The 288358-nt window shown below is 35.8% G+C and overlaps 1 protein-coding gene across 4 annotated transcripts; it reads left to right on the top strand.

Moving 5' to 3' along the window:
• Positions 1-10507: 10507 nt before the first annotated feature.
• LOC149541921 (callose synthase 9-like) lies at positions 10508-196265 on the top strand. 4 transcript variants are annotated; one of them, XM_089796976.1, is made up of 52 exons: positions 10508-10725; positions 10986-11229; positions 17968-18065; positions 18249-18409; positions 20765-20861; positions 21398-21505; positions 21705-21830; positions 31992-32081; positions 32191-32288; positions 32412-32529; positions 44958-45083; positions 53943-54019; positions 54107-54179; positions 71551-71664; positions 71939-72041; positions 72212-72335; positions 72480-72669; positions 72759-72811; positions 92897-92957; positions 93164-93248; positions 118003-118052; positions 118155-118241; positions 118633-118718; positions 118867-118894; positions 128811-128908; positions 129008-129089; positions 129252-129412; positions 129570-129690; positions 139984-140081; positions 140170-140260; positions 140366-140526; positions 140632-140741; positions 141182-141316; positions 141422-141490; positions 141583-141760; positions 141919-142033; positions 164198-164317; positions 166061-166176; positions 166253-166336; positions 166456-166568; positions 174654-174706; positions 174797-174973; positions 175104-175151; positions 175437-175589; positions 192575-192688; positions 192800-192888; positions 192992-193150; positions 193236-193338; positions 194695-194814; positions 195320-195370; positions 195512-195694; positions 195794-196265. In XM_089796976.1, the coding sequence occupies exons 2-52, from the start codon at positions 11028-11030 to the stop codon at positions 196028-196030; spliced, it is 5694 nt and encodes a 1897-aa protein (XP_089653102.1). In that variant the 5' UTR covers positions 10508-10725; positions 10986-11027; the 3' UTR covers positions 196031-196265. The 4 variants fall into 4 exon arrangements, with proteins under 4 accessions (XP_089653102.1, XP_089653103.1, XP_089653104.1 ...); XM_089796977.1 differs by having other exon boundaries at positions 10509-10725; positions 10983-11229; XM_089796978.1 differs by having other exon boundaries at positions 10704-10824.
• Positions 196266-288358: the final 92093 nt, after the last annotated feature.

A 288358-nucleotide genomic window follows, 5' to 3' on the forward strand; every position in this document is an offset into this window, starting at 1 on the left:
ATTTTTTCCTTTCTGGCTATGGCTAGCATGAGATTAGTTGTTTCAACACTTAATTATGCAGCCTCCTCATTTCGAGTATCCCCTACCCTTTTGGCAATTGAATTTCCCATCAAATTAGTATCATCAGGTTGGGAGGAACTAGCTCTGGATCCTTTTCTCATATCACTAATGCAACATGATCCTCACTGGATTTGGCACCTTTTAGCTCCTTTTTCACCTTTTCATCTGCATTCAACTTCTTCATCATTGAGTTAAAAACCATTGCATCTGCAATGTCCCAATTTGGCAAGAGCAAAACCTTGGATGATCTTATCATTTTTCTTCCCTCTTCAAGGGTCAAGATTTTAAACTCTTGCATCATCTCATCCTTTATTTGATCTTGCATGGATGCTTCTTCCATTTCCGGATGCTCTACTTTCATCTTATTTCACCTTTCTTGAAATAGTTCAATATTTGTTCTCCATGTAAACTGATAAAAGGCTCTAGATTTAACAAAATTGTCATTAGAAATAAATTGATGACTAGGTTGTTCTACAATAGGGTCCAATTCCCTTCCTCTGTAATTAGCAATAGTTAATTCCAAGCTAGGCAGGGGAGGCTCTTGAGGATTTCCTTCTTCCAACTCTGTGACAGTAATAATAACTCCCCCTCGGGATCCTAATTGCTCCATCTGCTCCTTAGTGAGTTGTTCATCTCCTATATGCAATGGGGATTGAGTGGGTAAGTACTCCTCTATTTGGGGCACCTATTTCTCTTCTATCTTTTCCTCTTGGGCTTTGGCTCATCATGCCTCTCCTCCAAAACTGCACTGGTTGATCCAACTATCTGTTTACCTTTGTCAACTACATGCTCCTTATTCTTATTGACATTATAACTAGACCTCCTTTGAGTAACTAGTTGCCTTGACCCTACTACAGGGGTAAAAGATTTTTTTTCATGACCTCTTTGGCCTTGTCAGGATAAGAATTAATAAAGAATGTTTTATTTTCATTCATGGTCTCCATGATATCTAGAAAAGTGATCATCAATTTATTTATTTTATCTACCTCTGTCTTGGCATCTTTTAGAGCAATTAATGAATTCTAGAACCCTAGAATAAACTATCCATTTCTTCATCTTGATCTCTTGCTTCTGGAGAGAGAATTCATTTCTTATTATATCTTCAAGGAAGTAGGGTTGATGTTTCTTGGCACCAATCTTAGCCCTCTATCTATAAATATCAAAGAATCCTTCACTAGCATCGAGTGACATGAGAAACAACCATTTTATATTGGTCTAAAAATTTATATAGAAATAACCAACCACCCTTGGTGATTATGAATTGATGAGCCACCATAAAAGATGGGAAAATTGAACCTCTAGACCAACTAGTTAGTTGTGCTTCCTCTAGTCCACCTATCTACCATAACATTTCAGTTATTTGTAGTGCCTGCCCCTAAGTCGCATTTCAGTCTTCATTGCCAAACTCTTTTAGGCCAACTTATGTTTGATGATTAGTATTATTATTTTAGAGATTATCAGATGTTGTTTTACACTCAGTTTATTATATGATGAGATTACTTGGTACTCTATATTTCATGCATGTATGATGATTATTCAATGCTTTCAGTTATCGATGATGATTAGTTAGATGGTTTATTATCACATGTGCTTTCTTATGGATACTTACCCCATACTGCATGTGTATGGTGTGCGTGTTTGTTTTATTTATGTATGGTGTTTCTGATGTGGTTAAGGAAGGGAGTCGTAGTCACCTGCTAGTCGGGATCTACACGATGCACCACTTCCTGCCATTGTCTGTTTAGCTTAGAATATTGTGTTTGTACATGCGTGAATTTTATGCAGGTTGCAGGTACCGGGTATCGACCTCCTTGAATTGCCAAGATGAGCGTACCCTATCGCATTGTCTCAATGGTAAGAGAGGGGAGATAAACTCTTAAGTCCAAATCCTAAATCCTTTAGCCAATTGTCCTAATTGAATAATTAGGACAAGTATCTGAGTTAAGTAACCTCTGAATGCATCAAATGATGTAATTTCGTGATTATAACCCTTTTGTTTGATTTGGTATGTGTTTCTCTATGTTGGGTTTTCGTATGTTGCTTTATGAGTCCTTGATGTATTTTTCTATTTAATTAAGTCTAATTAAAAAGATTAATTAATGATTTAATTTAATAGAAGATTATTATGATATTTTAATATTTGATTATATTTAATTAATTGAGAAATTAATTAAATAAAAAGAATTAAATTTGGAAATTAAAGTTCAAAGATAAATTTAGAACAGGATAATATTAATTTAATTTAATAATAATATATTGGAGTTCATTTTTAAATAAATGCTAAATATTATTGTTAATTAAATTAATTAAATATGTTATCAATTAAGTTCTAAAATAAATTAAAAGTTGAAATATATTAAATTATTAAGAATTCTAGATCGCATGATCTAAGCATGAGTTTAAAAATGAGAATTAAATTAAAAGATTAAATAATATAAATTAATAACGTTATTTTAATTTCATAAAGTGCACATAAGATTAAAGTAATAAATTAATTTAAAAATTGAAGTCAAGTGGAATATTAAATAAAGTTATTTAATAAATCAACTTAATGTGCATGAAAGATGAATGCAAAATAAAAGAAAAGATAATAAAGGTTAATTTGGAGTTAACTGAGTTGTGCAAAGAGTCTTCTCGGGTAAACGCACAATTAAGTGCCCCGATTTGAGGAGAAAACTCTTTATCACAACTTGGGGGTTCATTTTTTTAGGGGATAGAAAATTTGGACAGGAATTTAGACTGGGAATTTTGGGGAGACAGAGAATTTTGGAGAGACAACTTTTAGAAGCGAATTTTAGAGGAGCGAATTCTCGGGGATTTCATATTAGCATCAGAATCAGGTAGGGTCTTGTGCTTTGATCACTGGTTAAATTATGCAATTTGAGATTCCTGTTTTCTTCGTGAGTGTTTTAAAAAAATCAAGTCTCTGGGTTCCATTGCATGAATCTCTTGTTCTTTGGTTCTGTATCTACGATAGGGTATTGTTAAATTATGCTTAGAAGAAAAATAAATTTAATTAGGAACCCTCATCTTCTAGCTTAAAGAAGACACGATTGGATTGGGAAGGGTTCAAATTTATACAAAAAAAAAAAAAATTTAAATTGAAAATTTGGATAGTTGGCAATAGTTTCTCTATCAGAGTAATGTGGACATCAAATTTTAAAAAAAAAAATTAAAATAAAATAAAATAAAATAAAATAAATAAATATATATATATATATATATAGTTTAATAAATTATAAATTCTTATTAATTACATAAATAAATAAGCTTAAAAAAATAATAATAAATAAATTTATGGGAAGGGGGGGGGGGGAATACCCACACCCCCCCCGTACCGTTCCGGCAGCTCTGCTGTCCCTGCCGCAGAGTACTGCAGCAGCGGCAGTACAGAGTACTGCCGGCGGCCGCAGTCCTCTGTGGCAGGCTGCAGGCGGCCTTTTGGATTAAGCCGGCGGGCTTATAAAAAAATACGCATTTTTTTTTATAATTCAAATTTTTTTTTAAGGTTATTCATAAAAAGGTTTTATGAATATTTAAAATTTTTATTAATAAATTTTAATATGTTTTTATTTAATAATGTTTTAATAATAATCTTTATTAATATTTAATAATTAAATATTAATGCATTTAATATAGTTTTTTTTTGTAAGTATTAATTTATTAATAATTTTTGGGTAAATATTAATAAATTAGTAATTAATGAAGATATTAAAATAAGTAATTAGAACAGTAATTATTGATTAATTTAATTAAAATTAGTTTAATTAAATTTAATTAATAATGAAAATTGTAATAGAACTGTAGATTTATATAGGATTGATTTTTAGTTAAATTGAAATTTCTTATTTAAAATAATAGGTCATTATTTCAATAATTAAATAAATAATACCTTCTAATCATATTGATTAATTGACTTAGAATCAAAAGTAAAGTAATTGTACAATTTTGTTCGAATATCTATATGGATTATATTTATATGATAATTATGAGACGAATGGGTTAACGTATAGGTTAAACTGTGAACTTATTTTCGTGAAAACATACATTAAACTAGAAACAAAAATATTACACTTAACCTGATTACATATGTTCAAATCAATCTAGCAGTGAGAATATGAACTATATTGTTTTGTTATACTATCTATGTTTTTTTTTGGGGTTGTTCTAGTATTGACCAGTTTAGGTTGTTACCAGAGGCTCAGGGATTATGTGAATGTGATGTTATGTTGTTTTGATCTCGATCTTTTAAACCCAACCCTGGTGATGTGTTGATATGCTCTATGACATGTCTGTGATTACTGTTTGTTATTGCTTTCCAATTTCCTGATGTGAAGCTGAAGTGTATGTATATAAGATACCTAACTTAACCATTTTTGAGTCTCGATCAGTTATACTTAGGTTACTTCCAGTCGCTTTGAGAGGACTGAAGTGTATGATTTGTTCTTGATGATGTCTTTGTGTGACATGTTTTGACTTGACCATTTCGGAGTCTTCGATCAGTATTGTGATTTATTTTGGGATACTTTCTGGTTGCTCATTAGAGGACCATTGGATATTGTGATTTATCATTGATGCCTTCAGTTGCTGATAGAGAACTGTTGTGATCATATGATTATTATTTGATGCTTGTCAGTTGCTCATGAGAACTGATGTGATTATTGTGGCTTATCTTTTATGAAGTTTTCAGTCGCTTGTATAAGACTGAGGCGATTTTATTTTGATTCTTTGATTTGTGATTTCATGGGCCTAGGGTAGGTTATCTATGTGTAGTGTCGGGAAGTGGCTTGCAATGGGGATCGGGGCCCTAAGAGGCTGCCTGGAGTAACCCATTGTAAGTTGTTTTAATAAGTGAAAATATCTACACTAAATGGGGATTAAAATGAACCTAATAAGATAATTGTATGTTCTCTCCCATGCCTTGAGTGCTAGTACAGACTAGGATGAGGTAGAGAGAACGCTTGGTTACGACCTTGCACTCCATAGTATGCCTCGTCAGTACGAGAGGATACTAGTGGCCGCAGGATCAGTAGGGACCCGAGATTCCTAAGGGATTGCTCGGGTAACTTCTACGTGACTTTTGCGATGACACTTTCCAGCTTGCATAGTAGATTCCTACGTGTCTTTGTGGTGCCTCTGGGTCTAGATGTCTATCTATGTTGGAACCCTTGAGTTAGTATACTTTTAGGATTTCCCAGACTTAGAGAGTACTTGTATTTTGTGTTTTGATACCTTGTTTGGGACTTGAGACTATCTCCTCAGCGCGGTGGGAGTGGACCATTTAGGTTCCACGCGGTCGGGTGGTAGTGCTTTTACTCTTACCATTGAGATCCGTTCCATGGTCACCGTGGCTGGAGTGTTCGTGATTGACATTTACCTTCACTATGTTCTTGGATTATTATGATGGATGGTTAGATTTTATGATAGATGTTTTATCATTATGGATGTATGGATGTATCAAGTATGGTGAATAGTATTGTATATATCTTTATTGTACTTTGTATCATGGATTCGTGGATGTTGATGCATTTCTATTTTTACATATGTATATTCTTTTAAGCCTTTCATACCCTGTGACTTGTACAGTGGATGACTGAGCATTCCGAATTAATTTGCCAAGAGGCATTCGGAACAAATGTGTATTATGGACATTGGACTTTCTGATTATTCTTTCATATGTATGTGGTAGTTGTTAGACTTAGAATTTAATTAAATTTAAACGTGACTCAACGTCTTGGGATCCTTAAGAAATGTAACTTGCGATGTATGGTTGTCGATGATTATATGTTGTTGCTTCCGCTACTATGTGTTTGATGTGTATGTTATACTTTCTTACCTTTAAAAAAAAATAAAAAAAATGTTTAGCAAACTTAGTGAAACTTTAGGTTAATTCTTTTGGATCCCTTGGCGGGGCGTTACATTATTCCCACCTTCAAAGGTGCTTGGTAGAGAAGCACATGTGGGGTTCCTTGAAATCCATATACTCTAAACACTGTTGACACATGGTATGGTATAATTGCTACCCAATTATGGGACACCTTCAAACCAGTAAGGCTATCCATAGGCTTGATGAAATCCATTAGTGCCTTAGGTATTCTGGGATTGTCCCTTAATAGAAGGCTCCTTAACCTAGATGCGAAGTATCTATCAAATCTCACAAAGCTAGCCTCTTTTGCATCTCGAGTCATATCTGCATTCCATAATTGGACTGGCAGAGCTTCTCCTTCATACTCTCTATTTACCATTTATTTTTCAAAGAAAGTAACACCTCTATACAAGAACATATGCATCAATAAGGAATAGAGGCTAGATGTTTTTTCAATTTTGCCCTTTGCAATTCCAATTAAACCCACATGAATTTCCTCTTCTAAATAAGATGCAAAATAAAAAATAATATCCACACCAAAAGAAGAGATTTGTGTCATCATGTACATGAACTTTATTGGCATAAACTCTTATTCATCTTCACCAAAAACCCTACACAAAGTCATGTAAATGTCTATGGCCCTAGTATTGAAAAACTACTTCTTGAAAGGCTCTTTAATTGATGCTGTAACAAAGGTCAAATTACCAATTGTGGCCAGGTGTCCTCTCAATGCACCCTATCTGATTTGATCTTTTTGAGACAAATATTCCTTTTCCAATCCCTGAAAATCAATGACCTCATGATAGTCTTTGGTTGGCTCCAATCCAAAAACCTCTTGTATTTCTTTTGCAGTGATTTTCATCAGACAGTCCCCATCTATTCTTCTCACCATCCTAGTTACGAGGTCATAATTTAGGCCTACAACTATGAGAAGATTCGAATCCACGAAAACTCCATGGATTACTAACTTACCTAAAATCAGAATTCCAAACATTCCCGTGGGGGGCAAACAATTTCCTCTTTGAGAACCATTTCTTAAACAATTGGAGACTTGTTTTGGAAGTTATGGCATCCTTGGTCCAATTCCCCTTAATAAACAAACCATCTGCAATTCGGAGCCTAGGGCTTACAGGAACTATATTTTTAACTCGGGGTTGATTCATTTGTGGATTCACTTAATTGTTCCAAGAAATCATCATGGATGTTTCTATTGGCATTTTCTATTTTCCCCAAGAAACCCTTCTTCGGAGGCATATTGGATAATAGTGCAGAAAAACCAAAATTCTTTGAATTATATTTCAGACTGAGGTACTTACTTGGCTTTCTAGTTTCTTTCTCTAAATTCTGTAATGAATCACTGATATAGAAAGTTTTTCACAATTTAACCAGGTGGGAAAATAACTCTTCAACAGGTTCTAGCTCTTCGAAAATCGGAAATACATTTGCATGAAAAAATTCTCGACTATCTGCACTATAGTCCTAGTTTTTTTTCGCATGAGGATCTTTAACTCTCATAAATGGATCACAGAGAAACAAAGTGGCATCACCTTTCAAATTTGAAAACAGGTCGTCGATTTTTTGAAAAATCTGACAATTTAGGAATAAAACATTCTATGACTCATCTTCAACCTTCCTAGTTGGCAATCAATCCAATCAAATCTTTCCACACAAGCCTTTTCTTTCATTTCTGGCGACCTACATTGGACCCACTTACGCCTCCAGACACATGTCATGCTCTCACTATGTTGCTAAGGGTAAAAATCGAGCAACTCCCTTTGGTGACAAAGTGACCATCGTCGATCAACCTTGCATCAAACTGTACAACTTTATGATTATTTCATTATACATGATGTGGGCTCACGACATTTCCTCTAGGTTGCTATGTCGCCAAGGATAACATTCTTTCAACTTTCATTATTGATAAAGCTACCATAGTCGATCTTGAGAAGATCTGACGGTGCAGACCAACATTTCTTTTCCTTCAATGTGAATCCCTCGTGGCATTTGACATCTTGACATCTTGACAAGTTGACAAGTTGTTAATGACATGGGAACTTGTGACGCTTGCTTTAAGGGTTGGTCTCACCACATATGCACATGGTGGGTTGTCGCTATGTCACAAAGGGTAAAAACCTTGCGGCTTCCCTTAGCGACAAAGCGACCACTGTCGATCTTAAGAAGATTTGACGGTGCGAGCCTTTTGTCTTATAACCTCGTTCCTTTTTGTTTACTGGGTCCTGTGGGCAAGTATTGCTTGGTTGCTATGTCGCTAGGAATAAATAGTGTGTGATTTCTTATGGCGACAAAGTGACAACCCTTGATCTCAAGGAAGATCAAGGGTCATTATTATTCAATTGATTTTTTCATATAAAAACATAAACCCACGATATATTTAAGATAAAAGCTTGGGTTAAAAATGTTTCGGGGACTTAGGAAATATTAGATAATGCAACAATTTTTTAAAAAGGTACCCGAGCCTAAATAAAAAGGGAATATAAAAAGCTTTTTTCCACATGCTTTTATTTTGAAAGCGCACGCTACGAAAACATAATCCAAAGGTTTTCTAGGGCAACACTTAGGGAAACAAAATTATGGTTATTCTAGGGTTAGCCAAATTTAAAACACAAAATCCTAATTTTTACAAAGGTCATTGGAAAATTCACTTAGAGAGGCATTTTAGGATAACTTTTAAGTGAAAACCTAACCAACAAGTCTAACCCTAACCCTAAGTCAAACAGTAATTTTTTTGTAACCATACAATCCTTTCATTAACTTAAGTTTAATTATACCCTTAACCATATCCGTAATGATAAGTGTAACTCTAATCCTAAGTCTAAGTGAAAATCTCACCTTAACCCTAATACTAAGTCTAACTCTAACCCTAATAAATAAATTACCAACATTATACTAATTTGAAGAAAACCAATCATATATTCAAATTATCCAAGTAAAACACTACATATCTTTTACTATTTAAGAAACAAGTAAAACAATAATTGTTTATCAAAATTGCAATCTCAAGTCTAAGGCTAATTGGAAGATTATTCATAACACAATTAAACAAAATTATAAAATTTAATTAAACCCTAAAAAAAAAAAAAAAAAAAAGCTAAAAAAAATAGTATCATCAAAATTATTCAAAAAATTTCTTTCATGGTGCGCTCTCACTCTACTAGCTTATTATATAAAATACCAAGAGTCATCCGAAGATATGGTTTTTTGTGTGGGTTAAAATTTAAATATAATAAATAGCTCGAAAAAGATGACTTTCGATATATATATATACAAGTATTTATAACAAGTGAATTGAAATTTTCAATTGGGCCATCCCTGCCTGACCGCTTTACCAGTGCTGTACACGTGCGGAGTTGAATGTGTTTCCCTCCGGTGCCTATTTTAAATACATAAGCATTTCAAATTATTAGGAAAAATTAGATCCACCGCTGACGTGCACGCGCCTCAGTAGGGCTCATCGCATTATACGCGAAAAAAACACGTATAACTCTCCATTTTCTAAAATTTTAATATAAAAACGTAAAACTCTCTACTTTTGCTTCACTACCAAGTTAGGGACAGGTAAATTAGTTGACTGAAAATTGATCGCCAGCGGTTAATATTGTGCGCTTTTACAAAAAGTATGACGGTCATGTATAATAGCTAATAATAAAATAAAATTATTTTGGATAGTGAAAAAGGGACGGTCACATGTGTGCATTTAAAAAAAATTAAAAAATTAGTCTTCATTTTTAAAAAGATTTTGAATTGTTTATTAATATGACAAATAAATTAAGACTATGTAACTAATTATGATCTATGATCTTTGTGGATGTTGCAGTTAGAGATAGTTAAATACATTATATAAAAATGAGAACAACATCTTATAGTATAATAAAAGAGAGTTAAGACTTAATTTTATGAAGCACAAATAATGAAATAGTAGATATTGGTTTACTTAGTACTATGACTTTCAACTTAAATGAATTCAATTTCCATAAATTATTATAAGATTTAATAGAATATTTATCTAAAATTAATTACCTATACTTTTTAAAATTAGAAATTGTCCCATTAATTTTTCAATTTTTATTTACTTTATTGAAACTAAAAATTAAAGAAACTGCTACCTTCATAAAGTTATATACATAAACTTTACTACCAAATCTATCAAATTAATAGAGTCTCCCACTTTTTATATAATCTTTAAAAATCTCTAAAAATTCCCTACAATTTCTTTGAAACCACGTTCCTACTCAGTCTCCTGCTTTATCGAAGGAGAGTTAACGGCTTACTGCTATTATTTTTTTAATCAATACTCCCTTCTATATTAATTTTTTTAAAGACTAATTTTGAATGCTCTGGTTTTACTTCAATTTTGAAGGCTAATTTGGGGAGTAGAATTTATCTAAGGTTGCTAAATCTGTAGAGCATTTTACATACATTCAGTAGGTGTAGCAGCCAAAACTGGAATTTTCTTTTTGGCGATATCATATTCCATGGCTAAACTTTGTGTTTCTTTAACTTTTAACCTCTCGCGGTTAACTTTTGGGAAATTTTAATTGTCTTCACCCCGACAGTTATTCAGACGTTTTGTTATGTTATTAAACAGGCAGCTAAGCTTTTCAGGATTTGTGCCTGGGCAATTTGAAACTTGAAGATCCGTAGTAATATTTTGACTTTGGTTGTTCGTTGAGGAGGATTTTTGATTAATTCCATTGCGAATGGATTGCGCTTGACAAGTCGGAGGGTTTGGTCGTTGAACTTGGATGTTTGCGATTCCTGACAGTTTGCCTAATAAAAAGGTAAATGATTGATCTTTACAGAACTTCATATCCAATACTTTCCTTTCATATGACATCCTATCGCTCTTTCGCGTCACCAAACTTTAACGCCATGTTCTGGTAAAAAACCGACTTAATAGCTCTGGCAGCATTTTGCTTTGGTTTTTCCTTCCCCTAATATCACTTTATGTAGAACCGTAGAACCTCTTTGATCAAATTCATTGTATTTGGTTATGCGAAGGATCTTTTCTCTTATTCCTAATTTAACTCTGTTGCAGCAGCTATAAGATTTGAGGATCTTATGTTGTGATAGTCGATCAGCTATGGAGAGGGCAGAGAAGAACTGGGAGAGGCTCGTACGTGCGACCTTGCAGAGAGGGCAGCTTAGAAGCCATTTGCCCAAAATAGCTTCCAGTGGGCTTGCAGGACCCGTGCCCGCCTCTCTACAAAACACAGCTAACATAGATGCCATTTTGAAGGCCGCAGATGAAATTCAGGATGAGGATCCCAACGTGGCTCGCATCTGTAAGTGTTTTGGGCATTACGCATTTCATTTCCATTCATATTTAGAAATAGAAACAACAGACCGTTTGGGAAAGTAGGAATTGTCATTGTGATAAATTTCAAGTATATGAGAAAAAAGGTTATACAAGATATGTCTACTTATATTAATTTGCTTTCAATTAGATGCGTGGTTTGCTTCGGAGATTATTGTAATCTATGTACTACAATGATTATGGAAATTGTTCGTCAAAGAGTCGACTTAATTAACATAGTTAGCAGCCTCTTCTCCATAAATGCGCACGTAAACCTGTGGCTGAAGAGACGATTCAATTGCTTTTTGTCATTTTATTTTAGTTAATGCACACGCTATAATTGCTACAGAAGAAATGACTACTCAAGGAAATTGGCCATCTAAAGGACTGCGTGAGATATATCTGAAAAATCTCCCCAAAATAAAAGTAAAACAAAGGGACAACTTGATGCGCAGTCAAAAACTTCGCAGGAAAAATAAATTCTGAATTGATTTGACAATTAGGTTGGACCTTCGCATATATGCGTTTTGGTAAACTCTCAATCTCAATTTACAAAAATAGAAAAATAATTGCAAACTGTTATCTTCGGAAATCTCAGAGCCACTGCTCTCTGGTTGATGTATTATTTCCCTTTTTGGTTTTCCTTGGGCGTCCCCTTGGCCCTACCCAGCATGTATTCAGAGGAGGGAGTTGGGGTGAGACTAATCCTGGGGCGGCAGTCACAGCCTGTAAGTGCCCGTAACCAGATAAACTGATGCGGCAAGTATAAACTGGGAGACCACAGACCTAGACCAGATGCCTTTGTCCAACTTCCCCACACCTCTGGGTGCCCTGGTTTGTTGTACTGTATGACCTATCCCGAGACAATAAAAAAGTAAAACGGTACATTATAGCAGCAAATATTCTTATTGAATTGGGACTTCTGACACCAAAGATCAGATCACAGGCCGACATTTTTAAACCACTATAATGCAGTCTAGTACATGAATAAAGGCCGTATATCAATCCTATATGCATGATGAATGGTGTATTACACACATTCCATTATAGATGTGTGGCACTTTTATACATCTTAATTCTTCTCAAGTAGCATTTAATTCGAATTAAATATGATTAGTAATTTGAGTCTAATCATGTGCTTGAGTCTAGTTCTGACTCTATTTTGGCATTAAAAACTTTTTGGAAAAGTAAGCAAAAGGGTGTTTTTGACCAAATTCTCCGAAATTCAGTCTGGGTACCTATGCTGGAAACCAAAGTCACCCAAAACTCGTCTGAATTCTGCCAGGGCTCCTGTGACAGAATTTCGCTCTCTGTAGCAGACTTTTGACAGAATCTTACAAGGACCAGACTTTTGAGAGAATTGAACCAGGAATTCCTAGGTCCAAGAGAGAATCTGGTAACTTAGTATTAATAATATGTTATCTTATTTATCTAGGTGTATATATAATTTAAATTCATATTTTTGGTATAATTTTATTTATTTATATTTTATTATAATTACAAATAAACAGTGTTACCTCTAGTTTCCAGGGCGTCAATTTTTTTGCCAAAATTGGGGATCGAGGAACAGGGTGGGGGGTGGGGACGACAAATGGGATGATTATATGTTGTCTAGGGAAATTTTATAAGGAAATCTGCAAATATGCTGTTAAAGTTTTGATCAGATTTGTGTGTAGTGTTTTAATCTTAAATTCAAATTGTGTAGGTGTATATATAATCAATGTAGATATAATTGAGCTCTACACAATTCAATAATATGAATTATTTCTGTAATATGTCACAAGAATGCCAACGAAATAGTTAAGTCAATATTGATCTACAAAATTGATATTCAATATTGAATCTCTCTATATCAATATCAATATGACTTGCTGCTGTCGATAAACTCAAGCTTGATCTGTATAGAAGACTGAATGTATGTTGATCACTATCTATCGAAAAATGATTTTGATGTCATATAAATACCATTGAAGGTCTCATGAGGAGACACATCTCCTTGTGAGATCATATGTTGTATGAAGAGATGTCTCTTTGTGAGACTAATCTTAATATCATGTAATGCAAAATAAATGACTTTGATTTTGTATAAATATTGATCTGCCTTATGAGGTGGATGATATCGATATCAACTTGAGATAATATTAACATCGTCTTGCAATATGTGATAGTTGATATCCTTATCAACTTTGTGATTGTACTGTTATCATTATCAACTTTGTAAAATGTGATAATTGTTATTGTTATGTATGATAGACGTTATTATTAATCATAACTATGATAGTTATCACTTGATAACTATCATAGTTATTGGTAATAATAACTACTACCATAGCTATTGGTAATAATAACTACTATCATATTAGTCATAAACAATTATAAGTTTGATAATAATTCTCAGTGAATTCCAAAAACAGCAATAACATATATAATAATAACAACATATACTATTATAATATGATGTTTACATTTAATCATAATATAATATTGTATGTATAGTCAGATTTTATCTAGTGGATGATAGGTATCAAATGCTTAAGGTCAATAGATCAATTGAGCATTTGGTTTCACCGGTTAGAATAATATGATTGAAGCTACAAAACATTGACGCTCCCTCTTAGCTAGGTAGGATTAATCTTATCCCACAACAGATCCATCAAATGTAGATATCACCTCATCGAAGAGAGATGGCATATCCATGAATATAAAGTCACTTGCTATTCACCATTACTCTCAATGATATGTGCATTGGCATCGTGTCACATGATGCCTATCATAGAGATATCAATTCATGGCATATCCATGGATATTAAGTCACATAATATCCACTATGATTATCTAAAAAAATAATGGTTTATCCAGTGATATCAAGTCTCATGATATCCACCATAATGCTTAATGAGATATAGTTCATCATGATATGCCCATGGTGTAATGCTCCGATCCCTACAGTTGAAGACGAGATACCACTATATACCCAATTTCGTCTCAAAGCGAACTAGAGGCGATGTACAACTTGGAGGGAGGAGTGTCTGGGTAGTTGGTGGGCCGTACGACGAAGTCGAATGGGTCGTACGACTAAGGTAGGGGGAACCATACAGTTGAGATATGGGACCGTATAGTGGAGATAGAAGACCGTACGAGGGGAATTGAAGGTCGTATGGTTGCTCTTAGGAGGCCGTACGATGAGTGTGAAACTACCGTACAGAAATGGGTTGAAGCGTTCAACAAGGGTGAAATGTAGCACAGAGTTGATCTTCAAATGTAGTAATGCCGTGCCCTCCGGATGAATGGACAACTCAAGAAATTGTGCAAGAGGGGCCAGAGTATAACAAACACAGATAGATATAGATATATTCCATACTAAAATGGTATTCCAGATTTGCCAGATCCGAAGCGAAGTAATACACTAACAGAATAGGGTGAGGTTGAATCCCACTGAAATTGAAGAGAGCCAAATAGGGAAGATCTTTCACTTTTGAAATGGTGAACAAAGAGAATTCCAACAGGAATTTGCAATACAAAGAGAATAATCCAAATCGCATACCTACTACTATCTAATGCCGTGCTTAAATACCCTTCGGAGAAACTTCCTGACAGTTTACAAAGATAGCCGACGGCCATACCTAAGGAAAGAATTAAATAAAATGGGTCTGAGATATACCAAATCAATCAACCCATTAACAAAGGTCTGATTAAATATTTATTTTTTGACAGGAACATTGGACACTGATATTAGATCTCATGATATCCATCAAGATGGAAGAGCTAATTATTGCAAAGTCGTCACTTTACAATATTAACCAAATACAAGTGTTCGTCATTGAAAAGTTGTCACCTTTCAAGGATGTTCACAGGGACCATAAAGTCATGAAGTTACACACATGACAAATAAAAAAGTTTATACATTAAACATCTTTAGTAATATAAGTACAAATGAATTTAACCTTTGTCTTAGATAGAGGCTTGATGACAATGTCCGCAGTTTGTTCATTGGTATTAACGTATTTCAACAGGATCACATTCCTTTCTACCATGTCTCTAATCATAGTGATAATGCATCTCAATGTGCTTTGATTTGTCATGGAATACTTGATTCACTAAAAGTTTTATACAACTCTGGTTGTCACAATGTATGATAGTAGGATCCAAAGATTGACCAAACAATCCCACAATGAGTTTTCTTAACCATACTGCTTTCGTTGCTCCTGTGGAGGCTGCAATGTGATTGGCTTCAGTAGAACTTTGTGCAACTTAGGATTGTTTCCTACTAAACCAGGAGATCATAACTGATCCTAAACTGAAGAAACACCTTGATGTGCTTTTTCTGTCTAATTGTGCCACGTAGGTATCTCAGAATATGCTTTGCTGCAACTAGATGTCTTCTTTGGTTTACACTTGAATTAACTAAGTGCATTCACTGAATAACAATGTTTGGTCTCGTGTTGACCAAATATATTAAGGACCCAATAATCTACCTGTATAACGTGGGATCTACACTTTCTGAGTCTGCTGTTGCTTCCTTTAACTTGTGAAAATTTGTTTCCATGGGTCTAGTTGTGGGTTTACACTGCATCATCCCAAACCCTTTCAGAATGTCAACAATGTACTTTCTGTGATTTAGAATAATACCATCATCTTGCTGCCACACTTCTAAACTGAGGAAGTAATGTAAAGGACCCAAATCCTTCACGTCAAACTCTAATACTAGATCTTGCTTACATTTGATAATGAGGTGATCTTCTCCTGTAATCAATAAATCATCAATGTATAGGATCATAATCAATATCTCACCTTTAATTACCTTGAAGTACAAATTCGGATCTGCATCATTCTTGGATAATTTTAAGCCAAAAAGATATTTGTCCATCCTTCCATACCAAATTCGAGGAACCTGCTTAAGCCTGAATGATGCCTTCTTCAATTTGCACACATGAGAATCATTAGTAGGTATAACAGATCCTTCAGGCTGCTCCAGTATACATCCTCTTCTATTATTCCATTTAGGAAGGCAATCTTCACATCCATCTGGTGAATCTTTCATCCTTTAGTTGCAACAATGGCAATGATAGCTTGGGCAAAAGTATATTTGGCAACTGGGGTAAATGTTTCTTCATAGTCAATCCCTTCCTTTTGAGAGGAACCTCTGACCATAAACCATTCTCAATACTGCCTTCTGTAGCATGCTTGATTTTGAAGAAACTATTGACTTACCTTTTGGTCTGGGTACAATGTCCCAAACATTATTTTTAACAATGGACTAGTACTCTCTTGTCATAGCATCTTTCCAAACTTGAAGTTTGGTAGCTTTCTCCACGCAGGAAGGTTCAGTTTCTATGATCTCATACATTAAGGCAACATAACTGGACTACTTGTGAGGTCTTTTTCTTTCTCTGAAGGTTCCGTTTGGTGCAACATATTTTTCCGGTTCTTGAATCATCTTCCGTGCCCAAATGGCCTCATCCGATTTTCATTAGTGTATCTAGGTTCATTAGCAAGGTCCATGGATTCAATTTGACCTTCATTTTCCATTTCTTCAAGAGTCTCCCTCTGAATCTCAAGAGTGTGATCCTCTTCCATGTTTTGAGGTGGTTTTGGATTTTCTGACTCATGAGTGCTTTTGGATTTTCTGAAAGCAACATCTTCCTCAAAGGTGATATCCCTACTTAGTTCAATTAATTTCTGACCAAGTAAGATCTTATAAGCTTTAGATGTTTCATTATAACCTAAAAATATTCCCTTTCTGCCTGAGGGTTCTAATTTGGATCTTTTCTCTTTGGATACATGAATATATTGTGGACAACCAAAAATTCTTAAGTAACTTACGTCAGGATTAACTCCCGTGAATACTTCTTCAAGGATTTTGTTATCTAGGAGGGGGTGAGGACATTCTATTCTAGATGTATATAACAACACTAGAGACTTCAACCCCAAAAAAATGTTTCTAGGTTTTGATCATAAATCATAAACTCTAGTAGCCTCAACGATAGTTCTATTCTTCCTTTTTGTAACCCCATCTTGTTGAGGGTTAAGGAAATGTGAACTCCCTCTTAATCCCAGCATCAATACAAATTTTTTGATGTTTCCTGAAGTATTTTCCTCCCCATTATCATTGCATTATTATAGTAACATGATCATTTTTATGGATCTTTGTTTATTAGTAGGTGCTTAAGTATGAACGTTACATAATGATTAAGACGAAGTTTGTATATTGAGTTAGTTAATTATACTTCTTGTATAGGTATGTTATTTCATTTGGTAACCTCAAGGGACTTTCTAATGATGAACCCCAAGTCATATAAGCTTAAACTCCCTCTCAAGAGTGTAAAAGTTAGTTTGGGTTCAATTCATGTCATGTCTTCAATAATACAATTTAATTATAATACTAGTTTGAAGTTAGATGTCAAGAGGAACTATTGTTGTACTTTGTTGATCGGATGGGACAACCAAACCATGTTGTTGGCTGAACAAAACCATAAGCAAAAAATAAAAATAGAAACTCTTTTTTTCCATGACTAAAATTTTTAGCCTGATTCATTTCAAATGACAGTCACTTATCTATCTATCTATCTATCTATATATATATATTTTCGTGCTAAAATTTGTATTGATAAATTGGGCATTCCATCACTGACACATAAGTTTAAGGTCTAGCAGCTGCCTTAGTAACATAAGAATTTGGAGAAAAAGTAAATGCTTTTAACTGTTAAGTGGTTTGAGTATCTTGCAGTGTGCGAGCATGCATATTCTTTGGCACAAAACTTGGATCCTGTTAGTGAAGGAAGAGGTGTATTACAATTCAAGACTGGATTAATGTCAGTCATCAAGGTATGATCCCGTATAGATGTAGTTGTTTGAGGCAGTTTCATGTTAGTCTTTTATTCTGTTGTGCTTGTTTCATGAAAAATGTAGTATACATGCCCACCATTATATTTCTGATTGCATTTCACTTTGAAATGTCTGCTTATCATTTGTTTTTAAATATTGGTTGCATGTTTTGGTGCTTTGCAGCAAAAGCGTGCCAAGAGGGATGGGGGAACGATCGATCGAAACCAAGATATTGACCGTTTACAGGAATTTTACAAGAGTTATAGAGAAAAAAATAAAGTGGATGAATTTCAAGAGGAGGAGAAGAAGCTGCAGTCTGGAGCATTCAGTGGTGACCTTCGAGAGTATGTACCATGTGCTAAAATCACAAGTTGTCTTTGGATTGTTTCTATCCATGTAACGCATTTGTTAAATAGTGAAGCATGCTATATCTCGTTTCCCATTGGCATTGGATAATACATTAGATCATTGTGTAAGCCTGCTATTTCAACTTTTAACATGTAGCTAATACATTGGACAGCAAGTATGACAAGTATGACACTAAAGAAATTTGTTTGGGGCAAAAATTAAACTTGCTGGTATCAGAATAACTTATTTTCAACCTAATTATTTGGGTTATTCTCCTGCAAATGCGTTGACTTGAAGGAAACAAGCTCCCACCTCCGCCTTGTAATCTGTAATGTCTCAAGAATCGTGTCTGTAATTGTTTGTTAAGTGTCATCCTCCCTATGCATGTGTTGAGATTGTGTGTAATATCCTTATCAACCCTAAACAAGTAGGAGAAGAAAAACTTGTGATTCAAGTATTAGGCCATTGTTGAACAGTCTGGATAAGTGAGAGGGGAGGCTAATCAACTATCATAAAACAATTTTTGCTAACCTTAATTAATCTGAAGCAATCTTAAACCATTTAGATGACACATAAGCACCATACTCTATAAACACCTAAACTTACGTGAAAAACACCAGTTCAGGCAATTTTTACAAAGGCTCATTGTTGGGTTACTCATTGCAAGTGAGACTCATTGCCAGTTGGTCTACCTGCCTTGATACTGAAACAATTGATTACAAAACAGTCTTACAGACCAAAGTGAACTAAAAATGCTTCATCAACAATAACAATTCTTTGTAGCACATCCGGTTAGGAATCTTTTGCCTTCTACTGAATACTTCTTCCTGTTACTTGCCTTATACTGAATACTTCTTCCTGTAACTTGCCTTCTACTTGCTTCTAAATCTTGTCGCATTACTTCATAGCCCTTCGAATACTGAATATATTCACCACGCTGTTAATGTAAGTTCATTTATTATTTAAATTATTCTTAATTCTTACATCCTAAGTTGAATCGATAAGAAAATGCTTTGATTTCCATAAACATATGGTACAAATAGGGACAATCTTTCATTTCTATTATCTTTTAAGTACTTTAATTTCATCTGCAATCTTTATTTCTTGTTGCTAAGCTTGACCTGTTCTTACATTGTTATAAGGAAAGAGGAGGTCTGAATACAATCGAAGATGATTAGAGACCACTTGACAGGTTCTCTCAAAGATTACAGATCCAAGGCCTTATCCTATATTGGGACTATGCCCGCAAGGCTCTTAGGGTTGATCCCTACACTATCTTGGGAACTATCCTTTTGGGATTTAGGCCGCCATTCCTTGCATTGCTTCATCCTACCTTCTTCATCACTAAAGATCTCACCATTATATTAAACAATGTAGGGATTATCTATCCCTAATAGAATTCTGATATTATAATATTATGTAAATCAGTGTCTAACATAGATATGTAAAAGTATAATTTACTGTCATGCAATGCTTACTAGCATTGCAGATAAGTAATTCCTTGCTCTTCCTTAAAGAGTACATGAAACATATTAATAATCTCTCAATCTTCCATCTGATTGGTAATCAATCTGTGATACAATTTCTTTATTCATCTCTTTGAAGAGTACCCATTATATATATATTCCCCTTATTCTGTCAACATTACTTTCTTATTCCTCCAATCGGGAATGTCAATAAATAGTTCTTTTCTATTGATACTATCTACTTAGTGCTGACTGTGCTACTGCTATGCTGACTCAGAACTTCTTCCCTAAACTGTACAGTGTACTATATATGTTTATATAATCTATCCTCCAACTCAATGATAAAGTATCATGTTTGTTGATGCCTAAGCTATTCATCAATTTATATTATAAGTATACGTAAATTGCTGGTTAGTAGTTTTGCAATCTATATTAGGTGCTGACTGTTCTTCCTTTGATTCTGCTATTTATGCTCTGAATATTGTCAAGATAATTTATATCATATTTTATCTCCTTCAGAGTCTTCAACCATGGGTTCAATATGAATACTGTTTGCTGTCTAGAGTAGTTCATTGAATATAAGAATTATGTTTTTCCATGATTGATACCCTGTTTGGGGTAGACATTTATATTCTTCTTTTGCTGGGGGAAGGGTCACATCCCTTCTGTGGGGACTTTTCTTAATCGTATGATAGTATTATTATATTTAATCAACTATATGCTCCTTAAATATATTAAGTAAAATATATTAAATTGGTGGAACATACATTATATTTTGAACATATAAATAATAATATACATACTATGCATTCAATTTTCTCATGTTTGAATTTTTTGCATTTAATCAGTGATAAGATACCTTCCTAATTGTTAGATACATTCCAGATTGGAGCGAAGAACAGTGAAAATGAAGAGAGTTCATGCAACTTTAAAGGTTTTAGGTGAAGTAGTTGAAGCGCTTACAAGTATGATCCCAGAAGAGGTACATATATATGAAATTATTATTTGAAAAATAAGTACATTTGTCTTTAGTACCCACAAAAAGCTGGATTATTTCTTGGTTAAAAATAATTTTCTGTTTAAAAGTTCAAATTACCCACTCTTTTTAGGCAGCTTAATTTATGGTCTGCATGTTGTTATTACTTGATTAGGTGCTTTTTAAAAATTGAAATGTCTGTCCAAGGGGTTTAGCTTAGTTGGTTGAAGCAATGAGTTCTCATTGTGGAGACCCTGGTTCAAATCCCAAGCGGGACATCTTTGTGGAATTCTAAGTTGTGACTCTTGGTCTTCCAATTGTTGTTTCTAGTGTGGTTGCTCGTAAGGAACTTGAATAAGCTTGTAAGTCTCATATTGTTGCTTGAATAAGCACAAGATTTGTAAACGATTTCAATATAAAAATTGAAATGTCTTTAAGTACTCAGTGAAGGTTTTTACCTCGATGACTACTGGCTGATTAAAACTAATGTAGACTTTTTGTGTGTTTTAAGATGACTAATTGTTGCCCTTTCGATTTGCCAGTTGAGAAGAGTAATGGAAGCAGACGCAGCAATGACTGAAGAAGTGCCTTACAACATTATACCATTGGATGCACCAGCTCCAACAAATGCTATTACCACTTTTCCAGAGGTAATGATGTTCATTCAAATGTTTTTATGGATACTTAAATATTCCCTATATTTTGCTTTGTTGTTGGAAACTATTTCATTTAAAGCAAGATATTTTAATATCTTAAGTTAGTAGGGCTGAGAAGAATTCACCAAATGGATTCAGGGCTACTGAGATTCATTTTGTTGCACTAAAACCCATATGGTGGTTACAAATTCAGGTCAGAGCTGCAGTTTTAGCATTGAGCAGTTTTCGAGATTTGGCAAAGCTACCTGATGATTACCCTTTGCCAAAGATGCGAGGGTTGGATATTCTCGATCTTTTATGTTATGTATTTGGATTTCAGGTTTGTTCTCACGGAGAACCTTTTCTTGGACACCAGAGTAACTTGTTCATTTTTTACTGACAAATATGAACATGAGTTACACAGAATTTTTCCTTTTGGAATCATATTAACTTGTTTAGGTCTTTTATTATTTCTGGCAATTATGTAATCTATTTTGCATTCTTCAGATTCTTACAAAAGCATCTGACCAGAACGCTTTGATGCTTGAAGGTTTTTATTTTCATTTGGCAATCATAGGAAAGATGCTTTTCATGACTGTTTGTTCCCATAGTTTATAATTGCCTTCCTGGTGTTTAGAGAAATTAAGTCCAAGCTTAGAACTTTGCTTTGTCATATCTTGTCATCAAAACCTTTGACAAAGGATTTTCTTGTGCAAAAGCAGTTATTAAAGACCTGTCAAAATCTACAGCTACACAGCCAAAATTACTCTCACACAACTGTATATTACTGCTCTTTCTTTTGTAGATTTTTCATCCTGTTTTTTTCCTGCTCTCGACGACATTTTTAAGCATTCTTTTTCTTTGACTGTGTCTGTTTGTAGCTTTAACAATCACTGTTAAGATCGTCTCATATACCTGCAATAGTTCGTTCCCACTTTTTCTGCAATGAACATGATTTCTAAAATTCTAAGTTATTCCTTGTGTTTTTTGCCTGCACGATCTGCTCCTGGACGAGTCGGTGCCTTAAGTTTGTCATGACCTTTTTTTGTTGGGTTTTGTGGCATTTCATCTCTATGTGACACATCTTTCTATTGACATCTCTCCCATCAACAACGCTTTTTTTCTAGGAATTTCAACAGATTCAATGCTCGTTTTCTTTGTTGCTGGCAATTGCTGGGAATTTTTTCTGCAGACAAGGCTATCTGGTAGCATTTTAACTTTGCACAGTGTGTTTTTGTTTGTTCATGGCCACCTAGGGTATTTGCATCTTCAACTAGGGTTTTGACCCTTCAATTTAAGTCGAAAAATTATTCTGATTAAAGACTCCTTAAGATTTTGTCTCCAAAACCTTAACTTGGTTGTTAAAATTTTGTGGGTGTCTTAGTTTCTGTGCCTCTTACACTGTACAAACCAGAAAATTATTTTGATTTCAGATACTTTCTATGCTTTTTTGGATATCTTATAGGTCTTTGTCAGAGTTTTCTGGGTCATTATTTTTGAAGTCTGTACTTGCATCTACCTCTGTTTTCTGCATTGAGATTCGTATTTTAGATTATGTGGTATTGTCTCTTCGATTTTTTCGTTTTCTGTGCATTGGGGAACATGCAAGATGATGTCATTGGCCAACTTTTTTTTTTTTTTTGAAAAAGAGGGTTAAAAATTTATTCAATCAAATCCAAGATACAAAGCAAAAGCCAAAGGCCCATATGTCATTGGCCAACTTAATGTTGAAGTCAATCATAAATTCAATGACAAAAATTATAACACCTGGTAGCATCATATGCTCAAATATTGCTGCTTTCACACGTTTGTTTTGGGAATAGAGACTCATATAGTAGACTTTGACAAGTTTAATGACTGGAATCGAGAAGCTGTCACAGTTCTCAAGCTCTTTGTCATAGATGATCAATTGCCTCAGATTCCGTTTGGCAAGTCAACATCAAACATCTAGAAGCATATAAACAAGTTGAACGAGACATCCGACAAGAGCCGAGCGTTCTTTCTAAAGAACTAGTTGTTCTCCAGTATGATGGATGAACGCATGTCCCTACGGAAGCATCTCACGAAGATTAAGGACATCCAAAATCAACTTGAAGCTATTGATCAGGAAATGGTGGAAGAAGATATGGTAGTCATCATCTTGAAGAGTCTACCTAAATCTTATGATAAATTTATGGAGACTCAACATTACTTCCACTAATGTTGATGTGAAATCTTCAGAATTGTGCACCAATCTTTTGTAGTAGGATCGTTGGAAACAACAGTTTGGTAGCAGTACCACTTCGTCCTCTTGACAAAGCTTTTGTAAGTAAATCCTTTCACAAGGATAAAGGAAAATCTTGTTCATCTTAGTATAAGGGCTCTAGTGAGTCTTAAGATGGTCCAAAGAGGAATAAGGTTCATTGTAACTATTATCATAAATATGGCCATTTGTTTAATATTGTTGCAATTGGGTTTCTGACTTAAAGCCAATGTTATTGAGTTTGACTTTTATGCCTACATGTCTAAAATACCTGCAGACCATGTGAAAATTTCTACCTGGTATATAGATTTTGGTACTTCTCCGCATTTCACTCACATGCACGATTGCTTTATTGAATTTTCTCCCTTTATTGATTCAATCATATTTGGAGAAGGTGAAGAGTATACTATTGTTGACAAGTGTTCTTGACATCAAAGTAAACCTACTCTCAATGAGTCAAATCACGCGACATCCTCCTCTGCTTGATGTGGTATTCAATGTTGATGTTTATTGTTGCTATGGTCAGAAACCTTCAAGCCGACCAAGATAGCATAAATAGTTATGATGACATAATTATATTACTATGAAATACAACTATTACGATATAATTAATTATATGATAATGTAATTATTATTGATTGGTAATATAATAACTATATTATATTATTGTATTGTAATTATTATATTATGATTTGATTATATAATTTTTTTCTATTAAAGATAGTTAATCAACTGATTATAGAAGCAAAAAGTAAAAAGTATCTAGAACACTATCTTCCAAATAGTGTTGATCAAGTTCAGAGTATGAGTTTAAAATTTACAATAGAAGAGATTGAATTTCAACCGATATTAACAAAGCAAAAAATATGAGATCAAAGTATAATAATTGTTAATTATATAATTGATAATATATAATTGAAGGCAAGGACCAAAATTATATAATTGATAATACAATAATTATATTATACTATTAATTATATTATATAATAGTATAATTATAATATTAGTATCAAAGCATAGTGTTTCACTGTCTCAAGTGAAACATAATAATGTTTCAGGAGGCTTACATATCCGATTCACAATAATGTTTCAAAGTCATACACAATATTAGTTGAGACTTTAATAAATAAATTAAATTAATTACTTATTTTAAGAACTCAGATATATTTCCCTCAAAATAAATTGAATTATGAGATGATTTAATTCCCCGAACATGGTTTTTCATTGTCCCAAAAGTGACTCCCAACAACAAAATCATGTTGTAAAGAATAAAGTGGGGGTACTACATAGAGTTATATTTCTGCCTATAGCATTCACAAGCCAAATTTTGTTTGCATATAATCCGTGCTTCCCTTTTCCATAGCACCAAGTCCAAATTGATAATGCCTCCAGATGACTACTTGCATATGGAAAAAAAACCTATGCTACATTAAACTAGAGATTATTTGTTGTTGAGAGAACTTATATGTTTTTCCCTTGCTTTGGAGGCTCATAGCAAATACACACCAACTACTTCCTTTTCAAATAAATGATAATATAGGAGCCCCAAAATTTGTATAAATTGATTAACTAGTTATGAGATAAACTCATGCTATCAACGAATCATTTTGGATTTGTCATAATGATATTTAATGAATTACTAATGCGTAAAAATCACAAATCAGAGAAACTATACAATCATCTTTCAGCAGAAAGCTCAATTGCCTCCTGGTTATATGTAGAATTCTTAGCCCATTGAGATCTTTGAGGCAATATTGATTATCTTGCCAACAAGTTACCATGCCTTCTCCTTCCAACGTTTGTGCAACTTTTGTCATCTTGGGCCGTTCCTTAGGTGAGGTTTGCGTACATAATTGACTAAGATTACTACATCCACTTCATGAAGTAGTAACACATTGTCTTCTTCTTAAAGGTGCTAAGTCTATAGCACAATGTCTTGTGACAAGGTCCAAACGCGTAGTGCCATACCCAAATACATCTATCTTCTCTAATGATTTTATAGTTGATATCATTGCCTATGATTACCCATTCAAACTTGTGGGAAACTGTTTTTGCCCCTTCTCATATGCTAGATATTATTTTAGTTCGTTTCTTGAGAATTCTAGATTACATGTATTTATTTTGGCACTTAAGTAGAGAAAATTAACATGTTGGGGAGCCAAATATTACACGGAGAGCTTTTCCAGTGTTTCTGCAACTTGGAGTTTGTGCCATCTACCAAGTAGAGTGTTGGGAAGTTTAATACCTTGGAATTATATCGGTCTATTGAAGCTGTTCTAGTTGCATACTTGTGTATTTCAAAGTCATAGTTGAAGTATTGTTCAAAGGAGGATCTAACATTCAGGGGGGTCTAAAAATCCATTAGAGTTTTCACAAAGAGCAAAGAGGTTAGAACTTGAGCTTTAGATGGAGAAACTAAAGGATTTGCTTCAATTGACTTAGAGGGAGTAAAACATCTCAAGATGGCTTCTCCAGTGATCAGTCAGAGGACTAAAACTTATAGGATGGAGACATCTAGGTTGTAGATAGATGGATACTTGTTGGTTCGAGGAGCATTTAAGAGAAGAGCTTGATGCATCTAGCGTGAAAGTCACATGGGATGAAGAATTAAGACACAACTTGCTGCAATGTAGTCAGAAGGTTGATATTAGATTTAGAGGGAGTTTAGGAGTTTATCTGAGGCAACCTTGGATGAGGAGGTTAGAAGGTTGATATCAAACTCAGAGGGTTTGACAGTTCAAGGTGCAATCCCTTGTAATGCATTCTTCTTTGCAAGAAAGAAGTTTGAGGTGAAAGCCCTTGTTCCACTCTTTGATAAAGTTCATGGTAGATGTCATGTGTGAGATGCCATGACAACACCATGTGAGAGAATCCGTCATGACTTTCTTCATACTTGTGATATGAATATCTTTGTGACGTGACAATCCTACAATGATAAGACACTTGTACATTGTTACCTTCATTGTGAGGTGACACTCTTACAATGGAGGTTGATGTCTCAAAGTAATTTTAATTTCTTATTAAAATTCATTATGGTAGATATCTAATGTTCAATATCATGTAAGGTAGTGTTCAAGGAACATCATGTTGAATATCACTTGAGATGGTATCCAAAGAGCATGTTATATAATGGCAAATATCTAGTATTCAATATCACTTAATGTGGGATTTGAAGAATATTATGTCCAATATTACTTGAGGTGTTATCTGAAGAACATACAATAATGGTTGATATCTAATGCTCAATATCACTTAAGGTGGTATCTGAAGAACATAATATAATCGTAGATGTCAAATGTTCAATATCACTTAAGGTTGTACCTGAAGAACATCATGTTCATTATTACTTAAGGTGGTATCCGAAGAACATGCTATAATGGTTGATATGTAATGGTTAATATCACATGAGGCGATATTTGAAGGACAAGCCATAATGATAGATATCTAATGTTCAATAACACATGAGGTAATATCTGAGAACATGACGTAACTTAATGTTCAATATCACATAGGGTGGTATTCGAGAACATAATGTTCAATATCACACAAAGTGGTATCTGAGAACATAATATGTTCAATATCACATAAAGTGGTATCCAAGGACATGACAGTCTACTGTTCAATATCACATAAAGTGATATTTGAGGACATTATTTATTATGATATTTATGTTGAATCATAATGACAATAGTCATTATGACCTAAACCTAATTTGAAAGCCTCATTAGCTAAGAGGGAGTGTTGAAGTTAGCTTTATGAGGATGACATATCCAATGCACAATAATGTTTCAAATAATTTGAGATATTATTTGAGACATTAATAAATTATTTACTTGTCATAACAATTTAGATATATATCCATCATTAATAAATTAAATTAATCGAACAAAATATATGTTCTCTACCATCATTGATTATAGTAAATGTATCGATTAATATAAAATAATGTTTTATCACTTTAGTTTACTCATCAGCCATCATGAGTCAATTAATGCATCAGTTAATCATAACGCAACACATAATTAATGTGTATCGTCTTCTCGCTTGTACTATGTACATATAGGAAGTCGCTTGTTGAAGATAGCATGAGGAGGATGAACTAGAAGTTATCAAGAAGGATTCCTCCCTAGCTAAGAGGGAGTGTTGATGTTATTGTAGCTATGGTCGAATTCGTTCAAGATGACCTAGATAACATAAATAGTTATGATAATTTAATTATTGTGATAATGTAATTATTTATGAACTGAGTTTCAATATAAGCAAGCTAGAAACTTTTGCACCAAAAAATGCACGTACTAACAACAGATAAGAACCCTCTTCTCGGCTATACTTGTTCCCCTCCTAGAGTTCCATACTCAAGTTCCGACCGGGTGTTCATTAATAAGCTGAAAGGGGGCTGGTCATCAGGCCCAAACCTATCTATGCCAGCTTGCCTAGACAGGGAGGGAACCCAATGAACAAGATGAGGAGTTTTCCTCTCCTTCCACTACACTTGGAGAGTGGCCGCAACAAAGACCGATCAACACAAGGGTTGGCTAAGCAAAAAATGACCTCTATTATCTCAACTATGGCAATCTTGCCCAAATTTTTTTGAATTGATTGGTTGTTCCTAGGAATCCGTCATATCAATCACCATTTGAATGATCAACCTAGGTGGGAGCATAATGATATCAATAACAATTTAAATCGGCTATAATCACATCATTGACTTCCTTTTGACCAATAGGATCTACCGATTAGGAGAATCGGGCCCCTTACCTTAAAATAGTGGGTTAGGGCCATTAGAATAATTCCCAATTCTCCTTAGAAGGCTTCTAATTTCGCACAATGTCCTTTGTAGTTTCAATGACTCAATATAAGAAGGGGAAGCCGAAGAATTGTCAAGATCCATTGTGAATCTTTTTCCCAGACATCGAATCGGGCCGCCCTTCAATGATTCCTAGAGATTCTTCCAGAAAACCAATTCGTACCGAATAACACATCGATGAATCTCCTTCTCTTTGCTGTTGGATCCCTTGATCGATTTGCACTGCTTTCTTGTTGAATGCTTTTGGTTCTCTAGGTTTTTGGCTAAGCAAGGCAATGGCTGTATGCCTTTACCTTTCAATTCACCACCTTTACCTTTGCAACATAAACTGCTATTGGTGGTGCTCACGCCCTACAACTTATCTATAGGGGGGTAAATGCAGGGTGGTGGTGCAATACAATAATGCTAATGACACTATTGGTGCCGGATCAACTGTTGTTGAGCCAACAACATAAACGATTGACTCAACAAGCTCAACTGTTTGAATACACGCTATTGCCACCCCAAAAAAGGCTACGACACCCTTTGCTGCTTCCTCAACAGTTTATTCTATCAATGATCCATTCTGGAAGAGGCAACCACACACCGCCACATAGAATAGTAGGGGTGGATTGGATCCATTGCTTCATCCATAGCAATGCCAACAGAACAGTTCCCTTACCCCTACCCCTACTATTGTAAGGTAATGGGCCTACTAGAATTGAATTGCGGGCGAGACTAAGATGAGGAATCCAAATTGAGCCTGGGCCTTCCTGCCACTATATTTCTTGGACTTTGCTACAACAACCCTTATAAATAGTAGGCATTCCGAAATTGGTAAGTTAATTAAAGCACCATTCTCCATTATAGTTGACGAAATAGTTAGGCCAAATAATAGAATAATAGGGCATTCAGCTGGTCCCGGTTGCTAATATGGTTTTATATGGGTTAGATCTTAGCCATAGAATAGGGAAAGATCTACTAGAAGACTACCCTAGTCCGACCTATTATAAGGTTAACCCTCATTTGAATGGTTGTGATGCAAGGTTACAGGGAGGGGCCCATCCCACTTGCCACAATATGGGATCGTTGTGCAAGGGGCCCATCATAGTTGTTACTGTAGGGCTATTCTATCAATAATATAATAAGGCTCCCACAATAATAGGCTTTGCCTATATATGAATCCGGGGGACTCCATAATTGTGGGCATGTTATGTATAGATTAGTGAGCACCTTCCTGCATATAATAGTAGGGGCCTATAGAATGGTAGGGCAAAACTACTGATTTAGCAGGAACGTGAGCAAATAAAGATGGGCCTTACATCCCACCCCATCAACAAATAGTCAAGAGAAAGTTGATTATCAAGCCCTTGGGATTAGCCAGAGCAGATCACTATTCAACACAACTATAAAGGAAGGGCCTCTGCATGCATGGTCAATCTCTATCATGACGGGTGGACCTTATTATATTATTCTCCTACTATTCTAAGTTCCGTGGGAGGGAATATTTTTTACTTTATTGGGTGCCCCTTTCAAACTTAAGTGGGGTGGAATCATTATAGTAGGTGGGATCCGACTAGAGCTCCCCGGTTGTGTTCTTTGAAGGATTGACTCACTTAGGACCGGCCTAGGCCGTGTAGATACATAAATATCAGAAGGTGCATTTATTTGTGTAACTGGCCTAGTGCATGAAGAATCAACTCTCCTCAGCTAGAATGGTAGGGCAACAATGGTTTTAGGTAGCCCCCCTCCGCCTCCCCCCTAGCTATATAGGTAGGGTAGGACATAACTTGAAGAGAGTTTTGTAAGAAAGACAAGTGCATAGATTCCCTGATGCTTTTACATATGTTGCACTAATGAGTGGGAGGGAGATTAAGATATAATTAATTATAGATAATGTAATTATTATTGATTGATAATACAATAACTATATTAGATTATTGTATTGTAATTATTATATTATGATTCATAATATAATAATTATATTTTATTATATGATAGTATAATTATTATATTATATTACATTATTATAAGTGGTGACCCTTGGCGAAGGCGCACCATCGATAAAATTTAAGGAAGAAATATTTCTTCCTCTCAATGTGATACATGAGAAAAATAATTATATATATACCTTCTTATACTCAACATTTAGTGCACGCAAGTGTTTTATTGTTGATCGTGTGACACAAACTACTGTAGCTGTTGGCATTGAGGATCACTGTCTATACAAACTTGTAGATATAGGTGACTCTCTTGAGCATGCCTTCGCAACAAAATCATCTTCTATCAGCAGTCTCTGGCATCAGCGATATGGTCCCCTGAACATTAACTATCTTGCTCAGCTTGTTCGCAAAGATTTAATAAATGTCCTACCTTAAATTCAAACTCAAAATCAGTGAGTTTGTGGCTCCTCAAGACAGGGCTTGTGGGGAGTTTTTAGCCTTTTCTTGCATTGTTTCCTTTGCTTTCTTGCTAGTTCTTTCGGCAGACACTGTTTGGTGCTCCCACTGCTGGCGGTTGCCTTGTTGCACTTTTTCTAGTCCCTTAGACCCTTGTGGTCTCTTGTTGGATATTAATAAGTTTATCTTATCATATCTTATACTTTACACTGTGTGGGGCTTCTGTTTCTGCCCTTATCTCTATCTAACTTAATCTTGAAGTATTTCTTTTTAAGAATCTCCTCCTGATCTACTGCTTTTCCTTCTCATAGTTGTCTTGTCACTTTGAAGTATTTACTCAACTGAATTTCTCCTATTCTTACACAGCACCGAGGATGGGTTTTTACTTTGGGGATTTGTAATAACCTTAGTCCAGTACAGTACACAAACTTATGTATATGTTCTTTCAATTTAGTGCTTTGACATTGTGACAAGGAATTGGTTTGCAATATATGGTTTCAGTTGGCAGATTTACAATGGGTGGAAGGGTATTTATACTCGAAGAACATAAATTATTCAACAGAGACTATACTTCAAAATTTTAAATAACAAGCCTTTAACCTTTTTTATGTCTGATGATGTCCTTTCTAATGTCTAAATTCGACACCCTTAGAGCCATCACGGAGTCAGTATTCTTTTTGGCTGTGATGGCCTCTAGGCCTTTAAATTTAATCTAGTGCTTGTGATATCATTAAAGTTGATGGCTGTTTGACTGTCATTTTATTAGGCAAATTCTTATGCAGATGCATCTGTAAACTAACATTTTAGAATAAAGAACAGTCAAATAATAAAGAGCTAATGCTAATAAGAGCACAAACTAGTTTATTTATCATCATGTTATACATTGTTTTTGGAACAAGGAGAAGATACCATGCAGGCTATGCCTGCCTTGTTGTCATTGTACGTTTTTGTATCAAACTTTGATGCAGATGCTATTTATCATGTTGGAATGCCCTTTGTTTGGAAGTTATATCTAATTTTTCACATACCTTTGGAAATGTCTCCTTACTTTTGGCATGGTGGCTGGAAATGCAGAAAGACAACACAAGTAATCAGCGTGAACACATTATTCACTTGCTTTCAAATGCACAGGTTCGATTGGGCATTCCAGATGAAGCAGAACCAGTAAGTTGCTTGAATGATTTCTCAAACCAAAATAAAAATTAAAAAAATTAAGTTTGAGAGCTTTATGGTATGTATATCATCCTTGAAACCTTTCTTTTGATTGATGCAGAAGGTAGATGAGGCTGCAATCCAGAATGTTTTTAATAAATCCTTGGAAAATTATGTCAAGTGGTGCGAGTATTTAGGAATTCATCCAGTGTGGAATAAGTATGTGCTTACTTAATGCCATTAATTGAATTGGAAATTTGCGTAAGTTTATTTTTTTGTTTCTGTTCTTCTAGTATCATAATAATTTGCATGTTTAATCTCATTTATCATCCTTGTTTGCAGCGTGGAATCTTTACAGAAAGAAAAGAAGCTACTGTTAGTTTCTTTATACTACCTGATTTGGGGTGAAGCAGCCAATGTTCGATTTTTGCCAGAATGTATCTGCTACATTTTTCATCAAGTAAGTGATAATGAAGTGGATGTGGTAAAGAATATGGTCAGAACACTGTTAGTTTAGTCATTGGAAAACAAAGATCACATTGGAAGGGCTGCATGCCATCCTACTATGAGACTAAATAAAAAAGAAGCTCATATGCAGGATCTAATTTCAACCAAATCACTTATCCTTCAAAGTGACTAAATGCTTATTAACCGTAATCTCGTCTATTAATGTATGATTTAGGATACATAAAACAATATCCTGAAACTAACATGCTTTTCCAATCCAAAGCTTAAAGTTTCCTTATATTTTAAAATGATCAAAACTAAATAATGTGCCAGAGTAAATGTGAATGTTGAAGCTGTTGCCTGATGCTGCTATAAATCTGTTATATGTGATATCTAGGGAGTAATAGCTTCATGAGGAAGTCGATGAAGATGATCATACCGATGATAGGGTTTATACTGTGATGAGTATTTACAGATTGGTATTTGACTCATGTTCAGGATTTGCATTGGGTACGCTGGATTGTTTGTAGGATGATTGGGTAGGTATAATGAAGGAGAGTGTGTTGAGATCTCCTATGGATTTGTCTGTTAGTGATGTTCTGACTTTTACATCACCAGCACAAGTATTTGGTGCTATATTGCAAGTCATGTTATTGGTTTTGATGATGGTATTGGCATTCAGTTGGTCCAGTGAGTACAGGGACATCAATTGCTTCTTACGGGATCCCGGTGGAGGTTCTTGTATGATGTTGGATTGCTTAAGGACAAGCAATTTTGGGGAGGGAGGACTGTAATGTCCCCTTTTTTTGCAAGGTCATGCAGTTGATGGAGTTAGCTCATCATAGCGACCCTTGTGAGCTGACAGGGTGTTTTGGGGGTCCTAGTTGTGGATTGACTAGTTTTAGTAAGTCTATTTTTGGCAGTTGCTATTTTTGGTCGTGCAGTGGGTGGCTTTGGTGGTTGTCACCTGCAGTAAATAAGGTTAATAATTGCATTAGCTCTTATTTATTCAATAATCATCAAGTTGCATTATTATAATGATATTTATATTATTATAATAATAACACTAAGAGATATTTCTAAAAAGTATGTTGGAAAGTTTCAAGTGTTGAGTTCTTTTGGGAAACTTCTACAATTTCTGAAGTGGAGTTTTTTAGGAAACTTTTGCCAACAAAAGATTATAAAAGAGAGCTCATTTCATTGGGAAATACATGCTTGGATATTTTACTTGCTTTTGATGCCTTTGTGGCTTTTTTTGAGTTCTGATTTTTCTGCCCTTGCTGAAGTATAAGGGTCTAAATTCTGAGTTGTTCTATTGGATCTACAGCTGAAGTATTGTAGATTCGAATCTGAGAGTTATTTTGGAATTGCTTTGTAAATAGTTGCTGAGGTAAAGCTATTTGCTAATATCTCCTAGTGTTCATATTGTATCTATGGAGAAGAATAATTTTGGGAATTTGTTTGGCATTGCTGTTAAAGGAAGTCAGTGATTTGCTTGAAGGCTTATGTTTCATATTATAGCAGCAGTGCTCTTATTTGGGACTGTATTTTATACTGCAAGGTGGTGAGTCCATTCATATACCCACGTCACTTGCAGGAGGCCTGAATTCTTCATTACAAGTGGTTGCATATTTAAATCTGGCCGGATATCAGGTTCTTCATAATTATATTTGTGTTTGTAATTCCAATTGCCATCACGCGCGATAGCAATCAAATTTGAATTCAATAAAGGTGGATGGTAGTGCAAATGATAGTTAAGTTTCAACATTGAAGTTCAACATAATTGGTTGCATCATGACTTATGATTTTTGCGTTCAAACTATTTTAGAATTCCATATATGTGTGTTCTGAATGCAACTACAACAGAGACTTTTCATAATATTGAGTTAGCTTGCAAAGTGTTTGTCAAAATGTCAAATTTCTTGAATTTGTCAAAGTTATAATCAGCTAAGGATTATTATAGTTTACTCCCCTTGTCTTGATATGGTGTTGCAATTGTTGGACACCCCTGACTTCATGGTTGAATATTATCGTTTAATTATTATGTAAGTTCTGTTCAGATTACTCGCAAGCAAATTGGTGCGGGAGCACCCTCTCCAATCATGGTTGATCAAGGATCATGATGTAGGAGCATCTTGCATGGGAAAATTATTGAGAAAAAAAAAAAAAAAAAAAAAAAAATCTGGAGGAGAGAGAAAGTGACGAAAATTAGAGGAGAAATAATAAAAAAATAAAAAGGGGAAAAAGGAGAAAAGAAAGAAAAAGAGGATTTCTATTTTCAAGGTGCATAGGTGGCATAATAGGAAAAATAAAAAATAAATGGTTGTCATTTCATTTATCGAGGTGTGTGGGTAGAATTCTAGAAAGTTATGAATATTGTAGAAAGTTGTGGATATTGTAGAAGGTTATGGAAGTTGTAGAAGGTTGTGGAGGAATTCTAGAAGGTTGTGGATAAGCCATGCATGGGGTGGTAAGTGCCTATTTAAGCAAGGCATATGAGCTTTTCAAATCAAGCTTGGAGAAGCTTGAGAAGGAGAAGTTGTGGAAAGCTGAAAGCATGAGGAGTAGAAGCTTGAGGAGTGGAAGCTCAAGGAGTAGCTTGGAAAAGTGAAAGCTTTGGAAGGAAAAAGCTTGAAAGTGTGAAAGTGTGAAGGCTTCAAGGTGTGAAAGAGAAAGAGGAAGTGAAGAGTGAGTTTTCCTGAGTCTGTGGACAGAGCGCCGAATGTGAGGCAGTTTACAGCAGGATTGTAGTAGAGTTGTGAGTGTGTAGACAGAGTGCCGAATGTGAGGCAGTTTACACTTGGATCTTGGATTAGGTTTGTGAGAAGAGCTAGTGGCTGCGGTTTAGAAACAAGGAGGTTGCTTGGTGGCTTGCGAGCACAAGTTGAGATCTTGGAGGTTTCTACTAGAGTGTGGATTTGGATTTGGACTAGAGTGTTGCATTCTTGGTTGTGAGTTGGTAAGGGTGTTGTGGCCCTTCGTCAGTAGTATCAGTGCATACCTTCATTAGTGGTATCAGAGCGTACCTTCATCAAGTGGTATCAGAGCGTACCTTCATCAGATCAACTCTTTCTTCTTTTGTTTTTATTGTAATAAGGCATTTTCCAAGCCATTACAACTCATTTGTCATGCTTTGTATCAAGATTGGGGTCTACTTAGTTGTAATGACCTCATTTTGTGTAATTGCAATTGTGGTCAACATGGGTCAAATCATACCAAATCTTGGTTAAGATAGTAGGGGCCTATATTGTCATTTTGGATGATACTACAGAGTTTTGAGTCATTTGGATGGAAATATTGCTTAGTTTGCACAAATATGTAAAAGTTTTCATAATGTTGAAAGTTGTTAAAGTTGCACCGTGACAACTTTAAAGTTGCATTCCAACGTCCAATAGTTAAAATTCCGGTTGGTACACTTTGGGAAGGGCATGTTTAGGCATTTGTGTCGATGTATGATGTAACTTGGAGATTTGGCAAACAATTCAAAGGATTGATGTGCTGTTCATTAAAGTTTCTTCACCATTTTCTATTGTTTCTTGTGGTTGGACGGACTAAGATTGATTGAACTGATGAATCTAATGGTATGATATGCTAGCCTCTCGAAATAGCTTCTAATTGCATTTGGTTTGGATTCAATTGGTAACTGTTGAAGGGAGAAATTAAAGTTTCATCTCAGAATGGTTTGAATAAGCAATCACAGTGAGGGTTTCACAAACTCATGGGTTTTTCCTAACATTCTACTGTAGGAATTGCATGATGCTTTGGGGAATGTTAGGTTACCCTGTAAGCTACAAAATGCATTTGGTTTCATAGTAAAATGGGTAGTCCCTGATTTTTGCCGTGATGCCCTAGGCTTGGCATTAAGATGTTACAAGCCTGTCAAGGAAGGAAATGATCATTGCAGAGAAGTTGTAAGGTGTGTTGGGTGCAAGGTTTTTAGTGTTTTGAAGTCACTAAACGTTCTTAGGAGTGGGTCAAATGCTATTTAGCCTAAATCAACCCAATTCAATAGTGTTTGAACAAACCCTCACTGGTTAAGGATTTTCAAGCCTTTAGAGCCCATTTTTGGTTGACCCAGTCAAGAGCAAAGCCCACATCCCAAACTGTGAAATTTCGTACTTGTCCCAGAAGGGTATCAGAATCTAGAGTCTATTTGGGAGTTGTTAAGGGAAGTTGGAAGTAAGATACAAATTATTTGATTAGGAGGGCTAATTGTTTTAGGTCTTTTTTGGCCTGATTGCATAAAACATAGTTGTTGTCTTTGCCTATGCTTCGAAGTGGGTCAAGGTGAACAATATGATTAATGGAAAGGATGGAGGGCACTCACACACATCTTGCATGATTTGTTGAGTAGATCCTTGGTTGCAAGTGAAGGAAGATGCCCGAGAGAAGGGTTTGGCGTAAGGGTTTGGAACCCAAGTGAATGTTAGATTACTCTAGTTGGAGAAGAACTCTAAGGAGGGCCTAGGAGTAAGGCTGAATAGAAGATCAACCTTGGAAGGGTTGAAGGGAAAAAAGGACCAAATTTGATAGCCTAATAGTAATAATAGGAGATAGCCTTAGAACATAACAAAATAGTGATAGCCTAAGAATTCTTGTGGAACATCTTGTCACTCTGCATCACAAATGAACCACAAAAAGCTATGAACATGTTGATGGTTGTGTGTGTAAACTAGTCCATACCTCTACCAATTGCTTTTCTTTTGTAGATCCTTCTATTTGTCTTTATTAGCGGGCTAATTACATGAAACCTAATTTGATCTCCTCATGAATTGTTTTCCTATAAAAAATTCATTCTTCGACTTTTGAATTTGTTGGGCATAATATATTGTTTTTGTCTACCATGATGTAAACTGAAGACAACCCAAACAAATAAAACAAAACATGGTAACATGCCACATGATTAATGAAATGGCAAGGTTTTATTTGAATAGATGACAATACAGGAATTGTTTATCTCGTTGCAACATATTGTACATCTTTGTAATATAATTCGTGATGCCTTCCTTAACCTCAAGCTTTGCCACAGTGACAACCCTGTCAGGGCTTTGCACCTACCACTTGATCATAGTGAAGACTGAAGATGATCAAGAGAAACTATTTGCAGCAAACGAAAATGAATTGCTCATTACAGTTTCCTTCACCCCTTTCATTTCTTGATTGTTAGTTGGATGGGTTCTTGCAATTCAATCATCCTCTTTAAGAGATTGAAGTACATTGTATATCTATTCTTGGGAGGTTTGATAAATTTCTTATTGGACAATAGATAAATACATGCACATCCTTTCCATTGAGTACATGTCAGGGCTAGTTATTTTGATCATGTTGTTTAGTGCATTGTTCATGGATAGTTTTAATTGATTCCCCTACATACCTACAAACATGGCCACACGTGTGATTGTTGTGTCCCATTTTCAGTGCTAAATTCTTTTAGTCTCTTGATGATTTGCAATTAAAACTGCACATCTTTGTAGTGCCTTGAACAATTAATAGCCAGGAGGAAGTAAGAGTCCTTTACATGTGCCACAATAATATTGATGAGTGGATGTTGTCAATTGTTCGTCTGTCTATCTAGGATAATGTTAGTGCATTTATCATGGATAGTTTTTAATCGATTCCCTACATACCTACAAACATGGCCACACGTGTGATTGTTGTGCCCCATTTTCAATGCTAAACTCTTTTAATCTCTTGATGATGTAATTAAAATTGCACATCTTTGCAGTGCCTTGGACAATTAATAACTAGGAGGAAGTAAGAGTCCTGTACATGTGCCACAATAATATTGATGGGTGGATGTTGTCAAATGTTTGTCTCCCCATCTAGGATATGTTGTATCTTTATGAGATCCATAGGGTCTTCATTTGCTCCATAATGATCTTAGCTCGGAGTATTTTATTTTAGAAGACAATGATCCTCAAATTTGTCTCTCCTTTTGGTACATATGCAAGTTGTGCATTTGTGACTTTGGTCTTTACTTGCTTAAGATAAGAATAGCTGGAAAGAATGATATTCCATTTGCATTATTTCAATCACACTTCCAAAGAGTTGGGAGTCTAAGATGAACTCGTGACTCTAATTTGCCAATAGGCATCATAGTCAATGCAAAAATAGGATGTCATGGCTATAGAGATTTACAAACAACCTTCAATGTTATAGTGGCCACTAATATGTTATGTTCAACAATGTCGCCCAACAATCTCATAAATGTGGAGTTTAGTTTTAACGTCAAATTGCTACTTAATCCAACTCATTGGTTAGGGATGTGATGGAAATGCTTATTTGATTTGATAATGGTGCTATGGAATTCAAGGGCACAAAAATGACAATTCGATAACCAAGTTGTACGATTGTATCTTTGTAGCGAATTTCTATAAATGGGTCGTCATAATGAATGGACCTTGACAATTCTTTCTTGTTCAAGTTCTAGATATTGAACCACCTTATTATCACATATGGCATTAGAACTTCTAATGACAATGCAATGATATTAAACTAAATTATGGTGCAATGCAATTAGATGAACATAATGCAAGGGGTTCAAGACATAATTTATTTTTAAATTGTTTTACTTTAGGTCTCAGAAAATTCAAAAGTAGAGAATAAATAGATTATGCCCCTTATTCTTTTAACCTTTTTTGTTTGATAGTTGGCTATCCCAATGTTAAATTACAAAAGTGAAATAGTTTTTCAAACATAGGGTGCCACTTTTGTTTTTCTTACTTTAGAGTGCATCAAGTGCAAAAATAGAGAATACATAAAAGATGATAATCATTTTTAACTATTATATGAACAAAACTAAATCCAAAAGTTTAGACTTTTAAAAAGCTAAAAAAAGTTTTGTTGTTTTTCACATTTCAGATCAATGGGGTGTATAATTAGATGATACACAAAAGTTGAATCAGCTATCTCTTTCATTAATATTGAAATGAACTTTGAAAAAGATACTAAAATTCGAACAAACAAACTAGCTAGCTATATTTATATTTTGGATTGGTAATTGGTTGGAGCCAGTATGAACACGGGGATGAGTAGACTCGAACCCAAGACCTCCTAGACGAGAGGTTGCAACTTATTGTTGCGTTGCAAAATGTTCGAACGCTAGCTATATATTGATTTGTACTTATTTTCTTTGTAACCTCAAGTTTCTGTAACGGGAGACAAGGGAGTAGGGAAATGGGCTTTCAGGATGGATTTTTGTTTCCTGAAGGAGTATATGACAAGGGACGATAATGAGGACATCTATATAAAAATTAGGAAAAATTAAAATATAAAGGGAAATTTTAAATATTCATTTGAAAACATGGATAAAAAATGCTTATATACATAATAGGGCCTTAATATATAATGTTTGTGTTAAATAATCTAAAATGAAAGTTCACAATAGAGTGGAAGTCAAACACATTATGAAAATTCAAACATTAATTTTATGGAAGTCAAGGGACAAGAATCTGGAAGTTTCTGGGTTTCTAGGATGTCCTCGTTTTTAGGACAGGACAAATTATGTTGGAAATGCATTCCTGGATAACCTCATGTTTCTAGAACAAGGGACAAGGGAGTAGGGAAACGGGTTTTCAAGATGGATTTTTGTTTCCTAAAGGAGTATATGACAAGGGACGACAATGAGGACATCTATATAAAAATTTTAGAAAAAATGAAAATATAAAGGGAAATTTTAAATATTCATGTGAAAACATGGATAAAAAATGCTTATATACGTAATAGGGCCTTAATATGATGTTTGTGTTAAATAATCTAAAATGAAAGTTTACATGAGAGTGGAAGTCAAACACAATGAAAATTCAAACATTAATTTTATGGAAGCCAAGGGACAGGAATCTAGAAGTTTCTGGGTTTCTAGGATGTCTCCATTTTTGGGACAAGTCAAATTATGTTGGAAATGCATTCTCGGATAACACTGGTATTTTCAATATTTACTTTGCATGTTCAAACTTAAAACCTATATGCAATGCAAGAGTTGGAATTTCAATCCAACGACTCAAAACTTAAAAGAGTCCTCGATGACCATCGAAGTCATTATGATTGTCAAATTTTGTAACTATTATTCTTTGGTCCTTTCAAACCTATTCACTCAACACTTTGTTATCAGGCGTCGGTTATCCAAACATATCGGGTTGGTTATATGTGATGGCGTTGTATTCCATACCCCACACGACTACATCGATATTTGTATAATTGTACATCACAGACATTTTTTTTTTGTCCGTAACTTTATATCGGATGGTTTTGGTGGATTCATTTAAAAAATGAGCTGTGACCTTGGATGGACAATGTACCCCAACTTTGTATTAGACAATAGGCTTGTCTCATGCAAACGTAGAGTGGTTGTCAAAATTGTTAATGTCACCAGACATACCCAACTGTCTGTTTGGCTTCACACTTCCACTGTGACTAAGAGGCTTATAGAGACAAGGCAAATGATGTGATCAAGGGAGCGGGAGCGTAATAGATGATGCAACAAAAATGGAAGCAATGGTGCTCGACCATATTTAGAATTTACAAGTAATATTGTTGGACTTGATACAAAGTGGTATGACCTGATACGTATATACGATGATTAATATTGTTGGACAAAATCGCATTGTATTATGAGGAACATAATTGGCAGCAACATAGAAACAAAAATGATATTCTCGAGATGTTTAACTATTTAGTAAATCTCCACCACACGTTTCTGTAGTTTAGAGCATGGGCTACTATTTTTTATAGTAAGGGTGTTGAGTGGCCAACCATTGTTAGGTGCATGAATATCGTAATCGCACCTCTGTGCATTTCTACTAAGATGATTATAATTTTGTATATGAATTGTAGAGTTAGCTTGGAACAATATCGAACATCTATAATATGACATTGGTGGTGATTTGTGTTTTGTATTTGTTTAAATGTATACTGGTCTGTAGTAGTATAGTAGCCTATTTGGATTTGATCAAGGGATTGGTGCTTGAGGGAAAGTTGGCACGAGGTTGGAAGAAGTTCAGCCCAGATGACAATTCACTGCCAGATCACAAGGTGCATGTTGGAATACCTAAGCGTTGCCCGAGGCCGACGCGTTGGATGATAGGGTGGCGCCTAAAAGATCAAAATGCTATCTCTACTTTAAATATAGACTTTGCTCAAGGGTTGGTTGGTGCGCTAGAGAAACAATGATTGGGCACATGAGGGAAGGAATGCGGGACTATGATTGCAAGAGGTCAAGAGAGGATCTAGGCCCAATTTAATGTAATAATTGTGTGGAAGCCAAAAGAAATAACTACAACCAAATCCAAATGATTGACATACAAGATCCATTTTACCTAATTTATTGAATTTCAAATAAAATTATATATACCAAAGTATTTAAATTTTAAATCATCTCTTTCCCTTTCGACTGCAAGATTGCACACTCAAGATTTCTTGAGTGCAAGTATTCAAAAAGATCACTTTACCTCAAATACAAAGCAAGTACAAAGAAGTGTCGGTTGCCTACCCACTTCTCAACTCAAACTTTTTCCTTGTCATCCAATCCTCCTCCCATCCACCCCACAACCCCCCACCCCCATCGCCACCCCTACTAAAAAAACAAGATAAAAAATACATCATGTCATATAACTAATAACGACAAGGTAGAACAACTTAAACTTTAATATTTTTTTAAACATTAAGAGCTCCTTGTTGTATTATGAAAACAAATATTCCTCGAGCCAAATCAAAGAACAAAGATTTCAAGTAGCAAGCCAAAGTGTTTGTCAAAATTACAGTCAAAGTTTAAGTGCTAGATTTTTGAATATAACATTAAGTTTGATCAAGTACTCGAGCAATGCATGTGTGTTTTGTGATATAAGTTTTTATTAATCTAAAAGCTCAAAATTGATCCTTTGTAGAAAGGAAAATGAGGACACACTAGAAAATGATTAGGAATGGTATATCTATATATAGTAGAAAATAATTGTTTTATATTTGTTAGTGTTGGGTTTCTGAAATTCTTTTTTAGAGATAGAAAGGGATAGATATATAGAGGGCAAAAGGAGAGATAAGGGGACAAAGATGTGGAGAGAGATATAGAATGAAATGGGAGGGGAGAGGGGTGGGGTGGGGGAAGGGGGGCGCATGAAATAGAAAGAGGGAGAGGTGTAGAGGGAAGAAGAAGAGAGAGGTATATAGACGGAGATTGAGAAGCAAAGTGATATGGAGAGAAGGAGATATAGAGGAAGATAGTGGATATAAATATATAAAGAAGAGAAAACGAGGGACGAATATATGTAATGATAAAGATAGAGGTAGAAAGTGGTATATAGAGATAGTTAAAGATGGGGAGATATACAGGGATAGAGAGGCATGGAGAAATAATAAGATAGAGATAGAGATAAGGGGAGAGATGGGGGAAGAAATATGGAGATGTAAAGAATTTTAAAGTTATAGGAAGGGGGTGATAGAGAGATGAATAGAAAATTAGATAGAGAGATAGAGATAGATGGAGAGGTAAAGATAGAAAGAGATCTAGGGGGATAGAGAAGGAGATATAGAAAGAGATATAGATGGTGAGATAGACTGATAAAGGGAGGATGAGAGGGAGGGACACACAAGAGGACAAATATTTAGTTGACTTTACATATCTCTACGGTGTACCCATTGCACATTAAGGTGCAATTGTTAGTTTAAAAGCTATAATAACTCAAAGCTTTATGGGTTAGAACTTCTGTTTAAGGGAAAAAAATACAAATGGATATTCCATTGCATACCATAGATTACAAACTTCTTCTTGGGTTCTAAATGTGATGTGCGTTGTCCTGTATTTATAAAAATCATAGTTTGTAAACTCTGAGAGCACTGTTCGAGTTGACAAGTTCTCTAGTCTTTTTGCTGGGTGAGTTTTCACAAGTTCAACTCTTGTGTTTTTATAGATTCAAGAAAACATGGGTAAAAATATCGATGCAGGTACAGCTATTGTCTGTGAATTACAGTTTATATACCAAGTATTCTTATAATTCTCCGATTTGAATCTTTTAACAAGTAATATCGCCCTGCAGTCTTTCTATATATCAAAAGGAACCAAGAGTAGGAACAGACACAGGCAGTATCTTTTTTGTATCTAAAGACCTCTGAAACAAAAACATTTTATAACTGTCTATCTGATTGTTCCAATATGAGCTATCAAAGACTTTTGAACAAATTCTTATCTCCATTCAGCTTAGATTCTAAAACGACCACCAAATGCCTCTCTTCCACCTTGAGAAGATGCCTTAAATGGTAATGTCATTTGAAATCCTCAGGAAATTAAATAAACTGCCAAATTCACAAACAGAAAGTCAAATAATCTACTGTTTAGGTTTATTGTTGATTCTAGAGGTGTGTTTAATATCATAAATAAGCTATAATCATCTGCCTGAAGTAGAATTATTCACTGTTTTGGATGCTCACAATCTTCAGGCACAAAAATGTTCAGGAGTGTATTCTCTTTGTGTATGAGTAGACCTTCGAATTTCCTAGCTTCGTCAAAGAAGTTATCACTATTCTTTCAAAACACTCATCCGCCCTCCAGAGAGAACACAGTTGTTTAACTAAAGAATGGTCTGACTACTGTGTTTTAATATTAATTTCAAAAAACAAAAATCTTTGTAGAGCTATTGTCCAACTCCAGCTGTAAGATACTGTAAAGCAAAGTACTCCCTCATTGGATCTAGATTCAAAATTGTTTATAACCTGTATCACATTTAATGAATGGTTTAGGATTTAGATAACAATTTGTACAAACAAATGTACCTTTTGCAACAATATACTGTAAGTAAGAGAGTGCGTAAGGTCAAGCCCTTGCCGAAAAATGTTAATACCTCTCGTTAAAAAAAAATCAATAGACTAAACTGATCTATGTTTATTCAAAGTTCTGGTCACTGCTGCCATCGAATTACATTCTGCCGAAGGTTTTCGTGCTGAGACTTCTCGAATCCAAGAAGGCAATGGGAAAGGAAAGTTCACTTCAAGGAAGGAAGATACTTGCACATTTCTTAAATTTCTGTTATTTAGTTTGTTTATAGCTCTGTCCATATTTTACTAGCAGTTTATATGTAGTTGGGGGCTACTAGGTAGTTTTTCTTAGTAGTTTTTCTCTTCTGGTTGCTATAGTTAGGCCAGATTTTCGTTCTTCTATGACTTGGTTTATTATCTCATATGTAATATTTTCATATTAATACAAAGTATGGGACTTGCACTAATTTGAAAAATAAAATTGTTCAAAGTTGGAAAGGGTGAAGGCAAAACACTTTTCTCTGCAAATCTATGCAAGGTGATGCCAGCGTCAAGGGAAATCAGTGGAAAGAGAATATGTCATATTGGATGCCACTTTTGAAATATCATGAGCTTTTCTGTGGTAGTTCTTTCAAGTATTTAATTATTTATATGATACTCTGTTCACTGTTTTGATCCTAAGTGTGGACTTCTGTGCAGATGGCAAGAGAGCTAGAAGAAATATTGCGACAACAATGGGTACAGCCAGCTAAGAGTTGTGTTGTTTCTGATGGAGTATCCTTTCTTCAACAAGTCATCTTGCCATTATATGAAACCATAGCAGCGGTACTCCTTTGTGTAAATAATATGATGTACTGTTTCTTAAAAGTTTTGTATGTTCTGCAAGTGAATTTTTGTGTATAAAGTGAAATTGGAGAAATGAATATTCTTCATTACATTAGAATGGGGTTTGGGATGACATAGCTATTAAAAACTAGGTAGAATGTCAAAACGTAGGAAATTTCAAATATTAATATGTAACATTGATAGAACATTCATTGTATGCAGTATGGAGTCTTAATACATAGTGTTAGTGTTGAATTGGGATTTCATAACATTCATAGTATGCAATATAGAGTCTTAACACAATGTTAGTGTTGAATTGGGATTTCATAGGAGAGTTGATGAACAAGTTAACAAAATTTAACTGTTTCAGTTGTCAATGTCTACATATATATCATAAAAATTACGACAAAATGCCTTAAGGCTGCAAGTTTCATCTACAAAATGACAAAACCGTACAAATTCGAGGACACCCTTAATCAATATTTGCTGAAATTACAATAAGTTAAGAGTTTGTATCTAAGTTACTGTTACTGTGAGTGTCGCCTTATCCAGTTGAATCCAAACAGTCACTTTTGTGACTCGTGTGTGGCATCTTCAAGATGAACATGCACACCTGCTGTTGGGGTCTGATGATACTTGGGGTCTTTTGGTCTTGTAGTAGAGGAACTGATAATCTGTAAAGGAGGTGAGGGGCAAGTATTGTCAACTCTTGTGTATTCTTGCCATGCTACATCCACTGTCTAATAGGTTTAACTTGAGCTATGATAGTTCTATTTGTCTTTGCCTCTAGTTTAGTGAATGTTGGATTACGAAGTTTGACAAATGCTAGTCATTGCATTTGGAGTAAATATAATCTTTGTCAGTTTACTTTTTTTGAAGCGGCATTAATGGGCCTTTATTTCTTCTCTTCATTAGATGGAGGTACACTTCTGATCATTGGTATGTATCATTTAGGTTTTGGAGCACATTATACCATATGGAGTTGGGTTTTCACGGCATTCCACCATTGTGTCATATTTGGTTTAGTATGCTCCTTGTAAAATCCAAAATAAGTATCCCAATTAAGAATTCTTAGAGAGTTTGTGTCAATATATCTTATGATTTGCACATTAAGTAAGATGAAGGACATATGTGCAAACAATTAACAAAAATAATAACCCAAAAAGTGAATGCTCTAAGATAGGATAACATAATATTATTAAAATTATAAAGAATGAAAATCACTTAGAAACACTAATAAATTAAAATTGTCAATGTAATAAGTTGATAATAAAAGCACCACTTTCTTAGCACAGTATGGACCACAAATCATGGTCAAGGATCTTCTGGTTTTATACTTTTTCTTTTAGCTGTGTTGCCTCCGGCCACCCACATATTTATTGTAAGATGCTTCTACACGTCAAACATTATCTCCAGCAAAATAATGTAGCCAGTCTTGTATTTGTGGTGTTTCATACTTGTTTCGTTGAAAAAAATATGAAGAAAACAGGACCAATGTGATGTTTGTATGTGAAACATTTGCATGTCTCTAATTCATCTTGTCCAATCTTTTGATAGGCTGTTCAACAGATTCACGCAAGATGGGGTTCTAGAAAATTTGCTTGTTTGCATCATTGCTTTTTCTTGAGAAATGAATGGTTATAAGAGATTTAGAGTTAACTAAACATGAGCTGGTGATATCAATGGGTAACCAATATCTTATAATGATCCACCTACTGACGATGATAGATCTGCAATCGCTTATCTGAGATTGCCTCATTTTTTTATAACTGCAGTCACCTTAGAACCCTCTCTTAGCTTTTTAAAAGGAATGGGGGGATTTGAGTACAGACTGGCACCAATTACATTTTCCAACATTTATTTGAAAGAGACAGAACATGCAGCATAAAATGCTGGGCCGAAGAAAAATTAGATACAAGATTCAACCACTTCCATGTGTTTACATATTATACATTCTTCAATTTCACAACATTAGAAGCTTTTTTCATTGCCTTGGTAGAACCATCTTCCTTGTGACTCAACATTTTGGTTTGGGTGGTGTTGATGTGATTTTTGTTTCACTACAATAAGCAGAATCAAACGTTCAATATTTCAAAGTGAAACACTAAATACTCATTCCTCTCTTGAATAAGGTCACTTCTCATGCTAATCTTGCAAAGTAAGATCATGAAATGACTTAAAGAATCCTTAAAGTGTGGATACTTGCTCAGTAAAATGATGCTAGTGTCAGAATCACTACGGGGACTTACATTGTTTCTCAAGACTTATCAATTGGATTTTATGGATTTGGCTTCACAATGTGCAATGAAAATATAGTTTTTTTGTTTTCCAACTCTTGAACTCTCAACTTAACTTCTACTTCTACTTCTAACTATGAATGTAAGGAAGTGTAAATGACTTGGACTCTACTAGTTGCAATTTTGTCAACATCTCCACCCACCTAGTGCACGCTTTCATGGTATACTCAAATGGTTTTCAAATCAATATATCCTCTTCAATTCATCAATGGATGCAAACTAAAGACTGAATATCAATTGAAGTTGAGCATTTTTAGTCAGTAGATAACCGCACAAGGCACACTTATAACTAGCAAGAGGCTAGTGGCCTAGTTTTATGTTGGTGTCTATTAAGTGAACATCCACAATTTTTTTCATCCAAGTAAGTTACTATAGAAAATTCTATTCTATCTTGAACCACTTGAAGTTGAAATCTATTCTAAGTGAGGATGAAGATAACCATGCAATAATTCAAATTTGTTCACAATGAATCACCATGCTAAACACAACAATGATAAGTAGAGCAAATTTGACATTATTTTTGCAACAATTCTTCAACATCCCGTAACAAATGAGAGGAACAAGCCTTTCCTAGGGAGCTCAAATACAATGAACGACCAAGATTAAATTGGAATCAATGGCCCAAATTGAATCCTACAAACCCTAATTAGTGACCTCATTGACCAATGGGATTCAAGTATCCCAAAATGGGCCAATAGCAAATTTATAGAGTAGTTACAACCAACCAAATGATATCAAAATGTGGGCCAATCAAATTAAGCATTCCAAACTAATAACCAATGAGAAATTTGTTTGCCACACTTAGGCTTACATCAAATTATCAGTCAAAATATGATTTCCTTTGTCTTTTTCTTTATTTGCCAATTTGATGAACCTGGACGAAATATTGTTGAGCTCATTTATTGGAGGCATGGGTGTATTTTTGTCTTATCTGTTAAGTCCATCTCAGTTTTAGTTGTAGAAATTGTTTTCTCCCACTCTGCTGCATTCTTCTTGGCTGAAGCCATGAGAAGTTTGGGAAATGAGAATCTTCTCAAATGCTTCCTTCTGAAATACCATTTTCCTCAATGGTTATGTTTTCAACTTTTCCTTCAAAATTTCTAAGCTCATGTTTTCTTCTTTTTTCTCCTCAAAGTGGAAAGTAACCTTCGTGACCCCTTTGGCTTCTTCAGTAATATTTAGGATGGAGACACCAAGATGAGCAGTGTCCTTTCCAAGGTATCTTGCCTATGGATTAAGGAAAATTACTGTGGGGTTAACTCCCTCAATCCTCCTGCTTTGATCACCTTACTTCTCTCCAATAGCTGTTCGGGAACTTCTGTTGAAGCTTGCAATTGAGGTATGGCTTTGTTCTTGATAGGCTGGAACAACTCCCAAAGCCTGTCAAAAGCATGGAAGCATGGAATCTTGAGCTTCCTCGAATTCTAGCTTCTTTGTGGTAGCTCCCATATTGTGTGAAAATTATTTCATAATCATGCGGCTGAATGCTAGCGCTGGTCTTGCCCATGCTTTGGGTTGGCTATTTGGACTTTGCGAGTCCCTGAATCAGTTTTAATCTCCTTGACCACCCTTCCTAGTGGCTGACTCTCTTTCTCTTCCGTATGTGAGGCATAATGCCTTCTACATTCTCAATCGGTTCAAGCTCCACAATTCCTCTTCCTTGTATCATATCCCGCAACCATTCTGGCTTTATGACTCTCCTAATTCCCTACTGTGTTCATCTTATTTTGGTGGTGTGAATAAGCCGTTTTTCCTAACTAGGTATTTAGCCTATCATATCTTATCTTATGGTATTTAATTCTTGAGACCTACGTCATTTAAGAACTATCAAGGTAGTTGTCTTATTGTAAGGATTGAGACACGTTACAATTCTTTCTAATCCTATCTTAGTAAGTTTCCTTTGGAAGCAATATATCATATGTAGTGATATAATATCAAATCCAATCTTTTCTGGTGTGTCCCTATTCAAGCATTATCTTTCCTTTGTTACTCTCTTGTTGAAGGCATCTTTTGGTTTTGTAGGTGATCTTGGAGGACTAAGTCCATCAATTACTCTGGCATGGTATTAGAGCTCTAGATTTATAAGCCCTATATCATACTTGGTAGGTTATTGTGCTTGAGTTTTTTTGTAGGTGGTCTTTGGTGTCAAGTGAACCTCACCATTGTAGGGCATTTGATAGCTCAATTTTGCCTTTTTTAATCCAAATGTGACAGATGGGGTCATATCTACAAAGTTTTCTATGTGGGAGATGATTTCTGGATCTGGAAAGGTGGATTAAATTGGCCAAAACAAACAATAGCAATAACAAAGGCCCAAAAACACTATGACTGTTGAATCATTTAAAGCAGAGGCATTTACTGCAAGCCCTTAAACTTTTTATTTTTCTGCACATTGCCATTTGCGCTTGCCAGTCATACGGCCACCTATGTTAGCAGTCCATAACATGGTAGCAAATTTTTGGCTGCATATTTCGTAGAGAAAATTCTTTACGAACTTTGTAGCATTAGCTGCTGTCATTCCTATGCAAACCTAGGGAAGATCATTGAGTTTGATTTTTTGGATTTTTAATTAATATAAAAAAAAATGTTTGAAGCCCTATGTTTTATGATTAATAGCTGATGGTTTTATTGTTAGTTCTCAATGCGTAGCTCTTTGGTGGTGTGCAAAATTTTCCAATGGCTGCTGCTTCACAATCTAAGCTTGAATTAGTGGCAGGATTTTCTTTTTCCAATGAAAGCACAATGTTCTATTAGTGACCAAGCGCTTCAGTGTGAGAGGCTTATTTTTGGCTGCTTAAGTGTTCAAATAAGGCCTTTTTGCAAATCGCTGTAAATTTCTGCAAGAGTGCGTATTTTTGCATAGGAGATAGTGAAGGAAAATTGTGTCTGAGCATCTGTCAATGTCGCAAGCCATTTTTGCTAATTTTGTATGAAATATAATTAGTGGTTTGTTAAAGTGAGATCATGTTTTTCTGCTTTGAGGTGATAATTTTGAGTCATGATCTTGTTTTATGTGATTCTTGTGTTGTTGGAAAGGTATGAGGAGTTTCTTCAAGTCATCAATGCCCCATTTCTAGATTCAACCCCATGTACAATTTATTCAATTTTTTCCATATTTGCATTTTGGAGTACTTGGACAGGCTTACACATGGGAGGGTGTTGTTTTGACCAAATTGCTTCATTTCAGCCCCATTTCGTGCATCATTCTCTGCTTTAAACCTGTGGGGAGTGTATCATTGTTGTAAACATGGTAATGCAACTCATTGTTTGGTAATCATTCTAAGGACAATTATGAGTCTTGGCAAAAAGGCATGCTAACACATTTGTAGATGGCTCCATTGTTTGCCTTATCTTTACAAATTCATCTCTAAGCTAGCGATAAATTTGAAGAAATTAGTTCTGTGTGATAAAATAATCATATCGTAGGATTTAGTAGTACAAGCATATTCTAGGAGGCCTACACTTGTTCCTCAAGAGTTAGGTGCCCACACACAATTTGGACCAAGATTTAGGAAATCTATGGGAATCCATATGATTCTCTGTTACTAGATGTTCCTATATCAAATTGCCTTGTTCCACTCGATGTTGATAATCTCTGCTTTGATGATGATACATTACAGGATCTTGAATATGATGCAATAGCTGAGTTTCTTTACAATCAATAGACCTCTGTTGCAACTCTTACATCTCAATATATGATCACACATAAATCTTTTGTTTGTGAATGGGAGTTTCCAACGATTTTTTCCTGTAATTTAGATACAAAAATCATTTGAAGTGGAGGACCAAGTTGAGGGACACATATTTTAGACTTGTTTGTGGAGTCTCACATTTGAGATTTGGAGGATCAACTTGAGAGTTTATTTCTTCTTTTTGATGATAATCATGGCACAACTCTATTCATATCATTTTGTCCTTAGATCTACCTCAACATTAGTTAGCGCTTGAATTTGGCGTGCCACCTTCTATTTTGATTGGGCACGTACTTGATTGGATTGTGGCATCATCATCTACCTAGGACTTGGCAACACGTGAGCAGATGCCAGAGATATGATCATGCATTTCCATTCTGCTTTCTATTAATTCCTATCTAGAATGGGAAGCATTCTTGTATATATCACATGGTCTAATCTTCTTCAAGGGGGAAATGTTGTTTGTAGGCATTGGATAATGTTTTGTCTTCAAACACTTACCATTTTTGGAGGACATTACGCATCGTGGGGAGGGGGGAATGGGTACATAATCCATCTCATCCCTTCTTATGAGGGATATTGGATTGTATATTTGTAATGGATGTTGTCTTTCAGGGGTACCATTGACTCCTCTATCCATTACTCTTTCATCCTTGATTGTTTTCACTTTTCTCTCTTTTCGAGAGGAGTTTCGTCCCATTGGGTTCTCTCCTTTTCCTTATTTGTTGGAGATTCCACTGTAAATGGCTACCTAACATGGCCTAGTAACTAGGATCCATAATCATTTTGCATTATTTGCATATATCAAAGAGTCTTTAAGCTGCACTTAATGGAGGGTTGGTTGTATGAATAAGGCATTTTTCCTAACTAGTTCCCTAATTGGTTCTATTCACATACTAAGTTTAATTAGGTTCTAGGAATCCGTATAGAAGGTCTTAATTGTCAATTAGATCTTTTCTTGACTTTTATTTCTTGAGTCCTAGATCATCAAGTGAGTTGTCTCATTGTATAGGATTAAGATGTGTAACAACTTGTCTAATCCAATCTCTCAACATTGCCTTTATAAGCTAGACATCATATGTACATTTTGTGATGTGATATCCAATTCAATGTAATCCATTATGTCCATAATCAAGCATTGCTCTGTTCTTCCTTATTTTTTTGTGGAAGGCACCTTTTGGTTTTGCAGGTGATGCTGAAGGATTGAGTCCATAGGTGTCACTAACACACTTATACTACGGAATTTCATTATCATGTATCTTGCAACAAGTGTCTTAAGAATTATTAACATGATTCATATAATATTGCTTGTAGTTGTTGAATATATTAACATTTAGATTGTGATGTTTTAAATTACGTATTATAGCAAATGGTTGACAGTCTTTACTTTTAATAAATCTAATTTGAACTAATCTTTGTGTAATGAACACCCTGGGATTGCCCAAAAACTGAACCAGCTGCTGATAGGAATTTAGTCAAATAATTTGCATCGAACTCTTAATTTCTCCGTTAAATGTTTTAACCCCTTTATGGCTTCGGAAATAAAATGTTTGTTTGTTTTTGTCTTTGCATAGATTTGAAACCACATAACATGAACAAGAAGGAATTTATAATAATATGCAAACTGAAGATTGAACTACTGCTGAAATAATATTAATTTTCAACTAATAAAATCAAATACATAGCAGACTTTTCAACTCACTAATTACTCCAGCATTATAACATAATTTTCCAGTAATGACTTCCCATCTTGCTGCTACGGTAATATAAATAGTGCCGCGCTACAGTGCTGCTATAGTAAAATCTGCTTTCAATTAGTCTAAGACCCTCATAAAATCATCCCTTCACAATGGCATAAGCATCGGACAAGAAGCGAGAATGATATGAGCAAACACCCAATCCGCCTGTAGTTGGAAATGCGCCCAATTTGCCTATTAATGAAGTTGATAGCAATGAATTCCAAAGGCCAAACCCTAAGGGAATGATGTCTAGAATGTCACAAGGGAGGATAAATGTCCTCTAATGCCAAAAATGAATTTGCAACTCACACATCAATTTTCTTCTCATATTCCACTTGCCGAATGAAGCCACTGACGCTCCCTTTTATTCTTTCTTCAAGAGTTGATTCAACTCACATAAGCAATGTGGGATAAAAGATGTGCAATATAAAACATATTAAAATAATCACTTATGTCTCCTTTAGGCACCCCTTTCTGATTTGCACACATTCCCATAAAATTTAATATTAAAGTAACACTTTAATATTTTATAACTAAATTAAATGTTACTTTAATAATACTTTAGGCATTAAAATATATTAGCTATTGAACTCTGAATAGCATGAGTGATAGCTCGTTGGAAGGCTCTTGCCGAGTAGTATCAAATTCAATCACCAAAACTAGTTTCTCCTGTGTCCTGTTGACTTACCAAAAATAGTAAGTATGCCTGAGACTAAGTAAATCAACTTCGTTTTGGCCCAAATTGGAGATGACTAGGCCAAAACACTCTAAGATCCCTTTAAACTCTTCGTTAGCCCTCAGGACCATGTAGAACTAGGCTAATGCACACACACTTGGTCGATTGCTAAAGTGGGGACATTACACTTTGCAACTCCTGTTTGTATTAACAATGACCATGTTCTAATTCTCTATCGACGTGTTTTGTGAAGTCTCTAGTTATACACTGTATGATTGATAATTTCAGTTTCAACTTTTTGAGTGTTGAGAGGTGAAACTATGTTTGATTATAATGAAAATATTTTAAGAAAGTCTTGAAAATATGTATAACAGAGTACAGTTCACAATACTGAGCGATCTTGAAAAAACTTTTGAATGAGCAAATGTTTTTACCATCCAATTTTTACTGTGCAGGAAGCGGCAATATGTGACAATGGTAAAGCTTCACATTCTTCATGGCGCAACTATGATGACTTCAATGAGTTTTTTTGGTGAGATCCTTTCTCAAGGGACTTATGGAATTTTTAATTTAAATTAGTTAATGTATGTGTAGTAATAATTAAATATTTTCAATGCAGGTCCTTACGGTGTTTTGACTTAGGCTGGCCGTGGCGCAAGGAAGCTGCATTTTTCTTTAAACCCAAGAAAAATGTTAGTGTTTGTATGATTTTATTAATAATGTAGTGTAATTCCATTTGCAGCTTATATTATATTCCATAAGCTCATAAAATTTTGGCATGGAACTGATGTGAAATGATTAATGCATTGACAAATAGAGTTTCTATAAGATCTTTGAAGGAACCTGAGAAGAATTCAATACATACTTAAAGCAGAATATAGACATAATTTTATTATTTTAGCAATAGATATCTCTGTTGTTGAGATTATAAAGCAAGAAAAAATTAGAGGAAGAAAGGAAGAAACTACAATATTGTCCGAGTGAGACTTACTTTGGAGTCATGGTTTTGAGTTAATTGCAAGTAGAAGCAAAAAGCTTTGAAAACTATAACAAGAGATTTTTCTATCACCCAAAGCAGGTGAATCAACCAGTAGTCCACACAAAGGTAACTGTGCTGATGAAGATCAAGTCTTTCTATGAACCTTTATTGTAATTACTATTTTCTTAAAAAATGGGCTTTTTAGTTAGTGGGGCATGTTGGGAATATTTAGGTTTGATTAAAGATTGTGCCACCTTTTATAAATAAAATCTTAGATAGTAGCGTAGGTGTGTTTTGTGGGAGCAGGTTGCTATGCAAAGTATGAAGACTGTATTAGGCTAAACAGCATCCATAATTTCCTTGATTCAACCTGGGTATGCAATCAAACCAAATCTCTTAAAAAAATCTCTCTTTAAATGTACATTTGGTATAATTTAAAGTTGGTTCACATTTCAATTAACAACACAGCTTGAGGTTTTACAGTTTTACAGTTTTACAGTTTTTCTTCTGTAGATTTTGAAGCTGTAGAGATTTATATCAGAAAAACTTCATAATTGTCAGAGCCACCATGTTTTCCTACATTTCAGACATAGGGTTCGCAGCAGTGCAAGCATGTACAGACGGGCTCAGAACAGAAGTGTTAGTTTCTTCATAAATCACAATGAAAAGGGAAAGGTTTGGAGGAAGCTTACGGTTGTTTTAAGTAGAAAAAATAATCGTAACAAAAATCTGTCCTGCTGGCTTCCAGTGAGTGTTGGGGAATGTATCTAGCCTTTTACGCTCAAAAGTTGCTAATCTACACAACTGTGTTAGAATAATGGGGCTGAGATACCTTGATATCCAAGCAGGAAGGGATTGATTCCTCTCTTATCTATCATGATCTGCATGTGTAAAATCAAATTCCCAAGGGTGCCCAAAATTTTCATATACTTTCTAGGAATTTACTCAAACTCTAGTATGTTTCGGTAAAAATTCCAATCAACCTTTAAGCAACAACTTTTAACTTTTAAGATGTTTTGCTAGCTCTAAAATACTCTCGACCACATTTGTTGTCACTAAGTTTTCAATTTTGTTCTTGTTTGGTTTTAGGTTAATTCGCTCTGATCAAGTTTGAGACAAGCCATGTTGATGGTCTGGAAGGAGCATCATCAAAAAAATGTAATCTAGATATAGTATTTTGCAGTCTAGGGCTTTTTTGAATATGGAATATCAGGTAAATTAATAGGAAACTTCTCTAGGTCAGAGAAAGCCATTTGAAGCTGTGTTTTTCTCAAGAGATTCTTGTTTTAGTCATTCCATGTAATAGGGTTGTATTGATGTGTGTTTTATTACCTACCAACAGTCGAAAGGAATTTTGAGATATCCAATCCTACCTGGCCCAAAATCACATTTATGCAAAGATTTCGAAAGATCATAGAATTGACTCCAAGGGTCTCTTTTTGTCAGTTTTTGATTGTGGATAAGTTCCATGGTTGATGTGATTCACTGGTATCACGAGGGGACTTACGTAATTCTCAAGTCAACTTTAAACAATACTAGCTATGGGAGCTTTCAAAAGATATTGTTATGAGCATACCCTTTTGTAGTTTTTCAAGATATGCTGAAGGTAAGTGAGGGTAGTGTTGAGAAATATTATTCTAATCCAAAGGATTGAAAGATGAATATTGTTACGATAAAGTCTACCAAACTTTGCTTCACCAAATTCAACAACTACACATAGATAGTACAATTTTCAAGGGCTGTGCAAATAATTTTCATGTCCCAATGAAAACCATCAAAAGAACAATGCGCATCAAAGATAGAAGTAAAGCATTCACATAATGGATCAAATCCAACCTAAAGTAGCGCTTGGGAATCACCTAAGAAAAAAAATAATGGTGAAGATGATTCCACCATAATCACGAGATACACAATTTTTTTTTACTCTAGTAATGGAACAAAGACAACATACAAGCACCAAAATTCATCAAGGAATCACCAAACATCAATGATAACTTTATTATCTTGGTACCTCATAAGAAACAATCTCCAATCTGTTCTTTACAAATGAGAATTGAGCCCTTTATATAGGTCTCAAATTACAATGGTTAGGGCTTCGAGAGAGAATCTACAACTAATGAGAGGGGCTACTTGGACCAATAAGAAGAAGGGCGTCCACTTAGTGGAAGAATGGTCAAAGGTGACCCACAATGGCCGAAGAGTCCCACTAAGCATCAAATAGCCATCCGCCCAAAATAGCTTGTCATTTAGTCCTTTCCTTCAAAGCGAAGAATCTGGACATGCCAATTTTGGAAGGTGGTTCATCGTCATTCTTGATGACCGTTGTGTCATTTCTGAAATGATTCATACTTGAATTGAATGTCAAGAACGTGAATGTTTTCCTTGAACGTTTGGAATGTGAACTCTTCCTTCTTGTTCTTTCCTTACCGAGACCTTTGGATTTTGTAAAGACCTCAAGTTGGCTCCGATAGATTTACCAAAAAACAGTTAACAAGTTTCTTGATTTTATTTATAAATGAAAGGTTATGGTGGGTACAAACAAATTTCTCATCAACTAACCTCTTGACAACACCAATAATCAAAGTAGATAACAAATCTATGATACTAAATTTCCAATCTTAAAAAGGTGGTGGAACCTGTTTGAAATTGCAGACCACTATCAAACTTCCGCTGGCTGAAAGGAAGGAGCTACACCATACACTTGTGATGACCCCTCACTCGATATGTCAAGGAAGATTGCTGATGCCAACTTAGGAATTATGAGTATGGCCAACTTTCCTGTGTAATATACCAGCAGTACATTGGCGGCCAAGAATAGCGTCCAGTGAGGACGTGTTACAGGCAGGATTATGATGCCAAGCTGTGATTTATCTCTGCCGGTCAGAACTTCACACCATCGGCCTTCCACTATGGATGAATAGCATCAACACTCCAGGCGTTACTCCCAGAAATCTCAGACACTCTTCAGAGGAGCCGCCACTCTTGATAAACTTACAATTGATGTGCAATTGGGTTGTCAAATTGCAGACCCAGCACTAACGATTTCTTCAGAATTGTTTAATCTCCCGAGCCACAGTTAATACAGTTGGAGATTGGGATAATTGTCTACCTCAGCACAATTATCAATGGAAGAAAATTCAGAACTTCATCAAATCCTCAGGCAATGGTAAGAGCAAGAAAATATATAAAATTCAAGATGATCTCTCCTCAACAAAAAGCTGTATTTATAACACAAATTGAGCCATTTAGTTTCGGTCTCACACCTTTCGCTTAAAAAGCAACTTTATAATATAATGTTATAGCACTTTATAATATAAAGTACTATGCTTATTAAATGTGAATTAAATCATCATTAAGTCAACAAGCATGCTGATAAAAGACTTCAATAAAGAATTCCAGAGAGATCAAATATCCAGAATCGGAGAACCATCCTGCTTGAACAACTCAATCCAAAAATAGCATTTGACCAAAAGGGACTAAAAATAGTAAGTCCAAAAATAGCAATCTCATGATAAAGAACCCCAAATCTAGACATCAGTGCATGAGGGTCGTGATAATGAACTGACAAATCCACACTCCGAAGACTTGCTAAATCAGGGACATTACAGATTTTTAGAGGACCTTCAAGATGTTGCTTTCTTCCTTTTGCATTTGCACTTGAACTTTGATCGTTGAAGTCAACCTTGCATGTCCTAGACTAGATTGCTTAGAACTTGGATATCTGCAATAGTGGAATTGGAATTGGAATGAGAATTCTTTCTCCTCTTTCTTCTTAAAAGATCAAGCTTTCTCTCTCTCGAAACCTTCTCTTTGTTCAAATTTCGTATCTTCCTCTTTGCATGCTTTACATTCACATTGATAGTTTTTATTTTATTTTCCAAGAACTCACTTTATGGCGTTTATCTTCATCAACATTTCTCAAACCATGGGTGCACATTTGAAGCAGGTGAAATTTGAGATTTTGGAAATTACTTAGGTATGGCAAATTGGCGCTCTAGCATGCATTCTTTATACTTTAAGCTATATCTTATGTAAATACTGTTAGGAAGTTTGAGAGTGGTTTCAGATCTCCAAGAGTTGCAATGAAATTCTAGAGTTTAGAAGATCCCAAAAATTTTTAGGCAACCAAATTTGAGTAATCAACATGCTTCCATTAGTGTTCTTTTCCACAACTTTTTTTCCCAAGATTTCTAATAAACTTGATTCTAGTACAAGGATTTTCCAAGATTTTGACATCTTTCATTTGATTTCTAGGCATGTAGATGAAATTCTTCCTTAACTAAATTTCTCAATTCTTTCACATTGGACAAACACTCGCCATTTTTCATGATTTTCCATTTTGGCTGCTGATGGGATGGGATCAAGGAATTTTTCCATACTTCATGAATTTTATCTCCACATCCTCTTTTCAGTGCCTTTATATGCCAATTCATTCCCTCTTAGAAATGTTTCTAGACTTGACCATTCGTCGTGCCTTTTCAAGCCTTCCCACTTTCAGATGCTTTTTGGAACATGCTTTTCCATTTTGAATATTGTCAACTTTAGTGCATTTTGGACCAACTGCTTCCAACAAGTCGCAATTTGCATGAACAATTGTGTTAGGTATGATAACCTTCTACATCGACTCTCTACATTTTTTAGAAGATGCAGTTACCAAGATAACCAAGATGCTTTTTATTGGAAAACAAGTAAGGTATTGAACTTTTCACTAGAAACTTCTTTGAAAGGGAATAAGTAACTAAGTTTGATAATATAGATGGAACACAAAGTTCCTTAATCACAAAATTCACTCAACATCTATAGATTACCATTTCAGTTCCCCACAAAGTTGAATATTGAAACAAAAATTGAACAACTAAAACCCTAAACATACAAATAGATAATAGCATAGTATAGTCATTGTCCTTTAATATAGGAAAAAAGGTATTCCATAAATTGTAACACTTAGGTCACATTTTAGATACTATGTAATGTTCCCAATTTTAATTAATTTGGGGCCCAAGTTGTTAATGTTTGTATTGATGGGTTCCGATTGATTTAGTATATCTTGGACCCATTTTTAATTGTTCCGTAGGTGTTGACTGTCGGCTATTTTTGTAAACCCTCGGGATGTTTATCCGATGGGTATTTAAGCACGACAAATAGATTGTAGTTAGTAGGCAATTTGGATTATTTTCTCTATACTGTGAATTCCGGTTGGAGTTCCTTGTTGTTCGCCATTTCGGAAGTGAAAGACCTCCCCTATTTGGCTCGTGCGGTTTCGGTGGGATTCAATCCTCACCCTATTCTGTCTGTGTACTTGGCTCGGATTTGGAAAATTAGAACATCTTTTGTATGTGGAATCTTATTATTGTTTGGCACAAGTGTATATCTATTTGGTATCTGGTTTCCTGCAAGTCATTTGTGTTAAATATATTGCATTTGCATTACATATTGCATTGTCAAATTGCTCTGCATTTCCCTTGCCATACTACATCATCGTGCACCACATCCGACACCATCCACCGACTGGACTCCCTTTGTAAGGACATTAAACAGTCATACAACCATCTCCATAATATTTCGTATGACCTTCAAACAACCGTACGACCATCTCCTTAGCATCCTGTATGGCCTCCAAACAATCGTACGACCATCATTCCCTCCATTCTAGTACGAACATCCTACACACCTATTGTACGACTTTACCCATCACCGTGCAAACATCCTTCTTGGACCGTACGGTCACCCTTTTCGCCTCTTGATTCCATCGTACCTGATGCACTGACTACTCGAGGCACGGAGGAGAACCACCTGAGGCATTGGAAAGACTACCCGAAGCACGGAGGAGAACTACCTGAGGCATTGAAAAGACTACCTAAGGCACAGAGGAGAACTACTTGAGGCACTGGAAAGAGGCATAGAGGAGAACTACCTAAGGCACTGGAAAGACTACCCGAGGGGAGCATCTCCGAAACTGTTTGGAAAATTTTTGAAACTTTCAGGGACATCACCAAAACTGTTCGGGAACATTAAATACTATTTTTCATTAAAGCCTTTTTTCAAGATAGTCATTTTTTGCTAACTCCACACAATTTTTTTAAACTATATATAAGCATGTAATATCAAGATTGACTTTGGTAACCGCCAATTTCTTGATGATCGACATTTTCAAAACTGACTTTGGAAGAAGGGAAACATGAAATTAAAACTAAAGAACAACTGTTTAACAAGTCTCTTCCTCTTCTTCCACCTCCTTTTGTTCAAGCTCTTCCTATTCATCTAACTCTTGTTGCACATGTGCCGTAGTATGCATTATATTACCCTAGATTTTCTGCTCTACTTGTGGGGTTGTCCTTTCTTGTATGCTTTGTGTTTTATGAGAGTTGGTGATATTTGTTCCTCGACAGGTTCAGATGTAGCCCCAACTCTTATCCTCCACTTCCCCAAATTTTTATTGGCTTCCTTGATTCCATGGGATATTTAAAACCTTATCTAAAACCAACTGTATTTGCAGAACCCTTGGCTTTTTGGAGGAAGGCATCTTTATCAGTATCCACTTCTAACATTTCTCTCCCATGATCTCCAAATATACTTGTACTGATTGTGGAAAAAACTTTAAGATCGCACTGGAGGCTCATGAATTTAAATATAGATGATTTGAGGTTGGACTAAAATTCTTTAGTAGTGTGGTGTTTCCAATCTAACATCTCTATCCTAATGGTAATAGTAATGGGATAAGGATTCTAAACAATATCTTCTAATGTCAATATAGAAAGTGGTAATTTAGTTATCTCTTGCATTTCTAAGAAGGCAACACACAACTTACCGTTTTCCTTTTTCACCTTTCGCAACGCAGTCTGTGAAGGTTTATCATCTCCTTGAATGTATTATAGTTTCTCGGCCCATGCTCAATGAAAGACATCCCTTTGATATCACCTAACTTAAGCAATCATCCACTGCTTTTGCAATTGCTTGAATAAATTCTATCTTATCAAAGTTGATGAGCTCTATGATAGATAGCCCCAATGATGGGCTAGTTGGGATGTGTTCAACAAGTAAGGCATATTGGATGGAAGAAGTGAGAGTATCCACATGTTGAGCGAGTTCTAGTTTCTCTTCTCATGCGTTGCTCCTTTTAGAATTTATAGAGACAAAGAACTCGACACGATAGATGTCTCCTTTGGTCAAAGGTCCCATATCTATTTTTCTTATATTAAATTCCCCCTTTGTGATCTCATGCTTATTCTTATCTACATTAGGGTCAGTAATTTCTAGCACATATTGTTAAGTTTGGAGATCTTTTACCCTATTGCCCATCTACCTTGCCTTTTTAGGCTTAGAAGTCTCACCTGACAGGTGTACATCTATATCAACCTTGGCCTTCCCAAGTCGTGGAGTGGACGAGGCACTTATGAGAGCTTGGATTGATAAAGTATTACCATTAAGATTAGATGGGAGGATGGAATCATTGAATACAAGGGTCTTAGGATCTTTGTTTACTAAGGAGACTATAGGACTTTCCTCCCCCAATTGATTCGGGAAATGTCTATCCTCCTTAGATGAATTGGTTTGCAGAAGAGCTCTCCTTTTATTGGTTACTGTCACAACACTAGTTCATATGTAGATTTGAATTTCTCATTCTTCTCGAGTGGGTCATTGTCTCCACTCGATTGTGTATCTGCACTAGAAGCTCTATCTTGTGGTGTTAGGTTCCTTGGTGTGCATTAGAGTGTTTGAGCATTAGTATTCGTTTCTTTGGGCACTCTTGTGTGTGATGAACTATAATGAGATCTATTCAAAACTTGAGCAGTTCTACCCTTGATATCTGTTTCTTCATCATTTTGTAGTCATCAAAAAGGGGGCAAAACAATGTTCTGATACAAGTCATGAATCATACATGTGCCATCATCTTCAATACCTTAAGGAATTGAGGGAATGATATCAAAAGCAATCCTCTGATCTAAGGTCAACCTCATAAATCCTCTTTTGAAAACATCCTTTTCTTCTCCCTCATGAAGCCTCATAAAACCTCGGCTCTCCTCTCCATCCCACACCATATCACTCCCTCCTCCCTCAGCCCCATGTGCTGAATACCTGTCCTATGAAGCATTGGTATGGTGACGATTGTAAAACCTTTCACTGCTCTTTGTGCTCAACATTTGCCACTAAGTCCCCCATTTTCAGTCGGTTGCGACTCTCTCACCTTTGTTTTGTTCACCATAAGAAATGATTGTTCATTCGTCTCAACGCAAATCCTTTGGTGACTTGCTCATCCATCACCCCAAGCTTCTCTGTCACATGTTGTTTCCTCGCCACCCCCCAATCTTCCACCTTGGACCTCTCCTCCCTCACTGCCCATACTTCCACCCTTTATGATATTCCTAACCAGGCCCCCGTCGGCCTCACACCCCCCCCCCCCCCCCCCCCCCCCTCACTGCCACTTATTCACTCCCTCCAACATTTACAAGGCCGCTAGATCTATGGGATGCAATATGATGGCAAAGAGGATGGATTCCAGGTTGAGCTTTTTCAGCTTGGTATTATTGCATTGATATACTTCCTTCTGATGGTCTTCAATAGGGTTGTGTGCACTGGTTTCCTTGAGTCTTGGTTGAGGCATGTGATCTATCAGATACATAAGATTGGGGTGGCTTCATACCCTGCTAACTATAGGACCATCATGATTGGGCACACCTTTGATAAACTGTATGCCACGGTGCTGAATAGTATCTCATCTAGAGAGCTTGATAGGAAATTTTTCTTGGCCAGGGGCGAGGCAGGGTTTCAGACAGACTATCAGACCATGGACCATATCTTGACACTACGAGCTATTATTAAGGAGGCCTGACACTGCTCAACGAAAGTCTACTGCTATTTTGTAGACTTTCGTAAGGCTTTTGATTCCACCCCCTACTTAGAGACATTGGGATTTTTGAGATATTATTGATTGCTATCATGAGGCTCTATAAGAATGTTTTCGGCAGATTTAGGACTCTTGAGGGTTGGGTTTTCCGATCCTATCCAGAGCACGATTGGGGTGAAGTAGAGCTTTCCTCTCTCACCCATCTTGTTTGGCTTTTATATCAATGAGCTTGAGACCCTTTTGAGAGATTCCTCGCTCCTCGGTGATGGCAACTACCTACACCAAGTTTTGATCTCCATTCTCTTTGCCAATAATGTGGTGCTTTTGACCTCCTCTCCAGGGAATCTTTAGAGATTTTTCGATGGGCTTGCATCCTTTTGCGACTTGCACCAACTTTTTGTGAACCTAAGTAAGACTCGGGTCATGTTCTTCAACTGCTTGAAGACTTCAATTCTCCATTTTTACTTTCAGGGCCAGAAGATTAAGATTGCTTCTTCATATACTTACCTCAAAGTTAAGTTCTCATCTTCAATTTGAGATTTGCTATCCAACCTAGGATTTGTAAAGGGTTGGGCTCCCTTGCTATGTTGGAGAGAGAGTGCTTTAGACATCTCTTATAAGACACTATGTCTAAGTTGTCTCTCATGAACTCCTTAGTCAGGCCGACCGTGCTTTATGGTTCTGTGGTGTGGGTCCCTCCCTCCTTGATTCAGATTGGATTTTGATCAAGTGTGTACAAACGCTTCTCCTCCGGTGTATTATTAGATGTCATTGGTCTACCCCGTACAATATTTGTAATAACCCTCAACTGGTGATAGCCTAATTAAACATTAGTTTCTTTCACAATTCATCAGTTTGGCATTTCAACAAATATTTGGCATGTAGCTCTTATAATACTTTGATTTATATTTCAATCTTGTGAACTTCATTGAAATTTGCAATATAATAATAACATGCCACTTTCAAATGCTAGCCAATAATATGCCCAAAAAATTAGAATTACAATACTGGAGGAAATACCAAACTATTACTATGGTGCAACTATAATATTGGATTATCAATTAACTGCAAATTCCACAACATACATAGCTAATACACATAACATCTATTGAACATTGAGCATTAATTGATTATATTCAATGATGAACCTAAGGGTGATAATCTCAGCCTCCCAAAATGCTGCCAATCAAGCAACTGGGCACTTAGAGTTCGGAATTACAAACAACCCAAATTGCAGTAAATTCTAGCGCCTCCAAAGCCCTCAAATTCTAGGTGTCTATTGCAGATATAGCAAACTATAAACACCAAACCCAAAATTGCACCATGTAATAGAGCCCAGTTGTCAAACGCAAGCTTGATAAAGTCAGATCGTAGATACATATAGCAGATTGCAGGGCTTGAATGCTACTCACAGGTTAATGGAGAATGTTCAATATTCAATTTGCAGGGGTGACGGATTAACAACAGGAAATTCTCTTGATTCGCATATAATTTCCTTCAGCACTAATTTGTCCTTCCAAAGCAACAGGAAAATACAAACATGGAAGACAATTGAATTAGAATGTAATGTCCCCATTTTTAGTAGGGTCTTGCAGTTGGCTTGGTCAATTCACCATCACGACCCTTGTGAGTTGACAGTGAGATTTTGAGGGTCTCAGTTGTGGAGTTATAGGCTTTTCAGCAGCCTATGGTGTGTTTTGGTTCCATTTAAGGTATGTACTATTTATAGTAAGTCCGATGAGCTCAAATGAGTTAGAAGAGTAGAGTGATGCTCTCAGTTTTTGTTTGGGGCTTCTGTTTTGGGCTCCAAGAATCTTGGAGGGAGCGGTGATTTATAGTTGATCACCTAGTTAGGTTCATTCATCGTCTTTAATCATCAAGATCACTTTGTTGTTGTCAGATTTTGATTTTGATGCTTCTTCAATTGTTTTCGCAAGACAGGTGAATTATTATTATTATTCATCTAAATACACTGAGGTTGCTATTTTTGTTGGTCACCTTAGTATCATAGCTCTTTGGAACCAGGACAAAAAAATTTAAATCGTGGGAACAAGAAACAATGGACTTGTGTTTTTGAATATTATGTTATGGTGGAAAAGGTCATTTTTGAAGCCAAAAGCAATTAATAAATTAAATTATAATGACACTTTATTATATTTTTAATGTTGTGTTGGGGAAGCTTCTTAAGTGAAGTGCATTTGGGAAAGTTGTGCCACTTTGAAGATTATAAATATGAGGCCATTTGATGAGAAAGACATCCAATTAATTATTTGATTTTGTTGCCTGTGAAGAATTTCCTGAATTGTTTTCCTTTGCCCTTGTTGAGGTATAAGCATTTGGTAATCTTGCTTGGAGGCTGATTCTCCTTAAATTATCTATGCAATTGCAGCTGAGGTATTGCAATTGTTTTCCTCTCTATTGTGGCATACTGTTTATGAAAAGTTGGAGTTTTTTGTTATTGGTGGAATTGGGAAAGTCATTGTGCATGTTTTCAGCTGCTGTTTTATTATCTATAGCAGTGTTTTGATATTTCTTGGCCCTATTATTGCTTCTTCGAGGTTGGAGACTTTTCCTTTCCAACGTGCATAACAAAAGACTTGCAGTTTACTTGAAAGGGTTTGCGAATGAAATAAGAGCAGGCCGCATTTGAATTTAGAGGCCTGCGTTCTGATTGTTGAAAGGCTTCTATGAATAGGTTCAAGATCTATTTGGTGTAATTCTCTATTTTCAGCACTGATGAATTGTTGCAGCATATTGTCTGAAGCACAGTAAATTAATAAATAAAATCAGAATTTGTTGTGAGCCATTTGTTGTTTCAGATTTAAATGTGCAAATTCACACGGCAGATTTATATACCAGTGCTTGACATTTATTTGAGCAATGTATAAGGCTAAGGTTAACTGAATTTGTGAATAATTGTTACATTTTTCAATACTGTCTTTTGGAATTATAAATACCATATATTCAGTGATAATTGGATTGTTTGCCAAGTGTTTGTTGAAATGTCAAATGTTTGAATAAGTGGTATTGTTAGAGCCATAACCGAACAGGGTTATTACATAGAATAATTCTCAAACTTAATTGCAATACCTCAGCTGTGGAAAAACACACTCAACTTCAAATCCTTATACTTCAGCAAGGGCAGAGAAATCCATTAACTTGGAAAACTCACGGAGACAACAAAAGCAAATAAGATAACCAAATAATTGGATGCTTTTCTTATCAAATGGGCTCATATTTATAATCTCCCAGTGACACAAGTTTCCTAAATACAACTTCACTTAAGAAGCTTCGTCAAGACAATATCATTTTATAACATGCCATTAATATAATTTATTAGTATCTTTTGGCTCCCAAAAATGATCCTTTGAACCATATCATGAAATTCTTACAGGTGAGGCCATTGTTTCTTGTGCTCAACATTTATAACTTTTCAATTCGGTTCCAATGAGCTATGACACTTAGGTGGCCAATAAACAATACCAACAAAAGTAGCAACCTCAGCATATTTAGATGAATAATAATAATTCACTTTTCTTGCGAAAATGACTAAAGAGGCATCAAAATCGAAATTTGACAACACCGAAGTGATCCTAATTAAGAAAGACAATGGATGAACTGGATGGGGTACTTACTATAAATAGATGCTCCGCCCAAGATTCTTGGAGCCCAAATCAAAAGCTTGAAATGAAAACTAAGAGCATCACTCAACTCGTCTAACTCAATTGAGCTCATCGGAACCAACTGTTGACTTACTATAAATAGCAAGTCCCTAACACGAAGCCAAAACACACCATAGGTTGCTGGAAAGACTATAACCCCACAATTGAGCCCCTTAAATGAATAATCAGCTCACGAGGGTTGCGATGGTGAAATAACCAATTCAACTGCAAGAACCTGTTAAAAATGGGGACATTACAGTATTATTCTTGTCGAGTTTGGGCCCATTGCTTCAGACATGGAGCCATCTTCGATCTGATATAGTTTCTTCACCATCTCCGTGATTTTGCGGACTCTATGGATGGCCGTCGTTGTTACTCTTACTTGACTTATTGCTCTTATGTTGTTGTCATTGACTCAGACACTGCTATTAGGGCTTGTTGTTGGTACGCCCAAGTTGCCACTCTCTGTAGATTGATTGGGATTGATATCGATCTTCCCCCCATTCCAGTTCTCCTTGGAACCTTCGGCTCACCTCCTTCCCTCACAACAGAAGTTGAACGGGAATGTCAGGCTTGACATTTAGAGATGATACATCTTCATGACCTAGAGTAACCCCCCAGGTGGGTTGTGACTGCGGATGAGGTTCAATGTTGAGCACTTTCTTGAAATACAAGATGAGATTATCACATACCTACACTAGTTGTCTCTATGTTGGAGCCATACCATATGGATCTCCTTGGGATCCTTCTGTGTTGGTTCGCACAAACTTCGTATTCAAACTGATCACCACATTGATAGAGAGGACATGATTTGTTGGTTGTGCACTTCGGTTGAGATGGAAACTAAGATCCACTTCATTTTTTCGGTGCCTCATCTATTATGAGATTAGAGGGAGATTCTATTGTTTATTTGGAGAGTGTCGGTCGCCTCCTCCTTCAGATTCATAGACTAGAGGTGTCTCACACTTTACCTCCGGGAGGTGACGTAGCTCTGTGATCACACTTTGTAGGCCCTCTTTCCTCGGAGTTAGGCCTTCGATCAGCTTATCACTGCCTTTTCCTTTGTCCTACCTCTTGCATGCGGGGTAAAATGGCCGCCCAACACTCTTGCCACCTGCCACTCCAGATCTATGAGACCTTGCAGCGGGCTCACTCGGGAGTGCCACTCTAGCAATTTTTAGTGATGTGTTAGGGCTCTTGGTCACCCTGGATAGTATCCTTCGTGCTGGAATTCTTTTCTCCGAGGAAGGGCCCCTAGTCCCGGCTCTTGGTCTCCTTTCTCACTTTCTTTCATTTCTTTTCTTGTTAGCTATTGGTGTTCTCCTTGTCAGTCACCGTTTGGCGCTCCTATTGTCTATTGTCTCCTTGGTTGAACGCTTTCAGTCCCTAAGACCCTTTTGGTGGTCTCTTGTTGGACATTAATAAACTTATCTTGTCTTATCTTACCTTATCAACAAAATCTTCCCAAAAATCTTCTAATTTTGGTACATGGATATATTGGGTGGACCCATAGAAATTCTGTCTGACATATTCCTTTCTTTGAAAATTGGTCCTTGTAGGTAAAGAGCAGAAACCAAAATAGCAGACTTAGCATTAAAAATGGGATAGACCCATGGGAAAAGAGTATCCTTTCTTTCTCATCTAAACATATTTAATAGTTACAAAGGCCATTGGGCAACAAAGCTCTAGGAAAGCTAGATAATCTGAGACATACCTGGGCAATTTCAAGGGTGCCTTCTCATAGCCTTGGACTTTCAAATATGGAAAGCTTCTGAATTGTATATAAAAACTTCCATATCTCTGCACCAGGACATTGGCCTCCTCGGAGAGTCTTTTCTTAGGACAACTGTCAATAACTCTTGTGAGCGTCATTAAAAAGCATCATGAACACGGGAAAAAACTGTGACTCCTTTCTGTAACTGAGGAAAACAATTCTGGCAGGGGCACCGTTTGTGATATTACCCTCTTGCATTACGCCTGACTAAGATGTTTAGCAGCAGAAAGTACATAGAATGGTGCAAGGAATAAACAAAATCACCTTTATTTTTCAAATGTTACAGGTTGCTAATTCAAGGAATCACTTATCAAGTTTACCCAGTTAATCTGATTCTTGTCATCACAGATAGTAAGAGCAAAGAGACAGATCCATTCCTTCAAATATTCAGAATCAGGCCAACTAACTAAACGACACTACAGAACAATGATATCTGTGATTAATGGTGTTGAATTTGAAGGGTTTGATCAGTAGTTTTTATTCAGATTGTTTGTAAAGAATAAAGTAACAGCTTATAACCCATATCGTAACCAAAAGACCAGCATTTGGGAGTTCTTGATAGCAGCCACACTCTTATAGAGGACCACGTGAGATAATTTAGAGTGATGTCTAGTGTTTCAGGTGGCTTGTGTGGGGTTTGCAACAGCAGATTTGGCATAGACGTAGCTGTCTAGAGGAAATCCTCCCATGGTGGCAACTTGCTAATCAATTTGGATTGAAAATTCAAGGCTGTGTTTCATATCAGGTTCTTTCAGTATTAATCATTCATCTCTTAGTTTCAGTAATTGTAATTGTTGAATACAAGTCTGAGTATTTGTTACAGCCTATAAGGCAATAGTATGTGCACAATTACATTGCAGAAAGTAAGTCTTTATTAGCAAATAAAGAGCTTCAGATTTACCATGTATTGTAGCATGTTTGTCAAGTATTTGACAAAATGCCATGTTGAATATTAAGCAAGTATATCCTAGTTGGGGATATTACAACTTCTATGTTTGGATCATCTTCAATAATTTCCATGATTGATTTACATTCCTTATATATGTATAATCTTATGAAGTCTAACTATGACAGAGTTTAGTGTTTTTAAAAAAAATGTCTCAATATGTTAGTGCAGCACAGAATGTAGTAAATGTGGAATAGAGCCACCTTTTAAATTTGAGGGGGAAGCTCTATTGAGACCTGAAACTAATCTAAATCTTTGGTTTTGAGTAATATGTACGAGCTATTTACAATTTGTGTAGGTTGTTGTTTTGGTAAAGGGTGAGGCAAAGTAAACAAAACTAAAGATTTGTCTCTTTGGGTTTACCCAGGGCAAAGTACTAGAACACATTTACATTCAAGATGAGGAATTTTTATCGTCTTCAATTGAACATAAACCTTTCAACAGCTACCATGGTTATCGTATACATTTTTAAAAAACACATCTTAACGTTTGCACCTATCTTCTAGGCATTCATACTGTTTAAATTTGCCTATTTTAGTGCAACACAAAATATAATTGATGTGTCATAGAACCACCTTCCAAATTTGAATGGGAAGCTATTTTGAGACCTATAACTAAAGTTGAACTTCAATTTGAACAGTATTTACTAGCTATCTACAATAAATGTAGGTTTTTTTGTTGAGGTTGAGGAAAAATGAACAAAAACAAAGGTATACCCCTTTGGATTCACCTAGGATTAAACAGATTTGATGTCGAGAAGTTTTTATGCTTTTTGATTAGAAGTAAACCCTACAACAACTACCATGCTTAAAATATACATTGTATAATATTTGTAAATATTTACACCCATACAGTTTATAATATGTGCATCAACATTTTTTAACTGTCAAATAAACATTCATAGTAAATTTAGTAAATGTGTAGTAGAATCACCTTTCAAATTTGAAGGGGAAGCTCTATTGGGACCTAAAACTAAACTAAAATCATAGTTTGAACAATATATACTAGCTATTTACAATCTGTACAGGTGTTTTTCTGTTTAGTTCGAGGTAAAGTGAACAAAACTAAAGTTCTTTACTTGGAAATGCTTTTTATAACCGATCTTGCATATGTAAAGGTTTCATTATAAAAAGAATGTTGCATAAGCTAAGGTTCCGATTTCCAGTAATGTTAAATGCTAGACACAACTATTCTTTTGCTTGAAGTGGCCTATGGTAGTTTTGCTTGACAGTTAGGACTTTTGAATATTAGCACTGAGAGAATTTTAATGATATAATTAATCATGTTTCCCCCTTTTAATGAAGTTTCCTTCTTCACTTTTAATATCCCAAAAAGTAGGAGGACAAACTAAGAATCTTGAAAAGCTTTTCTTGATAATTCAAAATATAGAGATTATATTCTAGGTATCAAACTGTAGTACAATGCCTTGAGTATTCTATAATGGAATGGTAGAGGATGAATATAATGTTATTTATATGATGCATCAGTCTGAAGCTGCACCAGACATTACTCATTACCAGTGCAGTTCTATTAGTGCCAAACCCAAATTTTTATGTGAGGATGTAAAAGCACAATTTCTAAATTATTATGTATAACTCGATGGTATAGATATATAAATCGAAATTAAGGAGCACCAGAATAGTTGTGCCAACATTGTTTTCTTGCACTTGAAAGAGGTTATTTTTACTTCCTATCATGCTACTTCTGTTGCAGGTCATTTGTTGTGTTAAGTGTGATTAAAATATAATTTTGGTGAAAACAGTTCTAGCCGTTAATTGTAGTCGAAAATAGTAACAAATAGGTTTTACTTCTTTGAATTTTTTAATGTAATATTTTACCTCTTTGATCCTTGTGCAGGTCTTGAGACAAAATCAACGAACAGGAAAAACATGCTTTGTGGAACATAGGACATTCTTTCATCTGTATCATAGCTTTCATCGGTTATGGATCTTCTTAGTTATGGTCTTCCAGGTTTGGGAATTTTGTTTCTGAGGTCAATTTTCTTTTTATGTTATCCAATAATCTGTTTTGTGTTTGTCCTATTTCTAATTTAATCCTGGTATAGAATAATATTGGTGTCCCATCTCTGTTTACAAATAATCTTTTTTTTTTTTTCAAATAATTTTTTTCATGTTTGATCATCTTAGTGAGCTATATTTCAATGTTTCTAATGTTTACAGATTCAGTTTGCCTATTTGAGGCAACAAAGTTTTTAATTTTCAGCTTTGGCTTGAATGCTTTATAGGGTTTGACCATTATTGCTTTCCACAAAGGAAAATTTAACTCGCATACAATAAAGGATCTTCTTAGCCTTGGACCAACATTTCTTGTGATGAAGTTTATAGAAAGTAAGGGAGACTTTAACCAATAGTACCCTTAATTAATATTTTTTAACCATGAAATACACACTTCGAGCATTTATTTGGGTTTGTTGTGAATCAGGGTAGGATTGTGCTCTTTTCTGTATCAGGGGTGTTTGAAATGCACTGTTATTCATCTCTAATAGTTGGTGATACAGGTATTCTTGACATTTTGATGATGTATGGAGCATATGCTACTACCCGTAGCCTTGCTGTTTCTAGGATTTTTCTGCGTTTTGTCTGGTTTGGAGTATTTTCAGGGATCCTTACTTATCTTTATGTGTAAGTGTTACATTTGCTTTGTGCTCTAGCAGATATTTCATTCAGAGTAAATTGCTGAGTAATCTTAATATTTTTCACCATTTTTTCAATTATTATGTAGAATCACAGACCATAGTAACAGTTCTAGAACAATTCAACATGCAGGAAAGGGCTTCAGGATGGAAGTGGGTCAGCTATAAATTCTTTCTTCTTCAAAGCATATATTTTTATGTTAGGAGTGTATGCTTCTGCGCTTATTTTTGTGAGCTTCCTTTTGCGAATCCCTGCTTGCCGGATGATCACAAACAAATGCGACCAATGGTCAATTGTTAGATTCATGAAGTGGATGCGTCAGGTAGAGGAATATATAATATTTCTTTGCTAGGAACTTTGGCAATGGAAGTTAGATTGTTAATTTATAGCAAATTTTTTGCTTGATTTAAGGAACACTATTATATTGGACGGGGTCTGTATGAGAGGACAAGTGACTTCCTCAGGTATGCGTGCATCCTAGCTCCAACCAGAATTCTGAGTATATGATAAACATAGTTTATTCTGTCTTCGGTTTTGAGGAGAAATGTTCTTAATATTAAACTCTATGTCATATTTCCTGATATGGTTTTGTGAGGAGGAGAATATTGTTATTCAATACATCAAGAAAGCTTTCATCTTCGAATGACATTATTATACCAGTGGTTATTTCCAAGGTTTCTATTCCTAGTTCAGGCTCAGGTTTGACTTCTCGGGTACAGTTCCATGTTTGGGTAAAAGTTCTTTTGGGGGTTGGGTTTGTCTATACAAAAACATATAAAAATAAAAATCTGTACATATATGCAACAGTAATTAAGTAAAAAGTACACCACTGGGCTAATAGTCAAATAATATAGAAAACTACACCACCATATAAACAGTCATGATAATTTGATATATATATATATTAAAGTTTTAGTTCAAATAACATAGCAAAATGCACTACCATAATAATGTTTTCGTTAAAAAATAATAATGTCAGTTATCAACAATCAACCATCAGTGATCAAATATCATATGGGTCATCGCTATGGTAAATTAGAACCACAAATAGTGTCATTGGCAGTGGTAGTGGCACCGGCTTGGCAGCAGTACTAGCACTTTTAGTCTAATGATTGCTAGGTGGACCATAGTCACCATCAACTCTAAGTGCAGCAAGCTGGAAAACTAAAACATCTAATTCACAGCATGCTCTGGCTTCTGTGTGAGGAGCTGCAAGTTTGAATGGACAAACACCAAGTCCTCCACCTTTTGTCTCGTACTCTATTACACTTTATTGAGCGGGTGAAGGAGTATGTGCTCAAATTCCTCTCAAGTGAAGTTGAGGGACAAAGCAAAAATGCGACTTCACTCAACTGTATGAGCTGTTATATTGTGCTCTGCAATGAGGACAAATCAAAGTATAACATCCTCCACAAGGAAGTTGTTCTACCATTTCCACATATTTGCAAAGGGGAGAGAGCCTGAGTCTGTTTTAAGTGGGGTTAGCTCCTAGAGCTAGAAGCACCTGTCCCTTTAATACCTAACGCAAGTAATTTTATAAACAACAGGTACAAAGCTACAAATCAAAGCCGAAAAAATAGAAAACCCAAAATAATAGACCTCATTTAACTATGCAAACAAATGCAAAGAGAAACAAAAACAAACAAAACCCCTATCTCTCTTGTTTAAATCTTCGTCTGCAATGATCCATCTTCAACTCTTTGTGAAACAAGAAGAAAAAAAGATTGCTCAACTAAGTAGCACAATGTTTTTGGTTTTCACTCTATGGAGCATAAATGAAATAGGTTTCAACTTTTTGTTCACTTACAAGGTTGGGCTCAAAATTCTCTTTTTGCAAAAGAAAAGAACACTGGAATAAAAGACAAGTATTTCCTGCATTAGACAGACATAGTGGGAGCAAATTCACTTTGGGCCAGTGCTCAGGACCTTTATGGGCTTATGCTTATAAGAACATGTCATGAGCTAGGACAACATAAGATTATGACAGCTCTCATTATCATATGGCTTGTTACACAAAAAAAAGTGCCCTGTGTAAACTTGGCAACCTATTTATGAATAAATTATAGAAATTAACTGGCTAGGGAAATAAATCCATTCCCACCAACATCTGGTAGACAATTTGATTGAGAGGCTGGAATGATCCAAGCTAGGAGCATTTGGATTCTCAAGGCTTTGAATTTTCATATGATATTGGGCAATGTTACAGGATGAATTATTTTGAGTCTCATTTACTTTGAACAATCTGCGCAATGTTACAGGATGAATTATTTTTAGCTGTTTAAATAAATCTTGATTTCTTTTGGATTCTTCAATAGTCTTAATAAGATAATGTTTGAGAATCACCTAGAACATCTAATAGAATATCTAATCATTTCTTTAAAACCTCGATCAAATCCACCATATTAGTCCTTCCTATTAGGATATAATGTTTAAACATGGCCAACACTATTTAAATTTAAAAAGACAACCTATATAAGCATGGCTCTTTGAACCAAACTCTGGACTCTGTTCTTCAATATTTGATATTTCCCTCTCTATATTGACGACAACAAAGTTCACAACAGTTGGACAGATTTAGTAGCTACCTCCCCTCTGAATTCGTATGAGGTACAACTCCCCTGTTGGATATTTAGTAAATCCTTAAAGTTAACACACAATCTTGTTTTTAACCAGAAAACAACCAAAGGCAACCTAACGCATTCTTAGATGAGCAGTCATCAACAAATGATTACAAGGAATGGTAATTAATCAAGAAAACACAAAGTTCTTCCTGTGTTCGAACATTCATAGATTTCTTAGAAGATAACAGTGATGTTCAGATCATATAATTACTGATTAGCAAAGGCCAAAATCAGTCAAAGAGTTCAAATGAAAGTTTCCAAAGGAACTTTCTGCAATTAAATCTCAAACATGCCGTTTCAAATTAATCCTATGGTCCATCACATACTAGATACCAAATCATTTCCATTATCACCATCAAAAAGAGAACATTTGGTTATATACTAACAAAGAGCAAAAACCATTGTGTCTTCCTTTCTTTATCGTCTAACCCCTAAACAATCTTTCATATCTATCTTAAATAGTTTACGTCAGAGGGGTCTCCCTGAAAACCCAACCCCCTCGATAGTTAGCAAAAGCGGTTATAAAATTAAAAAAGTTCATAGCAGGAAACATGTCCCCTGAGTTCAAAAGTATTTAAAACATATATAAAAAGACCCATTAAGTTGGTGAACCATGGGTTTCGTTTCCAACTTGTTCTTCGTCACCACTTGCATCTCGCGCTAGCTTCAATCTGCAATAGACACCCACAAACTCATGAAACACACTTGAGTTGGCGGTCCTTAGGCTCAACAATCATGTCTTCCACATGCCGCGATCCCATTTCATTATGTTGAGTTGTCCTGTATATTTTGGTATGTGGTCCATACAAAAAGTCAACATGGACTTAATTTGTGCTAGCTTTGTTAAATTTGCAAGAGTGAGTTTGACTATTTCCTTGGTCATTTTAAATCAGTTTCAAAAGATTTGAACAAAGCTTCGATATCATAATTTCCTGCATCAAATTCAATCACACTGCTTGGGCTTACTATTTGCATATCTTTGGTAAATCTAGTGTACATACGTTTGATTTTAGTTTAAATACTATGAGCATTGGTGATAATAGACCTATAAATTGAGCATCTCTAGGTCATGTTTCCCTTTATCACATACAATATACCAGAATCTACTGTCTTGAAAGGGTGCTCAGCTAAAAATTTTTGTAGACCATATTGTTCCACATTGGAAATTTGTATCACCACAGCTGACTATTTGCCCTCCTCCGTTTCCCAGGCGAGAATTTGTGCCCGTACCTCATTTAGTAAAGCATCATCTTCATTAAAGATAGTTGCACATTGCTGGAGAAATTCTTTACCTTTTTGGATCACACCATCTATCCATTCATCTACAGCAGCCACGTAGACCTTGCCTCGTTGAACCTGGTTCAACATCTTTTTACTATTTGGTGACGTTGGTTCAAAGCTTTGGGGTGCCTGTGTCAAGGGCAAAACACTAGAACTATCGAGGGAGTCAATATGCTCAGCCATCGCATTAGTTACCTGCTTCAGTTCTTTCTTCTCCTTTGCATTTTTTGGGATTGAATTAGCATATGCTAAGTGGACTCACTTAACCAATGCTCTTTAGTTTCTCTATTTAACACTCCCAGACCTACCCTTGTCATCTCAAAATATCCAACGTTCAAATTTGTGGAAGTACCTTTGGGCTTATACAGGGCAACCTCTGTTGTTACCTCCCTTGTTTTGGTATTCATTACCAAGCGAGCAAGGTTTTTCATTCTTTTAGGTTTTGGATCCTTAGCAAAATATTTCTTTGCCATGTTCCTTGTAGGTACAGAGACCATAATGAAACTTCTTTTCTTATTAACAAAATTGGTCAAAGAATTTGGTATCATTGAAGAAGGTTCAGCCCCTATTGGATCTTTGATGTGCGTAGTTAATGAATCTAGAACATGTGAAACGCTATCCTAGGTGGTCTCCATTGATCCTTCACTTTGCTCTTGATTGGCGTCAAGATCTATTTTAGTTTGTTGAGCACGGCCATATGACTTTGTTTCCTGAACCTTGACTTGGACTGAGTACTTTGTACCACAGGTTAGTTTTGAACCGTCTCAACAACTACCTTCAAACCCTTTTAATCACCTGCATAATTAGTGGAAAAGATTGTATTAGCACCGGAGGAAGAAGGGGATTCTTGGGTTTGAGACTGAGATGTTCCTTTTTTCCTCTTATGTTGAATCCATGTTTTGGTCTATTCAATAACACTATTAGTTCTCTGCATTATATCATCCATTTCAGGTTCAGACCAATCAATAGGAGGTATGGGGTGATCTTGGTGCTTCAGGTATTCAGGTTCAACAACTCTTGAACCATACTCTTGTTCTCCCTTTAGATTCAGTTTTAACTTGAGACCGAAACCTTTGACGACAACATCCTGGAATGACTCCTTCTTTGAACTTCTCTTTCATTAAGGCAATCCTCACAATGATCCCCCCCCTCTAGAATTCTCCCAGTAAATCCTTTATTGTCGAATCCTTGTCTAGCTTCATAGAATTTGAAATTAAAAGCACTCAAATCAATTCCGATATTAATAGCATCCTCCAGGTTTTTGCATGAAAGATTGTCAATTCTTACTGGAAACAAATTGTCCTTATTATCTTCAAGTAAAAATTTCACTGTTACCACTGCCAGCAGACGATAGACTTCAGCTAGAATTAAACAATCCAGAGGAAATCTAGGTAACCTTAAGGGTTCTTCATCGAATCCTCCTACCCTGGGGAACTGGATGAACATACTGCGGTCCACTTGTACCTTTCTGTAAACGTCATAAACCTTTTTGTAAGCTGTTAGTTTAAAGCATAGTTTACCTAGGAAAACATCATGAACCTTTAAAAGGTTAGTTTAAAGCATAGTTTACCTAGGAAAACATCATGAACCTTTCTGTAAGTTGTCAGTTCTTGGCTTTTCTGTAGGTAAGGGCAATAGTTATATAAGAAGATTTCATCATTGCAAGGTTTATGTGGCAAATGGGTGAGATCCTGATTACAGGACAAACAATTGGTGAGGTATGAAGACATGAAGAAATTTTTCTTTATGGTTTGTGTTAGTTTCAGCTGATCCCTCAAAGAACTTGCTGTAATTTCAGCCCAATCCAGATATTGTTTTCCGTTCAAAATAATATCAATAAAGTGATTCATCCAATCTTCAAAAAGGTATACTTTAGGTGAACCTTTAATTCTATGCATCATGACCACTAAATCATGAATGTTAGGCTTCGTATGATCTTTATTTAAACCCTTTGGCAGTTGTGAATCTCCTTATAGAACTTTTCAGTCCAATGATGGGCTATGACAAAATGATTCTTCTCAGAATTATCATTGAACTTGGAATAAGACTAGGTAAGAGTAAAATCAGCAAAGGTTGCATGCAGTATTTTGAACACAGAGGTGATGGTGTCTCGTTTTACAGAAAGCAAAATGCTTCCATCATTTCTCCTAATGCATCGAGACCTAATGTCATAGTGTTTCATGCATTCTTAAACTAGTTCAGGGTTGATAAATGACTAAGGGAAAGCCGCGGCTTGTAATATCCCACTATCCATGATTTCACCCATGAATTTAGCCTCCACATTTGACTGAATTTTATCAGAAACCTCATCTATGTTAACCTCCTAAAAGTCCGTATCAGTTAACAACGGACTCTTGCAGTCCATACTAGTATAATTACCAAAGAAGTGTAGGGAGGATTTCATTTTTCCCAATTCTTGAAGGAAATCACAATACTCAACTATACCCAAAGAGAAATTTGCTGAGAACTGGAAACTTAAACTGAGAAAACATCAGAAAATCACCTTTGAACTTGCATAAGTAATTCTTCTAAACCTTTTGAATCGCCTAACCTATGTATCTCCATAGCTAATATTCAAAATGAAAATAAACTCACCTTTAAGGACGAGTCTCTTTAAGGGATGTGAATAATTAATCAATGCGAAGGATAGATTTTGGTAGGATTTACTTGTCTGGCAATTTGGTACGACAATTCTCTTTACAATAATTGCCATAAATGAACATCCTTTCATCCTTACAACTTTTTGCCCCATCATGATTACCTTGCCACATGTTATCCTTGTCATTTTCTTGAGCCTTATTTTGCGGGAGCTTTCCATTTAATTATTTCAAATAAACTGAACCGCATCATGATCACCTTCTTTTTTATCGTTAATCAATGCGTTGTCTTTTGTTCGTTTACATCATTTGGAGGTACGCGGGGTCCACTTTCACATTTACTATGTTCTGCCTTCATCGGCATTGATGCTTATTTGTACTGGGTTACACTTGTCCTTTGGGAGAGTGCTCTTGAAATGCCGAACCATTTTGAACCAGTTTGAACCAGTTTGAACCAGGTTCAAATAGGTTCAAAAGTTTCAAAGGTTTGATAGTTCAAAAAGTTTAAAAGTTTAGAACTTAGAACAAGTTCCAACTAACAGCAAGCAAAAGGAAAGATCTAGCTTTAGGACACCTTGCATGCTATGTACTTGGGCAGACTTTGGGCTAAAGGGAAGATCAAACCAAAGGTTCCAAAGGGAATGGACACCGAAATAAAGGCGAGTCTCCGAAAAATACACTTACTAACATTGGCTCTGATTGGGGATTGGGTTTCAAAGAAACATAGAGAACTCAGGAATCTGGTCAACATTGAGAGAGAACAAGGAAAAGAAAGTTAAATCAAAACACTACAAAATGAAGCAAAACAACAAATAGGAAACTGAAAAACTGAAAAGGGGAAAATATGTACAATGAGGGCTGATCTTTAAATTAGAATTTATAAAGTTTTAGATCTTGTCCATTATAAGTAAATGGTAAGATCTCTCCATTCGGGTACGTCAGTTCAAATGCGTTTGAGCCAACTTCTTCTTGTATTACAAAGGGTTCTTTCTGTAGTGATTCAAATTTACCATGAGCTCGTTTAGGTTCTCTATGTTTATTCCATAATAGGACTTTATTGCCCTTCATGAACTTCCTTGGTTTTGCTCTCTTGTCAAATATCCTTCTAACCTTCAGTTGATGTTCTATAATATAATCAACTTTTTTTTCCCCTTCTTCCTCTAACTTGGTGAGGTACAAAATTCTCTTTTCTAAAGAACTTTGAAATTGCTCATCTTCTACAACTAACTGCAGTTTTGTTGATGCCAACTCTAAACGTAATGAGACCTGAGCACCCACGCCATAGACTAACTCAAATGGAGCCATACTAATTGCCTTTTTGGATTGGTTCGGTCTACCCAAAGTGCTTCATATAGTTTCTTATGCCAAGTCTTAGCATTGTCACTTACCAACTTCTTTATAATGGACACTAAGTTTTTGTTAGTCGATTTTGCCTGTCCATTACCTTGAGGGAAGTAATCTGAAGAGTGAGATAAAAAGATGCCATGATCATAAGAGAATGTTGTCAATTCTTGAGATGAAAAGTATGTGGAATTATCATTGACTATCTTTTGAGGTACCCCGTAGCAAACCAATATAAATTCCTTTGGAAAATCAAATCACTTGAGAACTGCTTCCTTTGGTGGGAATCGCTTCGACCCATTTGGTAAAATGGTCGGTCCCTATCAATATATATGAATGTCTTGCACTTGAGGCTGGGTTTATTGGGCCTACAAAATCCAAAACCCATTGTTTATAAAGGCTCATCAAGCACAATAGGTTTCAAGGGTAGTGTGGCCAACTAAGGTTTTCCCATAAAAAGTTTGCATTTTTCACAAATTTTCACATATGTGTAACTATCTCAAAACATTCTACGCCAATAAAAACAATTACTCAAGATCTTAAATGCTGTGACAATAGATAATAAATGCCCTTTGCATGAATCATCATGAAAAGTTTTGATAAGTTCTTTGTGTTGAAATCTGTCCATGCATCTCAGTAAGGTTTGATCCATGCCCTTTTTATACAGAATTCCGCGAGCAATAACATATTTACTTGCTCTAAGCCTCAAGTTCCTTTTTTCACGAGGTGTCAAATTTTAAGGGCATTCCTCATAAGTTAAATAATGTGCTACATTAGAGATCCAGGGGTTAGTAAGGTTCACTAGAAGAGTTATAGGTCCAATATTTGCAGTGCTTTCAAGTAAATTCTCATTTTCAGCCATTAACTTACAAAGTCCTCGACCATTTACTAACTTAGTTGGTTTCGAGGTGAGATCATACTCCTGAATTTTGCCACCCAAGAACCTCCTTTATTTACCTCGACTTCTTGTTGAGTGAGAATTCTTTTGACCACTGCGTCAGGAACATACGTTGTTGAATGAGAATGGAGGATATAGTATCTAAAATGTTTAACTTACTTTACTATAGCATACGTTTGTTTCTCTATGAGTGAGTACTTAAGTTCTTGCTTCTTTAATGGGGTACTCGTGAAAGCCATAGGTGCCTCTTCTCTATGATCATTCTTTTGAATCAAAATACCTGAGAGAGTATGTTATGACGCATAGCAGTATATGACAAAATCCTTCTTATAGCTTGGGCTAACTAGCATGGGCGCTATAGCTATAGCAACTTTGATCTCATTAAATGCTTTCTTACCTTCTTCGTTCCATTTAAAATGATTCTTTTCATTCATCATATCAATTATATGTTTAGTGATCTCTGAAAACTCAGGAATAAAAGCCTTTAAAAAGTTTACCTTGCCAAAGAAAGATTTCATTCCACTTCTGTTTGTAGGCAATTTCAATTGTTGGATAGCTCTCACTCTTTCCGGGTCTAAGCTTTTGCATTCTTTTTTAACAATGTGTCCCAAGAGTTTTCCTTCTTAAACAAAGAAGATTGATTTCTTAGTGTTGAGAGATATGTTGTGTTCTTTGCATCTTTGCAATACTACCCGTAAATCTCAAAGCTGATGTTTCCTTTGTCTTGAGAACACGGTGAGATCATCAAGGTACACTACTATGATCTTGTTCCTCAAATCCCGAAAAGTGGAATTCATAGCTCTTTGAAATGTTGCTCGTGCATTAATCAGGCCAAAAGGCATCCTGCCATAAGCATAGGTTCCCCAAGGGGTTATAAAGGCTGTTTATGTTGATTTTAGAACTTGCTACAGTCTGGAGAACATGTTCCATTGCGAGAAGGGCATAATTTTCTTTGTTGCTAGCCTGATTGAGATTACGAAAATCTACACTGATTCTAATTTCCTCATTTTTCTTACGCACTGGAACAATATTAGCTATCCAAGTAGAATGGTGGATTGGATAAATTATCCTTGCCTTCAACATTTTATACACATCTTTCATTATGGCTTTTGATACTTAGGGATTATAATTTCTCAATTTCTATTGAAATTATTGCATTTGGTTTTGGGGGAATATGATATCTAAAACGTCCATCTCTGAAGCTCCTGAGATCTTCATACCCCTAGCCAAATACATCTCGGTACTCAAGTAGAAAATCTCTTAGCTTGCTTCTTTCAATCGGAGAATAGGATTTGTTTATTGATATCCATTTTGGTTCAAGATCAGTGCCAACATTTACCTAGTCATATTCTTTAGCTGTTTCAGAGTGTACTGGCCTTTTACTTGTTGGACTATCATCTCTGTTAGCAAACAAATGTTCTAAAGAAACCAGACCCTTTGGGCTTTTTTCCCCTTTAATTGAGCTACCTCATCTTCATCAACATTCAAATTAGTCGCTGATTCCCTGCAAAAATTATGAGAACCTTCAAAATATAAGTTAGAGAGACACCCAACACATGCTAGAAACTCTTCAATTTGATCATTATTATTGAAAACCTGTGAGTGATCCACATTATCTGGGATGCTCGGGCGACATATAATTTCAATCCTATAGGTATATGTTTTGGTATCAGGATGAGGTAAAACTAAAAGAAGTGATGCTGAAACTGGCAGAGAACTAGCACGTGTATTGATACTTCTGAGAATAGCATTAATTGGAAACACGTTAAGAAATTCAACTCATCCCACATGTGGTTTGTATAATGCCTTAACCTTGCATTCTTTACTGCATACAAATTTGTGACTTGATTCACTATGAGCTCGGCATCTCCTCTTGCTACCAAATACTTGATTCCTTTGAGTTTTGCTTCTTGCAAACCAAGTAATAAAGCTTCGTACTCTGCAATGTTATTATTATTTTTGAAATCAAGCTTAAAAGAGAAAGGGAAGAGGTCACCCTATGGGGATATTAATACTACACCATCACCTGATCCAGTACTTGAAGGACTCCCATCGAATTCCGTTGTCCTTAATTCTGCAATCTCTGCATTTGGACTTGCTAAGGGTTGAGCTTCTTCACCTGGTAACATTACTTAATTTCCAAAAAACGACATTCATGATCCAAAATTTGAGCATTGGGTTTTCAGAAGGGAAAACAATATATTTACTTTTAGGCACAGGCTGCAGTTCTATCTTATTGTTTCCCACAGGAATAACAGCCTTTGACCAGTCCATTTTTATTTCACGTCCCATGTCTTTACAAAAGGTTCTACTGAGCAACATGCCGTAGCTTGCTTTAATATCAACAACCAAAATAGTTAGCTTCAACCTCTTATCTGGGCAGGTGGCCAGAACTGCTTGTGCATCTTACATTTGGCCTATTAAAGGTACTTGCTTCCCATCCATTATATAACACCTACTAAAAGTCTTAGTGAGGGTAAGACCTAAAGCTTTTGCAACCATTGATGGTCTGATGTTATCCTAGGCCCCAGAATCTATAATGCAATTGCTCAATTTTCTACCATTGAGCAAAAGAGACACATAAAAGGGATTTGGCTTATTCTCCTGTGTGTCAGCTTCTAGGACTTTTGATGTTTGAGGAATTCCAAATGACTCAGGAGACTCTTCGAATACAAAAATAAGAGTTTGAATAGGAGATGAAGTTTCTTCGTAATTATTTGTATGGGATGTTGAACAACTTTCTTCCTTTATATATTTGACCAATTTGTGTAATTCTCCTAGGTTTGACTTCAGACATTCAGCGGTAGAAATGGTTACCTTAGAGGTCTTGCAGAATTCAATAATGTCAAAAAGGGAGGAATGAACAGGACTTGCTAGATCTTTCTGTTGATTATTAATGTCGGTAACCTCAAGGGTTCTTCATCGAATCCTCCTACCTTGGGGAACTGGATGAACATACTGCAGTCCACTTGTATGAATTGCAAAGTTTCCGAAAAGACCCTTTCTTCCTCTCTAACCGCCAGTTCAAAGCTGTAATATCCCCTTCCGAATATTATCCCAAAACCTGTGATATAAAAGTACAGATTTATATCCGAACAGTAAACCAGTATCCAATATAAATTCCAGAATTTAAACCGATTTCTAACCAGCACATTTGCATACAAGAAACTCAGAAATAATTATTTTATTTCTTCGATATTGAGAAGTTTATACATAACCAGCAGACTATTACAAATAACTGTCCAATAACATTACTGTATTATACAACAACAATACAATAACATGCAACAATCCCAATAATCCAATCTTATAAATAGTTAAGACAGTCAGATTGGAAATATAAATTGAACCTATGAGAAGGCTAGGTTTGCGTCCAACCTTCACTGCTTCTTCAAGGGTTTGATTCTTAGAAGAAGTAACCAGCAACTGTTTCCAGCTCCCAGATTAATATTTGCTTCGAATATTATAATCCTTCCTGTCCCTTTATAACTTTTTCCAAAGTGATGCACACTCTTTCAAGCAATGTGGGATAAAGCACCTTTTTCGTCCTTTAGTCACTTAAGTGAACATAGTAACTTTTTAAAATAAAGTGACAAGTTAAATGACTTTAATAATCACTTAGTCAGGAAACCACATAATCATCAGGCATTAAAATAGCTGACCAAATGAACTCAGATAATCACATGCAATAGCTTGTTGGAAAGCTCTGGGCGAGATGCTTCTAAACCAACATTGAGGTACTGAAAAATACTGCGCTCTATTTACTTACTAAAAATAGTAAGTATTTGGACAACCTGCCAAACTGCTCTGATGGGTCTGAAATTGGAACTGCCTAGGCCAAACCTCGAACTAAACCCTGCAAAGGACCTTTCCGCCCCTGAAACCTAGGTGAAGCGAGCTAGCACACAGAATTATAATGTCCCAGAAAAAGGGGACATTACAAAGCCTCCCCTCAAAGATTGCTTGCCCTCAAGCAATCCGCTCATACCTGCGGAAACCAAATACCGGATCCCATACTTGCCTTAAGAAAGAGATTCTACTCCTTAGTCGATGTAGCTTAGCATGCATCATCCCAAATCCCGAATGGCTAAGCAGTACAATAGGAATCGATGTGCCAAATAACTGAATGCTAGGATCCGAAATCTCACCATCAAGGTACACAAACTGCCATGTTTTGCTGCTCTGATTGCCAAAACCCTCAGCCAGCATAAGGGCCTCACTCCATGAGTGACTCTGTGAGTCTCGACTATCAAGTGAAGATGGGAGCTCAACAATATACCAATATCTACCCCAAGATGATAACAACTAAACTCTCCTCCTAGCTCCCCGATGAAAAGCAATACTTAGGGGTACTCCACTTGGATCTTAAGTGAGGACTCGTGCACTATCTGAGATACCACTGACCAGTTCCTGAAATATCTGTACAACTGTATCCCTGTACCACTCCTGTAATATTTGTTCCGATGTCAACAATAGCTCCGACCAATTCAACTCCACCACCATATCACTCTGGCGAAAGAGGAGTAGTCCTAATCTTTGGAACTCTAATACATCAAAAAGTTGAAACACACAGATCATAATCATGTGTCTATGTAGTAACACAGCATAATCCGCCAGATGTAAGATACTAATATCACCTGAATCCCTGATCAACCAATACATCGTGTCAAACCTGTCGCCACTTGGATCCCAAAACAATCGAACCCCACATCCATTCGCCATATAGAGGTAAAAATATGTGGTAGCGTCTACAACACAACATCTCTCTACGGCTCCCACTAAACTCCCATGGATGTGATAACTAACCAAACCATCATGCCAACTAACACCATAGTCGTCCTGTAACCATGTACCCATAAGAGAACTTTGTGACATAGAAGTAGCAAACCATGTTGGATACATATCAACATGATGTATAACCGACAGCTTTCCCTGCAAGTAATCCCCCACAAAAAGTTGAGTTGGATGCTTGCATCCACTAATCCCACCTTCCGAAGATGGTGAATACCCATCCCACAAAGGATGATATAAGTTTGGAACCAACCCACACCGATGCATCATCAAGTGCTTCGTGCATGGGTCAAAAGAAAAATGATGAGCAGTCCTCACTGTGTATTCGCGGTAAAATGCTCCAACCTCTGTCAATGGCTCATCACTAAAAACACCTGAATCACGTAGCTGATCCCTCTGACTCTGAAAATCAACAAGCCGGCATCCAATATCAGCTGCATGGAATGAAGTTATAGATTTGCTTCCAAGAGATGGAAACAAATCAACATGAGAGCTATACTCCCAACTAGGTAACACTTTGCGAATGCCCTGTATGGATGATGGAGTAGCGCTGTGTACTACCACACAACTCTCAGAAGAATCCACCATTGTGACACAAGAGCTACCAGTAAATTGTCCTGTATCAATTGTCATGGCACTAACCTTAGGAGAACTCGATACAACTAGTGGTTCCCTGCTGTTCAACACCAAGGTACTCATCCCAGCTGAAATATCTGTGATAGATGTAACCACATCCCCCCTACAACCCGTGGATATAAGATCCTTATCAACTGCCTCTGTATGTAATTGTACTATATCTGCAGCGGTTGGAGACTGTGCCAAACTCAACTCCTCTGTAAGCTTCTCGATTTGTAATTGTGACTCTTGAAGGGCCAACTGGGCACTTTGCAACGAGTCCAATGTCACATCAAGCTCATGAGTGAGCTTACCAATCTTCTCCTCATTTCCCTGCAATGCAACATAACAAATGTGATCCCATTTGAGAAGAAAATCTCTATCTGCAAGTAGTTGTAGGTAATTTTGTTTCATCATTCCAATCGCTTCTCGGAGTGCATGTATCTTTGCAAGGGAGAAAACACTATCACCATGCTCATCTGCCAAAGGAGTACTCCAACCATAGGTGGCCAACATTTGACGAGCAACATCAAAATGCTTAATAGTTGTGGCAACCATTCTATCATTAACCTTCAATTGGCTTGCTAAATGATGATCCCCTTGTGACAAAACATTTCCACACAAATCTTCTGATTTGTCATCTGCCCTGTGATATGAGGCTGAATCAATGTCACTCACCATATGATAAGCAACATCGTGTATGCTATCGTCTAGACACTCCTCAATATCTAGGGTTCTATTGCCATGCACCTCATAGGTTGATTCAACTGGTGAGGTAGAAGCTGCTGATATAACAGTATCTTCATGCACTTCCACTTCCAAGGTAACTATGTGTCCATCCATATCATGATCTTGGGATTTATTGTCATCAAATGAATTTTCTGATTTGTTTTCTAAGGTCTGATTTTTGCTCTCCATAAAGTCAGCTGTATGATGGTCACTAACTGTTGGGATTTCATCATAGAGGCTTCTAGATGCTATAGAGTCTTCTTGTTCCTCTTTCTCTTCGCTTTGTGATGCAGTCCTCTTAATAATGGAAACCATACGTCGTGCCACTTTGTCTAGTTTTGCAAGGTCTGAAATCAATCCATTCATCCTTTTCTGATTTTCATCCAACCTTTTCAAATTTTGTTTAAGCTTCTCCATATTCCGGTCCCACTGGTTCTGGGTACTTGAAGTCAACATGATTAACTAACTAATTTAATGTCCAGTTCACTGTAATAAACTTCCCAATTCTGTATTACCAATGACTTGCTCAGTAATTGAATGATTGTTCATAAACTCCTGCTCAATAAATTATCAGAATTATCATCAAACTATATCTGCTCCTTGTGGCGGCAACCTTTATATTGTCGTCCAGTTGGTTCTTGCTGTAGGTATCATTTGCCTTTACACAGAAACCACAAAGAGTCTTCAGCTTGAATACTGTCCTGTACAGCCCTGAGTGAGGTTTTGCTGATCCGCCACATCTATACTGTGCTTTCAGTTTTGGAGAATGCTTAAGATTCTGATTTGCTGAAATAAAGCAGAAGCAGAAAGCTCACGGCCTTCACTACAAAAGACAAGCTGTTTAAGTGGGAGTGTTTTATTGCTACAGCTGCCAGAGGATCAACTAGGAGAGATTTTCCCTTTTGCCAGCAACCCCGATGATGGTGTTTTGTAATATTCTCAGCGAATACTGGTCAAAACAATAACTGTAATATTCTCCAAAAACACTATAATATTCTATACCCTGCTGTATGTTTATTATCTGTGTGTTCAACTAGGAGGAATTTTGTCAAATGGTTTTCCAGAAAACTGTATTGTTTCAGTATAACTGTAATACATGAAGTAGATGGTGCATATTCAACTAAAGAGTAGGGAAGACTGTTTCCTCGCAGTAGAAACCAATGATACTCAAAAATCTCATCAAATCAGTTGGTTATACATCCAAAGATACACTTCCATGAACTAGTTGCAGGCAAAACATTTTGACAAACAGTTGTCTGACAATCATTAACAGTGGACATTTCCTTATCGGGATTTACAATAGCAAATAATATCCCTGAACACAAAGCTAATACAAAATCTATTGATTCACAACTGTCACAATGCATGAATAACCTGACACTTTGGTGACTTACCCGGAATGCTCCTGCTGACAGTAATACATATATTCCTTCCTTGCCAACCATGGCTCCTGTCCACGCAAACAAGGTGACATTGCTGGTGTTTGAATGTTGAATGCAGTGTAGTGACCGTGCGCTGCCAGTTCCTATCTTCCCGTGCAAAATAATCCCGACCTGCGTGGGCGTGACTGGCGGGTATGCGAGTTAACCAAGAGTGGTTGCTGGTTGGATAAAACCACACACCTTCTAAACGCGGAAATTGTTTGACGCCCTACAAACCCATTGCCGCTTGTTCAACCCGAAGTCACTCCCTCCTAATAGCCTGCGTGCACTTCTTACTTCCTGTCCTGTGGCTTCCTGAGGCGTGTTACACTTCCTAGCTACTGTGGGTTTCAGAGATTCAAATCACCTCGAACTTGGACGTCACTTCTCTTCTAACGCGGCTGAGCTCTTTGTTGGTAAAAGGGCCGAACTTCCACTAACCCCGTATACACCTGACGCCGCTGATATCCCCTTGGCCACGCAGACTGTGGGTTGCCTAGAGCCTGTGTCTTTGTTTGTTGTGCCTTCCAGCGTGATTGAGGGGGGGTCTGGTCGTGTGTTGAAGAGGTCAGGTTAACGTCTTTAGTCTCAACGAACTTGGTGCCGACCAACAACAATTTAATCCCTTCCTTCCTGTTACTTCCTTTTGTATTTGCGTAAGACAATGACCCAGATCTGTATACAAAAATCCACTACGTCTGCTCTTTTCAAGAAAATGTGATTTGACTGTAGCTTGCTGGAAGTTCGTAGTAGCTTACCTTAGATGATTAGATTTATTAAGATATCCTCAAAAAAAAATCTATTTCTAATGTGTTTCAGCAAGATAAATGATCTCAAAGCTTACTGTCACAAATTAATTACCCCTTCCATGGAAAGTCTTTCATTAAATTAATCCCAAAAACTTTTGTTCATGTGTGGACTATTAAACCTTTAACATCCGTACCTTGCTAGCCTAGCAATATCACTACTGGCAAATCTCCATGAGCCATTGATAGCCTCCAATGTCATACGCTTCAAACAAAGTTCACAAATATCAATGATCAAAAGAGAATATCATTCGTAAATCTGTTTTAAAACTTTCACATCTTCTTGAATTTTGACTTCATAAAATACTTGTTTTAATGCCTTCTGCGATTTAATTGCTGATAAAATCTCACGGGCTAGCAGGATGCATGGCTCTGATACCACTGTAATGTCCCCTTCTAGATATTATCCCAAAACTCGTGATATAAAAGTACAGATTTATATCCAAACAGTAAACCAGTATCCAATATAAATTCTAGAATTTAAACCGATTTCTAACTAGCACATTTGCATACAAGAAACTCAAAAAAGATTATTTTATTTCTTTAATATTGAGAAGTTTATACATAACCAGCAGACTATTACAAATAACTGTCCAATAACGTTATTGTATTATACAACAACAATACAATAACATGCAACAATCCCAATAATCCAATCTTATAAATAGTTAAGACAATTGGATTGGAAATATAAATTGAACTTGTGAGAAGGCTAGGTTTGCGTCCAACCTTCAGCGCTTCTTCAAGGGGTTGAGTCCTAGAAGAAGTAACTAGCAACTGTTTCCAGCTCCCAGATTAATATTTGCTTCGAATATTATAATCCTTCCTATCTTCAGGTGTGGAGCTTGTTTTTCCTTTATAACTTTTCCCAAAGTGATGCACGCTCTTTTAAGCAATTTGGGATAAAACACCTTTTTCGTCCTTTAGTCACTTAAGTGAACATAATAACTTTTTAAAATAAAGTGACAAGTTAAATGACTTTAATAATCACTTAGTCAGGAAACCACATAATCATCAGGCATTAAAATAACTGACCAAATGAACTTAGATAATCACATGCAATAGCTCGTTGGAAAGCTCTCGGCAAGACGCTTCGAAAACAACAATGAGTTACCGAAAAATACTGCGCTCTGTTTACTTACTAAAAATAGTAAGTATCCAGACAACCTGCCAAACTGCTCCGATGGGTTTGAAACTGGAACTGCCTAGGCCAAACCTCGAACTAAACCCTGCAAAGAACCTTTTTGCCCTTGAAACCTAGGCGAAGCGAGCTAGCACACAGAATTATAATGTCCTAGAAAAAGGGGACATTACAAAAGCACAATTTACCCAAGAAAATGTCATGAACCTTTCTATAATTTGTCAACACTTTGCTCTTGTGTAGGTAAGAGCAATAGTTATATATGAAGAGTTCATCATTCCAAGGTTCATGTGGCAAAGGGGTGAGATCTTGATTACAGGCCAAACAATAGGTGAGGTATGAAGACACAAAATTTTTTTTCTTTATGGTTTGTGTTAGTTTCAGCTGATCCCTCAAAGATCTTCCTATAATTTCAGCCCAATTTAGATATTGTTTTCCATCCAAAATAATACCAATAAAGTTATACATCCAGTCTTCAAAAAGGTATACTTCAAGTGAACCTTTAATTCTATGCAACATGACCTCTAAATCATGAATGTGAGGCTTCATATGATCTTTATTTGTTGAGAACTGGAAACATCAAAGTGAGGAAATGATAGAAAATTACCTTTGAACCTGTGGAAGCAATTCTTTTTGAACCTTGTGAATCCCCTATCCTATGTATCTCCACAACTAATATTCAAAATGAAAATAAACTCACCTCTAATGTCGAGTCTGTTTGAGGGATGTGGATAATTAATCAATGTGGAGGATAGATTTTGGTAAGATTTACTTGTTTGGCAATTTGGTATGACAAGACTCTTTGCAGTAATTGCCATAAATGAACATCCTTTCATCCTTACAACTTTTTGCCCCATCATGATTACCTTGACATGTGTTATCCTTGTCATTTTCTTGAGCCTTAGTTTGTGGGATCTTTTTATTTAATGATTTTAGATAAATTGAACCGCGCAATGATTGCCTTTTTATTTAATTCCTTGAAACTTTGACAAGACAAGTGTTTTGATTTTTAGATCAATGTGATTTGGATGCATGAGTTCCCCTAAGTATTGGCACTAGAACATATTGTCCCCTCTAGATAGATTGGCATTTTACTTGTGGCTTTTATAAGCCTTCTTATTTACTAATGTGGTTAGTTAGTTACTAACCATTAGTAATTCTTAGAGTGGGCACCAATCTTGAGGAAACAATTATGTTGTTAAATAGGCCAACCTAGAGAGGGACATGTCCATTCATGTCCATTCAATGAACATGCCCCTTGAGTTGGTATAAGTGAGGGCTAGATTATAAGACACACCGAAATCTATAAGTCTGCTCTTCTAGCAATCTGCCCAATTAGAATCATTTATACAAATGTAAATATTTGCAGAAGATCCATGACCTTAACATTGTTTTATGGTTAAACCATGTGCCATCTTTCCTTCGCTTACATCTTCTGGAGGTATGCAGGGTCCGCTTTCACATTCATGATGTTCAGTCTTCCTCGTCCTTGATGCTTATTTCTATTGGATCCGACTTACTTGTCCTTCGACAAAATGCTCTTTAAGTGCCGAACTGTTTTGAACTGGTTTGAACTAGGTTCAAAGTGGTTCAGCAGGTTCAAAAGTTCCAAAGGTTCGATAGTTAAGAAAGTTCAAAAGTTCAGAACTTTGAACAAGTTCCAACTAACATAAAGCAAAAGGAAAGATCTAGCTTCAAGACAACTTTCACGCAATGTAATTGGGCAGACTTTGGGCTAAGGGAAGATCAAACCAAAGGTTCCAAAGGGAATGGAAACCAAAATAAAGGTGACTCTTTGAAAAATACACGAACTAACAGATATCATCTATCTTTTTTTTTCGTGCACTATTTTTTTTTTCTAAATTTTTTTCTCTGTAATTGGTTTTTTGAATATTCTCTTATCTAGGCAAAAGCCTTCAACACGATGGTAACTTGTGAACCTCTCATCTAGGAGGTCTTTGGTTTTAACATACTTTGAGCTTAACACATAATAATAACAACTAATCCCAGCAATTAATAATAATTATTATTCTGGGCTTCGGCCCATTACCTATCAAAAATAAAAATGAAAAACAAAAAATTCTTTTGTCAACAATATATAAATATGTTCTCTTACTATCATTTCTTTATCAGTGACACAAAAATCTGTTATTTGTTCTGTGCTTTATATGGTAAGTTGCATTTTATCACTTGCACTTTGTTCTTTATGGTAACTGAAGATGCAGATTATTTTGTTTCATGTTTTCTTGGTATATATATTCCCTGTTGTATATGTCTAGTACAACTAAAAGACTGATTTAAAGTGCAGATATGTGCTTTTCTGGTTGGTGGTTTTCAGTTGCAAGTTCTCTTTTGCATACTTTCTTCAGGCAAGTTCCATGTTTAAAACAAACTATCATCATAATATCTTTCCATTTATATCAACTAGGTTTATATTTATATTCTTTTTTGGTTAATATGGCATCGAATTTCCTATTTGCAGAATTTATAGATAATACTTATACAAGATCCTGAACAATTACCATGGCCCTAGAATGTTTTGTTGATCTGCTGATTTTCATGATGGTTTTTGCAGATTAAGCCATTAGTGGAACCGACAAAAATAATTATGTTTGATATTCCGGAAGTGCAGTATACATGGCATGATTTTGTCTCAAAGAGTACAATCTCTCTCTCTCTCTCTCTCACACACACACACACACACACACACACACATCTTGTTTGTGTGGGACATGTTAACTCTTTTTATTTGTGGCCTGTATTGCTAGCATTTTCTGGATTTTAAACTTACGCTTGACCCATTTAGGTTGTCCTTTTGGAACCTTAGTATCTCAATGAGAAGAAACTACTTTACACATGCTTGATCCTTTTAATGTCAGTTTTTTCTGGGGGACCACCAATTACTTTGCTAAATACAATTGGCTGCCTTTTCTCAATGAATTTTACATGGCAAAATTCCGATCTTGGTTGATTGCTTATTCCTATTCCATCCAACTTAGTGATACATCTTCTTTCCTGCTTAATACTTCTTGATTTATTTTTGATATATATGTTGTCTTTTCAGGAGACGCAACATTTATATATTTGTTGACCATTTCGAAGACATCAATCTTAATTTAATTCCAATTTTGATTTTTATTAATTATCTTCCTTCGGGCGCTTACTTAAAATTGGCCTAGAATGGCTCAGTTTTCTGTTATTGTTTACAATGGAATGGCTAGGTTTCTAGGTGGGGCATTATGAATTCCCTTCTTTTCTGCAGTTTTTCTGCAAAATCTGCACCAAACCTTGTTTCTAAAGCTATAAAAAATCTAAGTTTCCCTGACTCGGGCTCGACTCAGTCTTGACAAGGCTGATTTGACTTGGGACTTGGTACCCAACAAAATGAAAAAACCCACAAAATTTAGAGAGTTTTAAGGACTTAAAACTTGTTTCATGTGCCCTTTATTGGATAGAGTTTAAAGATATAACATCATCAAATAGAAGCTAATATGACCGCATACATAAATATACATCAACCATAGAACTACAAATGCAAATTGTAGCTAGCGGAAATAACAAACCTAGATATAAAAAATTCTAAATATGTAAATGTATACAAAACTCATGGAATATGAAATCCATGACATCAAATGTTCTAGAATCCAAACATATATGAAAGCAAAAACGAGTCTATGGCCCAATGTCCGCCTTAGAGGAGCTTGTATCCCTCTTACAAAAACATCTAGGGTAGGTCTTGAATGATTGACCAACCATAGTATGTGCCTGTAAGATGCCACTTCGAACAACAACTTTGCTTGTACATATTTGATCATTCTCTATTCTCCTCCTTTGCCATGACAACAACACCAACCTATCTAATCCACTCAAGGTCGTCATCAATAAAGATAGAATTGATAGATTTAGTGATCCACTTGGACCTGAATCGAACTCCTCTATCGTGATTGTGATGGATGCACTACCCATAATCTATCTTGTTCCAAGGCGAAGGAAACAAACACTAGATCATTCAACCTCACCATAGACAATCTATTGTGCCTTTTTGAGTGGATGTGCTCGAACATGCTAATGAGGTGATTAGGGGGTCCTTTGAGGGTGATTTAGGGTTATTTAGCTAACCATTTGGGCATCTCAATGCATTAGTTTATTTGTGGTTTTCCTTTGAGAAGTCTTTCAGCCTTTGTTTATACATACTATTTTTAATAATTCACTTGGACGTTTAGGCCCACACTATTTATAGTAAGTTATTTGGATGGTTAGAGGGTACCATGATTATATCCGAAAACATATTAGGATGAGTTTTTGATTTGATATTTGGCATTTAATGGAGCGTGACAGTTTTAATTTAATTAATTAAAGTTTAGTGTGGCTTTGACTTTAATATAATTAATTAAATTAAATGGGGTGCCAACTTATGTAGTCATAATTATTTAAATTAGTGAAGTGTGCATTCAATATATGAATGTCATGAAGTGCTGAATTATTATGCCAAATGGAGTACTAACTTATGGAGCTATAAGGATATTAAAGTGACTTTATATTAATAAACAATTATACAAAGGGGTCACTTTGTTACTATTTTCCATATGCAAGTTAAACTGTTAAATACTAAATTATAGATAAAATGGGAATTGTTAAAAGGATTTCTGGAAACCTCATAAGAGGATTATAAAAGGGGATTTAATGAAGCCATTTGGTATACTTGGTTTATATTAATTTTTCTCTCTAACAAGTTTGGGAGCTTTGCTTTTAACACAAGAAATCTGAGGAAGAAAACCCTTGGAGTTTTTCAGTGGCTTGGATGGGAACCCAAATCCATCTTTTGTGTGGATTCATTTAGAATTCATATGGTCTCCTACATTGCTCACCTCATTACCATTGGAGCTATGCACCCTCCTGGTATGTTTTAATTGTTGAACACTCAAATACATAGGGTTTGTACTTGCTGTTAGAGTCTGATAAATACCATATCAGATTTGATTTATTTGTAATCGGTCCTCATATTTCATCAATAAATTGATCATTTGGTATTGTTAACTTGTTTGTTATGTTCTTTCTTATTTAATATGTAATTGCAACACAATCAATCCAAATTCAAACAAGAAACCCCAGAATTTTATATTAGGCTAATAAGATCAGAATTCAATGGTTTACATGACAAGTGTTTGACAAAATGTCAAACATCCAAAACTAAAAAAGGGCAGAATTAGTAAGTGTTCTTACAGTGGTATTAGAGCTTTGATTCAAACTGATTACATCCATGGCTAAAATTAAGGATAGAATATTATTACCTCTTTCCTTCCTCTTTTACCAATAAAGGAAAACTAACCTAGCTGGGAGAAAATAATGAAGTATCTTTTAAAGGTTTGCATATAATCTGCAGTGTTAAAAGTAATCTCTTTTAGGACAATTTACGAATTCTAGCAACTTATCAACAAGTGCAATTAAGAGGCCTCACGCCAAGGCAACCAATGATGCAATTATGAGCAGCTGCTGTAAGTACTACACTCTTTCTAAGGAGATACGTTACCATGCAATTAATGGCAATACCAAATGAGGATGATGATGATTTGGCATCTACAAGTTCATATTAGCAACAAAAAAAGAATGAAGAATCAAATGATATTAAAGAAACCATTGTGAAAGAGGAGACACTAAGGGTGCAGGAATAAGGAAAGGAAAAGGGAATACTTGAAGGTCATATGCATCCTGCAAATGACAACAAGAAAATAGAAACTCAACATCACATGGGAATCAAGTAGAGGCTGGAAACAGGTGTACCAACCCATAATGCCATGAGAGTGTTTGGTTTCAGTTGAGCTTCAATAGTATCAAATTATCAATCACTTGGAGCTGATGGTTTCATGACACATAGACATGAGTATGATTCTGATATTTGTGGCAGCATTTATACTTCCATGCTTCATCATTTGTTGGCAGCTGATTTCGGCAGTGCTTACATGTCTCCAGTGATGGTATATAGGATACAGTTGTTAAAAGTGAAGTATGTGTGATGGATTCATGTCACAAACAATCATCCTTGCTATATCAGGCCTTGGAAGAAAGTTACCACTTGACAATCACAAGTTTCTTGGTTGGTCGACATTCATTATGGTGATGTTCAAGTCATCCCATCAAAATTTTTGAAAACTACTTGACCGGCATCTGTATAAACTTCAGAATTCTCATTTGCAAATATCTACTTTAAAACCATTTTAACATATAATAATGTATCTGGGTGATCAATGCAGCTTTTCAATTACATGAGCAAATAGCAAAGAATTTGCATCATCAACAAACGTCAACGAATCTTCCAATATACAAAATGTGCCCTTTTGAAGCATTCATGTCCCCTTCATATCTCACGTGGTGACATATAAATATTGTGGCTCCTAGTATAAAACCGCACTGAATTCTGTGGCTCAAAATTTGAATTGTAAACTGGTTTACTAAACCGGCAGCAATCTCAGCATAATCTATGGATTCAAAGCTTCAATTTTCACCTCCAATAAGCTCGATCCTGGCTTCTGTATAAAGCCATAGTATGTGCACAATTTGTTGGACATTTAACCTATTCAAAGTGCTGGAATAAACTTGGAAGAATCTACAATTTTTCAGATGAGAACTTGAAACCCTTGTTCCAAATTTCTCTTTACCCAAACATGATAAACAAATGCATCAATAATTGCCCCATTTCCTTTTTCCTTTGGCTTTTACAATTCCCAAGTACTAAATCGATCACAAGGCTTCTTGAATACACATCTGATAACTTACAAGTTTGTTTGGTTTTGTTGCATTTGAAATTAAAACATTTAATTATGCTCCCCTCCTTTTGGTGCATGCACACATTAAAATATATGGTATACTTTACTAAATGCCTATATTTTAATTAACATCCATCTCTTATAAAATCAAAATGTACTTTCACTTATTATAAAGTATACTTCCACAACATTTATAAATTTCTTTAATTATTATTAAAGTATAACTTTAATAATAATTATAATGTTATAGATTCATCATTAATCTTTATTTCTTAATTTTAAGTGAACTTCAGAGTTAACCACTGTGTTCACTGTGCATCCAATTGCCTTACTAAACATAGTAAGGGTCTATCTCTATCAACCCCTGACATGCTATAATCAGTAAATCCCTGAATATCTGGTCAATAAAGATGCCAAGGGTCATCGTTGCAATAGAGGCTGGTCTAGGTGCCTTGCCAAATGTATAAATGCTGGGTAATTGAGTTACTACAAATAATAAGTGTACCAAACTGACCCAAACAAAGAGAAAACCTGAATATCCCTGACCTCTGGAGTGGAAAAATAGCCTCTGACTTTGCCTGCAAAGACTCTCTATCCATCTGATTAGCCTATGAGGGTTAAGTAATAGACTAATCCCACAATGTATGATGATCACGAAAAATTTGGACATTACAGAGGTCAAGTTTTCTAGCATGAGTGATCACACTAGTGTTTTCGAAGATGTCTCCCAAGCAACAAATGAAGATGACTATACATCATTTGCGAGTGTTGACGCATATGTTAGTTTTGGTGAATGTGGAGTTGAAAATCAGCTATTTATTGCAGTTATGTCCAAGGAGGAAACTTATTTTGGTTAGTGTCATTTCCACATATGTGGAAGATATAGAATATGAAAATTAGTTTGAAAGTCCTCGTGGATCATTACCTAATGATGTTTGTGATAAATTTCTCTCTGAACACAATTCTGTTCTAACTTCTTTTCAACAATTAAATATGGAGGCTGGCCCTTGTATCGATGTTGTGTTGCTACTAATTTTGAAATTATGCCTTAGTTGTGAATTGGCGAGAAGACAAATCAGAAATTTTGCATGGAAGAGTTGAGGCTCATAAGCTACATCCTTTGGAAGGTCAAGTAAGGGTAAATGAAGGTATTGTCGTGGAAACTATGAACTATTTTAATCATGTTTAATAGAAGATGGCAGATTCGTGTTGAAAGCCTTTTGGGAATCTTGATAATCTGAGTTAGCTCTATCTCTTGCCAATTTATATGAGCTCAAGAAGGCCCTAGTAGTAGTCCATCTCCTCATGCTTGGAGGAATAAAGTTTGATGGCGTGGAAAGAAAAGGAGATAACATGGTTAAGCTTGGCGAGGACTTTAGTTTAGCATAGTCTTCATTAAACACAACAAAATCTCATACAACTGTGTTAGGCATACTCGATGAAAAACAATGAAAAATGAAGATGTCCAAAAGTGGGGACATAGAGAAAGGATTTAAGGGTCTTTTCATGTAGGTGTGAAGGTAAATTTTCTTGAGGATGTTAAACATGATGACAAAACACATGGTATGATTGCTTTACTTTTCGGTCCTCCTAGATATCATCCTTTCATATTAAAAAGAATTGTTAAATGACAAAGAGTTGTGTGTATGTTGGCATACTTGAAAAAACTGGAGTTGGAGTTTACCCACATGTGTTAATATATTGTGCTCAAGGCACTAAGGAATATGACAAAGGATAGGACAGGTAAACGTGTGTATTGTTGTCGGTAGAAATTGTGTCAGCCGACGAAGTGATTGTCGTCGGTGTTTCTGTAGCCGACGGGGTGATTGTCATCGGTGTTTTTGTATTCTGTAGCCGACGGGCAAATAGTTTGTAGCGGACATAATGTTTGTGGCCGACGGACTCCTTCGGGAAGGTTCGGCGGATGGTATTTATATCCTGTCGAGGATCATTGTAAATCATGATTCATCATTCATTTGGATATCTGATAATGTAATGTTCTGGCATATGCAAATAATCTAAGGAGTTCTGCTGTTTGTGTTCATTGTCTGTGTACATTCCTTAACTAACTTATGTGGTAAACATTTGGCGCCGTTGCCTTATGAACTTGGAAGGTGGGAGGAATGAAGATTAATGCCAAATCAGCTTAACAAGGATCGAAATAAGGTCAAGGGAAAAGATGGAATCCGTACTACGCAAGAGAATTTAATTCTGGCACAGCAAGCCAAACGCTGACAGAGATTTCAGAAGAGTGCCGACGGAAACCGAAGCACTGAAGATTTGTTGGAGGAAACTCGGCAGTGGGTGGATTTGGTAGAAGAAGCACGAAAGGAGTTTTTGAATTTGTGTTCGCCGAGGGGAGAGAATCCAGACGGAAGAGCATCAACTCGCACGGCTCGGAGTGCCGATGGAGCAAGAGCGTGGACTGAACTCTTCGTCCAGGATACACTTTTGTGGGAGACAACTTCAGAAGATCCTTTTTCTTCACCAAGGGTCATAGTTGTTGAGATCGACGGTGTTGAAGTGCAGTCTGATGGTGTGGGAAAACAGTCCGCCGGTGTGAGTGCAGTCTGCCGGTGTGGGAGACCAGTCTGCCGGTGAGGGAGTGCAGACCGCCGGTTTGGGAGTGCAGTCCGCCGGTATGGGAGAACAGTCCACTGGTGTGGGAGTGCAGTCGGCCGGTGTGGGAGTGTAGACTGCCGGTGTGGGAGTGCAGTTTGCCGGTGTGGGAGACTAGTCCGCCAGTGTGGGAGTACAGACCGCCGGTGTGGGAGTGCAGAGCGCCGGTGTGGGATTGAACGGCACCAGTATTGCAAGACCGAGCAACGCCTGTTTACAGAAACCAATTGTGATGGCGGGACCGAAAGAGAAACTGTTGAAGTTCAATGGCGATGGTACGGTCGATCCCATTCGACATTGCAAAACATGTGAAACAATTTGGAAGGCAAATGGGATAACTGATGAAGACGACTGGATGAGACAATTTCCGGCCACCCTACGAGGCGTAGCAATTGATTGGTTCACTGATACAGACCCACAAAAGCTAAACAGTTGGGATAACATTAAAAAGGAGTTTCTGTCAGAATTTAAACTATTGCGGGATGATAATGAAATTGTAGCAGAGATTTCAATACTAAGCAGGGGAAAAACGAAACCATTCGTGTTTACGCTAGGAAATTAAAAGACTTGATAAACAAAATGGAAAGTAAGCCGGTGGACGGACTTTAGAAAAGATGGTTCGTGGAAGGCCTACGCTCGAAGTTGCGGAGGAAAATGAAAATTGTGCCACCGTCGTCATATACGGAAGCTTATAATAGACCATTGGACCTCGAAAGTGAGCTGAAGACAAAGAAGACGAAGACTAGCTCATTTGATTCGGATGACGACGAGCCTGCCAGAGGTGATAGCAGCGACGAGGAAGGCAACAGTAAGAAGGTTCATGCCCTCCAGAAGGACATGATCTGCATGATGAAGGAGCTTAAAAACATGCAAAAGGAGCCAAAAGGCAGTGAGTTGTGGTGCACGGAGTGTAAGACCGACGGTCATACTAAAGGATCGTGTCCAACGAACCAATTTTGTGACATTTGTCAGATCATGGGCCATTCGACAAAAGAGTGCCCCTTTAACATGAAAACAAGAGGATTTTCGCAGGTGCTGCTTACACAGGAGGCTTCCCCGTCGGGCAGTAGCGGGAATATGAATAGCGTAGGTGCCACATCCGGAGGGTACAGGAATCATAACAGAGGGCAAAATAACAACAACAATGCGAACAATAACAATAATAATGGGAACCGAAGTCGAACCCAGTATGATGCAAACGGACAGCCGATCGTTCAATGCCGAGCCTGTAATTTGTGGGGTCATTTTGTGCGGGATTGTACAGCGACAAATGTATCGAAATTATTATGCAGATGGTGCGGACTCGACAACCATGAAGATGCTAAGTGCCCAAAGTCGGGAGTAAATTTGATCACTGTCGGCACGGATGAAGAGGAGGTTCTGGCAATTATGCGGAGGCAAGCAAAACTGCCGGCAGAGGAAAAGAGAAAATTGGGGGAAGTGCAGGCGGAAATTGGAAAGGCATCGTCGGCAGAGACATCTTAGTTGAAGGACATCACCAACACCTTGGCAAGGAACTTCGCGGAACAAAACATCGTACGATAGATCTTACAAACGGACGACCATTCTGAATCATACACCGTTTTCGAAAGCAATGGAGGACACAGGAAGGGACAGTAGGGAAGTGACGACAACATATCAAATGCTGCTGGCACTCACATTCGGACGGCATCCGGCGATCATTGAGATGGAGATTTTGGGAAATGTTTTGACAGACACAATTGTTGACGGAGGGTCCGGTGTGAATGTGTTGTCGGAGGATACTTGGAAGAAGTTGGGAAAGCCGACGCTGTGGCCACCTACATTCCAGTTGCTCATGGCGGACCAACACGGGATCAAACCGTTAGGAACCTTGAGGGCGCAACCGGTAACCATTGGTACTCAACCATTTTTATTGGACTTCGTGGTCATTGCATTGAAAAGAAAAGGATATGATGCTATTTTGGGATGGACTTGGTTGGTGCAAGCAAAAGTAAAACATGATTGGAAACGAAATACCCTATCAATGGAGCGCGGAGGCAAAAGATTCATAATTGACTTGCATACACAAATGGTAGGTGAGGAGGTAGCATCGCCAGATTCAGAAGGTGAAGGCGACAGTGATGACGAAAGAAATGACGATGAAGGAAAGAGAAGAATGGAACCGGACGATGAAGGAGTATTGACACTAGAAGGAGGATCGAATGATGACGACCTAGACTCGGTGAATGGCCTTTACCATTGGCAAATAGAAGACTACGAACTCTTTTCGAGTTGTAATATGCTAAGGGTCGACGAAGGTGAGAAAAAAGAGGAAAATGAGTGTCCGAAGGAATACAGAGAAGTAGATGATGCAAAGGAGGTTACGGTTGAAGAAGGGAAGGACATACAATACAAACCCAAAAAAAAAGAAAAATTCCACTGTCCGGTACACGGTGAACGGACTGCACAGGAAGAAAAGAATGCATCGCACCATAAAATTACTTGAAGGGTACCGACAACAAGGAAATAAGCTAGATGCACGACGATCGCAGGCATAGTGGGCAACAGAGGTGACACAGAACAGACATAAAGCGTGGCATGACAAACTCAACAGGTTTCAGTCGGGGTAGTTGGTACTCAAGTACGACGGTCGGAATGAAATCAAATAGGAAAGGTTTAAGGCAAGATGGGTTGGACCATATTAGATCCGAGAGGTCGGCAAAAATCGAGTGATAAAGTTGGGGACGTTGGACAGGCAAGAGGTACCTCACGTACTGAACGGATCCAATTTGAAAATATATTGTGCCAGGAAGTCTTTGTCGCCGTTGTAGAAGGATCAGATGACTTCCTCCTCGTCGTCGTTGCAGAATGGCGACTCTTGGAGGCAAAATTGAGGTGCTGTATGTTTCAAAAAAAAAAGAAAAAAAAAGAGGGAAGAGACAGAGTTTGCCCGCGGATTGTTCTGTGGACACATGTCTCGCGGACTGGTTCGCAGATAGAGTTCTGCGAACAGTCTGCCTGCGGACGTTTGTCTCGCGGATAGGGTTCTGCGGACAGTTTGCCCGCGAATTGTTCCGCGGACACCTGTCTCGCGGACTGGTCCGCGAACTCCTGTTCCACTTGTTCCGCGGAAAGTCCTGCGGGTGTTTTTCTGGCGGATATTTTTTTTCTTCCAGCTGATGTTTTTCGTCTTCTTGTGGAGAAGGGAAGGGTCACCTAGAGTGGTGACGATGATGCCTTGGGTTGCTATTCGCTTGCAGGGTTTCGACGTGGTTGGGCTGAACGCAATACATATATAGGCATCAGCGATTTGATCTTCTTGGAAGGAAAAGCTATACGGGCATGCGGTCATCATCTTGGAAGTAGTCAGAAGTGACAGAGCTATTAAAAAAAAAAAAAGACGACGACAAATTCAAGTTGTTTGGAATGAGTAGCAGATGATGCCAAAGGGAAGGGGAGGCATCAGTGGTTGCCAAAAAGAGTGTAGAATCGGTAGAAAATGATAGAAATGGTGTGTTCCATGCAGTTTTGTGTGGGTTTCAGAGTGCCCCAGGACCCCGCCGGGGGCGTTGCCCCTTGGACCCCCAGTCGTTGCGAATATCAGCCATGGGAAGTGTGACTAGTCGAGAAGACTTGAAGCTGCTATAGGCATAGAGTGTCTGTGTACCAGAGGCACTGGGAGTAGGGGTTGGCCGAGTGGCTGTCTTGGTGGAGGCATAGAGAGCTCGGGAGGAGTGGGTCATCTAGAAGGCAGTACAACGACACTTAGCTCAGTGGACCCAGTGTTGGAAGCAGAGAAAGCAGCACGGGTGGCTATCAAGGTCAGCTTGAGAAGATGGTATTGTGTTAGCAGAGGCTACAGATGTAACGGGATGAATGTGGAAGTGATGTGATAGAAGCAAATTTTTTGTTGTAGTCACTTTGTTAATGTATTTTGGTTGTTAATTTATCTCAAATATTTTGTGATTGTTGTCCAGAGACGACTTTTTCTTTTGGGGTGGATGATGTTGGTAGAAACTGTGTCAGCCGACGGAGTGATTGTCGTCGATGTTTCTGTAGCCGACGGGGTGATTGTCGTTGGTGTTTTTGTATTCTATAGCCAACGGGCAAATAGTTTGTAGCGGACATAATGTTTGCGGCCGACGGACTCCTTCGGGAAGGTTCGGCGGATGGTATTTATATCCCGTCGGGGATCATTGTAAATCATGATTCATCATTCATTTGGATATCTGATAATGTAATGTTCTAGCATATGCGAATAATCTTAAGAGTTTTGCTGTTTGTGTTCATTGTCTGTGTTCATTCCTTAACTAACTTATGCAGTAAACATGTATGCTTGCTTGACATTGAAAATTTTATGGATAGATAAAAATGAAGGAGTTAGGTCCAATTTTTTTGATCATGGACAGCTGAGAATACCTCATATTTTTTGTGATATTGCAACCTTCAAACATGGAGAAATGAGTGGTATTGATTTTACTAATGTTGGTACACAATAGGCAAGCATGAGATATGATGATTTTGATTATCTGTCTTGTGCTAGGGCCGATGTTTTGCATGTTGGAAAAGCTGACATAGAGAAGCACCAAAAGTTGAACGTAGGATGGCTAGAAAGAGCAAGTGAACTCACCAATGAAGAGATGTCTTCATTGGGCTATGAAGGCTGTTTGGCTTTGGATTTGTTACCAATTTCATATGATATCGCAGCTGTTTATTTATTAATTGGTGATTTAATCTTCATAGATTTTTTTAGTAGTTAGTGGTCGTCCTGCGTTGGTTTCAACTGCACGTTTAGGTTTAGTATTGTCTTTAACTAATATTTAGTTGCATGTGAATGTGAGGAGACATGTCTACTTATTGGATATTGCACATGAGATGGATATCTTGCTATGCATGGATATGGTGACACCATTGACATCAGTCTTATTGCAAGCCTAAGCTACAACAACTGCATTTGGTGGCCTAATATCTAATTCTATTCCTACAATTAGATGAACAAATTGGTTTGAGATTGGGATATTGACATGATTGGTACATTGTCTCTTATGGGTCTTGAAGAGTTTCATCACAACTTTGGGTATGGTGTTGTTATTATTAAAGTAGCGCAATAGATTTGTGGAGCAACATTTTTGAATTTGATTCAAGATCTTGTTATCCAAATTGGCATATTGGTGTAGATGGGGCTTGGTTTGGTATGCAAATGCAGATCATTTACGGAAAGCAATCTTTGGGAAGGGTAAACTGTAATGCCCCATTTTTGTGCCTTCCTAAGGTTCAATGATTTTAAGAGGTTAGCCTATTAGGCTCCCATAGGCTTATGTGGTGACAGAGGGGCTCTTTGAGGGTGGTTCAGGTTTATTTAGCTGACCTTTTGAGCCTCTTAGTGTACTAGTTTACTCGTGGCTTGCCTTCCAAAGACCTTTTATGCTTTAGTTATACACAATATTTTTAGCAACTCACTTGGATGTTTGAGTCCATACTCTATATAATAAGTTATTTCGATGGTCAAAGAGCACTATGGTTATGTCCTAAAAGTTGAGAGTATTGGCTGTTGATTTGATTTTTTTTTTTTGTATCTAATTGAGTTTGGTGATTCAATTCAATTAGTTAAGGTCCTAATCTAGCTTTGACTTCATAATTAATTAAATTAAATATCTTTATGATTTAATGGGATACAAGGTTCAAGTGTGCATTCGATATATGAATGTCACAAAGTATTTAATTGTTATGCCAAACAGAGGTGGCAAGTTACGAAGTTATAAAGATGTTAAAGTGACTTGATATTTAGAAAGAAATTATATGATAGTTCACTTTATTATTATTTCCGATATGCAAGTTAAATATTAAATTATAAAAAAGTGAGAATTGTGAATAGTGCTTTTGGAAGCTTCCTGAGGATTATAAAAGGGGATTTGAGAAAACCATTTGATATAGCTGGTTTATTTTAGTTTTTTCTCTCTAAGAGTTTGGGAGCTTAGCATTTTAATGCAAGAAATCTGAGGACAGATACCCAATTCCATCTTTTGAGTGGATTCATTCAGAATTCACCATTGTGCTCATTATCAGATTGCTGGAAAACTCTTTGAAGGGTTTGACAAGATTGTGGAATTGAGGAAGAGCTGGAATTTTCCTTTATTTGCAGATCAGTATTGTGTTTCAGACCTTTCAGTTATCAACAAAAATTTCAGACTTGTTAATGTCCAGATTTGAGTTTGTTGCATCATCATATGGTCTTTTACATTGCTCACCTCATTGCCATTGGAGTTTTGCATCATTCGGATATGTTGTAATTGGTGAACTCTCAAATACCTAGGGTTTTTACTTCCTGTTACAGTCTGATAAATACATTACCAGACTTGATTTCTTTGAAACTAGACATCATATTTCATCAATAAGGGGTTCCTCTATTATTGTAAAGTTGTTTGTTAGGTTATGTCTTATTTTGTACATGTAATTGAAACATAGTCAATCCAAAATTCAAATGATAAAATCAGAAATTCATATCAGGTTTAGAAAATCACAATTACGAGTTTTGCACGACAGGCGTTTGACAAAATGTCAAATAACCAAAACTAAAAAATGTTGAAAGAATAGCATTAGGAGGACCAAAAGGCACGATCTGATTAACCTTGACAAGTCTTTGGTTTACTATAAATGAAGAGATGGAAGCCAATGGGCACAAAGAGGTGCACACTATGAATGGATCCAGTCCGGTCATCTACATACGTATAATATTAGACTCGACAGGATGGTAGGGTTGAAGCTCTGATACCACTGAAATATCCCAACCGGATGTTTACCCGATCTTTAACTCAAAGTAATATTCAAAACATAAACATATGAAATCACATTATAAACCAACAATATAAACCAGTGAAGTTCTCATAAAATACCTTAAAATATATCATTGCATCATACATCTGCAATACAACTAGCATTCAGAAGTCCAATCTTAAACATAGTTTTACAGTCAGATTAGAATGCTAAGAAAGAACATGTAAGCACACATGAGACACCTGATGTGACGTCTCCACGGACAATGGGTTTGCGTCCACTGTCAACTGGCACGAGGGTTTACGTCCTCACATTGAATGAAAGTTGAAGCTTTCCGAGTAACTCTCGCAAGAGAGAAACTGAAATTTGAATCATAAACCAAGCATTTCTGAATGAATGAGTCTCTCTCCTTTTAATCTTCAAATCTGCGACTCTTCGACTCCCTTCCCGTCTTTTCATCTTATCCCTCCTTGTCACTTTATGCCCACTTTATAATATTAAATTGACCTTTTATAATTTTAATTCACTCTCATAGTCAATTTTAATATAATATGAATGTCTTTAAATGTCCTAATGTCCCAAAAAGGGGACATTACAAATCTTCCCTCCTCTAGATTCGTTGTCCTCAAGCAATTAGTATTAGGATCCCATATGAATCTTTAGGTAGCTTTGTAGCTCAATCTGAAAACAAATATCCCATGTTAATCAATGAAATATCGCTGCATCTGTAGGCTGTACAACTCTGATCATTAGTGTATCTAGTCTCAATCTATGTAGAACTACAACAAAATCCTCAAAATGCCATAGATACATACGGTCAACACCTGGATTCGAACAACCTAACGTGTGCTACCATCATATACAAGATCCTCAATCCGACTGAGTTTTACTCCAATTGGGATCACAAGCACCATTGTGGTCAAATAATTATGGGAACTCAAGTGTGTGCCATCCAACTCCTGGAAACATTATGAACCATGAGAATGTTCCTCCTGGATCCCACAAACAAAAGGGCCATCCATCTTCCCAACTATCTATATGATACTGCTGCTTTGTGCCCATAGTGGGTGGAGTACTCCAGTTGCTCAACTGCCACAATGCTACCCCTCTCACTGCACAGACTCTAGCTAAATTGCTCACCACATCTCTATCCCAGGCTGATTTGTAATTAGTGTTATGTCCCCTTGTCAAGGCAGTGACCTCTTGGTTGCAACAATTGTCAATCCAGAACTCTTGACCAAAATCAACGAGTGTGTCATCATTGGACTTGAATAGCGAGTTCTCCATTATCCAATCAACATCTACTACAAACAAAGGGTTGTCTACAAGCTGAATGTGATTTGAAGTCTTGGTACTTGGTCTTTTGGGACAATTATCCATGTCATAAGTCTATTGAATGCTATCGAGTTCATTAATAACTTTTTGGAAAATCTCCTACCTCTTTTTACTCTCATGCTCCTTAGTATGATTTGTGACCCTAACCAGATTTTTGCTTTCTGAAGAGCAATCCGTGTATCATCCAATGCCTCATGAGTACACTTGGTCCTCTTGTTGAGCTCCATAATCTCATTCTTGCCTTTACTCAACTGATCAACATATATTCCAACAACCTTAAGAATACAATCCCTATTGGAAAGCAAACATAAATAATCTGATTTCACAGATTCAAGTGCTGTTTTGACTACCTGCAAATCAGCAACAAGCTAATCTCCTTCCACTCCCTTTTGAGCCTTCCTATTGAGATCCTCAACCATTCTGTGAGTGCTGTCATAACGTACCAAAGTTGCCACAATCATGTCTTCACTAACCTTCAGTTGGTTCTTTAAGGCATGCATCTCATCATTGTCATGTTGAAGCAGCGCATCGTCTTGCAGTGTCATCTTGGATTGTTCCTCTAAATTTATATCATGTGTATAAGAAACATATGGTTGATCACACTCCTCAAAATCATAGGTCTCCATTCTCTTGTTTTTTTGATTTGCATGCAAGGGAAAAAGTGTTTCTATTTTGTCATTAGTACAATAAAGGCCCATCATACGAAGACTCCAACATGCTATTACTTCAAGTACAACCGGCCTCATCAACATGTTTGTCAAAGCTAACCTCCAAATCACCAACGTAGAAACTTGTTTGTTCCTTATCCACAGCTGAAATCATCTTATCTACATTTTTCCCCGTCCTGATCTCAATTTCTTTAGCCTAGTCTTCGTTATTACAATTCCCACAAACAAGATCGGGTGTACTAGTCTCCTCACATGTCGAGCAATTTTGTTCCTGCCTCATAGGAATTCCTTAACCTTGTAAACCCTTAAAGTTCTTTAGTATCAGCTGCAAAAAGTTCTTCAACACCACATCACGGGAGGCTGTTGTAGGAGATGTTATTCGTATTCTCTCATTGAGACAAGAAGCAACCACAAGGCTAACCCGTTTATCTGGATGCTCTATAAACCTGGGCTGGACCAAGGTCACCAATGAAGGTTGTAAAGCCTAATTTAAGAGCCTAACCTTTGTCGGCTCTATTCTGATCAGATATGTTTCTATCTCTTCCAATTTGGAGAGAACATCATTTGGGGATTCCATGCGTTCTAGTTGCAACTCGAACACATATAACCAACCAAAATCTTTTTCTTTCTGCAAGTCTCTTAGCTGGGTCCATTGGATGTATTGTTAAATTCCTCTGAAAAAACACTGCTTTTCAGATCTTTCATTGTTCTCTTGTTTCTTCCACAAATGGTTGCACCAATAATTATCCCGTGTTCACTGGAAATTCTAACTGCAATAAATTACAACTCAATCCTATTCCAAGATTTCACGTGCTTCTTAATTATTAATCTGCAAAGATGTTCTATCCAGTGAGGACTTCCGTACAGGTCGCACATCAGAAGTTCAGGTTTTTACATTGTCATAACAACTACAGAGGGCTGGTGTTCTCAATAACCACAACATTTGTTGTTCTTATCTTTACAACACATTTTTAATCCCAGTTTATTCTGCTATCAGTTTGAGCGCAGGGACTGTTCTATGTTTTATACGTTTTGCTTGATCGGTAGCAATTGAAGTAATATTTGGAGCACGAAGCAAAGAAAAGTGCATTCACCAGGAATAACTCAATCTAATAGGAGACCATTCCTGTAACTTCAAATCAGACACAACTGGTAATTGTGCAAACAAGTGCAATCTGAAAGTGATAGGGTACAAATTTGGGATGTCAAACAACTTCCACTTGAATTAATAGTGAGAAGATAATTCTGTAATAGCCTGGAATTTTTTGACTACTGTCAACACCAATTGACTTCAACACTAGAATGATGAATGTCAAAAATTAGAGCTTGATTTCCACAATAATTTTTTCAGTCTGACTCCCTTATCTTGTAATACCCACTTGAGATGCACAAGTATGCAGAGGCTGTGCAATGTCTTACAATAATTCTTGTTTACTGTTAGACTCAGGACTCATCCAATGTATTTTTTTTTCTGTGCAAAGGCAACCCAAGCATTTACCATGCCTGTTCTCAGTCTCTAAGTTACTGTTGGCCCCTTCCGGTTAAAAACATTCAGCCCTTAACACCGTCTTCAGGAAAGACAACTATCTACAATAGTGTCGTGCATTCTTTAAGAACTGCTCCAGCTAGTTATACCCTTTCAAGGGATTATGTCGCTCAGCAATAAGACTTCTGACTACAAATTGTATTACTCCCACTGAGTTGATGACTTCGGCTGTAACAATGTACACCCTCTGCCCACTCAGACTCCATTACACAACACACATTCTTCAGCAAACTTCCTCGTTACATCCAATTCCACACAAATGCACAATGCCTCGAACTCCTGCCAAGATTCGTCCCACTCCACAGACGTTTCTGTTTGTGAATATTGATTGGAATCTTTAATTTATAATGGCAATGACTGTTCACATTTTATACAGAAGCCGCGTTCTGGTAACAGTTCTTCTCCAGCAAGGCTTCCGCCAAATAACATTAGTCCCAATTATCCTCCTTCCAACAATAATCGACAAAGCAATTATAATCTGAAAAATCTGAATGGTTATTGGCAAGATATAGTAATGCTCCAAATAAGAAATATTATTTCATGGCACTTGTCGTCTTCCCAAACTACTAATGCCAAGTCACTTGAATGATACACAAGCATCGAGTTGAAATTGCTTCTAATAGTCTAGTAACAATATGATATAAATCTTTCCCAAGATTTTCTTAGTCTCTGACTATGAAACGTAACCAATGTTATTCACAGCTTCAATGGTCAGGAAGTCATTGACGGGTTTAGTCAAATGTTTCTCCCCTTCAACAAACTATGGATTCCTTTCTTTGCACATACTACTTCCGATTGTTCCATTCGTGACTGGAGAGCTTCCTCAGGTTATATCAACACCGTTCCTTGAGACTTATGGTCTTAGCAAATAGATCTGCCACGAGGTTTCCTTCAGAGCAATTGTGACTTCTAGTTCAAGTTTGCAGAGAGGCATATTGGGCCCAAATGTTTTGATACTCCTGTCATTTTTAAGGGAAACATGTATCACATGTCTCATATGTTCAAGCTTCAAAAAGACTATATCGCACATGAACTATATCTCACGGCAGCTACAACTGATGTGATATAACTTTTGCAATAATTCCTTCTAAAATATTCTGGTTCAAATATATTAAATGTTTTGGCCTTGCACTTACCTTCTTTAGAATACATGACACTGATATGTAAAAGTGATTATGGAAACTTCCTCGCAAATGAATGATGTCTCGTCTCAGGAGTAAGATATATAATTATCCAAGATTTGTGGCATCTATCTTATAAAGCAATCACCAATTTTCCATTAGAAGTGCTCCAAATTTTTTTTTATGTAGTCTTTCAAACCTAAGGATCTTGAATCTTTCTATCTCCCTTCATTGATAACAATTCATCCCGATTAAGAACAATCGAGGATGAATTCTCATCTCCAGATTGGATTGTCGCCTAATCTCTTCCTGGAGATTTTTGGCAAGCATTCTTCATATTACTTTTCAAAGGTTCCTCTTGCTTTTTGAAAGAACGCCCAAATTGTCTATAGAAGATAGGTTTGAAGACTCCAAGCAATTACTAACTTGTCTTTTCTGAAATGATCTTGCACTCGTTGAATGCCTTAGTATGTCTTTCTAGATTCAAACGAGTCCAAATATTTCTGCCGCTATAGTTTGTGCTTGTGCATCCAATACCATACAACATATCCAGGGTATTGGGTAGTTTGCTAGTTTTCCATTATCCACGACTTATCACCGGAATATATATCCAACTTTGTGAGTCGCCTTCATGGCAACAGGTAGAGATTTTTCTAGAATATTAGCTTTTCGACTTAGATTAATACGTCAACTTTGAAATAAACCTTCACCTTTTGCCAAAATGTATCTGATTAGACCTGACAGGATGCCAGGGTTGAAGCTTTGATACCACTGAAATATCCCAACTGGATATTTATCCAATTTTTAACTCATAGTAATATTCATAACATAAACATATGAAATCGCATTATAGACCAACAATATAAACCAGTGAACTCATTAAATACCTTAAAATATATCATTGCATCATACATCTACAATGCAACAACTAGCATTCAAAAGTCCAATCTTAAACACGGTTTTATAATCAGATTGGAATGCTAAGAAAGAGCATGTAAGTACACATGAGACACCTGATGTGATGTCTCCACGGACAATGGGTTTGTGTTCACTGTCTTTTGACACGAGGGTTTATGTCCTCACGCTGGATGAAAGCTGAAGCTTTTGGAGCAACTCTCGCAAGAGAGAAACTGAAATCTGAATCATAAACCAAACATTTCCGAATGAATAAGTCTCTCTCCTTTTAATCCTCAAAGTTGTGACTCTTCGACTCCCTTCCCATCTTTTCGTCTTATCCCTCATTGTCACTTTATGCCCACTTTATAATATTAAATTGACCTTTTATAATTTTAATTCACGCTCTAATAGTCAATTTTAATATTATATGAATATGTCTTTAAATTTTCCAATGTCCCAAAAAGGGGACATTACAATTTCCCCTATAATCACTTACAACTCCCACATTTTTCCATTCTCAAATTTCCAAAAATCCATCTTTTTAAGGCTGTAGGCAGAATTAAAACACCAGACTTCTACCTTTAGAATGCTTAATCACTTGTCAAAATTTCATTGCTTTTGCAAGTTGAATGTCTTCGGCTAGTCTTCAACTTTGTTTGCATTTCAAATTTTTTATAATGGGCTCCTGAGTCAAAACTTATCCTTACTTAAGCAAAGCTCAGTTTTAATGTATTCTTTGGCGATTAACCAATATGGTTAATGAGGTTGACAAATCATTTCAATCTACATATTTTTAAGCATTTCATTAACCTTGTTTAATTTTTAAATTAAAACTAAACTAATGAGGTTAATGAATGCGTCGAAAAAACATAAAATTGAACCATTTCTTAACCTGGCAAGTTAAGCTTTGAAGAAAATGAATTTTGGAAGGATTCATTAACCTCAGAATTTATAACCACCTTTCCGATGCAAATTGAGAACACTCAAAGGCAATATACAGGGCATGCTATTTTGACAGTACGAAATGGTGAAAATTTCATAGAGGTTTCAGATTTTTAACAGAACTTTTAAATGTCCAGATCATGGAATGTGCATAAAATGTTGAGCTGATTTTAATGTTCACAACCTCACATTCTGAAGAAGATACTTATGCAAATGAGAACTCATATGCTCCCCCTCGTCAAGAATGAAAGTTTGCAGGATGATAGGCAGTTTGAATCCATGGGGCTTCTAAATAACTACATATGAGACATTTGCAATCTCCAAGATTGGTGCGAAGACATAGGCATTGGGCGATAATCGAGTTGCTTGAGTTGTTTGATAACATATCTTTCCCTTTGTGTAACATAATGCAAGCTTGGTAGATGACCGTTATTTGTGTGACAAAATACCCAACCTCATGGAGCCAGAAGTAACAACTTGCACACATTGTACTGATTGAAAGTACTATGTAATTTCTAAAGCCAAAGCTTGTCATCCATGACAACTGATCATGAAGAATGAAATCTGTTATTAGCAAATTGCCTCAAAGACATCCAATTCCATAGAATATGATGCACACAAGCAAAGTTTGGAAATGTAGCATGAAGGTGGTCTTTGACGTGCGTTGCATATATTACTGTGATTAAAAGATTGCGAGGATATGAACAAATGCATTTATTGTAAGTGATTCTTTAACTCGCAAATGAATGTTCGAACCTTGCAAGATTTGGGAACAAAGATGAGGCACGTTAACTGTTTGGTGTAATGTCACAGAATTCCTTAGTGTCATGGAATTCGGTCATTGCAGGATATGTCAAAGCATGATAAGAATTTTATAAGTGCAAACTTGAACTCTAAAGTCTACATTCTCTATTATCAGCTCCTCATAGCCTACACATTGTTTTCAGAAATGAGGTGCATACATCCAGTATACCAATAAAATGACACATAGGCTCGAGCTCAATTACTTTCAAACCTAGGCCAAAGTCTATCATTGGATGCTATATACAACTTGTAAGGTGAGAGCCATTAATGAATGACAGAGGAGCATGTTGAACAAATTGGCAATCTTGATAGATTTGAATATATGATCTATACAGGGGAATTTGGATATCAATTCTTACATTCAATGGAATTAACAAAGTACTTCATTAAAAGTAATTGGAGATTTTGGAAATTTTTTGATGGACTTCAAAGAGAAATAATGTTTAAATTTGGTCAAGACTATGAACAATCAAGAAATTGTAGACAGATTCCAATATATACCACAAAGTAATTAGAATTTTACAAACTCAATCAATAGATTAGAGATTCTATGAAATGTTGTGCATGGAGGGTGAAACTTTTGAAAACGAAGAGATTCTTGATTGGACAGACTTGATTTTGACCATTCCTTGCCATGCCACAGAGAAGACAAGATAGAAAATGGTTTGTGCCGAGAAGATTCTCCAGAATCACCAGTGATGGAGAAGGTGAGCGCATCATATGATAGAATGAGATTGGAAAAAGGTTTACCCCATTCCAGGGGACCATGACTTGATAGAAAGTAAGGTTAATCATTTGTTACAATTGAAGAACATATCCCTGAAGGAGAACTTATTTGAACAAAAATGACTGTTTGATTGAGAAAAGACTCAGTGGCTCCTCCATAACCATTAACAATTCAACCTTCTTCTTGGCATATCCAAGTTTCAAGTTGTATTTTGGTTAATTTATATAAAGGTTGATTAACCATCTCTTTTTGCACAAAATTGTGAGATTAATTAACCTCTCCAAAAAGCACAAATTAATGTTAGTTAGTAACCCAGGAAGTTAGTTAGTTATCAAATGATGCCTATAAATACAAGACACTTCCTTAATGTAAATAGGGGGGATATTTTTTATGGAAGGGAAACTATAGTTAAATTATCACAAACTTTTTGGTTTTACATGTAGTATGCAATGCTTTTGGACTTGTATATTTCCAGGAGGACAATAGTGAATGCATCTAGTTCATATGTCTAAATGTGTTTGTTGGGTTATCATTACTGATTTATTGTATGTTGAGTTGGTGATATCATTGTGTATTTATGGAATCCGATGGTTTCTAGCTTAAGTGGCATATGTAATCGATGGAGCACAAACAGGTCGTGGTATCTTGGTCTGAATGTGATGGGTTGACTTATCTCCTCGCATGTTGAGATTTGTTATCTTCATTTCAGTATTGCATCCTTTGTGAAAATTTTTCAGTATTCGTATGTCTCCTACTGGGGTTTATGTAAATCATCTTATTTAGTTCTGTCATGTTTCATTTCATAGTTGCAGGTGAAATGTACATTGAAAATACAATACTCCCATCATATGAGGGACCTGCCCCTCTCAGTTGCAGAGGAAGATTGTAATCTGATAGTGATTAGATTGCAGTCTATCCAATTGTTGGAACATTTGTCACTGTGCACAGGGTGAACAGGGTCATTTGTGAAGAAGCACATGCAGTGACAAATCTGTTTACCAACATAACTGGTGTCCAACTACCAAATATTAAAAGCTCTAATATTTTTAAATACATATAACTTATTATGTTGGCTGCCTAAGTAAAGCTTAAGCATATGTATATGATAAAATCTCATTTACTCCAACACTATGTTTATAAGATATGAATCTTGCTGTTATTTTCGTAGAATTAGAATAGAAGTTGCTGGTTCATTTATATAAGTAGAGATATCTGTATCAGATTCATAAGCCACAGGCAGGCTCCTCATTGATACTAGGATTTGATATTTTAAGTTCCGGATATGTTTCTCTTAACTGTGGCATTGCAAAGAAAGTGATTCATACTATAATACGTACATCCCTGAATTCAGGTTAGTTTTCATTCTTTAGAAATCTATCCTCTTCTGTGTTTCAGCTTGAGGTTGCTAGGATACTCATGTACAGATCTGTGTTTCACGGAGTGGTTTGCACCTAAAATACTGATTCTTCTTGCATAGGCCAGGCCTCTGCATCCGAAGCGGACAGATGCTTGGTGCTTCCAGAAGCCCTGTGGAAGCTGGCTGGAAGCCAGTTACTGGCTTCCGGATACGCGTGGAAGCCAAGACTGGCTTCCAGCTATCTTCCACAGGGCTTCCAGAAGCACCAAGCAGCATCCGCAGGCCCAGTAGCCAATAATGTAAAGAAAAACCCAAAAACAACTTAAGTTCCCCATTATGCATGTGCCTAAATTGATTTTTTAAGGTTATTTCTTGCATTTCTTTTCACATATATATACGTTTCCTCTCGCAACCACATCCAAAAACAAATAAAATTACCGCATCCAAATCGGTAATTTAGGTTTGCACCCTGGTTCTCCTTTGACAATGATAATGTTGAGATTTGGATGTTGGTTCACTTGTTAGATAACATATAATCATAAATAGAACCTATCTGGATAATTGATCTCTTTGGCAGTCTTGGACATCTCTGATCAGGTGGTCTAATGTTTTTTTTTTTTAAAGATTTTAGATATCTATTTGTAAGATACTCTTTTTTCTGAGAGAATGGGTCGACATTGACACACCTGTAACCTTCGCATTATAACTGAGTCAGTTTTGCTTCTCCCCTGCTAACCCTCATATTACTGGTCATCTGGCCTTATGCATTTTTCACCTTTACACTTGTATGTATACAATGCTTTGTTCTTTAACCTTGCTTAGATTACCCCGATTGGAATATTCTGCGCTATATTTGCTCGAACATTGTATACAATGCTTTTTTGAACTTCTGTTTTTTGAAATTAGAGGAATGAATCCCTTCTAAATCTCTTCATACTTCAAAATATTCTTTGTTTACCAATTAGCAATTGTGCTCAACTCTCCTTTAAGTGCATTATCACATGTACATTAAATTCTAAGTTTGTGAGATAGACTTTTAACTTTTCTTATTTTTATGCTGATGCATGAATTACTTCTCACTATTTTCTTTATAAATTCTTCAGTTCTGGAGGACATTAAGGGCCATCTGCATTTTCAAATGTATACTTCAAAATATATACTCATGTCATCCATGTTGCACAAAAATGAGATAACAGGAATTTTAATGGACATTGATATATCTTATACATGCATGTGTTTTTTCTCGATCTGCTTTATTGTTGATATTCTCTTAGTTGAATTGAATGTTAGATAACTGTGACAATCTTGAAGCTTTCCGCGTTTCTTTTGATTTTCTTCTTCTTCTAGTGCTTTCATAATGGTTGAGATTTTTTATGAATCTCACCCAAATTCAGATTGCAGTCAGTCTCTAACAGGATACTCATGGATAGAACTTGTAATTTACGTGTGGAATAAGTAAATTAATAGCCTTTGCGAATTTGCATTTTTCTTTTTATATCCCCTGCAATCTCTGTAAAAATTGCAGACATGGAGATCCATAAAGCTTAAATTGGCTATCTTACTGCACCTAACGGAATCACAAATGATAACAAAACATAAAGTTATTGTTTTCTCAACTAGATTTTTACTCACTTGATTCAAAGTTCTTTGCGGGCAGATTGAAAAATTGACAACTATAACACAAACAATAATTAATATTCTATGCATTTTAAAAATAATGTTTAGTGGTTGAGAGTTTGGCTTGAATTGTTATTCCTTTTTATTTTATTCTAGTTTGTGTTCTCTTTTTTATGCCACCGAGCACGTGGTCCTAGATGTGATGAAATCTTAAATGCTTATGTTGTTGGATTGGCAAGTATTCCCAAATAATACCCTTGTAAATGTGTGGTCATTTTGCAGATAACCACAATGCATTGACTATTGCTTCTCTCTGGGCACCAGTTCTGGCTGTAAGCAGACCAAATTTTTAGTTCATTGTTGCTGTCAAATTTCTGGTGTCTATTGAAAACATAGCAAACGCAGAAGCTGATGCTACATTGGATGTTTTGCAGATCTATATTCTTGATCTTCATGTGTGGTACACAGTTTTGTCTGCTATTGTTGGGGGTCTTATTGGAGCAAAGGATCGTTTGGGTGAGGTAAATATGCATCGCTTTCCTGGTCTTGTGAAGATGATTTTGGCATCTAGATTTGTTGATATCGAAGATTACCCAGTAATGAGATTAAATTTTGGGACAATAAGATGGCAAATTATTAAATACGTGGTAATGTTAGTCACACATATTTTAGTAAAAATAGAATGTGATTAGGAACCTTTATGAAAGTCATAAATATATTGATAATATATTAAAAGGCAAAAGGTTTTTAGACTTTTAGCGATTGTTTTGGGTCACATATTTATATTTGGATTCAAATAGGGTTTAAAGCTGGTAACTGAAAGTCCTTTTTGGATTTCTGTTCTACTTTATTGTTTGTCTGCCAGAGTTTATTTCAAATAATAACATATTTTTCTGCTCTCAATTTTTGTAGATACGTTCAATTGAAACTGTGCACAAGCGATTCAAACATTTTCCTGAAGCATTTGTGAAAACCCTTCAAGCAACAAGTAATAAGAGGTAGTCACTTTTTCTGAAAGTTCTAAAACTAAATTCTGCAGCATTGGCATGATTTGTTGAATAGCCTTACTTCCTATAGATATAATGTCAGTATTTATGTTTCACACATTCCTATTGCTTATTGTACATTGGTATATTTTTGTTGTAGGGCTGGTCGTGATATGGCATCTGGGCAGGTTGTTCCCATAAACTATTCATTTTTCCTTTGAAAGGGAGAATCTTAACTTATGCAACACTTGTCATTTTCTAATGAATGTAATCATTGATGCGCTCATGATTTATTTCTGCAATTAGTGTCCATTCCTGCACACTACATAACAAGTGATAAGATGGATGGTTGCAGTGGCACTTATATTCATTATTACTTGTGTAAGGCTGATTTATGAAGTCTTATGTTGTCACATGTTGCAATATATCTCCACCACCAATATATGTACAATCTGCCATCATGCCATGTAGGCTTTTATACCTGAGTCTTGACTGATTGTAGTTAGACCTACTTTTAGTGTTGTATGAAAGTCTGTACATATTATTTTCTAGTAGGTTTAATTGAAACTCATGTTGTTTCCATGGAGGAACACCTTGCCACCATCATCTTGCATCAGTGAAACATTGGCACGCATTCCCCCTCCCCCCCCGTGCCCCATGTATCCGAGATGGGGAGGTCGTCAAAAGTTGGGGACAAGGGGGTGTCCTGCCATTGCCACCTGGACATCTGGAGATGGCAGAGACAACCAGGAGTCATCGGGATGTCTTACGGACAACCAAGATTCCCTTGAATATCTTGGGGAATTCTGGAAACGTCTCAAAAGTAATTTTTGTTTCTCATGGTTGATTGAAAGACATTTTCAACCCAATGTGATCAATTAATGAGGGTTTGTGGCTGCCATTGTATACATTATTTCTGATTATGCTGGCTACTTAGGGTTTCTATTTTCGGGGTAGTTTATTGCTACTGCCATATTTGTCCAGCAATTTATTATCCAATTCCATTTTCATACATGGTTAATATTGTTGTATAAGGGTTTCATATAATCTTGTGAGTGACAGTATCACAGACCATAAAATAATAAAATATCAGTAATTATCAGCAGTCATATTTGACATATTTGACACATACAATTCATATCTTAGTAGTTATTGCAATTTTTCTACTTTCCCAATTTCCCAGAGTTTCATTTGAAATGTAATTCTTATGCATCTTATCATTACTAGTTTTTCTTGTACAATATGTATATCAGCATTGCCTCTGTCTGGCCCCACTCTGCTTTACTGACACCATCAACAAACTGAGGCCCTTTGTGCCTACATCACTGAAACCTGTTTTTCCATCCCCAACGGTTGGTGGAATGTTGCCATGCATTTATCCATACCCATATCCACATCTTCTAGATATTGCCAATCTGTTCATTGGAGGATGTTGGTACTTGTTGCAATATCCATGTCTTCTAGCTAAAATCCACAACTTTTCACACCTTCCTCCTATTCCAAAAAGATGATAATAAAGTCTAGTAGAGCTGCCCCTTTATCCTCTGTGGCACTAATAGAAAAATCATTCCTCACTCCCTCCTATAATGTTTTTCTTATCAACTATTGTTGAAAAATGTAATAGAGGTTTCTTGGGCTTTTTGCATAGAGTTTAAGGTGTTCACACGGATATATAAACTAGTTTGAACTTGCTAGACCTGGTGCACTCTCACTCCTTGATTGTTGTCTTCTGTGAGATCCACTTCTTTCATCCATTTGAATCTCAACCTCCTCAGTATGACAACCATCACTATTGCTCATGATTTTTGTTGGAATTTCAAAGAAGGCTTTAAGTTCAGAGGAATCACAATGCCCTTACTATGTATTAAAAAATAGAAGAAAATGCAAAGCAACTTGCAAAAACAAATTTAGGGTGAGGAACTTGCCTCTAATGTAGTAGATTTGATGCCCTTAACCCATGCTGCTACTGTTCTTCTGTTGCTTTTGATCAACCCATCCCATTTTTAATTTAAAAATGCACATGTTCTGTAAAGTCATCGTCAAACATGGTGGGGGAATAGGGCATGATTCTAGTATGCCTGGGTGCCCCTGCCATCTTGGGGAATACTAGTTGCCCCCTTCCATACCCCAGCTTTTAATACGTGTGTTGGGGACGTTCACAATTTCTGGAGCTGATATGTGATGTGTCAATGCCCTTACTATGTATTAAAAAATTGAAGAAAATGTAAAGCAACTTGAAAAAACAAATGTAGGGTGAGTAACTTGCCTCTAATGTAGTAGATTTGATGCTCTTCACCCGTCTTTGAGCTACTGTTCTTCTGTTGCTTCTGATCAACCCGTCCCTTTTTTAATTTAAAAATGCACATGTTTTGTAAAGTCATCTTCAAAAATGGCTGGGGCATAGGGCATAATTTGAGTATGTCTGGGTGTCCCTGCCGTCTTGGGGATTACATTATATGGCATCTTTGAGCTACTGTTCTTCTGTTGCTTCTGATCAACCCGCCCCTTTTTTAATTTAAAAATGCACATGTTTTGTAAAGTCATCTTCAAAAATGGCTGGGGCATAGGGCGTGATTTGAGTATGCCTGGGTGTCCCTGCCGTCTTGCTGATTAGATTATATGACATCTGGGCAGGTTGTCCCATAAATTATTCATTTTTTCTTTGAAAGGAAGAATCTTAACTTATGCAACACTTGTCATTTTCTAATGAATGTAATCATTGATGCGCTCATGATTTATTTCTCCAATTAGTGTCCATTCCTGCACACTATATAACAAGTGATAAGATGGATGGTTGCAGTGGCACTTATATTCATTATTACTTGTGTAAGGCTGATTTATGAAGTCTTATGTTGTGACATGTTGCAATATATCTCCACCACCAATATATGTACAATCTGACCTTTTTTAATTAAAAAATGCACATGTTTTGTAAAGTCATCTTCAAAAATGGCTGGGGCATAGGGCATGATTCGAGTATGCCTGGGTGTCCCTGCTGTCTTGGGGAATATTAGTTGTCCCCTTCCACACCCGAACTTTCAGTATGTGTTTTGGGGATGTTCACAATTTCCTGAGCTGATATGGGATGTATCTCAATGACCTCAAAAGGTCCCCTTCAAACAATGAGGCTATAAATATAGGGCATGTGTTTCTAGGGAGCATTGAATGCAGTTACTAAAATGAGCAAGAATCAATTGAGGAGAGAAGGTCGTTGTTTCACATGCTAGGAAGCTTGCAGATCTAATCAAATATGTGTGAACAACAATGAAGAGGAATTAGTAATGAGGAGGACAAAGAAGGAATTGAGATAGTAGATTCTGGGGGAGAAAAGACATCATCATAAATTGCTGAAATAATGACAAAACTTCAGAGGGAGCTAGTAATGATCCAGTGAAAAGGTTGTAGATGGTGAATTTTTAAAAGTGATCAAATGATCCTATTGGAATTGTTGCAAATTTTTTATTATTAGATAGTAATGAGTTCATATATCAAGCAATTGTAGCTTATTTAGATATTGAAGGCATGACATGTGAGACCTATGGCTCCCATGATGACACCATTAGAAAGTACGAAGAAAATTTGAGCTTTTGTACGCTTATTGACAGTAGTTCGTATCTTTGTATAATCGTGATATTCATAAATATTGGAAGGAACATATGTTGGTGGTAAAAGAGAATGAAGTATAAACCTTATTAGGATTGGGCAATACTAGCGTTACAGGACTCGGCGAGTCTGACAAGGACTCGAGCGAGTCCCAAGCCGAGCCAAACAAAATGAGGCAAACTGCCTCAAGACTCAGACTTGGCTGAGTCCTACCTGAGTCTTGGCTGACTTGCTGAGGCAGCTGATTCGGCTGACTCATAGACTCCTGTCAACTTGAGTTAGCTGACAGGTAGTGTCTAGAAAAGACAAAAAGATAAATTTTAAATGTTTTTTTATTTTTTTATGGTATGTTAAGAATGAGTAAGACCTAAAGAGGTCATTCCATCACTTGCAAACACAAAGAATAGAGAAAGAGGAGTTGAAGGAAGAGTATTGAGGTTTTGGGATCCGAAAGTAGCGATGGCAGTGGAGGAGGCTAGAGCACAAGGAGACCCAGTGCAGGACCCTAAGGCCATGAGTAATGGATTTGACTCTGATAATGAGGATTATGAGGATGAGTATGAGGATGAGGATGATCATGTTGAGCATGTGTTGTGAGGTTCTCACACCATCGCCCCAAAATTTTTGGGGACCCCCTTTTTTAGTCGCCTTGGTGAATTTTTGGATTGTCCAAGAATTTTTTTTTTTTTTTTTTGGGATTTTTGAGCCTTGGACACCTTCAAGCCAAGTGTGGGAGAGACTTAGCTTATTTTCACCCGGCTTCGCTTGATTTTCCAGAGCAACCAATTTCATCCTTGGGCCGAACAATTTTAAAGAGCAATATTTGGCAGGATAAAATTGTAAATTTATACTTAGACGTTTTCTTTTGAAAATCCGGATATAACTGTGAAAATTTGAATAATCTTTCAAAAGAAGAAATTTTGTTAGACTCGAGTTTTGGAAAATCTCAAATTTTTCTTTGGTGAAAATTTTAATTTTGTAGAAATGAGGCTAAATTGCAAAAATTGATTTTTGGCTCTAGAAGCAATTTTATTTTATTTTTCTCAAAAAAATCCAATTGGCATAGCAAAATTGATTTGTGTAAAAATTGCAAAAAATTGGCTTTAATTGATTAAAATTGCCTTGAAAAACTTTTGCTTTTAATGAAATCGGTAATTTAATATTGAAAAATGGCTGTTGGTTAGCCAAAATCCAATTTTAATGATGTATTAATTATTAAATCCTCATTAAATGGAAATATCTAACATCTCCAAGGCACCATTTAATTTCTTTTTTGCAAATTGGACCTAAATGGCAATTTTGGTTAGCCAAAATCCAATTTTAATGATGTATTAATTATTAAATCCTCATTAAATGGAAATATCTACCATCTCCAAGGCACCATTTAATTTCTTTTTTGCAAATTGGAGCTAAATGGCAATTTAAAAGTGCAATTTTCCTTCTGGCAAAATTAATTTTTGAGCTAAGTATTTAATTGTGGGCCTCAATTTTGATTTAACTTTGTTTTTTCTCTTCTCCAAGACCAAGTCGGCTGGCTTAGAGAGAGTGAGAAGTTGGGTATAAGAGGAGGCCTCTCTCCTATTTCTTCCTCACTTTTCATTTTTCCTCTCCATGCTTAGGCGAATTTTATTGAGGAGCAGATTTTTGGTGTTTGGCGATTTTGTTCAAGGCAGATTTCCTCCATTCCTTGGCGATTTTCCTCTTGAGACAAAATTCTCATTATTTGAAGACTTTGCAAAGGGCAGATTTCCTCCATTGTTTGGTGATTTTTGCTAGGGCAGATCTGATTTATGTGCCATGGGCGATTTGTGTGAAGGTTTGATTTTGTCCATTTAGGACTGCACTTTCCATATCAGACTTAGGTGGTTTTTGTTGGGAGAGAGGATATATGAGAATGTCTGATTTTTGCTTTGTGGACAAGTGGTGGATAGCTTTAGATGTTTAAATTTCTGATTTGCAAAGGGTTTGAAGTTCTTGAGGTCTAGTCCTAATTCCGAAAAGTCACTGTAAGGTTATTGGTTAAGGTGAATTTTAATTATTTAGAGTTGAAAGGGGTCCTTAAGCTGACATCCTTCTTTCGTTCTAGTCTAAGGATTGCTTCCTTTAGTTCTACATGCCTTTTGGTCCACCACTCTACCATCCCGTAATAGGGCGACGAGTATTGAGGATGTTAGTGCAAGTAAGAATCCCAAGCGGACAAAGACTAAGAAAGACAAAGATGATATGATGCCCAAAACACCCTTCTCGAAAATGAAGCGAATAATTGACACCAATATCGGTGCAGTGGACATGATACGGATGAGGGACAGACTAAAGGAAGGACAATCCCCCTTGGCAAAGAAGATATATAGAAGCGAAATTAACAAGCAACGTGGTGAAGTTAGCCGAACTTAGGGCGAAGCACACACCTTGTCCTCCTATGGAAGAAGTTAATGAAAGGCTAGCTAAGTTCATTGCCTTAGCTAAGAAAATGAAAGAAAAGGGAAGATTTATATTAAAAGATCATTTGATGTAAGCCCAAGTGGCAATTTCTCTTTCTTCTAGAATGGGACAAGTGTCTATTTCTGATTGGCCACCATTTTGGTGCCTTCTCATTGGTTGCCACTTTTTGCACCTTTTTCATTGGTCCATTGATGAGGTGGTGGCTTCTCATTGGCCGATGGGGTGGCAACCCTAATTAGGGTTTTGAGGATCCAATCTGGATCGTTGATCTTGTTTTGATCCCCACCGGCCGTTGTATTTTTGGCCTCTATAAAAGGCCATTTGCTCTCATTTGTAAAGTGTTGGAGAAATTGTTGCGAAGATAATACCAAAATTGCTCTCTTTTTCATTGTTGAGACTTGCATGGTGATTAAGAACATTGGGTATTATTGCATGTTTTCTACTTCCACTTAGTTAGATTTCCTTTCAAGTTGTTGGAGAAAATTTTATTTTAAGTTGTTTAAGTGAGAGTAAAATAGATGGATAGTTGTATGGTAGCTTTGGTAAATGTTTGATAGGGGTCAATACTAGACCACTAGCATCCTAGTGGTTGGTTGGGAAGCTTTGTGTGGCAAACTAGTTTATTATTCCTTCGAATCATTGCACCTATGGAAGTGAGGCTGCTAGTCAGCTCTCATTAGGTTCAATCCCCATCCATTTGCTAACCTTCCATTTGTAGGAGTAGTAGTAGAACAATGAGTAGCTGGATAGTCGAAGTTTAGAAAGAGAAGTTAGAGAAGTAGGTCAAATATCAGTGCACACCCATTCACCTTCCACCACCATCGCTTTCCCATCAACATCATCATTGGCAGACACATCCTACATCATCACCGCCATCAACATTATCTACCTCTGCACATTTCACAAACCAAGTCACCATCACCTTCACCCCATCAAAGTCCAAATCATCCTCAACAATTTGCGTAAGGCCGCCTACGTGAGTGAGTATCCAACGGTGTAAGGAACATTGGAGCTATTGCTTATGTCTTCATGAGTAATAACTTTTCAAGAGAGGAGTTGCATGTTTGATATCCTATATCGAATATTCAAATCCTAATATGTTATGTAAGTGATACAAAATTCGCATCAACAGCATGTCACTGATGTTCAACCTCGGACACAGGCAAAGAGGATGGCTCTGGAGTCTTCCATGACCTATCTTAGGCGTACTTGTAGGTAGACATAGGCTTCTATGAGCCTTTCTTTTGATATATGTTTTGAACTTTTGATTCCATGGATTGCATATTCTAGGGATGTCGTAGACATTTGATAGCTACACTATATTTCAGATTGCTATTATGTTATTCAGTTTAACTAATAAGTATTTTCTTTCAAAAAATTGGATTTATACTTACATGATCTACGAAAAGTTATATATGTGTGCAAAGTAGCTTCTATTTATCTCAATTATTGTGTATTTGATGTTAATTGGCTAAATGATGCATGAAAAAAACTTAAAATCCTTAAAATTGTTTGAATTTCATTGGGTTTTTTAATTTGCCTAGTTCTTGCCGAGTCCAGCTATCGAGTTTGAGTCCGAGGTTGGTACCACTAGACAATACAGAAAGTCATTGATGAAGGAATGAAAAAGGAGCGAAGAGGCAAGCTTGAGACAACTATCACCATCACAAATTTACAAGAAATCAAAAGCGTAATGGAAAATTGAAACCTGAATATTTATATAAAGAATAGTTCATATTGTATCCAAGTTTGTAGAAGGGACTCTAGTTCAGTGAAAGAAAAGGGGCAGAAGGTTGATTGACTTAATCTAGAGCTATGTTTAGCTTGCTTCTCACTCTACAAAATAGTTCACCATGCATTCAAGTTTGCAGAAGGGACTCTAGTGCATTCAAAGAAAGGGGCAGGAGGTTGATGGACTTAATGTAGAGCCAAGTTTAGCTTTTTTCTCTCACCACAAAATAGAAACATAGTCATTGTAATGTTCCCAAATAATTATAAAGTGTCCTAGTTAAATTAATTGATTAATTTGTTCAAATATTAATATAACTTCAAAGGGATGACATTAATTGACTGATTCAATTAAAAGTTAAGTTGACATAATACAATAATTAAGTGTCAATTTATTAATTATAGCTCTGCAGTTGTGATAAATGTTTAATGAGACCTTGCAATATTATTAAGTCTATTTTCTGATTTTTTTACTCCCTGTAATATTTGGGTTGGGAGAAATGGAAAGCACCTTAGGCAAAGAGAAATGTTTATCATCTTTTCTTCCTCTCGGCTATTCAGCTTCAATGATAATGACTGTTCCCTATCCTCTACCTTTGAGTCCCAGATTTCCTACATGATGTGTGACCAAAATCTCTGCAATCTCTAGCAACTCATAGGAATTGACACCCAGAATATCTTTATAGCTCGGTTTAGCTTTTCTACCTCCTTTTTAATTGATTTTCTCCCCACCAGAATTAAGATTAATTTCTTCTGAAGGCACATTAATTTCTTCATGCTTGTCATTGAGAGAGCATCCTTCTAGTATCTTCATAAATGAAATAATGATATGAGGGGTATAAACGACTTTGGCAAGCCATCTGTAACACAAAAAGACAGATGACCTTATAAATTACATCGCTTTTTTCACCCTGGCCAACCTAGAGAAAAGATTAGAATTGTTTGTAAACCAGAAGATACAGACCGCAAGTTGATAGGTAAAGGGGGAGTTGAAATTCAATTTTAAAAATTAAACAATGCCATAACAAAGCTAAAAGAATTGAAAATAAGTGAAGTAAAACAAATTAGCCAAACTAAATCTAGATACGAGAACAAAGAAGAAAAAGAGTGATGAAGAATAATAATCTGAGTCTCCTCTCGTGAGAACGTAAACACCAAGATGTAACAAGGGAGGGTGACCATTCATCTTCCTCCAAGCTTAGAGCTTCTTCCTCACCTTACCCTCAATCCCATCCATTTTGTTCCATTTACCAAACATGTTATATTGATTTTGCAAGTGCTGATGATTCTTATCTAAATACATTAAGTTTCAATATCTTAGTCAGTCAGTTGTCTTCAATAGGGATCAAACTTGCAACCAATTTGGAACTGTATATTGTACAAAAAATACACATTTTATTATTTTTTCAGTATACCAAGGTATTGGTGAGGGTTGAACAGCAATGCCAGCACTCACAAAGCTTCCAGGCTTACACCACCTACATGGTTAATTGTCAGCACCACTCTGGTTCTGCCTTGTGGAGCTGATTTTTTTAGTTTTTCTGTCCGAGGTACTTATAACAGCAGTAAGAAATGACTGTAGCAGCATTCTGAGTATGTCAAATTAATTTCTGAACATCATCAGATTTTGGCTATTGCATGTCTATGGCGATTATATGTGAAGTGACAGTAGATAAACGGTTCCAGTAGTCACCATTATTCTGATTTTGAGTGAGCATGTATTAGTAAAATTGCTCAATGAATGCAAACCGTTTATGAAATGTCAATGATTCATTCAATGCATGAAAACTGTTTGTGAGTATGCCAATGACTATCAACGATAGTTGCAGCTATTCTTGATCATTAAAATCAGAAATATTGATTGGTCACCAACTGTTTAATGAAATGCTTGTGAACTGAAAATCTGGAAGTTTGCTAGTGTATTGAGATTTTTTTTGTTAGGGATATTACATTGGTTGTCAACATTATTATTTTAAATTGCATTTGCACATATTTTAATATTCAGAATTAAGTTTGATTTCTTTTCAACTTATTAATAATTCTTTAAAAAAAAAAATTTAGAATATGAGTAAGTTTATGAAATTTATACATAGTAGTTAATCAAGACTGGAAACTAGGCATTATCTCCTTGGCAAAACTGTTTTCAGCACTCTATATAAGCTGACTCTAAAATAATCCTTCCATTCTTTTAGATGCTACAACCTCAGCATGTGATTATTTGTATGTCTTGTATAAGTTTTGGTTAGTTCTTTTTAATCCTGATAAATATGGCCACTGTCATGTTTACTAACAAAAATGTGTTATCTAACTCAAATATGCCCTCCAATCTAGGTGTCTGCCGAAACAATGAAAAGCTATGCCGTGAAGTTTTCTCCATTCTGGAATGAAATAATAAAGAATCTACGTGAGGAAGATTTTATCACAAATAGGTGAGTCTAGAACACTGCGGATTATTTAAATACTAATGCCTTTTGAAAAGTTGTATTAATTTGTTACAAAGTCCTTTTGTGTTTTTTTGCCATTTGCAGGGAAATGGAATTACTTTTTATCTCAGGAAATACAGAAAACATACCTGTTGTGCAATGGCCCCTATTTCTTCTAGCTAGCAAGGTGCTGATTTCTGCATTCTATTGTGCCCTACAGTTGTGCTTTTTCATATTTTTATTTTTCCTTCATTCTGGCAGAATCATATAAGGATTTTGTAGTAATGAGTTAGTTATAGATCACACTGCTTAAATAGAATTGGGTTGCCTGTCCTTTTGATTCAAACAGGTGTTTCTGGCTATAGATTTGGCAGCAGAATGCAAGGATTCACAAGCTGAACTTTGGGATAGAATTTCCAGAGATGACTACATGAAGTATGCAGTACAAGAATGCTATTATAGTGTGGAAACTACATTGAAAGCAATACTAGATGATGAGGGAAGATTATGGTATGATGTCAGTGAAGTTCTATGTTTCAATGTTACGAGAGCTAGAAATGATTTTGGTATTAATTGTGTTTAACAAGACTGGTACGCTTTTGCCTCCCATATTTTGATAATTATTTCATATTGGAACATAAGATTGTCTAAATAATTTTGACTGCAGGGTAGAAAGGATATTTGGTGATGTAAATGAGAGTCTACAAAAAGGGACAATTCTTCTTGATTTTCAGCTAAACAAGCTGCCTCTTGTCATATCAAGAATTTCTGCATTGACTGGACTTCTGGTATAATTTGTTTCATATATTATATTTTTGAAGTTAAAAATTATAATCCTTGTGATGCATTTTGTATTTTTCTTAGAAGAGGTAAAAATTATGTAATGAGATTCTCTCATAAATCAGGCGAAGTAGCATTGATGTGAGTTTTATTCCACTACAACATACATAATCAAATACTTAGTATCTCAAAATGAAATAAAAAATTTCCTACTCTCTCTTGAATAATGATGCTCATATGCTTAAACAATGTAGAGAAATTTTGTGATCAGACGAGACAACCTCAATGTTCAGTCTTAATTGTTATCACAAAGGGATTTATGCTATTCAATAAATGGATGTTGATTTTAACTTATTAAAATCATTTCAACAAAATGACTTGCAAAGGAAATAAAAGCTATCCAACTTCAAGAGTTTATGATAATGTTGATGATGAGGTGAGTCTCTAAACAATCCTTGCCTTGTTGTGTCAACTAGGCATAGGATGGTGCTATCTTCTCTAGATGTAGGAATGACTTTCACATTATCAATGGTCATCCAAATACCCTATGAAGGTGCAATCCAAGTGAACATCTCCAATAAAAGTTAAACAATTGCAATTTAGTCCTAGATCTAACCTTGCAATATTACTTATAATGAACAAGTACCAAAAGGAATCAACACTAGCTTCACTATTAATCACCATTCAACAATATCTCCCATTCATATACTTCTACATCTTAATATGAAATGAAATCTTAATCTAAATAAGGAATTGAAGAAATCATGCAATGCTTCAAAGCAACATTAAGCAATCCACCATCAAGATTAATAATGAATCATCAATTACTTTGATAACATTATGGAAACAATTTCATTCAATGTCCACTCCTACTTGGCCTCTAGTACTAACTAACTCTCTCTTCAATGAATCTACAATCTAACAACCTTTTACCTAAGATCTAACTTCTTACAAATGAGTTCATGGCCTTTTATAGTTGTTCGACTACAATGAAGGGCCAAGATCAATTAAAGATTGTAATGGATACCCCCAAAATCTGCTTACAAGTATTCACAGCAATATGGTAATTTTATCAAACACTTAGTTTGCAGTCTTTAATTTCCCGTTATGTGCTGCTACCCTTATGGCTCTAAAAGGTTTGTCTGTATTGTGTTGTGTTTGGCATGTCACATAAATATAGGAATTGGAAAAGCATAACATATATCACAGAAATAACCATCACACTATATTTTATATTGAATTCCAAGAATTAATAACAAGTGCAAAGCTGACTCACTGAATACTCCAACAATTAATCAAAACAAACATTGTTTACATCACTTAGTTGAGGGCGTGGCCCTTGCATTGACTTGCTGCAAACAATATGCAACTGTTACAGTAACTCGGCTGCTACAGTGAAACTGCTATAGTAACTTGCTACAATAAATCGGCTGCTACAATGATGGATGCTACAGTGACGGGTGCTTCAATGATGCGCTGCTACAGTGATACGACTGCTACAGTGACGCATTGCTATAGTAACTCGACAGCTACAGTAACCTGCTACAGGAACTTGGTTGTAGCTGGAAATGCACCCAATCTGCTGGATATAAAGCTGATAGCAATGAATTCCAAAGGCCAAACTCCAAGGGAATGACGTCTAGAATGTCACACGAGAGGATAGACGTCCTCTAATGCCAAGAACAGGTTTGCAACTCACACATCCATTTTTTTCTCATATTCAACCTGCTGAATGAAGCTACTCATGCTCCCTTTTATTCTTTCTCCAAGGGTCGATTCCACTCACATGAGCAATGTGGGATAAGAGACGTGTAATATAAAACACATTAAAATAATCACTTATGCTTCCCTTAGGCGCCCCTTTTGATTTGCACACATTCCCATAAAATTTAATATTGAAGTAACACTTTAATATTTGACAACTAAATTAATTGTTACTTTAATAATACTTTAGGCATAAAAATATATTAGCTATCAGACTCCGAATAGCATGAGTGATAGCTTGTCGGAAAGCCCTCACTGCAGAGTATCATATTCAATCACCAAAATTAGCCTCCCTTGTGCCCTGTAAACTTACTAAAAATAGTAAGTATGCCTAAGACAGAGTAAATCAACTCCGTTTTTGCCCAAACTGGAGGTGACTAGGCCAAAACACTCTAAGATCCCTGTAAACCCTTCGTTAGCCCTCGAGACCTTATAGAACTAGGCTAATGCACACACACTTGGTCGATTGCTGAAGTGAGGACATTAGAGTCCGCCCCCCTTGAAATTGCTTGTCCTCAAGCAATCTTAGTCCAGCTTGCTGAATAACCTACTCACTCTCCCATGTAGCATCCTCCTCCGACAGTTCTTTCCATTTGACCAAATACTCCTCCTGGTTCTGAGTTTTCTCTTTCGGGTGTCCAGAATAGCCTCAAGTACTAACACGAGTTTCCCCTCCTCATCCAAAGGGGGTAAATCTGTAGAAGGACTACACTCTAACCAATGGCTTTCTTAAGCCTCGACACATGAAATACATTGTGCACCCAACTGCCCTTTGGAAGCTCAAGCTCATAGGTGACTTCTCCTACTCTGCGAATCACACTGTAGGGACCATAAAATCTAGGCTTCAGCTTCTCTACTTCGCTTTTTTTGAGCGATGACTGCCTATATGGCTGTAGCCTCAAATACACGATAACCCCTACCTCAAAATTGCGCTCTACCCTATGCTACTCTGCATACAACTTCTGCTGATTTTGAGCCTGTTGTATGTTCTCCTTGAGTGCTCTCAGGATATCCTGACTATCCTACAATAGGTCTTTGGCTTTGGGCACTCGGCTGTTCCCCAAAACTAAATCTATGAAGTTGGGTGCTTTATACCCATACAATACCATAAATGGAGTCATCCTGATGGTCATGTGATATGTGGTATTGTAACAATACTCCCCCATGTATAACCACTTGAACCATGCTCTTTGTTGCGCAGTCACATTGTTCCGCAAATAGCCTTCCACTCATTTATTTACTATTTCCGTCTGCTCATTTTTGTGAGGGTGGTAACTCATACTAGGTGCAAGATCTGTACCACACAGCCTGAACAACTATTGCCAAAAGGCACTCATGAACTTGCTATCCTTGTGACTAACAATAAATCTTGGTACCCATGCAACCTAAAAACCTCTCTGAAGAATAAATCTGCGACCTGTGCTGCTGTATAAGTAGAAGGAATAGCAAAGAAATGGGCGAACTTTGTTGATCTGTTTACCACCGCATAAATACAATCTCTTCCCTGCACTTGTGGTAAACCAATGATGAAGTCCATAGAAATACTTTCCCATTTTCTGTCTGGAATGGGCAAGGGTTGAAGTAAATCTGCAGGAAATGTGTGCTCTCCCTTATTCTGCTGACAAACTGCACACTCCCTAACATACTTTCGAACATCATCCTTGATCCCTCTGAATGAGAACCGCTCTCAAATATGCCTATAGGTCTTGAAGACCCTTGGATGCCCAGCTGCAGTTGCATCATGAAATGCCCTCAGAATCTCCTCTCTAAACTAGGATATAGGGATCAAATAAATCCTGTTCTGAAATCGGTTCAACCGCATACTTGTCATCTTGAATGTGCTTGCAACTATCCCAGAAGCCCAATCATCTCCTGCATACTCCATTGCAATTTGATCTCTCCAATCTCCTGAAACCTTTGCTAGAGCACATAAATGAGGTCTCCGAGATAAAGCATCAGCCACCACATTTTTCTTACCTTTGAAAAATTCTACATCAAAGTCATAAGCTTGCAATTTAGTAACCCATTTCTACTGCCGATCATTAAGATCACGCTGACTCATGAAGTATTTAATACTATTGTGATCAGTTTTGATCACAAAATGCCCACCTACCAAATATGATCAAGATTTGGCCAATGCCTGCATTATGGCCAATATTTCCATGTTGTAGATAGAATTATTCCTCTCAACTCTTCGGAGCTTCCTACTCTCAAATGCAATGGGGTGTTTCTCTTGTATCAATACTGCTTCTATCTCGTCTCATGAAGCATCACATTGAAGCTCAAATGGCTTCGTGAAATTAGGTAGAGCTAGAACTGGACAAGATGACATCACCTGTTTGAAGTGGTCAAAACATCTCTGCGCTGCTTTTGTCCATGTGAAGGCTCCTTTCTTGGTAAGATTTGTCAAAGGTGCGGCAATTCGTGAGAATCCCCTAACGAACGTCTTGTAAAAACCACATCAACCAAAGAACCCCTTAAGCTGTGTGAGGTTTGTGGGAGTAGGCCAATCCACAATAGCTCTAATCTTTTCAGGATCAACCCGAACACCATCGACACTAAAGATATGCCCAAGGTAATGGAGCTCGATCATGCCAAACTTGCATTTTGATTCCTTGGCATACAATGGCTCTTCATCTAGAATGGATAACACCTCCAGATGCTGCAAGTGCTCCTCCTAAGTCTTACTGAAGACCAAGATGTCATCAAAGAAGACCAAGACAAATCTCCTCAATTGCCCCTTGAACACCTGGTTCATACAACTCTTAAATGTGGCAAGTGCATTGGTTAGCCCAAATGGCATAACCATAAACTCGAATTGTGGCCATAGTGACATTGAAAGGTTATCTTCTTGATGTCCTCTGCTCTCATCTTGATTTGGTGGTATCTAGATTGTAAATCGATTTTGGTGAAGAAGCGTGCACCATGCAACTCATCAATCAGCTCATCAATTCTAGTAATGGGATACTTATTTTTAATTGTTTTCTTATTCAGTGCCCTATAATCGATGCACATGTGCAATCTCATCCTTCTTCACTAGAACTACTGCTAAAGCAAAAGGGCTTTTGCTAGACTTGATGTGCCGCATCTCCAATAGTTCCTTAATTGCCTTTTCTATCTCATCATTGTGTTTCTTAGGACGACGATAGAGGGTAATCAAGACCGGTTTGGCTCCCTCCTCGAGCTCAATATAATGCTCTACTCCTCTGTCAGGAGGAAGTTCGTGTGGGATACTGCCAAATACTTTGACATGCTTGTCAAGTATCTCCTGGATATTTGGTAGATGACTCTTTATCTGTGGCTCTTGTGGAGCTGGCATAATGAAACATTTTGTTGCCCACTCTGTCGTTATGCTGAAAAAGTCTTTGCATTCTCATTAGCGAGACTACTCTGCAACTCCCATCCGAAAGTCCTCTAAGTACAAGAATTCTTCTGTCATGCTGGAATCTCATCTTCAATTTTGCTAGGTTGAGTGTGAACTCAACTAGTGAGGCCATCCATGTCATGTCGAGGATGACATCATAGTCTTCCATGTCTACTATATAGAACTCATCCTCCAACTCATAGCCATCTCCAAACCTGATGTGAAGATTAGATATCTTCCGAGTGCATAATAATTTGTCACCATTAGCTTCCATTACTCTAAACCCAACATGTTCCTCAGTTTGTAAACCTCTTGTGGCTACCAGCCGTGCATCTATGCAGTTATGTGTAGCCCCAGTTTCAATGAGAGAGATTACTTTCTACCGTTGGATAGTTCCCCTGACCCTAAATGTGATCGCCTTTTTAGCCCCTATCAATCGTGCCAATGACCTATCATCCTTAGAAATGATATTCTCCTCTGGAGTGCTACTGTCATCCGAATCAGAGTGCTAATCCTCCCCCTCTGACTATGACTCCTCTACTGAAAAATACTCCATTTGATTTGCCTTAGCCTTGAGAGGACACTTATGAGATAAGCCCCAAGGCTTTCTACAATGAAAACACAACTTCTTCCTCCTCAACTCATTCAAGGTGTCATTATCCAACTTCCTATTATCCCCTTTCGGCTGTACATCCTGGTAAAAAGGTTTTTTGTCCTTATGCCTATCCTTCTTCATATGTGAATCCCTAGGCTGAGCTCTGCTCTTAAAAGAAGGTGCTAAGTCACGAGCTTTCTTAGTGGCCTCATGTAATGTAGCTGTGTCATGCCCTTTGACTCGACCCCTTAAGGGATCTAAGAGTCCATCCATAAATAGCACTACTAATCTCCTTTCTAAAATATTTGTAACCAACACAACTAACCTTTGAAATTCATTGATGTATGTCTTAATTGATCCCCACTGCTTGTGTCGTGCTAGCTCTTTAAGCTATAACTCGGGATCTTTGGTGTCAAATCTCTCTATGAGTCTCTTAGTGAACTCTTTGTAAGATGTGATTTGATTAGGCCCCAAGGTTACCATACCATGGTGCAACCACTCATGCGTTGGACCATCCAAATGAATAGCCACATACTTGATAGCCTCCTCAGGCATAGGACTCAGCTGGAAGTATGTATCTACCTTCTGCACCCAAGCTCGTGTAGTCATCCTCCCTGAAGCATTATAGTAAGGTAAAGAAAGTTTTCCAATTTTCTTTCTTAGCTCAAAGTTTTGATTCCTCTCCTGCTCTAGGCATGTGCCTCATCCTCAAGTCCATATGATCTTTGAGAGAAATATCTGCTTGAAACTCCTGTCCACTAGCCTCCCAGTCTGTCCTGAACTGATCCTGTAACTCGGTAATTTGCGGTTTGTTTACTGGTTGAATTGGATCTTTGGGTAGGAAGGTGGATAAAAGAGGTCTCGAGCTTACTGTCCGAGTTGGGCGAAGTTATCAACCTCATTCCCATTGTTGCCATGTCCATTATTATTACCGTTAATGTTATTCTCAGGACCATTCTTGTTGCCTCGGCCTCCATTATTATCATTGCCCCCATTTCCATTGTTTGCATTACCTGGATTAATATTGACGCTCATCTGTCTAGCCATAAGCTGTAACATCATATCCATTCGCCTATTCTGCTTGTGTTGCAAACGCTGCCCCTCCTCTAACGTACCCAATAACCGTTTGAACATTACCTCCTCCTGATTTGGACCGGCATTCCTGCCTCCAACTAGTCTTGTATTCTTGTCATCTTAGTCACCCATACTGCTGTCTTGTTCAAAGAATATCTCCTCTATGTCTGTATGACTGGATTCTATGTCCACTTGTGCGGATGAGATAGATTGCTCACTCTGTGAGTCCTAATCTGGTATGGAAGAAGTTAATGGCCCTTGTTGCATGCTCAAACATACATTCTTAACTTGTTTTATTTTTGACTTTAGTGTTTTGACACTTCGTCAAACACTTTTCCTCTATCAGTTTGTTCCAAAGTCCCTGTAAGGCTTCCGCAGGATGGCAAGACTTAAAGCTCTGATACCACTGTAATGGATACCCTCAAAATCTGCTTACAAGTATTCACAGCTATATGATAATATTATCAAACACCTAGCTTGTAGTCGTTACTTTTCCGTTATGTGCTACTACCCTTATGGCTCTAAAAGGTTTGTCTATATTGTATTGTATTTGGCATGTCACATAAATATAGGAATTGGAAAAGCATAACATGTATCATAGAAATAACCAACACATTATAACATGTATCACGGCGATTCATGCGATTCACGCGATTCGGCGATTCGATTCAAGCCAAACGATTTTTTGTGAATCGGTGAATCGAATCAGCGATAAAGGGTTTATGAAATAAGTTACTCACTAAATTTCAAGGGTTTTTTAAATTTTCCGATTCATGGCCGATTCGATTCCGATTCATGGCCGATTCACGATTTGATTCGGCCTTGCCGATTTCGATCCGATTTCGATTCTTGTTACTTTGATATTTATATAAATATTTTCAGGATGTTTCATATAGATTTCAACTGCATAGGACTTGTAATAAAGATTTTAGCTATATTGCCTGGTACTGATTGGTATGCATACACAAGTACCGGGTACTCGGTGGAGAGCAACATAGCTAAGGGCCTTGATTAGGATTTCTGATTTTTGTTTTAATTTTTTCATTTTCATATCGGCCTTCTGTTTATCAAGCTTCATTCAATACGTGGTCACTTTGAAATTTTGATACAATACTGATTAGAAGTAAACTATATCACTGTTCAAGTTAGAAGTTTATCATTTGCAATATGTCATTGTTATATGTTTTTTGATATTCTTGTTCATTTTAAAAGTTTGCCTTCTCTGTTAAGTATCTAAACATTTAGCATATATTATGATTATAAATATATTGCAAATCTGGAATTGAAAAGAATATATTACATCAGCAAACTTTATCATTGTTCTTGTTTCAAAAACTCATTTTCATGACTCAAATTTTTGGATTTTCTATAAACAATTAAATGATATTAAAAACAATTGACGTACCCAAGCACCCTGTCCCTATTTTGAAAATAACTGCACTTGTACCTTTTACCCAAGTATCCGTCCCTGTGCAACCTTGCATTTTAGATCGTGGGAGTTTTCAAAACATTCCAAACATGGCCACATTTCAGGATTCGGCACACCTTCAACAATGTTACCTCTCACAAGCTTTCCTGACCTTCTAGGATGAGATCAAAACTGCTATGTTCCCCCGAGTTTCTGGGACGGGGACGGCAGGGGACAGCGGGACGGGTTTCCGGGACAGCATTTTTTTTTGCCAATTTTGGGGACGGCGGGGGACGACAAATGGGGACAGCAAAAGTGACATTTTTTTTAGTTTTTTTAATTTTTTGTGTGTTAAAAAATTGGGGACGGATGCAAGTCCCCAATGAAGTTTCCGGGACGGGGACGTCCCCGTCCCCGAAACGCTGGTTTTTTTGGGGGGGACGCGTCCCCGGGGAACATAGCAAAACTGGAAATTTTCAAAAGGTTGTAATTCATTTCATCACAAATCTTTGATTTCAATCTCGTATCCTTGACTAGCTTAGCCCATCTCTCACTGATATTTTTGACAGGTTCGACTACCCCGATAGGCCAAAATTTCCCAAACTCATCTCTTTGACCTGGAAACTCAAAAATTACTACCACCTAAGACCACCTAAAAGCATCTGAGACCGCTAGTCCTACTGCTATTGCAAAAAGAAGGGGTTCCCATTTGCAGTGGGGTAATGTTGTGAAAACCTCACAACAAGTGGGTAGATAAAATGTAGTCTTATGTATAGTTATATTGTGTTTGGTGATTATGAGTTTTATTAAAATTCTACATACATATGGTGATGTAGAATCAAAATGCTGTACTTGGATAAAGTGCACAATGTCATCTACAAAATACCGATATGCATTGTCAAAAGAGAAATAATAATTACCAGAGTTTATTTCTGCCTTTCTCTGTAGTGGAAAGGGAATTATGCAAAAATTAAGTATTAATAGAAAATTTCAAAATACGCTGAAATTAAGAAATACTTGGAGAATTTATGATTGAGTTTGCATAGTTTACTTCTCACCATCTCTTGTAAAATAAATATTGCTGGGCACCAATATACTTTTCAGGGGGAAGCTTTTGGGAAAACAAGTTCTGCTTGAACAACTAACAATATATCTGATATGACTTGTCCCATTCAAGCGACACAGGCTACTAATATACCACAATGCAACTACAGTGGGCTGTATAGTAGAAAATATCAATTTGTCCAACAAGCCATGGTCTAGTGCACAACTCTTTGATTTCCCCTATAGAGATAAATGCAGTAGTATTATAAGCTTTTATAAAATAAGGCGATCCTTTGAAGTAGTTGTTGACATTTTATTTCTGTATGCATCCCTTTTAAATTTACAATAATGTTTTTACTTTTTTGTTGGGACTTCGTTGGCATATCCTCTGATTCCATCATTAAGTTCCTATGCTTATTTGGTACTTGGATTGCCATGGGGTCACCCAGGCACACATCATTATCAGTTATTCAAAGGGGAGTTGTGGTTTAGTTTATTGGCTGCACATGGTTGTGTTTACCTTAGTATTACATGAGTATTTTTAAGATTTTCATTGTTAAAAGCTGACATGTAATTCGTGTCTCTCCCTATTTATTGCATGCAGATAAGTCATGGTTATTTCTTTATGTGAGTTTTTTAATGCACAGGACATCAAGGATCTCCTTTGTCTTATTCATTTCTTAATATTTTTCTTTGTTCTACTCCACAATGTATATTCGTTGGTTCCATGTAGAATGAGTTTAACAAATGAGTTATCAAACTACATTCATGTGTGTTTGTAGGCTAGCTTATAAGAAGTAATATATTTATTTGTTGTTGCTTCCTTTGATTGTGTGCTATTTGGTAGAAGCATGCCTGTACTGTGGTTGAATAAAATTATTTCTTCATAATACATACATTTTTGGCTCAGAATACTTCACTTTCCTTAAACCTTGATTTTCCCAAGAAAATGAGAGCATGGTGTCGATCTTTCTTTTTCAACAAATACGATGTACTTGATTCTGAATTTTTGGATATCATGATTGTGGATTACAAATTAAGTTGTGTTACAGATACATGATGAGACACCTGATTCAGCAAAGGGTGCTGTTAAAGCAGTTCAAGACCTTTATGACGTTGTCACACATGATATTTTATCTTATAATATAAGGTACTTTTGTAGTAATTGAAATTAAAATTTTTCTAGCTTGACAACATAATTTAGAGTTACTTCTGAAGTCTTTTTGTTGAATGCTCAGAGAGCACTATGATACGTGGAGAACACTGGCACAAGCAAGGCATGAGGGTCGACTCTTCTCGAAGCTTGAATGGCCTAAGGATGTGGAACATGTATGCTCGTGGTTGTATCTTATGTTGATATGTTTAATTTGAACTTGATTGATTATTTGGCAAAATTTTGTCGAAAGTATTAAGTTAGTGCAACCTAAAATGCAGAGGGAAAATATCAAGCGGCTCCATTCACTTCTAACTATCAAGGACTCTGCTGCTAGCATTCCAAAGAACCTTGAAGCAAGACGTCGATTAGAATTTTTTACAAATTCACTGTTTATGAAAATGGCATCGGCAAGACCTGTGAGGGAGATGCTTTCATTTAGGTGAACTGATTTAGCTTTATTACACGTTATGCTTAGAAGGCAATTCTTCGCTACTTTTATATGACTGATATTGCAATCTGAGAATCGGAATTGTTCACAATGCAGTGTGTTTACACCATACTACAGTGAGACTGTGATGTACAGTATGAATGATTTACAAAAAGAGAATGAAGATGGAATCACAATACTTTTCTACCTCCAGAAAATATTTCCAGGTATTTACTTGTGTGATAGATAGTGCAGAGGGTTTTACATTTTTTTTCATAGTTATTGTTGATTATTTCAGAACTAGATATTAATTCTCTTCACATTATTATAGTGCTAATTGTGTACGAGTATGTGCTTGTCTTAGATTGATCAATTTTAAGTTCAACAAATAAGTTCAATCCAATGGGTTTTTCTCAAGTTAGTTTTTATTATACTCTACACATGGTTTGGGAATGAAAACATTTTTATTTGAGATTGCTACCACATTTTGAAGAAATATCAGAGAAAACTTATCTGATTTTTCTCCCCCATTGTTTATCTTTCTATCTTAGTCATACATAATTATGAATTGAACTAACAGAATATGTGATGGTGTCCTAGGAACAAGTATCTTGAAAGTTCAATGCATAAATCTGAGAAGATAATTGTCACCTTAAATTCATTTCAGATGAGTGGAAAAACTTTCTGGAACGTATTGGGCGAAAACCAGATGTGCTGGAGTCAGATCTCCAAACAAATGACAGTGATCTTTTGGAATTGCGGTTATGGGCATCCTATCGAGGCCAAACATTAGCTAGAACTGGTAAACCTTATGCTGTGCATGTGTTATTTTGGCAATCAATCGTACATTTAAGAATTCCCTTTTCATAACAGCTTTTTATCTTTTGTGTTATATACTGAGGTGCAGTTAGGGGTATGATGTACTACAGAAAAGCCCTTGTATTACAGAGCTACATTGAAAGACCAGAACATCATGGTAATGATTGTTTTTGAAATTTTCGGCTAATTCTTTATCAGGGCTAATTAATTAGGAATAATTTTAAAAAAAAATCTCTGTGAATGTTACAGACCTGGAGGATGGACTTTCTAGGTCTGACATAGAAAGTACACATGGATATGAGTTATCAAGGGAAGCACGAGCACAAGCAGATTTAAAGTTCACCTATGTTGTAACATGTCAAATCTATGGAAAACAGAAACAGGAAGGCAAGCCAGAGGCTGCTGACATTGCACTATTGATGCAGAGGTAATATTGCAGTTTATTAAGAGATTAATGAAACATATATATTTAAATATTTTGCATAAGATAAAATATGCACTTTTTGTCTTATACAAACAGAAGGGTTAGGTCAGATGAGTTTTGTTTGATCATTTTAATACTGAAATTTATGTTGTGTTGTACAGGAACGAAGCACTCAGGGTTGCTTTTATTGATGTTGTTGAGACACTCAAGGATGGAAAAATATTCAAAGAGTTCTATTCAAAATTAGTAAAAGCTGATGTGCAAGGGAAAGACACGGTGAGTGAGACATTCGGAATCCTGATAACATCTTATATTGATGATTTACTAGAGGAAAAGTGGGTGTGTTGTTCATCCTCATAAAATACATTGTGATAGAACAATACCAGATGACAGTGGTAGTGCTACTAGCTTATTATATGTTATAGAGTGTTTGGACTTGTTGGATGTATTTGTTCATACACCTGATCCTCTTTTTAGAGTTTTATTAGGGTTAGAAAATGTTTGGAATTAATAATTAATAATGATGATTGTGGTAATAGAGATATTTTCTTTATATGTGTTCAAATAGGAATAGGCAGCATAGATGTGATCTTTGATGACTAGGATAAAGGAAATATAGGCCATTTATTTAATATGATTCTTTGGAATTTTCCAAAGCTAAGGTAAGATCCCTGGAGAGACTTTATTAATTATTACATATATTCTATGATGTGCATTGGTTAAATGGGACTAGATAATAGAAGGGCAGGGGCTCATGATCGATTTAAAATTGAGTAGATAGAAAGTCTAATGTTTGAATTTCAGCTTGAATATCAGACATTGTAGCTGCAAAATATTGAACACTCAACCTAATACAGAAAACCATACCAAATGTATGACAAGGAGAATCATCAAGATGCAATCAAGTTTTTTTGAACTGAAGTAAACTCAAAAGTTTAAAATATTTGAGTGATAGGCAGACCTTTAGGAAGGCGCTTTCAAATTCTATAGATCAATGGAAAGCTATGCGACAAGTCCATGGATTGGCGTGTTTTCGGTAATGATGAATCATGACATCATGACAGTTTTGTAGTGCACGCATGCACGCACACACACACACACACACACACACACTATATATATATATATATATATATATAGAATTGCATTGGAAATTATGTTGGCTTTTGTTAGACATGACCCATGGGTAGTCTTATAGAGACAAAGCAGAATATACGAATATTTCATTAATATATATATATTGAATTGCATTGGAATTATGTGTGACTTTTGTTAGGCATGACCCATGGTCAGTCTTATGGAGACAAACTGGAATATAAGAATATTTCATTCCATAGATGATGTAAACCTGGAATGACACATGATATACTTATGTAAAAGGAATAGTTACATAATTTAAGAAATGCATATATATTATCATGTTTAATATTAATTTACCGTTATAATGACACATACAATAAAATATGCATAACAACATAAAAATATAGTTCATAACTTTAATCTAAAATGCAAGTTTAAATTAATCTGAAGACTAATACTCAAGACTAATAATAGAAATATAACATAGAAAACAATTAACAACAAAAGAATATAAAATCAATAGAAACAGAGGGTACTATGACCAAATAAATTAATATAATATCAAGAAAATATTAAATCTTTGTGACAATTATAGAATAAATATAAGTTGGAACTATGAATCCTGATGTTAATGGGTATGCATTATATTCAGTTCTTACTACGAATTTATTTTTAATCCTATGTTAAACTTAAATTAAAAGCAAAAATTGTGATTAGCTAGCAACCCCCAAGCTTTTCTGCTATTGATATAGGCCTTAGATCATTATTGCTAGTAGCTGGAATAATGCAGGGCTTGTCAATTGAGTGCTAAAGTCAGTGTAATGTTTTCATTTTAGCTCATCATGACCATGGTTTGTGGTTTGGTTTAGCCTATCAGTGGCCCTCATAGGCTAAATCAATTGGTTAGAGGGTCCCATTTGGTAGTGCAGGATGCTTATTTCATTCCTGAGGCCAGCAGTGTTTAGGATTGCTCTTGGGTTGCTTTAGTTTGGCACACTTACTATTTATAGTAAGTCAATTATCCAATGTTTCATTATTTTGGTAGGGCACTCGGACCGGCCTCAATTGCACTGACACCTTGGCACCATTGATCAGGTATTCATGAATTTACTAATTATATTAAGTCAATGGTTGATAGAGAGGGACCATTGAGACGGATCCTTACTATTTTTAGTGAGGTAGTTGGCCATGCAGTGGAAACAGTGGTTGACCTATAGGTTGAGATAAGACATTAAAAATGAGTAAACAATTAGATATTAATTATGAAGTCAGTTATAGTGGTTACTCTATAATTTTTTTATTTTTTATTTTTGGCTCAATAAACTTCTTAAAGCCTTTGATTATATTTTATTAATAAAAGGTTTTTACATATCCTCCGTTCTAACAGGCACTGGTAGGAAAGAATGGAGAAGAAAACCTCTAGTTTTGCTCGGGACAAAAGTCTTGATTCATACATAATTTAGAGGGGCATACCCCTGCTTATAAAATAGAAAATGATCCTTGATAGGATCTCAATGTTTTAAAATTCATGTTTCAGTTACGTTATAATCCTTTATTTAGGATATTCATTACATATACAAGTGTGTTGTCATTTTGATAAGCTTTAATGTGTTGATCTGTTTGGATTGGGTGGTTGCTAGAATGCTTTCTCCATCTTTATCCTTGTCTTGCATCCACAAACAAAGAGACCAAAGACTTCTAGGAGAAACAAGAATGTTAGAAGTTAAAATAGGAGAAGGGTGGGGGAGAGCTAGAAAAATAGGAACACAAAGAAAAGGATAAAAGGAAAACAAGGAAGAGAAAACAGGGATAAGGAAACTAAAAACCACAAACCCATGGTACGAACCTTGATAGCATGGAAGAGGCTAATAATGGTCTCCATGATCTCAAGTAGGGGAGACGTTTCAAAGTGTAATAAGGCGGGAAGTCGAAACATATGGCAATATAAACAAGAAAGCTAGGGTTTGTAAGAAAGTTCGAGAAGACATTATGGTAGAGTATGCCAGCATTTGTTGCAAAATATATAAGTATTAAAAGGGATTGGTAAAGCATTAGTCATGTGATATATCAAAATAAGAATGTTAAATTTAAATGAGTTCTGTGAGTAGATACAAAAAACTAACTCAAAGTGATCTGATAGGATGGTAGAGATAATCAACCTTAATATCAATCAGAATGCAAAATTTAATTGTAAAGATAGCTGAGGGAAATAAAGGGGAAAAAACCTGTGTAATTATGTGTAATTATGTGCATATCCATATAAGCATGTAGATATATATATATGTGTGTGTGTGTGTGTGTGTATTTATATGCCTATATGTATGTATTTATATGTGCATAAGTAATTAGGAGTAAGATAACAGAAAAAAGTGGTAAAAACTTGTAAATTTATGAACCTATCTATATCAGCATGTAGACATAAATACATATATGTATTTATGTTTAAATATATACATACATGTAAATTTGCCTATATGTATGTATTAATATGTTCATAAGTAAACAGAAGTAAGATAACAGAAATAGAGGGGTAAAGACTTGTATATTTATGTGCATATCCATATAATCATGCACACACACACACCTGCACGCGCGCACGCACCCGCACGCACGCACACACACACACACACATGTAAATATGCCTATATGTATGTATTTATATGTGCTTAAGTATACAGGATTAAGAAAGGGAGGAATAACTTTATCAGGGATAGGTAAAAGGGGTTATTGGATTCGTGTTTATTTATGATCGCTATTTAAATTGAGAATTCATTTTTAGGATTGGTAAGTAGGATTTCATTTCCATCTGTACCTTCATTGCCAAGTGTGTCAGCTATGATTTTACCATCTCTGTAGATATGTTGTATGATTACTTCATCGATTTTGTCAAGTTTTTTGGCTACTTCTTTTAGTTTAGAGTTTATTTCCCAATTAGGTGTGTTATGCTTTCTTAATGCATTCAATATTTCTTTGGGAATCTCCTTCTATAATTAGTTTTTTAATAATTAGCTTGTTGCAGAAAGTGAGACCTTGTTTCAAGTTCGGCAATTTTGTTGGATGTTGTACCTAGGGCTTTAGCTCTTTTAATGAGCCATTCATCTAAGTGGTTTCTAAGAATGAAACCAATTCTTGCTGTCCTTGGGTTTCCTTGGGAAGCTCCATCAAAATTGAGCTTTATCCAACTTTGAGGAGGCAGCTCCCAATGGCATTCCTTTCTAGCTATATTATTCTTCTTTTTGTAATACAAGGGTGGGTTGATAAAGTGAGGCCAATTCTTTTTAATTTTTGCATCCCATGCTGAGAATGAACCTTCTTCCTTAGATATGTTTCTAAGATGGTTGTTCATGACTTCTCTTATGCAAGTCTCAATTTTGTTAACTAATTGGGGGATGGACATCTCAGAGTTGTTAAAGATTCTTTTGTTTCTTTTTTTCCATTTTTTCCAAGCCATAATGGCAGGGACAATATTCCATATCTTGTCAAATACATTTCCATCCCTATTTTTGGGCCAGCCGAGGATGTGATCCTTCCAGTCTTTAGGAAGTGGAGGGGTCCAGTTTAGTTTCTCTTTTATCCAATACCAATATTCTTGAGAGAAGCTACATTGGTATAAAAGATGTTCAACCATTTCTGAATCTTTTTTGCAGAGGGCACACCTTGATGGGCCTTCAAAGCCCATTTTCCTAATTCTATTAGCTGTAAGGATATTGTTTTGGACGACCTAGGTCCTTTGGGAGAATTGCTGAATCCCAACAAAGATTCATTGGAATGCTAATTTCTTCCCACCTTTGAGAATTGAGGATCAATTTGTAGCCTTCTTTTACTTTATAAGCGCCATCATTTGGTGCTGCCCATATTAAGTTGTCATCATTGTTGTGTAATTTAATGTTTCGGTTTTGGAGTATTCCTTCGAGTTTAACTTGATATTTGATCGGAAGGTTAAGTTTTGATAGGGATTTCCATTTCCAAGGAGTATCATCATTAGATGGGTCATATTCCACGTAATCTACTACCTTCATTCCCCATCTTGCAATTAAGATATTTTAAAAAATGATTAGAGAAGTTATAGGAGTCTAATCGAGGAAGTCTGTTCCAAGAGTCCTCCCAAAAGAGGGCTTTGTCACCTTCTCCTAATTCCGAGGTTGCATATTTGGATATAAGAGGACGACATTTTGTTAAAAAGTTCCACAACGCTAACCCTTTCGGAGGTTCTTTGGTTCAAAGGAGTGAAGTGTAGTCTTTAGGATTAAGGTATTTGTTAAAGAGGTTTTTTGCCCATTTGTTTTCTCTTTCCTGTAGCATATGCCAGACTTGTTTTGCCCCTAAGGCTTCGTTCTGCCATTCTAAATTCTTAACCCCTAACCCTCCAACATTCTTAGGTTTGCATATTATCTCCCATCGGATTAATTCTGCTTTCTTCTTGTCTTCTGTTCCTTTCCATAAAATTTTTCTTAGTTTTGATTCAATTTTCTTATTAATGTTTTTGGGTATTTGAAGGCATGATAATTGGTATGTGGGTAGAGATCTAAGAACTGCTTTAATTTTGGTAGTTCTACTTGCTTTTGTAAGCCATTTGCCATTCCAAGTTTTAGTTTGTTTGTCGATCCTTTCTATAATGTTTTGCCAACCTAGGTTCTGTTTAGTTTCAGTGTCAAGATAGATTCCAAGGTATTTGCATGTGAATTTCCCTTTCTTGAAGCCTAATAGATTACAGATATAGTCTTCTTGTTCTTTTGGTGTGTTGAGGAAGAAGATTTCCGATTTCTTTGAGTTGATCATTTGTCCTGATGCTTTTGTGTATTTGTCAATAATTGTCTTATAGTTTTTGGCTTCATTAACTGTACTGAGTCCAACAAGAATAGTGTCGTCTGCAAATTGTTGATGTGTTGTATTTTCAATATTGTCAGCTACCGGTATTCCATGAATTTTAGTTTGGTTTTGGACTTGCTTAATTCTTCTTCCTAAGGTCTTTGACATGATGATAAAGAGAAAAGGGGAAATGTAATGGGCACCCCTGAATGTCCCAAAACTAAACCAAATTGCTGAAAGGAATTATGTCAAACAGTTTGCATTCAACTACTTAAAACCCCTTATAACTCTGGAAATCAAACGTTTATTTGTTTGTTGTGTTTCGTGCATGGAATTGGTACCATACAACATAAACAAGAAAGAAACTACAACAATATGCAAAGTGGAAATGAACTGCTGCTAATAAAATGTTATTTTCAGAATTCATAAAACCAAATACATGGCAGATTTATCAACTCACTAATTACTTCAGCAATATTGTCATAATACTCCAGCCCATGCTTACGAACTTGCTGCTACAATACTTTGTCCTTCAATCAGTCCACTACCTTCATAATACCATTCCCTCCAAGTGGCATAAGCGTCGGACAAGTAGTGAAGAAGATATGAGCAAAATATCAAATCTGCCTGTAGCCGGAAATGCAACTAAACTGCCTGATAATGAAGCCAATAAGAAAGAATTCCAAAGGCCAAACCCCAAGGGAATGACGTCTAGAATGTTACAAGAGAGGATAGACGTCCTCAAATGCCAAGAACAAAGCTGCAACTCACACACCAATTTCTTCTCATATTCAACCTGTCTAATGAAGCTACAAATGCTTCCTTTTATTCTATTCCCACGGGTCCGCTCAACTCATATGGGCAATGTGGGATAAAGATGTGTAATATAAAACATATATTAAAATACCCCTTATGTCTCCCTTGGGTACACATCACCATAAAATAAATATTAAAGTAACACTTTAATATTTTACAATTAAATTAGACGTTACTTTAATAAAACTTCAGGCATTAAAATGTATTAGCAATCGGACTCCGAATAATGCGAGTGATAGCTCATCGGAAAGCTCTCACCGAGGAGTATCGAATCCAATCACCAAAATTGACCTGCACTGTGTCCTGCCGACTTACTAAAAATAGTAAGTATGCCTGAAACTGAGTAAATCAACTTCGTTTTGGCCCAAACTGGAAATGACTAGGCCAAAACACTCCAAGATCCCATTAAACCCTTCGTTAGCCCTCGGGACCATGTAGAACAAGGCTAACACACACACACTTGGTCAACTGCTAAAATGGGGACATTACAGGATATGGGGTCCCCTTGTCGGATACCTCTAGAAGTGCTAAAGAAACCTTCATGTGTACCATTTATAAGGAGAATTTAGGGGTTGAGATACATTGATAAATGAGGTTGATCCATTGATGCGAGAAGCCAAAGGCTTCAAGTGTTTTACACAAGAACCTCCAATCAATTTTATCATAGGCTTTTTGTACATCTAATTTTAAGAACATACAAGCTTCTTTGTTTTTTTTTGGCTGAGTGGATTGTTTCTTATATAATCAAAATTCCATCTATTATAGATCTTTTGGGGACAAACCTTGTTTGTTCTTCTGAGATCAATCTGGGTAAGAAGATTTTCAGACGGGTTGCTAGAACTTTGGATAGGATTTTGTATAATGTGTTACATAGGGCAATAGGTCTGAAGTCTCCAGGTTCTTCTGCATTCCTTGTTTTAGGGATAAGTGTGAGAAATGTGTGGTTGATCTCTTTGAGGATAGCCCCACCATTTCTAGTTGCCTCGATTGCTGCCCATAGCTCTTCCCCTATGATGTCCCAACATCTTTGGTAAAAGAAAACTTGGAAGCCATTTGGTCCCGGGGATTTGTCCATGTTTAAGCTAAAGAGAGCAGTTTTAATTTCTAACAAGGTAAAAGACTTGTTGAGGAGTTTATTGTCCTCTTTTGTTATGATTTTGGGAATAGCTTGGAGCATTTTATTTTGGGCTTCAAGGTGTGTAGAGTCATAGTTGTTGAGAATATTTTGGAAGTAATTTACTAATTCTTCCGTTATTTTAGTTGGATCTATTTCCTTGTTACCTTCTTTATTTTTAATATTTGTTATATTTTTGAGGTTTCGATTTTGAATTCTGTTATTATGAAAAAAATTGGTATTTCTGTCACCTTCTAGCCATTTTTCTCCTGACTTTTGTCTCCAAAATACTTCCTCCTTAGCTAGTATATCTTCCTGTTTTGTCATTAGTTCTTTTTCTTACATATATTATTCATTATTCATTCCATTTTTTATTACTTCGTTATTCAGGTTTTTTAATTCTTCTTCTAAGTCAAGTTTTAGTCTAAATATATTGTTGAACTGTGTTTTATTCCAGCTTACAATTTTCCTTTTGAGAATTTTCATTTTTGTAACAAAGCAGAACATTTTTGAGCCTTGGATCTGTTCTTCGTTCCTCCATTTTTTAATGTTTTCCATAAATGTCATATCTAAAACCACATTTTTTTGCATTTGAAGGAATTTTTGATAGGTTTTTTAAGTTCTAAGATATTAAGTGTTATAGGAAAGTGATCCGAACCTAATATTGGAAGTATCTCTGCCTTGATTTCCATGTTGAAATTGCTTAGGTCTCCTTTAAATAGGAATCTATCTAGTCTTTCTGCAATATAGTTGAAATCTTTCCTTCTGTTGTTCTAGGTGTATATTCCGTTTTTTGTAGGGATGTCTGCAAGCATATTGCTCTCTGCCCAATTTTTAAATTCTTTTGTGACTTGTGAGATAGTCTGTATTCCCCCATACTTTTCTTCTCTTGACATAATAGCATTAAAGTCACCTCCTATGAAGATTGTCATTTCTTGGTAATTGTTGATAAAGGAACTGATTTCTTTCCAAATTGTAAATTTTCCCAGAGTAAGAGTGGGGCCATATATGTTGATAAGTATGAATTCTAGATGATTTTTTAGACTTGCTACTCTACAACTTATGCAATTAGTGTTTTTGTTAATTACTCTCAGGTCCACTTTTGTTGGGTTCCAAATCATCCCTAATCCATCGGAGGCTCTTGTTGATTCTTTAAATTCTGTTTTCCACTGTCTTAATTTTAATCCCATCTTGTTACTTTCTTCTGTATCTAATTTGGTTTCCTGAATCAATATGATTTCTGATTCAGACGCTATTAACTTTTGTTTTAATAAGCGTTTTTTGCTAGAGGCATTTAAGCCTCTAGCATTCCATGTGGTTATCTTTATTGAGATCTTCCTCTTCCCAAAGTGTAAAATATCATTGATTTTTTTCTATTCTTTAGCTTGGCCTACTACTTCCCTTAGCTCCTTAAGGGATTTCCTTCCTCTTTTTATCTTTTGCTTACCACATCTAGGTGTTTTGATGCCTTCTTGGTTAATTGAGATTCCGAGTAGTTCTGGGTTGATCTACATGCTATTTTCTTCAATCTTCTCTGTGTCAAGGTTCAAAATTAAATTAATGAGATGATTAGTAGTTGTTTCTTCCTGTATTTTTGCATACTGTTCATCTTTCTCTATTTTTGTTCGTTCTTCTGAACTTCTTATTGGGTTATCTTCTATGATTCCAAATTCTTCTCAGTTTTGCAGGATTGGATTACAACCCTCTCTTAGGTCGTTTGCTTATTTGTTTGAATGCTCTGTTTCCTTGAAGATTGTCTCAATTTCTGGTGGGCACACTGGTTCCTCAGTTTTCCCATCTTCTGCCATACTGTTCTCTTTCCATTCTGTTGCAAATATATCTTTTCCATTTGTTGGTGTCTGCCAAAATTTATGGCTCTTCTTTTTGGTTTTCTTGCAAATTGTAATGTTACTCCATTGCTCAGAATCTGCTGCTGGTAAAGTAACCAAATGATTGAGTTCTATTGAATTAGGAATTTCTGAGTCATTCTGAATTTCTATATATCTTTCTTTTTTTGGTTGCTCATCTCTAAGTTTGCTTGCCGTATCATCCTTTTCCTCATCTTTTTCTCTGTCCTCAATGATTGCTGTTTTATATTCTTCCTCCAACATTCTATACGTGATGTTTGAATGTTCCATGTGCATTTGTTCTATTATGGCTTGCAAGTCATCTATATCGCTCTGTAAGCGGATGATCTCATGCTTTAGTGAGTTAAGCTTTTTCTTGTTAACTTATATTTCTTCAATGTTAACTTTGCATTCTTTACACTTTTTAAGAGTTGAGTGGATGGTAAGGCTTTTCTTGGAGCTTTTAGCTTGTTCTAGTTCCATATTTACTTCAAAATTTTTCAATACCATCCCTTCCTGAGTTTTAACTTGCAGGACCGATGTATTTTCTTCTGCTGATTCCTTTACTCTCTTTGTCCGAGTATACATTTTCCTGGGAGCTGTAATATCTGACCTTGCTCCTTTTTTATCATTAATGTAGCTGAGAGTTTCCTTTGTATTCGTGGCTTTACATCCAATTTCTAAGTTAGGCACTAAGATACCAGAAATCTCTCCCTCATATAAGGAAAATTCCAAAGTATAAATAGATCTATTGGTGATTAATTTTCTGAATATAGATTCACTAGGTTTTGAATCTGTTTCAACCAAGAATTTTATGTTGCTTGCTTTATAGTAATCCCCATTAGCTTGCCAATAGAGTTTTCTATTTTACTTAGGGTTTAAGATGTTTGATCTTTGGTGGGAAGTTTTTACTTTCTAACCAGAATGAGGTTTTGTTAATTTTTGCTTCAGACTAGTTAGGTTCCCATGCTATGAAACTGAGAAACCATTAAAGTAGCAGTGAGTGGTATTCATTAATAGATTTCTAGAGAAATTGGATTTACAGAGTATAAACAGAGAGTTTTTTGCAAAAGCACAGATACTTAACTATTCTTGACAAAATTTCTCAATTTTGCTTTGGAGCTTTGGGGTTTGTTTGCTAGGGCCATTCCAGAAAGTATATAATTTGTAAAGGTTCTGCTAATTCTGTGATCTTTGATCAGACTCATAAACTATCCTTGTGTGGTGAACACTGAACTTCTCTAATTCCGATGCAAGAAGGAATAATCAACTTTTGGTCTGATATTAAATGGGAGTATTTCTGCAATATAATCACTGGATATTGATCCTTGGAGGAGCAGACTGAATTGTAACTGTGTCCTCAAAAATACACCAATAACCTCCTTAAATATCAATACTAAAGTGTATGTCCCTCGAAAGGACATGTCCCTTCCTAAGTTAACAATTATAACCCATCTAGAAATCGGTGATTAGTAAGGAAAGTCATAACATTTGCTAACTAACACAATGTGTTAGATTAGTTAATTATTACCAAACAAATCCTAAGAAGTCGTCGACTCTCTAGAAGAGTATATAATTCAAAGCAACACTTATGATATTTAAGGTAAGAAGATCTAGTGTGGTCTGCACTTTCAGACCTGTATATTATTGGGTTAAATACTTAACACTCCCTCTTAACTTGATAATCATACAGAGAGATATCATATCTAGCAACATCAATACATATGAATAAGCAAGAATTAATACTCTATATTTGTCTGAATCTTCTTAGTATGTGTTATCATAGAACACATGATACAATGTCATATTACTAAACCTGTGATATGACAAATCATTGCTACTAGTGATAATATACAGGATAAATCTGAAGAGTAATTTAACTTCTTCATTTATCTAAGTTGTGAGACATAGAAACTGGTATTTCTATATCACAACAAGATCTTGAGTTTAAGATCTACCAAAATACAGGATAAACTCGAAGAATACTAAAATTCTTCCTTTATCCAAATTGTGACTCATAGACATAGCAATGTCAACATCACAATATGATTTAAAACTCATCTAGATCTTACAGTAGAACTCTACTGTTTAGCACATTATCTAAGAGATTGTCATCTCTCATAATGTCTTTTATACAATTGTTCATTATCTCAGAGATCATCACCTCTTAAATAATGAATACAAATGGTGGAGCCCATAACAGTCAATAGAATGACAAAAATAAAATTATTTTATTAATAATTTAAAGAGTACAAATGGATTACAACTCAACCATACCAAGTCTCCTCTTGAAGTGTCCTATCTTCACTCTAGATAGAGGTTTGGTGAGTATGTTTGTTGTCTGATTTGTAGTGCAAATGTATTCTAATTTTATAGAATTCGTGTCTACCATATCTCTTACATAATGTTAAGGAATTTCAATATGCTTGAACCTGTCATGAAAAATTGGATTCACTAAAAGCTTGATGGAACTCTGATTATCACAATGAATAATCGTAAGATTCATGGCTTGCCCAAATAATCCTACAAGTAACTTCCTTAGCCAGATTGCTTCTCGAGAGGCCATCACTGCTGCAATGTATTCGGCTTTTGTGGAGCTTTGAGCTATTGAAGACTACTTTCTGAATATCCAAGATATCATCGCTGATCCTAAACTAAAACATCTTGAAGTACTTTTTCTATCTTTAACATTTCCACCCCCATCTGAATTAGTGAATCCATGTAAGTCTAAGCCAACTTTCTCGTATTTGAGTCCAAAATTAAGAGTGCCTTGTAAGTATCTCATGATTTGTTTTACTGCAACTAGGTGAATCTCCTTTGGTTCACACATAAATTGACTTAAGGTATTAACTGCATAGCAAATATCCGGTCTTGTATTTACTAAGTACATAAGGGACCCAATCATCTGTTTGTAGAGAGTAGAATCTATGGAAGGTGATTCTGCTGCTGCTTCCTTAAGTTTATGTAGAGTAGTCTCCATTGGAGAAGACATAGGTTTGCAATTCCACATTCCAAATCTCTTCAAAATGTTTGACATATAGTTCACTTGATTAAGTATGATATTGTCAGAATTCTGTCGTACATCCAGTCCTAGGAAGTAATGGAGTCCCAAATCTTTCATCTCGAATTCTCTAGTTAGATCTTTCTTGCACTGATCTATGAGATGATCATTACCTGTTATTAGTAAATCATCAACATACAGTATCAAAATTACCATATCATCTTTATCTCTTTCATAATATAAATTAGGATTGGCTTCATTCTTGGAGAATCCTAAGCCGGCGAGATACTTATCAATTCTTTCATTCCAAGCCTTGGGAGTCTGTTTAAGCCCATAGAGAGCTTTCCTGAGCCTGCAAACAAAAGCGTTAGGAGCATGAGTTTCAAATCCTTTAGGTTGCTCCATATATACTTCTTTTGTAGTCTTTCCATTTAGGAATGCTGTTTTTACATCCATCTAATGTACTTTCCATCCCTTCGATACTACAATTGCTGAGACTGCTCTTACGGAGGTATATCTAGCAACAAGAGCAAAGGTTTCTTCATAATCAATCCCTTCCGTTTGATAAAATCCTCTAGCTACAAATCTAGCTTTATACTTTTCAATGCTACTATCAGCAACATGCTTTGTTTTAAATATCCACTTGGAAGAAATAATAGATTTTCCTTTAGGTCTTGGAACAATTTCTCAAACATCATTTTTCATAATAGATTGGTATTCTTCTATCACAGCTTCTTTCCAGGTTGTATGTTTAATAGCATCAGAAGGATTGGTTGGTTATAATTTGGATAAATCACTCATGTTTGCTATATATTTAGAGAATCTTTTAGGGCTTTTACTTTCTCTGATTGTTCCGGAAGGTGCAACAAAGTCTTGAGCTGCCTCTACTATTTTAATGGCCCAAAGTGGTCTTTTCTTTGAATTTTGATTTTTTTCAAAATTCATATTTTCAATTTCATTTTCAATTTCTTCTAAGTTCTCCCTCTGGGACTCAGATTCACTATTTCTTTTAGAACTAGATAAAGGAGAAGGTTCTTCAGAACTTAGGCCTCTTTTTAATGCACGATCTTCTTCAAAGATTACATCCCTACTAAGTTCAATACTTTTCTGTCCAGGTATGAAAATCCTATATGCTTTAGATTTTCACTATACGCTACAAAAATAGCTTTCCTCCTAGAGGGTTCTAACTTGGTTCTCTTTTCTTTTGGAACATGGATATATACAAGACATCCAAAAATCCTAAGATGACTTATATTAGTTTTGACATTGGTAAATACTTCAGGAGTTTTATCTCTAAGGTTAGAATGCGGGCTGCTGTTTTGAATATAAACAGCAGTACAAGAGGCTTCTGCGCAAAGGTAATATTCTAGATTTTGATAAAAAATATTGCTCTAGCAGCTTCTATAATTGTTCTATTCTTTCTTTTTGCGACCCCGTTTTGTTCTGGATTATAAGGAATAGTGTACTCCCTCTTAATCCCTGATTGTTTACAAAACCTTTTAAACAAGTCTGAGGTATATTCCCTTCTATTATCAGTTCTAAGGGTTTTAATTTTGTGTCCTGAAAGGTTTTCGGTTAATGTTTTAAATTCTTTAAACCTCTTTAGGATTTCTTCTGATTCTTTGCATTTTAAGAAGTAAATCTATGTTTTCCTAGAGAAGTCATCTATGAACAAGATATAATACCTGAATCCTCCAAGAGAAGGAACATGCATAGGTCCAAATAAATCTGAATGAATTAATTCTAATACATTATTTGTTTTTCTGGTACTGTCATGAAAAGGACTTCTGGTGTTCTTACCCAGAGCACACCCTTTGCATATAGTTGAGTGTTCTTTATTTAGTTTAGGTAACCCAATAACCATCTTTTCCATAGTTGATAAGGTTTTAAAATTTAGATGCTCTAATCTTCTGTGCCATATTTCATTTATGTCTTCAGCTTCATGAATTAAGGCTTGAATAGGTCGAATAGATTTTGTATTCAAATATCCTTTTTTCTGACCAATCAACTTCACTTTTTTGATTGAGGAGTTCTTTGCCCAAGTTAATACTTTTCCATCCACGAATGCAACATTATGCCCATCACCTTCGAGTGCTGTAATTGAGATTATATTTCTTTTAATTCCTGGTATGTAGAGTATGCCTTTGAGAAGAAGAGTATTTCTTGATTTTAGTTTCAAGGTGCAATTTCCAATTCCTTCAACGGAGTGTGTTGAATTATCACCAATGGTAGCTTCACTGTTAACCTTCTCTGCTAAGGAGTCTAGTATTTCTTTGTATCCCGTTATATGTCTAGAAGACCCACTATCAATTACCCATGCTTTATTTGAAATTTCATTTGATTGTAAGGAGTACAAAACATGGTTCTTAGGATCATAGGGATCTTCTTCCCTAATAACATTTGTACAGTTTGCTGCTTGTTTGGAATTTTTAGGACAATTAGATATGTAGTGTCTAAATTTTTTCACGTTTGAAACACTTTATTTTAGATAGATCTTTCTTGGGTTTTCCATCCTTTTGATTTCTCTTTTGCTTCTTGAAATGCTTCTTCTCGCACTTATAGGAGTATGTATTAAGAACATGAAGATCTTCATTTTTTGTTTTCAGTTCCCCTCCTTTATTTAATTTTCTGGATTCTTCTTGAAGATAATCGTTCTTAAGTCTGTTGAAGTCCGGAAGATTATGTCGTGCACTTATTCCTTGTGCAAGTGTCTCCCTTGAATCTGGTAATCCATCTATAGCCATTAGTGTTAATTCTGTGTCACTAATAATGGTTCCAATACTTGATAGTACATCTCTAATGCCGACAACCCTTAGGAAGTAAGAATTTATCGATTCTCCTTTCTTTATCTGAATGTGATTTAGTTGCCTTTTTAGTGCGAGAACCCTAGTTGCATTGTTTACCTCATATGCATTTCATAATGCATTCATCATATGAAATACAGTTTGATGTTTTGTAAGCATGGGTACGATATCATTTTTTGCTCCATCTAAAATGATTTGAATGACTTTTCTATTTCCTCTGCTCCAGATAGATTTGTGAGGTTCAATTGTAGGTTGTTTGGATGCTCCATCAACAAATTGTTTTACATCATTCTCTTCAAGAATCATCATGATTCTGAATTTCCAGGTCTCAAAGTGTTCTTTCCCATCAAACCTGTCCTCGAGTCTGATTGTGTATGCCATTGAAGATAGGAGATATTTGCTAGATATATATGAAGTTTGATAACTGAATTTTGTAGAGCCCTAGGTTTGACAACTTGGCTCTGATACCATGTAAAGTTTCTGCTAATTCTGTGATCTTTGATCAAACTTATAAACTATCTTTGTGTGGTGAACACTGAACTTCTCTAATGCTGATGCAAGAAGGAATAATCAACTTCTGATCTGATATTAAATTGGAGGATTTCTGCAATATAATCATTGGATAGTGATGCTTGGAGGAGCAGACTGAATTGTAACTGTGTGTCCTCAAAACTACACCAATAACCTCCTTAAATATCAATACTAAAGGGTATGTCCCTCAAAGGGACATGTCCCTTCCTAAGTTAACAATTATAACCCATCTAGAAATCGACGATTAGTAAGGAAAGTCATAACATTTGCTAACTAACACAATGTGTTAGATTAGTTAATTATTACCAAACAAGTCCTAAGAAGTCGCCAACTCTCTAGAAGAGTATATAATTCAAAGCAACACTTATAATATTTAAGGTAAGAAGGTCTAGTGCGGTTTGCACTTTCAGATCTGTATATTATCAGGTTAAATACTTAACATAATCCCTGTTCTTCACACTCTTTCCATCTTTCCTCTATGAACCTGTCACTTATTATCACAATATCAGAGGTATTATTAGTTCTGGACTTCGTTTCTTTTGCGGGTTTGGAATCAAACGATTCCTTGCATCTTTTGTGCGGGGGTACATAGACATTTTGGCTTTTTGCAAGTTTGTTGGTGGGTTTGCCGATCACTGGCTTTTGTTGCCGAAGCCCTAGCACCATTTTGTTGAGGGCTGAGATCTTATTTGGAGGTGGTATTGACTGATATTCGATCTCTTTCCTCATAATTTCTTTTTGATTTTTCCAATCCTTTATTCTGGTATATCGAGCTGCATTTCCCAATTTCTTGCTGGGAAGTGCTTCACTTCCTTGATTGTTTAGTGGCGGCAACTTGTTTTGTGCTTGAGTTATTCTCTTTCTTTTCGTATAAACCTCTTGCCATTAGTGATTTGAAACCCTAGAGGTTTTTGTGTTTTCTTTTGCAGAGGTGATCGCCTTTCTTTTGATTTCGTGGGCTACGACAATGTCGTTGGAATTGTTGGCAGCTGGTATTGCCTGATAGTATTTCGAAGCTATTGGAAAGTTTTAATGGCTTTCCTTCTGCTCGTTTGAAGCTTTGTTTGACTCGGATTTCTGTTGCTGTTTGTTTGGGGTTAAAAGCCACGAATTTGTTTACTTTAGGTTTTTTGGAAATTTTAGGTTTTTTGCTTTTTCGCATTTCAAATGCAGTGGAAGATTTTAGGGCAAACATTTCACATGATCTTTATAAATTCTTTATTTAACTTGTGGTTACTCTATAAAGTTATTATTTAACTTTTAGAAAATATTATTATCCATGGGGCTATTATATGTAATGCTTTCCATAAATACGCAAGCCATATCCCTAAGCTCATGTTTTGCAAGTTGGACCCAATTTTTGGATTGTGAAGCCTCTACAACTCATGTCACTCACAAGGCTTCCTAGAAATCCTTGTATCTGCTTGTCAAGTCATTCAATTTTTCCAATTCCCATGTATGAATTGGAAACATTACCCATTGATGATATCTTGACAAAATAGACTGTGTTTTCTGGACACCTCAAGTTGTAGGACAAACATTTGGATCATAATGTCAGTTTCAAAGACATGGCTGATAAAAATAAAAAATCACGTCCCTATCTATGATGGAACAATGCATTCTTCATTTGTCTTCTGGTTTCCGGCAATTTCAAATTCTTGTTAATGTTTTGTAAATGAGTCTGAGCTTTCTAAAATAGGTTTTGCAATGTTCTGATGCATTTATTAAACTATTAAACTTTGTACTTCTCTAGCACAGAGTTTTGCTGCAAGTAGGTTTTGCAATGTGAGTAATATTGCATGTTGGTTTTGAATGATATAAAATCTTAGTATTTTTTACAGATATCTCAAATGAGTAGCTAAATCCAAATGAAGCTGATACATCAGCTCCTTATTATCAGCGATATTATTCAGCCTCTTATGAGCTTTAACATCTTAAAAAAACTAAGATATCAGCAGTAGAAGTCAACAATATTGACAAAGAGTACTTATTTAATTTTTAACAGCCATGCATTCTTTTCCATTGTTTAGAGTAGTTTTGTTTATGTTGTGTTTCTTTCCATTTTTGTTCAGTTCGAAATGTTTTTCTTTAAAGGATGATTTTTGGGATTAGAAAAGGACCACTGTAAAGTCGCATTGATTTTTTTTTTTGCAACCAATAAAAACATGCTTTGAGCACAAGACATTCAAAATAATGGATACTATACTTGCATTGGTATTAGAGTTTCAATTCTACCAACTTGTGGATAGTGAATGAGAGTTTATAGCCAGAAGAGAAGAATAACCCATTCCGTTGATAGAATGGCTGCCGAATTAGAACCCACAGCTGCCGAACATGTGGCACTAATGAGAGAGCTTGTGAGGAATCAGGAATCGATGAATGATATTTAGTGACTCATGGAAGAGACTCTCAAGAAATTGGCAGACAATAGAATATCCGGAGAACAAAATGGTCTCAATCCCGGACTTGGTGTCAGGTAAAGCAAACCCTCATCCAACATGCTTTTGACCTTCCATGCTGTCTTTTCTCCAATGGACAGAGGCACGATCTGGAGCGAAGTGGTCGACGTTTGAAGAAATGCAAGAACAACTGAGAGAAGACTGGAAGAATGCGAATTTGGAGAAAGATATATCCTACAAAGATTATTCAGATCTGAGAATGAGATATTCGAGAGGCGGAAATAGAGGATATTTTAATGATGATGTCAGGATGAAGTTGAGTAAAGTAAATCTGTCATCATTAGTTGGATTTGGATCCATATTTGCGCAAGCGTGGGTAATGAAGGCAGATACTTCCAACTTAATCCCATGCCAGAAGAAGAAGCAATTAAATTTGCAGCCTTACACTTGGAGGAAGTTGTGCATGAATGGTGGCATCACGACACCATCACATTGGGGCATGATCAAGTAAATACCTATGTGGAATTCAATAAGAGATTGATAGATCGATTTGACAGTAAAGATCTAGAACTCAATTTCAAAGATTTGGCATAGCTGAGGCGATCAGTTGACCAGTATGCTGCGGAATTTCAGAAACTCTTTGTTTTGGTCATGAACATTTTTGAAAGAAGACAGGTAGTACCCTTCATGGACGGATTGATAGAACCATTGAAGGGTTGGGTAAAAGGGTTCAATCCTGCGTTCCGGTTAGAAGCCATTAAGAATGCAAGGAGTATGACATCATCAACGACGCCATCCTCATGAAGTTACTCACATTCCAAACCACCGGTGTTTCCAAGGGACAAAGATAACAAACATCCACCAAGAATGTCGTCGTGGGATGAAGCTACTAGAGAGGAGCTCCAAAGGAAGAAACTATGTTTCAACTGCAAAGGACCATGGGAACTTGCACATAGATGCCTCGGGAAAGTAAAAATCCACTACATTGATGTTGTCCGATGACGAGGAAAAACAAGAAAATATACCCTTCGAAGACAACCCCACGAGGACACCAACATGGTTAATTTGAACCGTATGGAAAGAATTGCAACATTGGTATAGCGTGGAGGAACTATCACCCTAGCCAGTAGCTTGAGGTGCACAGTATTTTGTGTACATGGAACCCGTCAAGGACAAAGGGTTATGGTGATGCTCGATAGCGGAGCCACTTGAAATTTCATAAACTCATCTCTGGTGAAGCAAAGAGGTATACCTATGTAGAGGCATGCAGGATTTAGGTCAAGGTTGCCAGAGGGACTCTTCTGCTTTGCACACATCTTGTTCCTCAGCTGAGTATCACAATGGCAAATCACACGGTGAATGAAGATTTCTTCAAAGTGGACCTTGATGACATGGAGGTTATTCTGGGCATACAGTGGATGGAGACACTTGATGAATACACTAAGAGCTTCAAATGGATGGACTTGACTTTTTTTGTTGATGGAAAGAGGGTTGTCCTTTGCGTAATGGCAAATGAGGGTCCGAAGGAAGTTTCTGCGCATTGGATGGAGGCAATTTTTTGGCGTGATGATGTTGCTTTGGCTGCACATTGTTTTGTCTCGGTAGAACCTATAAAAGGGAAACGAACACCTCCCTAGGATGATGATCTACAAAATATTTGGAGTGAACATGATAAAGTTTTTATAGAGGTTCCTCTTGGCATACCGCCTCATTGAGGGTTTGAACACACTATCGAGTTGGAAGCAAGAGCCAAGCCGGTCATAACCACACCCTACTGCCATCCCAAAAAAATTTAAAGATGAGATCGAAAAGACAATTCAAGAAGTGTTAGAGAAAGGATGGATCCGTCCCAGTTCTAGTCCCTTCGCGTCATTAGTGGTTTTGGTCAAAAAGAAGGATGGGACGATGCACATGTGTGTGGACTATCATGCGGTGAACAAAAAAAAAGAAAGAATAGATATCCCATTCCAAGGATAGATGAGTTGTTGGATGAATTACATGGCGTAGTCTATTTTTTGAAAATAGATCTCTGTTGGATACCATCAAATCCGCATGAGGGAGAAAGACGTGGAAAAGATGACCTTTTGTTGTCACTGTGGGCATTACGAGTTCCTGGACATGCCATCCGGATTAACAAATGTAGCTACTACATTCCAATCATGCATGAATTGCATCTTCAATAAACAATTGCGTTAAGTACTTGTATTTTTTGATGATATTCTTATTTGTAGCAAGACATGGGAAGAGCACCTGAAGCATCTAGATGAAGTCCTAAGGATCAGTCTTTGTTCACCAAGCAATCCAAGTGTGAATTTGTTATGATAGAAATATTGTACCTAGGCCATATTGTCAGTAAATATGGAGTTCAAGTTCATGAGGAGAAGATTTAGGCTATCCTTGGTTGGCCTCCCCCAAAATCACTCACTAAATTGCAAGAGTTTTTCGGACTATGCAGTATTACTGGAGGTTCATTAAAGGATTCTCTCAGCTCAGTGCACGCTTAATGGATTTGACAAGGAAGGGTTCTTTCCAATGGAATGAAAAGGTGCAACTCGCTTTTGATAGGCTGAAAGAGGCAATGGCCTCTAACACTTCACTTGGATCTGGCAAGTTGGAGCACTATCATTTTAGCATATATTGATTAAAAGGTTACTTGTGTTCAGTCTCTCTTATTGTCTTTGGATTTCGTCCAAATCTGTTGTGTTTATGTATAAAGGGGATTGCATTCACAGTTGTTGTTTTATCACTTCTGGCCCAAGCACTTACCAAACGATTACCTTTTCAAACATATCCGTACTGAACTTCTATGTACCGTACGACTTGCCAACTCCACTGTACGACTTGAAGACATGCCTTACCATACGGCCATCTGGCACACCGTACCAACATCTTTTCTATTGTCTCCACCGTATGGAAGACATTCTACTACAACCACCGTACGACCCTTTTGTGTGCTGCTAACTCCACCGTACGGCCTTCTTGTTGACACCGTACAGCTTTTTCTTATGCCCTTGCTCGGACACCATACGGCCTTCTTGTTGACACCATATGGCTTTGTCCTACACCCTTGCTTGGACACCATACGGCCTTCTTGGTTGGCAACCATACTTCCCCTCCCCATCACTGTACGGACTCTCATTGCATCGTACAACTTGTCTTTCCACATGTATGGGTTTCCTGATTTCATCTCCGTCCAGTTTCAGGCCCTCTGTACCCAGGAAAATTACAGTAGGCTCTTGCCTTTTTTGCTAAATGCAATTACAACATCAAAATGTATAGAATTAATATTTGAAATTTTAAAAGAGAAAATATTTAGTTTTATTGCCAAAGAGAGTGTGAAAGCACAGTTTAAACTGCATTTTACATGGACATGCACTTTATACACGTGTTTCCTGCATTTATGAAAACCTGTGAGTTACACATGCAAAAACTGGAAGGGCAAAAATATAAAAGAGTACTTGACAACTCAGAGAGTACCCAGGCATATGCAAACTATGGCAGAAACCACTAAGTTTCATCATATATGTGTATATTAAAACTTCAAAGTTTAGGTTAGAATATTATTTATTATTTATAATGTAATGGAATTCATTGTTCACTGGAGAGCAAGAGGAATTGCATGCCAGTGTCTAATATCAAACAGATACAAATTTTTGTTTTGAATATGAAGTTTTTGGTAATTTTATTATTCTAGTAAAGGTATACTGTATGCCATATATAGAATGATGCATATATCCATATTTGTAAGTGATAAAAAAATCTTATAATGTGTACTTTTACATTGTTATGAGCTACATTAGTTGTATCTGGTTACTCTGCTGGGTTGCTAGCTTGGCATACAATCCAAATTGTTTTTTTCTAGCTTGCAGTTGTTGATGCTTTCTTCCTTTTTTGTTTCTGAACAAGCTGCATCTTTTGTATTGCAGATGTTTCTGCTTATTTCTAGCTTTTTTGTTTTCTTTGTATGTACTTGTTCAAAGTATCATAGTGGGTTTAACTCTGCAGTCCATTTGAATAATGTGTTTTACTATTATTTCAGGAAATCTACTCAGTCAAACTGCCGGGAGACCCAAAGCTTGGCGAAGGAAAGCCAGAAAACCAAAATCATGCAATCATTTTTACTCGCGGAAATGCTATACAAACAATTGATATGAATCAGGCGAGTTTAGAATTTTATGGATTTCATTTTCATCTAGTTTCCTCTGGTATGATATTTTTGTTGATTTATAGATTTGGGGACTATAGGTAAATATATAAAGTATAAATTTTATACTTCAGGATTTGGTGATTCAGATCACAAATAGAAAATGTTGTATGGTACAGAAGTGATGTTATTAAGCACAAAGTTGAGAATAAACTTTTTTCTGTTCCATCCTTATATTTTGAATCAGTCTTATATCCAAATTTTTCTTTATTTTACCATTTATATCTTAATTTTGTTTTCGTTTGGTATACCATAATAGGATAAAATTGATGAGATTCTATGTGATTATTTAGCTTGTTTTTTAATTGTCGATTTACTTTTATCAATTATACTGCTCATATAAGCAAGTGAATGTGCATTATAAACAAATTATCTTGGTTTAAATATAGTTTACAAAGATAATCAGTTTCACTTCCTGGTCCTGGTCAGGTTTACTTCAGGATTTTTTTTTTTCATCATTTCGAAAAAGGCTGTCCATCGAATCATGTTTCTGTCTTTATCTTTCTGTGTAAGGCATATAGTTACAGTATTGGCTCAGTTGTCATGAGTTTGACTCTACTCTAGTTAAGATGAGAAAAGTAAACTCTGCCAAAGTTAATGCAAATAACCTATTCTTATAATGCTTGTCATGCTATTCTTGAGTTGTGCATGGCTCATGGACATCAAAATAAAGTTGAAGTATTGGATGGGCAATGCCTCTGTATTGACGTCTCCATTTCTGAAATAATGTTGCTTATTAGACATGACTCTACATTCATTTTGGTGTAAATCAAGCTTATTTCTTCTGGGGCGAGAATTAAACAGATCAACTTTTAAATATAGCCTTCATTTTTGGCTGTCATATATTTCCCAATGTTTCTTCAGATAAGGATAATACATTAACTTGTCTATGATAATAAGTGAATGATAATCATGAGTTTGGTTACTGTGGCCTAAGATGCACAACATCCTTGGATTTGAATTTTTTTAAATTATGACATCTATTAGAATACTATTGCATAATGAAATATAAAATAGAATATGCAATCTGAGAGGTGAACAAATAGATAGGGAAATAGGTTATTTATATGTTAATCAAGGCAACATATTATAGGTAATGGCCTGCCAAGGGGAGAGATCATGCCTCAAGGTGATGATGATTAATCAGGCGTAGAACAATAGCATTTGTATGAGGCCAAAAGTTACATATTAATGGCTGAAACAATGGGCTTCATATTAACATAATTACTGAACTATTCCTGCAATGAGATGTGTGGGATGGTGTGAATTGAGGATGGAGAGAGGTATGGATTCCCTTGGATGATATTAGATAATTTCGAACTAATAATCTAATATATAATATAATCTAATATACTTATCTTAGTATTTCTTAAACTTGAACAATATGGATAACGAATAGAATTATACTTCCAGTGTGTGCTTGAGTTATTAGTTGAACCACATAGTGATTAAGAGAGAAAATAAAATGCTATAATGGTTAAAAGAATACAATGTCACTGCTTCCTTGAAGTACTCCCTGAGATGCAAGTATGTGAGGTAATCTTAAAGTCCAAAGTTTTATTGAGAGATGTTTTTATTGCAGTTTTCTGTGAAAGATTTGATAGTTATAAGTTCTCTGTTAGTTTAGATTATAAATACTAACTGAGTATTCTTTTACTTCTTTCATGTAATGTGGAATAATATCATCATTTCTTGCAGGACAACTACTTTGAAGAAGCTCTGAAAGTTCGCAATCTCTTAGAAGAATTTACTGTTGATCATGGCCTTAGGCCTGCTACTATTCTTGGTGTTCGGGAGCATGTCTTCACTGGAAGGTATAATTTGAGACTTCTTGATCATGTTTGAATTTTATCTATTGATCAAGCTTACATCTGTTGATATTTTATGCAGTGTATCATCTTTAGCTTCATTTATGTCAAATCAAGAATCAAGCTTTGTGACTCTGGGTCAGCGTGTTTTGGCAAATCCTCTGAAGTAAGTTTAGATATTGAACATCACAGATGTAGTTCTAGAGGCTTTTTTATATTTGTTTTTGATTTTCACTAAGCTTTAGTTCTCTGAATTTGATTTATAGACCACCTCATCTTTTGCAGAGTCCGCATGCATTATGGACATCCGGATGTCTTTGACAGGATTTTCCATATTACAAGAGGTGGCATAAGCAAGGCATCTCGTACTATTAATATAAGCGAAGATATCTATGCAGGTATTCTTACAATTCCTTGAGATTCTGACCACTGTCTAGGGATGCTTCTTTTGCAACAGTAAAATCAAATGCATAGATCATGTTCTGATTTTTGTTTTCAATTCTTTTGGGTAAATGAATTTTTGTCGTAACAAATGTTGAAAGTATCATTGAGCATTGCATATTTTGTCCTTCATTGTCGCTGAGCTCATGTGCTGACACAATTCATAGTATCTAACATTTTATCTATAATTCTGAAAAATAAAAATTACAATTAGAATTCAGTAGATTATGAGACAACCTACTGTGCTATTTGTAAAAGCAAATGAGAGCACTTCAGAGAATTATTTTTTGTTCAAAACAGAAAATTCAAGACTGAAACTAGATTTTTTTTACCATGAAACAGTCAACATTTAATCTTTACAAACCCCAAAGAGTAAAAGCCAGGTTGCTTTTGCAAATATTACATCAAACTTAAGTCTTCTTCTGATTACTCTGAAAGAACAAGGGTAGAGACAACATAGATTCTTTCGTTCCACACTGTGAAGCATACACAATGACTGCAATCAGCTGAATTCTGCTAGTTCAGTTAGTTAAATACTGACACAGCACCAGGCTCCAATGATCAAATCCATGGCAACCAACACTTTCTATAAACAGGGTGCTTTCGGAAATATTACATCAAACTTAAGTCTTCTTCTGATTACTTTGAAAGAACAAGGGTAGAGACAACATAGATTCTTCCTTTCCACACTGTGAAGCATACATAATGACTGTAATCAGCTGAATTCTGCTAGTTCAATTAGTTAAATACTCACACGGAACCAGCCTCCAATGATCAAATTCATGACAACCAACACTTTCTATAGCTCCTGGATGATTCCCTCATGCAGTGGAAGATCCAGAAAGGAATTTGAGGTTGAAAAATTGTGTGTGTGTGTGTTTGAAATTTGAATTTTCCCATTTTTAATGAAACCATTAGTTATTTTTAGGCAGCGATGCTGTTTCTCATGGCAGTTTGTTTTGTAATTGCTCCCGTGGTAGATTCATTATGTGGAGAAAACCATGGGTTTTCTACTGCTGATCACTGATTGTACACTTTGTACTCGTTATTTAATTTCTTTTCCAAATTTTTTGGGAGCAATTATCATTAACTTTCACTATTGATTGTGTGCATACAGAGTTCCTGGAACATTCTGTCATGTCCCCATTTTGGAGGCAATTTGATTTAATTAATTTAATTAATTAGGTTGTCCAAAATAATGAATATTTTATGAGGATGACTAATTAATTATTTTAATTAAATAAATAAGTGGTATTAAGTTAATTATTTATAAAGTTATCAAATAAATAAATACTAAAAGGTAACTTTATATTTAATTAATTTAATAAAGTGACTTGAATTATAAAATATTTTATAAAGTCACTTAATAGATAAAACAAAATAATGTTCTAGAAGCTTCTGGAGAAAGTGGAGGAAAAAGAATAAATAGGCACCCCGGGCTTCATTTTAATCATCCAGATTTGTTGTTGTTGATGTTGATGTTTGTTGATGTGCATTGTGGAGCCTAGGGTTTCTGCAATAGTCACAACTGGCCATTGAGAATGAAAACTCTCAATTGGTACGCAATTTTGAGAGTGTGAAATATCACTTGAATTATTGCAGTTGGGAGGAAGATACTCCAGTTTTCTATTTGTGCTACATTGAGAAAAAATATTTGTGGCCATTGAGAACGAAAACTCTCAATTGGTATGCAATTTTGAGGGTGTGAAATATCACTTGAATTATTGTAGCTGGGAGGAAGATACTTCAGTCTTCTATTTGTGCTACATTGAGAAAAAATATTTGAGTACAAAAAGCAGGCCGAAAAAGTAGGCCGAAAAAGCAGTTCGAAAAAGCAGTCCGAAAAAAGCAGGCCGAAAAAGCAGAACAGAAAAAGCAAGCCGAAAAAGCAGGTCCGGAAAAGCAATCCAGAAAAAGCAATCCGAAAAAGCAAATTCGAAAAAGCAAAGAAAATTATTACAGCCATCTACAATCAAGGGCGGTAGCTAGAGAGGCACGACTTGGGCATTTGAGGAGGTTATTTCCGGTTCAGTGGTATTGCAATACATCTATTCTTTAAGGCGACTTCATATGCCAGGTCTGATGTGTATTTTCATAGTTGCCTTTCACTATAGAGTGCTGTTGTAATTGTCATTTCGTATCAGACCTATCATTCATTAATAGATATATCATTCATTTTTACATTCCTCACAATGGTATCAGCAATCCATGGCTTTAGTTTTATTTAATCATGCATGTGATTAGCGTACTGCTGTAGGGGAGTAATGAAGTTAGATATTTAGTGTTGCATTAGTTTTCATTGGCAGCTGTAGGTGCATATTACTTTACCAGCAATCATCATATTTTGATATCTTTGTAAATGCCAAGAGTCTTGGCTAACTTAGTATGAATATTGTATTGGATACTCATTCTCAATTAAGGAGATACAATTGCTGGTCATTAATAGTTGTCTTTGAGCATTAATATATCATTTTCTATCAGCCAGTTAGCTTGCATACCAACTGTTTGTTAAAATACCAGATGGCTGTAGGTGATCATTTTCATGATAGAACTCATATATGCATTCACTATTGCCAAAATTAGTTGCATATTTATGTTACGTCATTGTTTAGACAATTTGGAGTCTTTTGTAAGCATTCTCTTTGAGGCAAATCCAAACAAGAATCACTGTAGCAATCTGAAAAGTTATATCAGTCAGAGGACCCTTGCTTGCAAAGTGTTTGACGAAATGTCAAACAACTGAAGTATAAAGATTTTTGGTGTTGGAAGAAGTTATAACCTATTGGGGTTATTTCACATTCAGGTTTACAGGCAATTCCGTGTGACCAAAAACATTTGTGGTTTTTATTTCCAGTTCTATGCGTTTGTTATTATGGTATGTGTCTGTGTGTGTCTGCATGCTTTGGTGATTATCCCAAGTTGCTTTACTCAGGAGTGCTACAGGAATATTTGTGGGTCTTATGTGTTTGAAGAGTATATAGAGGAGTGTTTATATCATTAACATATTGCTTCAAGCTCATCAAGGTTCTATAAGTCATCTTTTGTTAATGGTAGTTGGTACAAAAAGGTGGCGGGAGCAATCTGTGTAAAATTGCAAGTGCAAAAGATGTTACAGGAGCTGTTCTGATGTTTTGGCCCAATGTCTATGTATTGTGAAAAATAGAATCTTGAAATACACTGCAGCAGGAATTTAAAGGGCTGCAATTATTAATCATAAATTAGAATTTGCCTTGTTGGACAGTGCGTTTGTATTGCAAATGCAAATCAAACACAGCAATAGATATGTCGATGAGCTTGATGGAAGGTTCTTTAGAGGAAAAAGGCAATCTAGTGTATAGGATAGCAACGGAAAGAAGTAAAATTCACCACAACAAAATAATAAGTGTAGTTAGAAATTTAAAGTATGAGGAAGAAGAGAAACATCAAAAGAAGAGGTTACTACATAAGAGAGTTTGTCAGGATTTGTGATAAGTTGAAAACAAAAAACCACTTAGACTCAGACTAGTGATTACCCCCAAGATGCATTAATTTGGGCTTCATATGTTAACATCATATAATTCTGTTTTACTTTTATATCATAAAAACGAGTCCCATCTCTCCACTTCAACTGATCCAAAACTGATTTCTAATCAAGGAGGTTTTCTTGTGAGATGGTGGGATGCCATACTGCACAAATCCTTCCAGTCACATAGCTGATTGTTAACCACGATATCCCCAATAGTTTTGATGCCCAGAGAGTACCAGGCCTTAGCAGAACAACAGTGGGTGAGTGCAAGGTTTATCATTAAGCACAATCCTCCACTAGATAGATCTATCCACCATTGTATATGTGGGAGAGTGCCCAATGGCCTCTTTGTTATTCAAAAGATGCCTTACTTTAGTCCATGCCTTCCACAATGAAGCAAATATTGGAGAACCAAAGATCTTTAAATTAAAACTGCCCAACAACAGATCTTGATTACCAATCTTGGTCCACATTTTACCTTTCTTAGTTCTCGAAAGAGCTATATTATGGATAATTAACACTTTCCAGGGCTCATTACCCTACAAAGCTTTGAAAACTCATTTGGAATCTAGGACAATACCATTAGCTTTCAAGTCTCTTAATCCAAGACCACCCGTATGCTTCGGAATACAGCACCAATCCCAAGAGACATTATGTCTTTTTTGATTTCCTTGGCTATCTGACCACAAAAAATCTCTGATAATCCTTTCCAGCTTATAATGTTGATAATTAGATAAGAGCCAAGTAGATGTGAAGTATATAGCATGTGAAGAAAGAACCTTTTGTACTACCTACAGCCTCCTAGCCAAGGAGAGTAAGTGAGTTTACTGTTAATTATGTTTCTACTCATTTTTTAACTGCTCCCACAGATCTTTAGCAGAGGGGCTCAGAAGAAAAGGGATTCCCAAAAATCTGTTAATATTGTAAATAATACCCCAACCCCACGTTTTAGAAGTCAACCACACGAGAGGAATGACAGACCAATCGATCACCACTAATTAATGAAGGGCAATCTTAGCAAAAAAAAGCTTTGCAAAAGAATTGGAGTCTATCTACAGCATTAACAAAGTTATCTTCACTAAGTCATCTGAATAGTGCAGTGCCATTAGCAAATTGGGCTTTCAGTAGTAGTTCAACCCCATTGGGACACCTAATACCTTTAACAGGGGACCAAGATTGTTAGTTCTCAATTTATAATGTAAAGCATCGACTTCTAAAATAGACATGGATGGAGCAATGGGGCAGCCCTGTCATTGACCTCTGCAACACAATAGGCATAGACAACATGCTATTAATATCAACGACTGTAGAGGAATTTAAAAACTAAATATTTATTCACTGAAAAAAATGTGGAAATCCAAAAACTTCCAAGATCCCAATGACATGTGCCCTCAACTGTATCATATGCTATTTCGAAATAAAAAAGAATCATAGCTGTGTGTTGACCATCATGGTTGGCTCAATGCATAGCTTCCCATCTTGTAATGAGATTTTTAAGAATATATCTATCTTGAATAGAAGCGGCTTGAATCATAGAGATAATTTTATCCAAGAGACCAGAGGTCATATTAGCTAACAATTTAGCTATAATTTTAGTGGATGGATTAAGCAGTGTTATTGGCCACCAATTTTTTACTTGCTTGTTATCTCCATCCTTGGGTAGAGGCTTAATTAGTCCTTTGTCATTTTGCTCCCCCAGAGTACTATGTAGAGAGGCATCATTATGCAGCTCAAAAAGTTCCCAGGAAACCCATTCTATGTTAGCTTTATAAAACTCAACAGGAAGACCATCAATCCCTGGGGACTTGTCATTAGCTAAGGATCTAATAGTAGCTTCAATTTCATTAACCGAAATTTCTTGTGACATCTGCACAACATTCTTTGGGATTAGTTGTAAGCATTGTTTCAATATTTCTGTGTTGTTCTTGATGAAATCTGAATTAAGCAGATTGGCATAGAAATCAAAAACTGCTTTGCAAATATCTTCAGGTTCCTTAACCATATTATCATTCACCATAATCTCGTCAACCATTATTCTCTTTTCCTTCTGCTCAATGAGGTAGAAGTACTTGGTTCCTCTATCCCCATCCTTCACCCAATTCATCCTTGCTTTGACACTCTTCCCTTTATATTTATAATTCTATATCTTCGGGATTGGTTTTGACCATCTTCTTTTCAATCCACTCATTTTGACAATTCTCTTGGAGTAACTCCTCTGCATTATTAGTCTGGACTGTAGAGCCTCTCTTAATTCGTTCTCGTCTGTAGCCTCCTTTTCTTTGTTGAAGTAACATTGATCCTTTTCTGCAAATGTAATAACATGACCATTGTATTTTATGTGTTCCAAATGCAGATTTGAATCTCATATAAATATGAGAGGAGGAGACATGTCTCTATGGGCTGCTTTCCTCTTCCAACAGATATCACCAAATATTTAAAGATTAGTAGTGCAGTATGGATCTTGCAAAATATTTGCAGTTGAAAATTATAACATCAGTGACAAAAAAAGAGAATCTTCAGGGGTCCCTCTTCTTGGGATTTAAAATCCTGCTCTGACTGTAATATTAAATGTTGTCAACAGTTTGCACTCTCCCGATGAATAGTTAGATTGGTATTGCTGACTAGATACCTCTAAGTGATCATTAAGTATTTTATCTATCATGAAGGGTTTCTGACTGATAATTTTCAGTCAAATTCTTACCATGTTTTATGGCAGTGTTAATTTCCTATTCAATTTTTTTTTTTTCATTTTTTATTTTCCTGTCTCTGCCTCACTAAGCATGTCAATGTTTTTCTTCTTGTAAAATAAGTTGTTTCTTTACATTTGCAGTTTGGCTCTGATACCATGTTGAAGTAACATGGATCGTTTTCTGCAAATGTAATAACATGACCATTGTAATTGATGTGTTCCCAATGGAGGATGTAAAGCTACTTCCTTGCACAAGGTTGAGAACTGTTTAACACAATATCCTCAAGGAATATCATCACATTAAATGCAACGAGTGTTCAAAGAGTTAATCCTGTAAAGGCATTTTGAAGCTCTTTAAGTAAATGCGATTTTAGGTATACAGAATAATTTGACAAATATTGTCGCCAACTTCCTCCCTGCCTGCGGCTCTCTATAAGGATGAGATATAGAACAGTACTCGGTCGACAACAGGTGCCAAGTGAATGTCATCGCAATGAATGGAAGATCGCAGTGGGGTTTGGTCATGAATCAAGAAATGTTAGTATGAAGAACTTCATCAAATTTCAAAGATAAGAATGCTATATATTAACACAGTCAATATAAATAAAATATTTAACTAAATGCCTCGTGGAGGTGTCAGCTCAAGAAACACAGTAATCCGAGAATACGCCCGCTACACATACATAATAAAAAAATTTGAAATAACCTTTTGCTAAGTGTCCTTCTGAACGCATCTCTGTAAAAGGTAGTAATATCTATCAAAGCATGATATCTGTTGAATGAAACTCCATAGGTGGAAATGGAAATTATCTATTTAACCGAATGTCGCATAGGAATGTGGTCCAAATGGTGCTGCAGATATATGGTGTATACTGGCTGTAGAATCATCCAAAAGCTTCTTAATTGTAAGACACTGTCCCAAAGCTATGCAGTTCCATTAAATTCCATGGTTGCGGGTATTCAAAACATAGATTTTTTTTGTAGAAGCTAAGCGTGCGATCGTTGATGTAAGCCTGAGCTCCACATCTTACCTGTGGGCTGAAGCACAAGTGCCGATTATTTGAGTGTTAAAAGTATACAGAAAGAGTTCATTAAATAAAGGCATTTGAGATTTCCAATTAAATATTTTTGGCAAGGGAAAGCACAATAAGTGTTTGTTGAAAAAGCTTTAGAAAATCCAAAACAAATATAATTGTCAATCAGCTCTTTGCGATCAGTTTGAAACCCGTGGCAGGTCAGTAACATGCTTGATAAAATGCCTCAAAAACCAAGCACGGAAATTGTTTGACAGAGTTTAGAAAATTCACAACCACTGTTGTCATTTCACTGCTGCAGCAACATGGGAGCTTTGGAAATGGGTAAGGACATTCGTCAAAATAGAATGCGATGGTGTGCATGTACACAAAATATGGAAATGCAGCCCTTCTTACATGTAAGTTGGCAGGTTCAAAGCTAAATTCAACAACCTTTGTCATTGACTCTCTGGATTGACAAATTGGAAGCTCTGAATCAGTACATGATATTATCATTGATTCCTCGCATTTAGGGGATTTAGGGAAAAAATGCTTCCTCGTATTTCATTTATAGATGGGATACTTTTGGCAAGAGTCATTTCTTATGTAGTGTTACATAGTGCGGCATAATGTGATGATGATAATATTAGGAATTGAAATGTTAACCATAAACTTTTGATCTTTAGTCCAATCAGTATATCTTCCATTGTTTCATACAACTACTGCAGTTGTCTAATCATCCATGTAGCCTTTATCTTAGAATTTGGTTTATATATGCTAGTACATGCATGTGAAGAGATCTTGAGCCACTTTAATTTGAATGTCTGGCATGCAGGATTTAACTCTACATTAAGGCAAGGCAATATAACTCATCATGAATACATTCAGGTATAATGATGTTTAGCACCTACTATCTCACATGATATGAGACTTGATGTATCATTTTTTAAGTGATGGTTCATGAGCATTTAATAACAGGTTGGAAAGGGACGTGATGTGGGGCTTAATCAGATTGCAATGTTTGAGGGAAAAGTTGCAAGTGGAAATGGGGAACAAGTTCTGAGCAGAGATGTTTTTAGACTTGGACAAATTTTTGATTTCTTTAGGATGTTATCATTCTACTTTACTACGGTTGGCTTTTATTTTTGTACAATGGTGAGCATTTCCTAATTTTTTAATGTTTATTGTAAAGCTTAATTCCCGTGCTTGTATTTTGGTAGATTCTAATGAAATAGCTAGTTCTATTTCAAAATTAATGTGGGATTGCCTCTTATTTGTGATGTAGATCACAGTTTTGACTGTATATGTTTTCCTTTATGGTAGAGCATACCTGGTATGTCACTCTTTACTGAAAATTTCACACTTCCAAGAATGTTTTGGTTTTACTGGCCAATGCACAATGAAAACAATTATTTCTATTTTGAAAAGTGGTGAATGGAAATGAATTTGTTCAATGTTTTTCGCTACTATGTATATAATGCTTACCATTAGCGATAAACTGCTTTTCTTTACCATGAATTATATAGTTTAACTCATTGTACTGTATTGAGAGAACTATTTTTTTATGGTCAGATTAATCTTTGCAATGTCTCTAACTTTCAGAAACTTATTTTGGCAGGCTCTGTCTGGCGTCGGTGGTTCTATTGTGAGTCAAACTAAGAATAATCTTGCACTGGAAGCTGCACTAAACACACAGTTCCTTTTCCAAATTGGTGTATTTACTGCAATACCAATGGTTATGGGATTCATCTTGGAGCTAGGGTTTTTGAAGGTAGGGAAATAACTTGATCTTGTTTTCCTTGCTATTTGCATGTTTCTACTGACATCTCACAAAGCTTCGTTTTCTAATAGTGGAAAATGTCTGCAAACTAATTCTGATTGGAAATTATTTCCTTGTAGAGCATTCAGATATATTATTAGCTCATCTTATCCTTAGTGTTTAGATGACAATGAAGGAAGGGCATTTCCGATTGGGCTATGCAATAATAATATCTTGAAAGACAAGGTCACATCATGTGGCATGCTTAATATGTGTCGTCAATACTTAAATACACAATTAATTTCAAGATAACATAAAACTTTTCAACTTCTTGTGGTATCTAAGATATTTGATATATAGAAAATCCATGTGTTCCTAATATTGCAGTAACTTGTGGGATCTTTATTTCTCCAAAACGTGAATTTAGGGATACTTGGGATTGTAGATATTTTCGTGCTTGCTTCCTTCTTTAACCCAACTTTGATTCTTGTCCTCTATTGTTTCTTAGAGTTGACAACATTGTTTTGCTATCCCTCTGCTAAGCCTGCTTTGAGAAATCTTGTATTTTATGTACCCTTCCATTGTGTAAAAGTATTGAAAGCTCTTTGCTTACCGTTTCTCAAATTTTCAGAAGTTAGTAGGTTGGTAAAAAAGGAAATTGGAAGCCTCTTCAACTTCATCCAAAGCAAGGGCAAGGGCAAAGAAAAAAAATGATCTTTGGCAACTCCACAACACCAATAAATGCAAATAAGGGCATCCATTGTCATAGTGGCACTTGAAATCTCAACAAAGAAAATACTGAGCAGAATAATACAGTGCTCATCCATGAAAGTACCAGCCACCAAGCCCAATAGATCTCCAACTGCCAAGATGCAATCTCTGAGAAAGGGGAATATTTCCCTACACCAGATGCGGGTGTAAGGAAACTTGAACATCTGCAGCCGCCAATGATCCAACAGTAACACTGTTCACAAAAAGGCCACAAACACAACCTCGAATAAGGGCTTTGATGACTTCCAAAAGGAAAGGCTCAGGGGCATACACCAGATAATGCTAAGAGCAAGGGAGGAAAACAGAATGTCCTCCAACTCCATAAGGATACCCTCTGCAGACAAACCACATACATTAAAAAAGGCGTTTCTCAAATGCAAAGGGGCAAAGGTGGAATAGGTAGGTTCAAAGCCCGTTACATGTGCAACAAAAGGTCCAAATAACAACGATGCAAACCCCATGATTACAGGCAGATGCTCCCAACCGCAGAAACACCTTCCAAAGTCTCTCAAATCTGCTTGGATCATCATCCTCGTTCTAAAATCCATTGTCTATGTCTCTAGAGTCCCAACATTTTAAAATCCCTCAATCTTGCTCAAACGCTCCGTGAATATGGAATTGTTTACATTATTGATAGTGTATAGTATAAGGAGTGTTCTTTTTGAAAGAAAAGGTTTTCTTGCTCATTTTTTGAATTTATTTTTCAAAGAATGAATGTGAATTTGATATTATTTGTAATTTGGTCTGCTAGCTACCAACAAGTTGATTATTGTTTTTTACGTCTTGATTTCAATCCTCATATGCTATTACTTTACAGTTTACCCCTGTTAGGGTCTTGGTGATCATAAAGAGTCAACATATGAGTTCATTGTAGATAGTTGCTGCAGAGATAGCCATCTCGCCAAGGACACTACATTGTAGTACTATGTTAAGAGACAAGTTATGTGACAAGCTTGTCAAGTCATTTGTGTTTAGTCTTGCAGTAATAACGCCAACTGCCTTTTTGATAACTTCCCCCTCTCGATGATGATGATGATCTATATGATTTATTTTGTACTTCACATATTCTCTTATTAGTTATGATCATAGTTATGAGACTGTACGAGTCCGACCAGGACTCTATGAGTTTGAGCCAGAGTCCACATTTCTAAGGCAAATGGCCTCTTGACTCAGACTTGACAGAGTCCTGGCAAAGTCCGCATGGACTCGTCAAGTCCAAGGACTCTCCTGACTCACAGAGTCCCAAGCTCTGGACTCTCTCTAGTAGCATGACTCATAAAGTGCAAACAATAATAAAATAAAGGGTTAAGTGAATTGTTTGTGCTTTGTATAACATCTATTTTACCTAAAAAGGTCATTCCATCCTTTGCTAATGCTTGTGATATAGAGAAAAGAGTTAGAAAAGAGTATTGGGGTTTTGAGAGAAAAATTAGCAAACCAATTGGCTCTCCCATTTCGATTGTTGATTGTTTGTGCAACTCTGTAGCTTGCACTGAAGTATTGAGAGGAGCTCAAGGAAGCATCAGAAGAGGCTTGTACAAACTTACATGCATTTCTATTGTTTGTGCAAAAATTGAAGAATCTTGTCTTTGTAGTTTGTTCATTACAACCTTCGCCTTCTCCATAGATAGGTCTAGGGCATTGATATATCATCGATTGTATTAGAGATTGTTGATCCTGTCTTCAGTAATGAAGACATGGAGTGGGTTTATTAGGTGGATTGGGAGTCAGAGGTAGTAGCGATGGCAGTCAAGGAGGCTATAGCGCAAGGAGATTGAGTGCAGGACCCTGATGCTAGGAGTGATGGATTTGAGTTTGATGATGAAGATTATTTGGGTGTGGATGAGGATGAGGATGCCCCTGAGGTTCAGCCTCAAACACATGGAGAGAGGATGGCTCTATAGTATTCCATGACTTATCTTAGGCGTATTTGTAGGAGGGCATAGGCTAATAGAGCCTTAGTCTTCTACACTCTAGTTGATATTTTTGATATATGTTTTGAACTTTTGATTCCATGGATATCATATATTGTAGACTTTTGACAGTAACACTATGTTTAAGTTTATGTTATGTTACTCAGTTTTTTTCCTTTAAAATTTTTCTTTTATACTTATGTGATCTATGCAAAATTGTTTACGAGTGTTAAGTAGCTTCTATTTATCTCAATTATTGTGTATTTGATGTTAGTTGACTAAATGATGCATGAAAAATATTTTTAAGTCCTTACAAATCTTTGAATTTCATGGGTTTTTTTGATTTTCCGAGTCTTGGCCGAGTTTGCTTACAGAGTCTTGAGTCCGAGCCCAATTTTGACTTTCTGAGTTAGAGGTGAGTCCGAGTCCCGTAACACTAGTTATGATGGTTTGAAGCATAGCTAGACAAGACAACAAACTTAGTGATCAAAATTCACTTTGGGAGAGCAGAATTAAAGCAGTTACAAAGGGCCTAATATTCTGACACCTTATTTTGGGGCAGTTATGAAAATCTTTCATTCATTCATTCAATAAAAAAAAAAAACTTAAGCCGCTCACATCAAATCTCTTGTTGAGGTAGTTGGTTCAAAGTAGATTATGGGTTTAGTCTTGTATAATATTTGTTCCGTGATTCATAATGGGCTTTTTGATAGATACCAAAAATCTTTGAATTTCATGGGTTTTTCGATTTTCCGAGTCTTGGCCGAGTCCGCTCGCAGAGTCTCGAGTCCGAGCCCAATTTTGACTTTTTGAGTTATAGGTGAGTTCGAGTCCCGTAACACTGGTTAAGATGGTTTGAAGCATAGCTAGACAAGACAACAAACTTAGTGATCAAAATTCACTTTGGGAGAGCAGAATTAAAGCAGTTACAAGGGGCCTAATATTCTGGCACCTTATTTTGGGGCAGTTATGAAAATCTTTCATTCATTCATTCAATTAAAAAAAAAACTTAAGCCACTCACATCAAATCTCTCTTGTTGAGGTAGCTGGTTCAAAATAGATTATGGGTTTATTCTTGCATAATATTTGTTCCCTGATTCATAATGGGCTTTTTGATAGACACCAAAGCTCAGGCTTGTTGATGAGAAATGTAGTCTTGACTAGTTTTCTAGCAGTGCATTATAATCATTGCTTGTAAGCATCTGCTAATGACTTTGTGCATTTCTAGTAGATAGCATTTTCTTAATGAGTATTCTTATCATGCTTCGAAATGATCCATCCAAAGCCAATCAACTGAATTATGTAATAAATACATTTGGTATGTTATTTATAGCTGTGCGTATTGTAACGTACTAACCTAGCTTGCGAGGAAAAAAATAATGTAAACTACCAAACTTTTTCTTTAAAACATGTTTAATTCAGGATGCAAATTTTTTTTTTGAAGAGAGTACAAGATGCTGAATACAGAACAGCTTTAACTAAGAATCATTTTAGATTTGTAGAAAGTAAAGAAACATTACAAGAATTTAAATTGGGTGCATAAATTTTATCTCAATCTCTATCTGATGTGAAAGAAGAAAGATTAGGAACATGCTCTTACCTAAAATAAGTCTAGAATCTCCAAGAAACATTTGACAACTTACGAGAGGAGAAGTATTGTGGAGGTTCTATGATGATGTTTGTTTCTTCATTATTGATGTTTACTTTCTATACACCTCTTGTCCTCTACTTCGACATCAATGACAACCATTCAATGAAGCTCAGCTTTGGGACTGGCTTCATTCAAACTAAAAAGTTTCTTCTTTCTATGGGGTGCGGGAAGAGGAGTATATTCCTCACCACTCTCTTCAGTCTCCATACTATTACCTCCTTAGTATACCTTAATGTGGGTGCTCGCAGTCCTCCTAGGGAAGGATTTACACTTATCATCCAAAGAATCCTCTTGATTCTCTTCAGAATCAGTCTCGCATCCCCTCTCAAACTTCACAACATTCTCCTGACCCTCTTCCTCAACTTAAAGAATTTGTTTGGGGGGGAAGCATGAGTCCTCTTTTTACAGTAGTCATAAATCAACAAAATGAGAGCTTGGTGAAGTACCAACAAATTAGGGTTCTTCCTATGATACATCATTACTAGCATTCAAGGAAGATAGGAGGTAGTAAGGTAGAGAGACCTAAATATAATGACAAAAGTGTTTTAACAGAACAATTTGGTAATCGTGGACCCTGGTTTTCTATTCCATAATGGACCTTCCATGGTTATGTATTCCATAATTGGTTTAAAAACTTCGCTCCACATAGGTTTAAATTGCTTAGGGTCAAGAAAAGAATTGGAACCTTTAACCAAAGCCTCCCTTTCTACATCAGTTGTTGGAAATTTTCTAACATCATTCTCCAAAACCCTCCTATTCCTAAAAAACTTCATATCAGACATGGAGAAGCCAAAGATTTCAGAAATAAGCTTCTTGGTTAGGTCAAATCACTTACCAAAATTTAAGACAGACATTGTTCCAGTTTTGCACAAATATGACAGTGACCTTTCTGTCATACCCGTACAGCTTCTCTGTGTATGGAGTGATCCCTCCTTTGGAAAGTCTCTACCAAATTTCCTCCTTCACTTTCCAATCTTTGCATGTTGTTAGCTCCATCCTCTTCAAATCCGCTTCCATTCTTAGAATAGCAGAGCAATCCCAATCCTTAGTCACAGGGCAAAACACATAAGCAACTGCAACAAGCAAAATAACCTCAAAAAACACCCACAATACGTTTGGGAATAATGAGAAATGATGGCTTTCCTCATAGTACAAACCCCACCGTAAGCACTGATTCTGATGATATTACAGATCCATTCCATCATTAAGGTTAATGCTGCCAATCTTGCTATTAATTTTATCATAATTAAGGAGAAATATGGTATTAGTTTCCATATTTGATTCTCCTTCCCAAACTTTTTCTCTTGGCCTAAGACAGCTATACTAGTTATAAGCTATTTGCCACTCTATTGGTTTCTCTATAGGAGTGCGGTTTCTCTAAAACATCAAGAAGCTTTATATTCTCCCTTTAGACACTTTATAATGTTATTTGAGTCCCCTTCGATCTGCACATTCTTACAATTTAGGCACTTGGTCAAAATAAGAGCTTGATAGGCGCACATGACTTCTACATGGTGGTTGATCAGGGACTCCAAGGGAAGCGCTATGCAGAAGTAACATTGCCATTTTCATCTTGCGCTACTCCCCCACACCCAGCAGGCCTAGGATTTCCCTTGGCCACCCCATCAAAATTAATTTTGATCTTTCCTTCTAGAGGCAAATGCCAAACCAAGCCATCTCTCTTCTTCTTAACTTTGCTTGGATATTTGGAAATAACAAAAGAAAGATTCCAATTTTCTGCAATCCTAATTTCCTCCTCCCAGCAAGCGATCACAAGATTATCCTTTTGTTCCTACTGGAAAAAGTTAATGTTTTCTCCAATGGCCCTCAAAATCTCCAGCAGCTACCTAAGATGGAGAGGTAGAGTCCCATAAAATCTTGTTGTTTCTTGCTTTCCAAAGTCCCCAAATCAGATGAGGAGGGGTAATGTCTCAAAGAACTCTCAACACCTTGTTAGGGAAAGGACACTGCCACTGGGAGAAGAAATCGTGGATGTAGGCAAGTAGTGCCCACCAAAGATTCGAATTGTAGAGGATCTAGGTCTAGACCTGCCAAGAAAAGGCACAATGGAAAAAAAGATGGGAGGCAGAATCCTCCTTATGGCATAAGTAGCATTTACTGGGGATAGAAACACCTCTTTTACAAAGATTATCAGTGGCAAGGATCTTATTTTGAAGAAAATGCCAATAAAAAAATGTTGATCTTGATGAGAAATTGTCGTTGATGTCAAGATTGATGCAAATTAATAATATAGTTGGATACATATTTGAATCTAACAACAAAGATAAATAATAGCACTCGGTGATACTATGTATGCAATACCAAGTCACGCAAGTTAAGTATGAACTTCGGAGAAGTGCTACAGCATTATTTGACTTGGTTAACAAACATCATAGCGAGTATACTGAAGGCATTGACGTGCTTAAGAAAGTTTGTAGAAAGCAGCTACAGGAGCCATTGAGTATATGAAGCAGATGCCACTGACATGCAACACCAGCGATAATGATACAAGACACTAGTGACAAAGAGTCATAAGTCAACAGAACCACAATGGTCTTATAGATATGACAGCGATAAAGACAACAGTATATACGTCATTATAGAATATACAATATAATTATTGGAAGATATAAACAGCCTGAGCCCAGTGAAAGATGGAGCCCTGCTGAAAGCATAAACAATGATCTGTAGGAAGGGTCACCATGAAGGAGAAACATCATAAATAATGACAGTGATGATATAATATTCAAAGCAACATATGGACAGCAAAAATTACATTGAGACAGTGACATTGGAAATGAACTTCAGTGAATATGATAACAGTTTCTTTGAGTGGTGTACTGAGCAGATTCGATGAAATCATTATCACAGTGAATAAGTTTCAGAACTCAGTATAGGTCAAGGATATATCTCATTCGAATGGTATATTGGAGAAATATGAGAAATTCAACTAACGTTTAAGAAGCGCCCAGGAGATAACGACAGTTCTGATTGAATATCTATATAAATAAAAAGACAAAAAATGATAATGCCACAGAAGGAAACAAAAGCCAACTTAGCTGACATGGGTACAAATACTTCTGTGTTCTGATGAGAATACATGCAATGGTGACAGTGGTAAAAAATATGAGTGTTGTTCTAGGAAAATACACACACACACACACACACATAATACATACATACACACGTAAATATACATATATATACTGGCCAGCGATAATATATACAGCATTTGAAAGGAAGATCATGAACAAAGAGTGACACTAGCAATCACCGCATGGCAGTAATATGATGTAAAAGATAAAATCTGAAATGCGAATCGTATGCCATCAGATCTGTAAACAAAAACTTGCAATGCTGTCCACCATGTCAGTAGTAAAAGGAAGAACGATTAATTTAGAAGCAGTGCTCTAATACTTATGAAAAGAAAAATCGATGTCACTATATAAAGATCCCGATAAATATAAAGTTGAGCAATGGTGATTATAAGATGTAATAAAGATATATAAAATAATTAAAGTTGAAAGGGTGCAATTAATTCACGACTTTTCAAATATCTTCTAGATAGAAAAGATATAAATAAGACATGTGTAAGAACAAGAGTACATATACATATATATACTGGCCAGGGATAATATATACAGTGTTTATAAGCAAGATCATGAACAAAGAGTGACAGTAGCGATCACGACATGGCAGTAAGATGATGTAAAAGATATAATCAGAAATGCAAATCATATGCCATCAGATCAGTAAAACAAAAACTTGCAATGCTGTCCACCAAGTCAGTAGTAAAAAGAAGAGCGTTTAATTTATGAGCAGTGCTTTAATACTTATGAAAAGAAAAATAGAAGTCGCTATATAAAAATCCTGATAAACATAAAGTTGAGCAATGGTGATTATAAGATGTAACAAAGATAGATAAAATAATTAAAGTTGAAAAGGCACAACTAATTGATGACTTTTCAAATATCTTCTAGATAGAAAAGATATAAATAAGACAAGTGTAAGAATGAGAGTATGCAGATGAGAGAACAAAAAAATGAATAGAGTGAAAATAAAGATATATATATAAGAATTTGGTATAGCTCTGATACCATGTAAGAATTCGCCTAAGGAAAAAATTCACCTAAGAACTAAGAATTCAAACACAAGCACAACTGTAGACCAAAAATGGATATGATCAATTAATTAGAGTATGTCCTCATACATTGCTCTATTCAGTATGTGATGTTGTGATATCCAAACACACTAGGAGTGCCTGTACATAAAGGCCTCTCAGGAAGCACCTAGAATGTCTCTAGAAAGGACCAGGAGATAAGATAAGCATCATGACAACTAAGCACATGCCTTATCCATCATTCTAGATGAGTGGATAAGAATGACAAGGTTGTAGACACCATGTGCTTAATTAGTGTGCTGTGTTGTAGACATCATGTGCATAAAAGAGGTGCGAACTCCTGTGTTGTCAACATGACAACTCACAAGAGTACACATACTCCTAGTTGACTAATAAATAAATAATAAAAATATGCATTAACCTAAATAAACTTAAGTGTAAATAGTAAATACTTATTTACACCAAGAATATATATATATATATATATATATATTCATATTTGTAGTATCTGATATATATTTATATAGAAGAAAGGTGATAAGAGAAACTAAAAAAGAAAGATATATATTGAGATTATAAATCTAGTGCTTCCTGTTGGTCGCTGCTTGCAAAGTGTGGGAGTTGGAGCTTCCAATTAGTCGGTGCTCATAAACATAGGGGTTGGAGCCTCTAGTGGGTTGGAGTCTACAAAACATTGTAAAAAAACAAGTTAATAGAAAAGCAACTATTTTGTCGTGGTTTTCTTCCACACTGGGTCTCCACGTAAATATTATGTTATTGTGTTCATGTGCATAATTGTTTATTTCAGTATGTGAACTTATTGCTTGGATATACGTTTCAAATTAAAAAAGTTATTATACAGATTCACCCCGTCTTAGTATAATCATGCGCTCTTCATATCTTAGGAATGAGAATCTTCACCCAAGAAGTGGAATCATCCCTATTGTATATAAGCATAAGCCAACCCACGATCACCTTTACAAAAAAAGTAGGGTGCCCTCTCTACTCTATATAGTTTCTCATTTTTATGGCAAATATCGTGGCTACCTTTCCCAATATCTCACCTCGAACCCCTTGAGGATAGTAGGGCCAACTTAGAATAGTAGGGGCCTCCTGTCTAAACCAAGTGGCCCAAAAGGGGACAACATCAGATGACTTAGTCAACAGGGAGATGGCTAAAGATATAGAACAACTACCTCCATAAGTACCATTGCAAATTATCAAATCCTAGGAATCCTCCTCATTCACCATCCAAGCATTAAGCATAAATTGTAAGGGACCCAACGCCAAACTAATTGTTGCTAAGATGCTCTAGTGCTAGCGATGCCAGTAGTCTCTAACCACAGTCCTAACAAAAGCCGCATAACTATAGAGGGGGTGATCCAATAACCATTCATCCTCCCAGATATGGATTCTTCTGCCATTTTCCACCTTCCATCTTGTTCTAGGAGTGACGATCTCTATAAGATTTTGTATGTCATTCCGCATAAAAGAACCATTGATAACAACAAGAGACAAGATGAGATCCAACAACGAAGTGTAGTTTCTCAAGTATATACTTTTCCAAATTTAGTTCCCCTGTTGGACATACCCAAGGTTCTCCTTAATTGCCTAGCTAGTAGGACTTTTGTCAAAGGTTTTGATGTTTTTGATTCCTAGATCCCCTTGCTTCTTAGTTTTACAAACATTCTACTAAGCTAAGATCGGAAGACAATTTTTCTCAGGAATATTTCCATTTTTCTTTCAATGATAACATCAGACTTCGTTGAAAATTTGAACAAGTTGAGAGTGTAAGGAGGTAGTTTATGAAGTGAAAAGTTTAAGTAATTGAATTTTACAACCTAGCTCAGTAATGCTTCTGACCAACTAGTTCATTATTAAATCTATCAACAAGAAAATTCGAGAAAGATTCTGGAGGTTTCTGCTCGAGTGGGACACCAATGTAAGTTGACAATTTAGCAATAGATAAGATAGGATAATTTATTAATGTCAAACTTCAGACCACCAAAAGGGTCTAAGGGACTAAAAGTTACAACAAAGAGACAACCAACAATTGGAACACCAAATGATGTCGGGGGAAAGAATAAGCAACCAAGAAATAAAAGAAAGAACAATGAGAACACCACTAGGGGGCATAAGCAGAGGAGAACGAGGACAATTAAGAGCTCCCAGCCATAGAGAAGTACCATAGAACAAAAAGGTAGCTACCTAGGCAAGTGGGGGTTTGAGGCCATCTCCAAAAGCCATTGGGGCTGGAAGGCTATTGTCGAGGTTTGTGGTCTCTACGAGGTCTAACAGACAATTGAAGTATAAGGACCCAACAAATGCTTTGTGCCTTTGGTGGAGGTGATTGACATGAAGGAGGTGATGAGCTGATACGACCCATCTCGGGGGAGACTAAAGTTGTAAGGCGTGATCATGAAGACGCATAGCCTCATAGAGGTAGAGCACTAGGCATCGATGGTCAGTGTATCTGAAAAAGGAAGTGAAGGACCAACAATCCCTGAACAATCAATGAGACCTCCCATGAATCTCAAAATAGATGAGGCAGTGAAGCAAAGTGTAACTCCGTCTCAGTCATACCCATGTGACAAAGCTAGAAAATTTGATTATCTCTGTCAATTTAGTGTTCAGTTTGGATGCAAAGTTGATGGGAGCCTGCTCTAAAGGAGACTAGAGGAATATGCAAGACATGAGTCTAGCGTCGCTCAACATAAGAGGGATGTACAATGATCCCATCCCAAATACAATATAGTGTTCCACATTAAAGACAATCCTGGGACACGGTCCCCCCAAGGGATTGATCTAGGTTGTGTGAATATACCTCTTGTTGATGTCCATCTTGATGGTCCTATTCAACTCCGACTGGGTAGGGAGGAGAGAAGTGGGAGCATCCAACGCTACTGGAAGGGAGGGAGACAGTCAATATTAATATGCCCACAGAGCCTAAGAGAGTACAAGCCTGAGCTTACCAACACTAGGCCCAACTAGTCGGGTCAATGGTCGTGATCACCTCTAAGGAGTGATAAGCCAAGTAAGGATATTTGTGTTGGCCTTCTGTAAAGTTGGCAAATTCTCGAAGCTGTTGAAGGAACTGGGTTAGGTCAAAAGATTGTATTGAGTTTAAAGTGGTGAGCCCCAAACTTTGCCAAAATGATGCTAGTAGGGGTAGTCTACTAGCACCTGATAATGCACCAAAGGAGAAGAGTTTGAACCCGCTTAACAGAAGCCCAATTAGAGGCTCAGAGGGAGGACCCTCAAACCATAGTACAAAAAAATGACGAAATATCACCAAACACACATTATTTCGCGGGTTAGAGAGTTGAATGAAATAAACCCACCAATGCTCGGTTCCGTAATTTGTAAATAATCACTGCATTTTTTTGGTAAATATCGCCAAATTTCGCACATAAACATAGTTGAAAATGGAAATTTCATTGATCATTTAATTTTTAAAATAATATCCAGTTGGTTTAAATTTTTAGGTTTTTAACTTTTTGTCTTGTATGCTCGAGCAGATATGTATAAGACATAATCATATTATCGTTGACCATTGTTACTGGCGACGACAAGCGACGACGAGCAAAGGCACTGGTTTCTCGATTGGCAAAAAAGATGGAATTGACTGATAGAAAAGAAGAAAGGTAGGAATTGACTGGTGGTTGTTTCATAACCGACTAGCAAAATCGACAAGTTTGAATCCATTGGTTGCAATCGACAGGAGGTAAGTTACCATTTTTACTTAGTCATTTTTGTTTTCGTATGAGAATTTTATTGGCATTTATGTAATGAAATTCAAACACTGCATAATTAATATTAAATTCATTTTTTTATAATATTGTATGCTATTTTTTATTATATTGTTAAATAATATATGAATTGTATTAAATTCTAATTAATTAAAATCTAAACTTTTAAATACACTTATAGAATATACAAGTAACGGTATTAGTAAATAGTAATAGTAATACTTTATAATTGTAATTTTATATAGTATATTACTATATACTATTATACTTTATTTACTATTAAATCTTATATGACAATACATAATAAATTAAAATTTATTATTAAATAATATAGGACTATGTTAAAAATTATATAATATTGTATGTATATATGTATATAATATTATAATTTATATTATATTTTGGTTGAGCAATTTAAAAATAGTATATATCTGATATGCATTTGATAATTTGGTATGGATAATTGTAATTTCATTACAAGCTTCTAACATCTAATTATAAAGTATTGCTTTTGCTAGGTTCTCAAACTTCATAAGATGGCCGCTGGCAGAGAGAAGCACGCATTATGGAAATATTGGATCTTAGGAGAAGGCAAAGGACATGTCAAATGTATCTTTTGTCCTAAGCATATGACTTCAGGCATTAGCCGATTGAAATACCATCTTGCAATGATAACATGCAGTGATATTACACCATGTGATACATGTCTGGAAGAGGCTACAAGAGAGGCTTTGACAAGCCTTCAAAAATATGTGCAAAATAAGGTAGCGAAAAAGAGGACATTTGAGGCCATGGCAGCCCCAATGGGGACTTTTAGTTCTACATGATCACAAACAGGAGGAGAGGCTTCCTCTTCTATTGGGCCTTGGATATGAGGATCGGGAAGTGGGGTGGGTCTTTATTAGACTTTTGGGTTCCATGCAACACTCCTAGTGCTCAACTCGGCTTGCTAGGCACTGCATGGAACAAAGAGATTCATGAGAAGACAATGGTGGCAATTAGAAGATTTGGATCCGCAATGATATTCCCTTCAATGCTTTATGTAGTCCACATTGGGATCAAGTGGTAACTTCGATTTGTTTGTCTAGTAAGGGGTTTAAGTCCCCAACTCCTTATGAGGTTAGTGGGCCATTGTTGGATGGTGTTGTAAGAAACATTCACCAGCTTGTGGAAGAGCAAAGAAAAGTTTGGGAACAGAAAGGCTGCACTATTAAATCGGATGGGTGGACCGATGGCAGGAATAGGACACTCATCAACTTCATAGTTGCTTCAGGGGTGCATTTGGTATTTCTGAAATCAGTTGATGCCTTTGATCAAAGTAAAAAATGTAGAAAATTTGTGCAACATGTTGGATGAGGTGGTAATAGAAGTGGGAGTGGCTAATGTCATCTAGATTGTGATTGATAATGCAACTACGTATGTGGCAGCTAGTAGACTTCTGATGGAGAGGCATCCCACATTATTTTGGAGCCCTTGTGCTGCCCATTGTCTTGACTTGCTTCTTGAGGATCTAGGGAAACTAAGCTGGGTGGAGAAGGTGGTCAAAGATGGAAGGAATATTGCGAAGTACATCTATAATCATACATGGGTCTTTTGTCTTATGAGAGAGCACACTAGTGGTAAGGATCTTGTACGAGAAGGGGTCACATGCTTTGCTACTAATTTTCTAATTGCAAAACATATTTGAGACATTGTTAGACCTCAGGTGCATGTTTCTTAATAAGAAATGGTTAGAGAGTCTATATGCAAAGAAGCCTGAAGCAAAGAAGATTGTGAGGATTGCATTTGATGCTAGCTTTGAAAAGCTAATGGAGGAGACCCTCAAAGTAAGTTTTCAAGTCTTCATTGATGATTTATTATTTAATTTTGAAATATTTTCATTGGCTGATTTTTGTATGTTTTATTATGTCCAGGTGTTAGAACCATTGGTGAAGGTTCTACGATTGTGGATGGGGATAAAAACCCCATGGGATTTTTATATAAGGCCATGGATAGGGCAAAAGATGTCATTCAATGCTTGTATAGGTCAAATGAGACCAAATATAGACCAATATGGAACATCATTGATTGTAGGTGGAACTGGCAACTCCACCAACACATTCATGCAGCTACCCTTCTTGAAGCCCAACTACTATTTCTCCAACACTTTTAAAGCAGATGCATAGCTTCAAATTGGCTTGGACACATGTATTCGAAGATTGTTGCTGATATGGACCACAGAGACCTCATACTTGATGAGTTGCAGAGCTAATAGAGGAAAGAGGGGCCATTTTTTTCTTCTCTTGATTGAAAACATAGGAGATACACCTTGTAGCTTAGGTAAAAAAGAACATGTGTTCAGTTTTATCATACCATTTATTTCACTTGTGAAGTTAATTGGAAGTTTTGCCATATTATAAATAGTTTGTTTACTCCTTGCAAATTTTTTGTGGGAAGATTATGGTGCCACAATGCCTATCTTCAACAGCTTGCCATCCGAATTTTATCACAACCTTGTAGTGCTTTTGGCTGTGAGAGAAATTGGAGTACTTTTCAGAGCATACACACAAAGAAATGTAATAGGTTAACTCAAAAGCATTTGAATGACTTGGTTTACGTGAAGTACAACCTTCTCTTGCATGAGAAGAAGGTGAGAGGGCAAGCTTCATATGAAGCACTAGACTTGGATGATATTGATCCATATTCGGCAGATTGGATTGCTCCTTCTGATGCTGAGGATGCAGATGGGGATGTGGGTGAACCTTTATTGACAAATGAGCTGCTAGCTGAGTTTGAGAGAGAAGCAGATGACTGAGATGCAGATGTGGCAGCATGTGAGGAGGAACATGAGCTTGGTCATCCATCAGAGGCTTTTGTCGAGCCTAAGGCACCTATAAGGGCACCTGTTGAGGATGTTGCCACAACAACTACTTCAGCATATGCCATATTGCCATATTTTTATTTTAAGAACAGTGAAAAAAACTAAAAATTAATATAGATAATAAATTATAAAATAAAAAATCATAGAACTAAGAAGATTCAACTATCAACAAGATTCAAGAATGAAACTTGAAACTTGAAAGTAACTTAGTAAAACTAACCAAAAAAACTAAGTACAATAAAAAAAACCCTACCTTGAAGGCTTGAACTTGAGGAGACACTTGCCAAATCAAACTTTCTTGCTCCTCTTGCTCCTCTTGATCTTGCAATCCCTTGCAAAACCACCCATTAATCTCTCACAAGCTCCTCCAAACACTCTTTCTCACTTAGCTCCTTGCTGCTCCAAAATGGTGAAATGAAATGATGAAATGAAAATGAGATCTATTGGTCTTATTAAGCCTTCAAATAGACCACATGGGATCCACAACCAATTAGGGTTAGCATACTTAGAAAACAAAAACGAAAAAAAAGCAAAAAGTATTGTTTTTTAAAGCCTTTTTGGGCCTCTTCTCGGCGCACCCCGTGAGCACCCGCGCGCCCGGGAAGCACCTGAGCACCACGTCCCACCTGGGTGCTCGACAGGTGCGGCGGCAAAAAAGCCGCTGGTGGGGGTGCTTGGGTGCGTGACGCACCCGCACTGGGTGCAGCCAGGTTTTGACCCGGGTGTGCGCACCTGGGTTACACGTATATTAATATATATCAAGAGGCCAAAAAACAAGTCCAACCTATGAATGCATATGAACTATGTTGGAAGTGTTGATTCAGAGATCAATGGAGTGTTGGATGTGGAAGTCACGAGCTTTTGAAATTTTGTTCATATTGCAAATTGAGAATTGAAAATGGCTAGTAAATTTAGTTTAAAGTTTTTATTCAAGCCTTTAGGTTGTTTAATTGAAAATTTGTTCATATTACAGAATTTTTTAAAATTGAATATCTGTTCATATGGCAAGTTTAAGTGACTTGCAGATTTGAATTTGAATTTTTACAATCATAAACCGTGAAAATTCAAGCTTGCAATTTGCTTATATTCACAAAATATATCATGAACAAACTTAAAAAAATTCCCATAACTTCTGTGTGCAAGATTCCGTTGATCTTTGAATCAATTTCACCATACAAAGGAGTCAAAGAATATTAAGTTTAGAAATTTAGAACCTGTAGGTTGTTTAAACTTTTAGCATGTATGAATTATCAGCCATAGTTTGCGAACTCTGTGAGTGTACTCTCTCTTTTGTTTTCCTCTGCAAGTTCCTACAAGCTCAACTTGTGAATTTTTATAGACATGGAGAAAACATGGATTTAAATTGCCAGTGTGTAAAAAGCTGGTTAAAACACAATTTTTGCATGTCCTCTTGGTTACAAAATCATGGATGTTTTCTGTTTTGAGAAGTCAATTTTCTTTTAACATTTTATCATTGAATTTTGCAAAAAGAAAAATGTTTTCTAAGGAATTTTCACTTTTATTTCTCTCTACATTGCTGATTTTTTGTAGTATATTTTCCAAGTTTTTGTTAAGTGAAAGATTGGGTTCATAGAATACTCTCTGTGTCTGATTCTGCAAACTACAATATCAACACTTTTAATGTAGAAAGGATTATGTATTGTGGGTTGTTGTTTTGATTGTTTAACCATGAAGTCATACCCTGCAGGCTGTTTAAACATTTAAAATTTATCAACATTTTTACCATGAAAGGATTTATCTAGTATGGTCTCTTGGCTTGGCTGGTTGCTTATAATTAAATTTTAAACTATGGAATGTCAATCTTCATGGCCACTCCCTCAATTGAAACAGATATTTTTATAAAAATAACATTTGCATCAATTGGATTTTAACATTTAGATTTAAAGTTGATTCTTTGAACCTTTCCCTGCAGGCCATTGTCAATTTTGTGACAATGCAGCTTCAGTTATGCTCTATATATTTTACATTTTCTCTTGGAACAAGAACACATTACTTCGGCCGTACCATTCTTCATGGTGGTGCAAAGGTAAGATATTATCTTTTTCCATCCATGTTTGATCTTATTCTGTTTGGCGCTCTTATTTAAGATTTAATGTTTCCCATACAAACTCTGTTTTTGGATTATCTGCAATCTCAGTATCGAGCAACTGGAAGAGGTTTTGTCGTTCAGCATATCAAATTCGCGGAGAATTATAGGCTTTACTCTCGAAGCCATTTTATAAAAGCGTGAGTGTCTTCTGCAACAGTTGAGCAAATTGATAAATGAATTTTCTGTTACACTAATTGAACTAGTATGCATAATTGCTTACATTATGATCTCATTTAACAGACTGGAAGTGGTAGTTCTATTAGTCGTCAACTTGGCATACGGCTTTGATGAGAAGGGTGCATTTGCATACATCCTCCTCAACTTCAGTAGTTGGTTTCTTGCCATATCTTGGCTATTTGCCCCTTATATCTTCAATCCATCTGGCTTTGAATGGCAGAAGTAAGTGAAAAATGGCTTTAGATTAATCTATATGGCTGCTCCCTAGTGCATATGATCAAGTAGTAATATGCGTTATTGTGAACAGAACTGTGAAGGACTTTGATGATTGGACCAATTGGCTCCTATATAGAGGTGGAATCGGTGTCAAAGGAGAAGAGAGTTGGGAAGCTTGGTGGGAGGAGGAACAGGCAAGAAATGCTATCTGTTTAACTAGATATACATATGGATGAAATAGATTTTATAGATTTGATAAGTAGCTTGTAGAAAAAAATGGATTGCATGGAAGTGCACCCTGAAGTCCAATCAAGGCATATAGTAAAGGCTAAAAAGTGATCAGGAAACAAAATCAAGTCATGAAAATTATACTTTTCATCTTATTGACAATCTCTGCATTGTTTATTTGTTTCACTTTCAAGTTTCTGTCAGTTGCTTCTGTTGTAAGAAAAATGGAATTCTTGGTTAAATACAAATAGAATTCATGTTTAAAAAATTGAATACCAAAAACTGAAATTGGGAGTCACTTCCAGAACTTGATAAGCTACTTTTCAATAGTTCTTCATTGATCACAAGAACACAAAATTTATGTGGGAACCCTCTTGGAGAAAAGGCATGACAAAGTACTGCTTATATAAATGCTTCTCTTACAATCTTCATAAGAACTAATTTGTAGGAAACATCAATCTATTCTTAAATGATTTGTAAGCATCAACCCATTAGGGATACCAATTCTCACTTGAATGATTTTTACGAACCAACCCACTGGCTAAGCTAAACTTAGCAAGACACACATACCTCTTCTTTTGGGAAGCACTAGTTTCCAAATAAGTATTCTTCTCCTCAAAATATTTCCTTTTCAATTGATGATAAACACTTTCTTTGCCTTCATAAAATCTGACCATACATATTTGATGCAGTCCTTTGCACTTCTCTTAAAACTTTGCATTTAAATTTCTCCACAAATTTAATGTAGAAATCCTTAAATCTGTCTTATCACTTGTTTGAAGATATGCTACAAATTTCCTTCAAATCTACTCATATCCCTCTTTTAGGCCTGAATGTAAACTTGCTCAAACTTATTTACAAATCATTTCACATCTGCATTAATTCTTCCTCACAAACCTGCTACCAACTCTTCATTAATCTGCTGCATTCTTCATATTTAGATCTGCTTACTTCCTCGTCCTCAAGTATTGAGTAATTGCATTTTTCCTTATAGACATCCGCTCAGACTCATTAATATGTGCCAATCCTTCATATATATTTGTGCTGCATATCCTTTCTCCATCTACTCTTTTTTCTGGTCTAAAACAGTTGATATTTAGTTCCACGTCTTTAGCATCTAATTGTGTCACTTCAGTTGCGAAGGGAGGCAACTCTATGAGGGACGACATGTTAAATGAAGATGGCTTTTCAAAAGTGTCAGCCATATTCCTTGAATCCCGCATTGTACAGTCTATGAGTGAAGTCAAAATAGCAATCATAAAAAAATTGTTACACATTTCATATTGGCACGTTGTGTGATGTAAAAAATGTGCTTTTTGCAGGTACATATCCGGTCCTTGAGGGGAAGAATATTTGAGACTGTACTGAGCCTACGATTTTTTATCTTTCAGTATGGCATTGTTTATAAGTTACATGCCACAGGAAAGGACACTTCTCTTACAGTAAGTCCTTGTCAACTAATCTGTGCCTCTTTAGCTGAGTATTTTTTTAAAATTAATTATAGTTTATAAGCATGCAGTTCGTCGGTATTTCATTTGCATTTTTTTTTTCAATCATTTCCTTTGTCCAGAATCCATATCAACACTAGGAAATAACTCGGCATCATTTTACAGTCATTGCTCTTTTTACTCTTTGTTCCTTTCTGTATTTATACCAAGTTGATTTTCCTTATTACAATGCTTAGCTATTATATGCAACAAACAACATTCCTTACAGCTGTATTTAAATCCTCCCTGGCTCCATAGTCTTTCTTAATTTTTGTTCTCCTTGATTCCAACATTAGTTTTACTGTGGTGAACACAATAGTAAATACTTATGCGTTATGTTTTCATACCCTCATTTAGCATAGAATTTTGTGTTAGGTACTGCTATAACATGAGCGTTATCACATTGTAGACATTTAGATGATCCATGCTATCTAAAATGTTTTAATAAATTTGTTGGCAGGTTTATGGTCTGTCATGGATTGTCCTGGTTGGGCTGATAATACTATTTAAGGTTCGTAGTGTAACTTTGGCACTCTAAAGAGGCTAATATTTTTCTCATTAAGACTTCAACTACATCTATTTTAGCAAAGCTCTGTTTGCAGTGGATATGCAGATAAGAGTAGAGTTTAATTAAATTGTATTTTTCATCCAGGTTTTCACATTCAGCCAGAAAGTATCTGTGAACTTCCAGCTACTACTAAGGTTCATACAAGGCATTACTTTTTTGTCAGTTTTGATTGGTCTTGTAATTGTGGTTCTTTTGACCGGCTTGTCATTACCGGACCTCTTCGCATGTATTCTTGCATTCCTACCAACTGGATGGGGAATCTTGAGTGTAAGTTTCTCCAACTTACCTCCCTCAAGCTTGAGATTTTTGGAATATTGTATTGGTTCAATTTTTGCTAAATATACTAACACTGGATTTATCATGCAGATTGCTGTTGCATGGAAGCCTGTTATAAGAAGGCTAGGCTTGTGGAAGTCCATTCGTTCACTTGGTCGACTATATGATGCAGGAATGGGCATGATGATATTTGTTCCCATTGCAGTGTGTTCATGGTTACCCTTTGTGTCCACATTTCAGACACGCCTCTTGTTCAACCAGGCTTTCAGTCGTGGATTAGAAATCTCACTTATCCTTGCAGGGAACAAGCCCAATTCACAACAGTAAACTTAAGGTTTTTTACAACTCATTCTGTACAAGGGTAGTGTAATTCAGTCAACCGTTATATACTAGCAGCATGAGTATGTCCTGCAGTGTATTATATCAACAACATTTTTTTATTCAACAATATTCTTCTGAGGACAAGTCTTTTGCATCTTTGTGTGAGCTCTCAAAGCAAATGTAACAGAGTAGATGTAAATATTGAGGTATTTATTTATGGTGAAGGTGTGAATTCTCTTAACGAACTTGTACCGGAAAATTTTTATTATGATTGCATTTGTCATGTTTAGCAGAGGATCTTGATAATTTTTTAGAGCTTGCAAGAGTGACAGTATTTTGAGAAACCAAGAGGAGAAGAGAGACGAGTTAAATTACAAGTTGGTTTAAATTTCTATTTGATTAATGAGAATAGGATAGAATTATTTCTTCTATTATAAAAAAATTGTAATATACAAGGCATTTAAGGGACATTATCCACAATTTTTTTAACTAAAAGAGGGGTAAAATTTTTATTGAATATCAAAGAGAGCAGAACAACACAAGAAACAAAGAGAACTACATAGCTTTATCCTGGTCCACAAGTTGAACCGGCATTTGAGATAAATCAAGGGGAAGCATCCTAAGATCAAGAATGTTCCAAGCTGGCCCTTGCTCAAAGGCCCATTTAGCCAGACAATCAGCCACACCGTTCCATTCACGAGGGATATGCATAAAGGACACAGAATCCAGAGAATTGCATAACTGAATGATCTGTTGAATAACCAAAGCCAAATGCCAATCCACATGCACAAGGTACCTATTATGCAATAAGTTCACAACCACCTGCGAGTCAGTCTCACAGATGATTCTTTTCCAGCCACGTAGACAACACTGTTCCACTGCAACCAAAATAGTCAGGGCTTCCATGAGGTTATTAGTATGGTAACCTTTGTATATAAAAAACAGAAATTGGATATCACCAGAACTATCACGCCCAACTCCCCCAATACCAGCCAAACTAGGATTTCCCCGAGAAGAACCATCAATGTTGATTTTAAGAGTGCCCGCCTCAGGACGAGACCAACGTCCTTGACAATTAACACGCTAAGAGTGTTTCTTAGCTCTTTTCCCAGAGCGGGTGTGGGGGATCGAGGGAGTGCAGCCTTGAAGAGGAAAGGAGAGGTGAGAGTAAATATTTGGGGTCATTTGATTTGATGTATGCCTTTTGTAATATGTGGGGGTAAACGTTGTGATTCTAGTATGTATGGATTCTTAAATTTGAGAGCATATTTAGATTAATGTAGATACAACCAGCAGGGTATGAATATAAGTAGCCACAATACAGCCACCAACACAGTAGGATGAACTCCAAAGTGGTTTTTAAAACTGATTGTAATACTCCCAACACATCACTATGAACTCTAGAGTGGTGTTTAGAATTGATTGTAATATCTCAACACACTAGGATGAATCCCATAGCGGTGTTTAAAACTGATTGTAATATCTGATGTATAATTTTTGTTACTAGCTGAAATAGCCTAAACAGTAAGAAACAATTTATTATATTGTTATATCACCTAATCAAAAATTAAATAAATATTTCATTAATATTAGAATATAAAGATTAAAAAGTATATATATATGTACAGTAATAAAACTGATTGTAATATCTGATGTATAATTTTTCTTACTAGCTGAAATAGCCTAAACAGTAAGAAACAATTTATTATATTGTTATATCACCTAATTAAAAGTTAAATAAATATTTCGTTAATATTAAAATATAAGATTATAAAAAGTGTGTATATATATATATACTCTTGGTACTAAATTTTGCTCAAATTCTTAAAAAAATCTCATATTAACTAACATTGCTTTTGGAGTAAGAGTACATGTGACATGGCTAATATTTTCATGGTCTGTGTCAAATATCCAAAATTTTATCTTTTTGGGCTCACAAATAAGCAGAGCATGCTTAACTTCTAGCTTTAAAAAGCACAATCATTAGTTGAATTTGGTGAATCATATATATGAAACTTGATTGCAATATCTGATGTATAATTTTTCTTACTAGCTGAAATAGCCTAAACAGTAAGAAACAATTTATTATATTCTTATACACCTAATCAAAAATTAAATAAATATTTCGTTAATATTAGAATATATTAACTAACATTGCTATTGGAGTAAGAGTACATGTGACATGGCTAATATTTCATGGTCTGTGTGTCAAATATCCAAAATTTTATCTTTTTGGGCTCACAAATAAGCCGAGCATGCTTAACTTCGAGCTTCAAAAAGCACAATCACTAGTTGAATTCTTGGCGAATCTGTCTAGCATATCAAGCTTTTGAAAACTGGTGCCTCAGTCAAAATTTATGTCAGGTTAATCAAAGCCTCCAAAATAAAATATATATTTCGATGAAAATATTAACTCCTAAAAAGGAGGTTAGGCAGGAAAACTTAAACTTATTTCGGAGAAAAGTTGTAACCTCTTTTGAAAGCTTAAAGTAAAGAGGTTTATAAAGGCAAATAGAAGTTAGTTATTTTGCATAGCCACGCCTAAATGGAGAAATTATAGATCTCTGTGAGAGTCTCCTGGAAAGAAAAAAACCGTGATGTAATGGAGGTGTGAGCTTCTAAGTGACATATATGTGAGTGTGGAATCACAAACAAGAACAGGGAATGTGGATGTATTGTAAATATTTGTACGCAGTAGGTCATAAACCATTCTTCATTACGGTACCAAAGAAAGAAGAATGCATCGGAGTATATGTTGTACCATGTATATGATAATACGGCGATACATGCCTGGAGCCCATGAATAGGGTGACTTCTTGAAAGTTTTAGCAAAATTCAATTGGCGGGTGTAAAAACAAATACCATCACGGTTCTTGGGTACGTTAACTATTTGGCAAAGTACGTCGGTAGTGACTAAAAGCAACGAAGCCTGGTCCTAGAAGAAATCTGTATCGATATACTTGCAGAGGCTAGACAGATGCAAAATACATGTTTCTTAGAGAATGGACATATAAAAAATTTGAGGATAAAAGAAAAACGAAATCCTATAACCTGTTTCATATCCTACATCAAGTTGGTAATGTAAAATAATGGGAGCAGACGACTTGGTTGAAGAAATGCTTCTGTATCTCTATTGCACAAGGTTAAACCTTGTAACGAATGACAATCAACACCAATGATGGAAGATCAATCTTCACAGAAGCTCGCACAATGGCTATGTTTACTGGAGATATCGACTACACATTTTGCTGCCACAAATTTTCTACCAGCCAACGCACCCTGTGATGGCAAGACACAGTGAATGAAATATATGTGTTGATGGAAAGAAACGTAGAATCACAAGAAGTGATTGTTTGGCCAAACACTCAATTAGGAACTCTGATCAATGTATTCATATTCATATGGCCTACAAAGTCTTGAAGCTATATTGGATCGAGGGTCATCAGATGCACACAATATTATACAAGTCATCTGTCTGAAGCAACATATGCTCAAATGTTTAGCTCTCTATAAAATATTTGTTGCAGAAGTTTCGAATTTCAAAACAAATGAAAGTGGCATGTGTAAATCCACCATTAAAGCGTACCATGGTGGACATGTATGCTGATAAGTTGCCCAATAAAATCCCTCGAGATTTCATGACACAAACGATTGCAGCATATGCACAAAATGAAATTGACAAAGAGGTTTTAGTTATCCTCGGATCAATGAAGCCTTCTTCATAGCATTCATATAAATTATGGAAGCATACATAATGCAAGTAGACTGATCGACAAAATGCCCTTGGGTTTCACTTTGAAATGTGGAATCATTGACAAAGAGCCCAAGCTATTTGACAAAATTCCATGATGAGTGGCTCGTCTCAAGGAGTGAGTCGAAATGATCACAGTTGCGCACATAATCAATGATCCATAAAGGGTATGGGCATTTTGCAAACAAAATGCATGATGAGATATTTCAGAAGTCACGGGATATAGGTGGCAGACAAGGCACGCAACCCATTTGACAGAATGCATGGATGGGAAAGAATTCTTCCGCTCAGTAAGGCACATCATGGATTTATGAAAACTAGGGATTCAATTGCCTAATGTAGAGCTGTGAAGAGATATCAGTGTATTAATGGTGCACAATGCTTAAGGAAGTAGATGGGACTGCAGAATTTTGAAACAATCTTCAGTATTTTGCCGCCGATATTTACCTTAGCCACGGGATTCAATGGAGGGATGTAATGAATCATGTCAAGTATTTGACATAACGCTTTAGAGAGTTTCAATGCCTCCTTTGTTGCAAGCAAAAATCCCAAATTTGTTTAACAAATAAATTGAAAACATATTTAAAATTGGTTTTGAACAAATAAAATCATTAGGTGTGGGTAGCTATTGGACACAAAATTATGAAGAAGTGATGTCTTATGCATTAGCTCCTGTTTGTGTGCAATGAATGTCAAGATAATCGATGGTGATCACTTTAACTCAGAAAGAAGTGGAAATTGAACATGGAAATAATCTATTGTAGGCTAAAGATACTTTCAAGCAAACTGCCAAATGAGATGTAAGAGGAATCATATTTTTCTCTTCTCACACGCAAAGTGAGGATGAGAAGAGTGAAGCGTATGGACTATTGACTCGGGGTTGCCGAGGAAAAGTTCTTGAGCTTTAGAAGTATGGACATGCGCTTTCTGGCCATTCACTAGTAAAAATGTAATGTATTGTGAATTGAAATTTTCTTCAAGATCCTAATACATAAATTGTATGCTATGGGCATTGCAAGAGTCATAAGGCATCATACAATTGCATAAGATTTGAAAAAGGTTAGATAATTTAGGAAGATCAAAGGTTGACACAAGTGAGGAATAACTATTTCTACAATTGGAGACAATGTTGCTAAAGGATAAATTGTTGATATGACATTTGGATCAAGAGATGTCTTTGTGAATTCAATTATTGAACTTACTTTTCAAAATCTATGTTTGAAAGTCATATGTTGTAAATAATGGCCTTTATCACTTTTGGTCAAAAGTTAAAGAGTTGACCATCAATATTATGAGGTTAATTAACCTCTCTCGAAATACGCAAAATGGAATTAGTTATTAACCCAGAGAAAAGGTAGTTATCTCATGAAGCCTATAAATACGAGGCACTTTGTGATGTTAAGAAGTGGGGGGCGAGGGGGAAAAAACTTTTGTAAAGGGCAAACTATGCTGATATATTCAGAGGAACTTTCAATAAATAATATTTCCATATTATGTGTAAAGATTTTTGGGTTGGTACTTTGTCAAAATAATGAAGAATGCATTTGTTCATATGTTTAAATGTCTCTCTGAGTTATGATTGCTAATTATTATATTTTAAATTAGTAGCTCCTTTATGCATTTGTGGTGATTATGTAATTGATGCAAAGAAAAACATTCATCTCTTGGTATCTTGATGTGAATGCATGAGGACGTATTATCTTTTTGTATGTTAGGGTCTACTATCCATTCTTTGTCATCGTTGCATTTTGTGCTCAAAATTCTGTGCTAATTGTTATCCTTTACGAATCCCATTTGGTACAACATGCATATCTTGTGGGTTTCTGTTGTGCATGTTATTTAGTTTCGTGTTCTATCCTTTTGTACTTTTAGGTGAAAAGTACACAAAAATACCAATACACCCATCACACGAGGGAATTGCCCCTCTCAATTGTGGAGGAAGATTGCAATTTAATAGTGATCACTTACAATCTCTCCAACTATTGGAACAATTGTCACTGTTCGCAGGGCGGATAGGGTCAGTTTCAAAGATAATTTTACTGTGACAAATCTATTCACCGACTATATATAAAATGAAATTTCTCATATATATTCTTAATAGTAATTTTTGGAATTGTAATAAGTAGGTGTCTATTTTCATTGTAGAGGAAAAGTAGAGTTGCGAAAGTTTCAAAAGAGAGTAATGGTATTCTAGAACATCTATCTTGTGTCAATTTTTGAATTATTCTTTGACGAGATTGGGTTACATCATTTGGTATCAGAGTAGTAAGATGGTTGGAAAAGGAATAGGAAGAGGAAGAGGAGGTGTTACATGATGCAAAGATTGGTACTAGATATGCAGAGGGAGATTGATCGACTCAATGAGTGACTAGATAATCAAGAAATATATAGAGGAAATGAATCTGATGAAGAGGGAGAAAATATAGACGAAAGGCAGGGAGAAATGAGTTATGAACATAGAATTCTCAGGGCTTAGAAGGAAGGAGTGAAGCAATAAAGATTGACGTTTTAGACTATGCTGGTAGTCTTAAGCTAGAAGAACTAATAGACTGGCTGAACGAGATGGAGAATTTTTTTGAATGGAAGCCTATGATAGAAGAAAAGAAGATGAAGTTTGCATGCACAAAACTAAAAGGACATGTAATGATATGGTGGGATCATCTCCAAAAGGAACGAGTTAGAAATGACAAGGAGAAGATTAAGACATGGATCAAGATGGAGAAAAAGTTGAGGGAAAAGTTCTTACCCGTGGATTATTCACAAACCCTCTTTTGTAGATTCCAGAGTTTGAAGCAAAACTTATCTTTAGTGCAAGACTATACAAATGAGTTCTATAAGCTATCCATGCGCATAGAGCATCAAGAAAATAATGAACAGATGGCTGCTAGATTTGTGAATGGCCTAAAATTCTCTATTCAAGATGAACTAAGCACGCATCATGTTAATAGTATGGAGGAAGCCTACCAATTAGCTCTAAAGGTTGAAGAAAAGCAGAATAGGCAATATAACCAGAGGAATAGAGGTGGATGAAGGGGTACCTCAACTCCATTTCGGGGAGGTTCTAATAATGGCTAGGGAGAGAGTTTTCAAGGTTCCAAAAAAAAAAAATAGACACTAGGCAAGATCCTCCAAATCAAGAAAGAGGAAGGGGGTTTCAGCGAGGTCAAGGCTATGGAAGCGGAAGAGGCTGGGAAAACTAGAGAATGCCTCTCACTTGTTTTAGGTGTGGAAAAAAAGGTCACTGGGCTTTTGAGTGTTCCAATTTCAACATGTAGGATATAAATCAAGGAGGACCATCCAGAGTGAACCTAGCCCAGGCTAACAATAAATCTGAACAAGAAGTATCTTCGGATATGGGAGAAACTCTCATGATGAGGAGGACAATGATTATTCCAACCAAGGAGGATGTAGAGAAGAAAGGCATTGATGATTCATGGATCGAGAGCAACATATTTCAGACAAGGTGTACCTCAGGAGGAAAGGTATGTCAAGTAACTGTTGATGGAGGTCGTTGTGAGAATATGGTTTCTAAAGAAATGGTGGATAAACTAAATCTCTAGTGTAAAAAGCACCCTCGTCCTTATTGGATTGCATGGTTTAAAAAGGGAAGTGAATTCACAGTAGATAAGAAGTGCCTTGTTAAATTTTCCATAAGGAAGATCTACAAGGATGAGCTATGGTGTGATGTGATTCTGATGGATGCATGCCATGTCCTCTTGGTCGTCCCTAACGGTATGACAAAAAGTTTATTCATAATGGGGAAAAGAATATTACACCTTCTGGAAGGGTGGATCTAAGGTAGTCTTATTACCTTTCAAGGGTGATGGAAAAAATTAAAGTATCCTGTTTGAAAAAGAACTTGTCAAGGAGATGAAAGTGACAGGGTGTTGTTATGCATTGGTAGTACAAAAGGGAAAAGAGGAAGACTCGACTATACCACCATAAGTAGCTGTAGTGTTGGAAGAATATTCAGATGTTATTCCAAAAGAGCTACTTGATGGACTTCCCCCACAATGAGATATCCAACATCGTATTGATCTTATTCCAAGAGCAAGTCTCCCCAATCAAGCAACATATAGAATGAGTCTGACACAACATGCAAAATTGGACAAACAGGTGACTGAGGTCATACAAAAGGGCTTAGTATAGGAAAGCATGAGCCCCTGTGCTATCCCAACGTTATTAACTCCAAAGAAAGATGGAACGTAGAGGATGTGCACAAACAGTCGAGCCATCAATAGGATAACCATCAGGTATCATTTTCCTATCCCACATTTGGATGACATAATGGATGTTCTTGCTGGAGTGACATATTTCTCTAAGACTGATCTACGAAGTGGATACCATCATATCTGCATCCAAGTTGGGGGTGAGTGGAAAACAACTTTCAAAACTAGGGATGGCTTGTATGAATGGAAGGTTATGCCTTTTGGTTTATCCAACGCACCTAGTAATTTTATGAGACTCATGAACACTGTGTTGCGTCCCTACATTGTTAAGTTTGTAGTAGTTTATTTTGATGATATACTAATTTTTAGTAAGGGAAGGGAAGAACATCTTGAACACCTAAGGATCATATTTGGGGTATTGAGAAGATAAAAGATCTATGCTAACTTGAAGAAGCATAGGTTCATGCAAGCAAGCTTGGTTTTTCTAGGATTTGTCTTTTCTGTAGATGGTGTCAAGATGGATCTAGAGAAAGTTTGAGGCATTCTTGAATGGTGTTGTCAACATAGTATCACCAAGGTGAGAAGTTTTCATGGCTTGGCCACTTTCTAAAGAAAGTTCATTCGTAATTTCAGCAGCATTGTAGCACTTGTGACAAACTGCACTAAGGGTCAAGAGTTTTCATGGACTAAAGAGGTTGAAGAGAGTTTCCAATACCTAAAGAAGAAGGTCACTGAAGCTTCAATACTAACACTACCAGATTTTGAGAAAGTGTTTGAAGTGGATTGTGATGCCTCACATGTGGCATTGGTGCTGTACTTAGCCAAGAGGGTAAGCCCATTGCCTTTTTTAGTGAAAAATTGAATGATGTGTGAAAGAAATATTCTACATATGATATAGAATTTTATGCAATTGTGCAAGCTTTGAGGCACTGGAAGCATTATCTAGTAGCCAAAGAATTTGTGTTGTTTACAAGCCATATTGCTCTGAAATACTTGAACACACAAAATAAATTGAACACTAGGCATGCAAAGTGGGTCTCTTTTGTACAAGGGTTTACCTTTTTTCTGAAGCATAAATGAGGGAAACATAATCAAGTTGTAGATGCCTTGAGCAGGTGAGTTGTTCTTTTGACCATCATGGAAAAATAGGTGGTTGGCTTTGATGCAATCAAAGGCTTGTATGAATCTGATAGTGATTTTTGGGAAGTTGTTCATCACTTGAAGAATCCAGTACCTAGGCACGCAGACACTATTCAAGATGAGTATCAAATGCAAGATGGTAACTTATTCAAGGGGAAGCAACTATGTGTTCCTGTAGGCTCAATGTGGGAAAATATTATTCAAGAATTTCATAGCAATGGTATGGCTGGACATTTTGGGATGAATAAAATAATAGCTTTGGTGGCATATAAGTACTATTAGCCAAAGATGAAGTGAGATATCACTAGGTTTGTGGAGAGGTGTCAAATTTGTCAAGTAGCCAAAGGGCACTCCTAGAACACCAGATTGTACATGCCATTACTAGTACCAGTAGGATCGTGGAAAAACTTGAGTATGGCTTTTGTATTGGGATTGCCACATACACATCGAGGTAAGGACTATATCTTTGTAGTTGTGGACAAAATTTGAAAAATGGTTCATTTCATTGCTTGTAAGAAAATTAGTGATGCTACTAGGGTGGCCGAGTTATTCTTTTATGAAATAGTTAGATTGCATGGGGTTCCAAAAATGATCACCTCTGATCGAGATACTAAGTTCTTGAGTCATTTCTGGATGACCTTATAGAAGAAAATGGGAACAAAATTAGAGTTCAGTAGTGCTTACCATTCATAAATTGAAGTTGTCAATTGTAGTTTGGGTGATCTATTGCAATGTATTGTTGGAGAGAAGCCCAAACAATGGGACTTGGCATTGTCTCAGGTGGAATTTTCTTATAACAATTCAGTGAACAGGTCAACTGGTAAGTCACCATTTCAAGTTATTTATTGACGTAACCCTCAAGGTGTTCTCAATTTGGTGCAACTTCCCTTGGGTGACAGAGTCAGTGATGATGGAGAAGCCTTTGCAAAATGACTCTACCAGTAGTAGGAAGATGTAAGACAAAATTTGTAGGATAGCAATGAGCAGTACAAAGATTCTACAGATGCTACTCAAAGGTATCAGGCTTTTAGTGCAGGGGATCTATTGATGCTTTATCTCAGAAAGGAGAGGTTTCCTACCGGGACTAATCATAAATTGAAATATAAGAAAATTGGTCCCTGCAAGATTTTGAAGAAGATTAATGATAATGCTTATGAGGTAGAGCTCCCTAGTGGTCTTGATATATCTCCCGTGTTTAATATTTTTGATTTGTATACTGTCCATGGTGATGATACCTCTGTTGAAAAGGAGGATGTGGTAGAGTGGACACACACCATACCCATCAAAAAAATAGAAAAGGTTGCATAGATTCTAGACAAGAAGACTTTTCAAACTTGCTAGGGTGCCTACAACAGATATCTCGTGCAGTGGGAAGGGCTGGCACCGACAGGTAGCACCTAGATTATGGAATGGGATTTGCAGAAGCTAGATGAGCCTAAATGGAAGCAGTTTGAGGACCAAAACTTGCAGGAGCTGCGTTCTTTTCAAGCAAGGGAGAATGATGCAGGGGCACCCAAGGGTCAAGGCTGTTGACTTAGATGTGGGTGTTGGTTGAGATTTATTTCTGAGGGTCATAACTTTTGACTCGGATGTGGGTTTTGGCTGAAATTTTACAGGTAGTTGCATTAGAAGGAGTTATTTTAATTGTCAATGGAGCTCAGCTCAATAGGTGGTCGTTTCAACATTTTTCTAGGAGCCTGAAATCTCATCTTGACATCTGAATTTGGCTTTTTGTGTTTTTCCCAGTATTTTTAGACAGTAGTTTTTGTAATAAATCTAAAATCATGTTTTTTATTTCATTGATTAGTTGGCAATTTGTCTTGCCTTAGTTGGGGGCTTTTCTTGGGAAAAATCAAGATTCATAGGATGAGTTTTAAAAATTACCAAAAATGGAGAAATTTGATTTTCCCAAAAATCTACCAAATATGGTAATTTTTAGAATTGTAATAAGTAGGTGTTTGTTTTCATTGTAGAGGCAGAGTAGAGTTGCGAAATTTTTAATGAAGAGTTATGGTATTTTGAAACATCTGCCTTGTGTCAATTTCCAAATTATTCTTTGACGAGATTGGGTTACATCATTTTTCTATAAAATAGTTTTTCTTTTTTTTATTGTGAATATTTATGTATTATATATTAAAACATAAAAAAAAAAAATTTTATTGATTTTTTTAATGGAACACTAAAAAAATTGTGAACTTAATATATATTTTTAAATTTATTTACTTTTGGTAAATGTTCCATCTCAATTCAATTTTCTAAAATTAACACTTTCTAATATAAAAAAAGAAAAATTGATTAAATTTTACTTTAAATTCAAAATTTTAACCATATTTTCTAAAAACTAACTTTAAGATACATAAATCCATACTTTTGAATTTTAAAACAAAATCTATAAATTTTATTCTAAAATTATATTGTCAATACTTTCTAATTTTTACATAAAATCATTGTTAGGATTAAAGAGGCATAAATAATAGTTATATTCAAATATAACGAATATCAAAAAATAATAAACCACACAGAAGAGAACACAAGACACAAAGATTTAATGTGGCTGACTCAATCCCTGAGCTATGTCCGCCAAACACCGAGTCCAATATTCTTATCATCTAATGATTACAATCTGTAATCCCTTACAATTTAATACTATTGCAAGAAGCTACAATCTACTCATACATCATGAAATCTCTAACCCTAAGCTATTTTATACAAGCTTTTTGTGGCTCGCAAAATGTTGGTAAACAAATTGTTCTTCTTTTAATTCTTCTCTAGATCTGCCCAATTTGTTATAAAGAACAATTGTATGCAACAGTTGGGAAACTGTTTCTAAGAATATCTAGTTTCCCTCTGAATTAAGGTACAACTCCCTATATGGAAAATCTTCAGTGAATTATGTTTCAAATCTAATTCCTACTACAAATAAGTTCTTAACCGAAGAACAGTAGAGGAAAACTGAGTTCCACCCAGGCAAGTGAAATCTCAGGCAGGATTTAGATGCAAAATGCTATGTTGTAATCTTCACACTCTTATGAATTTCTCAACAAAGCAATTATGAAAGATGCAAATATGAAATACAATGCAATCTTAACTATGCAGATGAAACAAAAGACAGATACTTGTTGTGTTCGAACCCTCGCAATCTTACAACTTCTGACGCACAACAAAATATCACAATGATTAAGAAGAAACATGATGGAATGCATATAAACGAAACACTTAACAGAAGTATTTCCCACAACTAGTTTCAACTCTCTGATTGATTTACCAGTTCAATTGAAATGAAATAAAAAAATGAAACTCTGTTCACTTAATTACTTCAACTTAACATTCAAGGAAATATAACATACAGAAGAAGAAAGCGGACAGTAAAGAAATGGCACAAAACTCAGTTGTCTCTGCAACAAGATTCACACCAAAAATTTGCCGACCCTTCATTAATCATTTAACTTCATACATATAGAGATGAGAGATAACCGTTACAAAAGGAATACCAATCGGTTCATCTTCTCAAAAGACAAATGGCAAGATGTCAATTTGTCATTTACAAAATTCACAGAATAAAACAAAAGAAAATGAAAAGGAGACATTATTTTGACTTCTTCCCCTTTTCCATTTTCGCTCTATATGCCTTGGCAGCAACTATAATAGGAATTAGCTCATCATTGCTAGACATGTGTACATTTGTGAATCTTAAGAGCCATTTTGAATGCTCTCGAGCTAATTCCTTTACAGAATTCATCTAACTTTTTAATTCTTCAGTTGCCACATGTATGCATCTGCTCAATGTCTGTAAATCTGTCATTTTGTTTTGACTATTAGGAGTGATGCTTGACAGATTACTCAAATATACAGAGAAGTTTTTTTTCATCACTTCTATTCCAATCAAAGCCTTTCCTTGACCACTAGTCTGCGGTTCAGAATGCAGTCCTTCCATCAACTCGAAAGCTTTGTCATGAGTCTTCTTTACTTTATCTTCAGTTTCCTTAAGCCCATTTTTTGCTTCTTGAATCATTTCCTGTTTGAATTGTATGCCTTGAAGCCATTCAAACAGGGGCTCATTACCTTTCTTCAGAATCTTCGCTTCAACTGCTTCTTTTGCCTTCATCTGAATAATCATCTTCAGAAGGGAAACACACTCTTCACATCTTCCTCTCTCTATGGCCAGAGTATGTTGATTAGATGTGAGGTTATCTTTCTCAGTCTCTAGTTGAATAATAACATTTCCAATCTGATCAATCAACATAACTCCATCTGAATTAAGCTTGTCAATCCATTCCTTCCTGATTTGACCGAAATGTCGGTCCTTTTGCAGCTGGGAGATGAAAGCTTGTACTTCCTCTGCTGTGGGATTTTCAGCAGCAGGTACACCAGTAATAGTTGCCAATGGGACAACTAACTACCTAATGAACCTCTTAAGCTCTTCTATCTCAGACTTCATTCTGATCTTTGACAACTTGAGATTCTCCAATTGATTTTCTATGATCTCATTACCCGATCTCCATAGGCCCACCTTTGTATCGTGCTTGGCTTCTCCAAGATCAATATAATGCAGAGTAAAATCTCTAGGAGTCAGGTCTTCAATTTGCCCTACCTTACTGGGTTTGGCAATTTCCATGGTCAAATGTCCTGTTGCTGGATCTTGTCCCAGAATTGACAAAGTTTTCTGCTTCTTGGCCTTCACCATGGCAGAACCAGAACGAACTGCTTGAGACACAATGTCCTTTGCATGAACATTTTCATAATTTCTTTTCCTTTTCCTTTCCAATGAGTCTTCAAGCCAGGACTCTGTTCCAATTACCTTAGAAGCTGCTCCTAATGATTCGATGCTGAACATCTTCTTCTTCACTAGAGTCTTCACCATTGTTTTTGTAGAGAAAGGATTCTTTGAGTCTCTAGAAAGAAGTCTAGATGAGCTTGGAGCTTTTTCCTCCTCTTGTGTTCCTCCTTCAACCTTATCCAATTCAGTAGATTCACTGCTACTAAAGTCTCCATATCCAATCTCTACTACCTGAATTGGAGAACCAGGTGGCTATAAAATGGGAGCCTTCTCAGATAGAATAGGGCTATGATGAGGAGATGGAAGTGGTGTAGTATGAGGAGAAGGGACAGGTGTATTCTATGGAGATGGAGATGGGGAAACGTGAGGAATGAGGATTGGAGGAGCACTACTATCTTTTTCCTTATCAGTCTCTTTTTCTTCAGTAGTAGACTGGGTCCCAAGAATTGGCAGAGAGCCACCTTGACATGTCGGAGATATGGGAATATTCTTCTTAGGTGGTTGATCTCCTCCTCCTGCAGGCATAGCTGGTCCTTGAGTGGCTGATATTGATACATTGGGTGTGGCGCTATGAGAAGAAGTGGGAGTAGCAGCAGCTGGAGACTGTTGAGAAGCTTTGCCCTTACTTCGGCCCTTCTTGGCTGTCCACTCTATGCATTTTCCTGTTCTTTTGATGATCCTAGCCACCATAACATCGAGATCTTCATCTATATTAGTGTAGGGCTCTGAACTGACTGGGGTATTTCTCAACTTTGTTAAATATGTATTGCTATACATATTCTGGCCATCATCCTCTAGCCCTTCTACATCCAAATTGATACCATAAGTCTTTACTTGATCCACCATGAATCTAGCAAAGGCATGATCTCTACTCTCTAGCTCATCTTTACAATTTGCCCAATAGTCCTCTATGGTGGTGATATGTTTGATTGTGCCTCCAATTTGAAGCACATCTCGAGCATACCCATTCGGGTCAAACATGGGTCTCAAAACTTCGCACTCTTGTAATTTGAACCTTCCTTCAAATGCTTTTACCATGTTCTTAGCATCTGACCTGGATTCGCAGCTATAAGCTCCAACCTTTATAGGGAATTCATATCCCTTCTTTCGCAGTCCAGCACTCAACACGTTCACCTGGAGAGCCTGTGTCATGATCTCCATCAACACGATCATGTCATCCGGGTATCTGGGCATCTTGAAGGGAAACCCATCGAATGCTGCAAGACGCAAATAGGAGAAGGATGAGAATTGTATAAAGAAGCAACCAAACTAACTGATTACCGCCATTGCTTCTGGGTTGAATCTCTGCTCCGAACACCCTTGGAGTTCCCTGCAAATTCTCATAGTGAACGCATCATTAACTCTGATAAAATCTGCATAGTTGTTTTCTAGCTGCAAGCACGGATAAAATTCATAACTTTTAACATTTTCTGGCGCATCCTCAATTCTAGGAAGGCCTGGCCATAACTGTAAGGAAGCTAGCATATATATCAGGAAGGAAGACATATAAAATGAATTATAAAACTTGGCTGCACTGAGAGCCCTGGATAATTGCTCACTGACCTCAAATGCCTAGTCAATATACTGTGAATCCGAGCAAATAATTTGCACCAAGAAAAAGTATTTCTCTACAAAATTAAAGGCATCTACCTCATCTTTGAGTCGATGCAAAAGAACCATAATATCCACAATCTCTGGCTTGAGATCAGTGCCAAAGAGGGTTTTAGGGACCTTACTCTTGGCTCCCCTTGGTTTCTGGAACCAAGACTTCATGATTTCTTTCCTCCATACCATCCTTTTCAGAGAGAACTCTGACATGGCTCCTCCAACTGTTAATGTGGAGAACTCCTCACGTTCTGGGATTCGCAGACAATTCACCACTGCTTGCCTATCAACTGAAATCAATACACTCTGATTAGGCAACAAAATCTGCTTAGTGTCTGGATTGTAATGATTGATACATTCTACAATCAACTCCTGAGCTTGAACTGCCACAGGAAATCTAGCTGCCTCCACCAGTCCACTCCCACAGAGCTTCTCAGTAATAGGATGAATTGGTTCAGTCCTTATCCTTCTCTAAAAATCTAGAATATCATAAAAGCGGAGTGAAGTATCTGTGATGTTCTGCCATGTTGATCGGACTCCACCCAACCATCAAATCCAGAGAAACGAGCCATTTAATCAAACAGATGTAGACTATGAAACTTGAGAATGTAAATGATTGCGAGAAATAGCTTTTCAAGTACTGTATTAGCAATGTTCAATTCAACAGCATAACGATTCAAAGCAAGAAAACGGTAATTTGAAAATCGGTTATACTGTTCTTTATATAGAAACCTCAATTTACCCGTTAGGTTTTCCAGATCCGTGCCACACAAGCGAAATAAATGATCAATCCGTTAGACTAATGGTTATAACGGGTTCCTCCATGTCTTCTCACTTTTCCGTTGGCTTAACGGTAACTTCCTTTATTACTGACTTACTTTCCCATTTTAACCCTGTTTCAGAAAAAACCAAAATGGAGTACTCTGTTGGTGGAAATCCACTCAGCTCGATTTTGCATTTAGACTCCTTTTCAGATGTGACTATTCACTTCCCTTGTATCCTTTAGGCTTCTTGTGATTAATTTGTTACATAACCAAGCCTACAAGATTAATTTTTTGGACAATGCAGAAAATCGCCTTTGAAGGTAGAAACTCCGCAAAAGAGAAGGCAATTTCCAATTTTTCGCGAAGCCTCCATTTTGTCTTTTCTATTTTAACTATTTCGCTTTAAGCCTTCAAAAAATAGAAAAAGTACTTCGCCAACAGAAGTGGGGCCCATTGACTTCCTTCAATTTCTTTAGTTATGCTTGTTCAGAAAATTGATTTCTTGGTGCGAAAGCTTGTAAAAGGAGAAGCTATTTTTCAGTTTTCCACAAATATTCCTTTTACTCATCTCAATAGGTTTTAAATCATTCTCATCGTTGAAACACCCCAAAATTTAGATGATCTTATGCAAAACATAACTCTTCTTTCTGAATTCATCCTGTAGACTGCATTTACATTTTTGGCGGAGTTTCACCTTCCGACTACGAAAATTCGCAGGAGGAGAAGTCAGTTCTGAGTTGTTAGCCAATGCCTTTTCTGATCACTTTGGCAATTTCTGAATGATTCCTATGCTAGAATATGATGATAATCAACTGACTTGTCCATAACTTCACTCACCTTTCTATTTTGAAATCTGCAAATCGTATTTAAAACTCATTGCAGAATTTTACCTTCAAGGTGCGAAAGTCCACAAAAGGAGAAGGCAAAATTGAAATTTCCACCCCTTCATCTTTCTTCATATTCAGTCTGAATGATCTGCAAGTAAATTCATCTGAGGTAGTATCCTTTGAGAATCTCCATCGAGTAAAGATCTAGACTACCCAAATGAACCATGACCATGAGGAAAACCCACCCGGCTATACAATGTGTGAGAAGGGGGAAGGATGGAAACCCGATGGAGAAAATGATCACCTAAAGAGGGAAGACTTATTGACTTGACAGGACCAAATATGACGGAACTCCAATCTCCACTTTGCAAAATTACTATGGGATTAAAAGTGGGGCAACACAAAATTAGGGCTAGAACGAGTTGTCTAATAGAAAAAATAACAATGGACACCTTTTAGAATAATAAAGTCATGGAGCGTTCCTTGCCCCTTGACCCCGTCTTGGGCGTGCTACCCCCAAACCCTAGTAGGATAATTTTGGGGGGAAACTATGCCAAATGAAGTAAGGAAAAATTAACCTGTGACTCTAATTAGGCTTCACATAACAATAATCATACTCTATGATTTTAGAAAAAAAATAAATTTTAAATCTTGAACAACTATAAATTATTTTTTAATTTCTACTTGCAAGAAACAAATCTAATAACATGTGTTACACTTTTAGGATTCTAATTGTCTAAAGTGACCAACATCTAGTGAACTTAGACAATAATGTATGTGTATATGTGGTAGAATAATTTTTAACAGATAAATTGCATGTGATGCATATGAAATATAATGAAATCCATGAGGAACTATTGTATGTTCCAAAACAAATTGAATCTTTCTCAAAAAAAATTACCCAAAATAAAATTAACAAAGAAAATAAACAATTGACAACAAATTTTAGAAGAGCATGAGAGGGAAAATTTGAAATTCTGTTGTTGAAGGAGAAGGAGATGAGGGCGTTTTTCTTCTTGGTCCCCATTTATTTTCTTCAGTTCCATATGGTGCCTTGTCCCTAGCTGGAGACAGTTTGTTTGCCCTTCTCTAGTCAGTCTAGTGAATATTGGGTTGGGACTGTGTGGTGGGAGGGTTGACATTATTTTATGTAATGTCTTTGATGAGATTGTGTGTTATTCCTTGGTAATAGTCTTTTCAACATTTGAGTTTTTGTCTTTTGTAATATTTCTAGTTGTGCACTCTTTATTTTGATCTTTCTTGAGGTGCATTCTCTCCCATGTTGTGTTCTCGTTTTAGAATGTGCATTATAGTGTGGGGTTGGGCTCATGAGGGGATGCCTAGTTGTGCTAAAAGAATGTGTTCGATGAGAACCATTTTTTGAAGGTTGGGGTTTGGAGGGGATTGGGATACACTTACACATAAATGGATAAAGTTTGAGGTGGGATTTATGGGATTTGAGAAGTGTTAAGAGTTTCAAGGAAATATGAAAGATTAAGTGGTAAAATCAAGCATAAATACATCCAAGGTCTAGGAAATAACTAAAATTAGAGCTAAATTTCAAGTCCCATCAACATTTTTAGAAGATAATTGTCAAGGAATTGATCAATCAAATCCTTCTATAATTTTTTTATCTATCTATATATATTATGATAGCACTTGTCGAACTCAATAGAAATATAGAATTTGTGGATGTTTGCAAGATAATTTAGTATGAAATCACCCCTTAATCTTAAGAAGAAAGACAAGGAAAAAGAAAAAAATAAACAATAAGATGCTTTAAGAACTTGCAATGACAAAGAAATACTTCTAAGTGCAAATACTAACAAGGAAAAAAATTGAAGTTAGAATTGGACGTAGAATTGTAGGAAGAGTTCATTGTGTGCCTATTGTATAACCCATAATATAATCTTTTAAAAAAAAAATTTAATGATAGAAGTTTGAGCTATGGATGATATGTGTCTAGATTGCATATGATTGGTAAGAAAAAAAAGAACTCACAAGCACAAAAGAACGGGTTGACGCAATATAAAGTGTTTATATAAGGGATTGGAAACTAGAAATTGCACATTGTTGTGCAATGGATACGCCAAAACCATTAAAGGTCAATTAAGAAAAAAATGGTGTATTGGTTATATAATTTTGTCTAGCAAATGAGGTTAATAAGGTTATTTATCAAATAAATTTTCTTATATAATAAGAATCTTAATTAAGAAGTGATTTCCTCAAATCAACTATGTTTCCAGTTATGAAGATCCAACCAAGATTGAAACAAAACTTTTTCTTCAAGAAGATAGTTAGGATTCGTTACCAATAACCTCATATTGTATTTCTAAAAGGAAGATAAAGAATATAAAGATGGTTTCACCATTCCTCTCTATAAAATACTATATCTAAATCTACAAAAAATAAAAATGAACATATACAAAATAAATAATTTATTCGATAGCCTAATTCCTAAAGGTGCACCTAAGATTTTGTTTGTTATAATGAAACAATAGAATATTTTATAGTTTCTCTATAATGTCAATATTTTTGAAAATCATTCTTCATTTATGTAATGTCCCCCACTTAGCCAGTTTGGAGGTATGTTGTCATTAGCCCATTCTTGTATGGTTTCGAGGGCTAACCAGGACTTCAAAAGGGATCCTGAGGTTATTTGGCCTAGTCAAATTTAATTACAGGCCAAACGGAGTTCATTTGTTGGGTTGTCAGGAAGACTTACTATTTTTAGTAAGCCAATAGGGGGATGCAGTGCCTTCAATTTTCAGTGACAGGATGAGATGCGTTTTGTTGGGCTCTTTCTAATGAGCTATTATATGTGGGATTTTGAGTTTATTTGGTATATTATTTTAATGTTTGAAGTTACAATGGTAAAGTGACTATTTAAATTAAATATTATAATGTTTCATAAAGTCACTTTATAAAAATCAAGAGTCCCCCTTTTGAGTACATACATGGACTTTGAAAAAAAAAAAAAAGTAATATTAAAAGTCATGTATTATCCCACATTGGCAAGATAGAAGCGTGGAACAAGTGAGGAAGGGATTAAAAGGAAGAGAATAGCTCTCATTTATTTAGGCTTGGAAATTTCAAAGAAATTGGAGAAATTTCTGGAGATTATATCTCAATAGTTTGAAGGATGAAATCCCTTCAAGCTGGAAATCTTGACGCCATTAAAAGATATGGTCTTGAGATTCAACATGGTAGCAGTCTGAAAAAAGAAGATACGAAAAAGCAGCCCAAAAAAAGTAGAATCGAAAAAGCAGGCGAAAAAAGCAATCCATACAAGTAGTTCAAAAAGCGAAACCGAAAAAGCAGGCTGAAAAAGTGGGTACGAAAAAGCAGGCCAAAAAGACAGTTCGAAAAAAGCAAAGCAGAAGGGGCAGCATAGAAGGAAATTATTTCAGCCATCTACAACCAGGTTCTTTTATTAGTATTGTTTTTAGGGTGTTATAAGCTTTCAACTATAAGTGTGCATTATACTAGCATTATCATTTTGTAATCCATGTAAATGCCGAAGTCTTGGCCATATTTCATGAGCATTGTAATTTTCATTGCAATTAAGAAGATAATAGTTGCTGGTGTCATTTAAGCAATTTAATATCATTATTTATCAGCTAGTTAGTTTGCATACCAACTGTTTGTAAAAATGCCAGTTGGCTGTAGGTGTTCATTTCTCATGCTTAGATCATATAGATGTGTTGGGTGATGCGACGCACTCCCCTGCCCACAGGTGGTTAATTATGTGGTGTTCCATGTTCACTGACAGTCATGGCTTTTGGTGCAACGACAAATGGGCCCTACAATTGGTATCAAAGCTTGGTTTTGGCTTGGTCATGGGTTCAAATCTCCTCGGTGCCTTCCCGACCCACATAAGCACCTGGTATGCGCGTCGAGGGGGAGATTGTTGGGTGATGCGACGTGCTCCCTTGCCCACAGGTGGTTAATTATGTGGTGTTCCATGTTCACTGACAGTCATGGCTTTTGGTACAACGGAAAATGGGCCCTACAAGATGCACTAAATATTGTCAAAATTAGTAGCACACTCATGTTAGGTCATTTGTGTAGTTCATTGTAGTCTTCTACCACAAGATTTTCATTGATGCAAATTGTAAAAAGGTCATTTGAAGCTAGCTGAAATACTATATCAGTCATACGTTCCTTGCATGTGAATTGTTTGATGAAATTCCTTGAGCTTTCATCAACATTTTTGAGGGCAGATTTGAGGAGGGTTATTATAGTGGTATCAGAGCTATAAGTCCTGCCATCCTGTGGAGGTCTTATAGGGAATTTGGAACAGCTAGATAGAGGGGAAAGTGTTTGACGAAATGTCAAAACACTAAAATCAGAGCATTTTTTTTTTTGAGCATGCAACACGGGCCTTATAATTTTTGCAATACCAGAGCAAGACAAAATAGGACTTCAGACTTGCAGAGCAAACAGTCTAGTTCATCCGTGCAGGTGGACATAGAATCTAGTCATACAGACATAGAGGAGGTATTCTTTCATCAAGACATCAATATGGGTGACCGAGATGACAAGAATGCTCGAGATCCTGGAGAGGAAATATTCTTACAGTTATTAGAGACCTTGGCACAGGGACAACGATTAGCAGAATAGAGGGCACAGGAACAAAATAAGAGAATGGAGGTTATGATGCAGATGATGGCTCATCAAATGGGGTTGAACGCTAACATAGGTGGAGGAAATAATCAAAATGGTAATAATCAACATGGTAACAATCAGAATGGGAATAATTAGGATGGGACACATAATGGAGGTGAACAAGTCGGGAACAATTTTAGTCATGCACCCCAGCAAGCTAGGATAGTGAGTTCGAGGCCCATGATTTCCACATTTCCTCCTAGAGCTCCAGAGCAGCCCGTACTAGAGCCCCAAATCACTGATATACAAGACCAGTTGAGGAGAGATTGGGAAGCCGGAGGTCCAAATTTTACTACTGCAATTACCTTTAGGGAGTATATGGATGTGCAGATGAAACATATGCCACGTGGACATGACAGGAACCAGAGCTATGAGCTACAAAAGAAAGTAGGGAAACTTTAGTTACCATATTATGATGGCTTGGGGAAGTCTACAACAAGAGCTTGGGTTCAAAAGCTTGATACATACTTTCAATTGAACCCTATGCCTGAGGAAGAAGCTATTAAGTATGCAACAATTCATCTGGATGGGTTAGCACATGAGTGGTGGCATCATGACATGGTCACTATAGGTCATGCACACATTACCTCATATGTGGAGTTTACAGAGAGATTGATTGAATGTTTTGATAGGAACGATCCAAAACTACATTTCAAGGAGTTAGCTCAGCTTAAACAATGGGGATCATTGGAAACATACATTTCAAAATTTCAAAAACTTGCAGTGTTAGTAACAGATGTATCTGAATGGAGGATACTGGTTCTATTTATGGATGGGTTAGCTGATCCGTTGATAGGATGGATTAAAGCTCTCAACCCTCCCACTTTGCAGGAAGCCATTAAGAAAGCTCGTGACATGGATTCCTCTTCAGCTTCTAAAAATAAATTCTAGGCAAAGAGTTTCCCTTCGAGGAAAGATAAGGACAGTAAACCTTTTTGTAGAGAGGGTCAACCACCTAAGGAGGAAAGTAAGAGGTTGGACAATGAGACACTTAATGATCTCAGGAAGAAGAAGCTTTGTTTTCATTGCAGGGAGCCTTGGGATTTTTCACATAAGTGTTCATTGAAAGAAAAAGCCAAGCAGATGGAGTACTTTTCAGCCGAAGAGTCAGTGGATGGAGATTCAGAGCAGTCATCAAAATCAGATGGAGATGATAATTCTTCACATGAGGAAGCACACAGTGATAGAACGATAGCTTAGTTGTCTAGTATACAGGAGGCTGTCACTTTCAGAGTTAGGGGAACTTTGGATGGACAAAGATTTGTGGCACTCATTGATACAGAGGCAACACATAACTTCATTGATCAAAAGTTTGTGACATGTAGAGGGCTACATACAGAAGAGCATAGGGGATTTAAGGTGATGGTTGCCGACGGCTTCAAAATTGACTGTACCAAGAAAATCTCGAACTTGCAGCTTCATTTGGGAGATTATGACATGGTGGGAGATTTCTTTGTTGTCAACATTGGTGATCAGGATATGGTGCTTGGGATGAATTGGATGAAATCTTTGAAAGAGTTTACATTTAACCTCCAAAAAATGGAAATGAGGTTTGAGGCAAATGGTAAGAAGATAGTACTCAGAGGTTTGTCAGATGGGAGACTACGAGTGGTGTCACTCAAGAGGATGCAGAGTTTCTTCAGACATGACCAGGTGCAGTGGACAACATAGTTCAGAGTAATGCTTGAGGTGACAGAGAAACATAAACAAGAGTATCCCCTTGATGTAAAAAAAATAATAACCAAACATACTAAGGTGTTTGGTGAGATACCTCTAGGGAGACCCTCGGATAGGGGAATCGAGCATGTTATTGAGTTAGAGGAAGGGTCTAAGCCAGTCATCATCACACCCTACCACCATCCAAAGAGATATAAAGATGAAATAGAAAAGGCAATCAAGGAGTTGATTGACATGGGGCACATACAACCAAGCAAGAGTCCTTTCGCTTCTTCAGTAGTATTGGTGAAGAAGAAGGATGGTACAATGAGGATGTACATTGATTATAGGGAACTAAACAAGAAGACAATCAAGAATCGATACCCTATTCCGTGCATTGATGAGCTTATTGATGAATTGCACGGTGCCTGCTACTTCTCTAAGATTGATTTGAGATCCGGCTACCACCAAATACGGGTTAGAGAGGTGGATGTGGAGAAGACAAATTTTAGATGCCATTATGGACATTTTGAGTTCTTAGTCATGCCCTTTGGGTTAACTAATGCCCCCGTCACTTTCCAGTCCTGTATGAATAGAGTATTCAGAGATCAGTTGAGGAATTTTGTGTTGATCTTTTTTGATGATATACTGATATACAATCGTACTTGGGAGGAACATTTGAAGCATATTGATGCAGTGCTCAACATTCTAGAGAGGGAGTCATAGATGCCAAGATGAGTAAATGCGAGTTCGAGATGACAGAGTTTCTCTATCTAGGGCATATTATTAGTGCAAGAAGTGTTCGGGTTGACCCAGACAAGATCAGGGCCATTCTGGATTGGCCACCGTTGAGGAACATTTCACAACTCAAGGGATTTCTTGGGCTTTGCGAGTTCTACCGCAGATTTGTGAAGTGATTTTCACAGATAGCAGCACCACTTACAGATTTGACACGGAGAGACAGTTTCAAGTGGTCAGAGAAGGCTCAGGATTGTTTTGAGAGGTTCAAGGAGCTGATGAGTACATGCCCTATTTTAGCCATTCCAAATTTCACCAGGCCTTTTGAGCTGTAGTGTGATGCCTCAGGAGAGGGCATAGGAACTGTCCTCATGCGGGACAAACATCCCATCGCATATGAGAGTAGGAAATTACAAGGTGTTGAGAGAACTTACAACATCTATGACAAAGAAATGCTAGCAATCATGCACACGCTAGCTAAGTTCAGGCAATACTTAGCAGGGAGCCGATTCATAGTAGAAACAGATCATAACAGCTTGAAACATTCCCTTGGACAGAAGGATCTCAATGACAGGCAACAGAAATGGGTGAATAAGTTACAAGCTTATGATTTTGACATAGTCTATGTCAAAGGGAAGAAAAATATCCTCACAGATGCTTTATCTAGAAGGCCTCATTTGCTTGCTGTTGGGATAGTCATGGACGATTGGAGAGAGTTGATCTTGGCAAAGTATGCCAATGATAGTTGGGCATCTAGTGTTATTGAAGGAACTATTCAGGATAGTCGATACACTGTTGTAAATGATTTGATCAACTACAAGGAAATGATTTATTTATTACCCAGGTCTGCTATGAAGTAGAAGATTCTGAGGGAATTTCATGATTCAACATTGGCAGGACATCCCGGATTCTTTAAGACATATCGGCAGGTGAGAGAGCGCTTCACTTGGAAAGGACTCAAAACAAAGGTGCTTCAGTTTGTTAGGGAGTGCCCAGTATGTCAATAGAACAAATAGGAACATTCCTTTCCAGGTGGTTTACTACAGCCCCTACCCATACCAGAGAAGAAGTGGGATAGCATTTCCATGGATTTCATTACAGGCCTCCCCAAGGTACAGGGTCGGGATTGTATTTGTGTTGTGGTAGACAGATTGAAAAAATTTACAAATTTCTTTGCAATTTTGTCCACATATTCAACAGTATAGACAACAGAGTTATTTTTTCGAGAGGTATTTAGATTACATGGGATGCTACAGAACATAGTCAGCAACAGGGATAGTAGGTTTATGAGCCACTTTTGGCAGGAGTTGTTCAGGTTGTGTGGAACAGAGCTAACTCCAAGTACCAGTTACCACCCCCAAACTGATGGGCAGACAGAGATAGTGAACAAATGGGTTGAGGGGTACCTTCAAAACTACATTGCAGGAGAGCAGAAGGCTTGGGTGAAGTGGCTGCATCTAGGGGAGTACTACTATAATACCTCTTTCCATATGTCTATTCAAATGCCCCTTTCATGGCACTGTATGGGTATGATGCTCCTAATTTTTTGGATTTTTTATTTGGGGACAGTAGGGTGCCTAAGGCCAAGGATATATTGCAGGAGTGTTAGGACATTATGCAATCCTTGAAGGAAAATTTGCAAAGGGCACAAAATCAGCAGAAGCAGTATGCTGATCAGCACAGGGTTGAGAGATCTTTCGAGGTAGGAGACATGGTGTACCTAATGTTACAGCTGTATAGACAGTCTTCTCTCAAGAGGAGTGGATCAGAGAAATTGAAACCACGCTACTATGGACCATTCAAAGTAATTAGGAGAGTGGGTGAGGTAGCTTATGAGTTGGAGCTGCTTGCAGACAGTAAAGTACATAACGTGTTCCATGTGTCATGCCTTAAGAAGTAATTGGAGCATAATGTGGTGCCTTCAGTAGTATTGCCACCTCTCAATGATGAGGGAAAACTTATCTTGATTCTTGAGGCTATACTTGACTCTAGGAAGAGGGTGCTTCATAGGCGGACTATCAGGGAGTACCTAATAAAGTGGAGGAACCTACCAGTTGAGGATGTGACATGGGAGGCAGAGGAGATTATTCAACATCCTGAGTTGAGATTGCTTGGGGACAAGAAATTTCAAGGGGGGCGGACTGTAATGTCCCCAACTTAGCCACTTTGGAGGTATGTTGTCATTAGCCCATTCTTGTATGGTCCCAAGGGCTAACCAGGACTTCAAAAGGGATCTTGAGGTTATTTGGCCTAGTCAAATTTAATTACAGGCCAAACGAAGTTCATTTGTTGGGTTGTCAGGAAGACTTACTATTTTTAGTAAGCCAATAGGGGGATGCAGTGCCTTTAATTTTCAGTGATAGGATGAGATGCATTTTTTTGGGCTCTTTCTAATGAGCTATTATATGTGGGATTTCGAGTTTATTTGGTATATTATTTTAATGTTTGAAGTTACAACGGTAAAGTGACTATTTAAATTAAATATTATAATGTTTCATAAAGTCACTTTATAAAAATCAAGAGTCCCCCTTTTGAGTACATACATGGACTTTGTAAAAAGAAAAAAAGAAGTAATATTAAAAGTCATGTATTATCCCACATTGGCAAGACGGAAGCGTGGAGCAAGTGAGGAAGGGATTGAAAGGAAGAGGATAGCTCTCATTTATTTTGGCTTGGAAATATCAAAGAAATTGGAAAAATTTCTGGAGATTATATCTCAATAGTTTGAAGGACGAAATCCCTTCAAGCTGGAAATCTTGACGCCATTGAAAGATATGGTCTTGAGATTCAACATGGTAGCAGTATGAAAAAAGCAGATACGAAAAAGTAGCTCGAAAAAAGTAGAACCGAAAAAGCAGGCGAAAAAAGAAATCCGTAAAAGCAGTTCAAAAAGCGGAAGCGAAAAAGCAGGCTGAAAAAGAAGGTACGAAAAAGCAGGCCGAAAAGGCAGTTCGAAAAAAGCAAAGCAGAAGGGGCTGCATAGAAGAAAATTATTTCAGCCATCTACAACCAGGTTCTTTTGTTAGTATTGTTTTTAGGGTGTTATAAGCTTTCAGCTGTAAGTGTGCATTATACCAACATTATCATTTTGTAATCCATGTAAATGCCAAAGTCTTGGCCATATTTCATGAGCATTGTAATTTTCATTGCAATTAAGAAGATAATAATTGCTGGTGTCATTTAAGCAATTTAATATCATTATTTATCAGCTAGTTAGTTTGCATACCAACTGTTTGTAAAAATGCCAGTTGGCTGTAGGTGTTCATTTCTCATGCTTAGATATATATATGCACTGAATATTGTCAAAATTAGTAGCACACTCATGTTAGGTCATTTGTGTAGTTCATTGTAGTCTTCCACCACAAGATTTTCATTGATGCAAATTGTAAAAAGGTCATTTGAAGCTAGCTAAAATACTATATCAGTCATACGTCCCTTGCATGTGAATTGTTTGATGAAATTCCTTGAGCTTTCATCAACATTTTTGAGGGCAGATTTGAGGAGGGTTATTACAATTTAACTTAGAGAATAGACTATAGTTTTAGAAGAGTTTGGTTTTAGTTCATCTCATTTTAAAAAGAAGTGTGCTTCAAGAGGGATATGTGATAGTTTTTTTTTTCCAAACTCCATCAATTTCTAAAAATTTCCATTAACATTGTTGATAACATGATATAAGGATCTTGGGATAAATTGCCTACTATGGTTTGAGTGAGTTTCAATATATTTTACTTTTGTTGTTTACTATTGAAAGAAGGTAATTTTTTATTATTATAGGTAATCGACTGAAGCCTAGATTATTTTTTGTTAATTTATTATTATTGTTAAGATTAATTATTATTATGTGTTAATGTTGAGTAGATTTGAACCCAAGACCTCTTTGATGAGAGGCTCACAACTTATTGTTGCGTTGTAGGCTCTTGCCTACTATTGAAATAAAGTATTGGTTGTATGGTTTTGTTTGCAAATGTATTCTAATATGGAAGGAATATCTCTCCCTAGCACTATCCCACATTCCAACTACAACACAGATATGTGACATCAGAATAATATAGCTAACCTTCTTGGGTTTCAGGTCATAAAGATATTCTAAGTTCAAAGCCCCCCTAGCTGTATATTTTGATTAATTTTGCATGCACGAAGAAAGGAACCCAACACATCATCATTTTTTTTAATGACATCTTTCCAATAAAATCATATGTCTCATCCAAGTGCCTTTCTCACCAAGATCTACAATGCACACATAGTGCTCCAACCTAGGTATAATGCAATAATCTCTTTTCGTCTGATCAACGTAACAAATGCCTTTCACTACTAGGCTTGCATGACTACAAACACATAGAATAATGACATAGGTGACATTGTCTAGATCATTTCCTTGTTCAAGCATTTGATTGAAATGCTTAACTGTCCCATTAGGGAAACCACTTATTATATAGCTAGAAATAATTGTAATTGACAACATCAAAATTTTATAAGTATATGTGTTAAATTGGGAAAGTGCAACCTTTAAAGTCCCACATTTGGTGTACATTTCTATTAGGGCACTAACCATGAAAACATTTTATTCAAACCCATTTCTAATAACAAAATTATGTATCTCCTTACCTAATTGAAGAGACACTAGGAAGGTTTAGGTTGGAAGAGCACTTATGATAGTGACAATATTTAGCTTCATGCTTGCCATTTATATTTTGTGAAATAATTTCTGGGATTTCTCCACCGCATCCATTTGGAAGATATCCTTTCAACATCAAAATTCATGAGACATCTTTTTTCAAGATTTTTCAAAAAACATTTGAGTGTGCTCTAATAATGTTGTATTTGGCATAAATTGCTACAAGTGCCAACAATTTGACATAAATTGCCACAACACAAGCATTGGTTGATGACAATAATAGTAATTAAATAATTTTTTAGAGAAAAGGTTAAAATATATTTTTATTAATAGTGCTTCTAAAAAGCTTGAAAATTAGAGCTTATGTTAAAATGAGTAGTTCAAGGCTTCAAGCCAATAATGATAGCCGAAATGGAAAAAAAGAGGTAATGTTGTCTTTGTCCTAGAAAATATTCCATTTAACATTCTTGGGAGAAAATTTTAAAAAGAAATCATATGACAGTAATAGAAGTATTAAAAATAAATTAAACACTAAAGAAATGTTTGAACAAGTCAAGGTTAAGGCAATTTTCTAGAAGACACAAAAGGATTGGTTAGAGTAAGAAGACATCAATGATTTTTTGAAACAATGTTTGCAATAAAAAAATAGTCTAGTAAAGAAGTTATCTTTGAAGTAAGAATTGAGGAATATGTTATTGATGGTAATATTAGTATTCCCTCTCAATAATTAGCTCACCTAGATGAAGAAGATTAGGAGAATATGAAAAGAATGCTAGGATCATTAATGTTGAATTTGAGGGGATGATGAAGGAAGCCTTAGAAGAATATGCTTATCCAAAACAATTGATATGGTAAAAAAAATGTTGAAATCATTAAAGATGGCTTTGATAAGAATGGAGAAAACATTGGAAGAAAATGATAATCTAAAATACATGATCTAACATAGCTAATTATTTTGTTCAGTATATAGATAAGGTCATTAATCTATATGATATTATTTTGTTCAGTATATAGATAAGTTCATTAATCTATATGGTATTATAATTTGAAGTAATAAGATTATTTTGTTGAGAAATCATAAATTGTTGATGACCACATGAAGTAAAAAATTACAAAATTGATGATTTGGGTAGACAAAAAAATTGTTATGATAAGAATAGAATAATTAAAATTTTAAAATTATTGAGTACTCCTATCGAAGACAAAGAAAGTAAAATATGTGAAGCAAAAAACTCTTAAAGTTTGATGTTTTTTTATTTTCTATGAGATTACAATATGATTAGTCTATATTAAGACATTGATATTTCCCCTATAAAGTGCACTCGAACAAAGTCTTAGAGATGACCAAATATTTGTTGAATTCAAAGATTAACATTATTTCAAAAATTATTGATTAGTGTTTGTTAAAGACATGTTGGTAAACAATTTTGTCATTGCAAGTGCTTCTATAGTATTGACCTTGTTTGACCTGTGGACAATGACAACAGTGCCGAAACTAGAGAGGGTCAACTCCCTCATATGATTGGGATATTTGTATTTATGTAGAATTTTTAAACTTAAAAGTACAAAAAATTAAAAGAAATAAATGGTAGAACCCGAATAACAACCATACAAATAACATATGATATTCTGAAGTGATAACCACTTACAAAAGGAATTATAGTAAGAGATAAGATGGGTATACATATGAAATCACATGTGAAATCAATGAAAGGAAGAAAACTTATCTCAGAACATGAGAAAACAAGTAGCTTCAACATTTTCTAACCATGATACCAAGATGTGAATATGCTTCATCTTTTACATATATCCAAAGTACTCAATGGAATTATCAATTTAACATATGGGAAATTGATGAAAATAACTATAAAATACATATAAGGCATGCAAATCAAATGCATTCTTCATTATTCTTTTTAAATATACAAGCTCAAAAACCTTCAAGTATGAAGTATAAGCATAAGTTTCTTTAAAAAACTCTGCAAAGTTTTTCCTTTGCAAAATGATTGCCCATTTACATTACAAATTATCTTATATTTATAGGCCTCTTTTGGATAACCAACTCATTTTTTCCCAAATGTTTAAGAATAGTCATTTTCCTAACTTGACTAAAATTGACAAAACACCACTATTTACAAAAAACCAATTTAATGCCCATGAAATAAATTTGAAACAAGATATCATCTTTGTCAAAGTAGATTTCAATATTCATTTTCTTTGTCTTGGTTGCTTGTAGTCATCATGTCATCCAACTGTTACATTAAATGACCTAGAATATATTTTTCTCTTGCATATTGTGAAACAAGTTGGAGGCCTTGAATGCAATCCACATTTTGTATGCATGTCTATCAATGTATTTTTATATTATTGCATCCTTTAAAGTGATTTCTTCTTTGACGCATTTATATACCAACTGAAACATGTATTACATTTTTTTAATTATTCAAAGATAAATTCTAGTGTGTTTCACTTATTCAAATATTTTGAGATTTTCCCCTGCACAATCCATTTTTTTCCAAATCCTATAAATATTTAATTGGTATGCATTCACATGAACACTTCTCAATATAATATGTCGAATAATCCATGAACTTGTTCTACAAATTCTAGATTTTGCATCCACACATTCTCTCAATGTCATCTTAAAAATTACAATTATCTTCTTTGACTATATTTGTTATTATGAAAATGTTTCCTCCAATATTATCCATATTATGAATTTCTGGACTTTAATGTAATTCTAAACCTTCTACTTAAAATTGGCTAAGGCAAGAAGCTGTTGGTGTATTTGGCTTGCATTTAGTATAGAGATCAATACCATGGTGCTTTGTCAAAACTTGGGAGATCTCTTCAAAGAACCATACTATTTTTGAATGCTTCAAAATATTTATAATCAGCTCCAATTGTCTCATTACTATGTTGCTTAGAATTTATACCCTCCAATTGTGTATTCACAAATACTTTTGTGGTTTAGTTAAAGAAACCATTATAGTGAGCCCAATACAAATATTGCAATTCAAAGTAATATAAAAGCTTATTAGTGGGAGAGGCAATTAAACCTATAATGATCTAAAATTATATTGATCTTCATAATCCAATATAGTTTATATGTAAATTTACAACTAATATGATATAAATTACAACCCATGTCATTATTATTAGATGTGTTGGGTATTATTTCCTCTTCTACTCTGATCATATGTCTACAATCAAATTATACCACATCTCCCCTTCATAAAACCTCTTAAAACCCCTTAAGTCATTGTCTTATATCTACTTAATCCACCATCTTGGGCCATTACAACATATCCTAACTATATCTAACTAGTTTGATCGCATGACATATATAATTTGAGTGAAATATCATGTATCCCCTTGATGTATCCTATTAGGACCCTTTATTTTTTCCTCTTTAACCTCCTTAAACTATCATATTAACTAGGTCAAACCATCTCTAAATTATATGTAACTAGTTTGATCACATGATATATATACTTTGAGTAAATGATCTTGTTTATGCACTTAAAACATCCGCTTAAGACCCCTTAAGCCATTATCTTAAATCCCTTTATGAAAATCTTTTGTAGGTCCTTAAATCATGTCCTAATTATATCCAAAAAACTTTATTAGATCACACACACACACACACTCACGCACGTGCATGCTTGTACACACACACACACACAACAAAGGAAAGATAAACCTACCCAAATGAAAGAAAATATTTTGCTAGTTAGAATAAGGTGTTCGTGTGCAAAAGCAGTCCTTGTTCTTGGTGATCGTTAGTCTCAAGTGAAAATAAAGTCACATTTTCTATATATTTTTAAAAATTGTCTAAGAAATGGGATCCTATTATTTAGGAAATGAGATATCATTATCCTTATAATAGGATCATATTTTTAAAATTTGTTGGAACTGAAGATTGTGAGATTATGGTCCAAATTTAGACTCAAGACATTAGCGCATAGAAATATTTGATTTCTATAATAGCATAATCAACATTTGTTTGCATTTTTGCCTAATTTTGGAAGTTCCATGTGACCCAAGTTTGTGGTTTTACGTAGTTTCTCCAAGATATAAAATGATTTCTATTTCATTTTATATATTCTTTTATTATTTACTTATAGATTAGGGCATCCTATTTGGTGGGAATTATAGAGATCCCATCTTTCTACTTGTTACAATACATCTCTTGATGGAGAGGTTACATATGACAATAACTATAATATATAAGAGCATCTATGAAGCATCATAAATGAGAGTCATATTTTAGAGGCACTTCTAGACTTTTCTAAATTGGTCTTTGAGAATGAAGCATCCCAATTGGCTATATTTAGTCATGTTAGAGTAATCAATGGAGTGTAAGAGGTAGTTGCAACACATGGGTATTTTAGCTAGTGGATGAGATTTTCAATGGTGGAGGGGATAACACTTTGACCAATAATGCATTATTGGTTTTGACATCCTAGTTGGAGGAGAAATGCATTCAAGATGACTTTCATTTGAAGGAGAGGACTTTTATAGTGTTTATTTTTCAAGATGAAAGAAGTATAGTAGATTGTCTTGATTGTATGCAAGTAACCTAAAGCTAAAGTGTTGGTTTGGTTATAATATGCTTGTGTACATTTTTGTGGGTTTAAATATTATATTTTCTAAGGAAATACTTTTTGAAAACAATTATAATTAATGATGGTACCCTTCTAATACTATATTAAACAAAGAAAATATAAGAACTATCATGGATACTCTAGTCTTGTGTTGAATATCACATGTTTTCACTCCAAATCAAGAGTTGAGTTCTAGCTATTTAATTTTGTGTATGCTATTATATTGTTGATACTCTACCATTTTAGCATCTTAATTGGATTTTTTACAAAGGAAAAGATCACCACCAATTTTTCTTAATGTAAGTGTTTGCATTATTATTCTATGATTGTTCCTAATTGAATTCATATAAAGATTATTTAAGTTTAAAAAATAAAGATATTTGAGTTTATTCTAATATGTCAAACATTCAATGATATTACATTATTAACTATAATTTGAACAAATAAATACAACATTATACTATAAAATTTAGAAAATCATAATTGATGGTTGCATAAAAATTTAAATATAATTATAATTTAAAAATATTAATTTTATTTTTTTAAACATCATTTAAGTGATTTAAGTGTAAAAAATAAATTTAAATAGCAATCATATGTTTTGTTTAGATTTTTAAAAATATTTTAGAAAGGACACGGTTAATAAAAGTAAGAATGTTAGGGAAAAAAATATTGTGGATCAAAAAAGAATGTTAGGAAAAAACAAAAGATTGATTACAAGGATGTGAGGTATAGAGAAAATTTTATAAATGTGATATATGATTGGCAGAATTTGGGAAGGATGAGAAATTAGAAGGGAAACTTGTTTCAATAATGTTACAAATAGAGTTTCTTGTATTCAAAGCTTCTTGGAGTGCCATCAATTCATGGTGCCGTACGTATATAGGTATTTTATTATTTTATGCATATCTCACGTGAGAGATATTCCTTGTCTCTTTTAAGTTGACATTATTTATGTTGTGATTGTTTGTTTACTATAAATTTAAACCTTAATATTATTTGAATTTTATTAACAGGCATGCTATGATCTTTGTTAAAAAGATAGGATTGCTTGAAAATTCACTATTAACCATTAATAAAATAAATATATAAGATTGGAGAAAAACATGAATTCAAAGAATTAAAATACTTATATTGAAAATAAAGTCATTAGCAAGATTACATAAGGAGTAATGATTTCCAAGAACCAAATCCATAATGGGAGAAGACATTAGAGAAAGAACTCAAACAAGGGGTCAAAGGGCCAATGTTCTTACCACATGTGTAACTATTGAAATGTTGCGGGTTGGGAAAATGAAGATTCAAATTAGACATCGAAAATAGATAATTTGGAGATGTGAGAATGCGGTTAAATAAGTATTGATCGAAGTTGTGAATGCATTAGAGAAATAATATAAATATCTTGAATTAGTTTCTCACTCTAAATGGTGCTTTTTGTTAAAAATTGTTGTTTTAAAGATAATAGGGAAGGATACTTATTTTGACTCTTCACCATTGGAGGTTGGAGGTGTATACACCTAAATCTGATTACACCATTAGGTAGTCTTATTTCATCATCTTCTAGGACATTATTGATTAAATATTTATGATTTAATTAATTAATCATCATCCCCTAGTTAATTAATTAATTAATTTAATTAACTATAGGTCCAATTGATAAAATCAAATGATAACCCAAAATTAATTTATCAATTGAATCCCTATTCCTTTATTAAACTAAATAAATGCCCAAATTTATTTAATCTAATTTCTCAATCCCCTTTTTATTAAATAAATCATCCTAAACCCCTAAACCATCTCTAAAACCTAACCTTACCCCTAATCCAACCCATTCACCCATACTAACCTCACTTAGCCAACTAACTAAACCATCCCATCAAAGCTAAGCCACTTACCTCCTAAGCCCCTTTCTAAGCTAAGCCTAATCTCCCTCCTAAACATGTGCACAACTTTAAGCAAGAGTTAAGACTTGCTAACCCAAGCCAAAGTCAATGGTCTCTCTTATCCTCTTCCATTCTTATCCAAGAGCATTAATGACTCTTACATGTCATAAATGTGTCTTACATCCTTCTTACACACACCTCCTCCCTCATAACTCCCTTTTTGACCATCTATTTGCCCATCCCGTCACACTCGTGCTCCTTATGACAAGTGTCACTTGTAGTGCCTACCCCTAGTTTGCATTCTATTATCATTGTCAAACTCTTTTAGGCCAATTTTATGCTTATGATTAGTACTATTGTTTTGAGATTATCAGATATTATTTCAAATTCAATTTATTATATGATGAGATTACTTGGTACTCTATATTTCATGTATGTATGATGATTATTCAATGATTTCAGTTAGTGATGATGATTAGTTAGATGGGTTATTATGTGTCTTCTTATGGATACTTACCCCATACTGCATGTGTATGGTGTGCATGTTTGTTTTCTTTATGTATGGCATTTCTGATATGGTTAAGGAAGGGAGTCGTAGTCACCTGCTAGTCAGGATTTACATGATGCACCACTTCTTGCCATTACTTGTTTAGCTTAGAATATTGTGTCTATACATGTGTGAATTTTTTGCAAGTTGTAAGTACTGGATATCGAATTATCTGAATTGCTAGGATGAGCGTACCCTATTGCATTATCTCAATGGTAAGAGAGGGGAGATAAATTCTTAAGTCCAAATCCTAAACCTTTAAATTAGGACAAGTATTTGAGTCGAGTACCCTTCGAATGCATCAGATGATGTTAATTTGTGATTATAGCCCTTTAGTTTGATTTTGTATGTATTTTTTATGATGGGTTTTCATATGTTGTTTTATGAGTCTTTGATGAATTTTTATTAATTAAGTCTAATTAAAAGATTAAATTAATGATTTAATTTAATAGAATTTTTTTATGGTATTTCAATAATTAATTATATTTAATTAATTGAGAAATTACTTAAGTCAAAATAATTAAATTTAAAGATAAAAGTTGTAAGTTTAAATTTAGAACGTGATAATATTTATTTAATTTAATACGAATATATTTAGAGTTCATTTTTAAATAAATGCTAAATATTATTATTATTTAAGTTAATAAATATTTTATCAATTAAGTTTCAAAAATAAATTAAAAAGTGAAAATATATTAATTTATTAAAAGTTTTAAGTTCGCATGATGTATGCATGAGATTAAAAAGATAAAAATAAAGAAATTTAATAAAGATATTTTAATTGCATAAAGTGCATGCATGAGATTAAATTTAATAAATTAATTGAAAAGAGTAGTCAAGTGGAAAATTAAATAAAGTAATTTATAATTCATAAACATGCATGAGAAATAGATTAATGAAAGATAAATAAAAGTTAATATTGAGTTAAAGGTTGTGAGCAAGGAGTTCTCCCAGGTGAATGCACAATTAGTGCCCTGATTTAAGAAGAGAACTCTTTATCACAATTGGAAGGTTCATTTTTGGGGAGAGGAATTTGGACAAAATTTGGAAGCAAATTTTGGAAGGAAAATTTTGAAAAAATTGTTAGAGAGAAGTTCTTGGATAAAAGCGAATTCTCTCACAAATCTTCTGGGCATCGGGATTTACCATCAGAACCAGGTAGGTTCTTGAGTTCTATGCACCCAGTTAAAATGATGTTATTTAGACAATCCTATCTTCTTCGTGATTGTTGAGATCAATTTTTTTGGATTTCGTTGTATGCTTCTTTCATTCTCTTGTCTGAATCTTATTATGTTCGTATTGTATCTCATTTGTATAATAAGATTGAAAGGAAAATAAATCCATTAAAAAACCCCATCCGTAGGTAAAAGGAAATTGTATTTAAATGGGAAGGGTTTGAGGTTGAAAAGAAAATTTAATTTAGAAATTTGAATGTTAATTGAATTTTCCTATCAGATAATTTGGGAAAGATCTGAAATTGAAAATAGAAATTCTAAGTTGAAAATTTGAGTGGTTGGTTGTAATTTTTCTATTAGATTATATTTACAAATGATATTAAAAAAATTTAAAATAATATATATATATATATATATATATATATATATATATATATATATATATATATATATATATATACTTTGTTTTGGATGGGTATGGTTTTTATAAAATTCTAAAATATATATATATCTATTTTAAAACAAGTTATAGTAATAATAATAAAACTTTGTTAAAAGAAATTAAAAAAATTGGGGAGGGGCGAGTTTAGCCACCCCTTACCCCCTTACCTCCTATGGCCGCTGTTAAAGCCGTGCGTACGTGTGTGGGGGCCGCCTACAATTTTAAATCACACAACTTCTTTATTGCCAGCAACTGTATTGAGTACAATGCCTATAGTTGAGTAAGCCGCAGGGTGGCGGTGCAATTAAATTTTTTTTTTTTTTTAAAGTTTGTTTAAAATATTTTATATATTATTTAATGTGAATGTTAAATATGGTTTGTTAAATAAAGTTATTAAATGTTTATTATTATTTTTATACAATTTCATTAAATATAGTATTTTATAAATATACATTAATTATTAATTCATTTAATATAATTTGGTTAATTAAATTTATTTTATTATGATTATTAATTAATAATTTTTTTGAATTAATAATTTTATTATTAATTATTTAATTAGTTAATGAATGAGTAATTGTTACTTATTAAAAAAAAGGATTTATTTCATGGTCTAAATATTAATTACTAAATTAATTAATGTTTTAGTGAATATCTTTTATCAAAGAATTTTATCAATAACTTTTGACTACTAATTAATAAATAATTATTAAGTAATTAATAATTATTAATGTAAACAGTTAATAAAATTAGTTTGAACTAATAATAAATATCAATTAATATTGTTAATTATATTTACTATCTAACAATTTGATTATTAATGGAATTGAGAATATTTCTATTTAATAATCAATTATTATTATTATTTTAATAATTTAATAAGTGATTATTATTACTTCTAAGTCATGATATGATTTTATACGAAAATTAGAAGGGTAAAATTGGGATTATTATCTACTCAAAAACTTATATTGAAAATGGAAACTGAAAACTTTACTAAATAACTTAATTGCGTCTATTTACAAACAAACCATACTATTAGAATATCCTGTCTTCTATGTGATATTTATTTTTGGGGTTGATTAGATGTTGACTAGTCTAGGATGTACACCAGAGGCTTTGTGGGATTTATTTTATAGCATTTATGTGGCTGGATGTCATGATGTGTCTTGTGATTCAAATTGAAAATTATATTTATGAGGTTTACTTTGTGGAGCATTTATGTGTACTTGGGTGAGAGAACTAGCTTATTTCCAGGTTGCTTGTTAAGGAACCGAGTTTTATGGGTGTTGTGGTATGGGACACAACTATGTTTTATGTTCTTAGGAGAGGTTGTCTAGGCACATGTCTTTGGGAGTGGCTTGTAGTAGGGGTTTGGGACCCAAAGTGGTCAGTGCTAGGGTAACCTATTGTAAGTTATGTAATAAGTGATAATCTAGTAATTAATATTTGGAAAAACACACTAAAAAGATAAGTTAAAGATATTTGATCCACCCATGCCTTGAGTGCTTGTATAGACTAACAATGGGAATGAGACGACAATATAACTAGTTTTCCTAGTCTTCTTGAGAGGGTTTTTTGGTTTCACATGTGTCATGTTAAGGGTTTGAGGTTCAGAGTAACTAGTCTAGGGTAACTCAACACTTGAGGGTCTATATCTCTCTCAAAGTTCCTTTGTTCTTTGAGAGACTATTTGCTCATAATACATCATCTCCAAAAGAGTCTTATCCTTGTTATCTCAAATTTTTTTTTAGCAAGTCTATTTGCAACAATTTTATTCTAGTTGGTTTTACTTTAACTTTTTAAAAAAACCAAACTATCATTGTTGTTTCAAAACAATTTGTTAACAAGCCTATTCACAAAATTTTTGGGTTTAGTCAACCTTGCTTCAACTTCTTTCAAAAACCAAAAGCCATTACTCCATCCTTTGGTAAAAAAGCTCTTTGTGAGCACTCAAAACATGCATCTTCAAACCAATTTACCCTTACTATTTTCAAAGGATCGTTAGCAAGTCCATTTGCAACAATCTTAGGCCTAGTTTATCCCACTTTTATACTTATATCTAAATCCAAACCACTTTTTCCTTGAAACCTAATTATTACCCGACCAATTTATGTTTTCCAACCTAAGGTAAAAGAGTATACTTAGCATAGTCACTATCTTAACCCATAGTTGCAATAAACTTAGTAGATTTATCTCATGTCAAACCCACTAAAAAACAAGTTCAAAAAGGCTAAACTTCCACAAATACCAGTTTACAAAGAGATAGAAATAGAACACAAGAGGCATACCCCCAATACAAGGATCACTAAACTAGATCAAATTGAGAAAGATGGTGCTGAAGTTTCTCTACAAACTGAGTGGGATTACAAAGTTTAGAACTTAACTCTTAGACACAGTGTCAACCAAATCCTTATCGATAATTCTAGTGTTACTTACTTTGATTAGGTCCTTCTTTTTCCACATACACTTATGCACTTATCACCTCATAGGCTAAGTCTTTCATATAGCTTCTCATCCAATTTAGGCATTTTGTAGATTTGTCCCTCCTTTTTGTCATCAATCTTAGGTTTTCAAAAATCATCCAAAAGAAACATCATAGATCAAAAAATCCTCAATTATCTAATCCTCACTTAAGCATTTGGTGTTACCTTGTTGAGAATTGTTTACCCTAAAAAATTCCATCCATCACACTATCATAGTTATCCTTAAACTAAGCATTTTTTAGGATCAATTGTCTTTTTCATTTGTATCCCTCATCACCTTGAGAAAAAGGTTGGGCTATACACTTGATCATCTTTTGTCTTCCAAAAGATCACAAGGCTACCTTAGGGTTGATATCACTGTCATATTTTTAGCTCACACATAAGGAAAACATACTCTCTTTTACTTAACACCATATCATTTAGGTTCCCTAGGCATCATCACGATCATTCCCACACATTCTCTCTTGCATCTTAGAAAAGTCTCTCCATCATAGTCATATCTAGAAAAATCATTTACTCACATTTACTTGCATCCATTTTTCCCTCGCACCACCTCTTTCACTTCATCCTTGGGGAAGTAATCATTTTATGCCACCTACCACATGTCTCGGTAAGGATAAATAGAAGAAGGATATGGATCTTAGTCTTAGTAGTAGTAAAACTCAGGCACAACCATACCCCACAGTCTCCACAACACCACATGATCCACCAGTGAAAATTTTGGAGGAATTAGGTTTTACACTAGAAATAGATGCTTTCATGAACCAACCTAGTCATGCAAACATTGTTAATGCCATCGTAGATCAAAACAAGGAGACCATTGTGGCAAATTTCTTAAGGGATAATGTTGGTGCCTTTGATTTTGGAAGACCACCACCTATTGACATTACATATCCTACACAATCTCGATTTGGATGGCAACCACCACCTGCAGGGCCATCTACCCCTCATGTCCCTTCTTTTTATCAAGCAGTGGATAGCAACCAACACAAACAGAACTAGCAGACCTGAATATCCCTTCAACCTAAGTCAGTGCTTCTATTCCACAAGGCAATCAACCCATCATCACTCAACCCTTAATCCACACCACATCCTAAGAAGCCATAATTATACCATCTGTATCTTCTTCTACCACCTCTATTCTCATTTCACAATATACTCCTTTTCCACCTAGCAATACTACATCTTCCCTTCCATCACAAACCACATCCAATCCACATCCTAGTACACTACATGAATGCCTCCATTAGGATCGAGCACTTCATCTTCCATCCTGCCCAACATCACTATTAACCCATTTGTCACTAGCCAAAATACCTCAACCTCATTTCCACTAGGATCTTGGGGTTTTGGTTAGGCGTGAGGGTGTACCACAAGTGTTCCCATTAGTACTACATCCATGCCTTTGTCCCAATCACATCCATCCCTTCTGCCTTAATTTTATTTGTTACCACCCATCACCAACTAATTTTCTATGCCACCCTTAGGCAATAGTCAAATCATCCCTTAGTTACAAAAATCGATCATAAAAACCCTTCCCTATAGCAATTATTTAGCACCAGTTAACACTCAGTTGCTTTCTTGAGAAGGAGCACAACCAACATATATTGGGCAAGGTATACATTCTTAGAGCATGGCCGATGTACTATTCATGTTACCACCTTTTCAGCAAAAATCATCATACTAACAATATGCCCAGGCACTTATGCAGAGTTAACTAGCCAGACATCAACTCCATACCTATATATCCCAACCAAAACTTCCCCATCAATAGTCTACCCAACAGGTGTAGCAATATGCCCAACCTCCATTCCAACAACTAATATCATATGTCCTAGTAGTCTTGCAACCCATATTCCAACCATCACCATATGGAAGCCAATGTTTTTCGTATCAACCTAGAACATCTGCTACATACCTCGTACCAAGGGTACTAGGATTAAGGGAACTTTTTATCCCAACTATAAACTCTAAATGGGAAGAGATGAAAAATTCTCTCAAATCCCTCAAAGATGGAACAAAATCTAAAACCTTCGAGTTTGAAAATGATTGTCCATACCCATTTGACAGGACCATTACAATGATGCCTTTTCCTAAACACTCTGAAATCCCAAAATTTGATAAATTTAAGGGGAAAGGTTATCTAGTTACACACGTCAAAGAGTTTTATATGCACTACTAGGAAGTGGCCTATAATTACATTTTCCTCATGTAGCTTTTTCCAAAAAATCTAGGAGGCCCTGCCCTTGAATGGTTTTGTCGTATACCCCAGGGCATAATTAAAACTTTTGTTGATCTCTCCAAAGCCTTTGTGGCTTAGTATGCTCATATGGTCGAGATTGAGTTATCTATAGTGGATCTAGTTCATACCAAATAGAAAGGAGGAGAAAGCCTCATAGAATACTTACAATGATGGAAAACTCTCATAACCCAATCTCATGTACCATCCCCAAATATCACCTTGTCAAGATTTTCATTAACAACATGCATCCTAGTCTTTCCCATCACATGGTTATGAATTTCTTGCAAACATACAAAGACATTAAGGAAAAGGGGATGGGACTCGAGCAGGGGCTCATTAAAGATGGTGTCATCAAGCTTTACAAGAAAACCTGAAGATCACAGTCCAAGCAATGAAAAATCATGGTATTGGAACAAAAATAAGAACATAGTTATCGATGGAGTCACTGAAACTTAACATGTTTATGTCATTGGAGCAACATATAACAACCCCACCACATTTTTTTAACAACAAACCTATTGGCAACAACCACCTATCTATCAAAAACCACATGTACAAAACAATCAATACAATGTCCAAGTGCCCGACCATCAAAATCAGACCAATGCTATCATAGTCTTAGTTGGGCCAAGACCACGTGTTCAAAGGCAACCACAAGTATAAACCCCATTGGGTGAACCCCTTGATGTTATTTTTGAGAAATTGGCCAAAGATAACCTTATTTTGCATCCATAGACACAACCCTTAGAACATAATCCGTGTAAGGCATCCTAGTATAATGACAATAAGTTTTACAAATTCCATCATGTGAAGGGGCATACCACCCTCAAATGCATGTAACTCAAGGACTAGTCCAAGAGCTTATTGATCAAAAGGAGATCACAGTGGGGGTAAAAGCCTCACCGAGTGTAAGGTTACTAATATATCAAAATGCTTTTCCTCCACACAACACAACAATAGGAAAAGCCCCTGCAAACACTCTTATCACCAACAAACCCAACAATTCTCAAAACAAACAAGGTGATAACCGAGACAAGTCTCAGAACTATATGTCAACCTACTTGGACTATGGAAACCTAATCGGATGCATATCACAAGTAGAGCTTTCTATAAATGTTATGAATATCAAAGACCTAGAAGCCCAATGTGCAGTCAAAACTGGGAGAGTTTGACTCAACATAGTTGGACCATCTGTATCTACCCCATCAAGACCACCCCTATTAGGATTGCAATATAACACCTTGGAACACCTTGGAAATATGCCAACTCAAATTTCTATTTTATATCTCTTACGCACAAGCCCAGTTTATCAAGAGATCCTCGACAATGCTCTTCATGAGTTAGGCATCCCTATCAACATCTATGTGACCAAATTACACAACTTGGAAGGCCACCTATATGCATCATGTTCTTTATCCTTAAAAAATTTTGACATCCCAGCTGTTGAGCCTGATAATATACTTCCACTTTGCATAGTTGTCATGGTTTCTAACTTTGCAGTCAAATGGGTCATGATAGATAATGGATCGACTTTGAATTTATGTACTCTACAATTCATCAAATAAGCTAGATACACTAAGGAAAATATCCTTAATGAGGCCATACCAATCAAAGTGTATGACAATTTAGAGTGCACTACTGAAGGAACCATCTTGTTGCCACTCAGAGTTGGCCCTACCACTCAAGAGATAATTTTTCATGTAGTTAATCTTAATCTTCCATACAACATCCTCCTCGGTTGACCATGGATTCATGACATGAGGGTCATTCCATCCACATATCATCAGTGTATCAAATTTTTTCATAATGGCACTAAGATAAGCATCCACGTAGATCTTGAACCCTTTGCTTATTGCAATGCAATAGAGGCTTCATACACAAACCATTATCTTGGAATCAAGATTGGTAACACCATGGCTAGCTCCTCTAGCACCTGGCATGATCTGGATACTAGAAACTATCAATGTTGTGGAGAATATAGTCTCTCAAATGCTTTTTCTATTAACTCTTTACCACTTGATCCTCATATTCAAGGGCCCCCGACACATCAGGGTCTAAAGCTAGAAAAGACCCCTCAACTTAGACAACTTGGAACCACTATATTTGTCACCAAGGGATCCTCAATGGAGAGGAAATAACTCCTAACATTAAAACCTATTTATATAGAGCACCACCTCCAAAGAGCAAAGAACTTCTCCATAATTTCAAATAGAAATTACTTATGGTCACATTGCCTTACTAGAAAACAATGGGAATATCAAGGTGGCAGGCTAGGCCATGAAGAATCAGGCATTAGACAACCTATAGAAGCCTACATAGAAGAAAGAAAGAAGGGCCTAGGTTATGGACTCCCTACAACTAAGGGCACCAAAAAAGATGGCCATGCCTTCATAAACATCCAAAATAGTCCTACTAAGGTCAAAGACATTTTTGAGGAATTAGAAAAGAAATCCTATGATGATATCTTCCTTGATGAGCTTATCCTAGGAGCCTATGTGCTTTTCCAACTATCCCTAAGTCTTATAAACTTACCACTCACTCACCCTAAACTCATTGATTGGGACCAACCAAGTGTTATCTGTGTCAATGAATTCTCTATGAAGGATGCGCTCCTTAGATTCATGGGAGAAGAAATGATAGATAAAAAACTATCACCACAATCAACATATGTCTAAAAGTTGGATCCAAAAGGTTTACCCTGGGGAGGAGGAAATCTCTAGTCACAAAATTGAACAGAGAAAAGAAAATAAAAAGAAAAAAAGAAAAGAAAAGGTATTCTCTAGTGAAATCTCTTTTGGAGCACCATTGAATGACTCAAAAAATGAAAAGAAAATAAAGGATGCATCCAATGGTGAAAACCTTTTTGAGGTGCCCGAGGATGGAGATTTCATCCTTCCCCCACAAGATCATAGGCCTACAATATCATGAATCCTAATAGAGGAAACTAGGCCGATCAATATCAGTCTAACAGAGATACCAAAAATCACATACATTATAGCATCTCTACCACTTGAGCAAGAAAAACTTCTTATTGAAGTCCTTTGTGAAAATATTGGTCACTTTGCATGGTCCTATCAAGACATTCTAGGGTTGGATCCCAAGTTAGTGGCACACCACTTGATTGTAGATCCAAAGGCTAAGGCCGTCAAGAAAAAACTCTGTAGGATGCATTCTAAAGTTTCTTTATTGGTTAAACTAGAGTTAGAAAAGCTACTAGATGTGAAGATCATTTGCCTGATTGACTATTTAAAATGGATCTCCAATATGGTACCTATCATAAAGCCTTCTGGTGATACTAGGATTTGCAAAGACTTCAGAGATCTCAACAAAGCTTTCCCAAAGGATAATTTACCATTGCTAAACATAGACATGATTGTTGATCTCACCATAGGCCATGAGCTCTTATCACTCATGGATGGTTTCTTAGGATACAATTAGATTCAAATATCAAAAGTAGATCAGCATAAGACAACATTTACTACCCCTTGGGAAACATTTTGTTATACCATGATGCCATCTACATTAAAGAATGCCAGGGAAACCTATTAATAAGCCATGATGGTCATCTTCCATGACCTCATCCACAAAACTCTTGAGGATTATGTGGATGATATTCTAGTAAAGTCTCATAATGCCCTTGATCACTTATCTCATCTTGAGGAAGTGTTTGATCAACTAGCTAAGTATTGTCGCATGCTCAACCCTAAGAAATGTGTCTTCAATGTTACATCTGGAAAGCTCTTGGGGTTCATTGTATCACAATGTGGTATTGAGATTGATCCTAAAAAACTCAAGGCTGTCATGGATATGGCTCCTCCTAAGACACTTAGACAACTTTGCTCTCTCCAAGGGAAACTACAATCAGTTAGAAGATTTATCTCCTAGCTAGCTGATAAGTGTTAACCATTTACACATTTGCTCAAAAAGGATCAAAATTTTAGGTGGGATTTTATTTTCCAATGTAACTTTGAATTGATCAAGCAATAATTGGCTAATCCATCTATTTGGGTTTTTCCAGTTGTAGGATGACCACTCATATTATACATCACAACTACCCCAACAATAGTATGTGCTCTTCTAGCATAACTTGATGATGACAAAAAAGAGAGGCCTATTTACTACATTAGTCATACTCTAGTCAACTACAAACTTAATTACACACCAATAGAAAATATTTTCTTAGATGTCGTCTTTTCTACTTAGAAGGTTCGTCATTATATGTTGAGAAACACTGTGCAATGAATATCCAAGATTGATCCATTAAAATATATTTTTTAATGCACAATACTCGTATGGCATCTAGCCAAGTGGGTCATGCTTCTAAGTGAATTTGACATCCAATATGTCGATAGGAAAACTATCAAAGGTCAAGCTATAAAAAATCACTTGGACGATGCACCCTTGGTTGTTGATCACCCTGTCATTATGGAATTCTTGGATGAACACCTCTGCTTGATATAGGAACAACCATCCTAGAAATTATACTTTGATAGATCTTACACATCCCATGGTTTCAGTTCCAGCATACTCTTGGTCACCCCTCAAGGTGATTACATTCCTAAGTCTTTTAAACTCCAGTTCCAGTGTACCAACAAGATCTCAGAGTATGAAGCCCTTATTGTAGGGCTCAAAATAGTAGTCAAGTGGAACATCACAAAGCTACAAGGTTTTGAAGATTCACAACTTATTATCAAACAAGTCCTATATGAATATTAGACTAAGGTTGATAAGCTTCAACCTTACAAAGAATTGGTAGATCAGTTGAAACAACACTTTACTCAGATCTATTTCACACAAATACCTAGATTACAAAACAAGGCTATAGATTCCATGGCTATAATTGGTTAACTTTTGGAAATCCCTTGGAAGGCCAGACAATATGAATTCTTAATCGAGTAACTACATAAACTTGCATACAAGAATAATGAATCAACATGGGTATGCATCTTGGTTGGTCCCGAATCCCCATGGTACCATAATATTCATGCTTACCTACTAAATGGTATCATATCTCCCATCTCACAAGAATCCAATGCCAGAACCTCATTCATAGAGCATCCTGCTACAACATTCTACTACAGTATCATAGCTAACACCCTATATCATTGAGGTTATCATGATATTCTCTCTAGGTGTTTAGACCAAAATGAGGCTATAATGACTCTAAAGAGGTACATGCTAGACTTTATGGTGCTCACACGAGCAATATAGTCCTGGCTAAGAAATTTTTTCGAGAAGGATACTATTGGCCTACATTGGAGCATGATTCTTGTGACTGTCAAATGTTGTATACGCTGTTAGTAACATGCAAACCTGATCCAAGCCCAAACTCAAAATCTTCAACGTATTGCACCATTATGGCCATTTTCATGCTAGGGGTTTGATCTTTTTGATGTTATAGCACCCCTATATTTAGATGGACACAAGTGGATCATTAGTGCTATAGATTACTTTACCAAATTGGTAGAAGCAGTCCCACTTATCATTGCCATGGGAGTTCAAGTTTCCAAGTTTATCCTCTATCATATCATATGTTGCTTTAGTATCTCAGTCACCATTTTTATAGATCATGGAGGTAATTTTGAAAACCTCAAAATGGAAGAGTTGTGCACTTCTCTTCATATTCATCACCGATTTTCCAGTCCATACTTCCCATAAGGTAATGGTCAGGCTAAGGCAGCTAATAAAACCCTACTCAAAATCCTAAAGAAAGTTGTCAATGATTCTAGTTGTGATTGTCATTTGGAAATCAGCCCCTCCCTATGGGATTACTACACCTCATTCCATACATCCACAAGAACAACCCCATACTCCTTGGTTTATGGTGTCATAGTAGTATTTCTTATTGAGGTTGAACTCTCATCCCTATACATTTCTTTGTGGGGCTAGATATCAAATGAGGATTATAGAGTAGCTAGACTCACCCAGCTAGGTCTACTTGATTAAAAAAGGCAATAGGCCTATGACCATCTCATAGTCTATAAAAATTGCCTCAAGTGAAACTTCAAAAAGAAGGTCCATCCACACCAATTTCAAGGAGACATGGTCCTCAAACAAAACATGAAGGTCCAAGAAGATTGAGAAAATAAAGGCAAGTTTGAGCCCACATGGCTTGGTCCTTATGTGGTCACAACATCTTTTGGCTCAAGGGCCTATTAGCTATCAACACTTGAAGCTGAATTACTCAACGATCCCACCAACATAATTTAGCTCAAGAAATTCTATTCCTAAGATCCTTAGTGTATCCTTCTAAATGAGAGAAAATTAGTAAAGAAAATATGCATCCAATGGTGAAAACTTGGCAATTCAAGCATCTTGGTGAAAACCTAGTAAATAGGTTCCATGCATACTTAGCCTATTCATTATCTATCAATGACCTACACCTCCCCCATCACTCCACATATCATCACCCATCTTCCCATTTTTCCAAGGGTGTTCCACAAATTCCATCATCACTCTAACATATTGTCCCCTCTCCTTCAGCTTGGAAATCTAGTCAAAATAGTGTATCATACTATGGTTAGCACATTTATTGTCACCTTGTACCTTACTGCCTATATCATTCTAGTTGTATTTTATTTCCTATACCATCTCACTATATCATACCCTTGTAAAACTATGTACTGTATCAAAATAGATAATGCTAATTCCTCATCTTGAGCTTTTCCCGTTGTTAATATGAATTTATGGTCTATTACTCTAAACTTTAGTACACATGTCCTTGAAAATATTGTAGTTAGTTTGTTGTACATCTCATCTTGATCCTTCCTAGTCTCATCCTCTGTACATAACCCATGTCCCCATTTAGGTCATCCCTCGTATTTTCTCCTATGGCTAATCATTTTTTGAATCCTATAGCGAGACCCTACATCATGAACAGGTTGTCCTCAAAAAGTTATAACTGCCAATTTTTTTGTATTCCCAAATACTACCACTAGGTTCTTATAAGATGTATCCTTCCTCATGTCTAAGCTTGTCTTGTCAGTATCCAGTCTTACCGATCACTTTGGCAAAAGGTTACTTTTTCATGTATTTATTCTTTCTTATGATATTGGGTTTTTCAAATGGATCTTATCCAAGTAATTTAGTTGCTCCCTCAAGGTTGCCATGATCTTTTATATCATGGAGTGTTGTGACTTGAGCAACTCAAGAGAAAGGTTTTGATCAGGTATTTTTCTACTTGTGAGTCAATTGGATGTAACCCTTGCATTTTCCAAACATGTGCTCCTTCATGATCACATGGTGTAAATGGGAAATATCATTTTCTTGTGGATTATCTAGTATCATTTCCACTCTAATTCCTCTGGAACTCATGTGTGATGCTGGGATAATCCTTACATGCTTGTTTGAGTCAGTCTTATGTATTAGTGGGGTAAAGCCCTTGATGTTCTTAGTAACCTTGGCATATCCCTAATATTCCAATTTCAAATAAAGTGCTCACACTACGTGGTGGTACTTCTTTATGAAGTACCCCATCCTTAAGCTTCAAGCATATACCCATCACCACCATCATTTTGTTCCATAAAGAGAATTTTTCATTCATCCCTCTTTTCCACACATCTGTACTACCCACATCCTACATGTTCTTATCTTACCATACATATTTATCCTATTTATCCATCCATTCCTTCACAAATTCAATCTAGCACTGTGTCACCTCTTCCCATTGTCCTAATCACCTACTCAATCCCATCTCCCTAAGGCTCCTATAAATGTTATGGTTAAAGTTGTGCATATTATTCCCACCCCTAGACCAAGGTTATAGTTGATCAGTGATATGCTACAACACCTTCCTACAAACAACATGTGTTTCCCTATCACTCTAGTTGCATTTCATATCATGTTCACTCATTTCTCCTTGCATTCCCATGACCTCTTTTATTATGTTTAGTCATCATTTGCATCATCTTAATTTTGTAAGCCCCATGTCATTCATCATCTTCACTCATCTTAATCTTTATGATTTATTCTTAGGTCATCTTTGCATTATCATATCTTTAGATCACCTCTATTATTAGAATCTCTCAATTCACTTTTCCTATTGGAGCAGAGTCCCCTTCTATATACCCAAGTTGTGCCCCCCATAGTTGCACAAATGATTCACAAACATACAAGATTGGACTCCACTATGTGATTCCCAATACCCACTTTCCTTTAGACTAGATCAAATTCAAAGTCTAACAAGAAATAAAAAATTTATTTCTCTTAGCTAGTATGTCTTAGAAGTCTCAAACTACTTGAAAATCCTTCATAAGAAAATTCTTCAACTTTCCCAATCTTTCATAATTGCATATGAATTGTAAAATTCCATAGGAGTAGTTTCTTAGTTAGTTTTAATAGGAAAACAACAAAATTTTATTGATTTGAAAAAATGATTATCATAGATTCTTCTCTTCTATGTTGAGAAAGGTTTCTGAACCTTATTTATGTCATTCCCAAATAGTTCCAACCAATAAAGGTGGTTGTGAATGTTGGGATTCAAAAGTTTCATTTTTGCACAAAAGTTGTATTATGCAACATTGACAACTTTGTCAACTTTTTGCAAAAGTTTGTCAAATGTCTCCAAACTTTACTAACTTAAATCCTAGACCCTACCTAGGATTCTAAGAAGGTTTTAATCAATAAAAAGTCATTATTTAACCTTGTAGACTATCTTATTCTCATTCTACCTAGAAATTATCCATTAAATGACCAAGGTAGACAATCAGGTTTATAACACGTGCCTTATGTCTCCTTACCTTACAACTTGGATATTATCTATAGCATTGAATTCTAGATCCAAATTCTATCCTAACCCTTTTTTGTTTGATCCTCCTGATGTACTTGTAATGGTAGATATTGGAAGTGCTCTTGCACCATACTTCTGGGGTGCACTGAACTCAAGTCCTATTAAGATAAGCTCTTGCAAACTTAGGCCATGCTTTTGGATCTCTTGTTCATCCATCCATACATACTCCTCCTCAAGACTTCCTTTCCATTGAACCAAATACTTCTTGTATGCATTTTTCCTAGTTTGTTTGATGATCTTGGTGTACAAGATCTTATCAAGTTTTCTTGGTTCATGGGTTGGTATACCTATAACATCTTCTTCCAGTTCTTCAAGCTACACTTCTGAACTTGCATTCACATTACCTTTATATGGGGTTAGATAAAAAATATTAAATATGGGAGGGATACCAAGGTGTAAGGGAAATTCTATCTCATAAGCATTTATTCCTTGCTTCTTCAATATTTGACAAGGTCCTGATTTCTTAATGAGTAGTTTGGTATGCTTGCCGTTTGGTAACCTCTCCTTCTTCAAGTATGCCTAGACCAAGTCTCCAACCTAAAACTGAACATCTCTTCTATGTTTTTCCTTAGCCTTCTTATACTTCTCTACACTCTTCTCAAGTGCCAACCTTACTAAGTCATGAATCTCCTTCATGCTTTCTACAAACTCCTCTCCATAAGCACTGACTAAAGTGTTGGAGGGTAGTTCCCAAAGTTCTAGGATACCTCTTAGATTCTACCCATACACTATTTGAAAAGGGCTCTTTCTTGTGCTTCTATTGACAGAGTCATTAAATACAAAATTTTCTTGTGGTAGGACTGACTGCCACTTGTGTCCATACTTCTTTGTTAAGCATCTAAGTAGGTTTCAAAGATACTTGTTAACCACTTTTGTCTGCTCATTTGTTTGTGGATGCTAGGTAGAGCTAAAACTCAAATTAGTTCCCAATTTCTTCCATAAGGTCCTCCAAAAGTGACCAATAAACTTCACATCTCTATCTGATACTATGGTTAAAGGTAAACCATGAATTTTGACAATCTCCTTGAAGAACAAATTTACAATTGTTGATTCATCATTTGTGCTTTTACAAGGGATGAAGTGGGTCATTTTACTAAATTTGTCCACTACAACATATATGCTATAATTTCCCTTCTGGGATCTAGGCAATCCCATCACAAAGTCCATGTTGCAACTCTCCCAAGGCCTTGTAGGAATAGGAAAAGGTTGGTATAGTCCTGCATTAGTGGATGTAATCTTGGCCCTCTGATAGATTGCACATGTTTCCATAATCTTCCTCACTTCAGTCTGAAGTTTTGGCCAATAGTAGAACTTTCTCACCTATTCCAAAGTCTTGTCCAATCCAAAATGTCCTCCCATGTTACCTGCATGCTTTTCTCTAAAGATGTTCTCCCTCATAGAACATTGTGGAATGAAAAGTTGACACCTCTTGAATAGTAGCCCATTTTGAATCAAGTAGTCAACATATTCAATGTGACAAGCCTTAGAGAAGTTAGAGTACACCTTATAGATTTCTTTAAAGTCATTATCATCTTTATACATGTCTTTCAAAGCATTGATCCCTACACTTTGGAGTTAGATTTATTGCACAACTATATTCCTCCTGCTTAGTGTATTTTCCACCTTATTGGAAACTCCCTTCTTGTTTTTATTTAAAAGGTGTAGGCTTGAGTAGATTCTACCCATTTCATGTGTTTGTGGCTTAGTTTCTCTTGGCTATTCTAGAAACTTAACACTTGGTTGTCTATGAAAACCAAAAATTCTTTTGGAAGGAGGTAGTGCCTCCATTTCATGAATGACTAGACTAAGGCATATAGTTCCAAGTCATAAGAGGAGTATTTCCTCTTGGCTTCATTCAGTTTCTCATTGAAAAAGGCTATTGGCCTCCCTTATTGACTCAAGATAGCCCCTATAGCTAAGTTAGAAGCATCACATTCAATAGTAAAGATTTTCTAAATATCACGGAACACTAGGATAGGTTTCTCCATTACCTTCTTCTTTAGCATTTGTAATGCCTCCTCTGCATCCATGTTCTACAAAAGCTCGCACTTTTGCCCACCCTTAATTGTCTCAAGGATAGGAGCACACAACTAACTGAAACCTTTGATGAACCTTCTATAGAAAGAAGCAAGGCCATGAAAGCTTCTAACTTCAATCATGGTCCTAGGTGAAGGCCAACTCAAGATGGCTTCCACCTTCTCAAGAACCATTTTTATGTTACCTTCAGAGATCACAATACCAAATAAACAAGTTCTCCCTACATAAAAAACACTTGTCTAAGTTTATAAAAAGCTTTTCTTCATGAAATCTCTTCAACACCAAGTTAAAATGTTCTATATGTTCCTCCTTACTCCTATTGAAAATAAGAATGTCATCAAGGTATACTATGACAAAATTTCCAAGGAATGGTTTTAGCACCTCATTCATTAGTCTCATGAATGTGATTGGAGTGTTAGAGAGTCCAAAAGGCATCACTTTGCATTCATACATGCCTTCATTGGTTTTAAAGGTAGTTTTCCATTCATCACCATCCTTAATCCTTATTTGGTGATAACCATTTTTTAGATCTATCGTGGAATAGTACCTTGCTCCCCCTAGTTGGTCCAATAGGTCTTCTATACTATGCATAGGGAATCTATACCTAATAGTGATTCTATTTAATTCTCTAGAATCAATGCACAATCTCCATGTGCCTTCTTTCTTGGGTGCCAACATGGTAGGTACTACACAAAGACTAAGGCTCTTTGAGATGAATCCTTTATCTAGGAGTTCTTGTATCTATCTTGCCATCTCCTAATTTTTCTTTGGGCTTAACTTATATGCTTCTTTGTTAGAAAATGTTACTCCTAGGATTAGATCTATGTTATGACTTATATCTATGATTGGGGGAAACTCATTTGGAAACTCTTTGGTGACAATGTCCTTATACTAGTCCAATAGGTTTGCAACCTCCTTAGGAACTATATGTCTCAAGGGCTTCACTTCCTTCACAACCTTCTTAGGTTTTTCATCCTTAGGAAAAATGACTAGATCATAGCATGGAGCCTTTTCCTTTTTTAGAACTTTTAGAAATTCTTTTCCATCTATAAATAATTTTTTTGAATTGTTCTGCTCTTCTGTAGAATTTGGTAATGGTAAGAGAATTACCTTTTCACATCTATGGTTGATGGTGTAAGCGTTCAACTTACCATCATGGTGTGCCTCCACATCATATTGCCATGGTAACCCTAATAGAAAATGATAGGCATCCATTGGTACAATATCATAGAGAACTTTGTCCTTGTACTTTCCAATCTAGAATTCTACCCAAGCTAACTCCTCTATGATGGTTTGCTACTTCTTGTAGATCCATTATTAATCAACATCCTGCAAACTTTGTCCCCATACTTGCACTTGGTTTTGAACAAATTCTTCCTCTGAGGTGGTTCATGGGTGCTTGGTGCATTCAAAAGTGTCTTTCTCATCATAAGGGCTTCTCCCTTCTTAGTTACTATATAAGAGCCTTGATTTTCCTCTTCTTGATTGTCCTCTTCCCCTACTAGGTTTTCTCTCCCATCAATCTAATTCTTTTCCTTGTTAGGACAGTTAGATACTAAGTGCCTTGGTTGGTTACATCTATAACATCTTGGAGGTCCTGATGTTCTTCCTCCAAATTTTCCCCTTGAGTCTACTCTTCTTCCCCTATGGGATCCTCTAGCATTGTTCTCATTAAAGGAATTTTCCTGATTGGTTTCCCCATAGTCTCTAGGAGTTTCTCCTTTTCCACCACTCATTCCTTTCCTCTATTGACAAAATATCTTAGATTTCTTCCTTTCCCTCCTTGGGCTTGTTTCCTCTTAAGCTTTTCCTCCACTTTCAATGCAATTTGAAAGCATTTTTGGACCATGTTAGGAGAACATAGACTCATTTTGTCTTGGATATTCATGATCAACCCTTGCATATACATAGCAAGTTTGACACACTTTGGTTCCACCAATTTTGACTTCATAGTGAGTTTGTGGAACTCTTCAATGTAACTAGAGACACCCATCTCCTTTTGTCTCAGACTCTGCCTCTTTTTGTGAAGTAGAATCTCATAGTCCTTAGGCACATAGGCTTCCTTTATCAAGGTCACCATATTCTTCCATGTGCTAATCTAGTTTTTTCCCATCTTCACCTTTTCTACTTGAGTGAAGTTCCATCAAGTTAAGGTAGACCCCTTCAACTTGAATTTTTCTATTTTCACCTTTTGATGCTTTGGTATTTCCTCATAGTTAAAGAAAATAATGAGTGCATCAATCCAATCCATCACTTCTTGTAGATCCATCTTCCCATTGTATACATGAAGATCAAGTTTAGTGTCCATGGTCCTTCTCTCCATGGATTTCAAAGTCTTAAGGAGCAACCTTTATTCTACAGGGATCTCTTCTTCTTCCTCCTACCAAAGGGTTTCTTCATCACTCCCCTCCTTCTCATTCTTAGAGTTACCATTGAATCCTTTCTTGACTTGTTCTTTTAGTTTTTCCATCTCTCTCTTCATTTGCTTCCTCTCAGCATCATGCTCTTTCACCACTCTCAGTAGTTCAACATTTGTCATTCTATTAGGAAGTTCATTTACATTTTCTTCTCGAACATTTGACATGGTTGCAACTTTTATTTCTCCAAAGATCTACTAAGTTGCTTTGATATGACTTGGAGCAGAGTCCCCTTCTGTATACCCAAGGTGTGTCACCTATAGTTGCACAAATGTTTCACAACCATACAAGACTAGACTCCACTATGTGATTCCCAATAACCACTTTCCTTAGATTAGATCAAATTCAAAGTTTAAGACACCTCCTTGAGGCCTAACAAGACATAAACTTTAAGATGAGGTTTTTAGGGATGAAATAGGACTTCTTCCATCCTCAGATGTAATTTATAAATATTTTCATATACAAGTCCCTCTGATATGTACTTCATAAAATCAACTATGAACTTCGAAAAGAAACCATGCACTACAGAAATCAACTTACTCACCTAATACTCCAAATAGACTACAAGGAGAAACTAAGGATTTATGAAGGCAACCTTCTAGGAATTCCATGACAAAAAGTCTTAGCCACCTCCAAACATTCCAATCCTTAAATCAACAAGCCCTACCAAGTTAGGAATCTTGACCAATATGCCAACTCAAGCTATTTTAAAAAATCTCCTAGGTCTAATAGGGCTAATTAAGTTCCTATGGTTCTATTCCACCCCTAGATCAAGATGTGCCTCAAAAACCCAAGTCTAGACAGTCACATTTAGATGCCTATCTAGAGGGCTTAGTGTTTTCTCTCAACATCTTCTACTTCCTATTCTAAGACCCAAAAAATATTAATGTACATTCTCCCCCTTCTTTCCACTGAGACTTATCTTTTTCCCATGGTGGAATCTCTAGGAAAGAGAATTTTCTTTGAAAACCCTAGTTCGAGCCTCCCTGCAGCCAACAAGAAATCAAAATTTAATTTCTCTTAACCAACATATCTTTGAAGTCTCAAACCATTTGAAAATCCTTCATAAGAAAATTCTTCAACTTTCCCAATCTTTCAAAATTGCATATGAATCCGTACAATTTCTTACAAGTAGTTTCTTAGAAAATTTTAATAGGAAAACAACATAATTTTATTGATTCAAAAAAATGATTACAATAGATTCTTCTCTTCTATGTTGAGAAAGGTTTCTCAACCATATTTATGCCATTCTTGAATAGTTCCAACCGATAAAGGTGGTTGTGAATTTTGAGATTCAAAAGATGCATTTTTGCACATAAGTTGTATCATGCAACATTGACAACTTTGATAACTTTTTGCAAAAGTTTGTCAAATGTCTTTGAACTTTACTAACTTAAATCCTAGACCCTACCTAGGATTATAAGAAGGTTTTAATAAATAAAAAATCATCATTTAACCTTCTATACTATCTTATCCTCATTCTACCTAGAAATTATCCATAAAATGACTAAGGTAGACAATTAGCTTTATAACACACCTAATGTCTCCTTGCCTTACAACGTGGACATTATTTCTAGCATTGGATTCTAGATCCAAATCCTATCCTAACCCTTTATGTTTGATCCTCCTAATGTGCTTGCAATGGTAGATAGTGGAAGTGCTCCTACACCACCTATCTTCAAAATTAGGTTCATTTTCATTATCATAAACTTAAGAATCATAAACATTAGGCTTGTTTTGATCATCATAGTTAAGATACATTTTATCCTATTTCATCATCATAGTTAAGGTTTTTTTTATGCTTTTTTCATCAACATAGTCAAGATTCATTTTATCCTTTTTTCATCATTATAGTTTAAGTTCATTTTTATCCCATTTCATCATCATAGTTTTAAGTTCATTTTTATCCTATTTCATCATCATATTTTTAAGTTCATGTTTATCTTGTTTCATCATCATAGTTTTAAGTTCATTTTTATCCTATTTCATCATCATGGTTTTAAGTTCATTTTTATCCCATTTCATCATCATAGTTTAAATTCATTTAATCCTATTTTTCCATCATAGTTTAAAGTTCATTTTATCATGTTTCATCATCATAGATTGGATTCATTTCCATTTTTTAGCTATCATAAACATCATTATAATCTGTCTCCAACATCTATCATAAAAAAATCACATCCTACATCACAAACATGTTAGTACCATCATGCATATCATACATCTCATCATAACCATGTCACATCTTGCATCACAAACATGTTAGTACCATCATGCCTATCATACATCTCATCATCACAATATCACATTTTGCATCACAAAGTGTCAGTAACATCATGCATCTCATAAACATTGAAACATCACATCCTGCATTAAACCATGTTAGTATATCTCCTACATCTATCCACATGTATCTCATACAAATATCCACATCAAAACACCTCATGACACCATACTCAGTACATCCATATCCCACCCCAAAGAATTATTATATCTATATATCACACCTGTAAAGAATAAAGAATACATCACCCATCCTTGAAAAAATACCAAAGTCCACCATAGTGCAAAAATCCAATATCCATATAGTACAAATGCCCATACAAATACATTAGGTCTATGCCCACAAAAATACATCCAAAAATACTGTCTAAAATGCATCATATCACTACCATTGCCTCCTCACTATGAGACTCATAAGGGTCCCTCTCTACACCTGGTGTTGGTGGTGCTAGTGGTGGCAACCTCATTTATCCTCCTCTAGTACCTGAGCTCTTTGCCTCATCCCTCCTCCAACCTATCCCCCTATCTCACCTCTAGCTTTGTCCTATCTTGTGGCTTTTGCCTATGCACTAAGACCCACCAATCCTATAAAAGCCCCTAGTGCTCCATCCACTCTCTCCCCCTCCATGCATTCCTATATGTATATCTACTATACCTGATCATGTCGATCATCTATAGTGCTCTACCCGATCTGCTAGCACCACTACATAGTATCTCCCACATTTTAAATCTGCTATCTCTTGCAAATCCTACACCTCCCCCCTCAGTCACCTCATTTCCTCTAGTCCTCCTCCTACCACCATCTATGCCCTTAATGTAGCCACCTCTACCACAAACATATCCCTCTCCTCCTAAATTGTGTCCATCCTCCCTTGTAATATTTTCCTCTCCAAGGTCATCACTCTACCCTCCCCTCTAACTACCTCATCTCCACTTATAGTTTCCCTAACTCTACCTCCACTTTTTCTACCTAGCCTTGTGTTATGTTACTCTCATGTCAAAAATGGTCTTGCTATATCTTGAGTTGATCTCTCTCCTACTGTGTATCCCATAGTAGCTAGCTAGTCACCTCATGTGCCTATTGCAGGTATGCGTATCTTCCAACCAATCCATCATCCCTTGCCCCTAAAGATGATCCGTGTCCACCTCCTCCTCCACCTACTTGCCCTTGTCCACCCTCTTCTTGTGGTCTCCTCTCCTCCTCTTGCCTGTTATCTCCCCTCTCTAGCTATGGCCTAGCATCCTCCTATCTCTATTCCATCACAACCCTTTGCCTACACCTTAGTGGCACCTCCTCTTGTACCATTGCCTCTTCCCACTACCATAACCCCCTAGCCAGATATCTCCCATACCTCGCCACTCAAGCGATCTCTCTTGCAACTATTATTGCTCTGGTAACCTCGGCTCAACCTATTGGCCTAGGATGCTCAAACCAATCCCTATACTCTTGGGTGGCTCTTGCATATTCTACACCACCAAACCAATCCTAGTCCTATGGTGTTAAGTCCCACCATGCAAATCCTCCCTCTATAATGTTGACCCAAAAATGGTCACTGGCTCTCATGTCACATGTTGAAACTAGTTCGGCTCCACTAGGATAACTTGTGGCCATCTAAACTCTTGTAAGGCCCTATCTGGCTAGTACTACTCTGTGATATCCTCCCATCACCCAAAAATGAAACATGGAAAAATAGTGTATGAAATTTTTTGCCTCTCCTCCGCCCATGACCTGAGACCCATCTATGGCCTCCATGTGCTGACCTGAATCTCATGTAACTGGACTCACTAATAATCAACCTCCTCTATATGATGATAGGTGAGAGGATCACCCTAGCTATACATGAGCGACTCCTCTGCCTGTCTCTCCCTCTGATCAATCGACCTAAATGCTACAATATGTTCCTAGGACCACACCTATAATCAAGGTAAAATTTAAGAAACCCCCTCCAGAAAAGATATAAATTATTGGCAAATCTTTTGTTATTTTGAAAAACTAAATTATTTTTATTGGTGAATCTCTCAATTTTTTATTTTAAATATTATTTACATTGACGATTGTTTTGGAATCATAATTTTTTAGTACAAAATATTGGTGAATCTCAATAATAATAGGATGTTCACTAATTGTCATGGAATATTACAAATCAAAATTGAACATTGTTTATTTCATGGAAATTATTAGGATAATTACATTTATTTTAAATCAATAGTGAAAGCTAAATACTGGTAATATATCCCTAAAGTAACTAATAATCATGCTAATTATTGGTGAATTAATTTTAATTTATTTGATAACATATAATATTGAGGTGAATCAAATCTAATCATGTATCAAGTATTGTGGCAAATCATTGAGTTTAATTTTTTTAATAAAATAAATTATTGAGCAATTTAAAATATTTTGGAACTAAATTTAATAAAAATGTGGTGATTTAGGTAGCGTTAAATCTTAAATTATTAGCCAAATTACTAGCAAATTTTTTCTAAAATTCACAAAATTATGAATATTCACCACTAAAAAATACCCTACTTGTAATAATGTAGAGAATGCCACACTCGTCCTTGATGGCCTACACCCTGGTATACAAGTTGATGTAGATCATAGTATAGCTTAGCTAACATTAGTGAGCCCCATGCAGTAGAGACTTCATCATCCAAGATCTACATGGCCGTCATTATCAATTCCAATGTCACTCTTGTACTACTAGTATCTAGGGCAATGTACCCTAAGACTAGCCCACACACATAAAAGTAGATCCTCCTATCCGCTGCCACCCAATCCAAGTGCTCATCTAGTAGAAATTGGCCACTCCAAATATGACATTAAACTCTGGGCCCCACCAGTTGTTACTCCACTGCCTCTCTAGATATCTCCCTATTGGCCATCATTGGCATCCCCCACATGGGTAGCCAAAAAATCCTATACACATCTTCTAGGGTAACTATCATCTCCCTTGTCAGCAAGTGGAATGTGTTGGACTCAGTATACTAATGCTCACATACTGTTGTAACCATCACCATGTATGTGTGTTTAGGAGGTAACCTAGCCAGGTACCCCAATCCAATATTGTTGATCCTCACCCAATTTGTTAGTGTAAATTTCTCTCTAGTGCATAGCACATTTGCATGTCTCTCTTGTGACACCAGAGCATCCAAAGACCACTGTATACAAGCCAACAAATCCTGTCAATTTTTTTCTTTCCTCTTTCCAAAAAATAGTCTACCCATGTTTCATCCCCCTACCATTTCCCGTCCATTTAGTACTTTACTCTTTCCAAACATTCTTGCAAGTGCATTCCCATGAGCGATCGATCCCTGCATTCCCACCATTGCATTATGCAGCGAGATCGCTCCTTGACCATTTCTTACTCCTCAAAACCCTAACTAGTATTCTTGCTATCTCAACTACACCACCGCATTCCCACAACTATAGAAAACTATAGGAACACGTTCGATCCTTTACCTAGCCAACCAACATCTCTCCATTCCCACATTGACCTACTCATAAATATACCCTTCCCCATGAGACTGTGTTCCCACTAAAAGGAATGTGTTATCACCACAAAATTACTATCTGGCATAAAATTTCAGGAAAAGTCATGTTCTCATGATAATTGCTTACCAAATTCATGATCTCACAAAATTGGCTTCTGACCCCTACTTTCACCCCTACCATCTAGATGATTTTACAGAATCGTGGTCCTGTCGATCCCTAGAGCGATCTCGTCGGACCCATGCCTGTGGGAACATGTTTTCTCAATTGCAAGAATATCATAAATTTAAATGCATAAATCAGAAAGCAAAGTTTTTTGACCCTATCGCTTAGTCTGGTGTTCGTCACACCCATACTTGCCATACTACATTCGCTCAATGCTTTGGTTGTCCCTGCATAGCCATTGCATCATCCAAATCAGAGCTCCAAACAACAATATCACCACGTTAGCATGAGAGCAAATGACCCTTTTTACCCCTCCTAGCCTCCCTTATAGCCCCCCCTTTGGTGCATTTTTTCTTCTATGACCCCTCCAACACCTATCTTTTCCTCCTGTCCTATTATTTTTGCCATATAACTATCTTTTCAACACTCCATTTTCCCTTCTACGTCCCCCTGCTCCCATAAACTTGTTATAACTTTTCAATAAGTTGCCAAGTTTCATTTTCTCTCCCCACCACCTTCTTGAGGGGGAATTATGCAGTCCTTTCTATCCTCTTCTATTCAAGACTAGGGCAACTGTGTTGCTTTAAAAATCTTCTTCGCGTCATTTACATTGAAGCTTCTTTGAAATAGTGTTGTCCCAACACTATGTCAAAGAGGGGGAAAATGTAGATACCTAAATATAATTATACCATTAAGTAATCTTATATAGTCATCTTCTAGGACATTTTTGATTAAATATTAATTAATTAATTAATTAATTGTAATCCTGTAGTTAATTAATTAATTAAATTAAGTATAGTTCAATTGATAAAATCAAATGATAACCCAAAATCAATTTATCAATTAAATCCCTATTCCTCTATTAAATTAAATAAATGTCCAAATCTATTTAATCTAATTTCTCAACCCCCTTTTATTAAATAAATCATTCTAAACCCTAAACCATCCCTTAAACCTATCTTTACCCCTAATCTAACCCATTCACCCATACTAACTTCACTTAGCCAACTAACTAACCTATCCCATCAAAGCTAAGCCAATTACCTCCTAATCCCCTTTCTAAGCTAAGCCTAATCCCCCTCCTAAACATGTGCACAACTTTAAGCAAGGGTTAAGATTTGCTAACCCAAGCCAAAGTCAATGATCTTTCTTATCCTCTTCCATTCTTATCCAAGAGCATTAATGACTCTTACATGTCATAAATGCCTCTTACATCCCTCTTACACACTCTTCCTCATAAATCCCTTTGACCATCTATTTTTCCCATCCCCTCACACTCATCCTCCTTGTGACAAGTTTCACTCCCTAATTGGCTCCAAACAAGCACAACCCATGTGCTTCCCTTTCAGAGCATCCTAACCCTCCCTCACCTTTCTTTCATCCTCACATTCTGATCCTCCATCTCACTACCCCTTGGCCTATAAATAAAACCCTTCCCTCTCACAATCTATAACATCTCCTAATGAAAAATCATAATGCCATATTGACCACTATAACACAACCATGTTATATCATCTTCATTCTATAATCCATCCACACCTCCATTATTGAATCTTTCATCCACCTCCATGCTTAAATCCCATATCCACTTGAAGCTTTAAGCACTCTATGATCACACATCCATTTATATCAGGACATATCAACATCACCATAGGTTGAACACTTGAGGAGCTTACCATTTTTGGTTTTCTTTCCTCCATGGTGTTCCCTTTGTCTTATCTTAAATTTTTTCTTAATATCTAGGTGTGAATGTTAATTAAAATCTTTAATGTTCTTAGCATACTAGGTTTTATAGTACTATAAGAGGAACTCAAGGTTGGAGGATATTTCAATATATCCAGTTAGTTTCTCACTCAAAATGGTGCTTGTATTTTTTGCCTAAAATAATTAAAGAATGCATATATCATGAAATTTGATTTTTAAAGAAAAGTTGGGATTTGGTGAACTAGTTACGAGTTGTTGAATATATATTTCTATAAATTGTGGATCACCTTTTTAAGGTTAACAAGGTAGCTTGGTTCAAATTTTGATTTTTCAAAGAAAAAAATTCTAAATAATATGTATTGATTTTTTCATTTTTTGATGTGTGAAATGTAAATCTTAAGAAGGGATGTTAGAATATTAGGTTTACACTAAAAAATGTTGCCTTGGTCACTTGTTTATTATTATTATATAGTAACTAGTTATATTTCCTTAAGTTTATTGCTAGAGAAATTATGATGGAGAGACTTTTTAAAAGTTGTATTATAATACATTGGAATATATCTGTCAACAATATTATTATTTTAACACTATGCATTAGCATATGTTATTGGATTTTTCCAACACCAAGTTATCATTTTTTAGTTGATAGAAGCTAAGTCTATTTTGAACATTTTTTGTCTTGTGTAGTGGTTGTCATGTACCATGAATGAGTTGTTAGTAATAAGTTCAATGTTGCCTTAGAATTCAAACTCCCAGAAGAATCTTAAATTGTTTTTCTATGTGTAATCCATCTCATCAGATCTACCCACAAGTCATATTGTATTTCAAATTTTTGAATATAGGAAACTTTTGAATATCATAATGTTTAATATTGTTTTTTGGAATAAAATTAAATTGGTAAGTTCAACAGTTAGTAAATTTGGGTGATAATATGTTAAAGACATACCTAACACCTAAAAATAAGAAATTGTGAGTGAGCTGAGCTACTTGGATTGGATTACCTTAATTGGATGCCTATTCATCAACTTCATTAGACATTATGTTGAATACTACCAAATTATTGGACATTGTAGACAATCTTTAAAATCTTTTGAAGAAAACAAATTTATATCTAGAAGTAAGAGTTGTGCATTTTAGTTGGCTTTCCATACATAGGTCCTGGCTTAGTATGCACTTAAACATATGCTTTACATTTGAATATAGAATTTGGATATTTGAAGCCAACTTATAAAATAGGAAAGCATGATATGATCCTTGAAATGCTACAAATAGGACTACAAAGAATTCGAAAAAAAGCATTTAAAACTTTCTTTGGGAAGAATGTATTACAAGTGGAAGCTCTTGTGGACATTGAGATCATCACAAATTCACACACCAAAAAAGCATAAGCATAAACATATTTTCCATTAAAAAAATCCAAAGTAATCATAACAATTATATTAGCAAGAATGAAACAAAAAGAGTTTCACCAAAATGATGATATTTGGAAAAAAGAAAAAGAAAGAAGAAAGTCATGATCTATTGTTTAATATGCATTGATTGTGTTATCTTACATGAAGAAGAAATAACTAAACATAAAATGATGTTATGACCTATACGTAAACTAGACTAATGGCATGCTCTATGTTGTGCTACTTACCTTTTCTTTTGTACACCTTATGAGATCTATCCAATTATCACTTCCATGAATTAAGCATACATCGATTCAAAGGCTTTTGTGAAGACACACAAAGGGAGGATGCTATCAAAGGTTGTTAAAATTATAGATGCTCCTGCCAACCAAATTTTTAATGCTCCAATTTGGGTATTTTATCAGACAAGTCACTTCCTTTAAGAAGGTTCTACCTTGTGTTTCCATTGGTATTCTAACCAAATTTGGCATTAAGCCGAGTGATTTCTTGCACTAGCTATAGCTAGGTTATTCTTATATCATATATTCTCATACATAATGAGCACTATATGTTCAATGGGTAGTAGCAGCCTTGATATTTATGTGCAATGTTTGTTCCCCATTTTCCCCTAAATATTCTACCATTTCACCTCATTTCAAGATCATTTGATAGAAGTAAGAAAAATTGATGATTAAAAGATCATAGAAGCAAATAAAACTAAAGAAGTGAAACATTGCAGGATCACTCCATAGAAAATAATCCCAAAATATTTTATTAAATATATTATAAAAAAATAATCCAAAAATATTTTGTAAAATATATTATAAAAAAATTATGCTCTGGTGTATATGCATGAAATTCTGAGCATAGTTCCAAATAAGAGAAATGCCCTAAATTCCCAGTACATAAGTGTGATTCAATCAATTACCTGACAACAAGGTACATTAAGTTGTTGCCAAAAGCCACCATTGTTAGTTTGATAAGATTCCTCTTTCTCCTCCATGTAATATATCAGCGAGGGCATGTATTTTCTAACATACCTCTCACCGATCATGAAAAAATGCTAGGATCGCAGAATGTTTTTAGTGCATTGTATAAATCAAATGTCTTGGTTGGTGGGGGAAATACTGAAAATATGGTTCCATGAGGCAAAGTTTTGGTGCAAGCAGAGAGGTTTGGGTAATTCTCTAGGGGTCTAATTCATACAAAGCAACCAAGGCCTCCTTTAACCCACAAAACCAATGACCTATCTAAAATTTATGGTTACCATATAGAAATCTAGACTCCTATAGAAGCTTCCAAAAGAGTCTTTTGTATGTTTAAAAAAATCGCACAATTTTTTTTTTCTTATTGCTTAGACCAATGAGAATTGAGAAAATATTTTTAAATTGTTAAAAATAGATATTAATAGCTAACCATTATGTTATGCTTCAACAAATTTAAATACTTTATTATGATTGGATGATTGAATTGGACAAATTAAAATATTTGCATCAAAGGATTCCATAAGTATCCATAGACTTAGTTAAAACATTCAAAATTTCAAATAATAAATTGCACATTGGTGGATTATTTTAATTGGGGTAAAGTAGAGGGTGTTGAATCTAGCTAAGAAATATTAGTCATTCTTTTAGGATTTAGGGTTTTTTTGGAAAGTAAATGGCATATACTTGTACCATTAGGCCTAGAATATGAAGTTAATAAAGTTTAACAAAAAGAGAACAATAAGGGTCCAATAGAAGAGATTGAGATGATTATAGTTTAGATTTTTTCTATTTATCCAACCCCCACTTTCTTTATTGACAATGTCAACCACTATTGTACTAAGGAAATAGCCAAGGGACATAGTGCACCAAGTAATAGCAGTAGCTAAATATTTTATTCCAATATAGAATTGGTTATAGAAGAACTCCAAGAGACCCACAATAGTAAAGAGATTAGCTGCGCCAAATGCTACATACTAGAATTTGAGCCACATGCAATGGCGCTACTGGGAAAATGATTCAACAAGGATATGTTACTATTTACCATGGAATAATCTCTTGCTGCACCTTTTCTCTTCACCTCCACCAAAGAAGCTATAGCCATTGGTATAGGGATAAGGAATAGTCCCACTCCTATTCTTTGGAGAACTATTATTCCTTTCTCATGACCTATTATTTGATGGGAAAAAGGAAAAAAGGCAACATCATAGAGTGGGAACAATGACTAAGATGATGAGGGGAATAATATTAAGGGTGGCTAGAGAAAATTTGATTGATCCCAATTTTGTATTCATTGTTACTCCTTGGTACATGGAGAATGTCCACAACTGAGCAAGACAAGTGATCATCATTATTGTGTTGCAAAATATGGGAAGTATGTGCACAAGAATTTTCACTTGTTCCACTTTTGTCACAATGTATGCTTGCTAGGGACTTGGTCTTATTTTTTCATACTATTTATTTGTTTGTCACACACAATGGATGCTTTTTCAGGAAACTTTCTTGCCAACCATAACATTTGTTAATACACTTTTCAATTATTGTAGCACCTACTTGAATTGTCCTGTGTTTTGATGGAGCTCTTTCTTTGCATTTATGTCCTTATTGTTCAATTCATATATATCCATTGTATCAATTAGAAGAGGGAGGTTTCAGTTACGAATTGCAGCTAGAATAACCTAAAAAAACACAAATTGTTTTGTCACTTGCACTACAGTACAACACAATGAGATAAATATGGTGACATTCTTATTTCGCTACCTGCATGCCATCCTTAAGCATTACACACTAAGTAAAATATTAAGATTGGAAAAGTAAGCCAACTTTGATTATTTAACACTTTTAATCTAAGAATCAAGCCTTAGCGTGTGATGTTTAGCCATCAACTACATGTACGATGCTAGTGAGAGGGCTACCGCAAGGACCTTGATTATAGTACTTGGTCATTCTAGATAGTAGTGTGGTAGTGACTAGCTATATATATATATATATATATATATATATATATATATATATATATATATATATATATATATATATATATAAAACAAGCCAAGAGATATCCTTCTAGAGATGTCTATTTTCATAAATTATCTTAGTGCAATAGGCATCTGGAGAATGATATCTTTGGGCTTCTCTCTCTCTCTCTCTCTCTCTATATATATATATATATATAAAATTAACCAAGAGATATCCTTCTAGAGGTGCCTATTTTCACATATTATCTTAGTGCAATAGGTGTCTCAAGAAGGATATCTCTGGGCTTATATATAATAAGCCAAGAGATATCCTTCTCGAGATGCCTATTGTGTTGAGATAATTTATGAAAAATATTATTATTTTATTATACTTAATCTACAATTGTAAAATTTAATTATTTAATTATTAATATTTTATAATATATTTAATATTTTATATGTTTGCTTCAAAAAATGTCTAATGTAATAGATTCTCTTTTAAAATTATTTTTTTGATCTCATCATATACATGATAATTAATACAATCAAAATATAATTTTATTATTATTTTATTTTTTCAAAAGATTACCCAGGTCCTCAAATGTAAAAAGTGATAACTCAATTTTTTGAGTGAAAATGTGCTCTATTAGGGTCTGTACAGCTTCTGTCTGAGCCCTCATTGGTTTGTTGCCTGACATACCACATTTACTATAGGAATAAGTTTTCATTTATAATGGCTTCATCCTTCTCTAACTCAACAATTGATGCTAGAGCTAGAGTTTTTGTTGTGGGAGAGAATGACACTGCTAGAAAAACATACGTACAAGTTCATTCCCAAGGTGTTCCAAAAGGTAATTCCTCTCTTGATATTATTTTGAATGTCAAGGATTTTGATAGTGCATGCAACTAGTTAGAGAAACAAACCCATTGGGTAATTTGTGGGCTGTACTCCTTCTAAAAGCATGTTGTAGGATTGGGTTTCCAAGGTCTAGACACCTTAGGGGGTCCACCTTGAAGGTGTGAAAAGCTTTACCAAAGGCTTTTTCCTTTTTCACTTTGGCACTTCCGGCCAAGATGAATATGTGTTTGTTCAAGGTCCCTAGACTATTAGGTCCTCCCTCTTGGTTTTTCAATGATGGTCACATGATTTTTCCATTTCTAATAATAGCAAGCTTAAGGTGCCTATTTGGGTGGAGTTCCCTAGCTTTCCTATCCATGCTAGTTCTTTTTGTTAGTCATTACACAAATTTTTGGTAAGGTTGTATGCCTTGAACCTAACAAGTTTTTCAATGCTTAGCCCTAGTGTAGGGTTTGTGTTGAGCTCAGCCTCTCTCAGGACCTCAAGGATTTCATGGATATCTAGATTGCTGGTACCACCTTCACTCAGAAGGTGCTTTACCTTAACCTTTTGAATACTTGTTATTGGTGCCAGTCTATTGAGCATAAGATTAGGGACTACCCTTTGTTGGACTGCAACCACCCACTTGTCTCACAAGCCAAGCCAACTGTGACTACCAAAAAAGATGAATGAACAAAAATGGTGAAAAAAGGAAAGGGCTTGGATGTAGCTAAGGCAAGTCATTTGTTTGTGGATATAGGTCAACCTAGCCCAAGCCTATTTCAACCATAGTCTTCAGTTCCTTTGTCTCCTCCACCTCCTATTTCAAACTTTATTGTGCAGGGGATAGTGGGAGGTCATACTCCTGAGCCTCTACCCTCATGAATTCTCACACTGCAAGTGGCATTGATGATCTCACAACAAACTCTTCATAGGTTTTGTAGTCTAGATGACTATGATGAATATTTTGATAACATGGAGACGATTCAAAGAGTAATTTCTATTGATGACTCTTTGTTCAATGCTCCAACATATTTTCATAGTAAGTTCTCCTCTCTTGGATATGAGGATGAAATGCAAGCTAGTTTATAATGAATTATCTCTCATGGAAAGTGTGGGGGCTGACAAACCTCCCTAGAAAATATTCTATTCATGACACCAAGCACATGCTTGGTAATATTGATGTTCTTTGTCTTCAAAAAGTTAAAGTTATTGGGTTTCTACTCACCTCAACTTGTACTGTTATATGGTTAAACATCACTGTATTTTCTTCCTAGCATGAGGCTAGCCGAGATGGAGTTGTTACTCTTCTCTCTCCTTATTTACTTTCTTATGTTATTTCAAATGGTGCTGACCCATTAAACAAGGTGGTTTGGATTTTTCTATCTTTTCATTATCATTCTTTTGATATTGTTAATGTTTATGTTCCTAATGATGATTTGGAGTGATCAAACTTGTGGCATTGGTTGGAAAATAATTTGCCACCTGGGACTTGGGTCTTTTGTGGGGATTTCAACATGATAGAGTTGGCCACTAATAAGGAGGGACCTTTTCCTTTTAGATGGACTACTAGTGAATGTGAGGCCTAGTTTTACATGCGAAAAAAGCTAGGTCTTTTTGATCCTAATGCTAGTTATCGCCACCCAGATGGAGTTTGGCATACATGGTCCAATTTTTGAGCTAGATCTAATTTTTTTTTAAAGAGGCTTGACAGGACTATGATTTCTACACATTCCTTTTTCTCTTTTTCCCACAACTATTCCCTACCTATCACTCCTTTTCCAGATGTGACATTGTTAGATCACTCCCCCATTATTTTATCTATCACTTGGAAAATAGCTTAGTCCAATCCTTGTAAAACCCAATTTTACCTTGACACCTCATTGTTGTCCCATCTTCCCACTATTTCCCACATTCTTTGAGTGTAGAATCTTGAGCCTTGATCCCACACCCATGTTGGGTGCATTTAATGGTGGGATGATGTCATTCTTTGCACTGTGAGGTTTCTTTGCATTTATAGTAGATAGTTGGTCGAGTGCCACATAAGATCTTATGAAGCCACTACCAAAGATCTACATATGGCTTTAGAAGCTCTTGCCTTGAATTCATTTGATATGGACTCTAGATTAGGCTTGCCAATCTTTGACACTGAAAGAAAGTTGTAGAAAACTATGTTGCTAGAGGAGCTTAGATCAAGGCCTGTCTCCATTGGTTGGAGGTTGGTGATTAGGCTTCCAAGGAATTTTCTAATGTTGTGTGGGTTTTCCATTCTACAGTTGGCATCAAGCGCATCTACAAAGACCATCAGGTCTTTATTGATCTGCAGAATATTCTTCAAGATTTTGTACACCATTATGAGTAGGTTTTCATGGCTAAAGGGCCTTCTATTGTGCATCACTAAGCTCTTCAAGAATGCCTTGTATTTACTCCCAATTGGCTCGCTCCTGAGCAATATGCCTTGTATTAATACTTGCAGACTTAAAGGACACTATCATTTCCATGGTTGCTGAAAAGGGCCCTGGTTGTGATGGCTTTCCTTGTGAATACTACAAAATCCTATGGGATGATATTGGTCTTGATTTGCTTCAGGTTTTTTGTGAAGCTTACAATTATAATTCCCTATGCAACATTATCAAGAAAGGAAATATTAAATTCATACCTAAAGTCGGTGATCTCAAGGAAATTTTCAACTAGAGACCCATCACCTTATTGAATATCTCCTCCAAGATCATTGCCAAAGCCCTCTCTCTCAAAATTTGGTATTTTCTTCCTTAGATTGTTAGGCCTAAACAAACTTGCTTCATCAAATCTTGTTATGTTTTGGAAAATATCGTTGCTATTTGGGAAGGCATGAAATGGGCTAGGTGATCTAAGTAGCATGCCTTATTTCTCAAAATTGACTTTGCCAAAGCCTATGACCAGATTGAGTGGCCCTTTATTCTAGCTATGTTGCAAACTCTTGGGTTTGGGCTAGTTTTTTTGCAATCTATACAAATTCTTTTTTGGGGGTGCCTTTGCTTGCATCACCATTAATGGGAGGTAGTCTTAAGCTTTTGGGGTTTACAAATCTATCTATCAAGGTTACCCTCTTGTGCCTTCACTCTGTGTGCTGGTGGCTGAGGGCTTTGGCTATCTTCTTGCCAACACCATTTCTCGGGGTATGGTTCATGGTATTTCTCTTCTAGAGTCCTCTACATAGCTTGTGAATGATCATTTTATTGATGATTCCTTCCTTACTTTGATTAAAGAGGAAGACAATATAGCCAATGCCTTGTAGTGCCTGGATACTTTATTCCTTGCTTTTAGGTCTACTCTTAATGGCACAAAACCCTTTATTATCAAAAATCCTTCTTGTTAGGCCCTTAGTGGCTTCAGCAATATGGGTAGAAATTGGTTCAACATGGGGAAATCTTTAAATTCTTGGGCACTCCTCTCACTTTTCAAACCTCCCCTATAGAGTTGTGGAATGTTGTCCTTGATAAGATTGAGAAGAAGCTAGAATATTGGATCACTAAACCACTTTCCCTTGTAGGGAAGTTTCAAATTTGTTCTAAAGTGCTTATTGCCACCCATGTGTACTATTCTTCCTATTGGGCTCCTTCTAAAGCTTCTTATCTCAAGCTAGAGCATCTCCTTTGGGATTTCCTCTAGATCATTGATGTTATGCATCATGACTTTCAAAAAGTTTCCTAGGATTATTGCTACTTACCCAAAGCCTCAAGAGGGCTTGGGTCACTCTCCACTCAAAAATAGGGGATTTCCCTTTGTGTCAAGTGGGTCATTTGGGCTCTCACCGGAGATGAGGCCTAGAAATTTTTATTAAAGCATTGCATTTCTTTAGGCTTCCCAATTAACCAGCCTACCTAGATGGGGATTGGTTTTTAGAACCTTCTTATGACTCCTGAACTTGTTCAAATTCAGGATACTTTTGTTGTGAAGAGTATTTAGAAATCTTGGGAAGCCCTTAAACCATGGCTTCACTGGGTTGGTAATGGGTTTAGAGATGGGCTCTCAATAAACCAACAAAACCTTTGGTGGTCTCCTTTGTTTTTCACTCAAGGTGTTTCTTTAGCTAAGATTCAGGGATCCAACACTCTACATTTATTTTGTAGGGGTATTAAAACTCCTAAGGACTTATTTCCTAGAGTTACTATGAGCCTGCACTCTTGGGAGGATCTACAGGTTCAGTTCAAGCTCATCCGTGCATATTGACAGATAGTTGATCTTTTATTTTCTACTGTGCCTCCTAATCTGTTACACCAACTTGGTATTTATTAATCTTACCCTTGGTGGAAGGATTGGAAGTGGTATCATGCCACTCCTATGGCTAAGTACAAGCCCAAGCTAGGGTATCGGTGGCTGGTGCCCCATCATCTAATGGTTGATACCCTCAATCAATGCTGGCATTTGCATTCTTCTCATAAGACTTGGAATCTTAGATTTACTACTCTCTAGAATGTCATTATAGAGCTAAAGATTTCTCACTTTTCCTAGTGTCTCCTCTTCTAGGACTTGCCTCTAGGCCCTTGGCTCTAGCGTTTGGGAGTTTTAGATCCTAGATGCCCTTTTTATGGTCAGCCCAAAAGCTTCTTGCACATTTTTTGGTTCTATAGGCAAGTCCAAAGATATTGGCTCTAGATTCATGACTTTTTTTGGCCTTTCCATTTGGAGGAGTTCACCTAGCATATGGTGGTTGTGGGAGATCCACTCGGACTTCCTTTTAGATATGTCCAAATTAGGCATGCTTTTAGAATGGAAATTTTGTTTACTATTTGGAAGGACCAAAATGTTGTTTTATTCTCTCACAGCTTTCTTGATATTCATGTTGCTATGTACTCTAAAGCACATATTTGTAATAATTTCATGATGCAGATTCATTGGAGGTGGCTCACCTATAGGAGGCACTTGCTCATTGGGGAAATGCGCCATGTATGGTTGCTTGTGTGCCTCTAGATGCAATTTTTGGTGACCACACTCATCCTTATGGTTGTTAGTGAGGCCAAAGAAAATCTACACACCACTCACACACTCCCTAGTTGCAGCCACATTGGCGCTCTCCCAGGGGTGGTTTTGATGGTCATTATCACTCAGCCTCACCTCCACAAAGGTTGGGCTCAAGCTGGTCCTTGGTGGCTCCCCCTAATACCCTTTTTGTGGGTTATTCATCTATGCAACGTGATCTGAAGTGGACATTTCCTCGACTAGACTTAGCTATCTCCCTGTCTAGGCTTGAGGGAGATAAAGAAGATGATACTAATATTGTTGATGCTGACAAAATGGCTCCCCCTAAGCCAACTGCTAACCCCAAGGACTTCTAGGGTTCTGATGATAAAGACCCTCCTTTGGTTGGCATTACTTTGGCCACCTAAAGCTTTATGCTTTTCTTTAAATAGTTTTTATGAATAATTGTTAATCCTACCTTGTACCATTTGAACTCATGGGATGATCTTGTATCCCCCAACCCCTTTTTTTGTGAATATGTATCTTTAAATTATAAATTAATGGAAAAGGTCTATTCATAAAAAAAAATCTTTCTGATTCAAGATTCTAAAATTAAATTTAGGGTTGAAATTATAGTTTTGATTGCATTAGCAATAAAATAAGTTTTATTGTTAAGGTTATATTAGAATTTAAAATAGAGAAAAGGTTAAAGTAGAAGCCAATATTTATATATCGTATATGTGTAATATATATAGGGAAGCCAAGATTTTTGAAGGCTTTAATTTTTATAATGTCAATTATTAAGTTACATCCTTAAGAAATCACTCTCTCTCTCTCTCTCACACACACACGCACGCGCACGCGCGCGCGCACACACACACACACACACACACACACATGACTATTTATCTTCATACTCTCATTGTATCTCTATCTCTTGTCTCACCTGCATCTCCTTGTATCACTTTCTCACATGTTCCTCCTATAATTATCTCTCTCTCTCTCTCTCTCTCTCTCTCTCTCTCTCTCTCTCTCTCTCTCTCTCTCTCCATCTACCATGTCCCTCCAGCTTTTATATCATAGATATGTATCTGTGTGTATAATTATCTAATTAATTGTAAATATACTTGTCTTATATGGAAAAAATACATATATTCAAAAATATAAATAAAATAAGTTGAGAGAATAATTTTTAAAAGACTAACAATTTTCTGAAGTAAAAATATAATGGATTTAATTAAGATAATAGTATTTAATGACATCAGAAAAGAAAAGAATTTTGTCATGATATCACAAGTCTATTTAAGAAGTGTATTAATTATTATTTATTTATATACAACAAATGTATCACTTACAACCACATATATATGCTTTAATGATCTAAATCAAGAATATCCTTCAAAAACTTATTTCAAAATATTTTCAACCATAATATTTAAAAATATTTGAAAACTAAATCTTTTTTTTAATAAAATTACTACTTATATATCTTTTCTATATTAGCAACACATCAATTTCACAACACATAAAGATTAATTGAGATAACAAAGATATAGTCATTATTAGTCACACTCCAAATTTTTATTTGAAAAAAGAAGAAACAAAACACAATATTTTGAAAAAATAATCTATTGGAAAACTTATCAATGCAACCAAATTAGCCCTATCTATGTATATTTGTTTCAAGTTAGAATTATTACATTGCAAATTTGTAAGATAGAAGTCCACTAATTATTCTAGTTTTAAAGTACCATGTATGGTATACATCTTTCCATCATAGGGAAGATCAATGTTGCAAATAGAGACATTAAGGCAAGCTCCTGCTCGCTGAAAATATCAAGATTTCCCATCTCTAATTAGTTGTAGTTCTAGCCCTTGAGATCTCCCCATGCAAAAAAAATTACTTATCACAACCTTCGCGTTGCCCACAACAAGGCTTATGTTGGATTTGGTCTTGGCCTCGAAGAACAGTGTGTGTGTTGTAATGGTGTTCATTATGAGGAATAAAGTAAAGCATAAAGCTGTGGCTTTGGAGACCACTATGATTATCATTGTTGTACAATGAAGATCTTGTAAGAATTAAATTTAATATGGATCAATATATGCCAAACTAGGGTTGTCTTAAGGTTAGAATGGGCAGTTTTCTAATCAAAGTTTAATATTTTGTTAATTTAAATATTATCTACATGAGATCTTTAGCTTGATTTAAGTGACTTTTGAGTAGGAGAAGGATTTTTCAAATTAGGTTCCCCCCTCTTCCTTACCTATTGATTCCTTTATCTTCACACTAGTAGAATCGGCCTATATTTTTTTATGAAAATTGGTTGACTGATCCACAAAAGGTCTTGTCAGTATTTTTCCCATTGAAATTTCAATGTATCCTTGTTGAGGTCAAACTTTCCACACAAGTTTTGGTCAAAATTGACATCTACATTTGGCCATTGTTGGCTGAAAAGCCAACCCCATCCAACCAAGATGACAAACCCACGACGGTATCCTAGTTGGTCATTTGGTCAAAATTGTGATGAAGGTTAATCAAAAGTTTGACTGGCCTTGGTTAAGGTTTAACAATGGACATCTACATTTGGCCATTGTGGGTTTCAAAACTTTGACCAATGTTGGTCAAAAATCTTGGCCCATCCAACCAAGATGCCAAACCCATGATGGTGCCCTTGTTGATGATTTGGTTGAAAGTTCAATGAAGGTTGGTTGATAGTTCAACCAACCTTGGTTAGGTTTTGACCAAATTTGGTCAAAATTTTGATGAATATAGAATGTTTTAAAAAAATAACACCTGAAGATAAATATCTAGACTAATCATCAACAAAATCCTAGTTGGTGATTAATCTATATATTTATCTTTAGGTGTTAATTTACATTCTAAATACCCAATCCATGAGAAGCTAGTCCATGTATCCTTAAAATTTGGACTCCACAAAATGTAAAAAAGAATTGCAATGGTGAGAATCCACCTTGAAAAGCTCAAGGTTAATGAAGCTCCCAACAGACAACTATCATATGGGAAATCCACCTCAAACATGCACTTTATCCTTGAGATTCAATCCTTGGTAAATTTCTTCATTCCACATCTCAAGCTAGGAATTCTTGACTTGACTTACCTAATCTAGCCTTGAACTTAAATCTACCAAGGATGAAAGCCACATTGACTTCATGAATTGAATCACACGTTCTCATCCTAATTGACAAGGCACCACCTTTTCCTATGAGAGGGAAGACTAAAAAGCTCAAAAATGTTGCCATACTTAGGACAACTACGAAAAACACTAAGCTAGAGGGACAAAAAAGAGGAGGATCCCCATTTGCATTGGGATGTGTGTTTAAAACACCATAGGGAGGAAGTTTTGTTTTCACTTTGAATATCCATCACTTGATTTTGAGTTTTGATATATAAAGATGAATGCATCACTTTCATCTTCTTGCATAGCAAGAGGGTCACACTCTCTATGAGCCACCTCTTCTTCAAATCTTTGGTTGATTGATTATCCAAATTGACCAACGATTCCTTGCACCTATGATTGTAATGTCACATGTTCTAATTGTTCCCTCACTCAGTGTTAGAAATATTAGAGATGATCTCATTTTCCTCCCTTGATAATTTAACTTCAGCCTAGACCTCCCAATTTAATGTTCCCTAAGAGACTATATATTCATTATCAAGCTTTACAAACTAGTTAATGGCTATACCCCATAGTGTTGTTGGAAGCACTCAACAAATAGTCATTGTCATCTTTTCTTTTTCAATCCCTCTTTGTTGTGACAATAGGAGTTCCTCTATTAGAAATTCTTCTCACCACAATCTTCCTTCCATTTTCTTAAAGTTTTTTTCTCCATTTTTACAAATTTAGGGTGATCTCCCTTGCAAAATGGAGCCATTGGATACTAAAGAATAGCAATAGTGTCTCTAGCATTCACAAAAAAGAAATCATCTTTAACTTTATAGTTGCTCACTTGTGGCCTTATTTGTGGATTCATATAAAATACCTCAAGTGTCCAAGAATACTTCTCCAAGTATCATAGCAATACATGTTAAAGTTAATGAAATATCAACCCCACAGTTCTCAAGAATAACTTGCATGCAAACACCTATCATAGAAAGAGAGAAGCAAAAGTTATGGAGGTTCAAATTGCCAGATCCATAGATGAGACATTCTTGATAAGAATAAAGAGAAATTTTTATAATCAAAAGTGAATGAATAAATCAATAATTACAAATAGAGATTGTCCTTATAAGGGAGATCAAAACCCAAAAAAGGTCTAACCTAGGTTGCATCATAATAATTAATAAAAGAATTAATTATTAGATGCCTAAAGTTTAGCTTAAGAAAACTAGAGTTAATTAGGAAATATCTAATTACTCTAACACCCCCCCTTAAGATAAACTCAGGGAGTAGCTAAAAACCTAGAAACTACTATAGAAAGTAGATTTGGGTCTTGGCAAAAAAAGCCTATTTAGGTACCCAAGTACAACCAAATCTTTGAAAAGAGAAAAAATAGAGAAAACCACGTGGGAAAAACCCTACTCCAAAGAGAGATGGAAATAATGCTGAAAAGAAACTAGTGAAGGATTGAAGAAGCCTTCAAACTAGAGAATGTCCCAGAAGATATTGAAGCATGTAAAAGATGCAAAGCTCTGTCAAAAGTAAGTGCTGATCTGAAGAACCTCCATTGAAATAGAACTTGACCAGGTAGAGAAGACTATAGTTTTCATCAAATCAGGAGGCACACAAAGGCAAACAATTGAAATAAAAAATATAGATGACGTGAAACACCAAAGCCTGAAGAGATGATCAATCAAACATGGAAGGCTGCAACTTGAGTAGGAATGAAAAGAAGAGTGTCTATATGGTAAATGATCCATCTCACCAAAATGCATAGGTACCCGTCCACTGCATCTGCCTATTACATAGGAACAAAAACTAAATACATAGCTCACTCCATTGAACCAAGGAAGCATGAAAAAAAATAGAAGTACCCCCCCTAATGTAGACAAGCGTGAGGTGAAAGTAAACTAGAAAAGTGGGCCAAAAGAACATGTCAAGGAACCATGATCAAGATGTACAAAAGAGTACATATGGGTGTACTAAGTTGATCAATCTTAGATATGTCTTGAGGCTGATGTCACAAAAGGGAAACTTATTGGAAAAAGGAAGTTGAAAAACAAAGGAAAAAACATCAACCCCCATGACACTTTAATCATGAGTAGTGCATGTACAATAACACATAAGCTATGGTGAATCCCAAGAATACAATAATCTATATGATTGTCCTCAAATGATACTGTTAGAAGCAATAGTCCACCAAGATAACTAAGAGGGGTCGGGGGGGGTGTGAATCAATTATCCAATAATTAAAATATTTATCTTCCTTATACAAACTTTCCCATTCAACCAAAGTAAATAGCAACTATACATAGATGCACATAAACAAATACACCAAAAATGTTGACTAGGAAATCCCTTGATTAGAGGGAAAACCCTAGTTGGAATGATGCCCACAAGATGATGTACTAATATAAATATTCCTTGTTAGAGGATGTAATTTTGACTTGTGCCAACCCTATTAGGGGTTGTGGCATAATGTATGCAAGAAGAGTCCACTGCCCAAACATGCAAGTTCAACTACAAGAAGAGCTCACTACTCAAACAAGTAATTTATTGTTATCTTCTTTTTCCTCTATCCTATCAACTAGACTAATCACTATCAGACCTTTTATACTAGGTCACAAACCTCAAATCCAAATACCAAACCTCAGATTAATCAACAAAACTTTGGCAATGAAGTTTCCTTCACTTCTGCACTACTCTACTCAACTTTACATTCCACATTCTCTGCTACTTTCTAAACATTCACAATTCACATCTTCAATATCAACATATATTATGATAAAGAAAAATTTCCTTCCTTTATATCAAGTCCATAAAAAAATTCCTTGAGTTAGTTGTTAGTCCTTCTCAATTAATTATTATAAGACTACATTAAGAACATGTTACACTTAGTGATAACCTTAATCTTCCACCTTACAACTTAAATAACTTTTGATAGATGCAATATTATGATGAGTGAGCTTAGCCACATCATCCTCAACATGTCTTATTCATGCCCTCAACCTCAATCCTCAAGATATCAACTTTGCTAAGAGATATAATAATTATACTAGAACATGCCTCTGTAAACTCTATCTCTGAACATACATCACCAAAAATTACATAAATTCTTCTAGACTTATCCTTTCTTCTTCTAATGTTAACTACATATACCAAATACTCCAAAGTATGTCCCATAACCTTGGGTGGTTATCATACTCAACTAGTTGTCTGTACCAACTTAATCTTTCTCTTATTCTTATATCAAATACCATAGAATACATCAAACATGCTATGTTGACATCAATGAAAAATTTAGTCATGAATGTAACATATCATCATCAAACCAATCTTCAAAAATCTCTCCAATCTTCTAACAATCTCTCCCTTTGGCATTGATGGCAACATAGATGGAAAACATCTAGTTTCAAAAATACCAACAAAAGACTGTTAGTCTTCAAATCTTCTTCATCAATCATATTCCCCATTGATATACCTAAATGTGCTCTATACCAAACTATCATTTTGCATACTATGCTCATGCCAAACATCTTCCTTGACATACTACCAAACTTCTTTTTTTCATGCAATAATTCTCCCCCATAATATGGTGTTTTTCATGCCAAACTTCTCCCCTATTGACATCAATGTCAAAGGTTTTAGAAACCAACATCTCTAAAACAAACTCTGCAACAACTAATACTTATTTAGCTTGAGTGTCAAGAAACACTATTTAGAACAACATCAAGAAGAGTCTTAGATGACTCTGTCCATCATAGATACTCCCCCATACAAGAAGCATCCAGTCCAAACAAATAATGGTGCTATGTTACCATGGACTAATGCACTCTTGCATCTTCTTACTTTGATGTAGGAATGGGCATAACCCTAAGCATACCTCACAAGTACTCAAAAGTCTCTTTGGGAAGAGGCTTAGTGAATATATCTACAATCTCCTCTTTAGCGCTCACATACTCCAATCTGATTTCCTTTTCTACAACTTTTTCTCTCAACATATGATACTTAATAGAAATGTGCTTAGTCCTTGAATACAACACTGGATTCTTAGACATGTTTACTATGCTTGTGTTGTCACAATGTATAACAATAGGCTCACTGATTTCTATCCTTATATCCTTTGGCATCTGCTTCATCCAAATAACTTGATTGCAATTATTTTCTACTACAACATACTCTACTTCTACTATACTCTAAGATGTACAATCCTACTTCTTGTTTAACCAAGAAACCAATCTTCCTCCAAGAAAGAAAGCTCCTCCGCTACTACTCTTTCTATCATCATATTGCCTACCTAATCTGCATCAATATAAGCACTTAGAGTAAAATCATTAGATCTATCATACCATAATCCAAACTCAGATGTTCCTTTCATATATCTAAATATCCTTTTCACTCCTACATAATGTGCTTGTCTAGGATCAGCCTAGAATCTTGCAAAAATTCCAATTACATTTGCTATATCTGACTTTGTGTAAATTAGATATTGCAAACCTCCAATCATTGATCTATACTTCTTCTACTCAATAGTAGGTTTTTCTCATCCTTCGTAGATAACTTGTGTCCAGTTACCATAAGTGTTCCAATAGGTTTACATGTTTCCAAACCAAACCTTTTAAACAAATCCTTCATGTACTTAGTCTAAGAAATCAAGATTCTATCTTTATTCTATATAATCTGCAATCCTAGGAAATATTTCATCTCTCCTATCATACTCATTTCAAATTCTTTCTTCATTTCTTCTATAAAATTCTTACTTTCTTCATCATTTCCTCCAAATACAATGTCATCAAAAAATATTACCAAAATCATCAAACCATCATCAGTTTTTTTCCAATACAAATTACTATCTACCATACCTTTGCTATATCTGAGCTTTGTCAAATGCTTGTCCAACCTTGCATACCTAGTTCTGGGTGCTTGCTTTAATCCATACAATGCTTTCCTTAGTTTGCATACTATGTCCTTGTCACCTATGAAAGGACATCCTTTAGGCTTCTCAATGTATACCTCTTCCTCAAGTTCTCCATTTAGAAATGTTGACTTGACATCCATTTGATATACTTTGAATTTCTTGTGTGTTGCATAGGCTAAGAATAATATTACTACTTCTATTCTAGCCACTGGAGCATAAGTCTCCTCATAATCTATTCCTTCTTGTTGTGAGTAACCTTTACATACCAATCTTGCTTTGTTCCTTACAACTTCTCCTTGCTCATTCATCTTATTTATAAATACCCATTTAGTTCCTATCACATTCTTGTCTATTGGTTTGGGGACCAATTTCCATGTCTCATTCTTTTCTATCTTATCCAATTATTCTTTCATAGCTTGCTTCCAATAATCATCTTTACATGCTTAGGCTCAACTTGAGATATCAAGCATAGTTCTTCATTTACTCTACTTCTTGTCATTACAACTTTGTCTTTTCTTTCGATGATCTATTCATATGGGTGATTCTTTATCATGTTCTTTCCTAAAGTGGGAGTTGCTATCTCAACTCTTGGCTCTACTAAATGTTTCAAGCTTTGTTCCTAACTTTTCTCTCCTTCATTCTACAAATCATTGTTAGTAACAAGAAATACTTCATCATTCCTTGGCTTAGTAACAACATTATCATCTGAATTGTAATAAATTATTCTCTCTTGTATTCTAAACTTCTCATCAATTCTCGTATTTGCATTTTCCATAATAGTCTTAATTCTCTGATTATAACATCTATAAGCCTTGCTTTTCAATGAATAATCAAGAAGCATATGTTCATCACTTCTAGTATCAAACTTACCAATGTCATCATCCCTCTTTATATAACACTTACTTCCAAATATTTTGAAATACTTGAATGTAGGTGAGTGACCAAACCAAAGTTCATAAGGTTATTATTTGTGTCCTTCCTAACTTGCACTCTGTTCATAGTATATATTGTTGTATTCACCGATTCTCTTTGAAATGTCTTGGATACATCATTCTCTACTAACATAGCTCTTGCAGCTTCTATAATAGATTTGTTTCTTCTCTCTACAACGCCATTTCATTCAAGGGTTCTTGGAGCTGATACAGTCTCTTAATTCTATTTTCCTCACAAAACATGTTAAACTCATTCGAAGTAAATTCCCCTCCTCTATCTAATCTCAAACATTTAATCTTTATGCCAAATTCATTTTCAGCTATATTCTTGAATATCTTGAACTTGTCGAATGCTTTAGATTTTTCTTTAAGAAAAGTAACCCACATCATTCTAGAAAAGTCATCAACTAGAATCTTAAAATAGCTTTCACCATAGAATCCTCTAGTCTTTGTAGGACCACTAAGATCTGTGTGTATAATCTCCAGCTTCACTGTAGTGGTAGACTTCTTGTTGGGAAAAGAAGTTTTTTTTTTATGCTTTGCTAAAACACACTACTTGAAAATTGTGTTAGTAGGCTTTACAATCTTCAAAAAATCTCTAATAAAAAACACTCTACTATGCCATAACCAACTGTCATCTACCTTTGCAACCAAACATGTCATTTCAGTAGGATTCAACTGAAATACATTACTCTAGATATGGTTTCTATTCCAATTACCTTTCCATTTTTATCTTTGATCATGCATGTCTTTTTTGTGAACTGCAACTGATAAGATTTGTCTACTAGTTTTCCAACACTCAAAAGATTGTTCTTTAAACCATCAACAAAGTATACATCCTCAATATTAGTTTTACCATCAAGTTTTATAGATCCAATACCTTTTACTTGGCATGCTGCATTGTTTCCAACTCTAACAATTCCTCTGTCTTGACTTTTGAAGTCAACAAACTTGTTTAGATCACTAGTCATATGACGTGAACAACTATTGTCAATTATCCAATTAGATTTCTTCTCAACATGTGATACCAAAGCTACCTTTTTTGGAATTTCTTTTTTAATTTCCACAAATCTAATTTCATCATCACTAGCATGAAATGCTTGATCATTAAAATCATCATCTTCATTTGCATACAAACAATCTCTATCTTGTCTAGGCTTATGATTTCCCTTATCATTTTTCTCCCCTTTAGGAAACTTAGATGCATAATGAACATATTCATCACAAGTCCAACATTTAAATACTTTCTTACCTCCTTTTTCTCTTCTTACTATAAGGGTTGTTGCTTTATCAATCTTTCTGTCTTCCTCAGATCTATTGCTACTAGTAAAATCTCCTCTAGCACTTGTGCTCCTTGATAGGTTAGGTTGAATATTAAAGGCACTAAAAACTATCTCTATTTTGGTCAATTCTCCATTCTATCTAAATTCATTCTCAGTTGCTTCAAGTCTTTCAAGCAATGTCTCCTTTGTAAAATATTTGGTACAAGATATCAACAACTGTATCATTTGAACTACTGACTTTAATGGTGGTGTTAGAGTCTTTAATATCTTCCATATAACCTCATCATCTTCTTTGGTTCCTCCTTGAGCTTTAATACATACAATAATTTATGATATCCTTCTTTTATATGTTCTTACAAATTCATCTTCCATCATCTTAGCATCTTGAAATACACAAATCCAACTTTGTAGCCTCAACTTCTCAGAATGCGCATCACCTTCAAAACTACTTTCTAAAGCTTTCCAAATCAAATGTGAAGTAGCAAGTGATTTTACTTGATTGTACTCAATTTTAGGAAGTGTAGTCAATAGTGCTTCCTTAGCTCTCATGTCACACATGAAAAGATATCTTTCTGCCTTTGAGCAACTTTCCAACTCCTTTTCTTCAATGATTTTCTTCACTAATTTATCAAGATCCAATATCTAAGACCCATAAACTATAAATGTGTCTTCATATTTTCCTTCCAATTGTCATAGTTTGTTCCATCAAACTTCAGGCTATCTTTCTTGAACATGTTTTCCATGGATCTCCCAAAGCTGTTAAACTTTTTCTTCAAGGACCTAAAACTTTGATACCAATTGTTAGAAACAATAGTCCACCAAGATAACAAGGGTGGGGGGTGGGGTGGGGTGGGGTGACTCAGTTATCCAATAATTAAAACATTTATCTTCCTTATACAAATTTAACCATTCAACCAAAGTAAGCAACAACCATGCAAAAATACACATAAACAATTATACTAGATATGTTGACTAGGGAAACCCTTGATCAGAGGGAAAACCTCAGTGGGAATGACACCCACAAGATGATGTACTAATATAAATATTCCTTATTAGAGGATTGACCCTATTAGGAGTCTATTACAACATTGAGTACAATGAGTCCCTATTAGGAGACTTTGAATCCCTGTTAGGAGATGTTAACCCTATTAGGAGTTGTGGTAGAATGTATACAAGAAGAGCCCACTGCCCAAACATGCAATTTCAACTACAAGAAGAGCTTACTAATCAAACAAGTAATTTACTATAATCTTATTTTTCCTTTATCCTGTCAACCAGACCAATCACTATTAGATCTTGCAGACTAGGTCACAAACCTTAGATCCAAATACCAAACCTTGGATCACTCAACAAAAACTCGGTAATGAAGTTTCCTTCACTTCTACACTACTCTACTCAATTTTGCATTTTGCACTCTCTACTACTTTCTAAACATTCACAATTCATATCTTTGATATCAACATATACTATGATAAAGGAAAATTTTCTTCCTTTATACCAAGTCCATAAAACAATTCCCTGAATCAATTGTTAGTCCTTCTCAATTAATTATTATAGGACCACATTAAGAACATGTTACACTTAGCAATTACCTTAATCTTTGGCCTTTCATCTTGAATAACTTTCATACATGCAATATTATGAGAAGTGAGCTTAGCCACATCATTCTCAACATGTCTTCTTCATGTCCTCAACCTCAATCCTCAAGATATCAACTCTTCTAAGAGATATAACAAGTTTACTAGAACATGCCTCTGTAAACTCTATCTTAGAACAAACATAACCAAAACTAACATAACTTCTTCTAAACTTAGCCTTTATACTTTTTATGTTAACCTACATATAATAGATACTCCAAAGTATCTCCCATAACCTTGGGTGGTAATTAAGCTCAACTAGTTGTCCGTACCAACTTAATCTTTATGTTTTTCTTCTGTTAGATACCACAAAATACATCAAACATGTTATGTTGACATCAATGACAAAATTAGTGATGAATGTAACATATCATCATCAATCCAATTGTCAATAATCTCTCCAATCTTCCAACATATATTGCTTGAATTAGAAGGAAAAGCAAGGAAAAACTATTGAAATGAAAATACAGATGTAATATGACACTTCATCTTAGTGCGTTTGAAAGAATACATATAATGATGTTTAAATGGACTAGAAGAGACATAAGACTAATACAATAGATAGTACAAGTCATGAAAAATTATATGAAGCAAAAAAATTGATTCTTGGACCTAAAACAACCAAGATATCCACCAGAATACAAAAACACAAAAGACTAAATAGAATGTGCCTAGAGCAGAATCAGGAAAAATAACTAAAATCACTAGAAAGATCTTAGAAAGACCTTTCTAATGATATAAAGAATCCTCAAATTAGAGATTAGATTCTCAAGATATGTCTCCCAAAGTGAAAAAAGGAACTCCTAAATTTGACAGTAGAATAAGCCATAAAAAAAGCATCAAAACTAAAAACTAACTATAACATTATAATGGGCTCATAACCAAATTTCTAGTGATATCTTGTTTTTGGAAAATGGAGTCCATATGCATTAGATATGAGCAAAATTGCGAAGGTAGGTTCAAACAGAGCCTGTAGGGGGTGACTGCTTACAAGTCTCTTGAAATTACCTAGAAAATAAAGTCTACCCTCCAATAATTGGTTGACTTGGCATCCATATAGAGATGGGGTCTAAACACAAATTTGTGCCCCACATCCAAAGATAAAGTGCACCATCTCAAGCAAAAAATCATGCATTTCTACAAAAAAGAAATTCACAAATACTTTTTTGTACAAAAAAATAAAAAATAATAATTGCCAAATCCAATACAAAATCCTCTAAAAGCCACAAATCTAAAAACTGATGCCAAATCTCTTAAGAACAAAACAAGGGGCATGAAGATTTGGATTTTTGATACCGTATTGAAGTTTATGAAAGATCAACCCTATAGCTCCCAAGAGTCACCTACATGCAAACACCTGTCATAGAAAGAAGCAAAAGCTATGGAGGCTGAAATTGCTAGATCCATATATGAGACATTCTTGATGAGAAAAAAGAGAAATTTCTATAAAAGTGAATGAATCAATCAATAACTACAAATAGAGATTTTCCTTATAAAGGAGATTGAATCCTGAAAAAAAGTCTAACCTAGGTTGCATCATAATAATTAATAAAAGAATTAATTATTAGATGGCTAAAGTTTAGCTTAAGAAAACTAGAGGTAACTAGGAAACATCTAATTACTCTAACAATACATACTACCAACTAGGATTACTACAAAAATTAGAAATCCTTAAATAATGAACCTGCATCCTTCAAGAAGTTTGAATTCTCCCCCAACATTGATATTTATGGAAAGTCTTAGAAATTGGCCAAAATTTTATGAAACAATATTGCTAGAAATAGAGACATTACATGTCAGTTGTTCAGATTCTTGGAAGTTTGATGTTAATTCAACAACACTGAACTAAATAGATCCATACTGTATCATCTTGAATAATTATATTTAATCCTAAATAATGGAAGATATCTTAGCCAAGCATATTGTTATAGATATAAGCACTCATAATGAGACATTATGCATATCACTCTAACTAGTTGTATACTTTTTTCCTTTTGTGGGAATGATTTATAGTTGTATACATGTGATAGAGGAAATAATATGAAAACAATCAATTTTTTCCATTAGAGATTATGAGTTTTGACATTAGAATCAACCATCTTTAGTGAGCTATCAGTTCTCAATGAGGTCCTAATATAGAGTACCCTAGTTGTTTTCTTTCTTAGAAACAATAGAAAATATACCTTTGGATTGAAATGAATGAAATCTAAATATACTTTTAGGAGATTTAAATATTCTCAAGAATGGTTTTATCATCATCCAAGGTTTAAATGGTCCTTGATATTGAATAAACATTTTTCATCATCTAAGGTATTAACCTCTTAATGTTTCTTTGTGTACTATTGCCACAATTCTACTTCTATATGAACAAAATCTAGGTCTAGAGAATGCAACATTTTCATTAGCAGTTCAATGAATTAAGGTAGAGAAGCCAACTCTCTGAGTATTTTCCATTAGATCACTAATATGTTTTTCACTACAACATATGTTGCCTAATGTCTTGATAGAGATAAAATTTGAATATTTTTTGTTTACAGGTTGCATCATTATTTGGCTTAGCACTAGTAGCAATTTAGACAATTGTACTTGCATGTTCACTTGTACTTTGAATTCATTTCTTCAGCAAAAGAAAAATATGGATAGGGATAAGCTATACAAAAATAAATCTAATGAAGAGAGTGCATATGAATCTCAACTTCATTTAGATAACCAATTTTTTTGGATCATCGTATTTTTCTACCTTATTGCAATGCTTCTTACAAGCTTACTACTAGTGAAGGTAAGTTGTTACTTTTATCTTCTTACAATTATGTTGTACAAAAATTTGAGACTATTTTTTTCTTATAGGAATTTCTATTAGATTTTTTTTGAGATAAGAGCATTTGGTTCATTAAATTCTAGTTTCTATATTCAATATTGAATCTTATATTTGTTATTCGTTGTGTTATAATGCAGATATTGTTGGATACAATTGTCTAATTATGTGTTGTCTTTTATGTTACACAAATGCAATATCAGTTATCAGTCAGTTCTTATCGAGCTCACTTGGTTAGCAAGATAGTTTTTCTTGTCTATCGAGCATTCTTGAAGATTACTCTACGAAGACAGTGTCTATTGAGCTCACTCGGGCATCAAAGGAATTCAGGTAGGAAACAGTGTTAACTGAGTTCTCATGGTTAATGAAGAAAAGTTTGACCAAGTTAGTGTTCACTGAGTTCACTTGGTTGCCAAAGGATTTTTGCAAGCTCACAATGTTAACCAAGATTTTGTTGTTTAACAAAGGAAATCATCTCAGAACCAATGTTTACTAAGAAAGTCCAACCAATGAAGGATTTTGTTGTTTAGGCATAAGAAGCTTATTTATTTTAAGTATTATTTTTAGCCGACTATGGTGAAGATTATTGGTTATTATAATTTTTAATTGAGCCAACTTGACAATCTGGAGGGTATAAATGAAAGGTCAAGTTGAGATTTTTAGTGTGTGTGCAAGTGTGTTGATTGTATTAAGAAAGAAAGAGTGAGAGCGAACTTGAAGGATAAGTAGGTATCCTTGTGGAGAAAAAAAGTGTTATTCAATCAAGAAGGATCAAGGATGAAGTAGAATAAAGATCTATAATCAACAATTCAGTTGCATCACAACCATGTCATTTCATAGTTACTCTTTAACCATTGTAGTAGTGATCTAAAATCTCTTAATAGAGTTGTTTTAATGGCTAGTAATAAATCCTCTAACAAGGTGATAGTTCCATTGAATTATTTTAAGACCTCTTGCAAGGTTACTCCTAATAGGGTGATTAAATCCTCTAACAAAGTCACACCTAATAGTGTGTTTTGTAACCTTTAACTAGGTTGGCTCCTAATAGGGCTCACTTTAGAAGAGTGAAAACAATAACTAGTTAAATTGGTGGTTTTTCCCATATTGGATTTCCACATTAAATATTGGTGTCTCATGTGTTCATGTTATTTCTCTTATGCTTGAAAATTAATCATTGTTAATATTTTAAGATAAGCTAAAAGTAAATCACACTCTACATTTATCAAGTTACAACATTTTTGTGTATTTACCGAATAATAGTAGCAATCAGTTTTTATTGTTGACATCTAAGGGATCTGAGATTTATTTGAGTGGTAACTGATTCACCCCCACTTAGTTACTCCTTCTATATTTCCAACAATTGTTATCAGATTATTTGGTGCTTACAGGAAGGTTTTAAGGACCTAAGCTAAAGATTAGGATGTCTTATAAGAGAGAGATTCCAAAGCTAAACAGAGACAACTTTTTAGCATGGTAGGGACTCACAAGACTTCATCTAGCCTCCATTAGTGATTCAGGCATGAAATACCTTGATGAAGAATACAAAACTCCTACTGGAACATTATCTATTGGAGATATTGCTGAGAAAAAGAACCATAACACCATGATGATTGATATTGCATCTGCTCTTAGCTATGATGAATTTGATGAGATCAAGGATTGCAAAATTGCTTTTGATATGCAGAACAACCTAAAAGGCATCTATGGTGTTGATGATAATGTGAGGAGAGCCAAAGAAAAAAGCCTTTGAGGATAGTTTGGTCAAATGAGAATGAGAGAAGATGAAAATGTTGCCAAGTATGTGGAAAGAATCAAAGCTATTATCCATGCAATCAAATCTTTTGGAGGAGAAATCAAGGATGAAACTATTGTGAGTAAAGTTCTCAAAACATTGCTTCCTATTTATGCAATTAGAGTATCTACTATTCAATAAAAGAGGTGTGTGCCAAATCACAAGATAACTTTGGATACCTTAGTAGGAAGATTGACAACTTTTGAGCTAGACAACTATGAAAATTATGTTCCAACTTCCAAAAATATTGAATCTGCATTTGAGGCCAAACTTTCACTCAAAGAGAAAGGAAAGAAAATAAAGGACATTTAGTCAGAAAGTGAAGAGGAATCAGAGGAAAGTTCTGATAGTGATCTTGAATTTGTTGAAGCTTTAATTGCAAAGAAATATTCTAGAAGCAGAGGAAAATACAAAAGTAAAGTTCCCATAATCTATTTTTCATGTGAAGAAATTGGTCATTTGTTGCTAGGTGCCCAAACAAAGAAAGCAAGGATGAGAAGAAAAGTCACAAGTACAATGATAAGAAGGATTTCAAAAATTACAAATCATTCAAGGATAAAGGGAAGAAGACTTGTTTTATGGCTAAAGATTCTGATAATAGTGAAGATGAAATAGTATATATTACTGTGAAAGATGAATCTAATGAAGAAGAAGATAAGATGGCACTTATCTCTCATGTTAGTAAAAATGACACATGGATCATAGATAGTGGATGTTCGCATCATATGACTGGAGACAACACAAATTTTGAACACTTTGAAGACTATGATGGAGGTTGTGTAAGGTTTGGAAACAATGAACCTTGTTGCATAAAAAGGGAAAGGTCGAATCTCATTAAGTAAAGAACTTGTATGTGATAATGCCTATTGGGTTGAAGGATTAAAACATAATCTGTTGAGTGTGGAACAACTAATCAACATTAGATTCAAGGTAGAATTCATGCATGGCAAGGTAAAACTATTGGATGACAAAGGGAATTTGATCGGATCAGGCAAACAAACAAGAGGTAACCTATTTTTTCTTGATCTTAGTGATTGTTCATGTTTTATTGCTCAAATGGAAGAAAGCTAGCTATAGCATAGAAGATTATGTCATGTAAACTTTGATAATATGGTCAAGATAAGAAAATTAAAAGTAGGAGGTATTCCTAGTTTGAAGAAACCAGATGTTGGTTTATGCAAAAATTGTTAGATTGGAAAAATAGGAAAGACTAGTTTTAAAAGCAAAAACTATCAGTCTGAAGATGTCTTGGAAATTGTGCATACTGACCTATGTGGACCCATTGGAATAGAAAGCTATAGTGGAGAAAAATTCTTTATTCTTTTTGTTGATGACTATTCCAAAATGATGAATGTTATGTATCTTAGAGAAATCAAAATCATTTGGGAAATTCAAATGGTATCTAGCGAGAATAGAGAAGGAAATAGGGAAAATATTGAAATGATTAAGATCAGATAGAGGTGGTGAATTCATCTCCAATGAATTCAATAACTTTTGCATTGAAAGAGGAATTAAAGACAGGTATTATCCCCTCGTACTCCTGATCAAAATGGAATAGTTGAAAGAAGAAATAGATCTATCATGCATTGTGCAAGGACTCTAATGATTGAAAAGAATGTTGCTATCAAATACTGGAAGGAAGCCATTAGCACTACAGTTCATACTTTGAACAGAGTACAGTTGAAGAAGGACTCATATAAAACTCCCTATGAATTATGGTATGGCTAGACATGCAATGTAATTTACCTAAAAGTCTTTGGAAGTAAATGCTATATCTTGAAAGAGTCTAGAAAAGGTAAGTTTGATTTGAAAGGTGATGAAGGTATATTCTTGGGATATTCTTGTAGAAGTAAGGCATACAGATATTTGAAATTGTCTACTCATAAAATCATAGAAAGTGCACATGTGAGAATTGATGAGTTTGTAGAAAGGACTGAAGAAGAAAGCAAAAAGGAACCAGAAGATTATAGGAGATTTTTTTACTTCTAACCTGATACATTGCTAGACACATCTATCAATAAGGAGACTTCTACTCTAGAGTCTTCCTCAATTACCAAGTTGCAAGAAGTTCAAACTGAGTCACAAGGACCTGAAAAGCTACCGAACCAATGCCTACCGAGTCTGAGCAACCAAAATCAAAATTTGAAAATCAAAATGAAGACAATACAATTCATTCAAAAGGAAAAGAACTTGTATTGGCCAAGTATGTCAAAAGACATCATGCACCTAATCAGATTATTGGACATAAATTAGAAGGTACTATGACAAGAAGTAAGCTAAAAGTTACATGTTTACTTGCTGATTTTGAACCTAGAAATGTTAGAGATGCATTGGAAAATGAAAGTTGAATTGAGGCTATGAATGAAGAAATAGAACAAATAGAGAACAAAAAAACTTGGACCATTGTTCTTAGGCCTAAAGACAAAAATATGATTGGAACAAAATGGGTATTCAAAAATAAGTTAAATGAAGATGGATAAGTATCAAGAAACAAAGAAAGACTAGTGTGTAAAGGTTATTCTCAAGAAGAAGGAATTTATTATGGTGAGACTTTTGGTTTTGTTGGAAGATTAGAAGGTGTTAGGACTCTACTTGTGTATACTGCTCACAGAGGATTCAAAGTATATCAGATGGATGTTAAATCTACATTTCTCAATGGTATTCTTGATGAAGAAGTCAACATTGAGCAACTAGAAAGTTTTGTTGATCCAGACAAAAGGGACATGGTCTACAAATTATATAAAGCAC

The sequence above is a fragment of the Cupressus sempervirens genome, chromosome 8 (assembly GCF_028749045.1).
Source record: "Cupressus sempervirens isolate cs-2001-9-10 chromosome 8, ASM2874904v1, whole genome shotgun sequence".
NCBI lineage: Eukaryota > Viridiplantae > Streptophyta > Pinopsida > Cupressales > Cupressaceae > Cupressus > Cupressus sempervirens.

Bases quoted from the DNA above. Each gene is read 5' to 3' on its own strand.
- LOC149541921 (XM_089796976.1), top strand. From the start codon at position 11,028: ATGGAGAGGGCAGAGAAGAACTGGGAGAGGCTCGTACGTGCGACCTTG. The intron at 118,242-118,632 runs GTAAATATGCAT...CAATTTTTGTAG, and splicing joins CAAAGGATCGTTTGGGTGAG to ATACGTTCAATTGAAACTGT. The intron at 164,318-166,060 runs GCGAGTTTAGAA...CATTTCTTGCAG, and splicing joins AAACAATTGATATGAATCAG to GACAACTACTTTGAAGAAGC.